Raw genomic sequence first — 288,358 nt, forward strand, 5'->3', positions numbered from 1 at the left:
CAGGGCTGACATGGGCTTGCTCATGGCCACTGATGAGGAACAGGAGGAGAGTGACCCTCTCCCTGACCTGCTCTCACAGAACCCTGATGATGGGTCAGTAGATGGTGTTGCTTTGTCAAGCAGCCTCACTGATCATCAGCAAACTGAGTGCAGACAAGTTTTGCAACAGTTTAGACATATGTTTAGCCTGACTCCTAGTCAGACTTCCTGGTGCACCATGAGGTGGACACTGGAGACAGTCTGCCTGTCAAGAGTAAAATCTACAGGCAACCTGACCATGTCAGGGACTCTATCAGGACTGAAGTCCAGAAAATGTTGGAGCTAGGTGTGATTGAGCCTTCAGATAGCCCTTGGGCTAGTCCAGTAGTCCTAGTACCCAATCCTTATACGCAGGGTGGTAAGAAAGAAATGAGGTTTTGTGTAGACTACAGAGGCCTCAATGCAGTCACCAGGACTGATGCCTATCCAATTCCCAGGGCAGATGAACTGATTGATACTTTGGCCTTAGCCAAGTATCTGAGCACATTTGACCTAACAGCTGGCTACTGGCAGATCAGGCTAGCTGAGGATGCCAAAGCCAAAACAGCATTTTCAACCCCTGGTGGGCACTACCACTTTGTGGTGATGCCCTTTGGTTTGAATAATGCACCTGCCACTTTTCAGAGGTTGGTGAACAAAGTTCTGACAGGAGTGGAAACTTATTGTTCAGCTTATCTAGATGATATTGCTGTCTTTAGTTCCTCCTGGCAGGATCACCTGGTCCACCTCAGAAATGTTTTGGAGGCTCTGCAAAAAGCAGGCCTCACTATCAAGGCCACTAAGTGCCAGATAGGGCAGAGTCAGGTTGTGTACCTGGGCCACCTTGTAGGTGGAGGCCAGGTTCAGCCTTTACAGAGCAAAATCCAAACCATCATGGAAGAGTTGCTCCAACCACCCAGACACAGGTGAGTGCCTTTTTGGGCCTGACTGGGTACTATAGGAGGTTTGTTAAGGGATATGGATCTATAGTTACCCCCTTAAATGATCTTACCTCAAAGAAAATGCCAATAAAGGTTCAGTGGACAGCTAGCTGTCAGAAGGCATTTGAAGACCTAAAGCAGGCCATGTGCACTGCCCCCATCTTACAGAGTCCAGACTACACCAAAAAGTTCATTGTCCAAACAGATGCTTCTGAGCTGGGTGTGGGAGCTGTACTGTCTCAACTGAATGATGAAGGTCAAGACCAGCCAGTAGCTTTTATTAGCAGAAGGCTGACCCCTAGAGAGAAACGTTGGTCAGCTATAGAGAGGGAGGCCTTTGCTGTGATGTTGGCCCTGAAGAAGCTGAGGCCATACTTGTTTGACACTCACTTCATAGTTCAGACTTTCCACAAGCCCCTCCTATGGCTTAAACAGATGAAAGGTGAAAGCCCAAAACGTTTAAGGTGGTCCATTTTCCTACAGGGGATGGACTATACAGTGGAACATAGACCTGGGACCCAACATGCCAATGCAGATGGACTCTCAAGGTATTTCCACTTAGAACACGAAGACTCAACTGGTCAAGGTTAGTTTAGTGTCCCTGCGTTGTGGGGGGGTTGTATAGGCGAGTAGGATCTGCACTTATGTTGCCCCCACTTTTTTTCTGATGTTTACACTACTTTCTGGCTATAGTCTGGCTGGGTCCCTGCTAATCAGGGCTCCAGCTTCTCTGTTCTCTCTAAACAACTTTGAGTGCATATTAGATGCACTAGTGATTGGATACTGTGGTACCTTATGAGCCCCTATTATATGGTACCTTAGGTACCAAGGGCTTAGGTACTTCACAGGCCTACCAGGGGCTGAAGCATGTATTATGCCACCCCTGGGAAGCAGACTAAATCTGACACCACAGGCCTGCTACTACAGCCTGGGTGAGGTAGTGTTAGCACTCCTCACTGAGGTATAGGTTCCCTATATCTCACCTTACACACACATATAAACCTATCAGTCACCCCTAAGGCGGGCCCTAACAATCCTGAGGGCAGGGTGCTTGGTTTCCATGTGAGGGGGTGCCTCTGCCTGAGCAGGGCCCCTCTGCAGCTCTCAGAGTCCATTCTCTGTAGCTGTTTGTGAATGCGGTTAAACCATATACTCTTAAGTGCATTATAACCTAGCGGTAAATGCTACCTTTGGGATGGCTGCATCAAAACATGTCGTGTTTGGTGTCAAACACTTTGGAATCATACCCCCACACCAGTAACTGGTGTGGGAGTATGATCCCACACTTCTAGAGGGATAGACATGTACCCACTGTGGAAACACGGTAGAATCCTGAAGAGCCCTGGCATCACAAAATGGATGCCACCAGCACACACACTGGGCTGCCCTCCTGCTGCTGACCGAAACAAGCAGTGGAGGAGGCCCAACAATAGGCATCCTGTCACAGGGAGGTGTAACCACCTTCCAGACAGGATTTAGTGTATTGGGGCTGGGTGGGTGCACTCCTAGAGTGCTTTGAAGTCCTGCACTGGGGGAGCAGTAGGCTCCTCTGTGCATATGTCAGCTCAAACCGGTTCAGGGGCTACCAGCCCCTGCTCTGGCGCAAAGCTGGACAAAGGGAAGTGGGTGTAACCACCCACTCCCCTGACCCTTCCATAGGAGTGGTCAAAGAGCTAGTCCCTCCCTTTCTTTTAGTATAAGTTAGGGAACCCTTGACATTGAAAACTAGATATCCCTGGATGACGCTCTGAAGAAGAATCCTGAACCTTCGACGTTCCTCTACCTTTGGAAGACTGAAGAATCTCCCTTGGAGTCAAGGAGTGACTCCCCTGCTTGACAGGCACCATAACTTTGCATCAAAGGTCGCAAACTTTCCCGCTCCCACTGGAGTCCAAAGTCCCTGCAGCCCCGGAAGTAGATTTCCTGACTTTTCAATGGCCATCGTGAGTCCGCAGTGAAGCTGAGGTGAGTGGACCCCACAAGTGATGAGGCATAGCAATACCCGGGTACCATGCACTATTGTCAACTGCAACCCCTTCACGACAATCTATGAACTTGTGCTTTGGACCATGTGTGGTCCAATCCTCCAGCAGGGTTTCCTCCGAAGATCAGAGGCCTACCTCATCCCAAGTGACCGTGGGCTCCTTGTGCGTGAATCCTCCCAAGGCGTCTTTGCGATCCCTTGTCGGTTGGCTTGTGGGTCCCCAGAAGACGTTTCTACAGAACCAAAGGTCTCTTCTGGTTGCTCCAGGCCTGCCCTGACTTACCCTCGCTGGGTGAGACCCTCAGACCTTGCTGGTCTGCACCGCTGACTTTCTTCACTTTCCATGAGACTTGCTGTTGCCAAGGCTTGTTGGATCCAATCCAGTTGCCGACACATCAGTGAGCTGCAGACTTTGTGGGACACTCCGAATCCAGCTCCTAGTCATCGTTGACGCCTCCTGGACCTCGTGGCTGAAGAGTCAAGACACCCGTGATCACCTGAAATCACCCGACTACTGTGGGCATCCAGCTTCCTGGCCCCGGGTCACTGGCAAGTGACTTTGAACACTGTCTCCTCTGCTTTCAGGTCTTCTTTCTTCAGAATACAGACTTTGATTCCACTGGACCCTTCTCCTGTCTTCACAAGCAGCAAGTCTTCTTTGGCTCCCATTGAAAACGACGCCGCGACCCGACACCAAAAGACACCTATGCACCCGGCTTCCCTGGGTGAGGTAACTTGAGTACTCTGGTGTTCCTGTGTGTGTTGGCTCTAGAACTACTTACCCTGTAAGTGACTTGCTTGTAGACTCTCCCGAAGTATCCTAAAACTTTAAAATTCCAACCGCGACTTGCTCCATTGAAGTCTATTGGGATCCGTGGCTGTGTTCTCACACTGCATACGTCTCCCGTGGGTCCTTTACTTATCTGCCTTGGGTGGATTAGTGAGGCCCCAGCGCTTCTGAAGACCTTAGGCCTTCTCCCTTCTCAAGTCGTTCTTCTTATACCTCTTTTTTAGTATATGGTCTTTGTACGCCCCTAGGGCCCCAGCCATATAAGTGCTTAATTTGTTGTGCTCTGGAGGGTTGGCTGGTTGGTAGTAGAGTAGAAAACCCAGAACCAAGGGGGTGACACTAAGAAGCAGGATCCTAAAGGCTCTGAGAAAGGTGGGGATAAGTCAAAAGACCAACAGTCTTCACAAGGGCCCAAAAAAACTACATCTGGTGGGGATTCACAGTCTAACAAAGGGAAAGGCCAAAAGAAGCCCTGGTGCAAATTCTGTAAACAGAAAGGGCACTGGACTTCTGACTGTAACAAGTCCAAAGACCAAACCACCACCACTCCTGCCCCTAAGGCAACTGTTCCCCCTAGTACAGCTACTGGTGGAGGTGGTAACCTGAATAAGGGTGTAGTAGGGTTGACCCTGGGTTCTGAAGTGGACTCTGGCCTAGTCAGAGTACCCACTCAGGCATTGCTGATTTGTGATGGAGACATTGATATGTCCTTCCTAGTGAGCCCCAGTAATCTGAGCAAATACAAACAGCAGCCTGTAATAAATGGCAAACAGGCTTTGGTATTCAGGGACACAGGTGCTAGTGTCACCATGGTGGCAGAGGATCTTGTGGACCCTGGGCAGATCATCCTGGGTGAAATGTACCAGGTTACCAATGCAAGCAATGTCAGGACCAACCATAGTCTGGCAGTTGTGAATTTCTCCTGGTGAGGGGTAACTGGCCTCAAGAAGGTAGTAGTCAGTGCAGACCTCCCTGTCGAATGTCTATTGGGCAATGATCTAGAGACTTCAGCCTGGTCTGAAGTAGAGTTATGGACTCATGCTGAGATGTTGGGCATACCTGCAGAAGTGTTTGCTGTGATCAGGTCACAGGCCAAAATGCAGCAAGCTGAACCAGCTCTGGATCCTGAAAGTATGGACCAGGTGCTACCCAAGAGGAGGAGCAGTAGGGTTAAGGCAGTGGCTTCCCCTCTGTCTCTGATCACAGATTCCCCTCCTGAGGGAGGAGAAGCAGATCCTGAAGAAGGAACTGCCCCAGAGGGACTTAAGCCTGATCAGGTTGAGTTCTTGGGGGCAGGGGGGCCTTCTAGGGAAGATCTGAGCAAGGAGCAACAGTGCTGCCCCTCTCTTGAACCCCTCAAACAATAGGCTGCTGCTGAGGCTGCTGGATCCCATAAAGTTTATTGGAATGAGGGACTCCTATATTCTGAGGCTAGAGGTCCAACCCCTGGAGCCACCAGGAGGTTGGTAATACCTCAGAAGTTATGGGGTTTCCTCTAGACCCTAGCACATGATATCCCTTTAGCAGGTCACTTGGGCCAAAACAAGATCTGGGACAGGCTTGTTCCACATTTTCATTGGCCACATATGCCAGAGGACACCAAGGAGTTTTGTCGCTCCTGTGTCACTTGCCAAGCCAGTGGCAAGTCAGGTGGCACAACAAAGGCCCCCCTGATACCACTACCTGTGGTGGGGGTACACTTTGAAAGGGTAGGGTTTGACATTGTTGGTCCCCTTGACCCTCCAACAGCATCTGGGCACAGGTTTATCCTGGTGGTAGTGGATCATGCCATCAGGTACCCAGAGGCAATTCCCCTGCAGACCACCACAGCCCCTGTGGTGGCAAAAGCCCTCATTGGAGTTTTCTCCAGAGTGGGTTTCCCAAAGGAGGTTATATCTGACAGAGATACTAGCTTCATGTCAGGATATCTAAAAGCAATGTGGAAGTAGTGTGGTGTAAATTATAAATGTACTACTCCCTATCACCCACAATGCAATGGGTTAGTTCAACGTTTCAACAAAACCCTAAAGGGGATGATTAAAGGCCTCCCAGAAAAGCTTAGGTGAAAATGGGACCTTTAACTTCCCTACCTTCTTTTTGCATACAGAGAGGTTCCACAGAAGGGGGTTGGTTACAGCCCAATTCAGCCCATTTGAACTTCTGTTTGGACATCATATTAGAGGTCCATTATGTTTGGTGAAGGAGGGCTGGGAGTTACCTTTCAAACCTCCCAAACAGGATGTGATTGACTATGTACTTGGTCTCCGTTCCAGGATGGCCGAATGAATGAAGAAGGCAACTAAAAACCTGCAGGCCAGCCAAGAACTACAAAAACCATGGCATGACCAAAAGGCTGTGCTGACTGTGTACCAGCCAGGACAGAAAGTGTGAGTGTTGGAGCCTGTGGCCCCAGCAGCTCTCCAAGACAATTGGAGTACCCCCATACAATTGTTGAGCAAAAGGGAGAAGTCACCTATCTGGTGAATCTTGGAACTCCCAGGAGCCCCCTTAGGGTGCTCCATGTCAACAGATTGAAACCATATATTGACAGGGCTGACATGGGCTTGCTCATGGCCACTGATGAGGAACAGGAGGAGAGTGACCCTCTCCCTGACCTGCTCTCACAGAACCCTGATGATGGGTCAGTAGATGGTGTTGCTTTGTCAAGCAGCCTCACTGATCATCAGCAAACTGAGTGCAGACAAGTTTTGCAACAGTTTAGACATATGTTTAGCCTGACTCCTAGTCAGACTTCCTGGTGCACCATGAGGTGGACACTGGAGACAGTCTGCCTGTCAAGAGTAAAATCTACAGGCAACCTGACCATGTCAGGGACTCTATCAGGACTGAAGTCCAGAAAATGTTGGAGCTAGGTGTGATTGAGCCTTCAGATAGCCCTTGGGCTAGTCCAGTAGTCCTAGTACCCAATCCTTATACGCAGGGTGGTAAGAAAGAAATGAGGTTTTGTGTAGACTACAGAGGCCTCAATGCAGTCACCAGGACTGATGCCTATCCAATTCCCAGGGCAGATGAACTGATTGATACTTTGGCCTTAGCCAAGTATCTGAGCACATTTGACCTAACAGCTGGCTACTGGCAGATCAGGCTAGCTGAGGATGCCAAAGCCAAAACAGCATTTTCAACCCCTGGTGGGCACTACCACTTTGTGGTGATGCCCTTTGGTTTGAATAATGCACCTGCCACTTTTCAGAGGTTGGTGAACAAAGTTCTGACAGGAGTGGAAACTTATTGTTCAGCTTATCTAGATGATATTGCTGTCTTTAGTACCTCCTGGCAGGATCACCTGGTCCACCTCAGAAATGTTTTGGAGGCTCTGCAAAAAGCAGGCCTCACTATCAAGGCCACTAAGTGCCAGATAGGGCAGAGTCAGGTTGTGTACCTGGGCCACCTTGTAGGTGGAGGCCAGGTTCAGCCTTTACAGAGCAAAATCCAAACCATCATGGAATGGGTTGCTCCAACCACCCAGACACAGGTGAGTGCCTTTTTGGGCCTGACTGGGTACTATAGGAGGTTTGTTAAGGGATATGGATCTATAGTTACCCCCTTAAATGATCTTACCTCAAAGAAAATGCCAATAAAGGTTCAGTGGACAGCTAGCTGTCAGAAGGCATTTGAAGACCTAAAGCAGGCCATGTGCACTGCCCCCCTCTTACAGAGTCCAGACTACACCAAAAAGTTCATTGTCCAAACAGATGCTTCTGAGCTGGGTGTGGGAGCTGTACTGTCTCAACTGAATGATGAAGGTCAAGACCAGCCAGTAGCTTTTATTAGCAGAAGGCTGACCCCTAGAGAGAAACGTTGGTCAGCTATAGAGAGGGAGGCCTTTGCTGTGGTGTTGGCCCTGAAGAAGCTGAGGCCATACTTGTTTGACACTCACTTCATAGTTCAGACTTTCCACAAGCCCCTCCTATGGCTTAAACAGATGAAAGGTGAAAACCCAAAACGTTTAAGGTGGTCCATTTTCCTACAGGGGATGGACTATACAGTGGAACATAGACCTGGGACCCAACATGCCAATGCAGATGGACTCTCAAGGTATTTCCACTTAGAACACGAAGACTCAACTGGTCAAGGTTAGTTTAGTGTCCCTGCGTTGTGGGGGGGTTGTATAGGCGAGTAGGATCTGCACTTATGTTGCCCCCACTTTTTTTCTGATGTTTACACTACTTTCTGGCTATAGTCTGGCTGGGTCCCTGCTAATCAGGGCTCCAGCCTCTCTGTTCTCTCTAAACAACTTTGAGTGCATATTAGATGCACTAGTGATTGGATACTGTGGTACCTTATGAGCCCCTATTATATGGTACCTTAGGTACCAAGGGCTTAGGTACTTCACAGGCCTACCAGGGGCTGAAGCATGTATTATGCCACCCCTGGGAAGCAGACTAAATCTGACACCACAGGCCTGCTACTACAGCCTGGGTGAGGTAGTGTTAGCACTCCTCAATGAGGTATAGGTTCCCTATATCTCACCTTACACACACATATAAACCTATCAGTCACCCCTAAGGCGGGCCCTAACAATCCTGAGGGCAGGGTGCTTGGTTTCCAGGTGAGGGGGTGCCTCTGCCTGAGCAGGGCCCCTCTGCAGCTCTCAGAGTCCATTCTCTGTAGCTGTTTGTGAATGCGGTTAAACCATATACTCTTAAGTGCATTATAACCTAGCGGTAAATGCTACCTTTGGGATGGCTGCATCAAAACATGTCGTGTTTGGTGTCAAACACTTTGGAATCATACCCCCACACCAGTAACTGGTGTGGGAGTATGATCCCACACTTCTAGAGGGATAGACATGTACCCACTGTGGAAACACGGTAGAATCCTGAAGAGCCCTGGCATCACAAATGGATGCCACCAGCACAGACACTGGGCTTCCCTCCTGCTGCTGACCGAAACTCGCAGTGGAGGAGGCCCAACAATAGGCATCCTGTCACAGGTAAGTGTAACCACCTTCCAGACAGGATTTAGTGTATTGGGGCTGGGTGGGTGCACTCCTAGAGTGCTTTGAAGTCCTGCACTGGGGGAGCAGTAGGCTCCTCTGTGCATATGCCACTCAAACCGGGTCAGGGGCTACCAGTCCCTGCTCTGGTGCGAAACTGGACAAATGGAAGTGGGTGTAAGCACCTGGTGCAGTTCGGGTTCCTCAATTTCCCCCTATTACCACGGACAGAGTGATTTCGCAGTCATACACACACATACACATCATACGCTGGTGGGGCCCATAACACCAACATTCATTCCATCAATCTATCCGCACCTACTCAGAAGGGGAAAATATCGATTTCCGAACCACACTGCTTCCTTGATGGGAAACTTTATCACTCTCCCTATTCTATCAAAACTTCGCTTCACTTCCCATCAAGAAATATATATATATAGGTCAATGAATCATTTAGTTGGGATTAGCTTAATGACTCCTTAATTCTCTGAAATTAACCAATAATACATTTCAATGAAAGAACAACCCGACACATGAATTCAATTAATATTTCTTTATCTAAATCAAATGCAGGTTAAATCCTAGTTAATAAATTTCATCTTTTGTCATATTTACCTATTCTGGCTATTTGTCGTTTTCTAAGTCAGAATCTGGTCCTCAGTCAAATCGTCAAAGTTCTGTTCTATCATGCAGAGTCACCGTCCTCTCCGTCAGCATAGCATCAGGATACTGGCAATGACGTTCAAGAAATAGCGCGCTAATACCTCTCTAGTCTACAATTATTTATACTAAAATTTACATTGCAAATGTTGCAATAGTCATTTTCAGAAGTTTCATTGGACAAACGAAATACATTCTAATGCATTAGGAAACATTCGATGTCGTTCCCACATATTAAAAGTTCCAAAACGAATGTATGGGAATATTAGCAATCCATAGTGCAGGTTGCAACAATTTCTGTTGAAGGGTTGGCCTTTCACCCATAGCAGCCTTGATGGGCACAGCGATGACAGTTCACCGGCAGGTCACAGCTGCTGAAATTTGCGCAGGCGCATTTCTCCTTTCCCTTCATTGGTATTACTTCATAAATGTCTGATTCAGTCGGCGGCCATTTTATAGCAGGCCCAAATGGTTAACTTAAGCAAAGAAACACAACGTAATTAATACATTGAAATGGTTAAACAGTGTTATTTCCCTTACTAATTCCCATAAGTGTGTGAATTTATCTAGCCATATGCAACGTTCAAAGCCATTAATTCTCGTTTATTTAAGCATAATTCACGATAACATCACATAAGCAACGTTTATCCTATTAATATGCGTACAAACTTAGTTTACATGTTATTTTAGCCATGCAAAGCAATCCCACGTGTATTCTCGGTTAATAAGGTTGATTAGTTTTCCATACAACAACTATTAATTATTATGATTAATTATTAATCTTTTTAATTCAAACATACCTAAATGGATTGGGTACATAAAAGAAAAACATTTTACCCCCTCCATCAATCCCCCCTTTGGTGATTTTATCACCATAAAAACCACAAATCTGATTTATTTTCCCCTTTTACGGAAATTCAAATGTTTTCTTGCTCAATTATAATTCTGTTTCCCCTTCATCTTCTCTTTTTGTTTTGTCATACATACTCTCCTTCCATTCTTCCAATTCTATTTCTTCAAAATCTCTTTCTTGTTTCTTTTCCTTCTTTTTGATAATTTCTCGTCTAATTTTCTTTTTATTTCTTTTATGTCTGCAACACATACATCCTAATCTAAGTATTAATAATATGAAAATTACACACGAAATAATATTTTCCCTAATATAGTACTACCTAATTTACCTAAGAAAGTCTTAATAGCAGCCATCTTATTACTAATTTTAGTCCAGATACTTTCAACCTCCAGTGGTACTATTTCATCATGCAATTCTGTAATATCTTTTATATAAACCTTTAGATCTTTGCTTTCATCAGGAATGTAAGTACAACAATGTTGAACTTTCTGCATTCCACAGACTCCACCCTCTTTTGCCAATAAGATATCAAGGGCAAGTCGATTTTGCATTATCATAGCACGCATAGCAACCATTTCGGTGTTTACCAAAAGAAATCCTCCAGCGGTGCTTGCTGACAAGCGATCCACTATTGTTGACAATTTCCGAATATTATTTGCATTCAAAGATATTCCCACTGCTGGTATCAAGGCTCCAAAAATGTCACCTACAATTTCTAACCAAGTTTCTCTTCTACTACGCATTAATAGGTTACTTTGTCCATTATTTTCTACTCTATCCATGTGAAAGATCTTTGGAAAGACCAGGCCAACATAACGTGCCATACCAATGGTCGGGCAACCTGTAATAAGCCTTGTTCCCACAAATGTAGTACAATCCAGGAAAAACTGGATCCTCTCCGCCTCTAAATCCCCATCCGGATGCAATAAAATATGTATCATGGCACTCACTAGTCCCTATATAATAATAATCATATTGGGATCTTTCCCTCATAATACATAATTTGCCTTTCTGTGGTGTATCTATAGCTATTGTTGGTTTAGCTTCACCTTTCAACTCCTTTTTCCCATCTATGTCCCAGACATTTTCCCCTACTTCATGTCCTTCTGCCTTCGTATGCATTCTCAATCTCCTTTCTTCAACCATGTCTAGTAATGTTTTCTCTTCTCTCTTCAAACCCAAGTTAAATTGTTTCTAAAAATATATTCTAAGGTTAGTACTTTAGTCTATAAAAATCTCACCTAATACATTAGCAGTTTTAGCAGGATTCAATTCATTATTCATGGGCAATTGTCCAAGAATGTTATCTATATTTGACAGATTATATTCTAATTTCCCTACTTGATAAAATATACTTGTTAACACGCTACATGTTATTCCATAAGTTGCTGGGAGGTGATGATAAGTCACTCCTTCTGAAACAGAGGCAGGCAACTGCATACATACGTAGCAATCCCTTACGTCCATTGTTTTTACATATTCATACAATAATTTTGAAAACACATTGCTAGAAAAATCAGTTATAGACCTATCCTTGTGTATATGTTCAGTGCTTGTTTTAAATGGAGCTACCTTTTGTGAACTCTTTACTACGTTAGTCATATTCTCTGTATGCCCTTCTAGTGTATCTAAAGTTACCTTGAAAGAGATTAATAGAGCGAGTACGCTCCAAAGAAGCATTAATAATCCTGTACAACAACAACACATTTTGCACCATCTTCTCATAAAGGTACATCTACTCTTGTTATCATCTATGTTAGCCATCTTGTTAAATTGACCGTGTCTTTTGACTTAACCTCTTCTACTCTACTCCTTGTACTTTCACCTGAAAGAGCTAAGCACTTATCAGGTTATCCCAGTCCTTCAATTTTCTAAATTAAATCCTTTATATTCTCTACAAAGACCTTCTTGAAATTACTCAGTTTGGCATCTCATAGTTTTTCACTTCCTTCTCATCATCCACATACAGAAATTCCTGAATTTCCGCTTCTTCTCCAATATCGGATAGGATAACTCTCAGGATTTCCGCTGTTTCTTCTTCTTCCACCACTTTCAGTAAAGTCTCCTCTGGATTTCCTTAACTATCTACCTCTTCTCCTTGTTCAGGCAGTGCCACATACGTCCATTCAGGTGACTTATACTTCTGGTTTGGTTTTCTTGATCGTTTGTTTTCTTCAGACACTTCTGTCTCTCCCTCTTTCTCTTTGTGCTGACTTGTCACTTTGTTCACTTGTTCAGCTTTTGAGGGTTTAACTCGTGTCAATCGATATCTCAGTCTCTTTATTTTGTTTGGCCAAAGGCCTCCTTTAGCATTTCTTCTTGGTTTGCCTTCTTTACTGTTTCTTTCCTCGATCCAAGTTCTCTTTCTCAGAACTCGACCCTCTGGTTCACTGTCTTCAGATTCTGTCTCGTTTGGCTTTTCTTTTCCACCAGTTTCTTTTTCCACCTCTTGTGTTTGCCCTACTTCTGTCCCTCCTCGGGTCTCCGACACGCAATCTTTCTGCTTGCTGCTTGTCCCTTCACCTAACTCAGTGTTGGATGTCCCTACACCTCCTCGGGGGTCTTCCGCAGAAATCTGTCCCTCTCTCTCTATTTCTGTCCCTTCTTCCCCTTCAATAATTTTCTCAGGTGGAACTTCTCTCACTCTTTCATCTGGTGTGAATGTCACTTCTGTTGAAATGTTCCTTTCTTTTCTCTTCTTCTTTTTGTGCTCACCACTGGCGTTTTGCTCGTCTCCAGAATCTGAACTTGTATCTGAAATCTGAAATCTTTTCCTCAGGATTTCTTCTCTTGGAGTTGGAGCTAGTCTTGGCTCCTTCTTCCCCCTTTCGGGATTTTCTTTTGTCTTTGAATTCTCATTATCTGAATCAGCACTCGATTCCGAATCATCAAAATATTATTTTCCAATGCTGTCTGCTGGATTTGGAACTCTCAAAGTGTGACTTGCATGTATCCAATTTTTCAATCCACCACACTTCACAGCAGTTGTTGTGGTCAGGATAACTTGCCTTGGCCTTCCCCACCTTGGAATCAAGCAATTCCTTCTTCAGTGGACTTTTATTCTCACCCAGTCCCCTGGGCTCAGGTCATGGGCTGGTTTTCTTTCAAGGGTAGTGGCATCCGCTCCAACCTGGTGAAACACAGAATGGACTGCGTCAGCCAGGCCTTTACAGTAATCCAAAATCATGTCATCAGTTATTGTCATCAATTTGTTGACTGGAACACATACGTGTCTCATGACCCGTCCCATGATAATTTCGTGGGGACTCAAACCTGTAGTTCTGTCTGGAGTAGATCTGATTGTCATCAAGACTAGAGGCAAGACATCAGGCCATTTCATTCCTGTGGCTAAACACATTTTCCCTATTCTGTTTTTGATCGTACCATTCATTTGTTCCACCACACCAGAAGCCTCTGGTCGATAGGCACAATGTAGTTTTTGTTGTACACTCAATGCTTCACAAATCAATCTCATGATTTCATTGTAAAAGTGTCCTTCTCTGTCTGATTCAATGGTCACTGGGAACCCGAACCTTGGGATGAATTCTCTTAACAATAGCTTGGCCACTGTTATTCCATCATTTCTTCTTGTTGGGTATGCCTCCACCCACCTAGAGAACAGACAAACTATCACCAGAACATACCTTAACCTGTTATAAGGGGGCATTTCAATGAAATCTCTTTGCATTCTGGTGAAAGTTCCTCCCTCTCGGCCTATTGTGCCTAGGCTCACCACTGTTTTCCTTCCAGGATTGTACTGCTGACATATCAGGCATCTTTGACAGAGACTCTCGGCTATCAACCTGAATTTTGCATTGTACCAGGTCTGCTTAAAGGCCCTTATCATGGCATCTCTCCCTAGATGTCCTTGGCCATGATACATCCGTGCCATGGTTGACATCATGCTATCAGGCATTACTGGTCTTCCATCCCGATAGACCCACACATGATCTTTCTCCCTTGGTGCACAACCTGCTTTTACCCACTGTTTCATTTCTTCGTCTCCTGCTTCATCCTGCAACTGCCTCACTTCTTCCCATGTTCCCACAACGTTAGTAAACATTATGGAGCAAGAAAACATTTCCTTTTCCTTAGCCCTATTGATTGAATACTGATTTCGGGCACAATACTGAGCCATGTCGTTTGCATATTGGTTCCCGGTAGTGATGTAATCACTACCTTGACTATGAGCCGCACATTTTACAACCGCCAGTTCTTTGGGCAACTGTATTGCTTCAAGCAATTTTCCAACCACTTCTGCATTTTTTATAGGAGTTCCACTTGAGATCAGGACACCTCTCTGCAGCCAAAGTTGGCCAAAGTCATGGACAACTCCAAAGCCATACTGGCTGTCAGTTATCACAGTCACTCTCACATTCTTCCCAATTTTGCATGCCTTTGTCAATGCCACTAGTTCTGTTACTTGAGCGGATTTAAATCCTTTCAAGTGTGATGCTTCTACGACTGCTGCAACGGTGCATATTGCATATGCTGCACTCAGCAATCCTTCATCCGTTCTCAAACAAGATCCATCCACAAACATCACATAATCACTTTTTGGCAATGGTAAATCTTTTATGTCTGGTCTGGGTTTCGTGCAAAAATCAAGCACATCCAAGCAATCATGATCAACATCATCTCTTACCTCCACTCTCTCTGCATCTGGCAATAGTGTGGCTGGATTCACATTCACACATCTTTCCCAACTCACATTGGTTGCACCTAGAATGACCTTCTCATACTTAGTGACTGTGTTCGGCTCCTTGTTAAAAGGATCGCCACATCATGAGGTACAAACACTCTTACTGGATATCCCATCACAATTCCTTCACTTTGCTTTAGGCTTCGGCATGTAGCAGCTACTGCTTTCAGACATCCTGGCAAACCTACCTCCACTGGGTCTAGCATTGACGAGAAATATGCAACTGGTCTCCTCAATCTTCCATGTTTCTGTATTAACACTGAGAGTGCACATCCGTTTCTCTCACTGCAGTACAACTCAAACTCTTTCTCATAGTCTGGCATACCCAGAGCTGGGGCTTCACAAAGGCTGTCTTTTAATTCTCTAAATGCTGCCAATTCTTCTTTGTTCAATTCAAGGGGGTCTTTAACCTCACTTTTTGTCAACCTTACCAATGGTTTGGCAATCAGGGAAAAGTTACTTATCCACTGACGACAGTAGCCAACCATCCCTAAGAACATTCTCACTTCTCTTTGTGTCATTGGGGCTCTCATTCCTCTGATAATTCTGATTCTGTCTATTGTTACTTTTTTCAGCCCTTTTTCAATGTTATGTCCTAGGTATTGTACTTCCTTTTTGCAGAATTGCAATTTTGTCGGAGATACTTTTAGTCTTCTATCTGCCAAATGATTCAGCAAGGCTATCGTGTCTGTCTCACAAGCTTCACGCGTTTTCGATGCCACCAGTAGGTCATCGATATACTGGACCAAAACTGAATTCTCAGGCATTGTTAGATTTTCCAGAGATTTCTTCAGCAACTGATTGAATATTGAGGGGCTCTCTGTGTACCCCTGTGGGATTCGGCACCAAGCCAAAATACGCTCTCCAAACCGAAATGCAAAAATCGGCTGGCTGTCATGATGCAACGGAATGGAAAAGAAAGCATGACACAAATCAATTACTGTGTACCATTCGGCATCATGGCGAATCTGATACAAAATCACTGATGGATTTGGAACAATGGGACAACATGACACAACAATTTTGTTAATCTTTCTCAAATCCTGCACAATTCTGAACTTTCCATTAGGCTTCTTCAGTCCCATTATAGGTGAGTTACATGGACTGCTCATTATTTCCCTCAAAACCCCTTGTTGAATCATTTTCTCAATTAAAGGTGTCACTCCTTCAATTATTTCAGGTGTCAGTCTGTATTGTGGAATGTTTGGATAAACTACTCCTTCTTTTAATGTAATTTTTACTGGATCTATATTTCTCATAAAGCCTACATCTTCTCCAGTAAAATTCCAGACTCCTGCTTTCACAGACTGTTTCAATTCTTTGGGTAATTCGTCAGGGTTGAATACTGCATAAGTTCCTGAAATTCCATTCTCTTGATTAGCTATTGTCATTTTATACAGTACATCCTCGTCTGGTGTCTCAAATGCTATTCCATCTGGGGTACAGAATATAGTGCAATTCATCTTGCACAGAAGATCCCTTCCTAGCAAATTCACAGGACTGGTGTCGCACACCACAAATCGGTGCATGTCTGTGAATTTCCCTATTTTAACCTTTACGGGTTCTGTAAGGTAAACCCTAATCTGGGTATTTGACACACCAACTACTTGGATTGTTTCATCCGAAAGAGGAAGATTCTTTACATCTGCTGACCTGACAGTTGATCGCGTAGCTCCAGTGTCTACTAGAAAACTAATGTTTTCATTATTAACTTTCCCATCCACAAATGGTCCTGTCTGATCTATTTCTAGAGTTGCGCCAAGCACGCACTCTTCTTCCTCTCTTCGGCACCGTCAATAATTCTCCTCTGAATCACTCTCGTCATTTCGCAGCCAATATTGTGAAACAGCGCTTGCGCGTTGCGGTTTGTTTACCTGTTCTTCATTGTAGAATCCCACTTCTTTGCTATATTTCTGGGTATTTCTGCTTTGCGGTAATGGCGGTTTTGGCACCTGATTCTGTGGATTAACAGCCTTCTGCTGTTGCTGCGGTTGGCCACTCACCTCACACTGCACCTGTGGATTCAATGATGGATTTTCATTATTAGTACTTGGTGGATATTTACACTCGGATTTCCAATACCCTAACCTTCCGCAATTGTGGCATGGAAACTTCTTTTTAGCTTCTTCTATATTACCTTTCCCCTTTCCTGGGCCAAATCTCGGTTTGATTCCTGGGTTATTTGCTTGTTCGACTAGCTGAGCTTCCTGTCTTTCTGCAACTTTCACTTGTGCCCACATTGCCTTTTCCTTTAGTTTTCGCTGCTTTGCCTCAATCTCATCACTAAAGTATTTGGCATGTCTCAGGATTTCGTCACTTTTCTTGCTTTGCCAATCAACTGTGTGCTGCTTAATCATTTCACTAATTTCAGGACGTAAACCATACACAAATCTATACACAAAATGACTCAGATCCTTTTCACCAAGATTCTCATCTCCACTAAACTGCTTGAAGGCTTGTATTAGTCTTTCATAGTAAGCATGAACTGATTCGTTCACTTCCTGATGTGTTCGATCTATTTTTATATATGGCCATGTCTGAACTGGGGTGGCAGAGTGGGCTAAAGAACGGTGGTGGATTAAACCCAGATCAGTTGACTGGGGGTGAGTGCTTGCAATGTTCAACACTCCGTCCATCATTTCCTTTGGTTTTGCTTTGTTCGCCATAAGTTGGCAGGGTATGCTCAGACGTGAGTCCCTTGCTCACTTTGCCACTGGATTCAAGCAAGCCTGGCTGAAGACGGCTGAAATGCCAGATACCGGTCCTAGGAAGCTTGTTTCCGGTCCAGGGAAGACATGGCTTGGCAGTTCGGGCTGGACTGTTCCCATGAGGCACAGGGTCAAACTGATTTGCATATGGCCATGTCTGAACTGGGGTGGCAGAGTGGGCTAAAGAACGGTGGTGGATTAAACCCAGATCAGTTGACTGGGGGTGAGTGCTTGCAATGTTCAACACTCTGTCCATCATTTCCTTTGGTTTTGCTTCGATCTATTTTTACACAATCTGTTTCTTTGGGAGGCACTTTGTTTTTCAAAAATACCATAACTTGTTCATATTTCTTCATTACCTCGGGGTCTGGTGCTCCTGTTTTGGGATCTCTCGGGTATTCTTTAGCTGGCCAATCTATGACTATTTTGCATTCTGCCCATAAATCTGCTGGCACTATTATATCAAATAGGCTATTTAGATCAATCCACAGTACCTTTGACAGCTTAACAAATCTGTCCACCTGTCTGTACCACTCGAAGGGCTTGTCTCGCAATCGAGGGAAGCATTTGTAAATGACAAAATGTCCTGTCTTGTCCATGGGACATGCACATATCTCCCTCCTGGAACCTCTCTCATGGGAAACTCTGTCACTACCTTCTCCTTTTCTCTCACAGGAAATGCTGGAAAAGTTCTATCGGAGGTATCATCTCGCTTTCTATACCACCTACTCTTCCATTTGTCCACATCTCCCCATTTTCTTAACAATGTGATTATGTCCTTAATCTGCCCTATACGTCCTGCAGTGTTCAGATTTTCAATATCTTTTTCTGTGAAATCCACTCGGTAAGGCTTTTGTAAAGCTTTCACCTTGTCCATGTCAATTCCCATTTCACTTGCTATTTCTTCTAACCTGTCATGTAAATTCTTTGCTCTCCAAGTGACACTCTTGCATAAGAACAACAGCTCCTCATCCTGATAATTTTTCAGCTTTTCTGTGGGGATTGTCCCTACTATTAATTCTTCTAACACCATGCGTAATTTCGCCACATCAATGGTTTGGGATTCTTTCTCTTTTCCTTGCAAGCCCTTCAGCCATTCGCTCAATTCATCTGTAGTTATACCTACTGATTTTTCTACATTCCCTGGTTCTGTCATTCTCTGTGGTTCTAATATTGGTCCTCCTACTATTCTGTTTCTTTCTACAGAATCAGGACTATAAAACGGGTTATTTGACACATTTAGTTCACCTTCACTCATGGTGTGTCTCCAAGGATTCTCCCTTGCTCTCATTACAGGTTGTTCCATTTGTCTATTGCCTACATACGGAACTGTAAGCCCATGCTCACTTTCTTTCTGCTTTTCAAAAATGGGCATAACCGGACCTATGGTTACAGGGACTGTAACTGCTTCTAGATTTTTGGTCAATTCTCTTATTTTCTCTGTTAGTTCTAACATGGTTTTTGCCAATTCCCTGGAATTTTCACTCTCAGCCTTATTTTCCATCTCTCTTTCTCTAAGAGAATTCCTTCTCTTCAGATCTGGAGTCATAACCTCTGTTTTGATGATTCGCAGGGTTTCCTTCACTGGAGTACCTGAGGTTAATATCTCTGATTCCTGTCTGTACGGCGGTGGGTTTTTGTAAAACATATCATCTAGGACATCATCCTCTGATTTATTTGCTCCATACCTTCTAGGTTCTACATTATGTCTTTTCTCTATACATTTCCTTCCTTCATTTTCTCCTGCAGCTCTTACGGGAAATAGTCCTTCAGTCATACTTGCGTCTCGCCACCTTCTCATTCGATCACAATGAGTTTCCCGATCATTTGGCCGTCCAAACATATATCTATATCTACTGCCATTTCTCTGTTTTTCTCGCTCATGCATTTCATCTTCCCACTCAGTCAAAGCCTCAAACTGTGTCGGTCTAGGCCGTGGATCTAAGCTCATCATTCTCTCCCGCAAGTTCCTTAAAATTGCCAAATTAAACGAACCATTTTCTGGGAACGCTAAAACTCCGTCTTCCTTTGTGTACTTTGCCCAATTGTCTAACCAAATGCAAGTATGGTATCCATATTTCGCAACCATGAAGGATGCAGGTGTTTTCGTCTGAGGAATTAACTGTCCTTCCCTAGTCACAATCTCTTTGTCTTTCACAAACCATCCTTTTATTTTACTAAACAAGGATTTTTTCTTCTTCTCGGCTGAATGGTAATACATTTTCCTTTCTCCCGTGAACCCTTAGTCTTTTCTTCAACTGTTCGATCTTTAGTCCAATAGCAGCGCGACTCTCACTAACGCACCAATCCTGGCGCCTCTACGTCACTGTCACAATCCTCAAATCCCAGCGCGACTCACACTAACGCACCAATCCTGGAGCGTCTATGTCACCCTGTACTTCTCCAATCATAGCGCGGCTTTACACTAACGTACCAATCCAGAGTGTTTTACACTTCTGACTAGCTGTCCAATCCCAGCGCGGTCTTTCTGACGTCAGCAGTCGCTGCGGCACCTCCTGCTCCTGACTCCTGTCTGCAGTCTACCCCTCCTTTACAAAACTACTCGGTAGACTTTGTTTCAATTTTACAACACCGTTAGTTACAACATATAAACATCTCCATTGTCTGCTTCACTAACCACAGAATAGCAATAGACCTTTCTCACGAGAATCCTGTTTTTCTCGAGAGCAGTGCTTACCTCTGCCCTACTACAGAATCGTTACTTCCATTGATAAAGTAGCACATCCCTCTACTTCACCCTTCAATCAAGCATCAATTAACTGTTTCTCCAGAATTAAGACACATAGTTGGAAACGCAATGCTCCTGAGAAATAAGACCAGAGTATCACAATTAACCCGATTGCTATTTCATTCACGCACTTTTACACAAGAAAATGTAGTACATTCACACAGAATCCTGTCTTTTCCGAGAACAGCGAACAGTCTTTCCTACTACAGAATTATGACATACATTAACAAAGCAGCGCTTACCTCTACTTTGTCCTTCTAACAAGCTCAGAGAACACCTGCTACCTTTTCAGTGATAAGCGTTATCGGTATGCCAATTGGTTTCCTGGTACTTAAAGACCAAAATTTCACAGGTACCCTTCGCTATCATTCACAATTCTCTCACACAGAGATTATCACTAATGGTAACACACGGTGATGCTACCGAATCGAACCCAGACAAATGCGCCGTGCAACTTCAGTTGTCACACGTTTTTCCCGTTTATCTACGGGCAACCACAATCCCGTCTTTCCCAAGAGCAGCGGTTACCTCTGCTCTGCTACGGAACTGTTACCAATTCCCGACTTCCTACATCCCAGAAGTCGTGCAAACAACATAAAACTCAATACGACTTCAACATATAGTGTTAGTACATATATCAATACCAATCAATAATCAATAAGCTATATACATGCCAAAAATCATTAAACCAAAACAGTAAAAACCATCTCTAGCTACCAGAAAAACTGGTGCAGTTCGGGTTCCTCAATTTCCCCCTATTACCACGGACAGAGTGATTTCGCAGTCACACACACACATACACATCATACGCTGGTGGGGCCCATAACACCAACATTCATTCCATCAATCTATCCGCACCTACTCAGAAGGGGAAAACATTGATTTCCGAACCACACTGCTTCCTTGATGGGAAACTTTATCACTCTCCCTATTCTATCAAAACTTCGCTTCACTTCCCATCAAGAAATATATATATATAGGTCAATAAATAATTTAGTTGGGATTAGCTTAATGACTCCTTAATTCTCTGAAATTAACCAATAATACATTTCAATGAAAGAACAACCCGACACATGTATTCAATTATTATTTCTTTATCTAAATCAAATGCAGGTTAAATCCTAGTTAATAAATTCATCTTTTGTCATATTTACCTATTCTGGCTATTTGTCGTCTTCTAAGTCAGAATCTGGTCCTCAGTCAAATCGTTAAAGTTCTGTTCTATCATGCAGAGTCACCGTCCTCTCCGTCAGCATAACATCAGGATACTGGCAATGACGTTCAAGAAATAGCGCGCTAATACCTCTCTAGTCTACTATTATTTATACTAAGATTTACATTCCAAATGTTGCAATAGTCATTTTCAGAAGTTCTCATTGGACAATCGAAATACATTCTAATGCATTAGGAAACATTCGATGTCGTTCCCACATATTAAAAGTTCCAAAACGAATGTATGGGAATATTAGCAATCCATAGTGCAGGTTGCAATAATTTCTGTTGAAGGGTAGGCCTTTCGCCCAGAGCAGCCTTGATGGGCACAGCGATGACAGTTCACCGGCAGGTCGCAGCTGCTGAAATTTGCGCAGGCGCATTTCTCCTTTCCCTTCATTGGTATTACTTCATAAATGTCTGATTCAGTCGGCGGCCATTTTATAGCAGGCCCAAATGGTTAACTTAAGCAAAGAAACACAAAACGTAATTAATACATTGAAATGGTTAAACAGTGTTATTTCCCTTACTAATTCCCATATGTGTAGGCATTTATCCAGCCATATGCAACGTTCAAAGCCATTAATTCTCGTTTATTTAAGCATAATTCACGATAACATCACATAAGCAACGTTTATCCTATTAATATGCATACAAACTTAGTTTACATGTTATTTTAGCCATGCAAAGCAATCCCACGTACATTCTCTTGGTTAATAAGCTTGATTAGTTTTCCATACAACAACTGTTAATTATTATGATTAATTATTAATCATTTTATTCAAACATACCTAAATGGATTGGGTACATAAAAGAAAAACATTTTACCCGCTCCATCACACCCACTCCCCTGACCATCCCATAGGAGTCATATATAAGTTAGGGAACCCATGCCATTGAAAACTAGATATCCCTGGACGATGCTCTGAAGAAGAATCCTGGACCTTTGACGTTCCACTACCTTTGGAAGACTGAAGAATCTCCCTTGGAGTCAAGGAGTGACTCCCCTGCTTGGCAGGCACCAAAACTTTGCATCAAAGGTCGCAAACTTTCCCGCTCCCGCTGGAGTCCAAAGTCCCTGCAGCCCCGGAAGTAGATTTCCTGACTTCTCTACAGCCATCGTGAGTCTCCAGCGAAGCTGTGGCAAATGGACCCCACGAGTGACGAGGAACAGCAATACCCGGGTACCGTGCACAATTGTCGAGTGCAACCCCTTCACGACGTTCTACGAACTAGTGCTTTAGACCACATGTGGTCCAAGCTTCCAGCAGGATTTGCGATCCCTTGCTGGTTGGCTTGTGGGTCCCCAGAAGAATTTTCTACAGAACCAAAGGGCTCCCCTGGTTGCTCCAGGCCTGTCCTGACTTACCTTTGCTGGGTGAGTTCCTCAGACCTGGCTGGTCTGCACCGCTCACTTTCTTCACTTTCCACAAGACTTGCTGTTGCCAAGGCTTGTTGGCTCCAATCCTGTCGCCAACACCTCAGTAAGCTGCAGACTTTGTGGGACATGCCGAATCCAGGTCCTGGTTGTCGTCGACACCTCCTGGACCACGTGCCGGAAGAGTCAAGACACCTGTGATCACCTGATATCACCCGACTACTGTGGGCATCCAGCTTCCTGGCCCCGTGTCACTGGCAAGTGACTTTGAACACTGTCTCCTCTGCTTTCAGGTCTTCTTTCTTCTGAATCCAGCCTTGGATTCCACCGGACACTTCTCCTGTCTTCACAAGCAGCAAAACTTCTTTGGCTCCCATTGAAAACAATGCCGCGACCCGACACCAAAAGACACCTATGCACCCGGCTTCCCTGGGTGAGGTAACTCCAGCACTACGGTGCTCCTGTGGGTGTTGGCTCTGGAACTACTTACCCTGTAAGTGACTTGCTTATAGACTCTCCCGAAGTATCCTAAAACTTTCAAATTCCAACCGCGACTTGCTCCATTGAAGTCTATTGGGATCCGCGGCTGTGTTCTCACACTGCATGCGTCTCCCGTGGGTCCTTTACTTACCTGCCTTGGGTGGATTAGTGAGGCCCCAGTGCCTCTGAAGGCCCTAGGCCTTGTCTCTTCTCAAGTCGATATTCTTATACCTCTTTTTTAGTATATGGTCTGGTACGCCCCTAGGGCCCCAGCCATATAAGTGCTTAATTTGTTGTGAAACGTTGATTTGTGCATATGTCCTTGACTTCTAATCTCATAAAGAGATTAGTAGAGTGTGTTAGAAATAAATACATATATATTTTATATATATACCTGTGTGCTGTCCTTTCATTTAGTGATTCAAGAGATTATAAGGTAAAACAAGCTGCTTTACATTCCTCTAAAGACTTAGCCTGAAGGCTGCTATCCACAGCTACCGCTACGATAGCTTTCTTAAAAAGGTTGTCTTAAACCTATCTACCAGAAGAGTCGAATTGTACTGGTGCAAGGTGGCCACTTTAACTAGTGACCAGCATATACCAGGCCAACTTCTCACAGCGGGGGTCACTGATTTTGAGTTACCTGCATAGCGGCGGCAACCAGGAATAAGTCTTGAAGCCCGGTGACCCCTAAAAGCAGCTGACAGCGGCGTGAACAGAGCAGGTGGGAGAGCGCTCTGACCCTATCATTGGCCCGAATGGAACACTGCAGTGGAGGTGCGGAGGCTGAGGGGCATTTTTACTGACCCCTGGGGTGGGTCCTTCCGGCTGAAACCCAACTTGGCCGCCATTTTGAGACCCCGAGGAGTCGGCCCTGTGCGAGCCATTTTAGAGCCTCCAGCCTCCTGGGCTCTGGGGGGCTCAGGAGCCACCGTCAACCCGCATCCTTGGCCCGGGGACCGGCGGCGGCTCAAGGTGTGACCTGCAGTGAAGGTAAGGAGATGGGGGGCCTGCGGCTGATCCCAGGGGAGGGCCCTCTCCGCTGACACTTCGCCTGGCCATCATTTCGCAACCCCGCAGTACTGGACTCCACGGGACTCGATCGGTGATATTGGCGGACTGGTGGGGTCTTCACTCACCTGACTGGACCCCAGGGGCTTTGCGCCTCCACCGCCCCAGCGGGGTCATGGTCTTCCCGGCTGGGCCGAGGGGGCCCTGTGTTGCTGCTGTTGGGGGCGCTGGGATCTGCGGTGTGCTGGGCTGGGGCCATTGGATCGGGCCCCAGCCAGGGACGGAGCGCGGGCCGCTTGGGGCCCTCCCGGACATGCAGGATCTGCCATATAACGCTGTCATCCTGATGGGATTTTGCTAGCCACAGCGGGACCCAGGAGACACTCTGCAGGCACGACTGGTGGCACCGGGCTACGAGGGGAACCATTGCATCGAGCCCCAATCAGGGGCAGGACGCCAGACCTCCTGGGCATACATAGGGTCTGGGGGACACCTGGAACCTCTGGGCTCCCTACGCTTCCATACACCTGCGCTGGGGCGCGACGACCCATTTTAGAGGCCTGGAGTGAAGATCTAGGGGCTTGAGGCCTCTTCTCATAGACTCTCTGGCAGCGACTTTGTGGGAGCAGAACGGGGAGTTCACGCCGTTTGCTGCTGCCTGCTGTCTCCCGGGGAAGATGACACCCCCCCACCCATCACTGTGAGTGCCTCTGTAGACCAGGGCGGGCCCCCCTAGGGTGCTCTTGTAACACTCCCACACACCGCCATATTACAGCAGCCTTAGAAGGGGGTTACATCATCGAGTGCCACCTTCCCACCTGAATCTGCTGCCTGGTCTGCGTGGGTAGCCCTCCCATGTGCGCCCTGGTGGAGGGGTGGTGGTGCCGCGCATCTGCCTGGCCCGGGCCTCAATGATCCCTCTTGCAGGTGTCCTTTGCATTCCAAATAGGCCAGTGATACAACCGGGGACCCTGGGAACCTTCACCTGGATGCCCCCACGCCACACTGCCCTAGTTGGCCTTCTTATCGACAGCCTTTGGATCCTGCTGGCTAGACCGCCCTCCTCAGCCGGACTGGGCAGCAACCTACAATTGTGCTGTACATCCTCCCCTGGGCCCCCGGCTTGCGAAACAACACCCTGAGGGGCTATGACTCGATCACGAACTGGGAAAGATCCTACCGCGTCCCCCCAAGGACAATCCAATAGCAGCAATGTGGAATAAATTGGGGCCAACCCCTGCAGCTGACGCAACATCGTCGGCCGGAGGGCCTTCTGAACCTGTTACGCAGTCCTTCATGAGCAATTTCATGCAAATCTAAAATAGGCTCTCTTCAAACGGAGGTCCAGGCCTGTGTTAAGGAACTTCAGAGGGATGTGTCGGTGCTTGGGGGGGGGGAGGGGACGACCTTGAAAAAACAGTTGACGCCCGCTCGTAATTTCAGGAACACTTATGGCAGCACTTGGCCACCCTGGAGGAGCCACACATTGAGTTACAGATCAAACAGGAGGACTAGGAAAACAGGGGGCGTCGCAACAATCTGTGCCTAAGAGGGATTCCTGTTGGGGCTGAGGGTTCTGACATTATGAATTTTGTAGCAGACCTGTTCCAAGACATCAGGGGAGATAAAAACGCATCCCCACCAGCATTGGACCGCACCCACCAAGTTTCTGGCCCACCTGGATGCCCTGGCCTTGTACCTGACATCTTGGCCCGGGTCCATTTTTTCACAGAGAAAGAGGCCATTCTCAAGGCAGCACGAGACAAGGCAGAACTCAAGTACAAGGGTACCCCCATACAATTGTTTCAGGACCTTGTGCCCACAACGCTCCACCGCTGCAAAGTCATTCGACCCATAACGGATAAACTACAGGAGCTGGGAGTTCGCTATCAGTGGGGGCTCCCGTTTGAACTTATATTCCAGTGGGAGTCAAAACACCGAGTATTGCGATCCTTCCGAAAAGCAGTCCAACTGCTGCAGATCCCAAATACACTGCCCACTCGCCCCTCACTCATATCTCCTCTGCATCGCGAACCAGTAAATCCCCACTGGACCAAGGTGCACCACCCCAGACGCCCATCCCCCGGGGAATCTGCACTTCATCCCAGGAGAAACAGGACATTATACAGCATATCCGATCCTTGGAAGGTGGTCACTCACCCACGGGCTCACAGTCCTCCGAAAAATAGCACTAAAGTACGCCTGCCAACTTCCTGACCTTCCCTCGCTTCATGTTCTGCCCCTTGAGAGGGAGCGGCTGATGCCCCGCTCTTTGGACGCCCTCTTGCTGACATGACTGCACCATGTCTGTACCGCAACCGGTCAGTGGCACAGGATCGTACTCCTAGAAGGTGATGCTGATCTCATATGACCCGCCTCCACCTCTATTCCTTGGAGAGTGACATCTCTGGGATGGCTTGTGTATATGTACCTGGCTTCTGCCTGGACTGGAATAGACCCCGTTGGCCATGTTGTCCGTTGTTACTTGTTAAGTACTATGCCTCTTGTCTCTCACTTCTCTCTTTTTCCCCTTCCTATCCTCATCCTGGGCAGGGGGCGGTTCTGATTGTGATGGGAGGCCTTTAGGTGCAGATCGCCCCTTTCTCTACACACATTGCACTGGACCACATAGCGCCCACTATGGCCTTTGTCTGCTTTGTCTAAGTCAGCGAGGCATTTGGGAGGGGGGAACTCTCCTGTATCCTGCCCTTACTCTCATGCCCGGGATGGCGCTCACACAAGGCGCATTGAAACCATGACTTCTGTACCCTGCCTGATACTCCTCTCCCTTAATGTGAAGGGACTTAACTCCCCCAACAAGCGCCACCTGATCTGGTGATACCTTCTGTTGCAAAATCCGGACATCATATTCTTGCAGGAAACCCATCTTCTGCAAGATGATGTTTATCGCATGGCTCATCTATGATACCATCTTCAACTATGGGCATCGGCGCCCACTAAAACAGCAGGGGTGGCAATCCTCTGTCGGGCAGGCATCCAACAGGGGGACTCCAGGGTAGTCCGTACCAAGAATGGCAGATTCCTCAAGGCGATGGTCAAGATTGGGCATCAAACTCTCACTCTATGCAACACTTACACTCCGAACCACACTCAGGACTCTTTTTTACGGGGTTTGCTGCGGGAATACATAACACACGATGATCCGGGTCTCATTCCGGGGGGAGATTTTAATCTGGTATTGGAGGCGGGTCTTGACCGTAGCGAAGGATCTTATCATGGGACGGGGGCAATGTCCTCGGCCTTAAAGACGCAACTAACCGCCCTCGGCCTCATTGATATATGGCGTTATCACTCCCCAGACGTCCGTGATTACTCTTACTACTCTCATGTCCGCCGCTCCTAACAAACGCATAGACTACCTCTTCGTCTCGCACTCCCTTGTCAAAGACACCCTTTTGGCGTCCATGTCTGACATCTCTGTCTCCGATCATGCCCATGTGGAGCTTCTCATTCAGGACCATTTTTCCCGTCCCAACCGCCCCGCTAGGTGGCGTTTTCCCCTTCATATCCTGAGGGACCTCGTAGATGCCATGGAGATCCGGGAAGCTATTACGTCTTACTTTGCGGCCAACGTTCTCCCAGAAACTCCACTCCCAGTAGTCTGGGATGCGTTTAAGGCCACGATCCGCGGCTGCCTCACATCTATCGCTATAGCTCGGGCCAGAGAAGCTCAACTGTTTGAAGACAAACTCACCCGGGACATAAAGGCGCTCAAACGGATGGACCAGGAGCGCCCCTTGGCACTGCACAAGAGGTGCCTCGCTATGCTCTGGGGACAGCTCAGGGACCAATAAGGCGGAGCACTCTCTTTTGGCCCTGCGCCAGCGATATTACGACCGCGCCGTCTTCAAACGCAGGTTGCCAAAGCGCACATCACCAAATTCAAACTGGGAGATGGTACCTGGGCAACCACAGAAGCCACTAAGATGCACGCGTTCCAGACTTATTACTCATCCCTCTATGCCGGGGAGTCATCCGCTTTCGATCAAGTTCTCGCGGCCTTGGAAGTCTGTGAGTGGTTCCCGATTAGTAGCTATCATTCTCAGCTACTGGAGGACCCTATCACCCCGGAGGAGCTTGCTGGCGCTCTGAAGGATCTTCCTCTCGGTAAAACCCCAGGGCCGGATGGTTTGCCGATCTCGTTCTATCGCGCGTTCCTCCCGTAACTCAAAACACATATGATCCGTCTCTTCAGTTCTTACACAGACGCAGTAGGACACTCCACAGATATGGCCATTGCATTAATCCCCAAACCGGGGACGGATCTTACACTTTCTCCTCCTTCCGTCCCTTCGCACTCCTAAATACTGATCTCAAATTTTACACCAAAATACTAGCTAAACGACTCGCCTTACACCTCCCTGGACTCATAGAAATGGATCAGGTGGGCTTTATCCACCAACGACAGGGGGCGGACAACGTACAGCGAATTGCTCACCTAATCGAGAAGGCACGACATTGGAAGATACCAGCCTGCTTGCTATCGCTTGATGCTGAGAAAGCATTTGATCGCGTAGACTGAGTCTTCCTTCGAGCTGTCCTACATAAAATAGGGTTGGGTCCGCGGATGATTGCGAGAATCATGGCTCCCTATCTCTCCCCTCTGGCCCAGGGTACGGGTAAATGGCCAGCTTACACAACCCATATCTATACACAGAGGCACCCGACAGGGGTGTCCCTTATCCCCCCTTTATTTGCTCTTGTAGTGGAACCGCTGGCCATCATGATCCGCCAGTCTCCTGACATATATGGCATCCCACTTGGGGGGTTGGATCACAAAATAGCCTTGTTTGCTGATGACCTACTTTTCACTCTTTTGAGCCCACGAACCTCCTTACCGGCCGTACATAAGCTACTTCAATGGTTCGAGCAGGTTTCGGGGCTTAAAATCAATCACGAGAAATCATGGGCCCTTAACTTCACGATCCCTGCGGAGGAGATAGCCGCACTCCACTCCCTTGTCTCTTATCAATGGGCACCACACTCTATTCGGTATCTGGGGCTCAATCTGAACCCCAATCTTGCCACATGGTCCCAAGCAAACTGGCAGGAGTGTAAAAATGCCATTGTAGCAGAACTAAAAACGTGGAAATCTCTTCCGATATCCTGGTTGGGGCGCTTGAATACGGTAAAAATGTCGATCCTCCCAAAGATACGCTACCTTTTTCAGACTCTACGTACGCCCATCCCGGAACATCAAATACAGGGCCTTCAACGCAAGCTCACCACGTTTATTTAGGGAGGGAGTAGACTGCATTTCTCTGAGAAAATGCTCATGCTCCCGCGAGATAGGGGAGGACTGGCATGCCCCAACTTGTTGGAGTATTATTGGGCATCACACCTCTGCTTCATCTCGGAATGGATGGCATGGGAGAGCTAATAAGTTTGCTTTCATATGGACAGGGCAGTGACCTGCCGCCCCATGTGGGATCTTGCCTGGCTCTCACGAGAAGCTCGCTCGCCCAGCGCCTACATCGCGGTTTCTTCTAAGAGGGTGCTTGAGATCTTGGACAGACTGGCAGTACGCAGAGGCCTCACCTCCTTCCCATCCCCCATACCTCCATTGCCCGTAATTCTCACTTCCCGCCTGCTCTTCACCTGCCCTATTTTGAGGAGTGGACGGAGGGTGGGTGTAGGACGATTTGGGACCTCTTTATGGGAGAAACCTTCAAAACTTTTGAACAATGTAAGCGAGACTTCCACCTACCAGAGGAGACTAGATTTCAATACATTCAACTCCGACACTGGGTTCACGAGTCCTCTATGACACAGGCGGCCACTCGACCCCTCACAGCCTTTGAGCGGCTGGTGCGCTCCTTTGATAACTCTAGGGGCCCAATCTCTCGCACATACCAAGTTCACACTCACAGTGAGTCACGCCCCACCCTTACCAACTGCGGTGGCAATCAGCCTCAGAAACTGATGTCATGTCCGGACATTGGGAGCACTTATGGCAAGATATCCCGAAGGTTTTCCGTAGCATTGCCCAGCGGGAATCCGCATATAAGGTTATGACACAATGGAACTACACCCCTCACAGGTTACATAAAATGTTTCCCACCTCCTCGCCTTTCTGCTGGCGTTGTGCTAGTGCACCAGGGGATTTTTGGCACATCTGGTGGTCATGCCGACTCTTGACCATTTACTGGAAGGAAGTTCTCAGTCATATCCGACTGGTCATTGGCTACCCTTTGCCGGAAAAGCCGCTTGTGATTGTCCTGGGCCTTCGGCTGGTGAACCTACGTGCCATGACCCGACATGATAGACACCTCAGTCTCCACATGCTTGGAGCTGCCAAGCAAATCATTGCACTTTACTGGAAAAAAGATGAAACACCCCCGATTAACGTGTGGCTCACCCGCCTGTGGCACACGACTGCCATGGGACTTCTTACAGCGCGTTTGCAGCAACAAGACACAAAATTTACCAAACTGTGGCAACCGCTTGTGAACTACCTTTGCAGGCTGGAACACGCTTGAGTTCAACCCCCGAGATTGCAGGCTCTGCGCCTATTTGAGGATGCTATATCTCCACCAGACGTGGATAGCCTATGGAAGTCCACAGATGAGTCTGCTGATTCCCACCCCGGGTGGAGCTTGCATATCAGAGCCTGGGTTCCCCCGCCCCCCCCTTCTGAAGTAGGTGGTCCAGGCCTTTAATTCCATGACCTCAGTGATCATCAATGGTTCTGAACACTGCGGTACCTTCAGTACCCCTGACATCAAGTGATGACAGTGCCCCTCCTCCCTGCCGTACCTCTCCCCCGCACTTCGCCCTCTTCTTTTTCCTCTCTGTTCTCTCTCTACTATCTCTTTTTTCTATTTCTTCGTACTGGATGACAAATGTACTGTTTTTCGCTGAAAATGTAATTCATATGAGCAGATTTGACTTATTTGCCCTGCAAGCCATAGCATATTGGGTTTGAACTTCGTTCGAACTGAGGCAATTAGATTGACGCCCCACGCTTTCCTAAACTCTGGGACTGTACCTATAAGAGGCCTGGCCTTGTTATTATGTTCTCTCATATACCCCACGCTTTGCACTATGTGTACTGTCTTGAAATTAGCTTTGTTGTCTTGGGTGGTGGGCACTACTTGACACTAAGTCATGGCATCTGTTCTCTGGCTGCAATGCTATGGTATACTGCTGTAGAGATGATAGCTGATACTAACATTGTGATCTGCTCCTGTATGATGACTACTATAAATGCCAATAAAAACAAGTTTTAAAAAATAAAAGGAAGGATTAGGCCTGGCTATTTTGTCAGTGCTACTTTAGTGGGTGGCACAATGAATGCTGCAGGCTCACTCGTAGGATTTAATTTACAGACCCTGGGTACCTGTAGTACCATCTACTAGGGACTGAAAGCTACATGTTATGTGCCAATTAGCTGTAGGTCAATTATGTCATGTCCCCGAACCCGACAGGCAAGACATGCTGTAACAGAGGTTGTTCACAGATTGGCCTCGACCACATTCCTTGTCACTAGAGATCGCGGACGCGGCTCACAGGTTACTGGCTTGCCGTCCCTGATATACAGCAGCCCACTGCAATAGGCCACTCTGATTTTGAGACCGCTCCGCGACGCGAACATTTCAAACGTCTCCTTTAAGCTGTTACAGCCTTCATTAAGTCGACTCTGACCCAACATCCAACTGCACAGACCGCAGCCACGGCTGTCTGCATCCTTTACTCTCCTTGTACTTGGCCTGTACTTCCACTCAGCCTTTGCCTGAAACAAACCTCTTCCCAGTCACTTTGACCCGGATCTAGGCAAAATGTATACAGGCATACCATTGTTCATGTCCTGATGAAGATCCTATATCTTTTGTAAGGATCGAAACGCCGTCGACTTGTTGTACGCCATATACACCTCTTTATTTAATACTTATTAGTTGTAATGGTGTCTCCACTTTAATTTGTTTGTCCTACCAAAATGTGTCTCATACAAACAATTTACTCTGCCTGAGCCTTTTTGTTTCATGTTGTACGTCCTTCTCACTAAGTTGGATAGAGGCTTGTGTCCCACTTTATTTGCTTCTTGCTGAATTTTGTGTATATTTAAGCAACTATATAATAAAAACACCTGTCCGGCTGGACAGCTGTAAAATGTAGTACTGATTGGGTCTATACTTATTGCTTGCTCTCGTTAATCCTTGTCTGGGGACCACTGTTTTTTAGAAATGTTTGATGGAGAGAGCACAAGCACCTTAGCACTGGTTAGCTACACTTGTAAAGTGCACAGAGTCCTAAAGCAAACAAAAACTAATTTAGCAAACAGGAAGAGTGAAGGCAAAAGGTATGGGGTGGATACACTTAGCAAATGTAGCCTGAAAGGTTGCTTGGTAGGAGTTCATGATTTTTATATTTTTGATAAGTCAGGGCACGAACACTGGTTACTGATGTCACCAGGATGTTGAATGACAGCTTCGGAAGTGCAACGGCATACATAGCAGGCCAATGCTTAGAGAGTATAGGGCCAGACCACCTTGCTATCAGATGGAGCAATCTGTGGTCATCCCAGACCTGCCAACTAAATAAACAATAACACCATGTAACAAGGGGGCAGGGATTCATGCTGAGAAGCACCTAAGAGGCACTTGTGCCCCCACTCTGTCCACAGACTCTCTCCTAAAAAAAACATAAGCTTGTGGAGGCTGTTGCTGATGTCCCCACATTAATGGATGTCAATAGTTAAAGCCTCCTAAAACAAGCTAAAAATCCACAATTTACAGTGTTTTTCAGCAACTTTTTCCTTCCAGTGTGATATATCAGCTCCTCACCGGTTGACCATGTGAAGGGAGTGGATACTGTGTATCACACAGTAGCATCGTATGAGTTGGAAGGTCTGTCGTCAAAGACAATAGGTCTCACCTCTGAGAAGGATTTTCCATGGCAATGTTTTGCAGCCATGCTGTACAGCAATGAGGCTGTTAAGCAGCATAACTAAAAGTAATTTAAAAGAGTGATATAATGAAGCCAGCGCTAATGCTTTTGAAAATTTCTTTAAATAGCGCATTGGTGCTGGCTGTATCATTGTGCTATTTTCTTTCCCGATTTCTCCAAAGGCAACACTGAGGAAGGGGGGTGAAGACGGCCAAATGGGGGAGAGGACAGACAAGAGGGGATAGGGAAGGCATGGACAGCAGAGGGTGGACAGGAGATGCTGGAGGCAAGTGGACAAACAGCAAAGGGTGGGAGAGAGGGCAGGGGGCAGGCCAGACAGACAACTGAGGGTTGTTAAGAGGGGCAGGAGCAACCACATGAACATTGGAGTGTGATATGGAGAGGCTAGGAACAACCACATGGTCAACGGAGGGTATGGGGCAACAAGACACACAATGGAAAGGGAGTGGGGACAACATTATGGACAATGGAAGGTGGTTGTGAGGGTTTGGGGCAACTAGATAGAGAACAGAGGGTGGGTGAGGGGCCTGGTGGCAAGCACATGGACTACATAGGTTGGCAGGAGGGGCCTGGGACAAGCACCCAGACAGAAGAGGGCTGATGGGAGAGGCTGGAGGAAGCACACATACAACGGAAGGTTGGGGGGCTGTGGCAAGCACATGTACAACGGAGGGAGGTTGGTTGTAATGGTCTGGGACAGGAACATAGAGGGGGAGAATTACATGAGGGAGACAGATGAATAACACACACACTCCTTGATAAAAAAGACATAAATTATATGGCACATGTAGCATCCTCCCCAGCCCAGGAGCATGCAAATGAATAGGCTACACATGGAGCTCTGTAACAGACATCTTTATTCATCAGTCACTGCACTCTGAATTTGTAATACCTGTTGGTAACCACACCTTAACACATCCCAGAAAGTTACGTAATTCCTCTGTTGAGTGCAGCCAGAACCGTAAGGGTCCTAGTGTGCATAGTCTCAAGACACTAAATTTGTCCCTTTATTAAATAAAAGGTACATACAACAGTCACATTACATTTCTTCCATTAGTCGTCAATGTGCTCATATGAGTCGGCCAGAGAGTGGTATGAGGTGGTTGAGATGCACACTGATGGCACAAGTTCTAAAGCTTGATCTGGACTGTTTGGCAGGATCACTGCATTCATAATTGCAGGAGCTAACGAACATCGAGTTAGGTGCTTAAAGTGTGATGAGTCCCATGTGATGGACTTTGTGGGACAATGCACCATCACCATGTGTCCTTCGCACGTCTTAACCCTCAGAGGATCGACAGCTAATGGAGTGTTTATTTTCCGCTTTCTTTTCTGCTTGACCAGGACCCAGTCAACTTCTTCGAAGTCTGTTTACTGAGCTCATTGACGCCAACTGGCATATGTTTTCATTTTGCACTTTCGAGAAGTATCTGTGTTTTACAAACCTTATCAGCATTCACGGATCGGTCTACTGCCCACTGTGGCAGTTTGGCTCTGATGTATCTTCCAAGTAAAAAGATGGCAGGACTCTCACCAGTTGTGGAGTGATGAGTTAAATGATAAGCAGGGAGGGAGTTACATAGGGAAACATTTACCTCAATCGTCTCCATTGATGCTCGTTGAATTACTCTTTTGAGGGTACCCATGAATTGTTCCAAAACACCATTGGCTTGGGGCCACAGAGATGTACTCTTCTGATGCTTGACATTTAGTCTGACTATAAACTTGTTGAATGCTTTGCTAATGAATGGCAGACTATTGTCAGATTTGAGAATGGCACAGATACCCCATACTGCAAAGATGTCCTCCGGCCGTTTGGTGACTTTGTCATGGGTTGTTGATGGTAGCTTCTCTACTAAAGGAAAGTGTAAATACTCATCAATGACTACCATGAGACGATGTTCGTTTCCTAAAGACCCAAAGACATCAACTGCAACTCTTTCACAAACCTGCACAGGAAGGTCAGACATTGTCAATGGATTCTGCGTCACTTTGGGGGAAAGGCAGCTGCAACGATGGTACCCTTATAGTTTATTCTCAACTCGCTCGTCTAAAGGCAGGAACCACATTTGGGGGCATATTTATAAGGGGTTATCGCCACCAGAATGTCACTTTTATGGCGTTCTCGTGGTGATAAGCCCTTCGCCTTATTTACAAAGCAACGTTAAGCCATTTAACATGGCTTAACGCCGCCTTGTAAATAGGTCCCCTTTTCATGCTGTACTTAGCATGAAAGGGGCGGGCAATGTGTGTTGCGGGGGTGTTCCACCGCAATACCCATTGCTTTCAATGCTGCCCCCTATTTACAAGGGTGGCGTAAATACAGGGCAGTGCCAAAAATAAGACCAGGGAAAACCTTGTCTTACCCTGCGAAATGAGGAAAAATGATTGATTTCTCCTCGTTTTTGCTGTTTCTATATGTGCTGCATTATGCTACACACATAGAAACAGCAAATCACCTGTAGTGGCTGTTCATGTGCAGGAAGGAACTCCTTCCTGCACATGAACAATCATTCCCTGCAACACCGACACCCTTGTACTATGGTGCACCGGTGCCTGCTATAGGGATTCATGCCACATCTCACCTCTCTTTACTATCACAATATACCGGCATGACTCATTTCATTCCTTCCAAAACATATGAATGAACAAACATCTTGTACCCTGACTTTGACCTTGACCATATTACATGCTGTGGGTAATAGCTAGCGGCAGCTGGTGTTCCCCAGTTTGTTTGAAAAGGCTTAATCGCTGTTACAAATATTTTATCATGCAAATGCAAGGTCAGGTTTCGGACATCACGGAAACATCCGGTAAATTCACAAGAATAAGCATCAAGAAACCAGCATAGATGACCTTGATGTAAACTTTACGGATGACAGCCCTCATCAAATCAATCCACTGCACCTGTTCCTTGCTATAAGCAATTAGAATGCGACCTTTGTGAACATTCTAAAACACCTTCTAGAAGACAGCCTCATCAAATTAACCATCTGCACCTGTTCCTTGCTATAAGCAGTTAGAACATGACCTTTGTGAACATTCTAAAGCACCTTCTAGAAGGCAGCCTCATCAAATTAATTATTTGCACCTGTTCCTTGTTACAAACAATCAGAATGTGACCTTTATGAATGTTCTAAAGCAGTCTCATTTAAAGATCATCTACACTCCTCTTCACTTAGCCTCTTTGCCTGCCACTAAACTGTTTCCCGGCTTCCAGGACTCTGTCTTGCCATCTCACTTGATCCTCCCGCTTCGACCTCACCCTAAAGAATGCCCTGCATTAGTCTCCCACCTGGATGGAAAACAGAACAAGAAGAAAAGGAGAGACGCATTAACAGACTTGATTTTACTACGCGCTGAGCTCAGTGGCAACATTGTGCTGCAAACAAAGGTGACCAGTGTTTTTGTTCAACTTGTACATACTGATGGCAGAGCTCTGCCAGAGAAGACTTGGGTGAAGCTACCCCCAACCAAATTTGCTTGTGGGTTTGATGCTAAAATCATACTCACTACAGTTTCGAAAAGTTTGATAAAGAAGCCTCTACGGACAATATAAATGAAAACAAACAAAACAGAAAAACTAAAGGTTGGTTGAGATGTGAAAAGCTTTCATGAGGTGATACCTAGTAGACTAAAGCCTTATTATTTGTTTGTTTATAGATACCATATCTGCTGGTAACATTCATCAGACTAGTGTGAATGCCTGCTGTAGTGTTGCTGTTGAATAGAAGAGCCACAGCATCTTTGACTCTACATAATCTCTCCATCTCAACCCCCTTTCCCCTGAGACTTGCCACTGGAGCAGTGTGTCCTCCTGTAAACCAAGGGCAAGTCACAGAAGGATTCGGGACCTAGCGTGCCACCCCATTGGAATCATCTGGGATCCAGGTAGGTGGTTTATGACGCCTGCATTGGTGCTAGGCAGCTAGATTTAGTGCCAGCACTAGGGGAAATGCAGGGGTGCACCGCATTCTTGTGATTACGGCGCATCCCTGCATTTTTAAACTGATGGAGTGCGGCATTAGCAATTTTGGCACTACACCGCCCTCTACCAGTTTATTGTAAATATGCCCCATGGTCTCTCAGGGCTCTCTTGGTGGCTACAATATCATAATGTTCCTTATGCGGTAGGTCAATGACTTCCTGTCGTAGGCTCTCAGGTATGACAATACTCACGCCGTTCAACACAACACCTTACTTGGTCACGGACATCTTCATCCGATACATTTTGAAATTCAACATCGTCAGCAAAAGGTCAAACACTCTTCTTCCACAATTGAGTTGAACTGATGTCTTTGAGGATAAGCATGTTTTTATCGGCATTAGTAGCAGCAATAATCTGTTCGATGGCTAGGGCTGCTGGCTTGCTGGATCTCCTAATGAAGCTAATGTACTCCTCAGCCATTTTGGATGTAAAACTGTGACGATGTTGCAGTACTCATGAAAAGTAATCAGCAGGCATCTGATCTTTATCCCGCTTGTATACAATTGCATAGTTGTATTTTTGCAGTCGCAACCCCCACAGCTAAATACAAGGAGGCATCTTGGCTTTCGGGCTTCCAAAAATAATGAGCAGTGCTTGGTGGTCTGTAACGATAGTGAAAAGTTATCCCTATAGAAACACATGAACATGTTCACAGGCCCACACTACAGCCAGACTCTACTTCTCTGACTCAGAATAGGCACGTTCTGTGTCAGACAGACTGAGGCTGGCATAGGCCACAATGAGTCTCTGAGCATTCGGATGGCCATTGTGTTAAGCAAGGATTTCCCCCAAGCCCACCAGGGTCTCCTTTATTGTGATCTCAGTCTGTAACTTGGGGTCAAAATAGACCATCTCAGTTGCATTCTCAATTGCATATTTTATTCTTTTGAAGCTTTGATCACATTCAGCAGACCACTGGAAAGGGACATTTCGTTTTGCCAAGACTCTCAATAGAGCACTCACAGTAGCAAAGTCACAAATGTACCTTGAGCAATGACTGGCCATGCCTAAGAAGGATCGTGGCATGGTGACATCTTGTGGGCGGGGGCAAGTAGCTGACTTTATCTGGGTCACAAGTCATTCCCGCATTAGAGTATATGTGCCCAAAGAATATCAGTTTGGTCTTGTGAAATTCACACATTACTGCGTTCAGAGTGAGACCTGCATCAGCAAGTAACTGGCACATGGGTGTTAGAGCCTTGTCATGCTCCTTTTGAATTACTACAAATACCAGTATTTCATCACTGTGATTAAAAGCATTTGTGACACATTGACATATGTTGGAAACTGGGTTTTTGTTGCAGTGCCCCCCACCTTTTGCCTGGTATTTAATGCAACTTTGACGGAAGTGCACTGGGTTCCTGCTAACCAGGTCCCCAGTACCAGTGTTCTTTCCCTAAAAACTGTACCATTGTTCCCCTAATTGGCAAAATCTTTAGCCCCCCTCTGTAAGTCCCTAGTAAATGGTACCCTGGTACCTAGGGCCTGAGGTGCTAAAGAGAGTCGCTAATGGCTGCAGCATGAATTGTACCACTCTAAGGGACCCCTCACCAAGCATATGCAAGACTGCCATTGCAGGCTGCATGTCCTGGTGAAGACAGAAGTGAAAACATGACATGTCAGACATCCCTATGTGTCATGTCCCTAACACTGCATGTAATATTTGTAAGTCACAGCCACAGCAGGCCTGACAGCCCTAAAGTAGGTTGCTGAGTATTACATGTGAGGGCATACCTGCATGAGCAGATATGCCCCTGTGCTGGTCAGTCCTATTACTGCCAGTACAAGTGACCAGGGAAGCAATCTTAAGATTGACACTGGTGAAAGCGAGTTCACCAACTACATGATGTCTTTACTGAAAATAGGGATGTTTGGTATTGAACATCTTGTATTGATAAACCCACACTCATGCCAGTGTTGGATTAACCAATACATGTACCCATGGGGCACCTTAGAGGTGGCCCTTGAAAACCTACCAGGATCTGGTGTCCTTGCTGACTGGTTTCTGCCAGCCTGCCACCCAAGACGCTGTTCTCACCTCCTAGGCTCCTGCTGCCTCTGAAATACAAATCTGGCTTCGCTTCACAGGCGAGGAACTCGACCCTATTGTCCCGGGCCCCCTTGACACCTGGACAGGTGGTATAATTAGCTAGTCAGGTAGGCATGACACCACCAGGCTAGTACCACCCCTAAGGGGGGCTTCTGTCAGGTCGACACGATTTTTCAGAAGTAGCCATCTTTGTGATGCATCCTAGGAATTCTGGGGCAGGGTTATGCCCACTTCCCACAGGAAGTGGTCATATAGCGGGTGTAGTGACTGCAAGGGTCAGTAGCCCGATGGCTACTACCCTACACTCCCCTAATGCCCCTTTATTAAGTGTTTAGGGTAGTTCCTGGCACCAGGGAAGGAGATCCTGATGAACTACAAAGAAGAAGGACACAAAGAGCTGCAAAAGCAGAAGACTGACTTGCCTTAGCCCAGCTGTCCTGTCTGCTGTTCTCTGTCAAACCTACGCCAAAGACTATTCATCCTGCAGCTGTGTGCCTCCAAAATCTGGAAGGACTGCCTGCCTTCAATAAAGTCCAAGACTTCCAGAAGAACAACTGAACTGTTCCCTGCATCCTGCAAAAACTCCAAAAGAAAAGACTGAGGCCTCCAGAACCACCAAAACCCGATACCTAAAGCCACCACTACACCTGTTGCCTCCAGCCCGAGTTGAAGTGGGCCATGGTGTCAACAAGGTCCCCCAGCCCTCCAGACAAGTCCATCATGGTTTCACCCCTCGTGGACTCCCCGACATTGCCCGTAATCTCTGCACGCAGTCACCAATCCCCATATAAACCTATTGGGCTCCCGACACTGTTTTGTACCATGCACCTGGGCGTCCTTGTACCGCTGGGTGTCTACTGTTGGTTGCTGCCTTGGACCTTGTCCCCACTCACCTTAACTCCTGGAGATTGGACTTGTAAGCCGCTGTACTATATCTGTTGCAGAACTTGTTCTTCCTTCCATAGGATAACATTGCAGAACTCAGAAATTGCACTGTGTCCACTTTTTAAAGTGAAAAGAATTTAAATTTAAGAACGTACTTACCTGAAGCCTAAACATATATAAAGATACTTGCTATTTTTAGAAATTAGTGTGGATCTACTTCTTGAGTCATGTGTGTCATTTATTGATCATTGTGTGTATTTACAAATGTCTTGAACTCCTCTGTGGTAAGCCTAAGGCTGCTCAACGACATTACCCCCTAACAGAGCACTTAGGGATTGCATAGCAAGCCCCTGTCCACTCATAAGGGAACCCCTGGACTCTTTACAAGGTATTGCAGATTTTTGATATTTCGCATAAAGAGCCAGCTTCCTACAACGTATAACATCCTGAAATATTTCTTCAGCTGACGATACTCCAAAACTCAACCTTTTGTAATTGAGTAGGCATGCACAGGGCGAAGTTCCATGAAGAACGTGTATTGGCACTTGCACTGTTATTGCTTTATGTCACATTTTGCTGTGAATGACCCTTGACTCACCAATGGTTTAAAAGCAGCCCAGATACATATACCTTTGTGTTCAACAGGTTGAGGCGTGGCACAGGAGACAATCTATTGAACCTCTTGACTGGCATGATGTTAATCAACGTATCACAGTCTATGATAAAGGTTATTGGGCAACCCTTGATCTTTATTGTAATCTTGGGACAATGTCCAAATGAATTCAGTTGTTTTGTTTGGTGGTTGTCTTTTGTCATTTGTTCTTCCTTGCAAGCAGCCAGACTTACATGGGCCTGTTGTTCCCTTGGTCGATATCATCAACAAACATCCGTCTTCTTCACTGGCACTTGATAATGACGTTAAAGAGCCTTTGTCGGATCAACTTGACACTGATCGACTTTATCTGGTTTCTACTTGTCATAACTGAGGTTGCTTTTTGGCTTTGTGGGCATGGCGAGACTGCTTCTGGAATCTTCTGGTATCCATTTTCCTTCTCAATGTAATGTATTTGGTTTCTCTTTCGCTTTGCAAACTATTATGAAGTGGGTTTTATAGGAGAGTAGGATCTGATTCTTATGGTTACCCCCACTTTTTGCTGTTTGTGACTTAGACTGACTAGGATCCTGCTATTCAGGACCCCAGTCTATCTGCTTTCTCCTGTAAATTGATTGCATGTACTTTAGGTACACTCCAGATTGGATACTGGGGTACCCTTATCAGTCCCTAGTATATGGTACACCATGTACCCAGGGCATAGGTAATCCAGAGGCCTCCCAGGGGCTGAAGCATGTATTGTGCCACCCCTGAGAGGCCATTCAAAAATGACACCACAGGTCTGCTACTGCAGCCTGTGTAAGGTGGTGCATGCACCACTTACTTAGACATAAGTTCACTATATCTATTCTAAATAACTGCACATATAAACCTATCAGTCACCCCTATGGCAGGCCTTATCAATCCTGAAGGCAGGGTGCCGGGTTTTATGTGAGAGGGTGCCCCTACATGAGCAGAGCCCCTCTGCAGCCTTTGGAACCTATTTTCCTGGGTTGTCTGTGATGCAGCCACCATATATATTTAAGTGCATTATAACCTTGAGGTAAATGCTAACTTTAAAATGACTGCTTAGAAACATCTCGTGTTTGGTGTCAAACATCTTGGAATCATGCCGAGGTATGATTCCACCCTTCTAGAGGGACTTATGTGAAACACCGGTACACCCGGTACCAGCTTTCTCAACCTGGGCATCACAAAATGGATGCTGCCAGCCACAGACACGAGTCTGCCCTCCTGCTGCTGAGCCAAGCTCAAGCAAAGGAAGGCCTGACAATAGGTTTCCTGTCACAGGGAGGTGTGACCATCTCCCAGACAGGCTTTAGTGTATTGGGGCTGGGTGGGTGCACCCTGAGAGTGCCAGAAAGTCTGAACTGGGGGCACATATGGTGTCCCTGTAAATAGTCCAGCTCAAACCGGTTGCAGGAGCTATTTGCTCCAGCTCCGGCGTGAAACTCGACATAGGAAATGGGTGTAGTCACCCCTCTGTCCTGACCCTCCCATAGGTGGGTCCCCAGGGTTTGTCCAACCCCTTCCTTGGGTATAAAGTAGGAACCCTGACTACAGGACTTTAGATTTTACCTGGACTAAACTCTGCAAGAAGAAACCACGTACTTCGACGGTCTACACTTCACTGGACGACAAAAAATCTCCCTTGGAGTAAAGGAGTTACTCCCCAGCAGCAGCAGGCACCTTATCGCATCTGACCGGTTTGCATCTCCCGACACAGGAGGTGGGTTCCCGAGCGTCCCTGTGGTTGATCTGACCTCCCAGCAATTCTGAAACCAGTATTCCTCGTGAGGACCGTGCAACCTGAACCCCTGTGCACCGTGTACTTTTGCAGCAGCATATACTTGTTGGTGATCCCTGAGTGTGAGAAAGTGCCCTCTTTCTTGCATGGTGTGCCCCCACTTTTTGCTGAATTGCTGATGTTCCTTGACTGAGCGTGCCCTGGGCTCCTGCTAATCAGGTACCCAGGGCCTATGTTCCTTCCCTAAAACTGCATTGAAGCCTAAACCCAATTGGCATCTCTGGCCACATGTCAGCCTCTGGTAAATGGTACCACAGGTACCCAGGGCACTGTGACCAGAGAAGGCCTCTAAGGGCTGCTGCACTTATTGACCCATCCTCAGAGGCCCTGTACCCTGACACTCACACGCTGCCTTTGCAAACTGAGTGCCTTGGTGCAGAACAAAGTGAAGAGTCCACATGGCACACATCCCTGTGTGCCATGCCCACAAACCACAAAGGAGAAGCTTCAAAGGCATGCTGCCTTTGTGAGCCTCTCCAGACCAATTGCTGCTTTCAGCAACTGGTCCCCACTGATTTCCCCCCCCCACTTGGGCGGGAGAACCGGCAGGAAAAACAAGTGAGGAAAGGAGGTGTGCCCATCTCCACCCCTCAGGTGGGGGAGGCGAGGTGAAGCACAACCTCGAGCTCCCACCATCTTGAGGATGGGGGGACCCAGCCAACCAGGGACAGGCTCCTGCCTTCCTCCCACAGGAGAGTGGCAGAATTGGGGGTGTACCCACCCCAGGAAAGGGACCCATTGGTCCCTGCCCTTACCTACCTGTAACGCCCCTAAATGTTGTCTTTAGGGGGCACCCTGAACCTTCCTTCCTCAGATCCAGCCTACCTACAAGAAGAAAAGAAGAAGAAGGACGAAGAGCCGTGCAGAGCTAACAAGAGACGACGCCCACTAACTTGGCCCCCGCCCTACAAGCCTGTCTCCCCTCGAACCTGCTCCTGCGAAGTCCCAGCGTGTCCAGCAGCCAGCAACCTCACAAACCACGGAGGACCTGCCTGCCTTCACTTCCCAGACTGTTTCTCCCGTGAACACCGGACGTGTTTAAACTGCAGCTTCTGGTGCCAGCCAGAGACCGTTAATCCAGCCCACTCTCCACCCGCCGAACCCAGCCCGAGCTCGAGTGCAGCTTCTGGTGCCAGCCAGAGACCGTGAATCCAGCACACTCTGCACCCACCGAACCCGGCCCGCTCGAGTGGAGAAACACCACAAGGAGGTCCCCCCGGTGATCCTGACCCGAGATCCGGCGACCCCTGGCCTGCCTCAAGCCTTCAGACGATGCCTGTAGCCTCAATCCAGAGGACCACCCCTACCGCGACCAGAGCAGGTAAGAAACTCCGCCATCACAAGGCCCCCCAGCACCCGACGCCACACGGCCTTGTGTGCCCAAACCAACAGTGCCTAATCAACCCATGACATCCCAACTTACCACTCGAAGTGGTGATCGCACCCAGAAGATCCTCGTCCCCGAGCCTGCAGTATTTCTTTGTCCCGGAGGTCCTCCATTGAAAACAACAGGGCACCCAACCTCAAAACAGCACCCTGCACCCAGCCGCCCTAGTGCCGCCGAGGGTGCACCTTTGGTGCTACTTTGGTCCCCAACTTGCCCTGAGCTTAACCCTAGGAACTTTGCTCCCACAACCCAGTGGCCTGCTTGCCAGCAGCCACCAACCAGAGGCCTCCTATCCCTCATTGGATAACATTGGGCCTCAACACTCTACAACCGGCTGTAGGAGAGTAGGATCTGCTTCACATGTATTCCCCCACTTTTTGCTGATGTTTCACTGTTTTTCGACCTAAGTCTGGCTGAGACCCTGCTATTCAGGGCCCCAGCCTAGCTGCTTCCTCTCTAAAATTATTCCATGTACTTTAGGTACATTACAGATTGGATCTGAGGTGCCCTTATAAGTCCCTAGTATATGGTATACTATGTACCCAGGGCATAGGTACCCCAGAGGCCTACCAGGGGCTGAAGCATGTATTATGCCACCCAAAATGACACCACAGGTTTGCTACTGCAGCCTGGGTAAGGTGGTGCATGCACCCCTTACTGAGCTATAGGTTCACTATATCTCACCATATACTGCACATACAAATCTATCAGTCACCCCTATGGCAGGCCTTATTAATCCTGAAGGCAGGGTGCTTGGTTATATGTGAGGGGGTGCCCAGGCATGAGCTGAGCCCCTCTGCAGCCTTCGGAATCTCTTCTCTGGGGTTGTCAGTAGTGCAGCCTGACCTTATACTCTTAAGTGCATTATAACCAAACGGTAAATGCTAACTTTGGACTGGCTGCACGGAAACATGTCGTGTTTGGTGTCAAACATGTGGGAGTCATACCCCCACACCAGTAACTGGTGTGGGAGTATGATCCCACCCTTCTAGAGGGAGAGACATGGCAGTACTGGGTTACCCGGTAGAACCTTAATAGAGCCCTGGCATCACAAAATGGATGCTGCAGCCACAGACATGGGTCTGGCCTCCTGCTGCTGACCGAAACCTGGACAATAGGTTTCCTGTTACAGGGAGGTGTAACCACCTCCCAGACAGGCTTATGTGTATTGGGGCTGGGTGGGAGCACTCTCTGAGTGCTTTGAAGTCATGCACTGGAGGCACATTTGGTGTCCTTGTGCATAGTCCAGCTCAAACCGGTTCAGGGGCTTCCAACCCCTGCTCTGGCGCAAAACTGGACAAAGGAAACGGGTGTAGCCACCCCTCTTTCCAAACCTTCCCATAAGTGGGTCCCCAGAGCTAGTCCAACCCCTTCCTTAGGTATAAGTAAGGAACCTCTGTAACCAGAACTTTAGATAACCCTGGACGAAACTCTGAGGCCGAATCCTGGACCTTCGACGCTCTGCTAAAGACCAGAGGACTGAAGAAATCTCCCTTGGGGTCAAGGAGTGAGTCCCCTGCTTGGCAGACATCAATAAAGCAATTTTCCGGTCTGCATTTCGAAGCTCCCACCGGACTTCGAAGTATTTGCAGCCCAGAAAGAGGATTTCCAGACATCTCAGAGGTTGACCCGAGTCCCCAGCAAAGCTGAGACCCGCAGCCCTCGTGAGTAGCGTGGAACCGGAACTCCTGGTCACCGTGCACTTTTGCAAGTGCATTAACTTCTCGACGTCTCCTGAAGTCATGCTTGGGCTGACTTGTAGCCCCTACCTCGAGCACTGAATCCACTGAAGATTGGCGGCCTGGTCATTCCGATTGACCTGTGGGCTGCCATTTTGTGTTTCGTCTCGAGGTCCCTTCGCGATCCCTGGTCCGTTGACTGGTGGGTCTCTGAGAGGGTAACTTTGAATTTCCTTGGGCTTTCCTGATTGCTCCAGACGTGCCCCGACTCCCTACCAAGTGGTGAGTCCCTCAGACCTTGCTGATCTGCACCGAAGCATCTTTCTCCTTTCTGCGTGGGTTGCTGTTGCCAAGGCTTGTTGTGCCCAATCTGGGCACTGATGCTGCAGCACTCGACATCCTTTATGGGACACTCGAATCCAGCTCCTGGTCATCCTCGATGCCTCCTGGTCCTCGTGGCTGAAGAGTCAAGCTTCACCTCTTTCACCTGAAATCACCCGACATCGGTGGGAATCTGTTCATCGCCCTCCTGGTCACTGGCTAGTGACCCAGACTCTGTCCCCTCTGCTTTCAGGTTCTTCTCATCTTCGATCCAGGCTTGGATCTCTTCGGACACTTCGCATCTTCATGGCAGCAGCACTTCTTCGCCAGCTCCCATTGAAATCGACGAGTCGACCCGACACCAAAAGACACCTATGCACCCGGCTTCCCTGGGTGAGGTAACACGAGTACTACGGTGCTCCCGTGGGTGTTAGCCCTAGAACTTTCTAAGTCCAAAAGGGTTTGGTCCTGACTCATTTCTAAGTGACCCTAATCTTTAAAAATCTAACCGCGACTTTTCCTATAGAAGCTAAAGGGAGCTCGCGGCTGTGTTCACACACTGCATACGGCCCCCATGGGTCCCCTGTGTCACTACCTTGGGTGGTTCCTTGGGGTCCCAGCGATTCTACAGGCTCTAGGCCTTGTGTCTAGTTAAGTTGTGGTTCTTATACCACTATTTTAGTATATGGTTTGGCTCGCCTCTAGGGCCTGACGTGTATTTGTGCTATTTTACTGTGATTATTGAAGTGCAACTTATGTGTTTTGACCTCTAGCCTCATAAAGAGACTAGGAGGGTGTGTTTAGAAATAAATACATATCTTTTTTATATATACTTGGTGTGGTTGTCTATCATTTAGCCATTCAAGAGATTATAGACAGGTAAAACAAGCTGCTTTACATTCCTTTAAGACTTAGCCTGAAGGCTGCTCTCCATAGCTACCACTAGGATAGCTTTCAATAAAGGTTGTCTTTAACCTATAACCAATAAGGGGTTGTTTGGACTGGTACAGGGTGCTCACTATAATTAGTGGACAGCATATACCAGGACAACTTCTCACACCGTATTGTTGCAAACACTTAGGGAGAGCAGTCTTGTTTCTTTGAGGCACATATCCCCTACTCATTGCCAGTTGTAGCGTCCTCCCCAGCCAGGGAGCATGCAAATGAATATGCCACACACAGAGCTTTATAACAGACTTCTTTTTTGCTTGGCATACAGTCACACACTGCACTCTAATTACGTCATAACCGTTATTATCCACCCCTTAACACCGTCCACAACTTACATAATCTTCCTCTGTTGAGTCCGCTCAGAACACCAAGGGTCCTAGCGCACATAGTCCCACAACACTACAGTACATACTGGGCTTTTTGCCTTATTTGCATTAATTCACTTTTGCCTGCAAAGGCTTTTTTTGTCAAAGACTTTTATTTTTCAAGCACAAAACGCTGGACCTACTGTGAATCTGATAACTATCATTTATTCAAAAATATAACTGAAAGCTGTTGTGTCAGCGCATGTCTGACCCCTGTGCCCTCCTTTTACAATGCATCATGTAGTATGTAACTGTAGCACCTCTGCTCGGCCTGTGCCTGTGCACTGTGGTGTAAAAGGTCTAGTTAAAACGAGAGTTCTGATTGGCTGTTTATCCAAATGTAAGCTTCTTTGATCCAGTATTTGCAGCCGACATGAGTTCTGGCCAAAGTATATAAAGCGCCTTCATTGGTCGCTCTTCCATGAGTGCAGAAGGTTGTTGAAGCTATCCTCATTACTCCTACATTCTATGAGCTCCTTCAATATAGGGTGACCAGGCGTCCTGTTTTCAGGGGCAGCACCTCCATGTGGATGGAGGAGCGTCGCCCCACTACTTTCTCACAGTGCGAGAAGCAGAAACATAAAATGGTATTATAAGAGCAGAAACATAAAATGGTATTATAAAAACCATTTTATGTTTCTGCTTCTCGCACTGTGAGAAAGCAGAAGGGTTTGGTTGGGGGCAGGCGGGTGGGCGGGCTTGCTCGAGGGCAGGGGAGGAGTGGCTAGCCCAATGCTGCGGGCCCTGACTGTTTGGTCGGCCCTCTGAGGCCGACTAAACCAGTTATGCGTACTCTCCCTTTTCTCCAATGCCCTCCTCATAGACGCCTGAGTGGCGTTGTGATTGGCTTAAGGGAGGGGAGGGAGGCTACCTGCTTCCTGTTCCTGCGGAGGCAGGAAAGCAGGAGCAGACCCAGTTGTGACTTAAGTTAGGATTTTGTCTTAAGTTTGTCTTAAGTCTGTCTTAAGTCTGTCTTAAGCCTGTCTTAAGTTTGTCTTAAGTCTGTCTTAAGACTGTCTTAAGTCTGTCTTAAGACTGTCTTAAGTCTGTCTTAAGTTTGTCTTAAGACAAACTTAAGACAAAATCCTAACTTCTGTGAATACCAAAAGTAGTACGTTTAGGATTTTGTCTTAAGTTAGTTCTGTGAATCGGCCCCATCAACTTAAGTTGCCTTTTATTTGCTAGGAGACTTCTATATCTTTTCACATTTTTGATTTCATTGCGCATGCTTTCACATCTAGTTCCTTTGGAGGATACCAAATATAATGTCTCATAAGGGCTATAATATTTGGTATCCCCTATGTTTCTCGGGATAGACCTTACCAGGATTCAATTGTACATGACATTCTGTTGTCTGGGCGAACAAAGTATTTTCCTGCCAAATGGAATCCTTCCCTCCGTTTTCAATAATATTGTACTATGAGGATATCACATATTACAGGTTCTGCATTGCTATAAAATCTGGTACCATATATTATGGACTCTACCACCTATAAAATTTGGTATCCCTTGTGTTTCTCGGGTAAGAACTTACAAAGATTCAATTTGACGTGGTCTAATGTTGGATAGCTTAGCACAGTATTCATTTGCCAATAAGGACCCTTCCTTTTGCTTTACAACATCATATACTATGGGGATACCAAATATTTGGGCTCACGCATTGCTGTAATATCTCGTATCCCCTACGTTCCATGGGTCACCCTTTAGACATTGACAACTTGAAGTTGCCTTTATTTGATAGCAGATTACAGTATCTTTTCACATTTTGTACATCATTTCATGGGAATTTACATCCAGTACGCTTAGGGGATAACAAATATAATAGCCTATATGGCCTATAATATTTGGTATCCCCTGTGATTCGCGAGTTGGAGGGTATAATTTGATACAGTCTTATGTTGGATGAGTGAGTACAGTGTTGCTATGCCAAGTAGCACCCTTTTTTTTTGCTTTAAAACATCGTTTACTCTGGGGATACCAAATATTATGACCCAGGTATTGCTGTAATATATTGTATCCCCTATGTTTCATGGGTTACCCTTTAGCCATTGACCAGTTGAAGTTACCTTTTGTTTGATAACAGACTACAATACCTTCTCACATCATTCCACAAGATTTTACATCCGGTTCACTTATGGGACACCAAATATAATTGCCTTTACCGGCTACAATATTTGGTATCCCCAGTGTTTCTCGGGTTTGAAGTTACCAGAATACAATATGACATCACCTTATGTTGCAAGGGGGAGCACAGTATTTCTATACCAAATATCACCCTTCCTTTTGCTTTCCAACATAATTTAATATGGGGTTACCAAATATTATGGCTCACGCATTGCCATAATATCTTGTATCCCCTATGTTTTATGGGTTACCCTTTAGCCATTGACCAATTGAATTTACCTTTAATTTGATAGCAGACTACAGTATTTTTTCACATTTTGAACATCCTTCCAGGAGATTTTGCCTCCGGTACCCTTAAGGGATACCAATTACAATAGCCTTTACGGCCTATAATATTTGGTATCCCCAGCGTTTCTCGAGTTAGAAGTTACCAGGAGTCAATTTGAGATCGCCTTATGTTGGATGGAGGAGCACAGTATTTCTATACCAAATAGCACCCTTCCTTTTGCTTTCCAACATCATACACTATGGGGATACCAAATATTATGGCTCACGCATTATTGTAATATCTCGCATCCCCTATGTATCATGGGTTACCCTTGAGCCATTGAAAAGCTGAAATTGCCTTTTGTTTGATAGCAGACTACAGTATCTTTTAACATTGTGTACATCAGTCCACAAGATTTTGGATCCGTACCCTTAGGGGATACCAACTATAATAGCCAATACGGCCTATAATATTTGGTATCCCCAATGTTTCTCGGGTTAGAAGTTAACAGTATTCAATTGAATTTGCCTTATGTTGGATGCGGGAGCACAGTATTTCTATAGCAAATAGCACCCTTCTTTTTGCTTTCCAACATCATTTACTAAAGGGATACCAAATATTATGGCTCACGCATTGCCATAATATCTCGAATACACTATGTTTCATGGGTTACCTTTTAGCCATTGACCAATTGATTTAGCCTTTTATTTGATAGCAGACCACAGTATCTTTTCACATTTTGTACTTCATTCCACAAGATTTTGCACCCGGTACCCTTAGGGGACACCAAATATAATAGCCTATACGACCTATAATGTTTGGTATCCCCTTAGTTTCTTGGGTTAAAAGTTATGAAGGATTTAATTTGACATTGCCTTCTGTTGGGTGGAGGAGCACAGAATTTCTATACCAAATAGCACACTGTCTTTTGCTTTCCATAATTTACTAGGGGGATACCAAATGTTATGGCTCACGCATTGCTGTAATATCTCGTATCCCTTATGTTTCATGGGTTACCCTTCAGCCATTGAAAAATTGAATTTGCCTTTCATTTGATAGCAGACTACAATATCTTTTCACATTTTGTACATCATTCCATAAGATTTTGCATCAGTACCTAAGGGGATACCAAATTTAACAGCCTATACGGCCTATAATATTTAGCATCCCCAGTGTTTCTCGGGTGAGAACTTATCAGGATTCAATTTGACATCGCCTTATGTTGGATGTCGGACCAAGGTATTTCTACACCAAATAGCACTCTTCCTTTTGCTTTCCAACATCATTGACTAAGGGGATATCAAATATTATGGCTCACGCATTGCCATAATATCTCGTATCCCCTATGTCTCATGGGTTAACATTTAGCCATTGACCAATTGAATTTGCCTTTTATTTGAGAGCAGACTACAGTATCTTTTCACATTTTGAACATCATTCCACAAGATTTTGCATCCGATACCCTTAGGAGACACAAATCACAATAGCCTTTAAGGCCTATAATATTTGGTATCCTCAGTGTTTCTCGGGTTAGAAGTTACCAGGATTGAATTTGACATCGCCTTATGTTGGATGGAGGAGCACAGTATTTCTATGCCAAATAGCACCCTTCCTTTTGCTTTCCAACATAATACAATATGGGGATACCAAATATTATTACTCACGCATTACTGTAATATCTCGTATCCCCTATGTTTCATGGGTTACCCTTGAGCCATTGAAACGTGGAAATTGCCTTTTGTTTGATAGCAGACTACAGTATATTTTCACATTTTGAACATCAGTTCACAAGATGTTGCATCCGTACCCTTAGGGGATATCAACTATAATAGCCTATAGGCCTATAATATTTGGTATCCCCAGTGTTTCTCGGGTTAGAAGTTACCAGGATTCAATTTGACTTCGCCTTATGTTGGATGGGGGAGAACTGTATTCCTATACCAAAGAGCACCCTTCCTTTTGCTTTCCAACATCATTTACTATGAGGATACCAAATGTTATGGCTCAATCATTGCTGTAATATCTTGTATTCCCTATGTTTCATGGGTTACCCTTGAGAAATTGAATAGTTGAAATTGCCTTTTGTTTGATAGCAGACTACAGTCTCTTTTCACATTTTGTACATCATTCCACAAGATTTTGCATCCGTTCCCTTAGGGGATACCAAATATAATAGCATATACGGCCTATAATATTTGGTATGCCCAGTGTTTCTGAGGTTAGAAATTACCAGGATTCAATGTGACATCGCATTATGTTGGATGGAGGAGCACAGTATTTGTATACCAAATAGCACCCTTTCTTTTGCTTTCCAACATCATTTACCATGGGGATACTAAATATTATGGTTCACGCATTGCTGTAATATCTTGTATCCCCTATGTTTCATGGGTTGCCTTTAGCCATTTACTAGCTGAAATTGCCTTATGTTTAATAGCAGACTTCAGCATCTTTTCACATTTTGTACATAATTCCACAAGATTTTGCATCCGTTCCCTTAGGGGATACCAACTATAATAGTTTATACGGCCTATAATAATTGGTATCCCCAGTGTTTCTCGGGTTAGAAGTTACCAGGATTCAATTTGACTTCGCCTTACGTTGGATGCGGGAGCAAGATATTTCTATACCAAATAGCACCCTTCCTTTTGCTTTCCAACATCATTTTACCATGGGGATACCAAGTATTATGGCTCACGTATTACAGTAATATCTTGTATCTCCTATGTTTCATAAGTTACCCGTTAGCCATTTACTAGTTGAAATTGCCTTTTGTTTGATAGCAGACTTCAGTATCTTTTCACATTTTGGGCAGAATTCCACAAGATTTTGCATCCGTTCCCTTAGGGGATACCAACTATAATAGTTTATACGGCCTATAATAATTGGTATCCCCAGTGTTTCTCGGGTTAGAAGTTACCAGGATTCAATTTGACTTCGCCTTACGTTGGATGCGGGAGCAAGATATTTCTATACCAAATAGCACCCTTCCTTTTGCTTTCCAACATCATTTTACCATGGGGATACCAAGTATTAGGGCTCATGCATTGCCGTAATATCTCGTATCCCCTAGGTCTCATGGGTTACCCTTTAGCCATTGACCAATTGAATTTGCCTTTTATTTGATAGCAGACTACAGTATCTTTTCACATTTTGTACATCATTCCACTAGATTTTGCCTCCGGTACCCTTAGGGGATACCAATTATAATAACCTTTATGGACTTTAATATTTGGTATCCCCGGCGTTTCTCGGGTTAGAAGTTACCAGGATTCAATTTGATATCACCTTATGTTGGATGGAGGAGCACAGTATTTCTATAGCAAATAGCACCCTTCTTTTGGCTGTCCAACATCATTTACTAAGGAGATACCAAATAACATGGCTCACACATTGCCATAATATCTCGTATCCCCTATGTTTCATGGGTTACCCTTTAGCCATTGACCAATTAAATTTGCCTTTTATTTGATAGCAGACTATAGTATCTTTTCACATTTTGTACATAAGTCCACAAGATTTGGCATCCATACCCTTAGGGAACACCAAATATAGTAGCTTATACGGCCTATAATATTTGGTATCCCCAGTGTTTCTCGGGTTAGAAGTTACCAGGATTCAATTTGACATTGCCTTATGTTGGATGGAGGAGCACAGTATTTCAATACCAAATAGCACCCTTCCTTTTGCTTTCCAACATCATTTACTAGGGGGATACCAAATATCATGGCTCACGCATTCCTGTAATATCTTGTATCCCCTATGTTTCATGGGTTACCCTTTAGCCATTGACCAATTGAATTTGCCTTTATTTGATAGCAGACTACAGTATCTTTTCACATTTTGTACATCATTCCACTAGATTTTGCCTCCGGTACCCTTAGGGGATACCAATTATAATAGCCTTTATGGCCTATAATATTTGTATCCCCGGCGTTTCTCGGGTTAGAAGTTACCAGGATTCAATTTGATATCACCTTATGTTGGATGGAGGAGCACAGTATTTCTATAGCAAATAGCACCCTTCTTTTGGCTGTCCAACATCATTTACTAAGGAGATACCAAATAACATGGCTCACACATTGCCATAATATCTCGTATCCCCTATGTTTCATGGGTTACCCTTTAGCCATTGACCAATTAAATTTGCCTTTTATTTGATAGCAGACTGTAGTATCTTTTCACATTTTGGACATCAGTCCACAAGATTTGGCATCCATACCCTTAGGGAACACCAAATATAGTAGCCTATACGGCCTATAATATTTGGTATCCTCAGTGTTTCTCGGGTTAGAAGTTACCAGGATTCAATTTGACATTGCCTTATGTTGGATGGAGGAGCACAGTATTTCAATACCAAGTAGCACCCTTCCTTTTGCTTTCCAACATCATTTACTAGGGGGATACCAAATATCATGGCTCACGCATTGCTGTAATATCTTGTATCCCCTATGTTTCATGGGTTACCCTTTAACCATTGACCAATTGAATTTGCCTTTCATTTGATAGCAGACTATAGTATCTTTTCACGTTTTGTACATCATTCCACAAGATTTTGCCTTAAGTACCCATAGGGAATACCAATTATAATAGCCTATACGGCCTATAATATTTGGTATCCCCAGTGTTTCTCGGGTTAGAAGTTACCAGGATTCAATTTGACTTTGTCTTATGTTGGATGGGGGAGCACAGTATTCCTATACCAAAGAGCACCCTTCCTTTTGCTTTCCAACATCATACACTATGGGGATACCAAATATTATGGCTCACGTATTGCTGTAATTTCTCGTATCCCCTATGTTTCATGGGTTACACTTTAGCCATTGACCACTTGAAGTTGTCTTTTATTTGATAGCAGGCTACAGTATCTTTTCAGATGTTTTACATCATTCCACAAGATTTTACATCCAGTTCCCTTAGGGGATACTAAATATTATGGCTCACGCATTGCTGTAATATCTCGTATCCCTTATGTTTCATGGTGTACCCTTTAGCCATTGGCCACTTGAAGTTGTCTTTTATTTGATAGCAAACTACAGTATCTTTTCACATTTTGTACATCATTCCACAAGATTGTGCGTACGGTTCCCATAGGTAAAATCATATATTATGGCCTATACCGACTATTATATTTGGTATCCCCTATGTTTTTTAGGTTAGAACATACCAGTATTCAATTTGACATAGTCTTATGTTGGATGGGTGAGCACAGTATTTCTATGAGAAATATCACCCTCCCTTTTGCTTTCCATCATCGTTTACTATGGAGATACCAAATATTATGGCTTAAGCATTTACCGTAATATCTCATATCCACCATGTTTGATGGGTTACCCTTTAGTCTTTGGCCACTTGAAGTTGTCTTTTATTTGATAGCAGGCTACAGTATTTTTTCAGATATTTTACATCATTCCACAAGATTTTACATCCGGTTCCCATAGGGCAGAGGTCTTCAAACTTTTGTAGGCTGAGCCCCCCCAGCTAATTTTTTTTAGATGTCGGGCCCCCCCCCCACCACCCGACAAAAATTTCTGGAATCTGGTACACTATATAATCGACTGCCACCCGCATAGCACGGGCGATATCTGGCAAATAATGTTAAACACAATAAGAGTGTTTAGAAAACTGCAGGTTTGGTTAAATGACAGAGGTTTATTACACAGTTTAAAACAAAATTTTCCAAGACGAAATGTGCGCAAATTGTTTTTACTATGAAGCTTTGTTTTACACATATAACACATGATTTGACAGATTGATAAGAACACCACTAACATTAATGTGATGGGTGTGCCTGTTTTTCGCCACAGAGACGGTCAATCTGTGGATGGATTTTTGCTACTGCCATCCTCAGGTTGTGCTCCACATCTAGTCTTGACTGGTACTTAGTCTTTAACACTGCAAGTGCTGAGAACCCAACCTCACATAAATAGGACGAGCTGAAAGGCAAGAGAGTTTTGATAGCAGTTTCTCTCAAAGCTGAATGTTCTGCAGACATTTTCAGCCAAAACTCTCCCAGTGAGACTTCGCTGAATTGCATCTGCAAAGTGCGGTCACTTTGGAGATCAATCAGTTCTTCCTGCATGCGAATCGGGAGATGGCTCCCCACGTCTTCCAGAAATGGTTGAAAAACCCAGTCATTGAAGTGATCGATGTCCTCAGGAAAATACTTTTCTAAACTGTTCCTGAGAGACGTCAGGTGATTTTTTATTATCTCACCAACACTTGGAAGTTCATATTCAGTCTCCTCAAGAGCATCTACTAAACATGGAAACTGCTCAAACAGGCCCTCTTCCACTAGTCTTCTCCATAATTCCAGCTTCTTCTTGAATGCAGTTATTCTTTTATTCATTGTAAAAGAAGTGATTTCAGCTCCTTGCAGAGACAGATTCAGGGAATTTAATTTGTCGAAAATGTCAGCAAGGTATGCTAAAAGCACAAGCCAGCGGGGATTGCATAACTGTTCTGCTTTGCCAGGGTCCAAACACAGAAGAAACTGCCGTACTTCATTCCTTAATTCAAAGATGCGAGTCAGCACTTTCCCCCGGGATAACCACCGCACTTCTATATGAAACAGCAAGCCATCATGCTCAGCTCCCATTTTTGCACATAAAATTGCAAAAAGACGAGCTCTTGTGGGATGAGTCTTTATAAAATTTACTATTTTTATAGCAGAATTAAGCACATCCTCAAGTTCACTGTCTATGTTTCGAACAGCAAGGGCTTCCCGGTGTATCATACAGTGGGTCCACAGAATATGTGGAGCCACTTTCAACACGTTAGCTTTTAGGCCAGCCCTAGCACCACACATTGAAGGAGCACCATCTGTGCAGATTCCAACACAGTTTTCCCATTTTAAGCCATGGATTTTCAAGAAGTCATTGATAATGTCAAACAAATCAGAACCTGTCGCTCGCCCCTTGATTGGCTTGCAAAATAAAAAATCTTCCAATAATAGTGTTTCATAACAGTATCGAACATAAGCAATTAAATGGGCATCTTTTGACACATCAGTTGCTTCATCTAATTGCACAGCAAACAAACTTGATTTCAACCGGGCTATAAGCTGTCCCTGGATATCTTCTGACATGTCAGAGATGCGGCGGCAAACTGTTGTGTCTGAGATGGGTATGCTTTTGAACTTCTCTGCTGCTTTTTCACCAAGCATTGTCCTAGCCACGTCGAGTAATGCTGGGAGAATCACTTTTTCTCCATCTACAAAGGGCCTTTTATTTTTAGCAATGTGGTATGCTACTTGGTATGAAGCTTTTAATGCATTTGCTGGAGTATTTGCCACCTGTTTCACTGCTTCTTTCTGTTGAGTTATGTCCTGCAACTTCCTGGCAAAAAAATCTCTGCTTTTTCCTGCCAGAGACCCATGTTTCGTTTCAAAGTGACGCCTCAGTTTGGTTGGCTTCAAGCTGTCATTAGCTAAGATCACGCCACAAACCACACGCTGTGGTCTACTTTCTCCACTAACAACAATGCAGGTGAACCCAAAGTCCAAATAGGAGGCATCATATTTCCGTGTTTTTGCAGCTTTTCTCTCTCCATCTGTTTCTGTTTCAGCCTTTCGCTTGACCACTCTACCATCTTTTGGCAGCAGGAAACGGTCCATGTCAAACTTGTGCTTAACCTAAGATACAAAATTCCGAACCTCCATGTTAATTAATAGTACATGGCTACAATTTTACAGCTTCATGTGGTAGAGCATGTTTTGTAGTTTCAAAAAAATCTTCACGAAAATTCTTCTTATATTATAAAAAACAAATTTGGATGAAAAATTAAATTTTATGATAAGTGGGTAAAAAGTAATTCCAGCTCATCCAGGCTTAAAGTAAGTGCTTCCATAATTGCTGCAGTATGTAAATGCTGTATACCACCGTTGAGGCTCTGCAAGTTACTTGTTCAAAGGTTCATGAGGGCAAACTTCAGCACTGCCCCTTCACCCATCACTCAAAAACAAATGCGTACCTTCTTATTCACTTCCTCGAATGTTCCTGCTGCTTGAACACGAGTCCTCTGCCTAGCGATCAAAAAGCGTTTTCCCTTGCAATGAAGAGAAAATGTTTAAGAAATATTACGTGCATGTTCTTAATATGTTTTGCATGAGACATCATGAAAGCTCCCCTGAGATCAGAATCATAGTGATTGGCAAGGGAGTGAATGACATGCCTAGAAGTTACCTGCTGCCTTATCTTAAGGGCAAATAAAGTATGCCATGATATGCAAGTTATTAGTTTCAAGTCCTGACGGCTGGTAAGATAACCATGATCTCCAAGTTAAGAATGTGATTACTGGCAGGGCCACGTTAGCTTTCCATTCTTTCAAGTTTGTTAAATTGATCTTGAATGTACTTCCTTGGAGCTCCTTCACTTCAATATCCCCCATAAACAACACACCCACTCTCCTGCAAGCGACAAGTTTCCTTTACTTTTGCCTTGCCCATATTTCAACACATGCAGTTCCTCTGCAGAGAGGCGAATGATTGGATGAGCATGTGTTCTGATTTTTTGGTTATGACCCAGACCGTCGCTATGCGAGACTTGCACTGCCTTTGATTCTCAAATCCAGAAGTCTTAAATCATGGTTATTGAGCTGTTTAAGTACGGGCACATCTCTGACCGGCTCAAGAGGTTGTACGTAACTTTCATGGGATATTGCAGAGGGAAGGCCAGAGCAAAAAAAGCACTTGGGAAGAAGAATTCTATTGCATCAAAAATTGTCCATATAACGTGTGCTGCTGAATGGCATCTATAAAAGACATAAGGGGGGGCTACTGGGATACTCCGTACCGCCACACTGTACCTTCTAAAAATGTTGGATTCAAAAAATAAATCTTTCCTATGCCCAAGAATGTATACCATGCAGATCACACAACGGTATTCCTCACTGTTTGGTCTAACATTTCCTATAGAATGCTTTATACACAAGATTCATTGCCTCTGAGTAACCAGTGCTCAATTTAATCCGGTGGTTGTCTTTAGGTTCCACCGGCACTTATTTTTGGTGACCGTCACTTATTTTTCCTCATCGCACATTTACCTAGAGAAAGAGAGGAATAAACAAACACACAAAGGGGAAGTAAGAGGAAATGAAAGACAGAAAAAAGCCACAGAGGGAGAAAGCAGGAAACTGCAAAACTGAGATAAAGGTGCAAGGTGTGACTGGTAGTGGATTAAAGGCATGACAGATTACGAAACAACCTATTTGGAAAACTAACATTTAATATTGCTGGCTCTCGGCATTTGAGCAGAGCTCTGGACACCAGCACCTATTTTTTTGTTTGTTTTACACAAATTAAGCACTGTGTATAACATGTGTGCGATGCAAAGTGCTCTGACACCCTATGGTTGGTATGAGTAGCAATATAAAACAAAAGAAATGCATGCAAGAAAGGGACTGTGGAGAGTTGAGTGACACTATGGGAGGTGGTAGTGAGGGAGTCTGTGGAGATGGAGGTTATTGGGGGCTGGGGTGCCCAAAAAGATTGTCGCACCAGGCGCCCTTAACTCTAAAGCTGGCCCTGCAAGCACCTAGTGTGTTTCCTACCCATAAAGCCTCATATTCAAAGAGCACATAGAATAGTTGAGATATTGTGCCAGTGGCTTTGAGAAAGGAAGCAGTCTCTCAAGCCTGCAGTTTTTTGTGTGTAAACATAGCAAAGATGTATATACAAATGACATCAAATGAAACAGAGTTCTCAAAATAACATTTAAATGGCTTTTCACATTGGATAAACAATGGGAAAGAGACTGCAAAATATGTGACAGGCTCCTCGAACAGTGCACCGTTACTGACAGTGGTGGCAAGGTCTTGATTGCCAGTCCATTTTGTTGCCCTGGTTCTAGTGGTGGCTGCTGCAAATAAAAAGTGGTAGGGCGTGGGGCATGGGTGAATTAAACACCCACGTGAAAGCTGTAGAAACCAATAGAAATAACCCACATTAGATAGCAGTATAGTGGTGAAACTAGAATCAAAGCAAGAAGGCACCGGTGTGCTGAAGAAAGCAACGCCCTGCGTGCGCAACACCTGCAAAACTACAGTGAAGTTCTTCAAAAGCTTTCTAATTAGCCTCTCACGAAATATTATATCTGTTCACTCCCTTCATGCGTTTGTAGTGCGAGACTCTCTGGTTGCATGTGTGTCTTTCTCTGTGCTGTGTGTAAAGACTCCGTGAGATGAGGCACTCTTGCTTTGCTTCCTGAAAATAAAACTTATTTATTCTTGTGTGCTTCTGTTGTCTGGTAACAAGTGGCTGTGAATTAGTGATTCCCTTGTGAGTGCAGGCATTTTTGTAATAATGTAAAAATGAAAATCTCTTTGAAAAGCAGAAGGCGCCGTGTTCCAGGTTTTAATTGTCTATACTTGGGCACACAGAGTTTGTTGCTCCCTTGCGATGTTCCTACGGGCCTTGCTGAAACCCCCAGAGAGGTTTCTTTACACTACAGAAGTATAGGCACGTCCTGCCCATTGCAATTTTATTTAAAATAACCTTGCTCTGCATTGCGATGTGTGACATTTTCATAATTTCAGTGTAATTATGACTGACATTTCAACGACTATGAGTGACAAATCAAGCAATGAAGACAAGGGAAACATAAATATCTGAAATTGCACCCATTTGAGCAACGTGACTGCACCAGCAAAAGCACATTTTCATAGCATACCAAGTCAGTGTAACAGTAGATCAGGCTTCTCCAAAAAGTAGCTCGAAAGCTACTGGTAGCTCTCTAGCTACCCATGAGTAGCTCTCCTGTGTGCAGCCCAGCCTACAGAATTACAAGCCTTTGCTTGGTTGAATTATTATACATATACCTAAATGGAAAAGTGCGTATTTAAGAGGAAAATGCTTTTAATTTCAAAGCCCATATTTTCCAAATTATTAGGTGACTCAGTGTAACCAGCGCTGCTCGGCTCACTTTCATTAACTACATGATGTATTCTGAAGAAAATGACGTTGCTGATTTGTAAAAGAAAAGTCCATGGGCATACATGTGTGTGTGAGGGAGGAAGGGTGGAGATGGCAGCCAGGCAGAGTGCAGCTCCAGCACAAGTACAGATAGCCACATGCCCTTTCTAAATAGATTTTATTTACACAATCCATGGGCATACATGTGTGTGTGAGGGAGGAAGGGTGGAGATGGCAGCCAGGCAGAGTACAGCTGCAGCATAAGGGAGTACGGATAACCACAGGCCCTTTCTAAATAGATTTCATTTGCACAATCTGCTGCACACGAGCGCTAGAGTTTGCTGGTAACTGTTTACTAGCTTGGGTGAGCGGACGTTCCTTCCAAGCTTCCCTCTCCCACATCTATATAACATGATGCACTCTATTCCAACAAGATAACAATCCCATTTGTACATTAACAGAACCCTTCAGAGAGAACGGTTCAACAGCAGTTTCTGATTACAATACCATGCACAACTGGGGCACAGAGAACACATTTCCAAGTCTCCCAGAAGATAAACACTCCTCTGTTACTGACAGTATTTCTGACCTTGAGGTGTGTTTAAATTACGAAATGATGAGCACGTCGTGCCCCGTTGCAAGCTACTTAAAATTGGGTGTGTCTCTTCCATTTTCCCTCACCCCCCACCCCAGCCTCCTTCCCTGCCCACCTCCGCCTGACTCAGCGAAAACTTGGGCATGTTTTGCCTGTTCGATTTTCCCCCTCTCCCCCCGGCCTCCTCCGCCGCCCACCTCCGTCCGACTGAGGAAACTAGGCAGCATTGAAAGGAAAATGTTTGCACATAAGGCTACAAGGCATAGGGAGAAAGGAAAAGTATTATAAACTTACCTGTTGGTGGTTTCAATCTTCCTACAGCAGCAGGAGAACGCCAGGGCATCAGCACAAAAATTCTTCACGTCGATGAAGTCAACTGCAGGTCACCAGGATAAGACAGGAACCAACGACGAAGACAGTGAAAGGCAGCAAACGGCAGGATTGAAGAAACGCCACAATACCCATAAAGTGGACGAATTCAGGAGCTTTATGCTCCACATTTCCCGGCACTTCCTGCCATCGGTATAGCTGTCCCCTTCATTGGTGTAACGTCAGTGGTGACGTTACTGAGTGCTGATTGACTGCTGCGAAGGAGTTTGCCAATCGAAAAGCCCCATTTGAAAAGGGGAAGAAATGCAGGAAGTAAACGTACTTTCTACGTTTAGATTAGATTGAAGCAGGTGAGATTTTCCGGGGAAGTTCGCGCCCCCCCTGAGATGATGGCGCGCCCCCCCAGGGGGGCGCGCCCCACAGATTGAAGAAGTCTGCCATAGGGGATACTAAATATTATGGCTCACACATTGCTGTAATATCTTGTATCTCCTACGTTTCATGGTGCACCTTTTAGCCATTGGCCACTTGAAGTTGTCTTTTATCTGATGGCAGACTACAGCAGCTTTTCAAATTTTTTACATCACTCCACAAGATTGTATGTCCGGTTCCCTTAGGGGATACCATATATAATTGCTTATACCGCCTATACAATTTGGTATCCCCTGTGTCTCTTGGGTTAGAACTTACCAGGATTCAATTTGACATTCTATTATGTTGGATGGGTGAGCACAGCATGTATATGCTGATTATAACCCTTCCTTTTGTTTTCCAACATCGTTTACTATGGGAATACCAAATATTATGGCTCTCACATTGCTGTAATGTCTCTTATCCCCTATGTTTCATAGGTTACCCTTTAGCCATTCACCAGTTGAAGTTACCTTTTATTAAATAGCAGAATACAGTATCTTTTTCAATTTTGTACGTGAATCCCAGAAGATTTTACATCCGGTACCCTTAAGGGATACCCCATATAATGGCCAATACCGGCTATAATATCTGGTATCTCCTGTGTTTCTGGGGTTAGAATTTACCAGTATTCAATTTCACATAGTCTTATGTTGGATGGAATAGCACAGTGTTCCCAAGGCAAATAGCACCTTTCCTTTTGCTTTCCAACATCGCTTACAATGGGGATACCAAATATAATGGCCTATACCGGCTATAATATGTGGTATCCCCCGTGTTTCTTGGTTTTCAACTTAGCAGGAATAAAATAGACATGGTGGTAAGTTGGATGGGTGAGCGCAGTATTTCTATGCCAAATAGCAACCTTCCTTTTGCTTTCCAACATCGTTTAGCATGGGGATACCAAATATTATGGATCATGCATTGCTGTAATATCTCATATCCCCTGTGTTTCATGGGTTACACTTTAGCCATTGACCACTTGAAGTTGTCTTTTATTTGATAGCAGACTACAGTATCTTTTCACATATTGTACATCATTCCACAAGATTGTGCGTTCGGTTCACTTAGGTGATATCATGTATTATGGCCTATACCAACTATTATATTTAGTATGCCCTATCTTTTTTAGGTTAGACCATACCAGTATTCAATTTTACGTGGTCTTATGTTGGATGGGTGAGCACAGTATTTCTATGCCAAATAACACCCTCCCTTTTGCTTTCCAACATCGTTTACTATGGAGATACCAAATATTATGGCTTAAGCATTGCTGTAATATCTCATATCCCCCACGTTTGATGGGTTACCCTTTAGCCACTGGCCACTTGAAGTTGTCTTTTATTTGATAGCAGACGACAGTATCTTTTCACAATTTGTGCATCATTCCACAAAATTGTACGTCCGGTTCCCTTAGGGGATACCATATATAATGGCCTATACCGGCTATAATATGTGGTATCCCCTGTGTTTCTGGGGTTAGAACTTACCAGTATTCAATTTGACATGGTCTTATGTTGGATGGATGAGCACAGTATTTCCATGCTGATTATAACTCTTCCTTTTGCTTTCCATCATCGTTTATCATGGGGATACCAAATATAATGGCTCACACACTGCTGTAATATCTCGTATCCCCTATGTTTCCTTGGTTACCCATTAGCCGTTCACAAGTTGAAGTTGCGTTTTATTGTATAGCAGATTACAGTATCTTCTCAGATTTCTTACATGAATCCCACAAGATTTTGCATCCGGTTCCCTTAGGGGATACCATATATAATGGTGTTTACCGGCTATAATATGTGGTATCCCCTGTGTTTCTGGTGTTAGAACATACCAGTATTTAATTTGATATGGTCTTATGTTGGATGTGTGAGCACAGTATTCCTATGCCAAATATCACCCTCCCTTTTGCTTTCCAACATCGTTTACTATGGGGATACCAAATATTATAGCTCATGCATTGTTGTAATATCTCGGATCCACAAATGTTTCATGGGTTATGCTTTAGCCATTGACCACCTGAAGTTGTCTTTCATTTGATAGCAAGCTACAGTATCTTTTCAGATGTTTTACATCATTCCACAAGATTTTACATCTGGTTCCCTTAGGGGATACTAAATATTATGGCTCATGCATTGCTGTAATATCTTGTATCCCCAGCGTTTCATGGGTTACCCTTTAGCTATTGACCACTTGAAGTCGCCTTTTACTTGATAGCAGACTAGATTAACTTTTCACATTATGTACATCATTCCACAAGATTGTACGTCCGTTCCCTTAGGGGATACCATATATAATGGCCCAAACCGCCTATAATATTCAATATCTCCTGTGTTTCTTGGGATAGAACTTAGCAGGATTCAGTTTGACATAGTCTTATGTTGGATGGGTGAGCACAGTACTTCCATGCCAAATAGCGGCGTTCCTTTTGCTTTCCAACATCGTTTACTATGGGGATACCAAATATTATGGCTCACGTATTGCTGTAATATCTCGTATCCCCTACATTTCATAGGTTACCCTTCAGCCATTGACCACTTGAAGTCGCATTTTACTTGATAACAGACTACAGTAACCTTTCGCATTTTTTACATCATTCCACAAGATTGTACGTCTGGTTCCCTTAGGGGATACCATATATAATGGCCTATACTGGCTAAAATATTTGGTATTCCCTGTGTTTCTGGGGTTAGAACTTACCAGCATTAAATTTGACATGGTCTTATGTTGGATGGATGAGCACAGTATTTCTATGCTGATTACAACCCTTCCTTTTGCTTTCCATCATGGTTTATCATGGGGATACCAAATATAATGGCTCACGCACTGCTGTAATATCTCGTATCCCCTATGTTTCATTGGTTACCCATTAGCCGTTCACCAGTTGAAGTTGCCTTTTATTGTATAGCAGATTCCAGTATCTTCTCAGATTTCTTACATGAATCCCACAAGATTTTACATCCGGTTCCCTTAGGGGATACCATATATAATGGCCTTTACCGGCTATAATATGTGGTATTCCCTGTGTTTCTGGGGTTAGAACTTACTAGTATTCAATTTGACATGGTCTTATGTTGGATGGATGAGCACAGTATTTCTATGCTGATTATAACCCTTCCTTTTGCTTTCCATCATCGTTTATCATGGAGATACCAAATATAATGGCTTACGCACTGCTGTAATATCTCTTATCCCCTACATTTCATAGGTTACCCTTTAACCATTCACCAGTTGAAGTTACCTTTTATTATATAGCAGATTACAGTATCTTTTCCGATTTTGTACATGAATCCCAGAAGATTTTACATCCGGAACCCTTAAGGGATACCCCATATAATGGCCTATACCGGCTATAATATCTGGTATCCCCTGTGATTTTGGGGTTAGAACTTACCAGTATTTAATTTGACATGGTCTTATGTTGGATGGGTGAGCACAGTATTTCTATGCCAAATATCACCCTCCATTTTGCTTTCCAACATCGTTTACCATGGGGATACCAAATATTATAGCTCATGCATTTCTGTAATATCTCGGATCCACATACGTTTCATGGGTTACGCTTTAGCCATTGACCACCTGAAGTTGTCTTTTATTTGATAGCAAGCTACAGTATCTTTTTAGATGTTTTACATCATTCCACAAGATTTTACATCCGGTTCCCTTAGGGAATACTAAATATTATGGCTCACGCATTGCTGTAATATCTTGTATCCCCTGCGTTTAATGGGTTACCCTTTAGCTATTGACCACTTGAAGTCGCCTTTTACTTGATAGCAGACTACATTAACTTTTCACACTTTTTACATCAGTCCACAAGATTATACATCCGGTTCCCTTAGGGGATACCGTATATGATGGACTATACCGGCTATAAAATCCGGTATCCCCTGTGATTCTGGGGTTAGAACTTACCAGTATTCAAATTGACATGGTCTTATGTTGGATGTGTGAGCACAGTACTTCTATGCCAAATAGCTCCCTTCCCTTTGCTTTCCAGCATCGTTTACTATGGGGATACCAAACATTATGGCTCACGCATTGCTGTAATATCTCGTATCCCCTCCGTTTCATGGGTTACCCTTTAGCCATCGGCCACTTGAAATTTTCTTTTATTTGATCGCAGACGACAGTATCTTTTCAAATTTTTTACATCATTCCACAAGATTGTACGTCCGGTTCCCTTAGGGGATACCATATATAATGGTCCATACCGCCAATAATATTCGGTATCCCCTGTGTTTCTTGGGTTAGAACTTAGCAGGATTCAATTTGACATAGTATTATGTTGGATGGGTGAGTACAATACTTCCATGCCAAATAGCGGCGTTCCTTTTGCTTTCCAACATCGTTTACAATGGGGATACCAAATATTATGGCTCATGCATTGCTGCAATATCTCGGATCCACATACATTTCATGGGTTACGCTTTAGCCATTGACCACCTGAAGTTGTCTTTTATTTGATAGCAGGCTACAGTATCTTTTCAGATGTTTTACATCATTCCACCAGATTTTACATCCGGTTCCCTTAGGGTATACTAAATATTATTGCTCACTCATTGACACTGTAGTGCAGGGCTGTACAGTGGAGTAGCATACAGTGGAGTAATCTTTGGTAGAGTGGAGGGGCATAGAGTGTCAAAGTGGCGTACAGCAGCATAGACTAAACTACTGTGATATACACTGGTTTAGACTGGAGGACAGTGTTGTATAGTGGAGTAGCATAGAGTTGAGTTGAGTTTGTACATTGGTTGGCAGACTCGCATCCTTTTTTTCTACTTTTTATTGAGCATTTCAAATTAATATCAACAATGCATGTACATCACACTTGTCAAATATTATAGGAAAAAATAAAGTTCGACCATCCTATTTGAACATGTAACATTCCATTTGGACATGTAACATTCCATTTACAAATATTTCACAGTATTAACTATGCTTCAGCCGGATGGCACTAGTCATTGGGATACTCTAGGCATCAGATAGCGCAGAGACATGTATAAAGTGACGTGAATGCTGAGCTGTATTTCATTCCGCTCTATAGATGACAGGCAGGCCTGGAAAGGGGCCCAGAAATTTTTGGGATGTGAGATCAGGGGTTGCATCTGTGCATAATCCTCCCCTACTTTCTAGCAATGACACATACTCTCCAGCCATCCCGAAGCTGTGGGGGAACAAGCACTACCCCATCGCAGTGCTACCTCTCTTTTAGCCAGTAGCTGCGCCATGGACACCAACCTCTGGGCGATGCATGGCACCTTGAGGGTATATCCCAATAATGCCATTAGTGGACAAGGTGCAAGCCCTGCACCCGTCATACCTGAGATCCGTTCGAACACTGTCACCCAGTAAGCCTGTACTATAGAGCTGGTCCAGGTGAGGTGTGCAAAGTCAGCTCCCGCATCTTGGCACATAGCACAGGCATCAGATCTGGTATAGTCAAACTTAGCAATATCGGATGGGGATATATAATATTGATGTAAAAATTTAAAGTGTAACAATTTGTGGTGTTGACAGATAGAAATGTGCTGCATCTGTGTGCAGCAGTATGCCCACATTTTGTAATTGATTTTAATCCGGAGTTCTGTCGCCCAAACTTTACGCACTCTATTGGTAGTGTTGGGTTTTAGTTCAAGACCGGATCCATATAGTCTAATAATAATGCGTCCTCTCTCGGTAGTCGAGATTGTCAGTGGGGCAAAATCGTCAGGAGGGAGTGGGTGGGAAGGGTGGAGCAATCGTAACCTGTTGCGCAGTCTCCTGAAAATAAATTGGTCCATGTACGGAATATCCCTATCCCATGGTCCATCCAAAAGGGGAGTAACATGCCCATCAGGGAACAAGTCCCCCATAGTGTGGAGGTCATACCTATGAAGGGTGCCTTGGACTAGTTTCTCCCTAGCGAGAGGGAGCCAAGGGTTGTCATGCAGCGGGATGGCGTTGGAATAGAGGGGGCCACCTCCCAATGTGCCGTGCATACGGTGTTATGCCCAACAGGTAAAGGACACCGTTTGTATGTCCATATCGTCGAGTGGGATTCCCTTGGGTAGAATCTGGGTGTGTCTGATTCTTTGAAGAACCACTCTTTTAGGGCGTCAATAGGGTATTCGAGTGTCAGGATGGTACGAACGGTATGTGTAATGGCATTGAGCTGCTAGATAATATAAATTTAGGTCAGGGATACATAGACCCCTGCGCTCCTAAGGGAGTGTAAGTGTTGTCCCAATGAATACGGGGACAGGTTCCCGCCCATATTAATCGTAAAAGGGTTCCTCCTAGTGTGTTGAAAAAGTACTGTGTTAAGGGAATAGGGATGTTCAATCAACATTTGTAGAGCGCACTACATACCCGTGAGAGTCTCAAGGCGCTAGGGGGGCGCTAATGATCGAACAGCCAGGTTTTGAGTAGCCTCCTGAAGGTCAGCAGGTCTTGGGTCTGTTGTAGGCTCAGTGGGAGGGTGTTCCAGGTCTTGGCGGCGAGGTGGGAGATGGATATCTCACCGGTGGTTGTTCTTCGGATGCACGGGACGGTGGCGAGTGCAAGGTTGGCGGAGCGGAGCTGGCGGTTGGGGATTGTTAGAAATGAGGGGGCTCTGGTTGACGCAGGTGTGAACCCACAACAAGCAGGGACCCTTTACTTCTTGTCAGGGCGAAGGATGACTCCCCAGAATAACCCCTGCTCACCCTCTAGGTGCGTGGCGCGAGCAGTCTAGGCTAAGTCTCAGGCGTACACGGTTAAGCAAATGCAATTACACATACAGTAAACCCCTTGCATGCACCACAAATGGACACCAATCAGGCAGTATATAAAAATAAGCTTTTATGTAGTTTCAGCAGAGTTAAATACAAGGCCCAGTAACGTTGAACTGATGGGGCCACAATTCTTGGAAATACGGTCAAGTTCTCTTTGTACGGAAAGTTCTTTAGGCGGGCACAAGGTGACTGTAGGCCTCAGCACACTCCGGGCTGAGGCGGCGACCGGGAAGCACACGGCAGATGACAGGGAAATCAGAACGTTGCGGACCCTGGATCCGATGCGAGCTCGCGGTCGAGTTCGTAAGTACAGTACCTTGTTTCTTGTCGCGAAGGTGGGTGCGGGATGTCAGCGGCTCCTCCACAGAAGAGCGGGGCGGCGTCCGGGGCTCCCACACTTCACGATGGGTGTCTGATCCTCAGGCTCACGACCAGAGCGGGGTGTTGCAGGTGGCGGGTGAACAAAGCGGGGCAGCCGGGCACGCAGATGCGTCCGGGCCGTCCGAGGCTTGGAGATGCTCACAAACGCCGATTCCGGCGGGAGGGTGAAGGTGCACAGCGAGCCTCCAGCGAGCGAGGTGACAGGGGCAGCCCAGCACAGCGTCGGGGGAGCGGCTCCGATCGAGCGAGGCTCTTCCCAAGGCGGGAGCGGATAAGCAGTCCTGGTCACGGCTCAGGGAGGGACTGCGGCACGAGGGTCACAGCTCCGGCGAGGGAAAGGACACCACGGTCTAGCAGCAGGCGAGTGAAGATCAGGTAGAGCCCAATGGTCCTGGGGCTCAGTTCAGGGGGCAAGCTCAGTTCCAAGCCCTTGGAGATCGTTTTGGAAAAGCACAAGTCTTGAAAGTAAAAATAAAGCAAAGTCTTCAGCAACAGTTTCTCTTCTCCCCTTTGGCAGCGAGGTCACCACTGCAGGCCAATCCCCCAGGATAGGGACAGTCTTCCTCCTACAGCTTTCCCGGTGCCTCCTCCTCAGGCAGAGATTCTTCTTGGTCAAAAGCGGATCTAGTTTCTTAGGAGCAGGGCTCCTCCATTTATACCACAAATCTTTTGTTCTCCCAGGCCAGGGGGGCCCTTGCCTAGTTCAGTCCGGTTTCTGAGCACTTTGTTTACGTGATGCAGGCTTCTTCTTTCAGAGTGCAGGGCAGAGTCATCAGACGCTCCACAGGGGGTGGAGCCGGCATCGAGGTAGCGGAGCACTGTCCTATTCAGAACCTAGGAGCACTCCTCCCACCCATCTACCTGTCGATCGTCCTATTCATACCAGGCTACCTGGCCCTGCCCATCTGGGTTCCCCCAGCCCTGTCACTCACACCAGCCAGACATCAGATACACATCACGCAGAGGCGGCTGAAATGTTTAGGCAAGCAAAGGCCGACTTTCTAAAAGCGGCATTTGCAAACCCGGAATATTAAAATAAACCTTGCGAAAAGATGTACCTTATTATTCCGAGTTCAGGCATACTAAACTCGATCTTCTACCATGTTCCCTGGGTCGGTTAGGATCATAGGGTGTAATAATCTAGGCCGCCCATACTGGCCTATGAGAACAGGGTAGCCTTGCAGTAGTGAACAACAAGATGGCGGTAATTCACTACTAGGACATGCCACGCATCCGGGCTTGTCCTACCTTAGGCTTACAACGCACCCTGCCCGTGGGCCTACCAGAGGGGTGACTAACATGCAGCTAAGGGAAGGTTTTAGGGACTGGCAAGTGTGGGCACTTGCCGGTCAGCATGTCAGTACCAGACTGCACGCAGGTTCTGCGGTGGCAGACCTCAGACATATTTTACCGGCCGCTCCTGTGGGTGGCACAACCAGTGCTGCAAGCCCACCAGCGGTGTTCGCATTTACATGCCCTGGCGCCCCTGGCGCACTTTACTGGGGTCTGACAGTAAATCAAACAGTCCAATCATGGAATCCAACCAACATATACAATTTACATAGGGAGCACTCGCACCGCGACACTGGTTGGCAGTGGCACAGCGCGCTGAGCGGCCAACACCATAAAAACACATGAGGCACAGCGACAAAAAGAGGAAGGGAGACTCACGCCAAGGTGCCAGGTCTAACACGTGTCCCCTCCAGCTGAAAAGTGGGGAGAACTACCCTACCCCAGGGAGTTCCTCATCACTAAGGCGGAAAAATCTGGACAGACCGTCAGCATTGGCGTGATCTGTACCAGGGCGATGTTCCACCGTGAAATCCATACCCTGTAGGGAAATGGACCACCTCAACAGCTTTGGATTCTCACCCCTCATATGCATCAACCATCTGAGGGGCCTGTGGTCCGTCTGAACCCGGAAGTGAGACCCAAACAAGTAGGGTCTTAGCTTCTTCAGCGCCCAGACCACAGCAAATGCCTCACGCTCAATAGCACTCCACCTTTGTTCCCGTGGAAGTAACCTCCTGCTAAGAAAGGCTACGGGTTGATCTAGGCCCTCCTCATTAATCTGTGAAAGAACAGCCCCCACACCATGCTCTGAAGCGTCTGTCTGAACGATAAACTCTTTGGAGAAGTTGGGAGCCAAGAGCACGGGCGCCGTGCACATAGCAGTTTTCAAGGCCTCAAAAGTTTTCTGACAGGTGTCAGTCCAAATCACTTTCCTGGGCTGCTTCTTCGAAGTCAGCGCTGTCAAGGGGGCAACCATGTTGCCATACCCCTTGACAAACCTCCTGTAGTACCCGGTGAGACCTAGGAAGGCTCTCACCTCCGTCTGGGTTTTGGGCGCCTCCCAATTCAGGATGGTTTCTATCTTGGGCTGAAGGGGTGCCACCTGGCCACTCCCAACTTGGTGTCCCAAGTACACCACGGAACCCTGCCCAATCTGGCACTTACTCGCCTTGATCGTGAGGCCTGCCTTGCGCAGCGCCATCAACACTTCCCAGAGGTGACGCAAGTGTTCCTCCCAAGTGGAGCTGAACACTGCGATGTCATCCAGGTAGGCTGCACTGAACGAATCCAGCCCAGCCAACACCTGGTTGACCAATCTCTGGAAGGTGGCAGGGGCATTCTTCATCCCAAATGGCATAACCCGGAACTGGTAGTGCCCATCTGGGGTGGAAAATGCTGACCTCTCTTTGGCCCCCTCGGTCAAGGCGATCTGCCAATACCCAGACGTTAAATCAAACGTGCTGAGGTAGTTGGCAGCCCCTAGCCGATCGATGAGCTCATCAGCTCTGGGGATGGGGTGGGCGTCTGTCCTAGTGACCGAATTGAGTCCTCTGTAGTCCACACAGAACCGGAGTTCGGGTGTGGCTCCCGGCGCTGCAGCCTTTGGGACCAAGACCACGGGGCTGGCCCAAGGACTGCTAGAAGACTCAATTACCCCGAGTGCAAACATCTTGGAGACCTCCTCCTTGATGCATGTCCTCACCCTGTCAGTCACCCTGTAGGCCTTGTGCCGCACAGGTGGACTATCCCCAGTGTCCACATCATGGACGCACCAATCAGTGACACCAGGGACCAGGGAAAACAGGTCAGAAAACTGTCCCAGCAACTGGCGACAATCATTCTGTTGCTCAGGGGTCAGGGTGGAAGAGAGGATGACACCATCCACTGACCCATCTTGCTCCTTGGCTGACAGGAGGTCAGGAAGAGGTTCTGTCTCCTCTTCCATTCCAGCATCTGTTGCCAAGAGCATGCCCACTTGGGACCTCTCCAAGTGGGGCTTGAGGCGGTTGACATGTAGGACCCTTAAGGGGTTCCTAGGAGACTTCAGGTCCACCACGTAGGTAACAGGACTCTTGTGCTCCACCACCTCAAAGGGACCGGTCCACTTATCCTGGAGCGCACACGGCTCCACGGGGGCCAAGACCCATACTTTCTGTCCAGGCTGAAGCTCTACCAGAGTGGCATTCTGGTCGTACCACCGCTTCATCTCCTCCTGGCTGGCTTCCAGATTTGCCTCAGCAAGTTGCCTGAATCGCCTAGTCTGATTCCTGAAGGCCAGCATGTAACTATATACATTCTGGGGAGGCTTCCTGGGAGATTGCTCCCAGCCTTCTTTGACCAGACTTAGAGGTCCTCTGACTGGGTGGCCATACAGAAGCTCAAAGGGACTGAACCCCAGAGACTTCTGTGGCACCTCACGGTAAGCGAAGAGAAGGCATGGTAAGAGGACATCCCACTTACGCCTCATGGCTCCTTCTAGGCCCATTATCATGCCTTTGAGGGTTCGGTTGAATCTCTCAACCAACCCGTTTCCTTGGGGGTGGTAAGGGGTGGTGAACTTGTAGGTTACACCACACTCTTGCCAAAGAGATTTCATGTACTTGGACATGAAATTGGTACCTCGGTCAGACACCACTTCTAGAGGGAATCCCACTCGGGAGAAAATTCCCATCAGTGCCCGTCCCACCACGGGGGCCGTCACTGTCCTTAGAGGAATGGCTTCCGGGTACCGGGTGGCATGGTCCACCAGGACCAGGATGAACCTATTGCCCATCGCTGTCCTGGGGTCCAGTGGCCCTACAATGTCAATCCCCACTCGCTGGAATGGGGTACCGACCACAGGGAATGGCTGGAGTGGAGCCTTCTGCTTCCTTCCACTCTTTCCACTGGCCTGGCAAGTCTGGCATGTCCTGCAGTGAGTATCTGAACTCCTGCGCATTTGAGGCCAATAAAAGTGGGTGACAAGCCTTTCAAAGGTCTTGTCCTGCCCCAAATGCCCTGCCAATGGCACATCGTGAGCCAGCCCCAGTAGGAAGGCTCTGAAGTCCTGGGGTACCACCAGCGCACAGGCTGACCCAGGCTCAGCAACCTTAGGCTCTGTATATAGGAGGTCGTTCTCCCAGTAAACGAAATGTGATCCTGACTGATCACCTGCGGCCTGGTCTGCAGCCTGCTGCCGCATACCCACGAGAGAAGGGCACTCCTTCTGTGCCTTGCAAAAGTCCTCCCTGGTGGGACCCCCTTCCTGCTGCCAATGGGTCAGCTCCGGCAGGTCTCCCAGTTCAGCTATCTGCTCCCCTGTAGGCTCCAGGGCATCCCCCTCAAGGTCTGCTCCCTCCTGGACCGTGGGAACTTCAGGGGCCGGCTTCCCACGCCCCTTGCTCCTTCTCTCTGAGGCCGGTTCCTGGGCCTTCCTCTCAGGCTCCAGGACCTCTTGAGTACCTCTACTGGCTGCCATGGACCGTGTGGTGACACACGCCCAATCCGGCATACCCAACATCTCCAGGTGAGCACTCCGCTCCACCTTAGCCCAAGGTGAGCTCTCCAAATCGTTCCCTAACAAACAGTCTACAGGCATGGTGGGCCTCACAGCTACCTGAAGAGTACCAGAGACCCCCCCCCCACTCAAAGGGAACCTGAGCCACCTTGCAGTGTCTCTCTGTGTTGTCAGCGGCAGCAACGGGATAGAATGCATTGGGGACCACCTGCTCCTGAGACACCAGGTGACACCTGACAGCTGTCACACTGGCTCCTGTATCCCTAAGAGCTTCCACTCGATGGCCATTTATGGTCACCCACTGCCTGTACTTCTTAGTGTTCTCAGGCAGCTGGGTTGGAGGGACCACTTCACGGTCTCCTAGCGAGACCAGGGACATCTCTGCGGGACCCCACCCACCTTGGACATCCCTCTCCTCCCCCAAGGCTACACTAGTCACCTGCCGGGATGGAGCACCAGTGGGTGCTGGTTTACCAAACAATGGACACTTTACATCAGAGGCAAAATGCCCCAAATTGTTACACCTGTAACATCTTACGGGCCCCTTTTGAACAGGAGGACCTGTCGGGGCCCCGGTCGGTTTCTGGGGTGGGGGAGGCTGAGAACCCTTCCCTTGGTTCCCTTGGGGACTATTTTGGGGCCCTTTTTGGAACTGCTTCTGTTTACCCCTGTCCCCCCCACTCTTCTGCTGGGGACCCTGCCCACCTTTGGCGGAATCTCCCACGGTACCCTTGTGGACCCTGGTACTGACCCAGCGGTCCGCCTCCTCAGCAAGCTTCCTAGGGTTAGTCAGCCTACTATCGATCAGGTGCTGGCGTAGCTCAGGAAAACAATTACTGGACAAGTGCTCCCATGCCATTAAATCAAGAAGCCCTTGATAATCATTCACCTTACTACCCTTTACCCAACCATCCAGCGCTCTGCAAAAGAAAGTCACATACTCCACATACGTACTATTGGGAATCTTAGTGCAACCCCTGAACCTCTGTCTATATAACTCAGGGGTCAACCCATACCTAGCCATCAATGCTTCCTTCATATGGGCATAAGAATTATGAACATCAGCAGGTAAATCTAACAGTGTGTCCCGCCCTTCACTCAGGAACCGTCCCCACAACCCCGCTCCCCAATCTTTCTCAGGGACCCGGTGGGAAGACATGGCTACCTCGTAGGCTCTGAACCACTGCCCGATGTCGTCATTCTTGAAGAACTCCTTCACCACATCCTTGGGAATATAAACTCTTGGTTCCGCCAGTACTGGCGGTGTGCTGCCACCAGAGGGATTAAGCTCCAAACTTTTTGCTTTCAGCTCCAGCTCCCTCAGCTTCATGTCATGCTCTAATTGTAGTTTCTTTTCTTCCATGGCTAGTCTTTGTTTTTCCATATCCATCTGCCCATGAAGTTTTGCCATTTCCACCTCGTGTGCCCGGGTTGCTGCCCTGTCCGCCAACTCTTCTGGCGACAGGCATCTGCCAAACTCATGGACACTTTCTGGTGGAACCACTTCCACCTGATTCTCTGGTGCCTTTGACTCATACCAGGCCCTCAGCGCCTTCACAAATTGCTCCTTCTTTTTCAATCCAGTTTGGGCAATCCTGAACTTGGAGCAAAGACCTTTCAAGTCTTCATTGGTACGATCCTGAAGTGCGCCTTCTTCCCAATCTACGTCTTCAAATCCAGAGATTATGGAAGCCGCCCTTCCGGCGGAAAGTGAACCAGGCATGGCTCTAACAACGGAGATTCTTGGCAACACAAAACAAATGCTAGCCTTGTGGCTGTGTTACTGGTCTGCTCTCACTACGTGGTGATCAGTGATTCACTATACGCAAACCACAAATGCAAATCCGTAAATCCTCACCGCTGCCACCAATTTTAGAAATGAGGGGGTCTGGTTGACGCAGGTGTGAACCCACAACAAGCAGGGACCCTTTACTTCTTGTCAGGGCGAAGGATGACTCCCCAGAATAACCCCTGCTCACCCTCTAGGTGCGTGGCGCGAGCAGTCTAGGCTAAGTCTCAGGCGTACACGGTTAAGCAAATGCAATTACACATACAGTAAACCCCTTGCATGCACCACAAATGGACACCAATCAGGCAGTATATAAAAATAAGCTTTTATGTAGTTTCAGCAGAGTTAAATACAAGGCCCAGTAACGTTGAACTGATGGGGCCACAATTCTTGGAAATACGGTCAAGTTCTCTTTGTACGGAAAGTTCTTTAGGCGGGCACAAGGTGACTGTAGGCCTCAGCACACTCCGGGCTGAGGCGGCGACCGGGAAGCACACGGCAGATGACAGGGAAATCAGAACGTTGCGGACCCTGGATCCGATGCGAGCTCGCGGTCGAGTTCGTAAGTACAGTACCTTGTTTCTTGTCGCGAAGGTGGGTGCGGGATGTCAGCGGCTCCTCCACAGAAGAGCGGGGCGGCGTCCGGGGCTCCCACACTTCACGATGGGTGTCTGATCCTCAGGCTCACGACCAGAGCGGGGTGTTGCAGGTGGCGGGTGAACAAAGCGGGGCAGCCGGGCACGCAGATGCGTCCGGGCCGTCCGAGGCTTGGAGATGCTCACAAACGCCGATTCCGGCGGGAGGGTGAAGGTGCACAGCGAGCCTCCAGCGAGCGAGGTGACAGGGGCAGCCCAGCACAGCGTCGGGGGAGCGGCTCCGATCGAGCGAGGCTCTTCCCAAGGCGGGAGCGGCTAAGCAGTCCTGGTCACGGCTCAGGGAGGGACTGCGGCACGAGGGTCACAGCTCCGGCGAGGGAAAGGACACCACGGTCTAGCAGCAGGCGAGTGAAGATCAGGTAGAGCCCAATGGTCCTGGGGCTCAGTTCAGGGGGCAAGCTCAGTTCCAAGCCCTTGGAGATCGTTTTGGAAAAGCACAAGTCTTGAAAGTAAAAATAAAGCAAAGTCTTCAGCAACAGTTTCTCTTCTCCCCTTTGGCAGCGAGGTCACCACTGCAGGCCAATCCCCCAGGATAGGGACAGTCTTCCTCCTACAGCTTTCCCGGTGCCTCCTCCTCAGGCAGAGATTCTTCTTGGTCAAAAGCGGATCTAGTTTCTTAGGAGCAGGGCTCCTCCATTTATACCACAAATCTTTTGTTCTCCCAGGCCAGGGGGGCCCTTGCCTAGTTCAGTCCGGTTTCTGAGCACTTTGTTTACGTGATGCAGGCTTCTTCTTTCAGAGTGCAGGGCAGAGTCATCAGACGCTCCACAGGGGGTGGAGCCGGCATCGAGGTAGCGGAGCACTGTCCTATTCAGAACCTAGGAGCACTCCTCCCACCCATCTACCTGTCGATCGTCCTATTCATACCAGGCTACCTGGCCCTGCCCATCTGGGTTCCCCCAGCCCTGTCACTCACACCAGCCAGACATCAGATACACATCACGCAGAGGCGGCTGAAATGTTTAGGCAAGCAAAGGCCGACTTTCTAAAAGCGGCATTTGCAAACCCGGAATATTAAAATAAACCTTGCGAAAAGATGTACCTTATTATTCCGAGTTCAGGCATACTAAACTCGATCTTCTACCATGTTCCCTGGGTCGGTTAGGATCATAGGGTGTAATAATCCAGGCCGCCCATACTGGCCTATGAGAACAGGGTAGCCTTGCAGTAGTGAACAACAAGATGGCGGTAATTCACTACTAGGACATGCCACGCATCCGGGCTTGTCCTACCTTAGGCTTACAACGCACCCTGCCCGTGGGCCTACCAGAGGGGTGACTAACATGCAGCTAAGGGAAGGTTTTAGGGACTGGCAAGTGTGGGCACTTGCCGGTCAGCATGTCAGTACCAGACTGCATGCAGGTTCTGCGGTGGCAGACCTCAGACATATTTTACCGGCCGCTCCTGTGGGTGGCACAACCAGTGCTGCAAGCCCACCAGCGGTGTTCGCATTTACATGCCCTGGCGCCCCTGGCGCACTTTACTGGGGTCTGACAGTAAATCAAACAGTCCAATCATGGAATCCAACCAACATATACAATTTACATAGGGAGCACTCGCACCGCGACACTGGTTGGCAGTGGCACAGCGCGCTGAGCGGCCAACACCATAAAAACACATGAGGCACAGCGACAAAAAGAGGAAGGGAGACTCACGCCAAGGTGCCAGGTCTAACAGGGATGTAGAAGGAAAGACGTCTGTTGAGGTAAGCTGGGCCGGTCTTGTGAAGTGCCTTGTGTGCGTGGATGAGGAGCTTGAAGGATATCCTCTTGTTGACGGGCAGACAGTGCAGGTTTCTCAGGTGGGGGGTGATGTGGCCGTGGCGTGGTACGTCGAGGATCAGTCATGCCGAGGCGTTTTGGATGCCTTGCAGTCGTTTGATGAGCTTGGTCGGGGCTCCCATGTAGAGGGCGTTTCCGTAGTCGAGTCTGCTGCTGACGAGGGCCTAGGTGACTGTTCTTCTTGTATCTGTCGGGATCCACCTGTAGATCTTGCGGAGCATGCGGAGGGTGTTGAAGCAGGAGGAGGAGACGGCATTGACTTGCTTGGTCGTGGAGAGCGTTGAGTCGAGGATGATTCCCAGGTTGCGTGCGTGGTCGGTGGGTGTCGGGGCTGCCCCCAGTGCCGTCGGCCACCAGGAGTCATCCCAGGCTGAAGGGTTGGAGCAGAGGATGAGGACCTCCATTTTGTTCGTGTTCAGCTTCAGTCGGCTGATCTTCATCCAGTCGGCGACAGCCTTCATTCCTTCATGGAGGTTGGCTTTGGGGTTCTTGGTGAGGGAGAGGATCAGTTGTGTGTCATCGGCATAGGAGATTATGTTGAGGTCGTGCTGTCGGGCGATGTGTGCGAGCGGGGCTATGTAAATGTTGAACAGTGTCGGGCTGAGGGCGGATCCCTGGGGTACGCCGCAGATGATCTCGGAGGCTTCGGATCGGAATGGGGAGAGTCGGACGCTCTGGGTTCTGCCAGAGAGGAAGGAGGTGGTCCATTCCAGGTTTTTGTCTTGGATCCCTACGGAGTGGAGGCGTGCGCGTAGTGTGCGGTGGCAGACGGTGTCAAAGGCAGCGGAGTGGTCCAGGAGGATGAGGGCTGCGTCTCACTGTTGCCCAGCCGGGTCCTGATGTCATCGGTGGCGGCGATGAGGGCGGTCTTGGTGCTGTGGATGCTGTGGAACCCTGACTGGGAAGGGTCGAGGATTCTGTTTTCTTCGAGGTATCGGGCTAGCTGTCTGTTGACGATCTTCTCGATGACCTTGGCGAGGAACGGGATCAGAGAGATGGGCCAGAAGCTCTTGAGGTCTCTAGGGTCTGCCTTGGGTTTTTTGAGTAGGGTGTTAATCTCGGCGTGTTTCCAGCTCTCTGGGAAGATCGCAGTCTTGAGAGAGAGATTGATGACGTTGCGCAGGTGGGGTGCAATGGAGCTGCTGGCTTTGTTGAAGATATGGTGCGGGAATGGGTCTGATGGGGAGCCGGAGTGGATTGTGCTCATGGTCTTGATGGTGTCATCGATGCTCATGCTGGTCCAGGCTAGCAGGGGGTCGTGCTCGATGGTGTGCTGTGTTGTGTTGCTGTCTGTTGGGGCTGTCTGGGTGTTGAAGCTGTCGTGGATGACTGCTATCTTGCGGTGGAAAAAAGTGGCGAGGGAGTCCCACAGGGCTTGCGACGGCGGGATGTCGTTGGGGTTGGAGCTAGTGTTGGAGAGTTCCTTCACGATATTGAAGAGCTCCTTGCTATTGTGTGCGTTGTTGTCGAGGCGGTCTTTGAAGAAGGTCCTCTTGGCAGTCCTGATGAGGTGATGGTGGTTGTGTGGCTGTCCGGAGTCTGTTCGCTGTGCCATCTCTTCTCTAGTTTCCGGCAGGCTCGCTTGGAGGCTAGGAGTTCTGGGGTGAACCAGCTGGCCCTCTTGCTGGTGTCTCTGTGGGGAGGTTTCTTCAGCGGGGTGAGGGTGTTGGCGCAGTCGTCGATCCAGCATCTGAGACTGTGGGCAGCGTTGTCGGTGTTGGAAGGTTCGGTGGTTGGGCTGAGAGCGAGGTTTGTGTGTAGTTGGTTTTCGGTGATATTTCTCCAGCAGCAATGAGGAATCTGTTGGGTGCGGTGGTGTGTGGTGGGTTTCTGGAAGGAGAAGTGGATGCAGCGGTGGTCAGTCCAGAGGAGTTCAGTGGTGTGGCTGAAGGCAATGTGGGGGCTTGCGGAGAAGATGGGGTCAAGCGTGTGGCCGGCGGAGTGGGTAGGCGTTGTGACGAGAAACCTCAGTCTGAGGTTGGTGAGGTTATCGATCAGGGTTGTCGAGTTGCTGTCGTTGTTCTCAAGGTGAAAGTTCAGGTCTCCGAGGAGGATGTAGTTGGTGGAGGTCAGGGCGTGCGTGCCGATGAAGTCGGCGATGGAGTCACTGAACTGGGGTCGGGGTCCGAGGGGTCTGTAGATGAGGGTGCCTCTGAGGGTGGAGTTGGGGTCTGTGTGGTTCTGGAAATGCATGTGTTCGGCGGTGCTGAGAGTGTCGTCGGTGCTGGTCGAGACCCTGATGCTGTTCTTGTGGACAACGGTGATTCCTCCTCCGACTCCGTTGGTGCGGTCTCTGCGGGTGATCTTGTAGCCGTCTGGGATGGCTATGGGGATGTCGGGTGCGGAGGAGTCGTTCATCCAGGTCTCTGTCAGGAAGGCGACGTCCGGGGATGATGTGTCGAGCAGGTCCCAGAGCTCGACGGCGTATCTGCATGCAGAGCGGGTGTTCAGTAGGATGCATCGGAGGTGGTTGAGGTCTTTCTTGGCTGGTTGTTCAGCGGCTCTGAGGCTGGTGTAGCTGCAGTTCAGGCAGGTGAAGGGACCGTGTGTGCATTTCAGGGCGGCCTTGAAGCAGGTGTGGGTCTGTCCGGGGTTGAGAGCGTGGAGTGTGCTGGCATCGTAGCGGTGGTGGTCGTCGTGGCGTGTGCGGGAACCAGGGGTTCTGTCGCTGAGAGCGGTCCGGGCTCGGACAGGCGCAGACAGGCTTGTCTTCGGCACGCCTTTGGTGCACCAGTGGCGCGCCAGCTGCGCGTGGCTGTGCAGCGGCCGCCATATATGGGGATGTGGGAGGGAGGAGCAGCTGGGAGGAGGTAGGCGGGAGGCAGGGGCAGCGAATGGGCAGGGAGGGGGGCGGGGCCGCAGGGGACGCAGCGGCGGGAATCGGAGCAGCAAGGGCACCGAAGGCAACCGGGCACAATCAGGGGCAGCGAGGGGGAACAGAAGGCAAGAGGGCGCAGAAATGAAGGGGCAACGAGGGGGACAGAAGGCAAGCAAAACGGGCACAAATCAGAGGCAGCGAGGGGGAACAGAAGGCAAAGCGGGCACAGGTAAGAATGCAGGAACAGGAGGGAGACAGGCAACAGCGGTCACAGACACCAGAAGACAGTATGGGCAGTACAGGGAAGACAGACAGACAGCGACAGAGATACAAACCTAAGGCCTAACAGTGGCCACCAGAGATGAGGTGCAGGTGGTAGCCTGCGGGTGGAGGAGGGCCTCAACTTCTACAGCAGCAGCAGTTGGGGCAGTGTCAGGACACACAGGCTGAGCGACCTACCGACAAGGTCAAAAGTCGGATGTTAGTGAAGAGCTATAGAAAGCGAGGCAGAACAACCATTTTTATAATTGCAATTCGCCCAGCTATTGACAAAGGTAGTTTTATCCAACGTTCCACCTGTGCATTGAGATCTGACAGAGCTGGCCTTTAATTTCGTTGTAGTACCTGCTCCTGTTCTCTATGGATGTTGATGCCCGAGTATTTAGTTCCATCAGGTGCCCATTTAACGGGAAGCTCAGCCGGGGGAGGAGCTGTCGCGTCCTTTAACGGGAACAGCTCTGACTAGGCCCAATTTATACAGAGGCCTGAGAAGACACTGAATCTGACTATCTCCTGCTTAAGAAGGGGGAGATTGAGGTGGGGGTTGCAGATAAACAGTAAAATGTCGTCTGATGACAGTGATATTAGTAAAGGCCCATGGGTGAGTTGGAACCCGCGATGAAAGTGGCGCTCCTGCATCACCTGGACCAGAGGATCCATTGCCATTGTAAATAAAAGAGGGTGTAAAGGAGCTGTTGCAGGGATTCTGCTTATACACAGAACTATGCTTAGAACCCCAGGACCTCAGTGAGTTGTGGTGTACCAGAAACTCACCTCAGAACCCAGAACCCAGTATCCGGCTAGCATAAGTGTCCCATTCGTTATCCGAGATTTAGCTCGGCGGTCCCAATGAAAAGACAACCCAGAACAAGCGACTCAGTACATACTCAGGAATGGTGGGAATCGGAAATACCTGTTCGTATATTATTCTCACATCAGTCCACAACAAGAATCAACAGAGACACGGTGAAAATAAAAAGAGTTTATTTTTATAGACCACGTGTCCTAATATGCAGTACTTTGGCTAATACAAGCAGACAAATGATTAAAATCAAAACCATCAACATAGTTACAATTCCATAGAATATAAAAGGGGTAATCATGTTATAATGACAGTGGATACTACCACCTTCCCTTTACTAAGACGCTAATATTATTATTAGACTAACAGAAGGTCTCTTAGGCTTGAATAGGGGACCCCATACCTCAAAGATCAGCTTAGTGAAATCACATCACAGGAGCATCAGGAGTCTTCTCGCAGGAAGGCTCGTCTTCGGTCTGAATAATAAACATGATGTCTGTGATATTAAAAGCACCAACTTTCAGGTATGTGCAGCTGCTCATGTGTTATGACTAAATAGTGGGTCGATCAACCTAGAGTGGAAAACATGCATTGTCTAACAACTCAGACTGTTTGTCACATCGTGTGCAGACCAAGGTCGCTGCGCAGAGCTCGGGATGGTAACAACAGATTGCTCTCGTGTGAGGCAAAACTCGAGTCAGCAGTTTGTTTAAGCAATAACATGTGAACGCAGTGTCGTGTGCAAAAGCAGCAAGATGGCTTTCTAACTTCTAACGTGGTTATGCTAACTTAACAATGTATGTACGTATTAAGGGAGTCCTTACTACATGCCCCCTTGATCGAAGCACTACTTAGTATGCAAGAAAAGAGAGAACGCAGAGTTCAAGCGCGACAGAGCAGAACAAGGCGTAACCAATTGAAAAAACACTGGTCAGTTCAGGCAAAGTCCGAATAGGAAAAAACCAAAGGTGGAAAGAAAAAACAAAAAACCTCAAACGTGCCGTGGGGGGTGAAAAAATGAAAAAACGCCTCACCGGGCAGAAGTGCACTCGTACAGGGACAGTTCAAGACACGTGAGGAAAACACAGTGGACGATAGCTCACTCAATCCATGAAAGTATATGCAGCATATGTGGCCACTGCTTCCAGCAGAAAATCATTGGCACGGCCACTGAAGGTTTCAGCCATCCAGTTAATCAAAGAAAAGGAACATACATGTTCTTCTATTAGCGGAGCCTCTAGCACCATCAGAGGGCAACCAGCGTGTACTTCCAAATAACTCATATCCAAGAAGTCATATGCCGCTCTCGCGATGTCCCAATTACCCAGGATACCATGCGCCGCACCGCAGGCCATAATCCGAACACCAGAACAGGCAGACTCGTGAGACACTAAGGGCCTCATCAGTCGATCATAATCCGGGTCCGGAGACACCATGTTGGTTAAGCACAAATCCATAGGCCATTCAAAGGGACAATCTAGGCAGTGGAAGACAGGTTGCACGCAGGTGAAGTAGGAATACCGGAAGGATAATCCATATGCCAGGCTCAAAGTCGCCAACGGCAGGACACCATAGTAATCAAGCATCCTGTCACGAAGAAGCTGCAGACGGGACAGGCTGTCGTGTGGCACAGAAAGAGCAGCCATTCCGCAGGATGAAAAGTAAAAGTAGCACACCTGCCACTAGCGCCAGAATTAAAGGAACACCTCCAAAGACGCTCGAGAATATAGAATGAAAAAATGCCGGAATCACACCAAAAATAGTTTGGAAAGAGGTCACGAGGCCCGAGCCCACAAGTTTAAAAAAATGAGCCAGGCCAGTCGTGGACGAGGCATTGAAAATTGTTTGGATCAAAGCTCCAAAATGCAGGGGGAGGTCAGTATTCAAAAGCGCCTGTACCTCAGTGCGCGTATTCGCTACGTGAAGGACAAATGTTTCCCGGGAGGAAGTCAATGGCACCTCCTTTTGGGACAATAGCGCTCTTATTCTGCTCATCTTGTTGAACTCTGCTTTCAAGGTTGGAATCGAAGGCCAGATGGAAGCATCTAGCCTCCCATGCGGGGGAGGAAACAGAACGTTATTGCAGCAGACAACCCTCTGTGATACAGTTACTATATACGGGATCCCTACTAACATCCCGCAGCAAGCTTCATTGTTTAAAATTAAATAACTACCGTTTGCAAGCAGCGTGAAAGATGGCGTAATCACTGGTACCGGGATACCTTTGAGGACGCAGGCCAAATTCGGGGCGTGTACATTACAAGCTCCGTGCAACTGAATGTGCCTACATACAACAGAATGATCAGGTGACGTTGTACATTCTTCACCCTTCAGATAAACCTCAGTACCGTCCCTTGTACATCTATACGTAAAGGGGAGGGACCAGACTTCATGTATGAAAGCGGTACCCAGCTGTTCATATCTACCCAGAGCATAGTGTTTCATACAAGAGGTAAACTTAAAAAGTGCGAACGGGAGAGTTATCAATCCGTGTAAGAGCCACACTGCGGAATCTACTTCCGCTACAGAGAAAGGTAACGGCTACAATTTTTCAATATGTAGCAAGGAATATGTAGCATCCTTCATGGACATGAACTGCTGTTTGTCAGTAAGGTTAAAGGGAAGAAATAATGATGTTGTATTCAGATAGTCCCAAGGGACCTTCCCTGCCTTCAATGTTTGTAATGTCCATGCAAACTGCATAACAGAACGCAACTGGTTTTGACCATGATACAACACAGACATATCATCCTGCACAATATCCACAATTGACGAAACAATATTATCTAATGTATAAATGCGAGAAGAAAGAGTGTTAATGCTGTTATCAATAACTGCTAATACTTTTTCCATATTAGCCTGATCAATAGCTCTCAATCTTGAAGCTGCCTCAATTTGCGACAGTTTCCATACTTCGTTGTAAATAGCATACGCCCATCTCCTGGATCTGCCACCCACAGGACCTTTAACAAAATCATTCAAATCTATTTTGTCATGTAATTTTGATAAATGAACTTTGACAGATGCCAAGGTAGAATGTCGCAGCCAGGACTGACATAATTTCCCTACAGAGTATGTAGTTACTGTATGTGACGACTCAAACCGGGGGTCTACGCGATCTTGAGTATACCCCGGTTTCAGCCCTAGAAAACGACGTTGACAGGTATTAGAACTGCTTTGCCAAATTAACCATCCCTCATTATTAAATTTCGAAATATTGAAAGATGAATTAGAAACTAATAACTGCAAAGCAGGAAGGGACAGATCTGTGTGATTATTCCAATTTGGGTAAGCACCCAGATCCGGCACAGAAGGCGAATTTAGTTTTTTAGAAGTGGCCAATCCGAAACAGGTGGTTTGGAAGATGGTTGCATTTAAAAACAACATATGATTTGGTACTAGACAGGCACGGTGTAAAGCTTCAGTTCCCTGAACCTGCCACGGTTTGGAACCCCAAACCGACTTAAGATCAATAGTAGCCTTCCATAGATCATAACCTTTGATTGACAACTCATCCATAAAGGACTTAGAATATAGCAATTTGGTGTGTGTCAGTCTAACCTTAGAGGCAGACTCAGGCTTAACTTTAAAATAAAAGGATGCCGGGGCTGAAACACTGAAATCAGTAAAATAAGTAAACTTATCAACTAATGTATGTGAACTGCCAAACGAGGGGGTGGGACAGTGTTCCCACTGGGTAAAATTTACAAAATTTCTAAACGTATTCGCTTTATGCAGGAAGTGATTGCCATAATGTTGAAAACAATACTGTTCTGCATAATTAGCCGCATTGTCATACAAATCCTCAGCATCAAAGGCGGCATAATATTTCAAATCTGAAAACAGTGCTTCAATGGCGTGTACATCCCAATCATCAGAACGTATGTTCTGTTTAACTACATCACCCATAGAAACACGAAATACATTAGGCACATTAATGACCTCTGTAGGCCCATGAATTTGAAATTTAACTGCATCCCATGCGATTCCATCCATGACGGGCCAGGCAGTAATATTCACAAAAGTCTGGTCCCTTTTCATGATGTGGGATGAGGAGTGGGGGGCCAAAGTTCCATTGATAAGTCTAATTGTCGATCTCTCTTTGAGATAATGGCCATCCACCAAACGGAAGAAAACTACAACAAATCCAATGGACATGAACAAAAAAATACTGAAAAGCAGCAACCAGATGTATGTCCAAGGGGCTGTCAAAAAATGTCTCTTAAACCAACTTACAAAAACAGCAATGTTCGATGGGGGAGTTGAGGGCAAAGAGTTAGTGTCAAAGGAAAAACGGGACTGGCCAAGTGCTGTAGATTGTAAAACAGGCGAGGGTCCACGTGTAGGATAAGCATACTCAGTCTCTTCGGGCAAACCACCAGCCGGTGGTATCAGCAAGGGATCAGTAACTGAATGCATCTCGATGGCAACATCAGACAAGGTGTTAGAAGCAGGAACCAACATTGAATTTCTTTGCATTGTCTGGCATGAAACTGCCGGAGTCATACTAAGAAGTATCGGCCACTCGCTGAAGTTTGACATTGTCAATAGAGATGTACCTGTTTTCTTTGCGACCAGGAAGTGGAGGTAAAATGACTGTTCTTGTACCCTGCACTCCAAGCACTGGAACCGGTGCACGATAAGAGGGGCCGAACTCCTTCTTGTTCTCCACCTTCTCACGGACCAGATCTCCAACTCGGGGTAGCCAGCCAACTACCGGAATCTGAACCTCAGCTTCAGATGTGGAGGGCAAATGTTCTTTCGAAAGAGAGTCTCTGGCTTCTTGTAGAGTCTGCAAAACAGCACAGTGATCATCTACATCAAAGGGTGCGGTCGACGCCGCAATGTCTAGACCATCAAGGTCTGGAACAAACATTCTGATTCCGAAGAGCATCATGTACGGGGTCCGCCCACCCAGAGACCTTCTAGGGAGATTATTAAGTGCACGTTGGACGTTATACAAATGGGCTAGCCAGTTCCGGCCTGTGCCTAAAACACGTGCTGTCAATGATTGCTTTAAGTCACGGTTCATTCGCTCCACCACACTATTACCCTCAGGTCGGTAGGGAGACGAAAATTTGACTAGGACCCCCAAATTTCCCATAGCCTCCTTGTAAGCCTTAGAGGCGAACGCAGGGCCCTGATCAGAATGGAAGGTACCACACGCAAAAGTTCCCACAAAGACACGCAAATCCCTGATGACAGTCCGCGAGTCAGCACTCCTTTGTGGCCATACCCATAGAAAACGTGTGCACGAATCCACTGCAACCAAGATGTACTTGTACGCAGTATCAGAAGAAAAAGGACCGCAGTGATCTAAATAAACACAACCAAATGGCTTATTAGAGATGTACAGCTGTGTCTGTGGTGGGCGCGCAACAGTAGAAGGTTTAATCTGTTGGCAAATGTCACAATCAAGAACATATGCGCGCGCTTGTTTATATAAACCAAACCACCAGTAACGTTGTTGTAGCAGAGATATTGTAGCTGACACACCGGCGTGGGCTGACGCCAACCCCTCGTGAGCAGCTAGGATCAGTGCTGGTCTGCAGTCCGCGTTGGGAATAATTCTGTCACCAACGTCGTTAATCCTCACTAATGGGACGTTATCAGGACTTAAATGATAAATATAACGAGAGGGAAAACCCTTCGGGTAATCACCTCCCTTCTCTGTAGCAGCAATAGCTGCCAAGATGTCATCATCAATCTTACTTTTGGATCTTGTAACTGCTGCCACTAAGTATGTAGCCACTGCTGTTTTCGCTGCCTCGTCAGCTAAGCTGTTGCCGACAGCATGGACACCAAGCCGCTGGTGACCAAGAGTGTGAATAACACTTACGAGAGGGAGACGTTCTTTAAAGTCTGCCACTCGAACCCAAAGCGTTTTATGCTTAATTGTGCTACCTTTAGTGTCTCGATAATCATTCTGAGACCAGAAGTGTAAATTGTCATTGTAGGACTGGACACAGTAGAAGGAGTCACTCACTATAAGAGTAGTGACTCGGGGATCAGCAAACTCCAGTGCAAGCACCAGAGCCCGGAGCTCCGCCAATTGCACGGTACAATCACCCAATGACTGCGTATGCACTGCATCAGATTGGAATTCACCATTTACGAATGTACCTACGACAATTGCGCAAGCCGCTGAATAAGCGTGCTTCGATCCAATTGCGGGTTGCGCAGACCCGTCAGTGTATATGACACAATGGTATTCTTCGAGCGGGCGCAAAGACAGAGGTGCCGGATGAACAAATTCATACTGCAAGTACTCTTGAGTCTGTAATGAGGCATCAAAGATGTAAGTGACATCTGGCGACGTCAGTGTTGTGGCCCATTGTATCCACCGTGGATGCAAAGCTTTAGAATTTGGTACACTTGCTTTAGTCACTGCCTCTAAAGCAGGATATGGTGTTACAACCAGAATCTGTTTCCCATGCGACAGTGCGCGTTCCTTGAGGATCGCCATCTGCACAGCAGTCAGAACTTTTTCGACCGTGGAAAAACGTAATTCAGCAGAGGTGTACAAGTGGGATTTGTACGCAATGGGGACTGTGTCGCCCTCATTAAACGTCAAATACGTGAACCCCACGGCGCCTGGTACTATTCTTATTACCAGGTTAGTGCGGTTATCACGTGTCAGCAAATATTGTGAAGCAAGAAGGTCAGCCTGTAAAGACTGTAAAATTGCAGAGTGTTCTAGCTGCCAGCTAGACTTCGAAAACGAAGGTTGTACCAAGGCGTAAAGCGGCTTGATACGCTGGGCATAATCAGGAATGTACGTACGGCCGAAATTCAGAAAACCCAGCAGAGATTGTAATTTCTTCAGTGTCGTAGGAGCACTTAAGCGTGCACACTTCTCCAGAAAGTGGGGGGCTAACCCCTTACCTTCATTGTTGAGCTCGTAGCCCAAAAACAACACCGTATATTCTGCGATGTGTGACTTCGCAAAATTAAATTTGTAGCCATAGTCAGCAAAACTCACGATAATATTGTCGACACGAGACAGATGTGGCATAAGCTCATCATCCGTAAGATAGATATCGTCAACATAGGAGTATGCGTCGGGGTCTATTCTTTCTAAGAGAGAAACCACACGAGCAGAAAAGACGCCAGGGCTATTTTTGTAACCCATGGCCAATCTTGTAAACTGTTTTTGTTTGCCGCCCGAAGTAAACGCCGTCCACTGGCTACTCAGTGTGGACAGGTTGTGGCTAAAAAAGCCATTGGAAATGTCAAGTGTCGTTTTAAACCTTTTACGCACGAGACTGTCGACCAAAGCCGAGCTATGTGTATTTTGTACCGCGCAGGTCCGGCAATGGGAGTTTAGGTGCCGGTAATCCAAAACTAAACGGTACGAGCTGTCAGGCTTCGTTACAGTGAATAAAGGGTTATTCATAGGGGACACACATGTTTCAATAACACCCTGATATTCCAATTGTTCAAGGATTGCCGCGACGTGGGGTCTCGTTTCACGACGCATAGGATATTGAGGTTGAGGCTGGGGCATAGACCGCAATGGAATCTCATGGCAGGGGGACAATCTGTCCCATCCCACCTGAGTACGATACACCGCCGGCGCAAGCGCAAGCGCCCACTCCCCAGCATACACTTCAGCTTGGTCCTTAGGCACTGTGTGCGCAAAGGACGGGAGGATTACTTCCTCCCCTCTAGGAGCCTCTAAAATGAAAGCTGGGGGCCAATCTGCCTCCGCTAGGAGGATATCATAGGTGGTGGTCAGATTATCCCAAAAAATCCCTTTTATTGTACGTTGTATGTCACCCTCAATTAATAAGACTATTTCATAAAGTCTGTCAGGGGGAGCCACTCTGGTGTCAGCTGTTTCAACAGTAACCGATATATCAGTTGCTGTCACCGCCAGAAATGGACGCAGAGCTTGACGGACTATGGTAATTTCCGCTGCGCTGTCCAGGAGCGTCAGCGCCCATGTCCGGTTCCGAAGCTGTGTCCGCACTATCTGAGGCATACCTTGCCGTCAGAGCCGCCACTTTCTTCTTCTGAAACGGGGGTCTTTGTCGTGCAAATTCGTCCTGCTTGCCTTTACCCTCAGTCTGCCGGGGTTGGTCACGCTGTTGTGGAGCACCCCGACCTTTGCCACCGCCTCCGCCACAGGACTGTGTAGCCGATGTTTCCTGTGAAGAACGAGGAGAGCGCTGTTCAGAAACCTGAAATCTATCAGGAGACTTTATAGTAGCACGATCGCGCAGATCATAAGTGCGTTCACTACTTGACTGTACGGGAGAGGCAGGCCGAGAGCCCTGTTTCTGTTGCTGCTGCTTTCCCTGTTGTCAACCGCCAATTTTGTTTTGGAAAACTTGGTCGGTCGTCCTTACCAGGGGTTTCTGCCTTACCCTGCTGCTTGAGATCGGGATTCTTTATTACAGGTTTAACTCCTAAAGAGCTACGACCCAAATCCCGATATGCCTCTGCGATTATTTTCGCAAATTCCTGCGGTTTGTCCTCCTCAGCAACTCGCTTCAGTTCATTACGAACCTGGAAATGCAAAGCATCACCCTTAAGGTTTCCTATTATCATGGTAGCCACCAGGTCAAATTGACCGAGGAGCTGCATCCCTAACTCTATCGCAGACTCCGCACCATGGTTCTCTTGAACTCTTTTGATAACGGAGGGCAGCTGCAACATAGACGGAGTGCCAAAGCACTGCGCGTACGTCGCTGCAAAGACCTTGCCCCAATTTACACAATCATCTATGTGGGGGACCAAGTCTTTAGGCAAACTAATGGTGAGCATCCTGTGTTTCTCCACAGGAGAAGTATTCGGGTAAACCGCTTCTATTTGGTCAAATTTTTCAGCAAGCCAAAAGGGGAAATCATCCCTAGTTTGGGGGCGCTTGCCCATAACAGAATTAACCATAACAGGACTAATGACCACCGCGTGATGATCAGTAGGCTGCCCCGCAACAGCAGGTGCACCCGCCTGCACATTGCGCGACACGTACTGCACCAATGCCCTATATACCGTAATTAGGGCAGTGTGCAGTACACGCAACTCAGCCACCGTCACCGTGAGGTAACGGGGATGAGGCGTAAATCCGGCTAGTACCGGCCAAGTGGCCCCTGCAATTGATAAAGGGCCCATTCTTGGCGGTATAACCACATGGGGAAGGGCGCCATTAAACCAAATAAGATGCTGCCAAGCAGATATTGGTATTTCCTGTGTCCTATACGGCGTATAGTTCGCTGGCACGGCAGCGGCAGTGTAAGAATGAAAGGTGTTATCATCCCCTACCGCCGGAATCGTCACCCAAGAGTAGAACAACTCATAGGGATGAGCCGCATCGGCTCCCACCACAAAGATGACGTCCATACCAGTGTCCGGCACCCCATACTGCGTCAAATGACGTTTCAGAGCTGCACGGCTATGCGCCGCAATATCCACCGACATTAGGACAACACACACTTGAAACTATCAGTAGCACAAGGGTTCAATAACCTTTTTAATGATCAAGCTTGAAAGAACCTATATCAATAGACCTAGGTAGGTTTAAATCCGTCAGACTTGTTATCCGGAAACAAGAATGAGGGTGTTGTGGACAAACGCGAGCACTACTAAGGCGTTTCAACTCATAGACCAAACGTTAGGTGCGCCATGTTGCAGGGATTCTGCTTATACACAGAACTATGCGTAGAACCCCAGGACCTCAGTGAGTTGTGGTGTACCAGAAACTCACCTCAGAACCCAGTATCCGGCTAGCATAAGTGTCCCATTCGTTATCCGAGATTTAGCTCGGCGGTCCCAATGAAAAGACAACCCAGAACAAGCGACTCAGTACATACTCAGGAATGGTGGGAATCGGAAATACCTGTTCGTATATTATTCTCACATCAGTCCACAACAAGAATCAACAGAGACACGGTGAAAATAAAAAGAGTTTATTTTTATAAACCACGTGTCCTAATATGCAGTACTTTGGCTAATACAAGCAGACAAATGATTAAAATCAAAACCATCAACATAGTTACAATTCCATAGAATATAAAAGGGGTAATCATGTTATAATGACAGTGGATACTACCACCTTCCCTTTACTAAGACGCTAATATTATTATTAGACTAACAGAAGGTCTCTTAGGCTTGAATAGGGGACCCCATACCTCAAAGATCAGCTTAGTGAAATCACATCACAGGAGCATCAGGAGTCTTCTCGCAGGAAGGCTCGTCTTCGGTCTGAATAATAAACATGATGTCTGTGATATTAAAAGCACCAACTTTCAGGTATGTGCAGCTGCTCGTGTGTTATGACTAAATAGTGGGTCGATCAACCTAGAGTGGAAAACATGCATTGTCTAACAACTCAGACTGTTTGTCACATCGTGTGCAGACCAAGGTCGCTGCGCAGAGCTCGGGATGGTAACAACAGATTGCTCTCGTGTGAGGCAAAACTCGAGTCAGCAGTTTGTTTAAGCAATAACATGTGAACGCAGTGTCGTGTGCAAAAGCAGCAAGATGGCTTTCTAACTTCTTACGTGGTTATGCTAACTTAACAATGTATGTACGTATTAAGGGAGTCCTTACTACAAAGCACCCTTGCCGAAAACAACGCAGAATCAGGAACGCATCTGATATAGCACCGTTCACTCTAATGTGGGCCGTCGGATTGGAATATAGTAGCATAATTAGCGATATGAACTGGGGGTAAAGCCCAGTTTGCCTAACACAGCCCAGAGAAAAGGCCACTCGAGGGAGTTGAAGGCCTTCTCTGCATCGAGAAATGCCACTACAGCGGGCATGGCAGGAGACATTTTATTAAGCACGGCAAATCCTCCATCCTCAAGCCATACCATGGCAGCATCCGCTAGTTATGCTGATAGTGTCTCAGGGTCATTAGTTAGTTACCTGAGAATAGTACAATTTTTGGTAGTAAGTACAGAGCGTGGCCATGATACGTTCTGTGCTCGTAATGGCCCCTACATTCATCGCTCGGAGTTCTGTGACATAATTAACTGATCTGTTGGGGCGTAGAATGCGAGCAAGGGTGCGGCCAGGTCTCTTGCCCTCACAATAGCGACGAGCTTGGGAGTGTTTACTCTGATATGCAGTTTCCCCTTCTGCCAACTCGCGATATTCAGCCAGTAGTTCTGCCCATAAAGTCAGTCCAGGCGCTCGATCAGTCTCCTCGCTATGCTCCATCTCCTGCAGTTTTGTTTCAATCCAGCTTAATTGTGTGCGTATATCTCTAAGAATACCCACCTGCTTTGATATACACATCCCTCTGCTGAAGGCCTTAAAAGCCTCCCACAAGGTCACCTGTGAGGGCACAGTACCTGCATTGTGCTAAAAATATTAAAGAATGGACCTATGAATCTCACTACAGAACAATTGGTCCCAGGGAGAATCGCTGTTGAAACACAAGCTGAACTCGAGGCCACTTCCATATGTAATCTGAAGTTTCAATAATACTGGATTGTGATCTGAGAGTGTTCTAGGGAGCACTGTTACCTCGGATATCCACTAGTGAGATGTAGCCGACAATAGCCAATAGCCTAATGGAGTTCAGACCGAATGGGGCGCTGAACAGAAGGTGTATTTGGATAGCATAGGGTGATGGGTACGCCATGCATCATGCAGCATATAAGTCTCGGGCTCTAGGTTTGTCAAATGGAAGCGTGCTAGCGGAATCGGTGTCCAAACAAAGTGGTAAATTAAGATCCCCACCAATAATAAAATGGTACACCACAAATCTGTCCTGTTGGGAAATGAGGTTTAAAAAAAATCAGGGTCATCAGTGTTAGGGGCATGTATATTGACTAATAATGTACTTTTGTCTCCCAGCGTTCAATGTACTTCATGCCCAAGTGGTTGGAGTGATAAAGAAAAGCTACAGTTTTATGAAGTAAGATACAGGTACCACGCGAGTAGGAACTGTAACATGAGAAATATCGATGTGTGCCCCAGTTCCTAGCAAACACATGGTCAGCACATGGGGAGAAATAGGTCTCCTGAAGAAAACCAATGTTATCGGAATATCTATTAAGATATGTTGGTACCTGTTTCTCTTTGCGGGGATTGTTAATACCACGTAGATTCCAGGTAACTACACCTAGGTCGATGGACGTGACCATGTTGTGGAGTTAGTATGAAGTGATCATACATCAGACCGAGGGCCTTGTGCCATACAACAGTGTAGGTGGTGAATGCTAAGATACGATGTGCAACATCAAAAAACATTTCAACTCTAGTAAAAGAGTCCCACAGAAGAGTACCACTCCCCACCCACACTAGATCCAACATTATCCTGTGAATCCCATTTAGTCCCTCAAGAAAGAAAGAAAAACATAAACCACAACAATCTAAAATGGTGTGCACCATGGGGGCATGGGAGCAACTCAGTCTCCAGCGGTCCCTACAAAGTAAAGAGCCAAAGCTGGAATGCGGTGCTTGCCAACATGAATTCGGATACCCAAGCGAGGAGATATTCAATATGAGTCATTTGCTGATGCACACAAGCAAGGAGGCAAGGGTATCAAACATCAGACCAAGCAGCCTACCACCCCCCCATTCTCATTTCGAGATGTGGTGGGCGAGCTCCTGTGTCCCCGTGTCCCATTAGCATCCGGGGGCGCATGGTCATTCTATGGAGATCCAGCATGGATAGTTTTATAGTAGGCCTTGGAGTCTAAAGGGGTATTTCCGCCTTGCTTACTGTACTATTGGGGTGAAATCAGGGAACATGGGGATATTCGAACCTTGGTATTGAAGAGGACCCTTTTTCTGGGCCAACCGCAGCGCTGTGTCTCTGTCCCTATAATTGAGCAGACATGCTATAAGAAATCGTGGTGGAGCACCTTCTGGAGGCCAGGGGCCAAATGAGCAGTGTGCAGGTTGGACTGCAGAAGTATTGGAGAAACTAGGGCGGTCAAAGAAGGCCAGTAGCAATTGTTCAACAAAGTTCTCAGGACGCCCCATGTCGTTATTTTCTACAATTACCGAGATACGAATGTTATTCCTACAAGATCTGGCATCCGGGTCCTCGTTCTTGATTGCCATTTGTTTTAAAAGGTGCTCCATTTTATCTATGCGCTTCTGCGTTGTCACAGAGTTATCCTCGAGGCTGGAGATCCTTTCTTCAGCGCCATCAATCCGGGCTCACTGTCTGTTCACCTGCTCGCACAGACTGTCCTTGTGGCCAGTTAGTGTATCGAAGCATGCATCCATGGCTCTGAATCCCGCCTTGAGTTTGCCCATCACAGCCGAGATTTCACATGGGGGGGGCTGCGGCACTACCTTGTCCAGAGGGCTCTTCTGAATCTGACTGGTAGCCGCGGTGACCAGTCAGAATGACTCATGTCATGTCTTCAGTAAGCGAATACCGCGGGTACAGGGTGTGGGTGTGCACTCAGCATCTTCAATCCTCCCCCCCCAGCCAGGCCTGCCCCACAATTGTTGTACAGGCTTTAGTCAACATCGTGGAGTTTCTGGACGCGCGGAGAGCTACCACCCGGGGTGGGTCCCCCTATTACGGGGGAATCTCCAAAATCTAGCAAGGCGGGTTGCATGAAGAGTCACATGTGGGGCCCCAAACGTTGTGTCTATATGCGTAGAGATGTCCGTGGGTCACAACTTCTGTCACGCAGTGTGTCAGTAGGCAGGAATCCTATCCCCAGCTCCCCAATTCTGGGTGTAAGCAGGCAGTGCAGCAGATCAGCTCCCAGAATCTGCTCACAAGAAAACAGAGGATCAATATGTAAACAGTGGGGAGTCCGGGCCAGTGGGGGGCAATGTACTCAACATTCCCTGTCTCTTCGTAGCCCCAGACCGGCCGGAGTCCAGACGAAGGTCTATATCTCAAGCACCCCCTGCTATGGAGCAGATGATTTAGGCTACTGTCTCTGGGGGGACTGCCAAGTAGATGGGTGAGCGCAGCACCTCCCTTTTGCACAGCTCCACATGTGCCAGGAGTTCGGCTTGGTTAAACGAGGTCAAAGCTCAAAGACTGGACTCAACATTCTTCACCCGCAGCAGCCTCCCATGAGCGCTGTATAAGGACATTTGCAGGGCTCCAGCCACGCACTGCAGGCAGCCGCCAGGGGGAGGCGCAGCCTGCGGCACTCAGACAGCCACTCAGGCCACACTTTGCCCACACTCCAGACTCGCAGCAGCCCACTGCCTCACAGTTCTGGGATCAGGAGCAGGGCCGCAGGCCAAGTCTGAAGGAGCCAACTGCTCCGTAGCCCACACATGAAGGAGGAGGGAGGGGGCGTGTCGGCAACCGACAAGATCGAGCGATCTCGGCCTGTTACAGCAGGGCCTCCGAGGCAATGTCGGCAGCACCGCAACACTCCTGATTCCCCTCAGCTTTAGGTAACAGTGGTGCAGGAGGGCATCGCCCCCGCGTCTCCTCGAGCCACAACACTCCCAGTATGCTGTGGCGAGCAGCATATCCGAGACCGCCGGATCCTGAGCCTCACTAAGATGCAGCCATCTTGTTGGTGGTCTTTGCCACGCCCCCGGACTCACACCTCCATAAGGCCACTCAAATGAGCAGCATGATAACCCGGGTTGGTGAATATATGGCTTTAGCAGTTTCAGACTCCATGTACCACTACAGCAGCGATGATGGCTCTCATAGGATGTACCACAAATTCAGCAGCACCTGGACGAGCACCTCAGGCATGCTGCAAGAGTGCTGGATAGCACACTGCTGGCTGTCTTGCAGTTTCTTGATGTGATTTCACACATTAATCGCAGAGGGAAACGGTTGACATCACACAACTTCGGAAAGTACAGGCTTGGCTTCCAGTGTCATTCGGCCTCTTTTGGACACTCCACAGCTGGGAACATAGCAGGTCTTCTGCTCCTGGACAGCCGCTCCTCCCTCCAGTATGGCTAGGCCTAGGCTCTCTCCTTCCCTCCCTGAGCAGTCATACAGTCTTCTTGGTGCTAGGCAGAACCACAGCTTCTCCAGCTAGTTTTAACTTTTTACTTTGGGTGATATACACTCACCTCTGCGAAACTGGCTGACAAGCAGATACCAGCCCTGCATCACAGTACCGCTGTGAGTACCCTGCAAAATATTCTCTTTCTTGGTCAAGAGGAACTGGAAACTGCATAAACGTTATGTGGACACAACCATCTAAGGTCCTGGCACTGGTTTGAGTTGTTTCTTTTTTGGTGTCTTCTTTGGCTGCAGTGCAGGCAAAAATGCAGATACCACATGGTCAAGCCTTTCTAAAAGGTAATAACTCTCACAACACGTAGTTATGATCATCTATCATCCACTTTTATGACATAGTAATAAGGACATACAAAAAGGCAGGCCGTGCCTTGAAACATCCTCACCATTAACAATAGAATCTCCGGGCAGACTTCTTCCCTACTAACTATCAAATAGTAGTGTCCAGGAAGAGCAACCCCTTAGTAAAAGGTTCTCATAAAATTTCCAAAGGTATCCTAGTCTCCATCCTCCCACATGCCATTGTGTGGGTCTGCACCCTACAGCGTCAGGAATGCAGGCAATACCCTGAAGGAAGGTACATTTTGCCCCAAACCGTTTCTGTGAACTCCCCTTCCGTTACTCTGTGCCCTATAACCTGGAAGTACAACTAACTAGTTGCCATGAATAAGTACCCAATTAGATACACGTTCTATACAGGTATTGAATACTGGTCTGCAGCTGAAAGATGAGTGCAGATTGAAGAGAGAAGACGGGATTATTGCCCCAGGTTTCTGGAAAAACATGGCCCACGTAACAGGTCAGGAAAACAATGCCTCACCAGCTTACTTCATATCCAAAACACCTGTTTCATTTCACCTTCCTCCATACATTCGCAAACATAAAAGCTGTGTCATGCAATCATTTTTATGCTGTATTCTGAAAATATAATTTCCATTTATGTTATACATTTTGCATGTCATACACTACATTTTTCCTTTATCATTTATGGGCATTTTCTTGACAAGACTCTGATAAATCAAATGCAATACAATTTAAATTGAAATTCAGTGAAATATGCTTCCACCTTATGCGCCCACAGTTGCCACGTGTACCCATGTCATGGATTTTACTTCGAATAACAAAGTATTCCAGGGGCCATATTATACAAAGTGCCCTGGGGGAGCAACGTGTGTTTGCGCCAGGGCACTTTTGTATTACAGAAGGGGCAGCAGATAAGTGTGCAGCCCCTTTTGTACTACAGATAGCGCTGGTGCACATTTAGCGCCAGCGCTAGCATCGGAGGGTGTTCTCTCATTTGCAATTTTGCGGGCATCCCCAAAGGTGAAGAAGGGTCCAACCCAGTGCTATTTTGTGAAACATGGTTTGCACAAACAGGGTGCCCATGATGAAACTATAAGCTCAATACCTTGTGTCAAATGCAAAAAGAACAATTGATGCACAGAATGCAGAACAATGTCATACATTCACCCTAGTACGCAGATCTGGGCCTAAATCCATCATTTTCTTGCTCCCCATGCCATTCCAGTTTGAACCTAGCTATATGCATACCAGTCTTCACCTTGCGCCCAATGGGAACAGTCCAGCCAAACTTGACAGGCCAGCTCCTCCCTGGACTGGAAACAAGCATCCTATGACCGGTTTCGGGCTTTCAGCCCTTATCAGCCAGGATATTTTGACTCCAGTGGCATGGAGAGCACGAGACACACATCTGGGCATACCCGTCCCACTCGGGGTGACAAATGCAAAAACAACAATTGATGGACAGAGTGCAGAACAATGTCATACATTCACCCCAGTACAGAGATCTGGGCTTTGAGGAGCATCCCCATCGAGTGCCGGCGCCGCGACTGCCACCATGAGCTGCTCCCAGGACAGTGATGGCCACTCTTAAGAACTACAGGGATAAAAAGGCCAGTCCAGGAGCAGTAGGACCACGGAGCCAATACTCTATGACAATGTGCGTATATTACTATTCCCAGATTACACTCTGGCCATCTAGTGACGTAGGGCCTCCTTCCTGGGAGTAAAGAAATGCTTGAGGCAGGCAGGACTGACTTATTCAATACTCTCCCCAGTAAAATTGAAGGTAATGGTGAACAACACCAGCTATTTCTTCACTGAGACAGCCGATGCCTGGGACTGGGTGAGCAGATTCTTATATTCCTGACTATCACTAAACCCCAATGGGTCAGTGACCCACCTTGATGGTGAACTGATTTTGGGACTTACTGTATCTGGTGACGGTTTGCCAACCGCCCCCCAGACCCTCTCCTTAGGCGTAGTTTTGCATTAAAATAGGCCGCTGGGATAATCCCACCTGTGGGTCGGTTTGTTGATTGTTTGGACAGTTGGAGTTTTCTTGACCTCCCTGGGTTGGGAGTTAGTGGTTCTAGTTTACTAGTTGACAAGGTCACATAATATGCATTTGCTCAGGCCTGTGTATTGCCTGTCTCACATGCTACCACCAGCCAGAATTATGAGGGGCCCCTCCCTCCACTGGTGGGTGTCACCCCTCCTTTGCCTACACATTGTGCTATGGCCAGGCTGCATATCTTAACGTGGAATATCCAAAGTATGGGGACAGCAAACAAGCTTCACACAGTACAAAAATATATTGGAAGGCATGAAGCCCAGATAGCCTTTCTCTGATACCCGTAATGCAGGAGGGGAAGACGCGTGTGTCCAGTAACGTTGGTGTGGTCAATGTTACAGCACTACTTATTCAGGCTTGATACGGGTTAGGCCTGCATTTCCCTTGCGATGCATGGCCATGGAAATAGACCCTGAAGGGAAATATGTTCTGGTGGAGTGACAGTTAGATGGCAGGCCCCTTTTATTAGCCCGTATGTATGCGCTGAATGAAGCACAGCAAGCCTTCTTGGCCCATCTCACTTTCATGTTTACCAGATTTGCGCATATGCCTTTGATTATTAAAAGGGATTTTAAATGTGTCTTAAACCCGCAATTAGATCTCTCCAAACAAGACAAAAGGGTAATTCTTTAGTTATAACTGCGCTGGAAAATTGGAAGTTGTTGCACACCCACTGGGGCGGCATTCCGTAGCTCCTCGTAGCTTCTGAGACTCCTTTGCCTAGCGCAGTGATTCCCAAACTTTTGACTCCTGAGGACCCCCATTGAGTCACCACTGGAAGCCGGGGACCCCCAAGCAATTTGTAGGATTTAAATTTCAAACATTAAAACAGTAATTCGATAAAAATAAACACACATGTGAACACAAAACAAATACTCAAATTACTAAGGATTTTAGGGGCATATTTCCAAGTCCCTATCGCCATGGGAACGTCACTTTTTGCGATGTTCCTGTTGCAATAGGGGCTTTGCCTTATTTACAAGGCAGCGTTAAGCCACTTATTGTGGCTTAACGCTGCCTTGGAAATAAGGCCCCCTTTCACGCAATGCTTAGTGTGAATAAGGTGGGCAGTGGGAGTTGCAGTGGACGTTTCACTCCAACACCCATTGATTTTGACGCTGCCCTCTATTTACAAGGTCAGCCTAAATAGGAGACAGCACCAAAATTAAGACCATGAAATACCTGGTCTTAACTTGGTGAAATGAGGAGAAATGCCTTATTTCTCCTTGTTTTTGCTTTTTCCAATGGAAAAAGCAAAACGCCTTTAGTTGTTTATATTCAGGAAGGTGACCCTTCCTGCACACAAACAATCTTTAATAAAAATGACGTTTTTGTAACTTCCATGTGTGCTGCATTAGGCAGCACACATAGAAGTGACAAAAAGACATTATAAAATTGTTCATGTGCAGGAAGTGGGAACATAGCAGCATCAGGATAATGATAGACTGGGAATAAACATATGTTGCTAACTTTTACCATGCAGTTTGCAAGCAGCTCTTTGACAGTTTATAGGACACTGTGCTAGATTACGATTGCCCCTTATGAATTGCACAGTGACAAAAGAATCTCTGTGGCAAAATCAGTAACCCACTGACCTATGCACATAAAATACTGTTTTTTAAAATGCATTGTACACGTTCTTTGCAGTAGGCATAGTAACCCTCTGTGTCACATTAGATAAGTCAAAGCTGCCACTTGACAAAACTCTCATCTCTCTCCAGCAGGTACAATAATCACTGGCATTTTCTTGACACTTTTATAGTTGCTCAAAAACTGCTAATTTTACAAGGAACTTTGCAGTGCTTTTAAAACTGTTGCCTGAAGACCCCTTGGGAATGTGCCACGGACCCCTGGGGGTCCCCGGACCCCAGTTTGGGAAACACTGGCCTAGCGTGTTAAGTTTCATACACTATGTACATGAGAGGTCAGAATGACGTCCAGTTTTAAATAGGCCTGGGCAAAAATTTCGTTCCGTTCGCGGAAATTGCGATAATTTGACATTTTTGCGTTCCGCGGAGAGCGCGAAAATGTCAAAAATTCCGGTTTCCGCAGCTTGGCGATAATTTGTTTCTTGCTCGCGCTGTAAAATGATACATTCTCGCGCGCGCGCGATCGCCTTACCTGAATCCCTGCGTTCGCCGACAAGTTTTCTTGATCCGGTCGCGTTCTCCATGAGATGTTGTATTGTTTTTAGCCATTTGCGCTGTCTCGCGACAGTTCGCGCCCGCAGTGACGTCATGCGTCGCGCGATCACGTCTTTCTTCTCGCGATCATGCACCGCGAGAACAACTCAAAACAAGATGGCCGCGCCCGCAAGCAGCCACATGGGTAAGTTGGCGACCCGCAACCATGCAGAAAATCGCGCGAACATGCCGGAAAAAAACTTCCGCATCTTCGCGATATTTCTGCTTGTTTGCGATAATTTTAAACATTCTCGCGATAATTTGCGAAGGTTAATTCCGCAAATTCCGCCCACCCCTAGTTTTAAACACAATTGACATGAGGGATTAAAAGCTGTTGGGTACAAATAATGCCTCATGAAATTATGAGCAAGTGCAGTAGGCAGACGCAGACGCCACCAGACATGTCAGCATGAATTAGGAGTTGCCATTTCTTCATATCATAAGATTGATTAATGTTTAATTTGCATTTATAGTATTTATTATGAGATGTCACTCAAAATGGTACGGCATTTATTTTCTAATCGAAACGCAATGGGCAGCTTGCATTCTTTTCATTATGTTATGGCTTTGATCACTCTTATGTGGAAATGGTGCCCATGCTTGCAGACCCTCTCTAATGTATTATGAGCAATGTGTCCTCTCTCTCTGTGAATTGCAAATCAGTGAAAGGAATAAGTGACAAGCATAGTGTCTGCTTCCTGACCCATGTGCAAGGAGCCTGATGTCTCCGAAACATGTATGGATATTCGTGTATATCCTGATTAAACTATTGAACAGTAGAGGAGACCTGTGGATTATTGTTGAGTGATGCAGCACTAAGGACTGGTTTAATATATGTATAAACATATATAAATATATATAAATTGTGGTGTAAATGTAGTGATTATACACATTTATTTTATTGAAGTTATATATTGAATTATATTTTCCTGGGTTTAATTATATTTATTTGGTAATGTAATGTGAATATTCTATTGTTAAAATATGTGTATATGTTGTTTATTGTTTGGTTTAATGTTTTCTTTAATGTATAATGTCATTATTTTTATGATGAGTAATTAAAAATGTTCTTATTTTAGCAATATTGCTGTTGTCATTCTGTGATGCGATATTTTCGACAATTTATATGTTTGTTTAAAGGGAATGATATTTTTGTAACTAATATTTTTGTATTCAATATTAGTAAAAAACTATATTGTTTACAGCGATATTTTTGCTCTTTATAATTGTTGTTTTGTTAGATAAGTATGGAAAGGCCATATTTTTGTTCACAAGATTTATTTTTGAATATTTTTGTGTATTGATATTTTGTGCCTCGATATTCCGTCATTGAACCCTCTAACCCTGTAGCAGTCTGTGTCTCATTCATTAAAAATTTCTTCACTGAATTTAGCACACACCTTACGGCTTCATGCAAAGAGGCCTTAACACTGACTTGTGCTGCGCCCACAATGCTGCAGAGGAATAGGACTTCCTACATCTTACTTGATCCTGCCCTCCCATAATGAATGTTGGGGAAATGTTACCACTGCTATTGTTAATATGACTGAGAAAAAAGTAGCAACTGGGTCCAAACCAGTGCTTAATTTGTGTCAGTGGCTTCCAGTGATCAGCATCAGCACTTACTTCACAGGGCCATGTCTACTGAATTTTCCGTCCCTGGGCATTGGGCCCAGTAATTATTAAAAATTAATGTATCTGTTCTCCTTTTGATGTCTGCCTGGTATGGCTGACCCACCCAGACCCAGCAATGATGACTGCATCACAATATTAATGTCAGCAGTGCATACCTGCCTTTCACCAAGGAACATAATCATTTTCTAATTCCATTGGTAAAGTGTTATGGAGGGCAGCTTATGGCTGTGCTGAGAGGGAGCAGGCTGGCAAAGTTCTGTACAAACTTTAGAATGTTGTGGAGCAATTTAAAAGTGCATAGCATACTGTTTGTATCAGTTTACACTGAACTGAAACCAGTTTAAGCGGTCTTTAATACTGCCTTTGCGTGCTTGTGGCCTAGGCCCACCAAAACCTGCAGTCACTGTCAGAACTCAGTGCGCATGTGCTGCTCTGCACTGACACTGTATAAAAATTGCTACCACTCTAATTGCTCAGTGGCGTGAGCATGGCAGTGGCAGCTTTGCAGAGAGCAAGCATGGTAGGCCAAGTAGAACTGTAGGCACTGGCACCTGCCTGGCCTCCACTGATTAGAGCATGACGGTGACCTGCTGTGACCAGCCATCACCACATCATCGCTCCTCGCTGAGCCAGTACGTGGAGGTGGATAGGTCATTGGGGGGATGGTGTGTGTGTGTGTGTATGTGTAAATCACCGATTCTGTGGGGGCGGGGCATGTATGTGTGTATCCTCACCCTAGCCTGACATTAGCAAAGTGCATTAACCCTTGGTAGTGTCTGCCAGGTACTTTTTTCTGTTATGTTTGTATTTATTATCTTTAAAACACCTTTTATTATGCATTTTTACAAAGTTACTACCCATTTATAACTTTATATCAAAGTTGGCCCATTTTTGTAGCTTATAGAGCCACAAAAAATAAAAAGAATATGTGAGTGCTTTGAAGCCTGCCAGGCATGTGCTAGAATACGTACTAAAGCAACTGGCTCTCGTCCAGCACGGGCACCGAAAAGAAAGCAACATCTTGTCATGCAACTGAGAAGCCCAAGGCACTGCCAACCACTCTCAGTACATCTCGCCTGCAAAGGATGTGTCTTCAATCATGAGGAACTATAATAAGGTCATAGAGGTGTCCCCTTTCATGCTGCACAGTAATTCTCCCAACCAACCTCCCCCTCCTGGCCAAATCATGGAAAAATGGATGCTGGCTCATTTCAAAAACCACTTTGAAAAATACCACCTGCACAATACCTTCCAATCAGGGTTTAGGAAAGGCTGCAGCACAGAGACTGCAATACTGAACATTGTAGATGACCTACACAGATCTCTGGACGAAGGCCAGGCCTGCCTCCTAGTCCAAGTCCTCCTGGACCTCTCAGCGGCCTATGACACTGTCAACCATGACATCCTCCTTAACATCCTCACACTACGTGCAGGTATCAATGACGCTGTCTTTCAGTGGTTTGCTTCCTTCCTGAAGGAATGCTCATAGTTAATCAAATTAAACCACTCCATCTCAAAAGTAACACCAGAATTACAAGGAGGTCCGCAAGGGTCTCCTGCCCTATTCAACCACTATATGAAACCCCTTGCAATGATCCTGATACAAGCCAGAATTGCCTATCACATAACACTCAAATCTACATAAAAGTTTCACCAGGTAAAAACATTTAAACAGCACTCCCTCCAAGGTTCAATCCTGGCTGTCTAAAAACCATCGTAAACTTAATCCTTGGAAAACCGAACTCCTATTCATCCAACCAAAAAAAAAGTCCTTCCCTGTTGATATCTGGCTTGACGGCCTCACTGCATTAAATTGCAAATTATCCATCTCTAACTCTGTAAAATCTCTGAGGATTACACTAGACAAAAACCTGACTATGAAAGAGTATGTTAATGCCTCAGCCAAACTTGCCTTCTACATGTTATAAACACCTTAAAAAAATAAAAAACCTTTCATCCCCACCTAAAGACAGTGTTACAAGTCTTCATCCGCTCCAAACTGAACTATGGTAACGCTATGATCACGGGCGCCTCAAATACACACTTAGCCCCTTTGAAATCTACCCTCCTGCTGGGAAAGAGCCGCTTAGACCACATCACTCCCACTCTCAGTATCTCAACAGGCTACCAATCTGATCAAGATGTATATTCAAAAGTGCTTGAATAACACTCAAAGCGCTCTACATGAAAAAAACAGTTTACCTTGCAAACAATCTATCAACCGCCAGCCAAAAGAGACCTCTTTGAAGCTCCAAGAGTCTACTCCTGATTCTGCCATAATTCAAGAAAGAAAAATAGTACACCTACTCCTTCGCTGGGAACGCTCTCAGAATCTGGAACTCATTGCCTCAGGATTTACGTGACAATCACTCATTCCCTCACTTCAAGTAGAAACTTAAACTTCTTCTTATTAATAAATACCTAAACCCTCCCCACTAAATGACCAGATTGGCCTAATGCTCCTACCCCACAACCTCCATTGAAATGTCAGTACCATTGCCCTTGACAAAAAATGTTTCTCTATTCTCACCATCTTCGCAACACCCAACCGTAACTACCACAGAACTATATAATTTGCATATCCTACTGTCTGGTATTTACTTCTTTTTTATACGTTACTATGTACTTCTACTTACTCTTTTTATGTACTTAGTGTAATTCTTGCTATATCATTCACATATCTTGCTGTCTATCGTATGCTACTTTTTATACGGTTACTATGTACTTTAATTTGCCCTTTATGTAACTCGTGTAATTGCTGCTGTGATAACTCTGTAAAGCGTTCTGATGCCTTCGGGTCTAGTTCATGCTATACAAAACTCAATAGATAAAAAATAAATTCTAAAGTTGGACTCGTAGTATTTTGCATCCATTTTAGCGCTATACCATCAAAGTCCCTGCTGTGAATGAAGTTCCATGAAGCCACCTGAGCAAGAATTGTTTAGAGCAGCAGGTTCTGGCCAGGGTAAAGGACGAGCTCTAGGGAGTTGGCAATTGAGTGAGGCTGTGCTGTGTATTTGACAATGAATGAGTGTGTGCACAGTATCAAACTGTTTAGTAAAGTGAAAAGTCAAACACAGATCTTGCTCAGCCAGGGCATATAAATGTTGTTCCATTGGGATATTTTTTTTACAACCGTTTAGCCCCAAAACCCAGGAGACTCAATGAAATACAACCACACAGCCACTACCAACACACAGCTCAGCTGCCACATGGGAATAGGTTTCAGGTTCTATCTAGCCTGGAAGATAACAATTGACAACTGATGTGGAAGTGTGACCTGCCTACAGTTCAGATTAGTGGGGGCTTCGTATGACAATCTTGGACTCCCCCTAGTTTCCCCCCTGTCTCAAGTCCCCCAGCAAGTATTAATAATATAGGGCTACCCCAAGAAGTGCTGAATCTTTCACCTACAGTCGACCTGTTCAGAGGCTCTCAAGCGTCATGATACACTTTTGGGCCCCTGCTCACCCATGTTTAGTTTGGATACTCAGTTTGATGGTTTTTCACGCCCAGATACCATCTTTCCTAACTGGGTCAGCTTGAATACTCATGACTTATCTACCCACTCCCAAATTTACAATGTTGTCATACCTTGGTTATTGTGTGCTGGTAATGATTCTCCAGTTCTTGAAGTCTCAAATAGCACACTAACTGAATCCAAAGGCAGTTTGTCCCCTCCCAAAGTGATCCATTCAAAATCATGATTTACCATTGATCTTTGTGGTTTCTGGTAATGTGTCTGGCCTCAAAGCCAGAATGATGCAGCCACCATGGGGTGAATTTGTCGACAAGCATGACATATGCCACTTCCCAGAAACTTGGTCAATAGAATCCCTACATAAAGTGGGGTACTGGTGAAGGAAGGTAGGATCCTTCTGCATGTGTAGCCCCTCTTATTGCCTGGTGCTAAGCTGTTTTTCGACGAGTCTGACTGGGATCATGCTAATCATGACCCCAGTCTATCTGCTTTCTCCCTAAACTGTTATGTTATGTACTTCGGTACACTCCAGATTGGATACTGGTGTACCCTGGTCAGTCCCTAGTATATGGTACCCATGTGCCAAGGGTATAGGTACCACAGAGGCCTCCCATTAAGCATGTATTATGCCACCCATGAGAGGCCATGCAAAATGGAACTACAGGTCTGCCACTGCAGCCTGTGTAAGTCGGTGCATGCACCACTTACTTCAGACATAGCTTAACTATATCTAATGGTCACTGCACTTAAAACCTATCAGTCACCCCTATAGCAGGCCTTTACAATCCTGAAGGCAGGGTGCTTGGTTCTAAGTGAGAGGCAGCCACTGCATTAGTTGGATACCACTGCAGCCTATGGAGTCCATTCTACCGGGTTGTCAGTGAAGCAGCCATATACGATATATAGAGGGGCATTACGCGACTGCGTGATGACCAACTCTAAAATGGCTGAAACTAACTCTATTGTGTTTGGTATCAAACATGTTGGAATCATACCCCCACACTGGTAACCGGTGTGGGAGGTATGATTCCACCCCTCAGAAGCGATCGTGGGGTCCCTGGTGTTCCCGATACCCGCCTTTTAGTCCTGGACAGCACAAAATGTTTGCTGCCGACCAGAGACACATTTCTGCCCTCCTGCTGCTGAGCCAAGCTCGAACAGAGGAAGGTAGAACAATAGGCATCCTGTCACAGGGAGGTGTGACTACCTCCCAGACACGATTTAGTGTATTAGGGCTGGGTGGGTGCGCTTGCCAGTGACCGAAAGTCTGCATGGGGGCACATTTGGTGTTCCTGTGCATAGTCCAGTTCAAACCAGTCCTGGGTGCTGTGGGCTCCCACTCTTGAATTGAATTGAATTGAAAGAACATTTGTAAAGCGCGATAGCTACCCTGAGGCCTTCTAGCGCTATAGACAGTTGAGTGTGGAGGGACGGAGAGGGGACCTAGTCAGATTTGTTGAACAGCAGGGTTTTTAGCCCCTTTCGGAAGGGTAGATGGTTGGACTCTGAACGTAAATGTAGGGGAAGAGAGTTCCAGAGTTTAGACGAGTTATAGGAGAATGACCGGCCCCCGGATCTGGCTCTCTTGATTTTGGGCACTGGGGCCAGAAACAAGGAGGCTGATCTGAGTTGTCTATTGGGTAGGTGGGAAGAAATCAGGGAGTGGTTGATAATGGCGCCCGTTTTCCAGAAGGCTCGATGACAAATACATAGGCTCTTAAATGATATTCTTTCCCTGATTGGGAGCCAGTGAAGTTTCCTTAATTCAGATTTGACAGAGAGACGGCAAGGGATCTGAAGGAGAGTTCGTACTGCACAATTCTGGATGACCTGGAGCTTATTTAGAGTAGCCTGGGGGGCCCCTAGGTAAAGGGAATTCCCAAAGTCCAGACGAGATAAAATAAGACCCTGAATCATGATTTGTCTGGCTTTAAAGGGTAGTAGAGGAAGAATTTTCGGGGTGAGCCCAAGTATACCGACACAGGTTGCTGAAAGTTTGGCTGCCTGGTGGTTAAAGTTAAAAGATTTGTCCAGCCAGATGCCCAGGCTCTTGATTGAGTCCTTGGGAGTGGGGGTTGATTCGAGACACACTGGCCAGAGGGAATTGATGATGATGTTAGAGGAGTTACCTAGGAGCATCAGCTGTCTTGTCTCCATTTAGTTTGAGACAAGAAGATGTCATCCATGAGGTCACTACTTCTAGGCAATCCCTCAAGTTGTTGTTTGCCCGGCTGTGAGATTGATTTAGGGCTACCACTAACTGGGTATTGTCCGCATAGGTGACAATTTTTATCCCAAAGGGGCGGACGATCACAGCAAGGGGGCTCATATAAATGTTAAAAAGCGTAGGGCTCAGGGAAGAGCCCTGTGGCACACCACATCCAAGCAGTTTGCTGGGAGAGGTGACGTCGCCCTCAAAGACCTGGAAGGAACGATCAGACAGGAAAGATTCAAACCATCTGAGAACTTTAGTTGAGATTCCTAGGTTGGTAAGTCTTTGCAGTAGGATGCTATGATTTACAGTGTCAAAGGCGGCACTTAGGTCCAGTAGGAAGATGGCTACAGTGCCTCCCTGATCCATGATCCTCCTAGCTTCCTCTGTCACGGCAACAAGGGCGGTCTCAATCCCATGCATGGGTCGAAATCCTGTCTGGGAAGGGTCAAGCAAGTGATTGGTCTCAAGAAACTCTGTCAATGTCTTATTGACGTGTTTCTCTATGATCTTGCTGAGCCAAGGTAGTAAGGAAATTGGACGATAGTTCCCAGGGTTGCTTTGATCCAGGTTGGCTTTTTTTAAGAGGGCTTTAACCATAGCCCGTTTCCAGGGGAGCGGGACAGTACTGGTAGCTAGGGAGGCATTGAGTAGATCCAGAATAGTGGGTAGAATATGTGAGGTGACTGACAACAAAGAGCACGGGGTGCTGGGTCGTTAGGAGAACCAGATTTAACCTGAAGCATGATGGACTGTAACATGGAGCAATCAAGAAAAGGGAGGTTATCAAGTGTTACTGAGGAATGAGGCTCTGTCTCAATAGGTTTAGCGGCCGATGTGGGGATCTGAGTATGAGGAAAGGAGGTGTAAATAGTTTGGATTTTATTCTAGAAGAACTCTACCAGATCATTGCAGCGGGATTGAGCGTTAAGGGGATTTGGGGGGTTTTCTGGAAGTTTAAGAAGGGTTTTTGCAATTTGATAAATTTCCCTAGGCTTAGAGGCCGCTGCATTGATCTTGTTTTCGTAAAAGGCTGCTTGTGCGATTTTAATGTCGTTTTTATAAGATTTTATCGCGGCTCTATATGCGATTTTTCTGGGAAGTGAGTAGTCCAGACGCCACTTCCTCTCCAATTTTTTGCAATGACGTTTGCTTTCTCGCAAGTCTTGGGAATACCAAGGGGCAGTCTTAGTGCCGTGCTTAGGTATAATGCATTTTATGGGGAGTACAGAATCTAAAGAATTTGAAATCCATCTATTATAGTTTTGGTTAGCTAGGGTAGGATCAGGGTTGAAAGATGGTCTTGACGCTTCGAGGGTCATTGCCCATTCAGCCTGGGAAAGCTTTGACCAATTACGTTCCTTCCGAATAACTATAGAAGAGGGGAGAAGAGTATGTGCAGTAGCCCAAAGGAAGGGGATCAGAAAATGGTCCGTCCATGGCAGAGGGGAAGGGTTTCCCACCAAGAGATCTGTGCAGTTGCTAAAGATAGGATCCAGGAGGTGACCCTTAGTATGAGTGGGTTTCATTACTAGTTGTTGAAGTTTTAACGCAGCAAGACTCATAGTCAGATCTGAGGCATTGCGGTCCGCGGTGTCATCAAAGTGGATATTAGAATCCCCTAGAAGTGTGTAATTTGCTGAGCTACACACAAAATTGGCTACCGAGGAAGACAAGGTATTAAGAAATTGTCCCATGGACCCAGGTGGACGGTATACAAGTGTCCCCGAAAAAGTACTAGTAGGGGAAAACTCAAGAGAAAAAGCGAGGCTTTCGCAGTTGGTTGATGGATTTGAAAGACTGCGGCAACTGGAGCAGTCTTTGTAAATATTTGCTAAGCCACCCCCTCTCCCGATAGGGCGGTCAGCACGTAAGATTTGGTATTCTTTAGGCAGAGCCTGGATAATATCAGGTTCTGATTCGGAATGGAGCCAGGTTTCTGTCAAAAAGAGGGCATCTGGGTTTAATTCATCTAAAAGCAGAGATATCTCTGTGACATGTTTAGGGAGTGATCTACAGTTCAGAAGGTACATGCTCCGTTGTGTGTTTTTGATTGTGGGGTCGAAGAAAGGTTGAAATCCGCAGTGTGGGCAGACTGACCCATGTTTTGCTGGGTTGCACATGGGGCGGCATAGGGGTGAGGCCTTTCTTCTTAGTTTGTGTAAAAAATTAGAACTGTACCTCCTCATATAGGTACTCACCTGAAGCACCCAACATTGGTGAGCATTCGTCTACCAAGGCCCTGGTCACTCACAAGTGACCCAGACTCTGTCCCCTCTGCTTTCACATACATCTCAACAAGAGTCCACATTTGGATTCCAACTGACACTTTTCTTCCTTGCAGCAGCAGCTCTTCTTCCAAGTCCTCCATTGGGTTCGACTGCGGTTTCCGACACCACTTCAGACCTATGCACCCGGCTTCCCTGGGATAGGTAACTTGGTTATCTCGGTATCCACGGGTGGGGTGGCTCTCCAACCTTCTGTCTTCCACTGGGTTTCTTCGAAGTCCACTGGGAAGGATCCTCAAACTCTAAAACTTCAACCGCGACTTTCCCGTAGAATTGTGCAGAGCACACGGTCGTGTTCCTACACTGCACCCGTCCTCAGTGGTGTCCCTATCTACTCACCTCGGGTGGTTCCTTGGGGTCCCAGTGATTCTACGTCCTCTCAACACTGTCTTGACTCGAGTTGTGGTTCTTATACCACTCACTTATGGTTTGGTCCCCCACTGGGGCCCACTGTGTATTAGTGCTATTTACTGTCATTTCTGTGCTTAAGTAGTGTGTGCTTTGTGATTATCTCCATATAGGAGATACTGTGTCATACTAGATAGTGTTATATTAATAAATACATATTTCTATAACTACTGTGTGGTTCTCCTTTCCTTTAACCAATACTATAAGATTGCATTCTGGTAAAATAAGCTGCTTAACATTCCTTCAAACTAAGACTGAAGGCTGCTCTCCACAGCTACTACTTGGAAAGCTTTCTAAGGTCATATTTGACCTCTTAAATCACCATAAAGGTTGTTTGGACTGGTGCAAGGTGCCCACTTTAATTAGTGGACAGCATATACCAGGCCAACTTCTCACAACTTGTCCTTTCGATTTTTCAGCTAAGCCTAATAAGTTTGTAAGACCTATGGGTGGTCTAACAATATGGGTGAATTCCTTCCCAAATTGTAAGATTTTCTGATTAACAATTGATTGTACTGACATACTAGGCATTGAAGTAAGTAGGGCGAGGGACCATAGTGTGATGATCCTCAACATATATGCACATGTGGTTAAGAGTAGACACTTTGGTGGCAATTCAAGCCCTGGAGGCTCATCTGGCTAAGTCTTGTTCAAGTTTATATATGATCATTGCAGGGGACTTAATTCTTCATTTGAGCGCTTAGTCATGGATGATATTGAAATCACTGCTGAGGAGGAAAAATCTTGGGCTATCCCCCAGCTGGAGCCTCACTCAATCAAAAGATGGACCCAAGCCATCCTTCAGTTGATAGCGCTCTCCATTGAATTGGGGGTCGGGCTACTGATGGTCGTACTAATTCTAATACCAAGGGAGCATACACTTTAACAACCATTTGTCCAAAATCCCAATTGATCATTGACTGAAGATTGTGGTCCAGAGTGGGTGACATGGTAGTACAGGTAGTAGGAAAGAGTGGAGAGAGACTATGACCCTCTATGTCTTAGGCTCCTAGCTTTGTTTGATAAGAATACAATTGACCCAGCTAGGCCATCTAGTACTCACAATGTTGTAAATATATCTGATAGATGTCTCCTCAAATGCCATCAGGTTATGGAAAGCCAGTAATCTTGTCAAACATCAACAAAGATGTTCAGGCAACTCGGAGTACCATTGCAAAAAGTATGGAAAAGGAAGGAGACCACCTAGACTTTAGTGTGTTGCAAAAAGACGTTTAGCAAGGATTGCAGCTTAATTTACGATTTAAGAAGAAGCCCCTCAAATAAAAGACAATGGATGGACTAACAGGGAGTGTGGGCACCTGAGGCGCACTCTGGCTAGATCAAGTTGAAAAAGCTATCTGTGATTGCAGTCATCAGAAAGTAAAACAAACTTAGCATATTGAATGCAAAGAAGAAGTGTGGCAATAATGGATAGCAGGAGTTAGTGGAAGCATGTCCACCCTGAGGATGTTCGCACTTCACTTAGTTGCCAGTGGTACAAATCCCTTTGGGGGGAGGAACCGCAAAACCATGTTCCACCCTCACAATAGGTTAATCATTTTGCTGCACTGTACTATGAGAAGGTAGTCCCTGTCACCAAAGTTACTCTGTTGTATAGTAGCCTCCAGAATGTTACCTCTTCCCCCATTCACTAGAGAGGAAGTTCTAGACTCACTGTCTACATTTGCGAGGAGAAGGGTCCAGGCCTTTTTATTTGTGTGCTCATAATGCTGATGACTGGGCTGGCTATATAGTAGCTCTAACAAATGTGATTGCTCTGGGAAACATCTATTCCAGAATTTTGGCTCGGTGCCCTACGTTATACCAGTACTTTGAAGGGCGAAGTTATACCCGGATATATATACATCTATTCCAGAATATTGGCAGGGCGCCGAAGTTATACCAGTATATATGAATTATAGGTTCATTAGTCTTATTGTTGAGTTCAAAAAGTCTATTCTTGTTTTGTTTTGGTATGAAATCAAACGTGGATATGTTATGTTATGTTATGTTAATTAATTTGTAAAGTGCAACGGTTACCCTGGGGTGTCCTGGCGCTAGTTACCTTCCTACTGGCCGTTACCAAGAAGAGTCAGACTATTTAATGGCAGTGGAGAAATTCTAATGGATAAACAACCAAGTCTTGAGTGCCCTTCTAAAAGAAAACAGATCAGGTGCATTTCTAAGCTGAACCGGAAGATCATTCCACGCCTTAGCCGCTCCGAATACAAATCTTCGGCCTCCCCAGGAGACCTTTTTTATCTTCGGGACAGTCACCAATTTAGCATCTGAGGAGCGTAAATTTCTTGTGGGTGTGTACCATTTAAATTGATTCTGTAGATATTCTGGACCAATCCCATGAAGTGCTTTAAAAACGGTGCTCAAAGCTTTAAAAAGTACCCTCTTTCTGACTGGGAGCCAGTGCAACTTCTGAATTTCCTTGGAGATAGCCGCAAACTTAGGGCCCCTGGTAAGTAATCTGGCGGCTGCATTTTGAAGCCTTTGTAATTTATTCAGGAAATGTTCCTGAATATTTAGGTAGAGGCTATTACAGTAGTCAAGCTTTGACAGCACCAGGGCAGTGACCACTGTTTTCTGACTCCCTGCTGGCAAGAAAGGCAGAATTTTTTCACCGTCCTGAAGACAAAAGCTGTAGAGCAGGGTTACTCATAGTACAGCCCGAGGGCCGCCAGCGGCCCGGCAAGCCTTCCTCGGCGGCCCGCGGACCTTGCAGACATCCTACATGTGTTTTTAAAAAAAATTAAATAGTGTTAGCAAACACTGCCGGTTGCAGCAGCCCGGACTCTGAGACTCTGCTCTGTGGGGGCCGGGGGATTCCAGTGATTGTCAAAGTGAAGATGCAGGGGCCTAAGAGGTGAAATACAACAAAGCTTTATTAACATGTAAATGGTCTTTTAAAGACCTGTGAAGTACTTGGATGCTGCTGTGTGTGAGTGCTGGGAAGCTGTCTCAGGGCGGCTGTTGTGCGTGCTGGGAAGCTGTCTCAGCCCAGGCTGAGGGCTGACACACACACACTGGTGAGATGACAGAGGGTGACGGAGGGAGGGAGAGGGAGACAGAGGGAGAGGGAGGGAGACAGAGGGAGGAAGAGAGACAGGGAGAGAGACAGGGAGAGATAGAGGGAGGGATACCGAGAGAGAGAGACGGAGGGAGGGAGACAGAGGGAGGGAGACAGAGGGAGGTAGATGGAGGGAGGGAGACGGAGGGGGACGGAAGGAGGGGGAGGGAGGGAGAGAGAGGGAGGGAGAGGGAGGGAGAGAGAGGGAGGGAGGGAGATGGAGGGAGACAGGGAGGAAGACAGAGGGAGAGGGAGGGAGACGGAGGGAGACAGGGAGGGAGGAAGGGAGAGAGACAGGGAGGGAGACGGAGGGGGGAGACGGAGGGGGGAGACAGAGGGAGAGAGACGGAGGGAGAGAGAAGGAGACAGAGGGAGACAGGGAGGGAGAGAGACAGGGAGGGAGACGGAGGGAGGGAGACGGAGGCAGGGAGACGGAGGCAGGGAGACGTATGGAGGGAGAGGGAGGGAGAGGGAGACAGAGGGAGAGAGACAGAGGGAGAGGGAGGGAGACAGAGGGAGGGAGACAGAGGGAGGAGGGCGACAGAGGGAGGAGGGCGACAGAGGGAGGAGGGCGACAGAGGGAGGGCAACAGAGGGAGGGTGACAGAGAGAGGGCGACAGAGAGAGGGCGACAGAGGGAGGGCAACAGAGGGAGGGCAACAGAGGGAGGGCAACAGAGGGAGGGCAACAGAGGGAGGGCGACAGAGGGAGGGCGACGGGGGGGCAACGGAGGGAGAGAGACAGGAGGAGAGAGACAGGGGGAGAGAGACAGGGGGAGAGAGACAGGGGGAGGGAGAGAGAGGGAGGGAGAGAGAGGGAGGGAGAGGGAGGGAGAGGGAGGGAGGGGGAGAGGGAGAGAGAGAGAGAGATGTGTGTCTGGTGGCTCAGTGGACGAAGGCGTCTGCTGCAGGGACCTGTGTTAAACCTCATGGTCACAATTTTTTTTTGCTTTAGCCCTGCCCCTCCCCCTCTGACCCCGCCCCCACCGGTGCGGCCCTCGGCCACAAACCACACTGTAAATTTGGCCCCCAAGAGAAAGTTTGTGAGTACCCATGCTGTAGAGGAAGACACCGAATTAATTTGGGCACCCAGATTCAACTTATCATCGACAATTACTCCCAAATGTTTTACTTTTTGAACCGGGGCAGGGAGTTTCCCCATAGTAACAGGCCACCAATTTGCATTCCAAAAATTGGGGACATTTCCGAAAATCATCACCTCTGTTTTATCAGAATTCAGCTTCAATCAGTTTTCTGCCATCCAACGACTCACTGCCATCATGCATTCATGAAAGCAGTTATCCATGCCGCCCTCCAATCCTGGCCGTAGAGATACCACAATTTGGGTATCATAGGCATAAGATGTCAGATCAAAATCCAAGAACTTAATATTAGGGGCCAGAGATGAGACATAGACATTAAACAGGGTCGGGCTCAAAGAAGATCCCTGATGAACCCCACAGGGCAACACAAATGGCTTTGAACAGTGCTCACCCATGGCGACCACTTGGGATCTGTCAGTAAGGAAGGATTTTATAAGATTCAAGGCCTTTCCCTGAAGTCCGCATGACCTTAACCGGTCCAACAAAAGTTCATGGTGGACTGTGTCAAAGGCAGCGGACAGATCTAATAATATCAGGGCGGCCCTTCCACCCAGATCAACCACCTTCCTGATCTCATCCGTGGTCTTCAAAAGGGCTGACTCCGTGCTATGGCCACTTCTGAAGCCATATTGGGTTGCATCCATGCCTGGGTTCTATGAAAAAAAGCCCCCAATTGAGTATTTAATGCCTTTTCAATCATTTTAGCTGGTAGAGGGAGCCTGGATATTGGGTGAAAATTTGAGCGGTCAGCTGGGTCTAAATTGGGCTTTTTTAGAAGGGGTAAAATTGACCCCTTTTTCCAAAGCCCAGGAAAGCACCCCGTCTCAATCATGGAATTAAAAACTGGAGTAAATGCCATACTAAGTGGTTCTACTGCAAGTTTAGCAATGGCCACCGGACAGGGATCATAAGGTGATCCAGATCTAGCTGTTTCCAGAAGACAGCGTACTTGATCTAAAGGCAGGTACTACGATAGAGGCATTACTCTGCCCCAGATCATCCTTATCCCGGTCGCTTCCTAATGCCATAGGTCCATTTAAAGCACTAAAGATCACTTCAACTTTCAGAAAAAATGTGGCGATCTTTTCACAAAGTTCCTGACTGGGCTGTAATGGAACCGGACGCGGGGAGGAGAGATCAAGAACAGTTTTAAATAATACTTTAGCTGAATCTTTTGCCAGCTCGATTTTATTCACAAATAATTTTTGTTTAGTAGCAAACAACAGTTGTTTATAGTTTGCTAATCCCTTTCTATAGCCCAGCTTATCTGCTTCCTTGTATTCTCTCCTCCATAAACGTTTTACACATGAGTTTTCCCTGTTTCAGTTCCTCTGAAAACCAGGGGGCAGACGGAGTCAATCTCTTGGGTACAATGCTCCTAACTGGGGCTAACTTATTACAAGCATTTTCTACCCATTTAGTGTATGAGATCGCCCCCTCCTCTGCTCCTAAACTTGAGTGAGTAGATGTAGCGGTAAGGAGTTCCTGGAGAGCTCCATTGTCCATTTTATTCCAGGATCGGATCTCAATCCGTTTCTTGACCTTTGCCCCACCTGGGTGATGTCCCTTACTGGTTAGATCAAACCGGATGGCCGAATGATCTGTCCAGGCCATGGGAATAACTCCTATAACCTGGAGGCCTGGATGATTTGTAAAAATGCTATCCAGCGTATGTCAAGCCAAATGAGTTGGACAGTGACCTGTTGTGTGAGGTCAACACTGTTCATGATATCTATAAGAGTGGCTGTATCTGGATTCAAAGCACCTCCAGGTGATAATTAAAGTCTCTCAAAATAGTATAAAACTTCTGACAAATGCTGTCTTCCAGCAAATGTCCAATAGCGGTGATAAAAGCCTGTTTGTTATTGGGAGGTCTATATATTAAGATGCCTTTAAAGGTATGATGAGTGGATGTATTAAAATTGAAGGCCAGCGCCTCGCAGCCTACATTAGATATAGGGTGGAATCCTGCTTTAAAAGAGCTTTTTTTCCGCTGCCCCTCTTCAAAGACTGGCACACAAACCCTGGAGGAGTTGCTTTTAGCAAATTGGGCCCCGAGGAATCATCAGTCCAAGACTTGGTGATAAAAGTCAATTGTATGTCATTTTCCTCAATTAGTTGTGCACATTCAGTGCTATGTTTGACCAAAGATCTAGCGTTTATCAGCAAGCATTTACAGGCCGAGGCTTTGTGGCCCCCGGGCCTAGACTCCCTCAAATTGTAGGGTGCTAGGCATAAAATTTCCGGTAATAAAGTTTTACAAAGTGAACATTTCGCCATCTGGGGAGGTTGCCCTGAATTAAAAGACAGACAATCACAGTTAGCATCTCTTTCCCTCCCATTTAGTCCCAGTAATACTGATCTTGAATAAGCAATCCGGAAAGGTATACCTACAATTTGTGGTGCAGGGATCGTGGCACTCGGCACGGGCCAGGCGCGGACGGGCGCAGACGGCCTTGCCTTTGGTGCGCCCGCTGCACACTCGCGCCATTCGCTCTAAATATAGCGTGGGGAAGCCAGTCACTAGACCGCTCCCCTCGCTACTACCAAGATGGTGGTCGCGCTAGGTTCGTGTCCCCAGTTAGGTAAGCCTCCAAATTCCAGGGGTTTTAGTGACTTAAATGATTTAAAAAGACCGATACGTCTATCAGGTGAATAAAACTTTAAATACTTCCCTAAAATGTCACAAGATAATCAGTGCAAAAAACGAAGCCAATAACAGTGCAAATGAGCTATAAAATTGTTAAAAGTATACCGTACCACAAGGACCACTTCTATCTCCCGGCTCAAGCCTCAGGAGAGGTAACAGATTGGGATATTATAAGCCCACTTCAAGTGGGATTCAGAGCCAAAACCTCTACGATAGAGCAGGAATTTAGGTTTATCCTAATTGTTTTGGAAGATTGATCTGATCAGCAAGGGCAACTTATTTGTTGCTTCTGTCAATCTAAAATCTGTCTTTGATCTGGTTTCATGCTTGAGGCTGAGGCAGGTTTTGAAGGCGATGGGTATGCCTCACAATATTCCGTCAATACTGATTAAGCTACATGAGAATAACTTCGCCTGTGTCAGATGGGGGTAACAGGGTCAACTGATCGACAAGATCCCAGTGCTGAAAGGTATTCTGCAAGGGTGTGTACTAGTTCCCACTCTCTTCACTTTCTATCTAAATGGATTGGGCGACTATCTTTTTGACTGCCCAGTGGATGTCCCTGTTGTATCTAACACCACGATCCCTATATTTATATTTGCAAATTACACTCTTTTAATATTGAAAACTGTGAGTGGCCAGAACATTCTTCTTAAAAAATGTGCTGCCTTTTGTCAAGTTTGTGGCTTAGAAATCAACGCAGCCAAAACAAAATTTATGTTGTTTAGCAACCATAAAAAAGTTAAGGAAAAACTGCTGCTAGGCGATAAGGCCCTAGAGAGGGTTGATTTGTTTAATTACCTAGGGATCAAATTGTCAGCCAATATGTCATGGTGTCCACATATCAATACTGCTTACTTGAAGCACAGACAGACCATTGGTGCAGTCCTGAAAGAACCCCAGGCTACTTTCACTAAGCCAATAGTGCCAGCTCCACAGGTGTATGAGCCCAAGGCCCTTGACTCAGCTGTGGGGCTTTGGTGACGTCTCGGTTTTGGAGCAATTGGGGAACATTTTTTAAGATCACTGACCTCCCTTCCACGAAGTACACAATTGCACCTTCTATTTTTGGAAATGGGAGATAAAAAGGTAGCCCTTAATGTCCCCCTATGGTCCATGCTATTCTGACGAAGATGATGGGCTACCCCTGAGCTCGCTCAATATGCTGCTGCCTTACAAGTCATCATTAAGTTCGATAGAATTTAAAACATTCTCTGGTTGACCGCAACTAAAAAATTGACAGTTTTTTTAGGCTTTAGGGATAATTGGCACAACCCTACTGAACCCGAAATACCTTCCAAGGTGACACTATAAAAACAGAATTGGGCATTTATGCTGCAGAGGGGAGAGCAGAATGTTGCAGGCACTTCAATGACGGGAGAATTTAAGTTTAAATCGGTTTATGGCTTAGAGAAGTACTAGAACTTAATTATGAGACCTTTAGACACAATCAATGTAAAGTAGAGACGCTCCATCTGAAATAATTCACTGCAAAATGGTTGGACTTTGTCTCTCGGAATTACCCTTTCTGTCTTGATCAAAAAGAGTCTTTGCCACATGTGCTGTTTGCATGCCCAGCTTATGTACAGTCACACTCTGCACGGCTGTCTCCCATTTGCAGACAATTGGACACATCTAGCCACTGCATTGCTTTGAGGCTATTGAGAGCGGACCCTTCCATACTGTATACCTGTGCATTAGCAACAATTTAAGGGCGGATGTGGGCAAAGAGAAGAACTGTCATACAATGATTATGTCTTTTATATTGATTTTAGGATAGTGATACACTGGTATTGGTGTTATCAGTTTTTGAATGTTCTGTTATTTTTAACAGTTTGTGGCTTCCAATGTTGATTGAAACTTGGAATTGTGACAACTTCCTCATTAACATTGTAATAATGTGTTGCACTTTTCTTTTACCTATATATTTATTGTATTTTATCAAACTTTTATGGCTTTGCTGAAATAGAATTATATTTGACGTGAAAATTCAGGATTAAAACTGAGGTGATCTCTCACAAAGAAGGTACAGGTAACCTTATTACTGACAGAAATTATGTCATACTGTGGATTATTTGAAATTTTGTAGTGAGTGTTGATCACTTTGTATTTCTTGTTTGATGAAAAAATCAGAGCAAAGTGAGAGGATCTGGCATTACATCATAGCGCCGACTTTGCAACTGAGAATAAGCTGTGAGTCTCGGCGTCAGGGCTCACCATCCTGTGATTCTCAGCAAGGGCCATATGTAGGTAGCCTAACATTTACCACTTCATAAATACCGAATTTTACCGATTCGGTATTTATGAAGTGGTAAATGATATGTAGGTAATCCATCGGTAATATTTACCGATTCGGAATGGGTCGGTTTTTAGAATCGTTATTTACCGATTCGGTAATGGTAACTGGCTTCCCATTGATTCCTATGGGCCAGGAGGCCCATAGGAATCAATGGGAAGCCAGTTACCATTACCGAATCGGTAAATACCGATTCGGTAATGGGGGGAGCACAATCAAGTGTGGCAGGGTGTCACAGTGACACCCTGTTGCACCCCTGATTCCTGCATGTGTGCACATGTGGCACACATACATGCCCTAAGGGCATGTATGTCTGCCACATTGCCCACTTCAAAGTGCAAAAAAATGCTTTTTTACAGCCATTCGTCATTTACCACCAACTTTTAGTTGGTGGTAAATAACGAATCCCCACAACAACCACACACTCCCCCTACATATCTTTTCAGGCTTCGGTATTTACCGAATCGGTAAAATTACCGAATCGGTAATTTTACCGATTCGGTAAATTACCGAATCCTGAAATGTGCCCCCTACATACCAAAAGCCTGAATACCGGTCGGTAACGGGATATTTACCGAAAATCTGCCGTTACTGACCGGTATTGGGCTTCCTACATATGGCCCCAAATCTCTTAATCTCCCTGTGCGACCACCCCCCCCCCAATATGTATTGCGTAATACAGCTAGTGCTCATATGAAGGACTTGTATGCCTTTGGGTGGAGTTTACGCTACATAACTATACCAGAATAACAATTTAAAAAATACGACGTTGGAATCTGTTTACAACTGTGCAATATCAGTAATTGATGACTGGCTGTAACATAAGAGTAAATAAAATACATTGGAATACCCTTAGGTACCAGATGTTTTTCATGTCTGAGCATCATCTCAAGTCTCTTGTTTTATGTGTTTTGTCTTTGGCATTCTGAAGTTTTCAGGATAATGAGTTGCATAGAAACGTACATCATTTTTTCTATGGAGGTAGGTTTGTTTTTGCTCAAATATAAAGGTTCTAAACTCCAATATGGGCAGTTTTAACAACAGCACTTCTTGGTTGATGGGAGATGGGCCATGCAACACCTGGATATCTTTAGTGAGTCTATTGCTCGCAGAAGGTGACTAGTTATAATACTAAAGAAAGAACTACTCGAGGACATGGTGAATCTATTTTCTCAAATGCCTGATGACCACAAATGAAAGTTGCAATAATGTATATTGTAGGTGGTACCAATTGCACATTGCAACTCAGAAAAGAAAAGACAATTAAACATAGTGAAAGCTGTTAAATATTTAACAGTTTGAAGACTCTCTGTTGATATCTCAGGATGAGAAAGCGAAGGGCAGGGAAAGCACGGTGCATGCCCCTGTGTGAGAGTCAGGCCCTGACTGAGTTCCAGTCTGTCTTAAGCAATGCCTGCTTTTTCAGCCTTCCACTCTCTAGTTCCTCGCTCCCCAGCAGTGGTTGCTCTCACTCTTTATATTCCCTTCCGGCCTGGACATTCTTTCCTCAGCAGTCATTGCTCTCCCTCTTCCTCCAAAGATTTTCGCCTACAAATCTCCTGCTCTATACGTTTCCTCCTTTGGCTCCCTCTCCGTGCAGCAGCGCATGCTCTCTCACTGTCCCTTCCCCTGCCTGCTCTGTTTTCAGTTTTGCCTTCTCTTATTCCCTCCCTCTCCTTGGCCACTCTCCTCTCAGCAGTGCCTTCTTTCTATCCTGTCCCTTCTCCTGGGCACTACTTTCTCTGAAGTTTTGCTCTGCTTTGAAAAAGAGGGTGCTCCACTTTTCCTGGTGAGACTGACCACATCCACATCCCAGATCTTGGTGTCACGTATGTACAAAATGAAAGTTATAAGGCTGTTGTGGGAAATTGGGTTGTTGGTTGAGGGGAACGGAGGTGAGCCCTTCTGAAGCAACAGTCACAATACCTGTCAGAGAAAACCTTAAAAGTTACTAAATGAATCTGCTTTAACCTTCTGGTAGCTTGGCACAAAAGCAGTCAAACTTAACTTAGAGGCAATGTGTAAAGTATTTATGCAGCATATAAACAGTAATAAAGTGAAACACAAGACAAGAAAAATCCCAACCCAATGTAGAAAAATTAGATACATTTTAATAAATGTAATTACAACAAAACAAATCCAATCAGTACAACTGAAGTTATGATTTTTAAAAGTCTTCAGTAAAATCTAGAGCCTAAAAGATCAAAGTGACAACCACGGTTATTTGGTTGCGCAAGACCGGTATAAAGTCAAAATGTAGTGTTTACTGCAATGGAGCACAAGTCAGATACACAAGGTGGATTGGACCTGGTCTTGGCTTACCTTTGGGCTTGCGAAGAAAGTTTGAAGAAAAGAAGAAGGAAAAGGTAGAGTTCAATGGGGCAAGGCAGCAGGCTGTGCCCAAAGAGGAGTCGTCATCGCTGGGGAGTGCTGGACAAAGTCTTGGTGCAGCCAAATGACAATGGCAGGAAAAAGCTCTGAGCAGAAAAAGCTGAATTTCCAGGCTGAGGACTTTGTCATTGTTCATGGAGAGCTGATCGACATTGATCCCGGTGAAGACTATTTCCTTAGACAACTTTTGGGAGTTGAAAAGCTCCAGCGGGACAAAGCTACAAGATGTAGCCAAAGAGAGCTCCACAAGACCAGATGCCATCACTGAGAAATCCCGGTGAACAGGATTTGCTGGTGTGGTGAAGAAATTAGCTGGAGCTACTGCAAAGTCAAACCGACTGGCAATGCACCTTGGGTCTGGAGACTGGCAGGTAGGTTCCAGTCTTCTGCTGGTTCTTCTGGCACTTTATGGTGAAAGGTTTTTGAAGTCAAAAGATTTAACGGTAGGTGGGAGCAGCACCTCTAACACCACTTCTAAAGGTGCAGGATGGGGGAGGGGGCAGCATTTAGAGGCTGTAAGGACTAACTCTAGCAGAGTGACCAGGGGAGGGTTCACGGTCTCTGGAGCTTGTTATGCCCCTGTAGCTCAAACAGGAGGCCCAATTAAACCATAGAGTCACATCTAGCTGTCCTGCTTTCAAGTAGATGATGCAGTTCTCTTCTAGCAGAAAGGTTGGGCTCTAGAAGCAGGGAAATCTTCTGGGAAGCAGGGTGGGTCTCAACCAGCAGTGCAGTATTTTGGTAGCAGCATGGCAGTCCTCTGGGGACCACAGCAGGCCTCAAGCAGCAGGGCAGTAATCTGGCAGTCCATGAAATCCTTCTGAAGTCTTCCACAGGTTCAGAAACATACTGAAAAGATGATCAAAGGTTCCGATAGCTATACCTGGTGCCGGCCTTTGAAGTGAAGGCATTTCTTATGCTACCCCCACATCTGGTTCTAAGGCTCTAAGAATTCTGGGGTGAAAAAGACTAGTGCCAGGTTTGATTGGGTGTATATGCTAAAGGCAGCCCTTTTGAAGTGTAGGTGTGGCAGGGAACAGCTCCATCCCCATCTATCCCTCCAGCATGGCACAACCTGCCATCACCTAATCCCCTTGTGTCTCACTTGGAGGAACATACAAAGCCAAACAGCTAAATTACTCACAGTCTTGTGACCCCGAACACTGGCAGAAGGCACCAAATAGCCGGGACACGAAAAAGTAATCTTTCTAAAAGTGGCAGTCTCTGAATTTTAACTTAAAATCAAACTGTACCATTAAAGAGGATTTTAAGTTACAATTCTTTTGAGTCCAAATTTGACATCCTTACCTGTTCCCCATCAAAAAGCATATTTTAAATGTACTAGTTTTTTCACTACCAGGACATGCAAACTTAAAAACACATGCCCTACTTTGTATTTACAATGCATCATGCCCTGTGATCTTTTTAGGGCCTACACAAGGAATGCCATATGTATTAAAAAGAAGGTTTAGGCCTGGCAAAAAGTAATTTCGCCAGGTCGGATTGGCAGTTTAAAACTGCGATGGCAGGTTTGATTTGTGTTTTAAAGTGCTACTTTAGTGGGTTGCACAATCCATGCTGCAAGCCCACTAACAGCATCGCAGGTCAGATTTCACACAATGTCACTCAACACAGTGGAGCAAGACACCTTGCAGTGCTGCGTGACAGGTAGACAGAATGAATGCACCATATTTACCATTACATTGCGCCTTCCTTTTCTTTGCTTGCGCTGGTGCACGTGTGGCTGCCTACCGCAAATGCAGATACCCTTGCACAATTGGTGCAAATGGGCCTGTGAGGCAAGCAAGATTGTTTTTGTGCAGGAGGGGACATCTTCCTGCACGAATACAATACTGTGAGGCTTGTCCCTCTTTCTACGTGTGCTGCATTCTGCAGCACACATTGATAGAGGAACAAACAAGTAGAAATATAGATATTTCGCCTTATTATGCCTCCCCTGGATTTTTACGCATTCCCAGGCCTACCACTCATGGTAAATCTGGGAAGGCACCCAAATTCATGGGTGGGTTCGCAGGAACACCCATGCTCCACCCATGGAATTCCTCCCGGGGACAGAGTAATGCAAGACAGCGACTTGCGCTGCTTTGCGTTACTGCAGATTTACCAAGTCACTCAGGGTAATGTAAGCTGACCTTGCTTGGCCTCGTAAATCTCAGTCTAGGTTTTGCATCCCTCTGTGTTCCCTTGCGTGGCTCTAGAATGACGCAAAACCTTTGCTAAATATGTACCTTAATTTACAGGTCATTGGTACATGTAGTACCATATACTCAGGGCCGGACTGGCCGTAGCAGGCACCAGGCTTTCCCCCAATAGACCGCCAGGGTGGGGGCCGGATTTGGACCCCTGGGGGGCCGGTTTTGTTACCGGGCCGGTTTTGCAGCATAGCTACAATATCGGTCCTTTGTAACAAAAGCGGCCAAAACTGACCCTGACAAACAGCTCCTCCCCTTGGTATGCCAGCCGAGCTAGTTGCCAGGGCCGGTTTTGGTTCCCAGTCCGGCCGTGTATATACTGGGGACTTACAAAAATAAATTAAATGTACCAATCAGATGTATCATGTTTTAAGGAGAAATCACAAGCATTTAAACACTGGTTGGAAGTAGTAAAGTTGGGAGTTCTAACGCCAACAAAAACTAATTAAGAAACATAAGAGATAAAGGCAAAAAGGTTTAGGAGTGACCCTACAAAGAGGGCCAGGCCCAACAGGTACCTTGATTAAGAGAGGACTTTAGTGAAGTCATTAGGCGGCTAACCAGAATTGCTTTCTCAATGTGGAAGGGCAAAGGTCTAGCAGAGGACCAGATTTAATTCTCAAAGAACATTTGGTTAGAGTTTCATTGCCAACTGGATGAAATTCTGATCTTAATGTAACATAGGACAGATCAAGCTTTGAATTCACTTTTAAAAACATCTTTTTGGGGGGTGTGGCCAAGATGGCACTCGCTAGGTCGTGTCTCTCTGTCTCTTCCCTCCTGCCCGACTCAGCCTCGACTTTTTACGGCGGAAGGGGAACCTTCGAAAATCACTTCCTCCAGCAAAATGCTTCCTGAGTGCTGGGGATGCAAGAGAGAGCCTTCCGGATAACTAAGCCCTGTAAGATCCAGGCGGGCACGTGGTGAGAGGTGGCCGCACAGGTGCCTGTGGCGGCAGCGGAGGCAGCCCGCCGTGGCGAGAAACAGACGGTGAGGACCCAGCGTTAAAGATACTGTGTGGCCCCGAGAACCAGTCCACGAGGGGCCGGGGGAGCGGCAGCGTGACTGAGAGAGGCCCAGTATAATGCCGCACCAGCTATTAAGCAACACATACCGCAGAAGGAGGAACCGTGCTGAGTCCGGGGGCTGTGGCCTCCAGTGAGCCGGGTGTACAGGCAGCTGTGGAAGAGAAGCTGTGCCAGGAGAGTCAGTGCCGGGGTTTTGGAGGTGCCGGGTCGCTGAAACCTTGCGGCTGTCCTGCAATGAGACCAGGGCCAATGAGCACCCACAACGGGCCATTTGCATCGATGAGGAGCACTACAGGCTGCGGGGCAGTGCCATCATTGCCTGGGGAGAAACTCTGGCCAGCATCCGGGCCGAGCTGACGGCCAGAAAACCTTGAGCAACAGGGCAGGGGTAAAACAAGGCCTGAAGAGGAACGCAGATGGTGCAGTGGACTTTGGCGGCTGAGGGAAGTGGGAGAACGGCTGAGGCCTCGTGCCGTGAATTCCGGGAGAAGCAGGCGACACAAGACCAAGGAGGTGAGCGGCTGTGGGGGACTGAAATAAGGAGCAGAGAGATGGCAGCGGCCTGAAAAACCTTGCAGCGCAAAGGGGCGACCCCCCCCCCCCAACCCAACTCAAAGTGAAGTCCTTCCATGGACAAGTTCCACTCAAGAGCACTTTGCAGGGCTGGGATCCCCCACCATAACTAGGGGGGCTGTAACACCTTCAGGTGTGCGCAACGAGTGGGGAGTGCCATAGGGGAGAGCGGAGGCAGCAGAAGGAGGACAGAGCCAGGTCTGGACCCCACTGCACGGTCTAGAGGACTGCCTTATCCCCCCTTAGGGCCCCCTTGATTACTGGTGATTCCGCACCAAGCCCTGGGAAGGACATTGGTGCTCCCCTAACTCAAGCTCCTCGACCCCCAGGGCAATCTATCTAACATGCAGAGTGCTATAAACTACCAAGGAGCCTGTGGTTTGGCCAATCTTCTAACTACATGCATACCAAGAAGAGGTGGACTACAGCCTGCAAGACGGGGCGTGAACCTGGACATAGTTGGACATGGTTGTAGAGTAAAAAAAGGACAGATCAGTAAAGGACATGCTTCTCAAGACGCCCCAATCGCAATCTGTGAATCCCCCGCCCCTGCAGCGCACAACAGAAGTGGAGGGAGCTGAGGACGCGGAGAACCCGGTCAGCCGCCCCTTTCTGGAATCCCTTTTTGCTTCCCTTCAAGAAGACCTCACCTCTATGAAGCGTGACTTACCAGGAGACCTCAGGGAGGTGCGCCGGGACTTAGATTCACTAGGGAAGAGAGCCAACTCCCTGTAAGATCATGAATCCAGCAAGGTTAAGGAGTTAGATGGCCTGCAACAAGAGGTTCTTCGCCTGTGAGAACCAAACCTTGACCTCCAGGCGCATACAGAGGACCTCGAAAATAGGTCCCGGTGCAACAACATACATAGCAGAGGTATTGAGTCCGGGACAGAGGATGCAAACATCGAGACCATGGTGACAGACATTTCCACATTAAACTCGATCATATACATAGAGTGGGTCCTCTGAGGCACGCCGACCCCCTCCCGGCCTATATCCTACTTATGTACACGATTTGCAGCATAAAGAGCAGATCTTACGTGCTGCCAGAGACGATCCCACATTTAAATACAAGGGCCAGAAACCTGCTCTATACCAAGACCTGGCTGCCTCAACCCTGCTGAAACACAAAGCTTTCAGGCCCGTTACCATGCATCTCAGATCAGCTGGCATCTCTTACTACTGGGGCCATCCATTTAGATTAGACTCCTGCGTATCGAGGTCCAGTCGAAGGAAGAACCGCAACAAAGCAAGACAAACAGAAACCAATGTAGCAGCCATGGATGGACTACAATTAAAGCCCCAGCAATCAAACTGCGCCCTGACCAAGACACCATGGCCAAGGAATGGAAGCAGTACTGGCAACACTCGCAGGGGACCCCTCTAGTGAATGAAAGCTGGTGTAATAGTAATAGTGGACATTCCGCAGATACCTCCTCCTGGTCCTTTTTTTTATGGCTGTTGGGGCTTGGTTTGGGTGGGGGCAAGGTGAAATTGGTCACAAGTTCCCGTTCATTTTTTCTTCTTTGGAGCACACTGCTCCAGTCTGAGGTTCACTTCATGATGATGGACTTTTGCCTGACGGGTTCAATTGTTGACGTTCATTATGCTTCTTATTTTTACTTTGTTTGTCCCCTTTCCTGAGTCCCACGAATCTCTAGCCTTACCTACAGGCACTGCTTCCCACAGAGTGAGACTCCTAGATCTCAAGGGAAGGCTCACGGGGGGGGGGGGGGGCGCCTGGAGGACACTGGCTTCCTGCATGGCTTTTAACTGACATCATAGTTGCATGCTGGCGAACATTAAAATCCTCACGCTAAATGTAAAAGGGCTGAATAACCCGATAAAGCAGAAAACTATTCTAACTTACTTAGAACATTCAAGCCCACAAATATGCTCATTACAGGAAACTCACCTCCTGGCCGGGGTCACGCACAGACATAGATCGAGGGCTTTCCCACAACAATATTTCTCTTCACACTCAGCTAAACTCAGCTAAACCAGCCGCAGTTGCTATCCTCATCTCATACAAGTTTAGGGGCAAAATAGGGACGAAACAGGCTGAAATTAAGGGGAGGCTACTGGCCCTCTTGGTTACCATTAATGCGCATACTTATACCCTAGGCACTATTTACGCCCCTATAAGGGGCAGGAGGCATTCCTAAGACGGGCAGTGATGGAACTATCAGCTTCGCCAGACTGGCAACTTATACTAAGGTGAGATATTAGCTCAATTTTCGACAATCAGTTAGATCGTTCAGCACAACGACATGGGCAGGCCGGGGCTCTCTCACAGACGGGGGAGGAGTGGCTGCAGGATCTAGGACTAGTTGAAATCTGGCGCACTATACATCCCCAGGTGACAGATTACACATTCTACTCGCATGCACATAAAACCTATGCCAGAATTGATTATTTTATCTGGTCCAGTTCGCTACTTCAGCACACGCTGACCTCAGATATTGAACCTCGTTCCCACCCTGACCAAGCTGCATTGACACTTACGCTTCGATTCCCTCCCCAGACAGACCATCATACACATGGCAGCTGCCCGACACACTTTCACACGTCCAGGGGTGATCACCCGCCTCGATAAGGCACTGAAGGAATTCCTGATTTTTAACGATATCCCCGGCACCTCCATCACTACGCCTTTGGAAACACTCAAAGTATTCGCTAGAGGGGAACTCATCGCTATATCCACAGCGGACAATCAAATTAGACGGGACAAAAGAGAGGGCCTCAACAGGCAAGTGCAGGAGCTAGAATGCATTCATAAATGAACCGGGCCCCCCCGGGTATGGCGACAATTAGAGGCAGTGCGCCTGCAACTCACTCACCTAGATTTGGATAAGGCGGTGTTTCCAGTCCTTAGGCTGCGACATTCTTTCTACATGAGGGAGATAAAGGCAGGCGCCTTTTGTCTAATAAGCTCCGCGCCCAACGCCAAGCAGCCTCCATGCATACAGTATGCAACGAGTCTGGCAATGAGTTCTCAGATGACACAGCCATAACGCGAGCATTCCATGATTTTAATCCAAAACTATACACAGGCCAACACCTTTCAGAACAAGATTCTCTCACCTACACACAGGGGGCAATTCTCCCCAGATTAACACCGGATCAGCCAGCCAGCATGGAGAGCCCTATTCGCATAGAGGAGGTGATAACAGCTATAGCCCCTTAAGTCCCCGGGCCCTGAGGGGTACCCCGTCATCTTCTACACGACCTTTTGCACAACATTGCGCCTATTCTCACCAAGCTTTTCAATGAGGTAGGCGATACCTCGGACATTGCCCCCACGATGCTAATGGTACCGGTAATAGTGATTAGAAAACCTGGCAAAGATGTTCAACTCTGTGCCTCTTACAGACCGATTTAAAGCTCTTTACGGTGATATTGGCGGACAGGCTAGGTCCAATGATGCCGGGGTTGCTGGATCCCGACCAGTCTGGCTTTGTGGCCACCAGACAGTGCAGTGACAACACACGGAGGCTACTTCACCTTCTTGATAGGGGTCAACCCCAGAAAGAGGAATGTGTGGTGCTATTGGTTGATGCTGATAAAGCATTCGACCGAGTAGACTGGAAGTATCTGGAGACCACCCTCGCGAGGTTTGGGATGGGCGACCGTTTTCGTAAATGGTTATTCAGCTGCTGTAGTCACCCCAATGCAACGGTGCGGGTGAATGGCCGCTCCCCCGACTCTTTCCCGATCGCACGCGGCACGAGGCAGGGGCGTCCACTCTGTCCCCTGCTCTTCACTCTTTACATGGAGCCCGTGGCCTAGAGGGTGCAGGAGAACCCGCTGTTCTCTGAGGTTAGAATCAGGGGGGGGGGGACCTTCACACTATCAGTCTTTAAGCAGACGACGCAGAAGCTACACTGGAGAAACCCCAGACTTCCATGCCCGTGTTTTTCGCTTAACTCGAGAGCTTTGCAGAGGGCTCTGGGTTCCGGGTCAACGTTACGAAATCACGGGTCCTAGAGATTTCCCTACGGCCTTCCACCCGGGAGACCCTTGCGCATTCTGTTCCACTTCAGTGGGAGACGGAATCGATTCCATATCTAGGGATCATGTTGATGGTGTCCATGTGTGCTACAGTTACCCTGAACTATAAGTATCTTCTCTCCCAGATTTGGAAAGATCTGCGCCTCTGGAAGCCATTCGGCCTTTCCTTGCTTAGCCGAGTGGCAGCACTCATGAGGAACGTGTTACCCAAGATATTAAACATCTTTCAAATGCTCCCAGTGGAGCCTCCCCCTGGTATTATTAAATCGCTTCAGCTGGAATTCTGTTCCTTCGTGTAGGCTGACAAAAAAGCCTAGAATGAGCAAGGAATTGAGCCATAGGAGAGTCCCAAATATAGCTCATTACTACCAAGCTACCCAATTGCGTGTTTTGCTGGAATGGTCCCGTAGTAAGTCGGAGAAACATTGGCTGTTATGGAAAGAGCGATCTCAGGTCAGGCGCTGTGGGGGATCCCTTTCCTTCACAAGACTCAATGCTCAGCTGATTTATATGGATCACCAATCACTCACATGACTTTGAGGGTATAGGACTACACTGCAACAAGATATGGCTTAACCTCCTTCCCATCACCCCTCACACCTATAGTCAAAAAGGAGGAATTCACCACAGGTCTAGATCAGAGGGCTTTCCAATGCTGGGATAGAGAAGGGTGTAGGTCAATAGGACATCTTTTTGACTTGGAATGGTGTTGTGAAGTAGAATTGGGGCGAACACTTTTGCAGAATGAATGGGGCGACATTTACTATTGTATACGCCACAATGCGCTGAACATTTCCAGCATTGAAACAGCGACCAAGTAGTAACCTATTGGTACCTTACGCCCCCAGACTACACAGACACAATCCCAATCGCTCGTCGCAATACTGGAGGGAATGTGGAGCAGAGGGCACACTGACACACTTACTATGGGACTGCCCTGTCATTTCACCCTACTGGGACCACATTTTAGGTGACGTAGACAACCATTTCAACACACAGATACCTTGTTTCCTGGTGGATCTCGTCTTGGGCCTACCCAACGCACTTACGTTTCCCCTCAGGTTGCGCAAGGTTAGACAAATGGGAATAGCCCTTGGGGCAGCATTGCAAAACATAATATCCCACTGGGGCACAGAAACCCTTCTTAAGCAGCAACCACAATTCTTCTCGGGGTAAAGTCACAAACAAACCCTAAATTAACCTGTGCTGAATCCTTGGATAGATTGCACAGAGCAGTCAGGCTTACCTCAGAGACAATGTGTAAAGTATTTGTGCAACACTTCAAACAGTAATAGAGTGAAAACACTCCACAAAAGGATTCCACACCAGTTTAGAAAAATACAATACATTTTTATAAATAAAAGAAGATAAAATCAACAAAAATCCAATCAATAGAACCAGAGATATGTAGGTTTTAAGATTTCAGCAAAAATAGCATAAAAAGTCACTAAGTGTCAACTATGGATACCTGTTTGCACCAGACCGAGACAAAGTAACAAGTTCAGGCCAACCACGATGGAGCTTGGGCCAGCTACAGGGACCCAGTTAGGCCTGCTGAACAAGATTCCTTCAGTCCTGGTTTGCACAGCATTGTGTGGTTCTGAGTCAAAGATGTATCGCCCAACTGAAGGGATGCGTCAGTTCTGAGGTGCAGCAAGGCTGCGGTGCAAGATCCTGCGCAGTTGTTGACATTACCATTGATGAGGGCTTGCATGCAAATTCCATCCTCAAGATAGCGTTGCACAGTCTGGGCAATGCATCGGTTTTGGGAAGCTAAGAGGCTGCGATGCTCCACTCGGCATCGTATTCGAGGCTGCCGTCGATGAGGGATGAGAAGCCCTACACCAAGAATGCATCGCACATTGGCAGTTCCGATGCGTCAATGGGCTGAGACGCAATACAGCTCTTTGTCCTTGTACTGATCCATGCAGCAGTGGCAAACATCGGTTCTGCTCAGCGTTGTGCTTGGAAGCAGTGGAGATGCATCCATTCCACTGGATTCACAAAACCTGGCAGAGCACCTTAGGCCCATTTACAAGGGTTCGGGACTGAGGTGGCACCACTTTAGAGGGTAAACTCACAAATGGCACCGTCCAGGCGCTGAGTTCAAGATGACTGGAGGCTAATGTCCCTGAGGCCCAAGTCAGGATGACCACCAACTAGCCCATTCAGGTCACTTTGTGGTCCTGGGTTCAACAGGTGCAGATCCAGTCCTTCTCACTCAGGCAAGATGACAGCAGGTCAGCACAGCAGGGCAGTGGTCCGTCTTCCTGGCAGAGTATCTACAGGTCCAGAAGTGTACTGAAGAGTTAGTGTCTGAGGTCCAGTATTTATATCAAGCTGTGCATTTGAAGTGGGGAGGAGCTTGTACACGTTTCCCCTTGAAGTCCTCAGTGATCCTGCCTTCCCTGCCTTAGCTCCAGACTAACTACAGGGGGTATGCAGCTCTTTGTGTGGAGTCAGGAAATAACCTATTCAAGTGTAACTAGGGCTGGATCCACCCCCACCCTCCCATCCTGCCAGTGATGGAAACTACTAGGCACACCGCAGCTCTCTATTGTGTTTGCTTGTCTAGGAGGAACACACAAAGACCATCTGTCAGCTACACCAAGTCATGTGACCAAGAGAAATTTTATAGGCACTAAATGGCTAAGGCAGAAAAATGCCATCTTTCCAAAAGTGGTATTTTCAAAATTGTAACCTAAAATCTGACTTCATCGTAAGTTAGGATTTTTCAATTCAATTTCAAAGCCATCATATATAAACTGGTTACCTGCTCCCATATAGAAATTACAGATTATTAAATGTAATAAAGTAACACCAATGCTATCCTGTGGAAGAGGTATGCCTTGCAGTAGAAACAAAATTAATTTAAGAGTTTTTGACTTCCAGGACAAGTAAACACTGCACCCTGCCCTCATGGCTCTCCAAGGTCTACCCTGGGGGTGTCTTATATGTATTAAACAGGATGGTTTGGACCTACATAAAAGGTTTATTTTGCCAGGTTCAGATGGAAGTTTAAATGAGCTTACACATTCTGTAATGACAGGCCTTAGAAATGTTCAGATGGCTACTTCAGTATGTGTCACAATCAGTGCTGTAGTCCTATGAGTAGCATTTAATTTACAGACCCTGAGCAAAGGTAGTGCCACTTTACTAGGGACTTAAAGGATATTAAAAATGCCAATTGGGGATAAGCCAATGTGACCATGTTTAAAGGATTGAGCACATGCACTTTAGCACTGGTTAGCAGAGGTAAAGTGTGCATAATCCATGGAGGAGGAAAGCCAAATGTTGGGGGGAATTCCACCCGATGGCTGGCAGATCTATCAGAGCTTGTCACTTCATAAGTACTCAAGAGGTAAACTAGGGTAGATGTTTCATGGTGGAAGGGTAAGATGTTTGACCCATCCATCATTTGGTGTGATGTTTGATATTTCTAAACTAAGACTTTTGTAAGATGTATTAGAATGTCAGAGGCATCTTTCTGAGTCATTATTAGGATGCACTTACTAATACAAGGATCACCACACAAAAAAGTATTAACCCACTGATATGTCCACTTAAAACACAAAGCTATCACACAATAATACATACTTGAATGTTACACACTGTACTTTGCAACAGGCATATTAACCCTTAATGAGATTTAAAAATAAATCTTTTATTGTGTATTTAAAATGAAAAATACAATGAATATACAATAATGCATTTGGGTCACAATTAAGTATACAACGCAGTATACTTATCAAGGTGTAAACAGCTTGGGGGGGGGGTCATGCCCTCTACTGGTAGTGTTGGAGCAAGATCTGGTGAGAAGTCTATGCTATTTTATGATAAATTAAACCTGTAACTAGACTGTACACAGATCTGTTTAGCGAGCGCATTAACCTTCATAGATATCTCATCAATGTTATGTTATACCTAGGAATTTGCTTACACAGTGATCTCAACAGCAAGTGCCTTATTGAGAGGTAATATAAAATGTAGGTTATTTTTGACCGAAAAAGTACACATTTACTGTAATCTATCAATTCTTTGGGATCTGATTATATATATATACAACAGGCCACTCCTCAAAGTAAACCACGAGGACACAGCAGGGAATACTTTGGAAGCTCTTTATTCACCGGTACAGCAGTGCACAATACATTTCGGCTTGTCCGCCTTCCTCAGGTGCTGCTAATACCCCGCAATCACCTACTCCCTCCTTTTGAATTTACTCAGGCACTCCCATTGGCGAGAGATCAGCTGACCCAGCTGCACTGGGAACGCAGCAGTCTAATGGGAGACCACTACTCCCAGCATGCGTCACGAAGGTAAGTGTGGCAGCTGGATCGATGTAACTTCAATAAGAGCTGTGTTGTGCCAAGCAAAAGGAGGGGGCTGTATGCCAACTGGCGATTGCGTGCTGAATGGTGCTAGGAGCTCCCTCCGGTCCCCGACGCCCCAGCCCCAACTTGGAAACAAACCGGGCTGTGAGGCAAGCAGTAATCTCACCCGCCTCCCCGTGCAGTCACAGACTGCCAAAGCAGCAGCCACTGGCTTGGTTCCTTGTCGAGGCGGTCCTGGAAAATTCGATCCCTCGAAAAATACAGTCCATTGCCAACTATCTCCAGGACACTTTATATATATATTTATGTGTGTGTGTGTGTGTGTGTTGAATACTAACCCCTGCTCCTCTTATCTCTGCCACTTGTGACTCTAGCATTGCTGCCAAGTTTCCCTGATCAATGCATGATGTGCTGTTCTAGCCAGGTTTTTCTTTGAATTCTCAGATTTGTAGTTCAGTTTTGTAATGGAATAAACAGGACTACAAGTCCCAGAATTTTAAAAACAAACCTGGACTGGGGACATGGGAAACTTGGCAGGGCTCGTCCAGTCCATTCAGCTACGTCGTCAGCCCCAATTTATGGGATCCTTTAGCCATTTTTACCACATCCAGCAGCGGTTAAAAGAAAAGTCTTCAAGTGCCACAATGCAGCTTGTAGCAGGTTGAATTAACAAGATAAAGAAATACACTTCTTTGAATTTTGATCAGACTTTATCATATTTTACACAATGTTTGTTGGATGATTTTCATTAGCTCTGAGTTTAATAGGGAGCCAGAGTCATATGAGATATCATCACAAGGCACGTCTACATGCAATAATGGAAGGCCTTTGCGGATCTGTCCCTGTAACATCTTTAAAGATTTGAATACGTTTTATTATTAAAAACCAAAAGGTTTTCTTTCTCTATTTTCCTCTCATGCTTTCTCTCTCAGTCTTTTTAGTGCTGTAAATATCTGTTGTTTCCTTCTTGTTTTTGCAATTTTTCTTTGCTTTTTTCTATTAATGTGATGGTTCCCCTCCCTTATTATCATCTTTTCCTCATGTTAATTTCGTTTCATTTCCTTAAACGAATCTTTTCTTTTAGCATTCGAGATCTACGTTTATTTTCTCCTTTGTTTTACATGTAGTGCATTTTAGCTCAAACAGTCAGAGGTCAAGGCAAGGTAAACAAACAGTTAAGCACTTTAATAGGACCCTTTCTTAGTGTCCCCGTAAACAGAGCGTCTGGGGCAACAGCTTTGCTTGGAGCGCTGCTGCTTCTGCCTGCTAAAGCCAAGGTTCGCCTCACCTGAGGTGGGCGGGGCTGCTGTGGGCCAGCCCGAGATGTCCAATAGGCAGGACCTCGTAGTCTCCCGAAGAGCAGGGGATACACGATCCCAAGAGGATACCAAATATTACACAGCACCTGTTCGTTTCTGCTGGTGCACCGGTATCTCTGAGTCAGAGACGTGTTTGCTGTCAGTACATTGAGGTTCCAGTGTCATGTAGCAGGGTGACTGTGATCCTGCAGCAGTTCAATGCCCAAAAGATGCCTGGGCCATCGAACCCTCCCCAGTTCCCAAAAGAGATTCAATTGAGTTGTTTCCAGATCACAGTAGCCAGTGTGCACGCCTCAAGCACAGATTGCGGCTGAGGTGATCAGAGTCACCAGATACACTTGCAACACATGCAGTGTACTAGGAATCATCAGTGTGCTTACAACTGCCAGACTATCTGCAGGAGAGGTGACCGGCCTAGTCAGCATGCTTTCCTTCCGAGCAGGATATAGTACGCATCAGAGTGCTGGCACGAGGGTCCTAATTGGCATCTTATCCTTCCGAGCTGGATATGGTACGCAAATGAGTGCTGGCATAGCAGGCCTAGTCAGCATCTTATCTTTTTAACCTTGATATAGTATGCATCGGAGTGCTGGCACGAGGGACGTAATCAGCATCTTATCCTTCCAAGCTCGATAGAGTGTGCATCAAAGTGCTGGCACGAGGGGCCTAATTAACATCTTATCCTTCTGAGCTCGATATAGTACGCACCAGAGTGCTGGCACGAGTGGCCTAGTCAGCATCTTATCCTTTGGAGCTGGATATAGTATGCATTAGAGTGCTGGTACGACGGGCCTAGTCAGCCCTCTGTCTTTCCAAGGTCGATACAGTGTGCTTCAGATTGCTGGCACGAGGGGCCAAGTCAGCATCTTATCCTTCCCAGCTGGATATAGTGTGCATCAGAATGCTGGCACGAGGGGCCTAGTGAGCAACTCATCCTTCCAACCTTGATATAGTATGCATGGCAGTGATGGCTCGAGGGACCAAATCAGCATCTTATCCTCCCGAGCGTAATAGAGTGTACATCAGAGTGCTGGAACGAGGGGACTAATCAGCATCTTATCCTTCCGAGCTCGATGTAGTAAGCATCAGAGTGCTGGCGCGAGTGGCCTAGTCAGCATCTTATCCTTTGGAGCTGGATATAGTATACATCAGAGTGCTGGTACGACGGGCCTAGTCAGCCCTTTGTCTTTCCAAGGTCGATATAGTGTGCTTCAGATGGCTGGGATGATGGGGCCTAGTCAGCATATTATCCTTCTTGGCTGAATGTAGTATGCATCAGAGTGCTGACACGAGAGGCATAGTCAGCATCTTATCCTTCCGAGCTTGCTATAGTATGCATCAGAGTGCTGGCACAAGGGGCCTAATCAGAATCTTATCATTCTGAGCTGGATATACTATGAATCAGTGTGCTGGCACAATGGCCTAATCAGCATCTTAACCTTCCAAGCTGGATATAGTACGCGTCAGAGTGCTGGCACGAGGGGCCTAATCAGCAAATTATCCCTCCGAGCTGGATCTAGTACGGATCAGAGTGCTGGCACGAGGGGCCTAATTGGCATCTTATACTTCCGAGCTGTTTATAGTATGTATCAGAGTGCTGGCACAAGGGCCTAATCGGCATCTTATCCTTCTGAGCTGGATATAGAACACATCAGAGTGCTGACACGAATGGCCTAGTCAGCACCCCGTCCTTCCAGTGTGCTTCAGAATGCTGAGACGAGGGTCATAGTCAGCATCTTATCCTTCAGAGCTGAATGTAGTACGCATCAGAGTGCTGGCACAAGGGGCCTAGTCAGCATCTTATCCTTCTGAGTTGAATGTAGTACACATCAGAGTGCTGGCACGAGGGGCCTAGTCAAAATCTTATCCTTCCCAGCTGGATATAGTATGCATCGAAGAGCTGACATGAGGGGAATTTTCAGCATCTTATCTTTCTGAGCTCAATAGAGTGTGCATCAGAGTGCTGGCATGAGGGGCCTAGTCAAAATCTTATCCTTCCGAGCTGTATTAGGTATGCATCAGAGTGCTGGCATGAGGTGCCTAATCAGCATCTTATCCTTCTGAGCTGGATATAGTACGCATCAGAGTTCTGGCTCAAGGTGCCTAATCAGCATCTTATCCTTCCGAGCTGAATATAGTACGCATCAGAGTGCTGGCATTAGGGGCCTAATTAGCATTTTATCCTTCTGAGCTGAATTTAGTATGCATCAGAGTGCTGGCACGAAGGGCCTAGTCAGCCCTCTGTCCTTCCAAAGTTGAAAGAGTGTGTTTCAGAGTACTAGGATGAGGGGCCTAGTCAGCATCTTATTCTTCTGAGCTGAAAGTAGTATGCATCAGAGTGCTAGGATGAGGGGCCAAGTCAGCATCTTATCCTTCTGAGTTCGACAGAGTGTAGATCAGAGTGCTGGCATGAGGGGCCTGGTCGGCATCTTATCCTTCTGAGCTGAATGTAGTACGCATCAGAGTACTAGGATGAGGGGCCAAGTCAGCATCTTATCCTTCTGAGTTCGACAGAGTGTAGATCAGAGTGCTGGCATGAGGAGCCTGGTCAGCATATTATCCTTCTGAGCTGAATGTAGTATGCATCAGAGTGCTAGGATGAGGGGCCTAGTCAGCATCTTATCCTTCTGAGTTCGATAGAGTGTAGATCAGAGTGCTGGCATGAGGGGCATTGTCAGCATCTTATCCTTTAGAGCTCAATATAGTATGCATCAGAGTGCTGGCATGAGGGGCCTAGTCAGCATCTTATCCTTTGGAGCTGAATATAGTATACATCAGAGTGCTGGTACGACGGGCCTAGTCAGCGGTCTGTCCTTCCAAGGTCGATAGTGTGCTTCAGATTGCTGGGATGAGGGGCCTAGTCAGCATATTATCCTTCTGAGCTTAATGCAGTATGCATCAGAGTGCTGGCATGAGGGGTCTAGTCATCATCTTGTCATTCGGAGCTGGATATAGTACACATCAGAGTGCTGGCACGAGGGGCCTAGTCAGCATCTTATCCTTCGCAGCTGGATATAGTATACAGCGGAGTGCTGGTACAATGGGCCTAGTAAGCCGTCCATCCTTCCAAGGTCGATACAATGTGCTTTAGATTGCTGTGATGAGGGGCCTAGTCAGCATGTTATCCTTCCAAGCTCAATAGAGTGTGCATCAGAGTGCTGACATGAGGGGCTTGGTCAGCATCTTATCCTTCTGAGCTGGATACAGTATGCATCAGAGTGCTGGCACGAGGGACCTAATCGGCATCTTATACTTTGGAGCTGGAAATAGCATGCATCAGAGTGCCCGCAAGAGGGGCCTGATCAGCATCTTATCCTTCCAAGCAGGATATAGTATGCATCAGAGTGCTGGCACGAGGTGCCTAGTCAGCATCTTATCCTTCCAAGCTGATAGAATATGGATCAGATTGCTGGCACGAGGGGCCTAATCAGCATCTTATCTTTTGGAGCTGGATATAGTATGCATCACAGTGCCCACAAGAGGGACCTGATCAGCATCTTATCCTTCCAAGCTGGATATAGTATGCATCAGAGTGCTGGCAAGAGGGGCCTTGTTAGCATCTTATCCTTCGGAGCTGGATATAGTACGCATCAGAGTGCTGGCACGATGGGCCTAATCAGGATCTTATCCTTCCAAGCCAAATCTAGCATGCATAAGAGTGCTGGCACGAAGTGCCTAATCAGCATCTTATCCTTCTGAGCTCAATAGACTGTGCACCAGAGTGCTGGCACGATGGGCCTTGTCAGCCCGCCGTCCTTCTAAGGTTGACACAGTTTGCATCAGAGTGCTGGCACGAGGGGCCTAGTCAGCATTTTATACTTCTGAGCTCGATAGAGTGTGCTTCAGAGTGCTGGCACAAGGGGCCTAGTCAGCAACTTATCCTCCTGAGCTCGATAGAGTATGCACCAGGGTGCTGGCACAACAGGCCTAATCAGCCCTCCGTCTTTCCAAGGTTGATAGAGTATGCATCAGAGTGTGCTGACACAACGGGCCTAGTCAGCATCTTAACATTCCGAGCTCAATAGAGTGTGCATCAGTGTGCTGGCACAAGGGCTAGTCATTCCGAGGTACAGTGTGCATGGGTGTTCTGGAAATATTCTGCATGCTTACAACAGCCAGATTGTCTGAAGAAGGGATGACAGGACTAGCTAGCCTCCCACCCTTCCGAGCTTGATACATTGTGCCTCAAAGTACCGGCACAATGGACCTGGTGAGCCTCCCACCCTTCCGAGCTTGATACATTGTGCCTCAAAGTACCGGCACAATGGACCTGGTGAGCCTCCCATCTTTCCGAGCTCAATACAGAGGCAGGCAGGCAGGCAGGCAGGCAGGCAGACAGACAGACAGACAGACAGACAGACAGACAGACAGACAGGCAGACAGACAGACAGACAGACAGACAGACAGACAGACAGACAGACAGACAGACAGACAGACAGACAGACAGACAGACAGACAGACAGACAGACAGACAGACAGACAGACAGACAGACAGACAGACAGACAGACAGACAGACAGACAGACAGACAGACAGACAGACAGATAGATAGATAGATAGATAGATAGATAGATAGATAGATAGATAGATAGATAGATAGATAGATAGATAGATAGATACACACTGCGCACCTTAGACACACCACCTCAGTTTTTTTAAATCTTCATAACTTTGCAAAGGAAAAAGGGTTCTAAAGTACTGGCAGCATTTTGACTTGCTGTCTTCCAATAAACATCAGGGACTTGGTTCTTCATGGCTTTGGAATGTTATCTTCCTTGAGAATCCCTTACCACATAGTCTACCTGCGTCTCATGAAAGTGCTCATCCTTAGGACTGCTTATTTTGTACATGCCAAGCGCGCAGCGCCCATAGGGCTGAAAGGGCTTCAGCCCCTCCCATTGTGTGTCCCAGCCCGTGCTGCTGCAGCTCGAGCTGCTGTGGGCTACGCAGTATCTAGAGTGTCCGGCACGCCAGAGTTTTTCACAAGTCTTTAAAGACCATTTGCATATTTACATACCTTTGTAAACTGGTCACCGAGGCTTAGATTTTTTTCTGGTTCCAGTACCCTCTGGGTCCCCTTACACTTGTATTTTACATTTACTGTCGTAGTGTAAGAATGCACTTCACGAAAAGGAATGCAATGTAGGGTTGCCGAAAGAAAAATGCCAGCTATGTGTTGTTTAAAGAGCCTGCAAAGACCTTGTCTTGACCCTAAATAGGGTTATAAATAGAAAAGTATGTGTTCATTTGTTATGTGACTTCTCTGTCTTTGTTCCCTTTAATTATCAGTCATGTATCATTCAGGCAGCCCTGGAACACAATACAAAGTGCTATTTATATATATTTGCTGTTTGAAGTATGCACAGATAAATGGTGAAAATACAGCTTTATGTGACTGTTCATTTTTGTACCATCTGGGACATCAAAAGAATGAGCTGGCAACGCTAATCATAAGACTGGAAGTTTGTTGCAGGATCAGCACATTATTTATTTCCTCCTCCCTTGATCCCTGATTAATGCCATAATAGCAGGGCTTTCAGTGGGCCGGGTCCTGCCAGTGCTCAGCACGGCAGTTCTTAAAAGCAGGTGCTGAGACAGGTCCCTATCGGGCTTTACATTTTTACCTTCATACTCAGAATGGAAAAAAATCTTAACTCTGCAGCAGTTCACTGTTTTTGCTGTTCTGTATTGCCAAACTCAAAGTGCTTTACATCAACACCAACAAGGACGTCTTTATTTATTTTTTGGTAGGCACGGACGATTAAGTGATTTGCCCTTATAACACAGGATGTTGAGCCGAAGCTGAGACTCAAACCTGCTTACTCAGCACCAAAGTTGGTAGCTCTAGCCATTACGCCACACCCGCTTGCACAAGAACTAAAACATTTTCTATTATAATATACCACAAAGCCATAGATGTATGTATGCATGTAGTATATTTATCTTATGCAACTAACAACCTTTGACAAAGCCAATAGTCCTGGCTTGTTGTAGGTGCAATGTTACTTATTTGGAGGCAATAACAGAAGCAGCGAAATACCAGTCGGGCAGCACATTATGATGAGCACAGATTTTTAGCATAAATGTTTTAATTATATCGGCCACGCCCCTTTGAGAGACCCCCCATCTTTTTTATCCCACTCAAAGCCCTGCATATTAGCAATAGTTTAACTTTTATCTGAAACCCTACACCGCCGTCAATAATATGCTGAGTTACTCCAAGTGTCTGGTAATGCACCCTGCATTCAAACAACTTACTCCTCATTTTCGCCCTTCACTTTCATGCTCACCCTGCACTCACAGCAATCACATTGCACTCACACTGATCACCATGTACTCTCACATTCACCTGCTCACCCTGCACTCACAGTGATCACTCTGCACTCACAATGCACTTGCGCTGTTCACCCTGTACCTCACCCTGCAGTCACACGAGCACACTACTCACCCTGCACTTATGTGACACTTCACTCACCTGTTTCCCTCAATCCTCACTCTGCAATCTCAGTCAAACAAGCCCATCACTAACCATGCATCCATTAGTCCCACTCTGCACTAACATGCACGCCCAAATTCATACGGTCACCTTACTCACCCTACTCTCACACGGTTGCATCGCTCACCGTGCACTCACATGGGCACTCCTGCCACCCACGCAGCGCAGAGGTTTAATGTGCCTGCTACCAAGAAAGTGTACCATGCAGATCACAGAACTGAGTGTAAGCAAACTATGAGTAGTGCTATAAAAAATGAAATGTTTGTCAGAAAGGTGCTTCAGCGAGATGAGGTGCATTGTTGGTGAGTGGTAGTGAGGGAATTCATGAAGATGGAGGAAATGGGGCAGGGAGCCCCAAAAAAGACTGTTACACTGTGTGCATCCAGTGCTAGGGCCAGCCCTGGCTGAGAGTGTTAGCCCCCCCCTCCCCCTCCGAAGTTCGGGTCTTGTGCCCCTGGTACATGTCCACACCCAAAGCGCACTGGGGCAAGGATCTTGGGGCTCATTTATGAGTCCGTGCGTCACTTTTGCGCCGCCGATGCGTCACTTTTTGTGACGCATCGGCGGCGTAAAAATTGGACCTTGTTGCACCATATTTACAAAGTGACACATCTAGGTAGATGCGTCACTTTGTAAACCCCTGCGCTACATTATACCTGCGTCAGGTATAATGTATGCAGGGTGGGCATTCTCACGTAAGTAAGCATCGTAGAAGTAACACAGTGAAATCTACGAGATTTCACTGCACCACTTCTAGGGTGCAAATGCGTCAATATCTTGCGCCTGCCTCACAGCAGGCGTAAGACTGACGCAGGCCATTTCACATGGGGCTTGCCCCATGTAAAAGGACACATTGCTGGAGTTGCGTCACTTTTGTGACACACTCCAGCAATGCGTCACTTTTGCGCCTACAGATACGTCAGAAATACTGACGTATCTAAGACTCCTTGCGAGATGATGCGTCATACTGTAAATATGACGCATCATTGGAGTCGCAAGGAGGGCGCAGTGAAAAGTGACGCATCACTGTTTTCACGCAGTGATGCGTCACTTTTCATAAATGAGGCCCCTTGTGTCTAGTAGTGCTTTACCAAAGCCCTTATTATTAAAATAAACTAAAAAATGATCATTGTACATATGACAATAGCGCTGTTCTTATACAGATGTAAACCCCTCAATTAATTAAAAAACGAATGTCTGCCAGAGAGTTTCAAAATTGGAGCAAGGTACACGTATTTCAAAGTACTAATGTGGCATTTCCTCTGTTGCTTTTTAGATGAGTGAAAGGTGTCCTAAATACAAGTTAGAGGGAAAACAACTTGTACAACAAGGGCTCATAGTAAAATAATACGAACATGGAAGACATGCCACCAAGCCTTTCATGTCATGTGCACTGTTTTAATTATCCTGGTTACGGACTGTCACTTCCATTCATACGATTTCTCATCATTTATAAACTGGGAATTTTCTTTAAAAATTGCCACGAGAGAATCAACATATGGCGTCTTAACCCTGTATGAATGAGATGGCTCCTCGGCTTTAGAGCAGAAAGGTGCAGTTCCAACCGCAGCTTTGCTCGGGTCGCTGCTGCTTCTGCCTGCTAGAGCCGAGGCTCGCCTCTCCAGCGGTGGGCGGGGCTTCCGTGGGCTCGTCCGAGGTGTCCAATAGACAGGACCTCCGGATTCTGCCGAAGGCCAGGGGATACAGGATCCCAAGGGGATACCAGATATTACACAACACCTGGAAAGGTAACTTTCATTTTTTTTTTTTTATTATTAAACCCTCCCCACCCCACGACTCCACTTCCCTCGCGACCACTTGCCCGTCCCCCCCACCCCGTGCTCGTCCCCCCTCCCACTCCCCCACCCGTGAGGCCTGCCGACCGCAACTGCCCGTTTTTACATATTCAGTTCCGACGTCCTGACAGGTTTAATTAAAACAAATTCCTGTCCCGGTTTTGGGAAGAGGGTATGCTAGCCTGCAGGCTAGAGTTAAAATTGAGTGCAGGTTCACATTTCCTAGGGCTCTATCTTGTTAAATTGCCATGGGGATAAAAGTAATTTTTTTCAAATTTGTTTTAAAGACTCTCCTACTGTGCTCTAGTGTCTCAGCGAAGAACCCAGATGGTTGTGTATAGAGGAGGAAATCAGCATTTCAGAAGGCCCTCAGTTGACACCCTAGATTTCCCCTTCCCTTGAGCACAATTGAGGGAAAGAAGGAAAGGGCTTATATGCACAGTCTTGATTTGCCATGAAAAGCTTGCAAACTTTAATGCTATATCACGTTTCAAACAGGACCTGCATGTTTTCTTATAGGATCTAAATTGTACCAAAAAAAAATATTTTGAATGGATCATTGTACATCACCTTTTCTCTTGTCCATACCAAACTATAGTTCTTCTTCAATTTTTGTGGATGTACAGCTTTTGGGTTTTCTGAATCTGATCACCCTATGATCTTTCACCTCAGAGTTTACGCTTTTCTGCTGTTATATTATGCCTTTGCCTTTCAAGCACACTGTCATAATAACACAGCAAACCTTCTCAACCTTATTCTCCCGTGATTCCCTGGTTTTAATGCTGTAAGACCCCGCCCCCTCAGGAGGTTCGACGGCGGGCAATGGATAATGCGTCTGACTACGGATCAGGAGATTTCAGGTTCCACTCCTGGCTGGCTCCAGCACCGTCTTTTAAAAGTGCTAACATGAAATGCCAATTAAATGACTCTCTACCCATAACGAACAACGTGTTTTAATAAAAACATATAGTTAGAATTTGACACAGTAATAGTATTATATAAAAAACTAAAATCATTGTGAGTTTCGCTGTGAGCCCTGTTTTGTTAAAAAATGTAAACAGATGACTATCGTCTTGGCAAAGGAGGTAGTATTTTATATGGAGACGTAAAAGACTGAATTCTACCAGGAAGTGCGGTGAGCAGCTTCGCCTCCAGGTACGTCTTAGATCACAGTGTCACAGCTACAGGTACCGGTGTCATTCTTTTTGAATGGACATAATCTTAGAGGCGCATGGGCGTAAGGGGCTATGATCTGGAAACTTTAAATAACTGAAAGTTGTTGTGTCAGCGCATGTCTTTCGCCAAGTCCTACCGGTTAGAACGTAGCGTGTGACTGTAGCACTTCACCGCGCCCTGGGCATAGTGCCAATATCGGCAACTGTTGTCACATAACACATAGTAAATACATAAATAAACCACACGACACTTATTGTAAGTGGAGAAATATTGCTGCAGGTTTATTAGCATAACCAATATGCAAACATGGTGGGTTATCTTACGGGCGATCCGATCCCAGGGCAGGCCAACCCCTAGCAGCCTGCCCGTCTGATAAGCCTAAATTACACCATGGCAGTCGCCGATTGGTGCATACCAAATCTTGGGAGGGGCCACCCCTCCCATCCGTGGACCACTAGTCCACGTGCTTACTCACGCCCCCCCCCCCCCCCCGAAAGAGGTGGGCGGAGCGTATGCTGGCAGCCCCCGGTTGCTCAGTCCCACAACCGCCTGTAGGACTAACGGGGCGCCGTAGTTCTTCCAGGGGACAACTCTAGACATCCCTGGGTATCCTGGCTTAGCACCACGCTGTGCTGCTGCATGAAGTACCCCTTGGTATCTGCAGACTCTGGATCGCCCTGTAACTCCTCCACAGCCTTGGGAGTGGCCACCGTCACTACCAGGGCCCCCCACCAAGGTAGCCTTATTTCCTTACAACCTGCTTCAGCCAAAGCTTCCCCTAGGTCCAGTAGGAAAGGATCCGTGCCTAAACTAGAGAGGTGCACCCCATCTCCCTCCAGGCACCCTGTGGACTCGGCGTGTATAAGACCATGCCTGATGAAGCCAAAATCTCTTATTGCCGGGCTTCTCCCAGGTCCAGCCAAAACAAGTCTAAACCAATACAGGACCGTAGGCCCGCATGCCCCATCAGGACAGGTGCCCCCCTTCATTCTAAACTCCCCATGGATTTATGACTGAATTAACCTGCCTAAGAATAGGCGATGGTCCAATGATACCTTTGCCTGGCTGAAGAACAAAACCTATTCCAAGCCACTCCTGCCAGGAGGTGCCAATGTGAGTGAGTTAAGAGATGACAAGCCCGCTCTACCTCCTCTTTCCTCAGTTATATGAGTCTAGCACTAGTCGGAGTATGCCATCACCTTCCGACAGTCACCACCCTATGTGAAGCCTTGCCCTCCCAAACTTCTGCTAGCATACCAGGGAGCAGACAAGGCAGCGTGACCCGGGGGAAACCAAAGCATAAATACCTCTCTATGTTGAATACTGGGAAAGCCAATAGTTCTCCTGCTACTTTGTAGCCCAAATATGTTTCCCAGGAGTTTCCCCCAATCATATGAACCAAGTCGCCCCTGTTGGAAGGCCACTTCCACAACCTGCATAGCTGCCAGCCAGTGCTGGAGGGCGGGAGAAGTTGCCCGTTACCGTTACTCACATCAATGGTACCTGTTTCGCCGAACTCAAGGACAGGCTACTAAGTGAGCTTACCAGGCTCCGCCCTTGAACCAGAGGTCAGACCCAAGCCCCTCTAAGTTCTGCTGCTTCACCTGCCCGTTAACACAAATAACTGGAGCAACTGAACCACTTATCGCCGTGCTACATGTCCTCTTGGACAGGTGCACGGGCACCTGTCCAAGCATCCAAACGCAACCAGAAAGTCGAACCGTACCCAGAACGGTAACCCCCAACTGGCCTGGAAGCGAGACAGACAATACTACTGCCTCAACAAGGTATGTCCTTTGCCTATTCCGTGTCTGGCTGTAAGAGTTAGACATTGCCAGTCCCAGTCCCGGGTGAAAATAGGAGCTCTACAGCTGCTGGTGCTAATGATGGAACATGTGGCCTGATGAAGCAGACTGTAATTCCCTTGCTACTGTTGTGCACAAACCCACAACCATTGGCTCTCCATGGTACAATACCTTCATGCTAATCATGGTTTCCTAAGAGGATGTTGACAAGTCTATGTTCAAGAAGTCTAACCGTGTCCTGAACAGTAATCCCCAACTGGCCCTGATGCGAGACAAACCATGCCAAGGCACATAGGTGATTTTAATAACTAAGAGCAGGTCTAACAGCGTCAACAGGCATCCTAAGCTTACAATAGGAGTGTTGGAGTAAGGGTATCCAGTGAGAATAAAGATGACAGCCTCCCATCTGACCAACCGTGGCGGGAACCACTCCTGTATATTCTAGTACAAATGGTCCCTGTTGACCTGTCACTGCCTGATGTACGTGACCTCGGTACATGGTCCCTTTGCATGGCGGCATGCCATTGAGAAAAACATCCAATCCCCGATAAGTACCACTACCTGCCTACGCTACAATCTTGCCTGGCATTCCTCCATGCCCAGATATACCATGCGATGATTGCTCTACTCCGTCACTTGACCCGACCATGCTTCGAAGAACAAACACAGCGTGAAGAAGCGGCCTGTGACCTGCCCCAAAACTCAACGGAATCATCCTATGAGCCGAATGATGTGCGAGTTCGCCGCCAACCTCTGTCAAAGCCTGCCAACCCCACCAGTATTTGGACCCCTATTGCTCCAAAATTGGGGGGGGAGAGGGGGCAGGGAGGGGCAGTCCTGTCTGGAGATGTGTGTGTAATGGAGGACATGTTTCCTAGAGTACCTATTGTTTGGGTGCAAATATCAGTACCACAAATACCTGGTGTGTTCAATACTAAGAACAGTACTAACAACTCAATCATCGTCTTAAAACCGTGTGAGACAAACCGGGAGATTAAAGGCAGGCTAACCCCAGTGTGACACGGAAAGATCCACCACGCGGCTGTGCCCCAAAATCCACCATCCTGCATCAAACAGACCCGATGGAAATACAACAAGAGCCTAACGCTCTACACCCGCGGATAACCCAGGAAATAACCAATAACACTCGAGTAAATAACAACGGACATCCTTTCAACGTGTAACATGTGTCCCGAATGTACACTATACGCGGAGGTGTGCAGGCGTGTAGGAATCAAAACCTAACATTGACTGTGCATAGGAACTAGTATTCAAACTGCGACCTATAGAATATGCGTGGTGCTATGCAGCACAGCTTGGCCCATCTGATCCACTTCACAAACCTTGGAAGCAAGCCTTTGCTGGTTACCCTCAGATCCTAGCCGTGCACACCTAACCCAGGGGGGTTCCCTTACTAACGAAGCATTAGTCCTAATGCTAGCAAGCTTACCGCTCAGTGTCCCAGGACATTAAATGCTAAATCCACCACATATTCTAAAATTGCAAGCAGCACTTGTCAGGAGACATTCAACATCTGTCATGAAGCGCAGTAACGTGGCAAACAAGCTTGGGAAGCTGACACGCCTCTATTTCCCTTGAACTCCAAGAGGCCAAAAGAGGCAAAATCGCCCCCCCCCTCCCAAGGCTAGGAGGATAGCTTGGGCAGGAGGAAAGCTAAATGTAACCGACGAGCCAAATCCTACCACAGGGGAGCACACAGTTACTGCGAAAATGGGTACTCCTACCTTCAACAGGATCCAACAAAAGACCGTCATGATAGCCCTAGTGGTATAGGTTCCACTGCCTCACTCATGAAATTACCGGGCACCCAAAGTGAACGGCTAACATAAAGACACCAACGGAGCAGAGTGAGCCCTGCGCAGGGTTCAAGGATCGTGTAACAGTTAACTAATCTGCAGGGCTACACAGCTTGCTCAGGCGATCACTATGGCTAGCCGACCGGCCACCCGCACACCGCGCCTTTACTAGGTGTTCCGCGCACTGAAAAGTATGACTGATCACTATTCATGGCGTTATCACACGCGCATTGAGAATACATCTCAATATACAAATGTGAATGATGTTATGTGCGATACTGAGCACATGTCATGCATCCCTATATTAACTATAAAATAAGCACTCCCTACAACAAGCCTATCTATTGGCTAACCAGCTGAACCAAAGGAAGCGGAATAAAACAGGGTCACGTGCACGTGCCGTGGGCCCACTGGACAGCAACAGCCATATGACGCCTGACTGGGATGTACACTCCTTGCGCTGGCGGTGAAGCCAACCACCTTCTATCCGACTGCCGCTCAGGGCCCCCCTCATTGCCTACGAGACCCTGAACCACAGACCTTCCTTACACTTTTACGGTCTTGGGGCGCTGGCCGTTACCGCACAGCCGGAAAGTGCGCAACACAGCGGCTTCGTTGACAAGGTTGAACGGTTAACAGCCCCTCCCCCTGCAGTCTTCCATATCTTAAAGCAGGAAACCGGAGAAGGCTGGAAATAAGCAAAGCAACCTGGGCGACGCGACCACAACTTGATTATGCCTGATCATTTCCGTAGCGCGGACACGGTGCTTCAAGCTCATTACGAACGGTAAACCCTTTGAACGGTGAGTCCACATCTTAGCTGACACATTAATGTCAAAATTCCCCCAAGGCGGGTGCTGATCCAAGCAGATAAAACCTCTCACCTCACCTCTGAGGACTGCACAGCCAGTCTTATACCACTGTGCTGCCCAGAGGGCACGGTTGACGATCTCAGCACTGGCACCCTGCCCAATATGGAACACACACCCCATCGCATTCATTTGGGATTGGCAACCAAAAGACAGGCATAACCTCAACACCCTAAATTATAATCGAGTTAACCGCAGACTGAGAAGAGAAACGCATATGGCTTCCCGAGGGACAAGGCACCCTTAAGTCCTTTCATCCGCACAGAAAAACATCCCCGGGGTGCATGGTAGGAGCATATTGCACCCGCTACCCATGCTCGTACTTTGGGGAATCAGGAACACCAGAGTGATGACCAGTGTTCCCCCAGTGGGTAACTGTGCCGAAAGCACCCAGCGTCCCCTAGGACACAGCTAGTCCTCTTACCAGGAAACGTGCCTTGCTTTGCAGGCCAAGACACCTCGTGTGTGCTTGCACACCGTGACTACACATGAGTGACGCACCCGGTGTCCTTCTAGTGTCGCTGCAACCATAAGACCTTGTGTACACCTGCCCCTGGTGACACCCCCTGAGTACTTGCACCCGGGTCCCTCCCTGTGCTTGAGGGAGCTATTCTATGCCTAGGTGATGTGTCTCCAGATTGGTATTTTGCTGTTTCTGTCATTGCATGCGGATATATGATCCAGCAAGACCTTCATACCCGACCCGTCAGGGTTGTTGGCTTTGTCAACGGATGTTAGTTGCATAAGATAATCAGCCGCAACTGAGCTTGAAAATAATATTGAAAACACTCCGTGCCTCTTCAATTAAAAATGGACACACACTGGCCCTGATATCTCTATTGCAAGACCGGCCCGAGTTAACCTATCAGCCACGCGCCAGGGGTCGATGTAGAGCGCATGGACGTAGCACGGAGGTACAGGTGAGCGGCACAAGGATATGAGGATAATTTTTTTTTATGCCGGATATGAGGCTAATTAAATGTCGAGCAATCTTTGCTGGGGCACATCTACTGAAGACATGACAAATGTTGCATGCTGAACAGCAAGAGATATGGTACCCACCCCCTAAACGGCTGCTCAAATGAAATTAAATAGTTGATCTCACATAATAGCAGTTAGGTTTTCATGATACTCACAGGATGTGGGCGCGACCCCGCGGCTCGATCCCTGGTTTCCTGCACCAGAGTCAGCAGATTGAGCCCCGGAGCACTGCGCAACCCAGGCGCTCTACACCCCCCACTGGCGAGAGTTGCACCTCCACCCCGAGATGCCTGGCGACCGTGGGCCTCGCCCTGTCCGCGGGCTCTCCCCCTCAGGGCGGTGGCAGCACACGAGCGCCGCGAAGCAACCTGTCCAGACAAGTAGAAAATTTGCTACCCCAGATGGCAAGGAGACACGAGGCTCGGGCGCCTACGCCTGCACCGATATCAGGTGCTGCACGTGAACCCCTGTACCTACCACTCTATCAACGGTTCCAGGTACGTACAAAGGGTGCCGGCCCAGGGTGTTGGCGGTGGTAATGTTCCTTCTTATTTAGGCAAACAAGTGGGTAGCCGAGAACTTGCACATGATAAATATTTATTATTCTAGTGTTCTGAATCGCGCTAACTGACGGGGTCCAGTCAGGTGTCAGGGCGCTTAACATAGCACCAGTTAAGTTGCATGGGGACGCACCTTCTATATTGGGTTTGGCACGGGGGGATAGTGATTTGCCCCGAATCCCCGGAGGACCAGCGTCAATCCCGAACCCAGGTCCCCAGGTCTGCGCACGATCGCCCTATCCGTTACGCCTACTCCTCTCACCTGGCGCAAAGCGCGTGAGAGGTGCCAGTATCCCCCTAGCCGAGCCCCAAGACCCCTATGGAGGCTCGGACGGGGTCCGAAACTGTGATCTCCGAGAAAAGAACTGTGTCTTTAGCATAAATGCAGCAGAATATGTATATTTCTTGGCCAAAACTTTTTTTTTTTTGGGCATATTTATATAGCGCGGACTCGACCCAAAGGTATCGGAGCGCTTTACATAACACCGTATTTACATAGCATATACAGGCACGTAGGAATTGAGTGATATGCCCAGCCTCACAGGCTGCAGACGCGACCTCGAGGCTCGAACCCGGGATTCCTACACCAGCGGCTGCAGCGCAGCCAACGGACCACATACTCCTCCCTACACCACGTTCCTATGAGACTTCCCTCAGGCCCGGCGGAAGCAGTCTTTTTTTTTTTTTGTATACGGGTGCTCGACCCAAAGGAATGCGGATGAGCTCGTCAAGGATCGCTCCCAACCTCGGTGTTGCTTTGCTCAGGTCTTGGAAGTGGAGCTGCCAGGGATTGAACCCGGGGCCTCATGCATGCCCAGCTGCGCTCTACCACTGAGCTACATACCCTCAACCGTGTAAGTAACGCGCGCTGACCGATTGCGCCGGTATGCCCCAGGGTGTTTACGCGACCTCGAGGCTTGAAACCTGGTAGCCTGCACCGGAGTCGGCAGCGAAGCCGACGGACTCCCTACCCTCCCCGGTGACGAGGTCGACGGCTGCCACTTGTCCACCGGGCCTCGACCCCAAGCTGCCACCCAGGGCTGGGAAGGTGCTGGGGGGTGGGAGGGCGGGGGGTTGGAATGCGCACGAGGGGCCCGAAGCTGGAAGAGCAGACGGGACGACAGGGACGGTAACCGGAGAATTGAACCTGCCTTAGAGCGCATGGTCTCTCAGTCATTGACCAGTGGCCACAGTGACTCTTAAAGGCGCGAACTCGACCAGAAGGTCATGGGCGCTAACCGTAGCACCGAGTTTACCTAACACATTCCGGTACGAGACATGAAAGTACGACCAACCGATGCCCGACCGATCACACACACGCGCGCTCCCCACCACCCGCCGCATGCGCAACCTCCCTGGCCGGCGACTCGGGCCTGGCTTTGTGCCCGCAACCCCCCCCCACCCGTGGTGTTCCGACCACAGGGCCCCGTCACCTGGTGCTTCCAGGGACAGGGCCGGGGCGGGGAGAGGAGGCAGGCAACTCACCGCAAGCGACGGGCTACGAGGCTGCTGGGCGCGCGACGATCGACAAGGCGAGAAGAGAGGGACAAGAGGGCGAGGAGGGGGCGGGGACAGCCTATATACCCCTGCCCCCTCCCCCTTCTGCCGGAAAATCCCTTGCCGGACGTCTTCCCTGGCCCAAGCCAGGAACTAGACCGGCTGATCACAGTGCCTTCATGCGGCACTAAGGCGGCCGCCCTTTTAGGGGGATTGCTGCGCAACCCCCCCCGGGCAGCCTTGCAAATGCACTATATCGGAAAAGTGCTCCGTGGTGTCTCCACCAAGACGGCAGAATGCTGTTAACAGACTTTCATTGCTGGTAGATTCTGTGAGGTCCTTTGGTTCGCCCTTACTCCCCAGGGTTGGGCAATCTGCTACTGTTGTTTGCTGAGTGTTTGCATGATGCCTTTTAGTCCTTCTCAATCTCCCATCATCCCTTGTAGTGTGTTGCTCTAAAACTCTACCTGCTTTTGCACGTTTCTAACAAGGCAGCGACGCAATGGATAACGCGTCTGACTACCAATCAGAAGATTCCAGGTTCGACTACTGGCTGGCTCGACCCGTTTTTATCAGACAGCGGTTCAACATGTCGTTTTGAATACGCTTTTTTTAATAAGCGCTACTCAGGCAATCAGTCTGGCCATATTTTTACCTCTAAGTAACGTTAAGAGTCGGACCAAGATTTACAAAGGTTTTCCATAGGATTTGCGGTACTTTTTTTAAACGCAAAGCCTTGTGGCGATTTACAAACCAACCTAAATTAGCCTTTGCATTGGTTTGTGTTACTTAACATCAATAGGGTGTTACATGGGTGGTGGTACATGGGCTTTCCCATGCAACCAATCATGCTTTTTGAGGCAAAACCCTATATACTAGCATTAGTGGACAGGGTTTTGTGCCGAAAAATAACCCTGCTGGAAACAGGCGATTAAAGGAGAAATGTTTTCATTTCTCCTCTCTTTCCCTACTTTGCATGTGTGCTGCATAGTACAGCACACATAAAAAGTAGGAAAAGTTTTAAAACTTGCCTAGTCATATAATTTTATAATGGAAGGGCACCCTTCCAGTACCAAACCTATGCTAGACCCCCTGCACACACCCTTGCACTATGGCACAAAGCTGTGTGCGTGGCGCTCGGCAGCAAAATTATGTGCCTGCGCAGTGTCATATTTCTGTGGATATGCCGCTCTCCTGCTCTCTCTCTCTCAAGCAACGTAGCGCAGCAATTTTGGGTGCTGCGTTGCGTGACACCTTGTAAATCTGTGCCTTGCTTTTATTAAAGCACCAAGTATCTGATCACAGTGTGTGTGCTGAATTTTTGATTTCAAAATCTTTCATTACATTTTCAGAGGTTAAAAATAAATTAAAAAAACGACAAGCACAGTGGCAAAAGAAATAAATACAAAGGGGTGTAGTGAAACACCAGAATATAGGGTTACAGCGAGAAGGAAGGATGTGGCAGGCTGTGCAATCATCAATTCAGTGATACAAGACAACAATGCTATTCCTTGGAAATGCAACCATAGTTAAGTTCAGAAGCAAGCTTAGATAGATTGGAGTTTGTTTGGTTGTGCGTATGCCGGCAGTTTATTGAGGCAGTGGAGTCTGGTAATCAGTATACTTGGACAAGGTCTGTTCGTAGAAAGTATTGTTGTATTGTTGGTGCTTGCGTAAAGTGTGGTTGCAAGAGGGGTGTTCGTGACATTGTGTGTCTTGCACAGCGGCGGAGCAAAATGTCAGCAGTGTGTAGGGGAGGTAGGATGGGTGTAACATTGTGCTTCTATACGGGTATTGTTAAAACAGTAACATTGCTGTTAGACCTGGCACCATTGGCGTGAGTCTCCCTTCCTTTTTTCGCTGTGTCTCCTCTGTTTTTGCTGGTTATAGATGCTCTGGGCGCTGTGCCGCTGCCATTCAGTGCCACAGCGCGAATGCTCCCTTTGTAAAGATGACATATGAATTGGTACATCCATGATTGGCTTATTCAGTTTACCTGTTAGTCCCTAGTAGCGTGGCCGGTGTGTGCCCAGGGCTGGTAAACCGAATGCTGCTGGTGGGCCTGCAGCACTGGTTTGTGCCACCCACAGAAGCAGCTTGTAAAGTGTGTCTCAGACCTGCCACTGCAGTGTCTGCGTGCAGTCCAGAACTGCCATCTTGGCTGTGAAGTGCACCCACTTCCCAGCCCCTAAACCTTCCCTTGGCATCATGTAAGCCCCCCTTATGATAGGGCGCATTGTATGTGTAAGGTAGGACATGCCCTGTTGTATGTAGCATGTCCTAGTAGTGAATTACACCCAATTTCGTTTTTCACTACTGTAAGGCTACCTGTTCTCCATAGGCCAGAATGGGAGGTCTGGGCTATTACATCCTATAGTCCTAACTGACCCACAGAACATGGTAGAAAAACGAATCTAGTATGCCTGAGCTCAGAATATTAAAATACATCTTTCAGTGAAGGTTATTTTTATATTCTGTGTTTGAAACTACCACTTTTAGAGTATAGGTACTTTCTTGCCTAAGCCTTCCAGTTGCTCTGCTATTATGTGTATTGGCTGTCTGGTTTTGGAGGGACAGGGCAGGCTGAGTCAGACCTGGGTTGAATAGAGCGACCTGCCTAGGTGTGAGGGGAGGGGTAGCTCCTGCACTTGAATAGGGCTGTGCCTGGCAAGGTGAAAGCTGGCTCCACCTCCCACTGTGCGTCTGTGGCAGACCCCCTCTTTCTGAAAGGAAGGATGCAGCCTGATCAACAAAGTGCTCCAGGGCTGGGCAAAACTGGTTCTGGCTGGGTTCAGAGGCTTGGGACCCCTAAGAACAAAGACTTTGGGGGTATAAATATTTGTGCACAAACCCCTACAATTTGTATTGCTCCTGGATAACAAGAAGGACCTCTGTCCGTGTGGCTACAAGAATCTGCAGGAGAAGGACTGTCCTTGTGCTTGTGTGCTGTTCCTGGGACTGGCCTGCAGCTGTTACTACTGGACTTCAAGAAGAGGAAAGGAACTTTGATTGGACTTTTATTTCTTTTGCTACAGCAACTACCCAAGGGCTAGGAGAGAGCTAGCCTGCTGCTGGAGTCTCAGGCACATCAGACTCCACCATCAGCCTCCTGTTTCCTCCCAGCGAGGATTACTATCTGCAGGTGAGGCTCCTGTGTGTTCCAGGACCTCTATTTCTACTGTTGAGAAGAGAGCGCTGAAAATCGTCGCTAACCTCCGTTAGCGAGCCGCTGCAGCTGGTGAGCGTTAGAAAAATCGCCGCTCCGCTGTCGCCGAGCGCTCGCTAACCCCGAAGATCGCCGCAGCACCTGTCTGCGGGCCTGAAAACGCCCGCTATCCGAAGATCGTCGCAGCACCTGTCTGCGGGCCTGAAAACGCCCGCTATCTGAAATCATCGCAACAGGATCATCGCAGCGCGGACGCCGAGCGTTCGCCATTTTCCCCGCATCGAATCCGGATCGTCGCTCCCTCGTGGAGCGCCATCTTTGTCAACGCAGCAAGATCGCACACGCAACAGGCTCGGTGCATCATCCTCCCTTCGCGGCAAGGATTTCATCGCATCACCGGCTTAGCGTGAGGAAGTTTGTCGCTTTGTCCTGCCCGCAACCCAGCGCATCATCCTCCCTCGCGGTAAGGATTCAACGCATCGCTGGTTAGCGTGAGGAAATTTCTCACTACAACTCCTTAGCGACATTTTTGTTGCTTTGCTCCAGGAACCAGATACTTTGTGAGTAAAAGGGTCGCAGAGACCCCTGCCTTGAACTAAACATCATTTTGTGCATCCTGAACTATTTTTCCTTGCAGCATTTCTAAAGTAATTATATTTTTATAGTATTGTGGATTTTTACTGTTATTGGTCTTGTGATTAAGTCTATATAAAAATACCTATTTTTCATAACTACTTGAGTGGTGTCCATTTGTAGTGTTCCTCATTATATTACTGTGCATGCTCATAAATGCTTCACACACTGCCTCTGAGATAAGCCTAGCTGCTCGTGCTACGTTACCACAGGGTTGAGCAGGGGTTGTCAAAGGGTGTAGGCTGCTTACTCTGACTTAGGAAGAAGGGTCCCTACTTGGACAGTGGCCAGCCATTGCCAACTAGAGACCCCCATTTCTAACATTGGTGGTCAGCGGTGAGGATCTGGACTTGCATTTATGATTGCATACAGTAATTATAGTGTACACTACTAGTGAGTGCAGACCATAACATAACCACGTACGTTGTTGAGATTTTTTGATTCTATTTTTGATCGTTATTGCCAGTTATTGCCACAATGGGCAAGCCCAGATCCAATGCCTCTGAGGATCTCTCCTGGGAAGAAGAGAAATTAGACACCTACAATGCCAAGCAGCTCAAATGTTTTTGCAAACGCTTCACGGTCCCTATCACAGGTCTCACTAAGAGGGAAGAGTATTACAAGGCGCTGAAGGCCTGGTTAGAAGCCAGGGATGCCCCTAGGAATGAGGAAGGGCCTGTGGAGGGGGGAGAGAATGCAGGAGAGCAGCAGGAAGAAATTGTAGATTTGGTAGGGGATAAAGCAGTTTCCAGCCCGGGCACTAGCGTGTCCTCAAGGGGTCTGTCTCCAGAAGAGATGGAGGACAGGGAGAGAGATAGGCGGCATAATATGGAGATGGCTAAGCTCAAATTGGATGGTCAGAGAGACCTAGAGAATAAGAAGTTAGAAGTTGAGATAATGAAGATGAAATTTGAACATGAGAGAATTTTGAGGGAGTTGGAGATTAAGGCCAAGGGTATTGAGATCTCCCCCTCTGGTGGCAGCATACCAGTAGTGCATACTGAGAGTAGAGTGTATATACCTAAAGAGGTTATTAAGGATTTTCATAAAAGTGAGGATATTGGGCAATGGTTTGCCGCTTATGAATTAGCCATGGTGTCCCACCGGGTCCCTGAGAAGGATTGGGGAGCGGGGTTGTGGGGACGGTTTGTGAGTGAGGGGAGGGATACCTTGTTGGACCTACCCCCAGAAAGTAGGATGATTTACGCCCACATGAAGGAAGCTTTGATTACCCGCTATGGTTTGACCCCTGAAATGTACAGGCAGAGATTTAGAACCTGCAAGAAGATAGAGGGTACCACATGGGTTGAATATGTGTCTTTTTTTGGCAGAGCAATGGAGCGCTGGGTAAAAGGCAGCAAAGTAGAAACTTTTGAGCAACTGTATGACTTGATTGCATGGGAGCATTTTTCTAGTAACTGTTTTCCTGAGCTACGCCAGCATCTGATAGATTGCAAGCTGACTAACCCTAGGAAGCTTGCTGAGGAGGCGGACCGCTGGGTGAGCACCTGGGTTCGCAAGGGTCCAGTGGGAGACTTCGCCAAAGGTGGGCAGGGTCCCCAGCAGAGAGCTGGGGGGGACAGGGGTAAACCAAGGGAGTTCCACGAGGGCCCCAAGATAATTCCCAAGGGAACCAGGCAGTGGTATCCCAGCTTCCCCCAGATAAGAAACCAGTGCCTCCAACAGGTAATCCTGTTCCAAGGAGGCCCCCTACTTGTTTTAAGTGTGGCCAGGTGGGCCACAGATACTTTGACCCCCAGTGTCCCCAAAGGGATACTCCTGCACCACCCCGTGCACCGCCCCGCCAGCTTGCTAGTGTAGCCCTGGGGGAGGAGGAGATGGGTGCCCAAGGTGGGTGGGACCCCGTAGAATTGACCCTTGTCTCACTAGGAGACTTTGAAATGGTTCCTAAGCCTGCACTGCCTGATAACACTAAAAAATACAGGCAGTGGGTAACCATCAATGGCCATAGAGTGGAGGCTCTGAGGGACACAGGAGCCAGTGTAACTGCTGTCAGCTCCCGGTTGGTGTCCAAAGAGCAGGTTGTGCCCCATGCATTCTACCCAGTAGTGTCTGCAGACAACACAGAGAGCCACTGTGAGGTGGCTCAGGTTCCCTTTGAGTGGGGGGGGGGTCTCAGGAACTCTTCAGGTGGCTGTGAGGCCCGCCATGCCTGTGGACTGTCTGTTGGGCAATGATTTGGAGAACTCCCCGTGGGCTACGGTGGAGAAGAGAGCTCACTTGCAAATGTTGGGACTGCCTGAGTGGGCATGTGCTACCACTCGGTCCATGGCAGCCAAAGAGAGTATTGAGAAAGACCTGGAGCCTGAGAATATGGCCCAGGTCCCTGCCTTAGAGGGAGGGGGCAGGGGGCGCGGGAAACCGGCCCCCTTGGTTCCCACGGCCCAGGAGGGAGCAGACCCTGAGGGGGATGCCCTGGAGCCTACCGGGGAGCAGAGTACCGACCTGGGGGACCTGCCTGAGCTGACCCAGTGGCAGCAGGAAGGGGGGCCCACCAGGGAGGAGTTTTGTGAACAGCAGAGAACTTGCCCCTCTCTTGAGGGTATGCGGCAACAGGCTGCAGCCCAGGCAGCAGGTGATGTGTCCGGTTCACATCTGATTTATTGGGAGAACAGTCTCCTGTATAGCGAGCCTAAGGTTGCTGAACCGGGGTCAGCCCGTGTGCTGGTGGTACCCGAGTGCTTCAGAACCTTCCTACTGGGGTTGGCTCATGACATCCCATTGGCAGGACATCTAGGGCAGACTAAGACCTTTGAAAGGCTGGTCACCCACTTTCATTGGCCCCAGATGCGCAAGAGTTCAGATACGTATTGTAGGACCTGTGAGACTTGCCAGGCAAGTGGGAAGAGTGGGGGGAAGATCAAAGCCCCACTCCAACCCTTCCCAGTTGTTAGCACCCCATTCGAGCGAGTGGGCATCGACATTGTGGGGCCTCTGGAACCCAAGACAGCCATGGGCAACAGGTACATCCTGGTCTTGGTGGACCATGCCACCCAGTACCCTGAAGCCATCCCGCTCAGGACAGTGACGGCCCCCGTGGTGGGACGTGCACTGATGGGGATCTTCTCCCGTGTGGGGTTCCCCAGAGAGGTGGTGATCGACAGGGGGACCAACTTCATCTCCCAGTATATGAAGTCCCTGTGGAAGGAGTGTGGGGTGACTTACAAGTTCACCACTCCTTACCACCCCCAGGGTAACGGTCTGGTTGAGAGATTCAACCGGACCTTGAAGGGCATGATCATGGGCCTAGAAGAGCCCCTGAGGCGTAAGTGGGACGTCCTCTTGCCATGCCTGTTGTTTGCATACCGTGAAGTGCCACAGAAGTCCTTAGGGTTCAGTCCCTTTGAACTGCTCTATGGCCATCCGGTAAGAGGACCTCTGAGTTTGGTCAAGGAAGGCTGGGAGCAATCTCCCAGGAAACCTCCCCAGGATGTATTTAGCTACATCCTGGCCTTCAGGAACCAAACTCGGCGTTTCAGAAAAATTGCTGAGGCAAATCTGGAAGCCAGCCAGGAGGAGATGAAACGTTGGCACGACCAGAATGCCACTCTGGTCGAATTTCAACCTGGTCAGAAGGTTTGGGTACTGGCCCCAGTGGAGCCTTGTGCGCTCCAAGATAAGTGGACCGGTCCCTTTGAGGTGGTGGAGCGCAAAAGTCAAGTTACCTATTTGGTGGACTTTAAATCTCCCAGGAACCCCCTGCGGGTCCTGCATGTGAATCGCCTGAAGCCCCACTTTGAGAGGTCTGAAGTGGGCATGCTCCTTGCCACAGATGCAGGGATGGAGGAGGAAAGTGAGCCTCTTCCTGACCTCCTGTGTGCAGGAGAAAAGGATGGGTCAGTGGAGGGTGTGGTCCTCTCCACCACACTGACCCCTGAGCAACAGTTAGATTGCCGCCAGCTGTTGGGGCAATTCCCTGATTTATTTTCCCTGGTGCCTGGTGTCACTGACTGGTGCGTCCATGAGGTGGACACCGGGGACAGTCCTCCTGTCAAGCACAAGGCTTACCGAGTGACTGACCGGGTAAGGGCCTACATCAAGGAGGAGGTCTCCAAAATGTTTGCTCTAGGGGTGATTGAGTCCTCTAGCAGCCCCTGGTCCAGCCCCGTGGTCTTGGTACCAAAAGCTGCAGCGCCTGGTGACACTCCAGAACTTAGGTTCTGTGTGGACTATCGAGGTCTCAATTCGGTCACGAGGACCGACACGCACCCCATCCCCAGAGCTGATGAGCTCATAGATCGGTTAGGGGCTGCCCGGTACCTCAGCACGTTTGATCTAACGTCTGGGTACTGGCAGATCGCCTTAACTGATGGGGCAAAGGAGAGGTCAGCATTCTCCACCCCAGATGGGCACTACCAGTTCCGTGTGATGCCCTTTGGAATGAAGAATGCCCCTGCCACCTTCCAGAGGTTGGTCAATCAGGTGTTGGCTGGGCTGGAGGATTTCAGTGCCGCCTACCTGGATGACATTGCAGTATTCAGTTCCTCGTGGGAGGACCACTTACACCACCTCTGGGAAGTGTTGATGGCGCTGCGCAGAGCAGGCCTCACAATCAAGGCCAGTAAGTGCCAGATTGGGCAGGGTTCGTGGTGTACTTAGGACACCAGGTAGGGAGTGGCCAGGTGGCACCTCTACAGCCCAAGATTGAAACCATCCTGGCGTGGGAGCCCCCAAGGACCCAGACCCAGGTGAGGGCCTTCTTAGGACTCACAGGTTATTACAGGAGGTTTGTCAAGGGGTATGGCAGCATCGTTGCCCCCTTGACTGAGCTGACTTCCAAGAAGCAGCCCAAGATTGTGAACTGGACTGACACCTGTCAGAAAGCTTTTGATGCCCTCAAAACTGCCATGTTTACAGCGCCCGTGCTCCTCGCGCCCAACTTTGCTAAGGAATTTATTGTCCAGACAGACGCTTCAGAGCATGGGGTGGGGGCTGTTCTGTCACAGATGAATGAGGAGGGACTAGACCAACCCGTAGCCTTCATCAGTAGTAGGTTACTTCCACGGGAACAGAAGTGGAGTGCAATTGAGCGTGAGGCATTTGCTGTGGTCTGGGCACTGAAGAAGCTGAGACCATACCTTTTTGGGACTCACTTCCGGGTTCAGACAGACCACAGGCCCCTCAGATGGTTGATGCAGATGAGGGGTGAGAATCCCAAGTTGTTAAGGTTGTCCATTTCCCTACAGGGTATGGACTTTACGGTGGAACATCGCCCTGGTACAGAACGCGCCAATGCTGATGGTCTGCCCAGATTTTTCCGCCTTAGTGAAGAGAACTTCCAAGGGGATGGGTAGTTCTCCCCACATTTCACCTGGAGGGGACGCGTGTTAGACCTGGCACCATTGGCGTGAGTCTCCCTTCCTTTTTTCTCTGTGTCTCCTCTGTTTTTGCTGGTTATAGATGCTCTGGGCGCTGTGCCGCTGCCATTCAGTGCCACAGCGCGAATGCTCCCTTTGTAAAGATGACATATGAATTGGTACATCCATGATTGGCTTATTCAGTTTACCTGTTAGTCCCTAGTAGCGTGGCCGGTGTGTGCCCAGGGCTGGTAAACCGAATGCTGCTGGTGGGCCTGCAGCACTGGTTTGTGCCACCCACAGAAGCAGCTTGTAAAGTGTGTCTCAGACCTGCCACTGCAGTGTCTGCGTGCAGTCCAGAACTGCCATCTTGGCTGTGAAGTGCACCCGCTTCCCAGCCCCTAAACCTTCCCTTGGCATCATGTAAGCCCCCCTTATGATAGGGCGCATTGTATGTGTAAGGTAGGACATGCCCTGTTGTATGTAGCATGTCCTAGTAGTGAATTACACCCAATTTCGTTTTTCACTACTGTAAGGCTACCTGTTCTCCATAGGCCAGAATGGGAGGTCTGGGCTATTACATCCTATAGTCCTAACTGACCCACAGAACATGGTAGAAAAACGAATCTAGTATGCCTGAGCTCAGAATATTAAAATACATCTTTTAGTGAAGGTTATTTTTATATTCTGTGTTTGAAACTACCACTTTTGAGTATAGGTACTTTCTTGCCTAAGCCTTCCAGTTGCTCTGCTATTATGTGTATTGGCTGTCTGGTTTTGGAGGGACAGGGCTGGCTGAGTCAGACCTGGGTTGAATAGAGCGACCTGCCTAGGTGTGAGGGGAGGGGTAGCTCCTGCACTTGAATAGGGCTGTGCCTGGCAAGGTGAAAGCTGGCTCCACCTCCCACTGTGCGTCTGAGGCAGACCCCCTCTTTCTGAAAGGAAGGATGCAGCCTGATCAACAAAGTGCTCCAGGGCTGGGCAAAACTGGTTCTGGCTGGGTTCAGAGGCTTGGGACCCCTAAGAACAAAGACTTTGGGGGTATAAATATTTGTGCACAAACCCCTACAATTTGTATTGCTCCTGGATAACAAGAAGAACCTCTGTCCGTGTGGCTACAAGAATCTGCAGGAGAAGGACTGTCCTTGTGCTTGTGTGCTGTTCCTGGGACCGGCCTGCAGCTGTTACTACTGGACTTCAAGAAGAGGAAAGGAACTTTGATTGGACTTTTATTTCTTTTGCTACAGCAACTACCCAAGGGCTAGGAGAGAGCTAGCCTCCTGCTGGAGTCTCAGGCACATCAGACTCCACCATCAGCCTCCTGTTTCCTCCCAGCGACGATTACTATCTGCAGGTGAGGCTCCTGTGTGTTCCAGGACCTCTATTTCTACTGTTGAGAAGAGAGCGCTGAAAATCGTCGCTAACCTCCGTTAGCGAGCCGCTGCAGCTGGTGAGTGTGAGAAAAATCGCCGCTCCGCTGTCGCCGAGCGCTCGCTAACCCCGAAGATCGTCGCAGCACCTGTCTGCGGGCCTGAAAACGCCCGCTATCCGAAGATCGTCGCAGCACCTGTCTGCGGGCCTGAAAACGCCCGCTATCTGAAATCATCGCAACAGGATCATCGCAGCGCGGACGCCGAGCGTTCGCCATTTTCCCCGCATCGAATCCGGATCATCGCTCCCTCGCGGAGCGCCATCTTTGTCAACGCAGCAAGATCGCACACGCAACAGGCTCGGTGTATCATCCTCCCTTCGCGGCAAGGATTTCATCGCATCACCGGCTTAGCGTGAGGAAGTTTGTCGCTTTGTCCTGCCCGCAACCCAGCGCATCATCCTCCCTCGCGGTAAGGATTCAACGCATCGCTGGTTAGCGTGAGGAAATTTCTCGCTACAACTCCTTAGCGACATTTTTGTTGCTTTGCTCCAGGAACCAGATACTTTGTGAGTAAAAGGGTCGCAGAGACCCCTGCCTTGAACTAAACATCATTTTGTGCACCCTGAACTATTTTTCCTTGCAGCATTTCTAAAGTAATTATATTTTTATAGTATTGTGGATTTTTACTGTTATTGGTCTTGTGATTAAGTCTATATAAAAATACCTATTTTTCATAACTACTTGAGTGGTGTCCATTTGTAGTGTTCCTCATTATATTACTGTGTATGGTCATAAATGCTTCACACACTGCCTCTGAGATAAGCCTAGCTGCTCGTGCTACGTTACCACAGGGTTGAGCAGGGGTTGTCAAAGGGTGTAGACTGCTTACTCTGACTTAGGAAGAAGGGTCCCTACTTGGACAGTGGCCAGCCATTGCCAACTAGAGACCCCAATTTCTAACAATTGCATATTCGTTTTATCCATCTAGTCTAATATAATCATGGAGGCTCAAAAAAAGTGTGTGCTGATTTGACCCAGATAGGTATTGTGCTTCTTTTATTGCAGTGTGAGTTTTCTCCTGACATGCTCACAGTGTGTAGGCCTTCCTAGACACTGCATTCACCGAGAGACTCAGGGGGTTCTGCACTGCTCTGAATCTCGGGGGGTTTATATCTGCACCAAGAAGCACTGTATCATAAACTGGGGTATTCATTTGGCGATGGCAGGCAGTCACAGACCTCTCAAGGAGGTTAGTGTGGGCTGTGGGCATACTCATGTCTCTGAACTCAACACCACCGCATGCAGTGCAATAAGATCCATGTCCAGCTAAGTGCTTCTCTTTATAAAAGACAAGTACCTTATCAGGCAGAAAGCAAAAATACCACACACAACAGTCACTTGGAAATGACAGATTTTACAGGTGTGAGTTTTTGACCCTTGAAAATAGGGTCACTTTCTCTAGGTACTATGCCACTCCCCTTCAGGGTTTCGGGGTTCGTGGCATCGCTTCTAGAGAGCGGGGAGCACACTCCTCCCTCCCTCCTTCCCACTTCACTTAGTGCACAGTCTCTAGGACACAGGGCCAGTTAGAGTCCTTCACTCATCCCTGCCTGGAGTGGCAATAGGACAGTGTTGATTTCTCCCGCAGTGACTGGTTCACTGATGACAGGCAGGGCCTTCACTGGAATGAGCAGCTGCAGGCCAGGTAGCTAGTCCTCTGGAAGGTCGCACCAGGAGCAGGTGCTTCTGATGTTGACCCTCTTCCAGGCTCTCATGTTGATCGATACAGGTGGGCATGGAGGCTTTGGCAGGCCCGTTCCTGATACTCAGGTGAGGCTCATGGGCTCAGTTGAGCAGGGGCCTCCCTGGGCGGAGGCAGCTCCAGTCTTTTGCTGTCAGTGTGGGGGCTCAGGCCACGACAACACACTTCCAGGAGCTGTCTCGGAATGCAACGCAGCCACCCAATCAGGCACTGAGGTCTTGGGTTCCTCAACTGCCAGGCTGTATCTTTGGCATGTAGTGTCACAAGGTGACAGTGTCAAACCATCTGAGCAGTGTGACCCTGGGCCACTTCTTGGCAATGCAGGGTCCTCTATTTATTATGTAGCCCGCTGGGGTTTCCTCGGGTTTGGTTGCCTTTACTTCTTGGGACCAGTCAGGACCCAACTACAGGCTTGGCAGTGTTGCAGTCACACCACCCCCAATCTTGGGTGCACATACACAGCAGGTGCCACAACCAGGCATGTATCCCAGCCTCATTTGTGTCTACCAATCGGGCACACACCTGATGCCATGGAGGTAACGACTGTGATAATGCAAGGAGACCATCCAACATATTATGTCAGAGTTGCAGCTTCTTCAAAGAGGAGGAAGAGACAGACGCATCACTCCCAATCTCGTTCTCATGTTAAATAGATGGACTCCCCCACTCCAGGGTCTATTATTGCAGTTCTTTCCCCAGTCAACTCTTCCTGTAGCTTCAATTCCTCATTCAGACCGGACTTCAGGTGATGTTCCCTCACCTCGAAGGAGTTCACCCTTACAACCCTTGGTTTCACAGTAGTCTTCTGAATACTTTACAAATTACCCCCTTGGAACTGGAACAATAAGTGGTCTTTACGTTCAACTTCAGAAGGCGCTTACTGAAGTTGAATATAAAGACCACAGTAACTCTGAGATAATTTTAAAGTAAATCAGAAGAAGATGCCCGATATGATACATTATTATCTGGATGTCGATGAAAACCTAAACTATAGGAAGCATACATATGTGTACATAATTTAAGGGATAGTTATCTCTCTATTATTTCAGTGTATAATCATTACTTGACAGTATTAGCTGCGTGTCATTCGCATATGACACCATAGAGATATTGCGGGCTTTGGCCAGCAAAGCCAATGGCCGAACATAAATATTGAACAGGGTCGGGCTCAGTGTCGACCCCTGGGGGGACGCCTCAGCGTGAGGAATGCGTCCGAGAGTGGAAGGGAGGAGCAATGACTTGAAAGGACCTGTTGGTCAAGAATGATGCAAACCAGGTGAGGGCTTTGCCAGTGATGATTATCTCCTGCAACCGGAAAAGCAAAATGTCGTGGGAGACTGTAACGATGATGGCACTGAGATCGAGCAGGATAAGTGCAGATGTTCTGCCCTCGTCCATGGATGCTCTAAGTTGCTCAGTAACTGCCAAAAGGGCGGACACCGTGCTATGTCACGGCATGAAGCCGTTTTGGGAAGGATCTAATGTGGAGCAAGATTCCAGATACTGAGTAAGAGTGGTGTTCACATGGGATTCCGTTATTTTAGCCAGAAAAGAAAGGAGAGAGATCGGACGGTAGTTCTCTGGTCTAGAGGCATCTAACACGGCTTCTTTAGTAATGGAATTACTTTTGCATGCTTCCAGGATTGCAGGGACTCTGCTGATGATAGGCAGAGATTGATGAGTTCCAGGCAGCTAGGTAGAAGACAGTCTTGGAACTTAGCAAAGAGTTCCGGTTTGAGCGGGCCATTTGGAGACCCAGATTTTATCTTAGTGAGCAAGGCCTGGAGGCCTTCAGCAGTGAATAATGGGAGGGGGCAGGGAGGGAGTGGATCTCAGAGCCAGTGGGATCACCCCACAGGGGGTTCAGAGCATCGCTCTTAGGATGGAAGCTGTGGTAGATGCCCTCCACCTTGTTGATGAAATAGGTGGCCAAAACCTCACATTGAGCATTGGATGTTATGGTGTTTTCGGGTGACAGTGGGGATTTCACCATATCCTTTATTAAGGAGAAAATTGTTTTAGAGTGGTTATTGCTGGTTTTGATTTTTTTGGCAAAGCAGGCAGTGCGGAATATCCTTATCAGTTTATGACATGCTTTAATGGCTGTTCTATATTTGAATTTAGCAGAGGGACTATATGAGCGTCTCCAAGTGCGTTCTAACACTTTACAGTTCTTTCTAGCTGTTGTGAGTAAGTCATCAAATCAGACATTGGCCTGGGCTTTCTTGGGATGGGTCCATTTGTCTAAAGCATGATTGACCTACTTCCTGAAACGGTCACTCAACGGCTCGATGTTGGTGGACCGTGCCAGCTGAGTAATGTCAAGTGTGTCTCGGAAGGTGGGGTGATCTAAATTATGCCAGGGGCATTTATATATTGGATTGCAAAGGGCCTGGGGTTTGGCCCCTACTGAGTGTAACGAGAAAAGGACATGGTTGTGGTCGGTCCATGTCATAGGTAGGAGTGTCGGGACCTCAGGGAGCGGAATGTTGGAGAAAACAGGGTCCAAAACATGGCCATACTCGTGTGTAGGCCATGGAACTAGTTGAACTAGTTGGCAGGCTGCCATATCACCTAGGAAGTTGTGAATGTCCGGGTGGTTATGGGACTCCAGATGCAGGTTTAAATCTCCAATAATGGTGAAGTTGGCGAGTTTAAATGCTAGAGCATTGGACACATTAACCACTGCTTCTCTGAAAGGTTTGGACGGCTCCAGGGGACAGTAGATGAGCAATCCAGAGAACGTAAAATTATCCGTTATAGAGATTCTAAAGATAGCGCTCTCGCAGTCCTGGATGGTTCCCTGGGTAAAGCTAAATGTATAGATATCTTTATAGATCACTGCGATACCCCCTCCTCTCCCTGTCCCTCTATTCACATTTCTCATGGCATAACCCGGGGGCATAGCCAGGGCAGGGATGGTGACAGAGTCTTGAGAAAGCCAGGACTCAGTCAGGAATAAAATATCAAGTGTCTGTTCGGACAACAGGTCAAATATTTCTGCATGGTGCTTGACTAACGAACGGCAATAAAGGCTGCCGATTTTATATTCGAATTTCTTCCTGCATGGCGGGGTACTAGAGCAGTGGCTGCAGTATAAGGGGCCGGTGGGGGGAGAACAGCTATGGTTTCCACACAGGAGTGTGTTCCTTTGCACTTCAATCAAGGTCAAGTACGAGTCGACTAACCTGTGGGGAGACAAACGGGCATGTGTTTCAGACACCTTTTCTCTTCTGTGCAGAGTCCCACAGGGCTCTTCTATCAGCCTGACGCTGTTTAATATTTATGTCACCTGACTTGTTGCCCTGAAAAAATCATTTGGCTTTGATCTTACATCCTACAGAGATGCCACAAAAAAATGTGGTATCAGTGACAATAAATGATATTGATATGAGAGAAACATTTCAAAACTGCATGTTAACAATTAGCAACTGGATGAATAGAAATTGTGTAAAAATCAATTCAGGTAAGACCGTGTTCATCTTTGTTGGGGAACCAGTCAACATTTTGGTCCTTGTCATGGTGGCCAGAGGAGTAAGGTCCTCTCCCAGTCCCAGTTAAGAAAGCAAAAAAACTTGGAGTCATTATGGACAGTAAACTCACCTTTAAAGAACAGGTAAATGTTGTGAGCTCATTAGCATTTTACACTTTGAGGACTAACAAGAAGGTCCTCCCTTTCATTCCAGAAGATACCAAGAGGATGGTGTTTACAGCCCTGACCTAATCAAAAGTCAGGGCTGTCAAAGCCTCTACCTAAATATGCAGAACCAATAACTGAATAAATTGCAATTTTTGCAAAACGCCGCAGCCAGACTGCTCACCAGATTTCCTAAATTCAAGTCAGCCACACAAGCTATCAGCAATCTACACTGGCTCCCTATCAGACAACGCACTAAATGTAAGGGCCTTTGCATTGCATACAATGCTCTGCATGAAGGGGGGGCAGCCTATTTGAGACATAGCTTTAAAAAATATGAGCCATCCAGATACCTGCGCTCTTCTGGAGCAAAGAACATGGGCATTCCCAGGATTCACAGGACCAACTGGGGAAGTATGAATTATCAGAGCCGTGCCTTACTAGCATTCAGAAAGGCACTTAAACCATGGCTTTTTGCAGAGGCGGCTCCTCCACAATGGCAGAGGAGCGTTGTCCCACTGGTCAGACCTAGCAGCTAAAAAATAAAATGATATTTCATTATCATTTTATTTTTAATCTGCTGGCTCAGCCAGCGTGTGCAGGGAGGGGTGGGCCTGGGGCATGAGAGGGGAGAGGAGGAGTGTTATGTGCACTCTCTAAGTGAGCATGTGTGTTTGGCTGGCTGTCTCAGGCTGACCAAAACACACATGTTCAACTAGGTTCTCGAACACAGCTGCATCGAACAGCCGGGCTGGAGAAACCCCCACAAAAAGTTTGCTCAGGCCAATCCTTGTGCTGCTCCATTAACAGGATAGCAGTGCGGGGATTGCACAGGGAGTCTGAGCTCTGAGGCATGGTCCCAGTGTTTGCTGAACCAGGAAAAACCTGCATGGAGGCATGACGCGGGAGGCAGCCAGCAGTGGGTAAGTTTAACTTTTAATTAATTTTTAAACTCCCACCCCTCTGCGCTCCCCTCTCGCACCTCCTCCCCCACAACTTTATTTATATGGCGGCCGCCGCTGCTCACAAAGGGCCTCTAGCCCCATGAGTGCTTTTGAGAAATGGATCCTTCTTAAGACTTAAGACAGAAGGTTAATTTCTGAGATATATATATATCGCTTATCTCTGATCCTCCCTTGAATCGTACAGCAGGACAGCTCCGGTGGTAAGCCGAAATCAGAAGCCCACTCACATTCACATACAAGGGGTGGTTAGATATATTAGCGGGACCTCGATTAAATCCTGCTAGTGCATTGATTAGAGAGACCCTTACAAAAATTGCACACTTCTGGTTCTACAATCCCTGAAGAGTTCACATATGGGGCCCCCCAAAAAGCGACATCTGCTGAAAGAATTGTGGCAATGCTGTGACTGTTCTTCACATCCTCTGGCATTGTTCCAAACTTCAGAGATACTGGGAAGAGGTTTTAAATGAGATGGAGCAAATATACGGGATTCAAATGTTGGGGTTCCCAGCATATATCATTTTGGGTGCAGCGGATCGACTCTCCCACCCACTGCAGTCACAAAGAGGCCACCGAGTCAACCTTTTGTAGGGAGCAGCTCTGTCAAGCCATCTTGAGATTCTGGGGCAAGGAAGATACACACACGTACATATCCTAGCTGTGTTGGGTGTGTGAAGTGCTGGGGATGGAAAAGATCTCCTTATACTTAGCGGCTAGAGGTGACAGTTTCGACTCACTTTGGAAGGCATGTCTGTCCACGCTTTCAACTGAAATCCACAAGGTTACTTATCTCAAATACCTAGGAGTCCAGAACATTGTGCTTGTGAAACACAAGAGCACCAACAGATGAGAGCCAGTCTAATTCACATCTTAGCTTTGGAAGATGTTCAGGCTGCCAAAGGGTGAATTTGCGAGTTTGTATTAGATGTAGGGGTCCCCCTAGGTGGTGGGTAGGGTGCAGAGAGTCAGAGAATTCCTTTATAGATCTTATGGTGTTTTGTGTTGCCCACTACAATTTATTAATGATAGGTGAGTGAGAATAACGTTATTATGTCTTTATATATAATCCTTGTTTCCAGTCGTTCCTATCCCCTTGGTATGTAGGTGGGTGTTCATGTATTTAAACTGAAAAAACAAAATTAATCCTAAAAGGAGTGTACTATCTGTAAATATTTGGTAAAGACTTGGAAATACTAAGGCATAACAAAGCTGGAAAACCTATTTAAGGGTTAATAGGCATGAAAAGGAATGGTATTGATGAAAAGAGTGGTACAAGTAACTGTGACTGTTGCTCTGCAATGGACACAGTTTAGAAAATGTGTTTTAATTTGTTTCGAAGTTTTTCAACATTTTAAAGAGACAAAACATTAAATGCTCCCAATTTATTGTGTTGAATAAATTGTTTCCTCCTTACTTTAAGGGAACGCTAAAGGTGTCTTACACACTTTTAGTTACCTGGACCCAGGGTTGTTTTCAGTTTGCATTTATACAAGATTCTTCAATGATCCTAGTTTATCTTCACTGTACTGGTATATGATGTTCCGTGCCCTGTGCCAGAAACCATCTTTCACCTTCCAGCATTACCTTACAGAGTTGTGTGTTTAGGCATGTTGAAGTTCTGACTGCATTACTAGCCTTACAGAATACGAACAGACATGAAGTACATTTAATAAGCGTATAAGCCACAGAATTTAGATATAGTTGTTATCAAGTGTTCTGATACAATAGATACTATCTTGATTGGAGGATATAGGGTTCCCTTGGTAAACAGATCCTCTTACCCTACACCGCCTGTTTGTGCCCCACAGATAAGCAGAAAAATGAACAGTTCGAACAAGCTAGTGGGGGAAAGAGGAAATGGAAGCCATAAAAAAAGAAAAAAAAAAGAGACACAGGATCCTGGTATCTGTTGTGGAACATCAAATGGACTCCGTACTAGCTGGTTCTGACTTCTAAATGAATTCATCTTCCATTCCTTGATTAACAAGAAACACTTAATTACTTAAGTAGTCACTCACATACAGTTTTTGATAATTATTCAATCAGTTGTCACTATATACATATCTATATATTCACTGAAAAAACCATAGGTATCAGGGAAGTTATAGTTCGAAATTAGCATTTAAAAAAACCGTAGAAATTCACTGAAAAAAAACACAGGTTTCAGGGGCGTTATAGTTAGTTGGACGTTTCACTCGTACAAAACCAGAGAAATTCAGCCGTTATAGTTAGTTCAGCTAACTATAACTCACGCCCCCGCAATGCACTGCGGATGACGTCACATATTACATCATTCATGACATGGTCAGTGACATCACTGATGACTTCACTGATGACTTCTCAAATGACATCACTGAGGACATCATCCAGTGACTGTGTTTTTGTAAAGTTTAAATATGTTTTATAAATATATATATATAGGCCAAGGTGTATTGAAGAATGAGTGGGTGTATAAGTGTCTGAATGGATGATTCAGTAGGTGCATGACTGACTGTATAAGTGAGTGATTAAATGTGTCTTACTGAATGCATGGGTTAGTGACTGATACAGATATTCACACAGTTTAGTTTGTCAGTTGTGTGTAAGCGGTTGCATGGGTTGGTGAGTAGCTAAATGAGGGTCTATATGGGTTATTGATTGGTTGTCTGAGTATCTGTATGGGTGTGCCTGAGTGTGTGTGTGTGTGGGTAGGGGTGTGTGACTGTGCATAGATGTGTGAGTGGGTGATTCACTGGGTGTATGGGTTCAAGAGTGCATCCGTGAAGGGATGTGTGGGTGACTGTGTGTACGGGTGGGTTGGTGAGTGAATGGATAACTCAGTGGTACATGTGTGAGTAACTGCATATGTGAAAGGCAGTATATGTGAGTGTCGGAGTATATAAATGACTATATGTGAGAGTGAGCGATTGTGAGAGTGGCTGTATGGATGAGTGTGTGCTTGTATTAGTTATTGTATAAGAGTGTATGTGTTGGTATATGTTTGGCTAAGTGAGGTGGTGTGTGTATAACTGTATATGTGAGTAAATGGGAGTGTGATTGATTCTTTGCATGACTGACTAGGTGTGTGAGTAACTCTATGGATGAGTGGTGGTGTGGGAGTGTCTGTATAGATATGTGAGTGCATATGATAGTGACACATTGATGGTTGACTGCATGTATGAGTGACTGTATGGGTGGATGTGTGTGTAGACCTAGGAATTAGTGAGTGGGTATGTACTAACTGGTATTGATGTGTCTATGGTTTCGAAAATGGTAGTCTGTATTTTAGAGTGGGTGTATAAAAGGTTATATTAGGGTATGAGGAGGTACATCAGATTATCACATGGATGATGTCTTCAGTAATGTCATCAGTGATGTCATTTGAGATGTCATCAGTGATGTCACCGACCATGTCATGAATGATGTAATATGTGACATCATCAAGAGTACATTGCAGGGGTGCGAGTTATAGTTAGCTGAACTAACTATAACGGACGAATTTCTCTGGTTTTTTACGAGTGAAATGTCCAACTACCTATAACGTCCCTGAAACCTGTGTTTTTTTCAGTGAATTTCTAAGGTTTTTTAAATGCTAATTTCTAACTATAACGTCCCTGAAACCTGTTGTTTTTTCAGTGAATTTCAAAGGTTTTTTTAAATGCTAATTTCTAACTATGCCTACAGAGGTAGGACATGTGCAGAAAGAGGAAGAAATGCGCAGAAAGAAGCAAGAGAAATTGTTAGAATCGGGGGTCTCTGGTTGGCACAGGTAATTACTTGTGACAAGCAGCGACCCTCTACTCCAGTCAGGGCAAGGGACTTACTCCTTAAAATAACCCCTGCTCACCCTCTAGGTTGCGTGGCGCGAGCAGACAAGGCTAATCTCAGAGCCTTATGGGTTAAGCATTTGTAAATACACACAACAACTCAGTGACAACATCACACATGGACACCACACCAGGGTTGTATAAAAATAAGTATTCTTTATATAAAAAGGCTTAGTACAGGACCCAAATAACGTTTCTTAACAGGAGGCCACAATACTATCTTAAGAAGGAGCGTTTCTGGTTAATGATAAGCGTATCTTTGTGTATCGTGCGCTTCACGCTGACTGCGCGGTTCGTTTCGGGGAAGATCGTATCCCAAAAAGAGTTAGTTAACGTTGCGGACACACGGGTCAAGGCGACTCTTACAGTACCTTTGCAGTTCGTAGGGGTCGACGCGGATGATGCTGCAGGTGAAGGGCTCCAGGAGCGTGCGTTGGATCTCCTCCGGTGCGGCCCGGCTTGGTTAGATACCCCGGTTCGGGGCATCTCGGCGGGGCTGCAGGGCGGAGCGGAAAGTCCGGGTTGTAGCGGCTTCACGGTGCGGCGCGGGATGCGCGTCTTGCCTTGGAGCGGAGATGCCAATTCCAACCCAGCGGCGCAGTACGGGGCAGTCGGTACGCTTCGGCGTACAGGGCAGACTCTCCCGGCGGGGTGCTCCAGTCCTTAGCTGCCAGTGGCAGGGGCGGCGAGGCGAGCAGTGCAGCTCATGGGGGGAGGGTGCAGCGGGGTGAGGGCGGCCCGGCAGTGGACAGTGCGGGTACAGCTCGTGCAGAGTGGAGCCACACGGTGCGGGGCAGCCACGGACACGGCTGCAGAACGAACAGGGTTTTGGGTAGCACTTCGATCGCGGCTCCAGCGGCAGGGCAAGTTTCAAGGCAATGTCCAGTGGCTCTTGAGGCAGGAGTCCAATATTCCTGGGACTCCGTTCAGGGGGCAAGCTCACCCACAAGCCCTTGGAGATTTAGGTTGAAGCACAAGTTCTACAAAGTCTCTTTCAGTCTTTTCCTCTCCTTTCTCAGCAAGGCACCCACTGCAGGCCAATCCCCCAGGTCAGGGACAGTACTCCTCCTTCAGCTTTCCCAGGTCCTTCTAGTCGGGCAGAGGTTCTTCGTGGTTCCAGCAGGATCTGATTTCTTAGGAGCAGGGCTCCTATATTTATACTACATTTCTTTTGTTCTTTGCGGCCAGGGGGCCTTTGCCTAGTTCAGTCCGGTTTCTGGGCACTTTGTTGTGGTGACTCTGGGTTGTCTTTTCAGTGTGCAGGCAGAGACATCAGACGCTCCACAGGAGGTGGAGCCAGCATTGTAGTGGCAGAGCACAGCCCTATTCAGAGTCCAGGTGCACTCCTCCCGCCCATCCTGGTGTAATCTTTCTATTCACCACCTGGCTGCCCAGACTGTCTCCTGGAATCCCCCAGCCCTGTCACTCACACAAACCAGACAGCAGATACACATCAGAGCAGAGGCGGGCTGAAATGGTTAAGCAAGCAAATACCAACTTTCTAAAAGTGGTATTTGCAAACACAGAACATTAAAATAAACCTTGCTACAAGATGTATTTTATTATTCTGAGTTCAGGCATATCAAACTCGAGTTTCTACCATGTTCCCTGAGTCTGCTAGGATCATAGAGTGTAATAATTCCAGCAGCCCATTCTGGCCTATGAGAACAGGTAGCCTTACAATAGTGAAAACGAAAATGGCTGTAATTCACTCTTAGAACATGCCACACACATCAGGGCTTGTCCTACCTTACACTTACAATGCACCCTGCCCTTGGGCCTACCATAGGGGTGACTAATATGAAGTTAAGGGAAGGTTTAGGAACTGGCAAGGGGGTGCCCTTGCCCAGTCAGCATGACAGTACCAGACTGCATGCAGGTTCTGCAATGGCAGACCTTAGACACATTTTACAAGGCTGCTTCTGTGGGTGGCACAACCAGTGCTGCAGGCCCACTAGCAGCATTTGGATTTACAAGCCCTGGGCACTCCTGGTGCACTTTACTGGGGCCTGAGAGTAAACCAAATAAGCCAATCATGGAATCCAATCAATGTAGCAATTTACAATAGGGAGAGCATATGCACTTTAGCACTGATCAGCAGTGGTAAAGTGCCCAGAGTCATAAAACAGCCAACAACAGGTCAGAAAAAATACAGGAGGAAGGCAAAAAGTTTAGGGATGACCCTGCAAAAAGGGCCAAGTCCAACAGAAATGCAGAAAGAGGCAACAGAGGAGCAGAAAAAGGCCTAGTTGCAAAGTCATCCTGTGCCCCTAACTTTTTGCTGACGGGTACTGGTGATAACTGACTGACTAACCAGGTCCGGAGCCAGTGCTATGCTGAAAGACACTTAGAATACAGTGAAAACACCTACATACACTAGAGTATACTATGGGTTGGGGTACCCCTGTGATTGGCATGACCTCCCCTGTATGGCCCTAGTGCATAATAGCGGTACAAAAGGGGGTGGTGATGGACGGAGCATCAGAACCAATCAAACACTTACACCCAGTCAACAGATCTGGGTTTAATCCATCACCATTCTTTAGCCCACTCTGCCACCCCAGTTCAGACATGGCCATATGCAAATCAGTCTGACCCTGTGCCTCATGGGAACAGTCCAGCCCGAACTGCCAAGCCATGCCTTCCCTGGACCGGAAACAAGCTTCCTAGGACCGGTTTCTGGCATTTCAGCCATCTTCAGCCAGGCTTGCTTGAATCCAGTGGCAAAGTGAGCAACGGACTCACGTCTGAGCATACCCTGCCATCTTATGGCGAACAAAGCGGTACAAAAGGGGGTGGTGATGGACGGAGCATCAGAACCAATCAAACACTCACACCCAGTCAACAGATCTGGGTTTGATCCATCACCGTTCTTTAGCCCACTCTGCCACCCCAGTTCAGACATGGTCATATGCAAATCAGTCTGACCCTGTGCCTCATGGGAACAGTCCAGCCCGAACTGCCAAGCCATGCCTTCCCTGGACCGGAAACAAGCTTCCTAGGACCGGTTTCTGGCATTTCAGCCGTCTTCAGCCAGGCTTGCTTGAATCCAGTGGCAAAGTGAGCAAGGGACTCACGTCTGAGCATACCCTGCCAACTTATGGCGAACAAAGCGGTACAAAAGATCTGTTGACTGGGTGTGAGTATTTGATTGGTTCTGATGCTCCGTCCATCACCACCCCCTTTTGTACCGCTAGTGCATAATAGAGCAAGGGGATTAAAACTACCTCTAACTAAGTGGTGCAGAAAGAGGCAAGAAAAGTGCAGAAAGAAGCAACAGAGGTGCCGAAAGAGGAAAGAGAGGTGCAGAAAAAGGCAAGAGAAGTGCAGAAAGAGGCAAGAGAGGTACATAAAGAGAGAACAGGGATGCAGAAAGAAGGAACAGAAGTGCAGAATGAAGCAACAGAAGTGCAGAATGAAACAACAGAAGTGCAGAAAGAGGCAAGAGAAGTGCAGAAACAGGCAAGAGAAGTGCACAAAGAGGCAAGAGAATTTCTGAAAGAAGCAACAGAGGTGTAGAAAGATGCAAGAAAAGTGCAGAAAGAGGCAAGTGAGATGCAAAAACAGGCAGGAAAGTTACAGAAAGAGGGAAGACGAGTGCAGAAAGATAACAGGGGTGTATAAAGAAGAAATGGGGTGCAGAAAGAGGCAACAGATGTGCAGAAAGAGGGAAGGAATGCTGAAAAAGGCAAGAAAAGTGCAGAAAGAGGCAAAAGAGGTAGATAAAGAGACAACAGGGGTGCAGAAAGAAGCAAGACCGGTGCAGAAAGAAGCATGGAAAGTGCATAATGAAGCAACAGGGGTGCAGAAAGAGGCAAGAGAAGTGTAGAAAGAAGTAAGTGAGGTTCCGAAAAAGCCAACAGAGTTGCCAAACTAGGCAAGAGAAGTGCACAAAGAGGCAAAAGAATTGCTGAAAGAAGCAACAGAGGTGTAGAAAGAAGCAAGAAAAGTGCAGAAAGAGGCAAGTGAGATGCAAAAACAGGCAGAAAAGGTACAGAAAGAAGGAGGACGAGTGCAGAAAGAGACAACAGAGGTGTAGAAAGAAGCAAATGAGGTGCAGAAAGACGAAAGAGAGGTGCAGAAAGTACAAGAGATTTGCAGAATGAGGTCAAGAGAAGTGCAGAAAAAGAAAGAAATGTGCGGAAAGAAGCAACAGAAATGCAGAAAGAGGCAAGAGAGGCGCAGAGGGAAGAAAGAGTGGCTTGCACACCATTAGTATCAATTTAACACCCACATTTAGCAATAAGTAACAGGTGACCATTCTAGGTTTGAAAAGGGCTTTCCACCACGCTGTAACACTTGTCGCTGCATTTTTGGTAACGTTTGACCCGTTTCAGCTAGAAACAAGGCTTTTTTTGTTCAAATCTGCAGATTAGGGTGCAGATGATGAATTATGTGGCTAATGCAGAAAATGTATAATTGTGCGAAAGTCGGTGCAGTCAAACAGTCACATGATTCCAGTGGCCCTGCTCATACCTCTGACTAGGTTCACAAGTGCTCCTCATTGATTCCATCTTCTTTTGTCTCACTGAGTTCATATTTGAGCTTCTATGGAAACGAGGAAGACTAAACCTGAGGTTACCACTCCACAACACAGACTACCATACCACATAATTACTCTCCATAACACATAATCCCACTCTACATAATTCCTATACACTAAATACCACATAATTTCACTACACACAACGTACATCCACGCCACTCCAAAAAACATGAGTAAAAAACTTTTGCATTTACGCCAATAGCTCTAATTTTCGCAAATGCGAAACCTATTACATTGCAAACACTTCTTTAACTATTAGTCGCGTTTGCAGAGGTGTGGAGAAAGGGTGCTGGCCTCTGACCAGCGCTCAGGAATTCTGGTGTGTAGGGCTTACAGGAGGTACCAGTAAGGCTTCTTGGCCCCCAAAGTCCCTCAGGAGTAAATTGGACTTCATTCCCATCCTGTAGTCTGCCAGGAGGCGTGTTTGCAGAATGGTGGAGAAAGGGGGGCATGGCCTCCAAAAACTTCTTAGCAATCCCACTGTGTGGGACTTGCTGGAGGTAACAAGAGGGGTAAGTCGGCCCCAAAGGACATCCTTGGGGACCATCTACCCCTCCTATTACCTCCAGTAAGTCCTGCACAGTGGGATTGCCAAGACTTTTTTGGAGGCCATGCCCCCCTTTCTCCACCATTTTGCAAATGCGCCTCCTGGCAGACTACAGGATGGGGAATGAAGTCCACTTTACTCTTGAGGGACTTTGGGGGCCAAGAAGCAAAAGACTTTGGGAAAGGCAGCACGCAATGGATTTGAGTTGGTACTGGGGCCTGAAATAAGGAATTTCTTTTCAGATACTTAGCGTTTGGACATTGCTTTAACCCCTGATTAACCTGAATAAGGGAAATCATTTTTGGAAACCCCAGCTTATATAGGCAGGCAATTACCTTCCACTAGTCCTATATTACAGGGGCTGTTTTTGGTACCTTTGTGGCCTCCCTGCTCCAGCTTTTGCTCCCAACCAACGCCCTTTCTCTATTGAAAGTCAGGGCTGTAAAATTTGGGCTTCCCACTGGGAATTTTGAGCAGGATATATATTTCTATATTATTCGGCATGATATCAGACTGTGAGGTCTATGAGGAGGAACTGGCTGCTTATGGTCCCGCAGAGGACGAAGATTACTATTATGACGAGAGTGTGGAGTGCCTTGTTGAAAAGACTCTAGATAAAAGCTGTATAAGGCTCTTTCCTTCACCTTATTGCCTATTCCCTCTCCGTCTAGACCAGCTAGCAGGTACCACCCGACCCCTCCTGCAGGTACTCCTAATACCTCTCCTCTTCCCCCTCCAAACCCCCAGGCCTTCCTTGGCATCATGTGTAAATTTACTCCAAATTAAGGACCGCCAAGGAACATGATTATGACAAGCTCCCTGTGGCTGCTTCCCCGGTCACGAACTCCTCCGCCCCCATCCCTGTGACCGACACTGATACCGATTCCTCACATGAATCACGCCCTCCTGAACATGCCATGAAGCGCAAGCACTCCCTTTCTCCCATCCAACCTTCCCATTTAACTTTTGATCCTTCCAGCATCGTCCACCCCTGGTCTTCTGATTGGGTCCCCGCCTCTGCGGTGACGGAATACATGCAAACTAATTTACGCAAGAGCTTCGATAAAGAAGTTCGGACCCACTTGAGATCTGAATGCCCGCAACCGGATCTTGCAAATAAGACTGCCCTTACTCCCGAGATAGATTCTTCCATGCAGACCTTCTTAAAGAAATATAAAAAAGACCTCAAAAAGGGCACAGATCGGGCTCTTCGGGCATGCCAAGATAAGTTTTTAGATGTCTCAGGGCCTTTGGCTAAACTCTTGGAGCTAGCGCATCAAGCGCAGGAGACTGGGGCAGCTATCTATCCGGAGGCCCTTGCAGACTGGACCCAGAGGGCAATCTGTCTTCTTGGAAAAACAAATGATGCCCTATCCTCAGAAAGACGCAAGTCAGTCCTCCTCCGAATTGACCCCCAACTCGTAGAATTAGCCTCTGCTGAACCAGGTCCTCTGGCTGAAGGACAACTTTTTGGAGAACGATTTGTCAAGGACATTGCGAAATGTGTTAATAAGTTTACCTCACTGGACAAGTAGCAATCCTCTCTCAAAAGAGTGTTCCACCCCATCTCTCACAGGGCCCGTCGTGGCAGGGGATACTCGACCGGCTACTACAATAACCAAAGTCCCCAACGTGGATTCGCCACTAGATGTAGAGGGTACACCCAGGAACCAGACCAGGCCGGTCTTTACCCCACGAGATCCAGGGGTTTCCGAGGCCGGTACAACAAGGGCATCAACGGAGGATACAGGAAAAACGATGCCCAGTCCTCAGGTAATCCCACCTCTCCTTCCTATGATTCCTCTGGGGGGCAGACTAATGCATTTTCTGTACAATTGGACACAGATCACATCAGGGGTATCAAATAGAGTTAATCGATGTTCCTTTTCAAGCAATTCCCCCTACTCCTCTCCATTTTTCTCTACAAGAATACGTTTTTATAAACTCAGAACTTCAAGAGCTTTTGGCAAAGCAGGCTATTGCTGTGGGACCCTTCATTCCAGAAGGATTTTGCAGCAACGTCTTCTTGGTACAAAAGAAGGGAGGAGAACAGAGGTTAGTGCTGAACCTCAGGGAGTTCAATCCTTTTGTTGTCTACAGACACTTCAAGATGGAAGGAATCCATCTTTCACAACATTTATTACTGGAAAATATTGGATGGTCTGTTTGGACCTAAAGGACTCTTACCTGACAGTCCCCATTTGCCCCTCCCATCAGAAATATCTCCAATTTCAGTGGAAAGAGCAATGGTTCCGATATCTGTCCCTTCCCTTCGGCCTTTGCTCAGAACCGTGGGTTTTTACCAAGCTGCTGCAGCCAATGGCCACTCGCCTTTGAGAGATGGGCGTCTGCATGATTGTTTATCTCGATGACATGCTTCTCCTGGCACAAGACCCCACACTGTTGTGAACTCACTTACAATGTTACAAGAGTTGGGTTTTGTGATCAACACCAAGAAATCCATGACTATCCCGTCCCAAAAAGTAGATGTTCTAGGTTTTCAAATAGACTCGGGGAATGCCCAGTTGCTTCTCCCGGAGCCCAAGATGAAATCCATAAACAGGGAGATTCGAATGACTCTGTCAAAGCAGATGGTCACTTTAAGGTCCCTGGTGAGGATTGTGGGTCTTCTGGTTTCCTCAATTCAGGCTATCTTCCCAGGGCCTCTCCATTACAAGGCGCTACAACACCTCAAGATCTATTACCTGCAGAAAAGGTTCTCGTACGATCATCTGATCGCTGTCTCTAGACGCGCAAGAGGAGCTGCAATGGTGGCTCACTCACATGGAAGCCTGGAATGGCAAGGCCATTTTCGGAGCCTCTCCCGACGGAATTGTCGAGTCAGATACCAGTCGATGGGGCTGGGGTGCAAGATGCAGGGATTATGCCACTGGAGGTCGGTGGTCCGCCGAAGAGTAAAAATTACACATCAACTGTCTAGAGTTGTAAGCCGTATCGTTTGCCATCAGATGAATCTCCCCACTGAAAAGCAATTGTTGCATCCTCCTGCGAATGGACAATGTCTCGGCGGTACGCTGCATAAATTGCCTCGAAGGGACGAAATCTCGTCTTTTGGCGAATATCGCAAGGGAGTTTTGGCACTTCTGTCTGGCACAGAAGATTAGGATAGTGGCGGAATACATTCCCGGCAAGAGCAATCAGGTGGCAGATTGGAATTCCAGGTTTCTGAGGGACTTCAGCGACTGGAGACTCCACCCTTCTGTGTTTCTAGAGATCATGGGTATTCGAGGCCCCAGTGGCGTAACGAAACTTGAGGGGGCCCCCCTGCAAAGTACATGGAGGGGGCCCCCCATTCTCCTCGCCAGTCAAGAGCCCTCAGGCCAGCGACCCGCCATACTGCAGGGGCTCACCCCAGCCATAAAAAAAGGATTCTGGTTCCTCTATTGGTCACATCCGCCCTCTCATCGAGCGATTTACATACATCAGTAAATGCTGCTGCGCCCTCCAGCAAAGTTACATAACACTGCCTCCAGCCGGCCCACCAAACACATCCTCCTACTTGATGAGCCACCTTCAAGCGAAGCCCTCTCAGTTAACCACCTCCAAACGCAGATCACTTCCGTCTTGCCTGCTACTAACGCATGCATTACACTCTACCCTCACCCCTATGAAACCCGCAATTATGCTTTTCTGCCCGCCTTTAAAACCACCCCTGGGATGTCACTGCAAACCTGTGACCGCCGCCTACTGCTCCCCTGTCCATCACCCACAGAAAGACTGATGACCGGTCACCATCTAACCACTGCCTACCAGTAAAGACAGAGCCTTTCAGCTGCTGGCCTCCCCAATGCCACTATGGAAGTTTTAAAAATGTTGAACAATCTCTGCAACTGACCACCTCAAAACATTTCTTCCTGCTAGCCTATACGGCATCAAAACCGTTCCTGCTACTTTTCATCCTCTGCATGATGCACACAATTATATCAAATGTACAAAGGGGCCGATTTTTGTTTCCTCACGCCAACATTAATTTACACTATGTACCCCACTAAACCATACCTGCTGTCAAAGGCAAACCAGATCCCATATGTAGCACCAGTCAACAAGTACCCCAAGGACAAACACCAGAGAGAATGAGCGATTCATGAATTAAACCTACAATGACAACGTAGCATTTCCCCACCAACTGTCAGCCCAGCGAAGTCTGCAACCGCACAGTAGCCATCAATACCAGCAACGTCTAAAGTGCATTTCCACTTCCTTTCTTTGGCAGTTCGTACGCCTTCTGGGCGCCATCTACCACAGACCACAGCATTCTTTGTCTCCCTAAGACTAACCGAATACTGTCGGTGAACGCTTCTCTTCCCTCTTCCTTACTAATAACTAATGGAGGATAACGAAAAAACTATATAGTATTTTCTTATACAAATAGCGTATCAAGCACTTGCTGCCCGCAGTCCTCGCCAGATCCACACAAATCAATATTCTGCTATCGCACCATCCTGTCACCCCTATTATTATCTGAAGATATTTTTTTATCCCTTCCTTGAACTGGGAAAAGCAATACTTTGCACAAAAACAAGTCCCTTTAAAACCTTTGCTACTTACAGACTCGCAAAGCACTTCCTTGTTTTACTAACTGTTGTAAAGCAAACGGATAACTCATTCTAGGATTGGGATTATTGTTTAGAGGTGTGGAAGTTAATACTGAGACATAGGATGATTTTTTGCATACACTCGTTCTTCCCTGCATGCGCACACAAAGCAACATTACAATTTAGGTAAACAAATTGTTCAGAAATGTACCGGAAGGTAAAGAAACAGCCAAAATTATTTTTACAAAGAAAAATAGACAATCGTCAACTTTATACCCCATGACATAAAAGCCTTAGCGTGCACAGCTTGCTCAAATCCACGCTACCTAATTCTACCAAACTCAGCACATTTGAACATCTCATAATTCCATGCCACACAATTCAACTATAAATAATTTAACCCTAAATTCCATACCACATAATTACAATCCTAAAAATGAAAAAACATATACTTCTACTTCACTCCATACCACATAAGTCCACATCACATAATAACATTCCACACAACTTAATAGCACTCCAAACCACATAATTACACTCCACACAACACAATTTAAGTATACATAATTCCACTTCAACCTATTTAATTATACGTCACACAACATATTTACACTAAACTTTAAAACACAGAATTACCCTCCACAAAATACAACTCTGCAACATGCTACATAATTCCACTCCACACAATTATACACCACACCATGCCACATAATTCCACACGTCTCACAATTCCACAATTCATCCCCACACAATTCATCACACATAATTACTCCACATAATACCACTCAGCACCACATAATTAACCTCCACATAATTATGCTCTCATCCATATTGCATAAATACACTCCACATAAATCCAGTCTGTCACGTAGCAACATTCCACATAACTACACTTCACACCATGCCTCATGATACCACTCAACATAATTTTCACCCAGCAGCGAACACTTCCACGTCACACATTTCAACTCTACACATTTCCATTCCACACCACATAATTCAACAACAAACTACATAATTCAAACCAACAACAGAATACATCCAATCTACACCACAAAATTCCACATCATGCTATAATATTTAACAGCACACCACATAAGTAAACTCCACTACATACCACTCTACAACGCAAAATACCATTCCAGATAATCTCACTCCAAGACACACAATCCCACTCCACATAATTCCAGTACACTCAATACCACACAATTACTATCCACATAATTACATTCTTTCGCTACACAGATCCAATCCACACAACACAATTCCACAACTAACAATTCCAATCCAAACCACATATGTCCACTTGACACCACACACATTCACTCCACTCCAAGCAGAAAACACATAGGTAAAATACACTGTCCTTTACAATGTCAATAGCTCTAACTCTCACAAATGCGAGACCAATTGCATTGCAAATGCTTGTTTACCTTCCAATGCGACCGAGCAGATCCTGTTCATTTTTTTATTTTTATTTATTTTATGGAGTTTTATATAGCTCGAACTTGACCCGTATCGGGTATCATAGCGCTTTACATGAGCACCAGTTGCGTTACATGAGGACACATTCATATTTGTTAGGCACAGGGAGATTAAGTGATTTGCCCAGAATCACAGGATGTTCAGCGTCATTGTTGAAACTCGAACCCAGTTCCCCAGATTCGAGGTCGACCGGCCTAGCCGTTAGGCCAACTCCTCTCCCAAGTATGAGTAAGAATAGGCATAAGAAGGGCTAAGCAGAAGAGCTGAAGTATTTAGATGTAAAAGTAGTGGAAGGTAGGTTCAAGTAGGAGTATGCAGGAGTAAGAGTGCAAGTAGGAGTAGGTAGGACTAAGTTAATGGTAATAAGGGCATTGGTAAATACGGTAGCAAAAGTAAGAATAGCAGTTAGAAGACGTAATAGGAGTAAGAGGAGAAATGAGTAAGAGCAGGAGGAAATAGGCGTAATAAATTGTAAGTGGAAGCAAGAGTATGTTGGAATAATAAAACGTAAGAGTGGGAACAAATATGAGGTGTAAGAGAAAGGTAAAATTAAGAGGTTACGTAGCACAGTAAGAGGAAGTATGCAACATATGAGTAGAAACAAAAATCAGCAGTAGGCATAAGTAGGAAAAGTTAGTAAATTAAGTGCAAGATTAATGAAAGTAAGATTGAAAGAGACCAAGATGAGAAAAGAAAGACGAAGACAGCAAATCCTTCCATATTCTTCTACGATTCCAGATGAAGAGCAAGGACCTTCCATTAAGCGCTATTATAACACGCTTCAGTTGGTAACTTGCGTGCAGCTGAAATAGGTACAATTTATATGTATTATAGCGCTCACAAACAGCATAAGCGTGTTTCTTGGCACTATTTCAACAAAAGTTAACGCTATGCCACTGGGAGAGGTGCAATTTGTTTTATTAATGGGTTGCACACAGACCGGTCTCTGTGACGTGCTGTTCGACGAAAAAGTGCAAGAAAAGACTTCTTAATACCACGTGAGCAGCACTTCAGAACTGTTTGGATAAAGCTTAGCCGATGCCCGGGAGCCGAATTGTGATTTTTGTGTGTCTCTGGCGCCCAGTAGCAGTGCGTTTACCCCGAGGGCCACATTTGGCATGTTCTGATTTGAACTCACCATTATAGAGAGAATGTAATACTAGGTCATTTATTGTCACATGCAACAAGGGTTGTCAATCCCGGCCCCCTTTCTCTGTAGTCCCCGGCACCTGTTTAGAGGTGGACAGGAAGGAGCCCTTTCTCCTTCCAGCACAGCAAGCAATACCACAGAACAGCGCCAAGGCCAACACAAACGGCTCCCGGTAGCTCAGCTCATGTGCCCCGGTAGATGTGAGGCTGTGAGCTGATGAGTAAGAGGTTTAGGAGCAGGGTGAGGAGCTGGCAGCCTACACCAGGGTGGAGCAACAGCACCAAGGCGTCTACAGCAACAGGGGACGGGTCTCCTCAGCTCCGAAGTGTGAGGCCAGCACGTGGGAGCCATGCAGCGGCAGCCAATGCTTGTGAAGCAAGTAATCAAGCATTGGCAAAGGTAAAATAAAACCAAGCTAGTGCCAACTAACACAAAGGGTGGGACGGGGAATGGTAAAATTGGGGGCAGGAGGCAGGCCCGGCTCCAGGAATTTTTATTTGGGTGGGCCAAGGGTAAATTCGGGTGGGCCACTGCTGGCCCAATTTATCACTTATATATCTAGCCAGGCCTGCTTCTGGGCCCTCCTTTATCTCTCCTTACTCTTACAAGGCACAGTAAAACGCACTCTTTTCAAAGTCTCTTTCTAAATGTTATCACTCTCAAAAAGTGCTTTTCTTCCATGCAATGTCCCTTTGATGGGAAGAGGAAGTTTCTAAGGTGGGAGTATCAAGCAAGTGACACTACCCGGGCTTCCTCTGTGCGAGCCTTCAGGGAGAAACCCTCTTCATTACTACCTCCACCTGACCTCTGACTCTGCAGCGCACTCTCTTACAGGCTTGATTATCCACTTTTCTACCACCCTTCTCCATCACACCTTATCTCACACCTGACCTTGGGCCCTAGCCCCATATCAGCAACCATTCAGTTCCACTTTCACTATTCCCCGTAAAAAACAATAGTAAAATCACCTTCAAACTTGAAACATTGAATATAGCAGTAAAAATAATTAGCATGCATGATAAAGTATGCTCCACAGTTGTCCTAATCACCTGACTGTTAATTAAATAAATGAAAACAGAAAGGCCATGACAGGGCCGGCTTTATTGCTGGTGCAAACGTCTTTTTGACCTCTTTTTTGACCTCTTTCTCTGTAGATAGCTTAACTACCACCCTCCAACAGTACCCTTCATCTCGCCATAGCCACTCCCCCTCATTGCCTCCTCCTCAGACTCCCTAACTATCACCCTCCACCAGTCTCCCCCATCTTTCTGTAGCTCCCCCACACCCCATGACCTCCTCCTCAGATTCCCTCACTGCCACCCTCCACCAGCGCCCCTCATAGCTTCGTATTTCCCCCCACCCCATGACCTCTTCCTCGGATTCCCTGCCACCCTCCATCAGTGCCCCTCATCTCTCTGTAGTTCCCCCCCATGACCCCCTCATCAGATTCCTTCACTGCCACCCTCCACTAGTGCCCCTCATCTCTCTATAGTTCCCCCCCACCCCATGACCTCCTCCTCGGCTTCCCTCGCTGCCATCCTTCACTAGTGCCTCTCATTTCTCTGTAGCCCCCCCACCCCATGACCTCCTCCTCAGATTCCCTCACTGCTCCCTCAACCAGCGCCCCTCATCTCTCTGTAATTCCCCCCGAGCCCCATGACCTCCTCCTCGGATTACCTCACTGCCACCCTCCACCAGTGCCCCTCATCTCTCTGTAGTTCCCCCCCACCCCTGACCTCCTCCTCAGATTCCCTCACTGCCACCCTCCACCAGTACCCCTCATTTCTCCATAATTCCCCCCACCCCCATAACCTCCTCCTCAGATTCCTTCACTGCCACCCTCCACCAGCACCCCTCATCTCTCCGTAGATCCCCCCACCCGTGACCTCCTCTTTGGATTCCCTCACTGCCACCCCCCACTAGTGCCCCTCAGCTCTCTGTAGTTCCCCCACCTCATGACCTCCTCCTCCGCTTCCCTCACTGCCAACCTCCACTAGTGCCCCTCATTTCTACATAACCCCCACCCCATGACCTCCTCCTCAGATTCCCTCACTGCTCCCTCCACCAGCGCCCCTCATCTCTCTGTAGTTCCCCCCACCCCATGACCTCCTCCTCAGATTTCTTCACTGCCGCCCTCCACCAGTACCCCTCATCTCTCTGTAGTTCCCCTCCACCCTGTGACCTCCTCCTCGGATTCCCTCACTGCCACCCTCCACTAGTGCCCCTCATCACTCTGCTGTTCCCCCCACCCCGTGACCACCTCCTCTGACTCCCTCACTGCCACCCTCCACCAGTGCTCCTCATCTCACTGTAGCTCCCCACCCCATTACCTCTTCCTCGTTTTCCCTCACTGCCACCCTCCACTAGTGCCCCTCATCTTTCCGCAGCTCCACCCCCACTCCAGGACCTCCTCCTCGGCTTCCCTCACTACCACTCTCCACTAGTGCCCCTCATCTCTCTGTAGTTCCCCCCACCCCGTGACCTCCTCCTCTGACTCCCTCACTGCCACCCTCCACCAGCGCCCCTCATCTCTCCGTAGCTCCCCACCCCATGACCTCTTCCTCGGATTCCCTCACTGCCACCCTCCACTTGTGTCCCTCATCTCTCCGTTGCCCCTCTCTCATATCCATTCCATTTGTTGTACAGCGCTACTCATATGAGTTTAGGGTGTCACAGTACTTTACATAACAGCACGCATTATACAGAGACAATAAATCAGTCTATGGGGAATGTCACATAAGCCAATGAGGATTACAAGGTGTAGAAATCACGTCATCCATACTGGTGGGCAATATATTTTATGGGGGTTTGGACTGGAGAAGCACAAACTCAGGATTTAAAGAGTACTCCAGTGGTTGGGGGTTGGCTTTACTGATAAAAATGTATAACTGCCCAAACAAACTCTTTTTGGCAACATTAGAATAATGAAGGAATGGAGAAGTTCTAACTATATCACAATACAAAAAAGCGAAGTTTGTATGCAGCTCTTTAAAGACAGTTCATAGGTCACTGTCCTATGTTAGGATAGTAACTTCTGAACTGCAAGTAACACAAGGATATCTGTGACAGAGGTAGTAACCCACTGAGCTATTCCCATAAAATTCAGTTTATCAGCATTTAAAAACTACCAACAGACAAATGGTTACTCTGCAGCAGGATCGTAAATCACCAGTTATCTGCACAGTTTTTATTGTAGTTGTACATCGGTGGCAGATTCACTGGGAGGGCCATGGCTCATGTTTGGGTGGGCCAGGCTCATGTTTGGGTGGGCCTGGCCCACCCGGCCCACCCCACCCTCTAGAACCGGGCCTGGCAGGAGGTAACATATCCTGCACTTGTTAGTGGTGTGAGACAAAGAAAAGGGTCAGCGACAGGAGGATATTTACAGCTGGGACTAATTAAAGTCCCAGATAACCTATCTGTAGAAATGTAAATGCAGCATTTTAAAACATATTAGGCATTTGTTATCAACCCACAACATAGCATGTTTTTTGAAGGAGCTCACAATGAAAACTCAAAATTAAAACTGCTAGACTTACCGACAACCTGCAGAATGTTATCTGTCCTGCTCTTTACAAGTCTAACCTCTCTCCCTGAAAGCCCCGGTGTTTCTGAAGAGTGCGGGGCCCCATCCTTTTTCCGGCCGGGCTCTGACTGAAGAGAAACAATGTAACTTGTTACTTTGTTTCTCTTCAGTTCAGCCCTGGGTCAGCGCGAGGAGCTCTGAGCAGGCTGCACCTGCTTTCTAGAGGAAGCCTTTTCACTCACAGAGCTGAGGGGGCCCCCTTCACCTACCGAAGACTGGGGGCCCCCCCGCACCGCGGGGGCTGCGGGGGCGTTTGTTACGCCCCTGCGAGGCCCATGCCTGATAGACCTTTTTGCATCTCGCCTCAATACTCAGCTTCCCCGCATCTACAGCTGGAGACCGGATCCGATGGTGCTGGGAACGGACGCATTTCTCCATCACTGAGGTTCCCAGAGGAATTATGCCTTTCCCCCCTTTGCGTTAATTCCGAGAGTAGCAGATCAGGTCCGGCAACAGGCAACGTCATTAGTATTAGTCACACCGTTATGGAAGACAGAATCGTGGTTTCTGACTCTATTGGAGTTGTCAGTGGACCTGCCAGTCCAACTGCCTGTATTTCCAATGCTGCTCCAGGGCCAGTAGGTTCCCCACCTCCTCTGGACCTCCAGAATCAGTTAAACCTCATGGTTTGGATGCTCTCAGGAGACATGAACGAATTGAGCGCCTTTCATCGATGGCTGCTGAGTTTATACAGCAAGCTTGGGCTCCATCCACCCGCAAGCGATAATCTGCATCCTGTAAGCGATGGATGGGTTGGTGCCTTCAACAACAGTTGGATCCCATGGGATCTGATTTGAAGGAAATACTAATTTTTCTGTTTGAATGTGCTGAATCAGGTCTGTCTTGTAGGTCTGAAAATAATTTCAGGTCGGGTTTATCGGCCGGACATAATCACATTGATGGAAAACCAGTGGGAATGCACCCGTTGGTGTGTAAGTTGTTGAAAGGCATCAGAGTTGCTCGTCCGCCTCATCCCAGATACACTACGTTGTGGGATGTTTCTAAAGTTCTTTCTTTGTTAGAATCATGGCCAGAAAATAAAGACTTATCTTTAAAGCAATTATCTGCTAAACTCACTATGTTGTTGTGTCTTACTTCCTGTAGAAGAGTGTCTGGTGTTCATGCTTTAGACTTGGCAGGAAGGGTTTTCTCTCCCCAAGGTGTTTCTTTCATCATTTCAAGGAGAACCAAGACGATGTCTCGTTCGGTTGAGTATCCCGCTTTCCCTCATAATGAGAAATTATGTGTTTTGAAATGCTTAAAAATGTATGAAGAACGTACTTTAGCTCACAGATCGGACCCTCTACGTCAGTTACTCTTGGCAATCCAGAAACCTTTTCGCCCAGTCTCAGCGGCCACTCTGGCACGTTGGGTTAGGTGGGTGATGGCTGAAGCTGGTATTGATATTTCTGTGTATAGTGCGCACTCCACTAGAGGTGCTATGGCCTCTAAGGCTTTTATTATGGGTTCTTGTTTAGAAGATATTTTAAAAGCTGCAGATTGATCTTCGGACTCAATGTTTAAAATATTTTATTATAAACCTATTTCTCGTGTTTCTTCTGTTGTTGTTGGTCAGCTTTGAACCAGCATAATCTGAGCCTCCGGGTCCTGCCATAGAATACAAAAGTTTCCAGCTATTGCGTCAAGAATTTTAGATACTATTAGGACACGGAGGCGAGGATTATCCCACCTGTTGGGAGAGGTAAGATTTACAACTGTCATGTTGTTGATACATTAAATGTACAATGTTTTTTGCCCTACCCTGATACCATATTGACGGTTCCATGTTTTCAAACTTGTTTCTACTTTCAGGAACGGATTCCAAACAGAGTTGAATCTGCTTTTCCTCGTGACAAGGATGCTGGTGTCCCTGGCGGATAGTTGTCTCATCCGAGACTCGTTAGAGGTTGCTCTCCGTTGAGAGTCAGAACTGTTGCTTATTTGTTTACTGGGCTTTTGAGACTGCTTATTGCAAAGAAAGAGTCAGTCAAGATGGTGCCTCGCTATTTTGTGTATTCAGGACACGTTTGATTTATTGATAATGGAGGCGTGGTTCAAAGCCTCATGGCATATGTAGTGTTTTTACTTTTTACTTTGTTTTTATTGGCTGCTGTTTAGTAGTAAAGAAATTGAGAAGCATAATCCTCGCCTCCGTGTCCTTAATAGAATCTAAAATTCTTGTTGCGATAGCTGGAAAATTTTGTAGTCTTAATTACATTGCTGTGCTCATCTGGGTCTTCAAAAATCCAACTTCACTTTAGCCCCGGGAACGCCAAAACCAAAGGGCAACTGCGGACCTGATGAAAGTGCCACATTGGGAACCACATCACTTGAAGGGAAAGCTGTAAACTTAGCAGAGGCAAAAGCCACTCTGGGAGACAAGGCCTGCGGACAAAACTGCAAGTGTACCCTCTGCGTACATCCCTTTGGACACATGGAACCACCGAGTGCAATGAGCATACGTGCTGAGGGCTGCGTCTTCTAAGTAACTTGTCCGTGACTTCTAGCTTGCACAATTGGATTCCCACGAGAGGCCCAAGGGTGAAGATTCTGTGTCACGAGATAAACGGTGTTATAAAGCTTTGTTAGCCTCTCAGTACATGTCAGTGCTCCTTTGCCGATTGGCGGCTCATGACAGTAGTTGCTGCTTCACACACAGTGAATGGTTTTGACTCTTCATAAATGGGTAGCAATGAACTTTTCTAGGTATGTCCAGGGAGGTAGTGACAAAACAAATGCCCTTCTTGTATAATGACTTACTAGTGGGCCCTTAACTACCTCTTTCTCTCCTTCCTGTGATAGCCTGTTGCCTTCTTGTATACTGTTCAGTAAGTGTCCATAACCAGTAACCAGTACCAGGGACTTAAGTTACATATATATTGCAGTTCAGTGCCACGACAGTAAAAAAGAATGCTGATATTCACAAGTTAAATTATTGTTTTCATTTTATTATTCATTGAGTGCATGGTCACTTAACGGCACATATCATTGCCATAGAAATAGCCAAATGATTAAAAAAACAAGGTGAAAAACAGGGCGCAAAACCACAGCTGTGGATAAGCGGGTATATTGGTGTTCACCTTTTTCTTAACAACCTGAAAGCAAGCAGGGGGAGTTCCAGAGTTTAGGTGCCCTAATCCCAAAGGATCTGCTCTAATATTTCCTCAGTCTGCCTTGGACCCTAAGAGTGTAGTGATTGCGCAGGAGTGTATGGAAAGAGCAGGCTGTACATGCACATCTTAACGGTCTTTAAAAATACCCGGACGTTCATGCTCTGAGCAAAGGAGAAGCAGTTCATTCAATGTGACGCACTGCACCATGCAGCCGTCCGTATTCCTGCCCAGGTAGACATCCCAGATCTCTTACACCTCTTCAGGAAGAAACTGAAAGAGCACCATTCACATACCCCGGGTGACAGATTCCAGCAAGTAATCCCTTGCCTAGCCTTCATCCTCGCCCTCAGCCTTCTCCACTAAACCCACCTTTGTCCAGTGCACCGCTGCTTTGCAGCTAGGTTTGTGCAAGCCTGTCTGCGCCCATCCATGAACCGACCGCGACCAGCGCCAGGGACCCTGGTTCTCCGACCACCCACTACTATGAGACTGTTGACCTCCTCACACTCAACCCTGGAAGGAACAACACCTGCCAGCTGTCAACACCGGCCACCACCCACGGCCAGTTCTCCTGCCGACAAACCTTCACCACCCACCGCCCGGGGCAGACGTCCCCACGCCAGATGCCAGCAGCCCCGAAGCCCTGAGATGCATTCTCCTCAACGTGCGCTGCCTGCTCAGACACGCAGTAGAGATCTGGGACCTCCTCGACACCCTCTCACCAGATGTTGCCTTCTTCACGGAAACATGGGTCAACCCCACCTCCGCCCCCAGCATCGCCGCCGTCATCCCCGCCGTCATCCCTGACAGATACTAGATCCAGAGGAAGGACCGCCCAGGAGAAGGACTCGCCATCGCACAGAAGAGTTCCCTACGACTCACCACCTCCAGAACGAGCGACTCCCCGTTCACCAACAAACACTTCCATTTCCAGATCAGCCCCAGAACGACCTTATGAGGCACCCTCACCTACAGACCTCCCGGACCTCAAACCCCGTTCACCACTACCATCGCCAACCTCATTGCACCCCACGCCATCACCTCCATGGACTACATACTCATTGGAGACCTCAGCTTCACCTCGACAACCTCAGCAACCCCAACTCCGCCACCCTCCTGGACAACCTCGCCAACCTCGGACTGCAACAACTCGCCACCACCCCTACCCACAAGGCAGGACACACCCTCGACCCAGTCTTTGCAGGAGGCAACAACGCCCACTTCAGCCACACCACGCAACCCATCTGGATGGACCACTATCGCCTTCACTTCCACATCGAAAAACCCACCACACTAAAACCGGCATCCCGCCCACCGCAAAGGAACTGGAGCAAGATCACTGACGAGGACCTCAACTCACCCTCAATCGCGAAGCCACCCACCACCATGACCGACGCTAACTATGCAGCCAAAGAACTTCACAGACGGATCACCAACTGCGCAGACGAGCTCGCCCCCCTTCGCAACCGCAACAGACAGCGACCCAGGAAGGCCTCCTGGTTCACCACCCTCCTCCAAGAAGCCAGACGCATCTGCAGACTTCTCGAAAAGAATTGGAGAAACAGCAGAACTTTGGAAGACCACTCCACTTACAAGAACGCTATGACAGAATACCACCAACTTATCAGATCCAAAAAGAGGACCATCATCCGAAACAAAATCCACACCAACACCAGCAACTCCAAGGAACTCTTTAACGTCAGCCAGGAATTCACAAAGCCACCCAGCGAAGTCACAGAAGTCACACTCTCCCAGAACCTCTGCAACAAACTCGGCTCTTACTTCCACCTGAAAATAAGATTCTACTACAACAACTGCGACAAACAGACACAGGACACCGAACCCACTCTGCCCCCCCCCGCAACGAGTCAGCCTACCATCTCCTCTTGGACCCCAGTCACCACTGAAGACACCGCATTAACCATGAAAGGCATTCACACAGGAGCCCCCACGGACCCCTGCCCTCCGCACATCTTCCACAGAGCTGCTGCTGCCATCGCACCGGAGCTACAACGCACCATTAACACCTCCCTCAAAGTCGGCACATTCCCAAGCAACTGGAAACATGCAGAAGTCAAGCCCCTCCTCAAGAAGCCCTCAGCAGATCCAACGGACCTCAAGAATTACTGACCCATCCCTCTCCTCCATGGGCAAAGTCACAGAAAAGATCGCCAACGAACGAAATTCATAGAAGAGAACTCCATCCTCGACCCCACCCAATCCAGATTCCACAGCAACCACAGCACCAAGACTGCCCTACTCGCCGCCACAGACGATATCCACACGCTCCTCAACCAAGAACACATCATGGCCCTGATCCTGCTCAACCTCTCTTCAGGCTTCGAGACCGTCTCCCACCCCACTCTCACCGCCAGACTCAACAACGCCGGCATACACGGGACCGCCCTAGACTGGCTCTGCTTCTTCCTCACCGGCAGAACCCAAAGAATCAGACTTCCTCCCTTTCTCTCCAAACCCACAGAGATCAGCTGCGGAGTACCACAAGGATCATTGCTCAGCCCCACGCACTTCAACATCTATATGGTTCCGTCCCGCCATCGTCAGACAGCATGGATTCAGCATAGTATCCTACGCCGACAACACCCAGCTCATCCTCTCCCTCACCAAGGACCGCCTCACCGCTAGACTCAGTTTCCAGGAAGGAATGAAGGACATGGCAACCTGGATGAGCACTAGCTGCCTGAAGCTCAACTCGGAGAAGACAAAAGTCCTCATCCTCGGACCCTCCCATTCTGCATGGGACACCACCTGGTGGCCCACTGCCCTAGGCAGCCCTCCCACACCCACGGACCATGCCTGGAACCTCAGCATCATACTCAAGTCCTCCCTCTCCATGACCCGACAGATCAGCGCTGTCGCCTCCACCTGCTTCAACACCCTCCTCATCCTTCGCAAGACCTTCAAAAGGATCCCCTCCTGAATCAAAAAAGACTGCCACCCACGCACTCATAACCAGCAGATTATGCTACGGAAACGCCCTCTATGCCGGGATCAACAAATCTCGGCTCCGCAAGCTCCAGACTATACAGAACACCGCAGCCAGACTCGTCCTCAGTGTCCCCCGACACAAACACATCACCCCACACCTGGCTCCCCGTTGAGAAGAGAATAACTTTCAAGATACTCGCCAACGCATACAAATGCCTCCACTACATCGGACCCCAATATCTCGATGAAAGAATCGCCTTCCACGTATGCAAGAGAAACCTCCGCCCTCGCCGAAACCCCACGCATCTGCAGAGCCAGAACAGGTGGAAGAGCCTTCCCCTACGTCACAGCAAAGACCTGGAATGAGCTCCAGGTCAACATGAGACACGCACTCACTCTGCACATCTTTAGGAAGACCCTGAAGACCTGGCTCTTTGACTGACCGGAGCTGCTTCCACCCCCCACAACCACCCCAGCGCCTTGAGACCCTCACGGATGAGTAGCGTGCTTCACAATTCCCTTATTGATTGATTGATTGATCCCATACATCGAATGACACTAAACATAACATTTCCCAAACAGGATTCCACTGCTGTCCAGACAAACAACATTGTCTTATGAATCGTACACACATAATATTTTCTGATCCGAGAAAAATGAGTTATCCAGTAAATTTTCCTTGTACCACTTCAGAAAGAAAAATCCAGTGCATCTCATATTTCAAAGAACTTGTAGGCACACAGATACAGTTTAAAAAACAGATGCCTCCATATCAGCCAGTGTCGTAAAACTAACAACCCTCCAAGATCCCATTTGCTGAGACTAATACAATTGATGACAGCGTTACATAGTCCTGCAGCATTAGGTATTTCCCTGTGCTGCAAAAAGAGCCCTTACCTAACTTCCTGTCTAAATTAAATTTTTGATAGCACAGAGTTTACATCTCAGGTGTATGAGCTCTAAAACGCATTACAAGTTCAGATTTTCAGCATCATATCCCAAAGCCTGGGAAATTCCACCACCAGGAATAATCAGGACCGAATTTATTGCTATATAAGCTATATGTGTGCAAGCTATCTCTATAAAAGCTATCTATCTCTATACCAAGCTATCGCTATAAAAACTATCGCTATAACAACCTATCTCTATGACAAACTATCTATCTCTATAACAACCTATCTCTATAAAAAGCTATAGCTATAACAACCTATCTCTATGCAAGCAATCTCTATTACAAGATATTTCTATAGAAGCTGTCTCTATAACAAGCTATCACTATAACAACCTATCTCTATGCCAGGTATCTCTGTAACAAGCTATCTTTATTACAAGCTATCTATATAACAATATATTTCTATACAAACCATCTATATAACAAGCTATCTCTATATAACATAGCTCTATAGAAAGCTATCTGTATACAAGTTCTCTATAACAATCTATCTCTACACAAGCTATCACTATTGCAGGGGCGGCTCCTCCATTAGGACGGAGGAGCGTCGCCCCACTGCTTTCTCGCAGTACAAGAAGCAGAAACATAAAATGGTAAAACTACCATTTAATGTTTCTGCTTCTCACACTGCGAGAAAGCAGAAGGGTTTGGTTGGGGGCAGTTTGGTGGGCGGGTCTGCTCGAGGGCAGGGGAGGAGTGGCTTGCCCATTGCAGCAGGCCCTGACTGTTTGGTCGGCCCTCTGGCCGACGAAACCAGTCATGCACACTCTCCCTTTTCTCCATGTAGGCTGCATGCAGCCTACATGGAGAAAATGGCCTCCCCATAGACGCCTGGCTGGTCGACGCCCCCACCAATCACTACGCTGCCATTGCAGCATTGTGATTGGTTTAGGGCAGGGGAGGGAGGCTGCCTTCTTCCTGTTCCTGCCGGAGGCAGGAGAGAAGGAAAACACGGGACCCGGCGAGGAGCTGAGAAGGCGCGGGACCCAGGAAGGTTATTATTATTTTTTAATTAACCCCCCAGCAAGGCGACCCCCTCCTCCACCCCCGAGTAAAGCCGTCCGCGACTGCTCTATTGTAGAAAGCTGGCTCTTTATATGATATATCAAAATGAGATATATTGTGCAAGAAGTCCAGTGGTTCACTTGCTCTAGCAATTCCAAGGTGCTCTTCTAGGTGGTAGTGTGGTCGAGCAGCCGCAGGCTGTTTTACATTTGCAAATACACACAATAGTCAATAAATGATGCACACAACTCAATAAGGAGTTCCACACCAAATTATAAAATTTACACATATCTTTATATATATTTAGGCACCAGAATTAAAGTGATCAGGTAAGTACGTTTTGCAAAAGAAATACTTTACGTTTAAAAAGTAGACAGTGCATTTTTCAGAAGCTTGCTATGTTATCGCATGGGAGGAAGAGCACGTACAGCATTCAGGTAGAGTACAGCGACATAGGGGGCCAATCTCCTCGATTTAAAGTGACTGTTGGGCAATGTCCATGGCAGCACCAGTAAGACACCACCAGCAGCACTAGGGCAGCCGGTTGCAGGGGTGCAAAACAGCATTGGGTACCCAATGTTAGTATAGGGGGATCAGTCTTCACTTAAAGAGGTTGAAGGCTTGGACTAGGAAGCCAGTCGGGCTCAACCAACAGTGGGGCTCAGGCCTCATGATGCTAGGGTACGTAGGGACACCTTTTACCCTCTTCTTCACAGGCCATGGGCGACTGATGCAGAGGTGTTTTAGGCTTTGGGTTTGCCTTACCAGGAGCAGTAGAGGGGACTGGAGAACTGAGACTGCAGGCGACATCAGGGAGTTCACGAGGGTTGAAACCACAGTGGACTTGATCTTTGGAGGGCTGGGGGACCATGCTGGCACTAATGGCCCACTTCAACTCGGGCTTGGAGCGACAGGAGCAGTGGTGTCCTTTGGCGTCAGGTTTTCACGGTCTGGAGTCCTCTCAGGTCTCTTTGGGGGCTTACAGGATGCAGGGAAGCAGGCCCGCTGCTTCATGGGAATTCTTGGTTCCTGGATGACGTGCTGGTAGGACTCCCAAGCTTTGGAGACACAGCACTTGCAGGACAACTCATCTTATGGTGCAATTGTTGAAGTCAGCAGACAGGATGGCAGGGTTGGCGCAAAGTCAGTTGCTGGGCCTTCTGTTCTTGCTCTTAGCAACTCCTCATGTCCGTTTTCTTTCAGGTCAGCAGGTTCTGATTTTCTGAAGCCAGGGGCTCCCCTAAAACTGAATTTAGGGGCGCTAGGGGAGTGTAGGGTAGTAGCCAATGGGTTACCTACCCCTGCGGTCACTACACACCATATATGGTCACTTCCTGTAGGAAGTGGGCATAACCCTGTCCCAAAGTTCCTATGTTGTACCATCACAAAGATTACCAACTCTGAAAAGTTGTGTCCGCTTCTGGTTCGGCCACCTAAGGGGTGGTACTAGCCTGGGGGTGGGCACGCCTACCTGGCTAGCTAATTTTTCCGCATCAGTCCAGGTGCCAAGGTCTCTGGACAAAGGGGCTCTGCTTCATCTCCTCTGAGGGGAGCCAGATTCGCATTTCAAAGGCAGTGGCTTCTATTAAGCTCGCCTGCCCTGGAAAGCTAATTCGCAGGTAATCCTAGGGTTGGGGGTGTGAACATCTTCCCGAGCAGGCTTGGTTTCTCATCTCTTAAGAGCAAAGGCTCTCATCCTTGGGAGTTAGAAACTCGACTCTGGTGGCAGGCTGGTAGAAACCAGTCAATTATCACACCAGTGGCTGGTAGGTTTTCAAGGGGCACCTCTAAGGTGCTCTCTGGGTGCATGTATTAACACATTCAACTCTGGAATCAGTGTGGGTTTATTAATACGAGATACATCCCTATTTTCAGCGAAGCCATCATGTAACTGGGGAACTCATTTTTACCAGTGTCCAGCACATGTTTTAAAATGGCTTTCCTGTTCACTTGCACTGGTAGTAATAGCACTGGCCAGCACAGGGGCATATCTGCTCATGCAGCTATGTCCTCACATGTACTATAAGCCACCGTGCCATGGGGCTGTAAGGCCTGCTGTAGGGGTGACTTACAAATACTACATGCAGCGTTAGGGGCCATGGCACACAGGATGCTTGTCCGGTCATGTTTTCAGTTATGTCTGCACCAAAACACACAGCCTGCAGTGGCAATCTTGCATGTGTTTGGTGAAGGGTCCCTTAGGGTGGCACAATTCATGCTGCAGCCCTTAGGGACCATCTGTAGTACCTCAGGTCCTAGGTACCAGGGTACCTTTTAGTAGAGACTTACAGAGAGTGCTAAAGGTAATTGCGAATTGGGGGAACAATTGTACAGTTTTGGGAAAGAGATCTGGCACAGGGGACCTGGTTAGCAGGACCGAGTGCACTTCCAGTCTAAATCACATCACGTATTCGGCAAAAAGTGGGGGTTAAAATGTCAAAAAAGGGACCGTTCCTACATCTATAACAAGCTATCTCTAAATAAGCTATCACCCAGACAGGCGACCAAGTTGTCAAACACTGACTCAAGAATTCCTAATAAGATCACACCATGCTCTTAATATGTGGCTGTGTCACAACTTTAAACAACACAGGGCTACTTTGGTTTGCAATGAGGGCAAAGGCCCACGAGTACAAGGTATAACGAGATTTCAGAACTGAGCTGTTAACAGCATTTCTGGATATAACAGGTGATTTAAGTGTGCATTTCCATGAGAGAGAAGTGTTTGATGTTACATGGATGGGCACTCCAGCTGCCTTCTCCAGGCTTCTGCTAAACTCCAAAACAAGACAGAGCTCTATAAAAATCAGCTAATTTGTCAAGGACTCTTGGGGTCATAATTTGCAAGTTCTAATCAGAGTCAGGGTTGCATTTGTGTACATATTACCAATCTCTAATAGTGGCTTATTATAGAGCAGGTTTTCTAAAGCTTTATTTTACAAGCTGAGATTGTGGTGCAAGAATACAGGCTGAAAATGGAGACACTTTCACCATGCTAATGTAGTACTGTGGCTTAGAATAGGGCTCTCTGTATAAAGTCATATGTTCGTTTACCTTGCCTGCTTGTGTCTGCTACCTTCTTATGTGGTAGTGATTCCAGAACGGACTGTGCACAAAACTGATGAGGACCCAGAGGCCCGCAACATGCTCATAATTCATGCTAAAAGTTTAAATCCTTGGGTTCCAGCTGTTCTGTAACATCCCGGTTTGAGACAGGGTTTTGACACCATTCCTCCATGCCATGGTTTGGCACACTAGGATCCTGACTGACTTCTGCTAAGGTTTGGTCTTAAGTACAGCCTGGGACGTTGTACAGTTCTGCCAGCCATGGAACTGTCTTTCTAATACCCGGCCTCCAATACCTGCTATCAAAGCAATCTTCAGATATGTACAGGGGTGACACTTTCTTTGGCTTTGTGTCCACCTAGGTCTTAGATCTCTAGTGACACTAATAACGTGGTCCTTGATTATAAGCTCCCTGCAATTCACTAGGACTTCAAATATGCACAGCATAAGCAACTCCCCTTAACAGTCAGCCAATCCTATTGCGTAATAAGCATGACAGGTAAACGGCATTCTCTTTAAGTGAACCACAAGATAGAATGTCTAATGTACCGGAGCTTCATTATAATATTATTTTACCTCAGGTTTGCAGATGCATATTGATGCATTTCAATGTGTTATATGTATGTTGTAGAGATCTGTAAATATACAATTTTAATAAAATATTTTGAGTCGTGAAAACTTGATTAATCGTCAAAATTTTTACCATGTTGCTGTGAAAACGACATAGGGTGACCAGACGTCCCAGACAATTTCGGCTAAAACAAAGAAATGTCCCGGTTTTTACGGAAGGGTCAAGTGAATCTGCACATTAATCATAGCGTTGTGCAGGCTCACATTTCAACCGGCCCTCTTAGAAAAGGGGAAAGAAGTTCACTTCTTTGAACTCTCCTGCTGCCCTGCAGTGCTTCGCCTCATTCAAGCAGTACAGCAGAAATTAATGAGGTGTGACTTAGGGCTGCAGAGCCCATAGGTCAAGGCCAGGTCCATCAGCAGCTGGACCCTGGAGTGGAGAGGGGATGTGAAAATAATACATATATATACTACCCCCACACCCGTTACATTCAGTAAGTCCCACACAGCGAGATTGCTGAGACATCGTAGGAGGCCACGCCCCCTTTCTCCACAACTCTGCAAACGTGCCTCATGGCGCACTGCTAGTAGGTGGATGAAGACCCCTTGCTATTGAGAGTCCTTGGGGGCCAATTACCCCTCCTGTTGCCTCCAGCTAGTCACACACAGTGGGTTTGCTCAGAGGTTTTTAGTGGCCACACCCTCTTTCTCCACCACTCTGCAAACGCACCTCCTGGCACATGACTGGTTGGGGGATGAAGTTCCTCATCACCAACCTTCTACCATTTGTAATTTCCCCTTTTTATCACTTCTCTCACTCACCAGGATAGGCTTAACCTTAATAGACATGCTTTCTGTTTTTTATTGAATCCTTAATGCGATCGTTTTTATAACCACACATTTTTACAGTATATTTATAACTTAGGAGACTATGTGTCAATATTCTTTCACTTCTTGTAAAGATGCTAATGTCTTGTTTCCTGCCTCCCTCCCCTTTTTAATCAATTGCCTTCACAGGCAGTGTGTTTTCAGGCTTGTTATAACTCTCGTCCTGATGATGATCTATGTATCTTGTTATAGATCGAAACGTTGTCGACTCTTTAAACAGCATGCACGTTAAACTCATGTGTTAAAGCTAGTGCATTACTGTTTACTTCTTAAAAGCTTGCCCCTATTATTTGGATTGGTGATATGCTCGTTTGTTTTGCCTGAAAAAATGTCTACATATATGTGATTGTCTTTATGTTTAGTTTGTCGAAGGATACAGGACTGTGTCCCACTCCATTACGCTCTGTTTGATTTCGAATAATCACGTTCAAAGTATTAAATCTAAATGTCCGGTTGGACATCTGTACTTAGTATAGCACTGATTCTGGTCTATATTAATTGTTCACCTACTTATATATGTTTGAAGAACCAATTGTTTTTCAAAAATAGTAAATACCCAAGGTCCTTCCTACCTTACGGGTTCCCTTGTTTAGAATAAACATCAATAAAAAGGTGACATGCAGGAAGCTCGATTTCTTTTAATAGGGCACCCACTGCATACTCTAAAAAACAGTCAATTGTGGCACACTTAGTTGTTGTGGTGGAGCTCATAGTTCCGTGGCCCAACCTAGCCCCTTACGGACGTGGACGGGCAAAGACGGACCTGCTCCACAGAAGTGCACTTTAAAGCTCTGTTGTGCAAGGCCCCATGTCCTCCATGAAGCAGTGCAGTATGGCCCCTGTAGTTCTCCTCAGCCCTTAAAACAGTGTCACTGTGTCCCGAGCAAAAGGAAACAGAAGTGCTCTTTAAAGCACCATAGTGCTAGGCCCGACCTAACCATGAAGCAGTGCAGTATGGTCCCTATAGTTGCCTGTGGCATCCACAACACTGTCACAGCATTGTGCACAATGAGAAACAGAAGAATGTTTCAAAACACTGTGCTGCAAGGCCCCTCGTCCTCCTCCAGGAAGCAGTGCAGTATGGCCCCCGTAGTCCTCCTCTGCCTCTGCAACACTGTCACAGCATCTCAGCAATGGAAAACAGGGGTGTGCTTTAAAGTGATGTGGTGCAAGTCCCAGCCTTCTCAAGTAAACAGTGCAATATGGCCCCTTTGGTCCTCCTCAGACTCCAAAGCCCTGTCACAGTGTCCTATGCAGGGGGAAACAAATGCACGCTTTAAAGTGCAGTGATACAAGGCCCCTCGTCCTCCTCCAAGAAACAGAGCGGTATAGCCTCTGAAGTCCTCCTCAGTCCCCACAACAATGACATAGTGTCCCACACATCAGGAAACACAAGTACGCTTTAAAGCACTGTGATGCAAGGCCGCTCCTCTCTCAGGAAACAGTGCAGTATGGCCTCTGTAGTAGTCTGCAGTCCCCACAACACTGTCACATGGTCCTCATTTTTAATTCAGCTCCTGCCCTTATACATGAAACCTAGTATTTGTAGGTAAAAGATGTTTGAGCCATCTGCACTTCTCATCTGGTCCTTGCCAGCATTCGTCTGGGTAGGAGTAGCTATGTAGCTCTCAATTTCTCTTAGGGTCCTGCCGCAAGTCTAGCGATTGTATGTACACCAGTGTTTTCCAAACTGAGGGTCATGATCCACTTGATGGGTCATGTCTAGCGAGCTAATGTTTGGTGGTTTAAGAAAGTCAGAGTAGTAAAAACAGTTGCCTTTAAATTCTGTGTTTACCTTATCACCCTTGCAGGTGACTCAAAGACAAAAATTTAAGGCTGCTTTATTCTTCTAACATGAGGATTGGTGTTTACTTTTCTTTCTCTGACCGCTAATTTTGCCACTGGATTCAAGCTAGCCTGGCTGATGAGGGCTGTTAGCCCAAAACCGGTCCCGGGATGCTTGTTTCCGGTCCAGGGAAAACATGGCTTGGCAGTTCGCTCTGGACTGTTCCCATGATGCACAGGGTCAAGACCAATTTGCATATAGCTATGTCTGAACTGGGGTGGCAAAGTGAGTTAAAGAACGATGATGGATTCAACCCAGATCTGTGACTGGGTGTGAGTGTCTGAAAAGTTTCAACGCTCCGTCCATCATCTCCTTGTGTTTGCTCTGACTGCAAAGTGAAAGGAGTTTTTAAAGTGAATTATGTGACAATGTAGAATGTTGTTTTTTGCAATACACAACAAAATGTAAATACCTGTAAATGAACTGTACACATCCAGCAGTTAGGAAAGCAGTAATTAAGCACTGTATTATGAAGTGTGTGGAATTGGATTAAAACAAATCAAGACACTTACTTGGCCATGCTCAGATGATTCAGAGAAACCCGATTCCCACACAGTATAATTTGTGTGTATATGGTTCTATCAGTAAAACTGTATGTGTGTGCAAATTTAGTGGACATTTCAACGGAAAATGTGTTGACTGTTGTTAGAAAAGGTAGACGGACCGGGAGGGCCGGCCGGGGTCAGGGGGAGAGGTCTCCGGGGAGAGCCGTCTCCAGTGATCGTACAGACAAGTAACTTCCCCCCCCACAGACAGATATCACACACGGATAAGGTTCAGTGTTCTTTATAAGCACTTATTTAAGGTACGGTTGAATGGTACAAGGAGGTCTGGACTCAGGGGTCCCCTCGATTAGAGTCTCGCAAGGTAGGGAAGGGGGTAGCGGGACAGTCTATTTACCAATCAGGTAGTTCGGATGAGAGGATGATGAGCTCACAATCCTCGAGCTTGGTGGTTAGGTGGTACGGTCCGCGGCAGCGCCAGCAGGTCCCGGTGCGGATGGTCGTTACAACGGGCCGCGGCAGCGCCAGCAGGTCCCAGGAAGATGAAGGTTGCAGAAGGCCGCGGCAGCGCCAGCAGGTCCCGGTGAGGATGGTCGTTACAACGGGCCGCGGCAGCGCCAGCAGGTCCCAGGAAGATGAATGTTGCAGAAGGCCGCGGCAGCGCCAGCAGGTCCCGGTGAGGATGGTCGTTACAACGGGCCGCGGCAGCGCCAGCAGGTCCCAGGAAGATGAATGTTGCAGAAGGCCGCGGCAGCGCCAGCAGGCAGGACGAGGGTTCACAAGAGCGGCTACGGCAGCGCCAGTAGACCGTCAAGGTTGAGTTCACTCGGTGTCTCTCGACTCCAGGATACAACTGCCTTCCTGCTCCGGAGCTGCCTCAGTTATAGGGCTGGTGCCCTTTGATGTCCGGACCCTCGCACTTGGAGGTCGGAGGGTCCGGGATGAAGGTGTCCAGACACCCAGCAGGGGGTGGAGCCAGTGCCTGGGGGAGCTGGGGGCGATCGGCACCTGGCGGGGGAGAGCCCTTGGTACTTCTTTCTCCCATTGACCTGCCAAGTGGTCCGCTCACCTCCTGGGTGGATGGTGGTGCCGGGATGTCGGGGCCGGCCAGGCCCGGGGTTAGGGTCGAGGTGAGGCCATGCGGCCGCGTGGTGCAGGGCCCAAGAGGGCGGCTTGACCCGGCCGGGGAAGCCGGTGGGGCTGGACCCCGTGATGAGTAGGGGTCCGAGGGCAGAGGGTCCGTCGGAAGACGGAGTACGGGTGCTTGTCGCGGGGGTATGCCAGGTGGGCCGGAGTTCGGGCCTTGTCGTGCGGGGAGGGAGCAAACCGTCTGTGAGGCCTGTCCAACATGCGTCCCCCCCAGCTGAAGGCGGGGAGAGTCACCCATCTCCTTGGGGACTCTCTTCGTCGAGGCGGAAAAAGCGGGACAGGCCATCCGCGTTGGCGTGGTCTTGGCCTGGTCGGTGCTCCACGGTGAAGTCCATTCCCTGCAGGGAAATGGACCAGCGCAAGAGTTTTGGGTTCTCCCCCCGCATCTGCATCAGCCATTGCAGGGGTCGATGGTCGGTTTGTACCCGGAAGTGGGTACCGAAGAGATAGGGTCGGAGCTTTTTGAGGGCCCACACTACTGCAAATGCCTCCCTCTCGATGGTGCTCCAACGCTGTTCTCGGGCCAGGAGACGTTGACTGATGAAGGCCACTGGCTGGTCATGACCTTCGGGGTTCAACTGAGAGAGGACGGCTCCGATGCCGTGGTCGGAGGCGTCGGTCTGCACCACAAATTCCCGACTGTAATCGGGGGCCTGGAGCACCGGGGCGGTGCACAGGGCGGCCTTCAGCTCCTCGAAGGACGCTTGACAATCAGGAGTCCAGTTGACCCGCTTCGGTTGGTTCTTGGATGTGAGACCCGTGAGGGGCCCCACGATGCTGCCGTAGTCCTTCACGAACCGCCGGTAGTAGCCGGTGAGCCCCAAGAAGGCTCGGACCTCGGTCTGGGTGACGGGGGGCTGCCAGGACTGGATGGCCGCAATCTTAAGTTGTAGTGGGGCCACTAGCCCGCTTCCCACTTGGTGCCCAAGGTAGGTCACAGACCCTTGGCCAATTTGGCACTTGCCGGCCTTAATGGTGAGGCCGGCCCGCTGGAGGGCTTGTAGGACCTCTTGGAGGTGACGGAGGTGGTCGGACCAGTGGCGGCTGTATACAGCGATATCGTCCAGGTAGGCAGCGCTGAATTCTTCGAGCCCCGCCAAGACCTGGTTCACAAGGCGTTGGAACGTGGCGGGGGCATTCTTCATGCCAAAGGGCATGACCTTAAATTGATAGTGGCCATCGGGGGTGGAGAAGGCTGACCGTTCCTGAGCCCTGGGTGTGAGGCCGATCTGCCAGTAGCCCGCCGTTAGGTCGAAGATACTAAGGTAGCGGGCGGCCCCCAGCCGGTCGATCAGCTCGTCTGCTCGGGGGATGGGATGAGCGTCGGTCCGGGTGACAGCGTTCACGCCCCGGTAGTCGACGCAGAATCTTAGTTCAGGTGCGGTGCCGGGGGCAGCGGCCTTGGGAACTAATACAACCGGACTGGCCCAGGGACTGTCCGAGGGCTCGATGACCCCGATCGTGAGCATCTTGGCCACTTCCGCCTGTATGCAGGCCCGTACCCGATCTGGTACGCGGTAGGCCCGGTGCCGGACAGGGGGACTGTCCCCGGTGTCTACGTCGTGCAAACACCAAGGGGTGACCCCGGGGGTGAGGGAGAACAGGGCAGCGAACTGCAGCAGGAGGTCCCGGCAGTCCTGGCGTTGCTCCGAGGTGAGGGCGTCAGAGAGCCGGACCCCGTCCACGGAGCCGTCCTTCTCCTGAGTCTTCAGGAGATCCGGGAGGGGCTCGGAGTCTTCTTCTGTACCACTGTCTGTAGCCATCAAGAGGCTTAGTTCGGAGCGCACAAAGTGTGGTTTGAGCCGGTTGGTGTGGAGGACCCGAAGGGGGTTCCGGGGGGACCTCATGTCGATGAGGTAAGTGACGGGGCTTTTACGCTCGACCACTTTGAAGGGCCCCGTCCACTTATCTTGCAGGGCACATGGTTCGGTGGGGGACATCACCCATACTTGCTGCCCAGGCTCGAATTCAACGGAGGAGGCATTGTGATCATACCACCTCTTCATGTCCTCCTGGCTGGCCTCGAGGTTCGCCTTGGCCATCTCCCTGAAGCGCCGGGTCTGGTTTCGTAAGGCCAGGATGTATTTGAAGACGTCTGGAGGGGTCGTTAAGGGGGCCATCTCCCAACCTTCCTTGACTAGGCTGAGGGGCCCTCGCACAGGGTGTCCGTACAGGAGTTCGAAGGGGCTAAAACCGAGGGACTTCTGGGGAACTTCCCGGTAGGCGAAGAGGAGGCACGGGAGCAGTACATCCCACTGGCGACGGAGAGGCTCTTCCAATCCCCCAATCATCCCCTTGAGGGTGCGGTTAAAACGCTCCACTAGTCCGTTCCCTTGGGGGTGATAGGGGGTCGTGAATCTGTAGGTGACCCCGCATTGTTGCCAGAGGGACTTCATGTATTTAGATATGAAATTCGTACCTCGGTCGCTGACGACTTCTCGGGGGAAGCCTACCCGGGAGAAGATCCCCATCAGGGCCCGGCCAACCACCGGAGCTGTCACTGTCCGTAGGGGTACCGCCTCGGGGTAGCGGGTGGCATGGTCCACTAGTACCAAGATGAACCTGTGTCCTTGTGCCGTGCGGGGGTCCAAAGGCCCCACAATGTCTATCCCCACCCTCTCGAACGGGGTGGTGACCACAGGGAAGGGTTGCAGAGGGGCCTTCAGCTTCCGACCACTCTTCCCGCTGGCTTGGCATGTGGGGCAAGATCGGCAGTGGTTCAGGACGTCATTCCTCATTTTCGGCCAGAAAAAGTGGGTCACCAGGCGACTGTACGTTTTGTCCTGGCCCAGGTGTCCAGCCAGGGGGACATCGTGGGCTAAGTTGAGCAGAAAGTCTCGGAAGCGGAGCGGTACCACCAGAACTCGACCGGCCCCCAGCTCGGCGATTCTTTGCTCGCTGTAGAGCAGGTCGTTATCCCAGTAGACCCAGTGGGTTCCGGTGGTGTCCCCGGCGTTTTGGGTACTGGCTTGTTGGCGGAGTCCCTCGAGGGAGGGACAGGTCTTTTGTTCCTGGCGGAACTGTTCTTGGGTGGGCCCCCCTTCTTGACGCCACTGAGCCAGATCCGGAAGGTCCTGGTGTTGCGCGTCTTCTTCGGTAGTCGGGTCCGGGAGGTCGGACTCGCCGTTGTCCTCTACGGGGGCAACCGGGGGCGGAGGTGCTGGCCATTCGGTTTCTTCGGATCGGGGGGCGGCACGGGCGGCCATGGATCGGGTGGTTATGCAGGCCCAGTCCGGGAGGCCCAGCATCCCCAGGTGCTCTCTTTTCTCGACGGTGGCCCACGGGGAACTCTCGAGGTCATTCCCCAGGAGGCAGTCCACGGGGGCATCGTCCCGGACCGTCACCTTCAGTAGGCCGGAGACCCCTCCCCATTCAAACGGGACGCAGGCCATCTTACACATACTCTCAGAGTTATCTGCCGAGCGGACGGGGCAGAGAATGTTCGGCAGGATCTGCTCGGGCTTCACCAGATGACAGCGGACGGCCGTCACGCTGGCGCCGGTGTCACGCAAGGCCTCGGCTCTCTGTCCATTAATGGTCACCCACTGACCGTATTTTCTGGTGTTGGCGGGTAGGGGAGCCCGCGGAACCATGTCTCTTCCCCCTAAGCATGCCAGGACCATGGCGGCCGGTTCCCACCCTTGCTGGGCCGGCTCGTACTCTTCGTGTCCCTCCGATGATTGCTCTTCCCCTAGGGCAGCGGCTGCTACCTGGCGGGGCTTGGGTGTTTGGTTTAGCGGGCAGTTCGGGTCGTTGGCGTAGTGGCCTAGTCGCTGGCACCGGTGGCACGTGACGTTGGCTCGGTACCCAGGCCGCAACGGGGGGTTGCCCCGGCCGGCCGGAGGCGGGGTGCTGGCCACGGGTGTTGCTGGTAAGGCGTCTCTCCCTCGCCCCGGGCCCCCTCCTCCTCCCCGAGGACGGTGCTGGCCTTGGTTGCTTCTGTTCTGGTCGTGTGGCCCTCTCCGGCCCACTCGGGTGCTTTCCCACCGGTCAGCTTCGGCGGCGAGCTGCCGGGGGTCAGTCAGCTTACTGTCGAGTAGGTGCTGCCTGAGCTCGACGAAACAGTTGTTTGACAGGTGCTCCCATACCATAAGGTTGAAGAGTTGTTCGTAGGTGGTGACCTGACTTCCCTTGATCCAACCCTCGAAGGCCCGGCTGAAATAGTTCACGTATTCCACCCAAGTTGTACCTGGGATCCGGGTGCAATCTCTGAACCTCTGGCGGTACATCTCGGGCGTGAGGCCGTAGCGGGTGAGGAGGGCAGCCTTCATGTGGTCGTAGGACGACATTTGGTGATCGGGGAGCTGCAGCAGGGCATCGCGACCCTCGTTGATAAATCTCCCCCAAAGTCCGGCTCCCCAATCACTCCGGTCGATCCGGTGGGAGGTCATGGCGATCTCATAGGCTTTAAACCACTGTTGTATGTCGTCTTCTCGGACATATTCGCGGACAACATCCTTGGGGATGTGAACTTTTTTCTCACTTGGCCCCGGGGTGTGTGGTCGCTCAGGCACTCCCAGTTCCTTATTCTGTTTGCGCAGTTCTATTTCCGCTAGTCGGCGCTCGTGCTCGAGCGTTATTTTTTTCTCTTCCAGCTCTCTCTGTCTCTGCTTTTCTTCTCGTTCCTCTCGAAGCCGCATATGCTCGAGGTTGAGTTTCTGTTCAGCTAACTTGAGTTCCCCATCCATCTTGAGTCGTGCCATCTCCAACTCGTGTAATCTGACTCTGTCTCTTTCTCGGATCTCCTCCTGTGGGAGGCCCGTTCCCCGCTCCTCGGGAGCCGTGGCGTTCTCCTCTGGTGTGACGCTGTTTTGGTCGGAGGGTCCTGTGACCCCAGTTTCTGTCCATGACTCAAGAGCGCGCTTTAGATCATCCTTGGTACTCAGGCCGGTGGTAGCAATGCCAAGTTCTATGCAAAATTGTCTCAGTTCGCGGTGGTTGTATTCTTCTAATTTCTCCATTTGGAATTTCTCGGTGGAGCTGCTATCTTTGGTCGACATCGTGCTTATGTCGTGGGGTGAGCTACTCTCTGTACGATTACGCGTTGATTCGGATCGCGCCGCTGGCCACCAATGTTAGAAAAGGTAGACGGACCGGGAGGGCCGGCCGGGGTCAGGGGGAGAGGTCTCCGGGGAGAGCCGTCTCCAGTGATCGTACAGACAAGTAACTTCCCCCCCCACAGACAGATATCACACACGGATAAGGTTCAGTGTTCTTTATAAGCACTTATTTAAGGTACGGTTGAATGGTACAAGGAGGTCTGGACTCAGGGGTCCCCTCGATTAGAGTTCTCGCAAGGTAGGGAAGGGGGTAGCGGGACAGTCTATTTACCAATCAGGTAGTTCGGATGAGAGGATGATGAGCTCACAATCCTCGAGCTTGGTGGTTAGGTGGTACGGTCCGTGGCAGCGCCAGCAGGTCCCGGTGCGGATGGTCGTTACAACGGGCCGCGGCAGCGCCAGCAGGTCCCAGGAAGATGAAGGTTGCAGAAGGCCGCGGCAGCGCCAGCAGGTCCCGGTGAGGATGGTCGTTACAACGGGCCGCGGCAGCGCCAGCAGGTCCCAGGAAGATGAATGTTGCAGAAGGCCGCGGCAGCGCCAGCAGGTCCCGGTGAGGATGGTCGTTACAACGGGCCGCGGCAGCGCCAGCAGGTCCCAGGAAGATGAATGTTGCAGAAGGCCGCGGCAGCGCCAGCAGGCAGGACGAGGGTTCACAAGAGCGGCTACGGCAGCGCCAGTAGACCGTCAAGGTTGAGTTCACTCGGTGTCTCTCGACTCCAGGATACAACTGCCTTCCTGCTCCGGAGCTGCCTCAGTTATAGGGCTGGTGCCCTTTGATGTCCGGACCCTCGCACTTGGAGGTCGGAGGGTCCGGGATGAAGGTGTCCAGACACCCAGCAGGGGGTGGAGCCAGTGCCTGGGGGAGCTGGGGGCGATCGGCACCTGGCGGGGGAGAGCCCTTGGTACTTCTTTCTCCCATTGACCTGCCAAGTGGTCCGCTCACCTCCTGGGTGGATGGTGGTGCCGGGATGTCGGGGCCGGCCAGGCCCGGGGTTAGGGTCGAGGTGAGGCCATGCGGCCGCGTGGTGCAGGGCCCAAAAGGGCGGCTTGACCCGGCCGGGGAAGCCGGTGGGGCTGGACCCCGTGATGAGTAGGGGTCCGAGGGCAGAGGGTCCGTCGGAAGACGGAGTACGGGTGCTTGTCGCGGGGGTATGCCAGGTGGGCCGGAGTTCGGGCCTTGTCGTGCGGGGAGGGAGCAAACCGTCTGTGAGGCCTGTCCAACAACTGTAAATGACAACATGCTACTATAAGATGCTTTAGTTGCATTCAAGGATGATGAGTGTCCTAGAAGGTGTGGCGCTATTTATGGCCTTCCCCACTAGTAAATCCAGTACCTCAGATTTGGAATTCTTCAGGTATGATAAATTGGCCTCATTATGATGCTGTCCCCCAAAATTGTGCAGAAAAAATTAATTACGTAAAATGCAAATCTGTCTATCATGCTATATTTTAGTTTGAAATGTGTCCTCACACATAGACATATGATGTGTAAATATGCAAAGTGAAATAATGGTGCCATTTTGGCAAATTTGCACAACAAGCATAATGTGAAAATCCAGAAATTACAGGAATTATGCCACTGTAATTTAACTTTCGCCCAAAGCAATCCTAATTTCCGTGCTGTTTTGAGAGCTGTGGGCCCCACCAGTGATAGTGTTTAATTGAAGTAGCAAGGTTGTGCTGAGCCCTAATGCAAGCAGAGAAAATAGGTCTACCAATCGTTGCTATGGTGGTAAATAAATAGTAACAATTAGAGTGTAGGGAGTCCCTGGTCCATTAGGTCAGTTCACCTGCTGCACTATTGATAGTAAGCCCCGTGTGTTTCTTTAAGAATTCCAAAGAGCCTTCTACTGCCAACTTTAAACTACATTTCTGGCTTTATTACACTCAAGGTTCAATTATTTTGCTATAAACACTGCGTTCCCAATATGTATTCAATGTAAAGTTCAAGTCAGCATATACAGCAAGTGTGAATCTGCCTATAGATACTACATTTTCTGCTAGGGAGGTCAGAAACAGTTGTTCCGGTCTAGAAACCTTTTTCCTGCACTGATAAGCAGCTGAAATGCACCACAAATATGTAGCACCATGTAATATGCTGGTGCCGTTTCTCTCCATGGAATCATACTTTAAAGAAATGATTTGGTTAATTGTACCAAATCGTTTGGTTTGTTTCTCTAATCATATTTGTTTAAAAATATTCAACTTAGATTGGCAAAAGAATTCACAGTTGTGGAATTTGTTACATATTTCATGTATTCACTTACAGGTTGCAATGAAATGAACACTTTGCGATTTGAAATTGTAGGTTTTGGCCGCTCATTGGGTGTGTACAATTGTCACATACATGCACATTCCGTGGACGCTGAAATAAATACAGTGCAGACATAATGTTAAACATATGTAGGACCCCATCTCTTTTTTTTTTGCTGAATGCTCCTTTCCGTTGCACTTTCAAGTGCAAAACCAAAACGGGCTGTGAATGGGATGGGGGATGGGGAGAGGTACTCCTTTCATTCCACAGCACGAGGTTCAGCGCTTTGACTGTGACCTCTGTCTCCAGGCCCAGAAGTCAAAGGATGCAATCTGCATACATTCACACCTGAATGCCGGTCACTTAGGGTGCTTCCATAGAAACCTTTGTTTTGTTAATGCAGCGCTTCTGCTCCAACAGCTACTGATGGCAGTGTGTCTTTGAATGTCTTTATTTTGTAAAAGCCTACTTGCAGGACCTGCTTATGTCCTTGTTTAGTAACAGTAACCTGTTTGTACTTCGTGTCACAGCTTTATTTTTTGTCATATTAAAGGGAACACAGGAAACCAGGGGAAATTCCCAACATTCTGAAAGGTTTTCTTTACGTTTTTCTGATCTGGGCAGCCAAAGCATTTCTCATTTTTAAGCCCGTAAGAGATAGAAGAGGAAATGCTGCATTCCGTTCTGGTGGGACAGTGCTTATTGTGAAATAAGTGACACAAGTTCATCCACAAGAATCTCAGGACACTAAAAACGCCATGGTTTGGGGCAGTAGGGCCTTCAACCCCTTTTGTAACTGAAGAAAAGTACTGTCATCATAGGTAGACCAGGAGCCAGAGATGTAGTTAAGTAGATTTATTGGTTCAAGTAAGATGTTACCCCACCGGGAGCAGCATCCTGCTGCTCAGCCCCACTCAAACTAACTGATCACTCATTCAAAGCATGCACACACCCAACATTCTATGACATCACACTCATGCAGGCTGAGCAGCCAGGACTAGGAAGTATAGGATGTAACAACCACCATGACGTGCATTGAGCATTGGGTGTCAATGTCCAGGGAAACTGCAAAAACCTCAATTATGACACAAGTGCATCGTATTTAAATGATGTGATGAGGTCTGCAGGCCATGATACTAGGGTATCTCTGCAAAAGCACTGTCTGTATCTCATTCCTGGACTTGCATAGTGTAGACCAAAAAGGTACACTGTGAAAAAAATAGCACACACGAATATGATGTTACTAAAACATCATCTCTATATAAGCACATGATGCAAATGAGTTTGAAATTATGCTTTGCTTTATCCTGCACTGGGAGTAGGCCACAAAGATAACTTACTAGGCTGAGAGCCAGACTACACTGGGGGATCACTGATGGGTTAAGTCCTGCATTATCATAGCTAAAACTTGGGTGAAATTTAAGTTGCACTGACCTAATTCACAAGAATTTGGAAATATCAGGCCACACTTCTTTCTTGAAATTCCCAAAATGATGCCATTACGCCACTTTGCATAATTATACACCGTTCATGGTAAGCATTTACTGCAAATGCAGCAATTTGTTGTAAAGTGGGTTTTGTTTGCTGAGCTCATGTTTAAATGCTATCCTGGTCTAAAAATTGATGGAAGGATGCATTACATGCTAAAATATAATGCAAAAGGATAGATATTTTCACGTGGTTTTGTTATAATTCCATGCACTTCCACAACTGCAAATTATGCAAATGTTACACACTCCGAATAAACATATATTTGTCCAATGCATTGATAGTTTGTAGGAATATGTTTGTTCCTATGTCTTTTCCACCTTCAACACTGCACATAGCGTTGCACAAACAAAGATATGCTACACTGACAAAACGAGTTTTCTTGGCTTTTAAAGGAATTACATGGGTTTTCTGAATCTTCTTTAACACATAAGGCCTGGTTACATTTTGCACTGTACTGGTGGAGTGGATACTCTGCACCTGTAAACACAGTGAGGCAACAAGCTGCCAATACCATGCAATTACAATGATTGTAGAAACCCTAGCACACGTAATATTCAAAATATTGTTCTTTTTCAATGTTATTCACACAAAAACAGTAGATCAATCAGTTGAGTTCTTTTTCTTTTTTTTTCTTTAATCAAACTTCAGGTTTCCAGTGAGTAAAACGCTCTAAGCCAAAACGTGTTTCGTTGCCTCAGTATTTTCGTACATGTGACTTGTTCACGGCTAGGTAACAAAACAATATGATAGCTTGTATTACATTTTAATTGCATCCATTTGTCTCTTAAAAAACAAATGTGCTACCAGGGGAGAGTAGCAAGAAAAGGTGCCTGTGCGTGCATATGATAGAGTGACAATACAATTCTGGTTTTAAACCAAAGCGACAAAATTTCCCATAATTTTATTTCATTTTAAGACAGGGATTCAAGTGCAAGCGTGAGAACTGAAAGTGTATGTGATAGAATGAAGTTTTATATGCTTTTGCACCCAGTTCCACGGAAAAGGAATAGAGTAAGAAATGAGTCTTAAAATGTCACCCTGTGACCATTGACAAACAAAAGAGAAACCACCACTTCAATCATAAGGTTGATCAACCTCTTAAACATAAAGTATGCAGTGAAATTCAAAAAACCGAGACAACCAACCTGAACGGTAATACTGTTTTGGAGTCTATTAGACACAAAAAAGCACATGTATATATCAGTATAAGTTTTACTGATCCTTTCTTAAGTCACATGCTGCACTCAATGTATGTGCCCCCAAGATTAGAATCAATATACATACTCTTAATGTGGCGATAATTCCAGGCCACATTAATCCTGTGGCGTAGGGTGTCCTCCAAATTTATTAAAAGGTTTTTAGCTCAGCTGTGCGATAAATAAACACCCTTCTTCTATAGCTAGGCTTCCAAATCTAAGTAGGAAATATAAAGCGGGAGAGAAACGATCTTGCTTACTAACGGGGTAATCTGTTAGACGTACTCCTATGTTAAGGCAGTACCTAAGCTCCGCGCTCTAACGCGGCATAATACAAATTAGCACAGCACTTCTTACCTGAAAGTAATGCCAGTGTTCTGTGTAACAGACCCCACGCCAGACTCCTCGTGTGCGAGAGCCAGCATCATTCTGTAGTTCGTCCTAATGAGTACGCCCGCACGGTCATGTGATTACGTCAAGTGCGTGATCATGTAGGCGGTTGATAGACAGCGCCATGTTTGAATGGGCTGAAAGATTATGTGTAGTCGGAGAAACCGGTGTTTCTCTACGTCAATATCCAGGACGTGTAAATTTATTGGTTTGCTGATCGTCCCTGATAACTTGTCCCAAAGTGTAAAGTGTACAAAACGTTATAATGTATTATATTGTTGGGAGAAAGAAACGAAAATGGCAGAGTGGATAGTAAAATCCCCTGTTTTAAAAGCGAGCCAAGTTATGTTTGGCATGAAACCGTAATAAGAACCCCGACATCTGCCTTTATATAGAGTTTTTTAGCAGGAGGTTGAAATGACAAGCCATATTGACTATGAATATCCTTAAGTCTACGCGTAACCAGCGTATTTGGTATAACTTAAGAAAGTATAAAGTAGCATAGCATTCCCAATATTAGTTATAGCTATATTCGGTTATACTAATTTGTTATGCCATGTCCATGATAATATCGTAATTCTGAAGACGCTGGGGGTAATGAAATTCGGTTTATAGGTATTAACTGCGAGATTACATTTGCTATATTTGTCTCTAATTTCACCAAAGGTCTCCAAAGTTCTATATCTCGCTAATAGACCGATGATGTCTCTATTTCAACCTTCCAAAAGAATAGGGTTTCATTATATTCCGACTTATATTTCAATAATTGGAGTGCAATAGCTCCAATCATCCAAGATGAGTAGCCGAACTTATTAGGGGTCTCCATTATGTGTGTGTATTTACTCCATAACTAGAGATCGCTGTCAGTGACTATTTCGTGTGAGTGACATGATATACATCAAACATAACATTAATATATTATTATATCCTTTGGCAACATACATTTTTACTGTATAATGCATGGTGGTTTCATAACAAAAAACATAACAGTTTCATAGATTGTTAGGCTCGACTCTGTTAGCTTTACTTATGTGTCTATGCAGTATACTAACTGGTATTTTGACATCTGATCACATCCTAGTTATATATTTCTAACAAACAGGCTTGGCTTTAACTAAGAGTATCATTTACCCAAGAAATAATGCATCTCCTGGTCAACATTCATCCCTTTGTCAGTTGTTCGTAACTTCAGAATCCAGGATGCCTCATTTCTGCGCAGTTGCATTTCTCTGTTTCCACCTCTCGTGTGTCTTAAAGTCTGTTCTATCCCGTAAAAGGAAAAATCTTTATGTTGTCCTTGTGTGTGGCAGTCTGTAATGTGTGTCGCTATGGGGTATCTAAGGTCGCCCTGTTTGACCGCCCTCATGTGTTCCCCAATCCTCTCACGTAGTGGTCTTATGGTACTCCCCACATATTTTTTGTGGCATCTGCATTCAATTATATACACCACAAAATTTTAACTGCACTTTATATTGGTGTTAATCTTGTAGCATTTACCGTCTGGGCCCATGAAGTCTAGCTTCCTATTGATGGCCCATTTGCATGCCGTGCAGTGTCCACACCCGTAAAAACCCTTTGAACGTGTTGTTAACCAGTCAGCGTTTGTTTTTATTTTGGGGTAGCTAGGGCTCAAAAGGTTCCTGAGGCACATTCCTCTTCTGTAAGTTATTTCTGGTCTTTTGCTGATCGAACCGGTCAGTATTACATCTTCATTTAAAATGTGCCAATGTCTGTTTAGACTCTTACTTAAGACACCTGATAGGTTATTGTAATTAGTAATGAATCTCACTCTTGTATTCATATTCTTCTTCTTAGTATTTTCTCTAAGTGTTTGTGCTCTCTCTGTCTTTGCAATCCTATTTTTAGCCTTTTCAAGTATGCATCTATCATATCCCCGTTGTTTGAAACGTTGTGTCATTGCCTCAGTGCATGCTTTGAAGTCAGGTTCCGAGCTGCAATTGCGTCTTGCTTGCACAAATTACCCATAGGGGATGGCATTAATCTGATGGGACGGGTGTGCGCTGGATCCATGTAAGATTGTGTTACTAGCTGTGCTCTTGCGATATAGTCTGCTGTGGATTTGATCCTCTTTGACATATAGTTCTATGTCAAAAAATGCTATTCTCTATTTACTGTATTCATAGGTAAATCTGAAGTTCAAAGTATTATTGTCGAGGTGTTCTACAAATTCAACCAGTTTACCTGTGTCTCCCCTCCAGATCATCAAACAGTCGTCGATGTATCTGCCCCAAAACAAGATTTGGTCAGTCCATTTGTTGCCATCTGGGCCCCAGATCCACCTCTCCTCTAGCCAGCCCATGAAAAGGTTGGCATACGAGGGAGAGAATCTGGAACCCATGGCTACTCCCTGTTTCTGTCGGTACCATCTGTCTTTGAATATGAAGACCTTGTTGTCTAAAATCAGTTCTATCATTGTAATGAGCATCTCTGTGTGTACCCATGTGCTCGCTGATCGTGTACTAAGTATTTTTCTGATAGCTTTCAGTCCACACTCTTTTGATACTAGTATAAAGAGCGGTGACATCTAGGGTCACTAGCGTCATTTCATTTTCCCATGTCATATCTGACAAAAGGCCCAAAACATGTTTAGTATCTCGTATAAACGAGGGTAAGTTATTGACCATTGGTTTGAGAAAAATGTCCACATATTCGGATATTCTCTCCATGGGGCCCTCAATTCCCGATATTATGGGCCTCCCAGGAGGAAAGGGTAGGTTTTTATGTACCTTCCGGAGTGTGTATAAACACGGGTATCTAGGCCTGTCCACTCGAAGATAGCTGTATTCCTCTTGATCAAAGATACCCATCCCATGCCATTGTTTAAGGAGTCTGTTTATGTGTTCTGTTAGTTTCCAGATTGGGATGATAGTCAGTGATTCATAGCATTCTACATCTCCGAGTTGGGATAGGATCCGGTTCTCATAGTCTTTGCTAGTCATGATGACAATATTGCCCCCCTTGTCTACTTCTTTAATGGTTATACTTTCATCATTCCTTATTGTTCTGAGTGATGTCCTTTCCCCTTGTGTTAGGTTGTCATTAGCTACATGTGGTCTGTGTCTCTTTGAATCAAATTTGTCCAAATCGTTCAAAACAAGTTTATGGAAGATGTCAATGGTATTGCCTATGTGTAGTGTCGGTGTCCATTTTGATTTCCCTTTCAAACCACTTGTAATCTGTCCATCATTGATTACATTTAAATCCCTCATGATAATATCAGCAGTGATTAATTCATCCTCACAATCAGTGAGCAAAAGCAATAATCTAGTATCAATTATCTCTTGGATAGTAATCTCACTCAGAGGGTTTGGTTGTTGCTCAACATTCATTCTCTTATTAGTATCATCATACATCATGAAGTGCTTTTTAATTTTCAGTTTCCAAACAAATTTGTACAGATCAATCTTCAAATCAACCACATTGCCATTAGTTTTAGGACAAAAGCTTAAACCTTTCTTTAAGAGAGACATGTCATCTTTGGTAAGGGATTTGGTGGACAAGTTGATTATGCTAACATCATCTATTTCTTTTTGTTCCAAGACCTCGTTCTCATGCCTTTTTTCTCTTCTCCTGGAACCCCCTCTCTTCTCTATCCTTGTTTTGGGCTTATCATAGGGCATCGGTTTTGTTTTCTGTTCCCTCTCTTTATTCTTAACCTCTTTTAAAAAACCGTTCTCATTGTCTGTAATGTCTGTTGAGCTGTCTCCTAGTTCTTAGCCACTAGTAACTGGGGTTTCAAGTGATGTGGTGCTTGAGTTTATAGAGCCCGCCAATCTAGGTGTTATGGTATCATCTTTGGTTATTAAGTAATCATATTTTTTTAGCAAAGGTGAAGATTCTACCATTAAGGTAGTCCACTTCATCTCTTTTGAGTTTCTTGGTTTTGTGCATTTTAATTTCTGATGTATGGAGTTTCATAACGTCATTTAGAATATTGCAGTTTTTCTCGGTAGCTTCGTGGAGATTGAGTTATTTAATTTCCAATTCTAAAATCTCTATCTCTACCTTTAAATTTGTTTGGAAACTGCAAATTAAAAAGCACTTCATGATGTATAATAAAAGTATGAATGTTGAGCAACAACCAAACCCTCTGAGTGAGATTACTATCCAAGAGATAATTGATACTAGATTATTGCTTTCGCTCACTGATTGTGAGGATGAATTAATCATTGGTAATATTATCATGAGGGATTTAAATGTAATCAATGATGGACAGATTACAAGTGGTTTGAAAGGGAAATCAAAATGGACACCGACACTACACATAGGCAATACCATTGACATCTTCCATAAACTTGTTTTTAATGATTTGGACATATTTGATTCAAAGAGACACAGACCACATGTAGCTAATGACAACCTAACACAAGGGGAAAGGACATCACTCAGAACAATAAGGAATGATGAAAGTATAACCATTAAAGAAGCAGACAAGGGGGGCAATATTGTCAGCATGACTAGCACAGACTATGAGAACCAGATCCTATCCCAACTCGGAGATGTAGAATGCTATGAATCACTGACTATCAACCCAATCTGGAAACTAACAGAACACATAAACAGACACCTTAAACAATGGCATGGGATGGGTATCTTGGACCAAGAGGAATACAGATATCTTCGAGTGGACAGGCCTAGATACCCGTGTTTATACACACTCCAGAAGGTACATAAAAACCTACCCTTTCCACCTGGGAGGCCCATAATATCGGGAGTTGAGGGCCCCACGGAGATAATATCCGAATATGTGGACATTTTTCTCAAACCAATGGTCAATAACTTACCCTCGTTTATACGAGATACTAAACATGTTTTGGGCCTTTTGTCAGATATAACATGGGACAATGAAATGACGCTAGTGACCCTAGATGTCACCGCTCTTTATACTAGTATCAAAAGAGAGTGTGGACTGAAAGCTATCAGAAAATTACTTAGTACACGATCAGCGAACACATGGGTACACACAGAGATGCTCATTACAATGATAGAACTGATTTTAGACAACAATGTCTTCATATTCAAAGACAGATGGTACCGACAGAAACAGGGAGTAGCCATGGGTTCCAGATTCCCTCCCTCGTATGCCAACCTTTTCATGGGCTGGCTAGAGGAGAGGTGGATCTGGGGCCCAGATGGCAACAAATGGACTGACCACATCCTGTTTTGGGGCAGATACATCGACGACTGTTTGATGATCTGGAGGGGAGACACAGGTAAACTGGTTGAATTTGTTGAACACCTCAACAATAACACTTTGAACATCAGATTTACCTATGAATACAGTAAATAGAGAATAGCATTTCTTGACATAGAACTATATGTCAAAGAGGATCAAATCCACAGCAGACTATACCGCAAGAGCACAGCCAGTAACACAATCTTACATGGATCCAGCGCACACCCGTCCCATCAGATTAATGCCATCCCCTATGGGTAATTTGTGCGAGCAAGACGCAATTGCAGCTCGGAACCTGATTTCAAAGCATGCACTGAGGCAATGACACAACGTTTCAAACAACTGGGATATGATAGATGCATACTTGAAAAGGCTAAAAATAGGATTGCAAAGACAGAGAGAGCACAAACACTTAGAGAAAATACTAAGAAGAAGAATATGAATACTAGAGTGAGATTCATTACTAATTACAATAACCTATCGGGTAATCTAAGTAAGAGTCTAAACAGACATTGGCACATTTTAAATGAAGATGTAACACTGACCGGTTCGATCAACAAAACACCAGAAATAACTTACAGAAGAGGAATGTGCCTCTGGAACCTTTTGAGCCCTAGCTACCCCACAATAAAATCAAACGCTGACTGGTTAACAACATGTTCAAAGGGTTTTATGGGTGAGGACACTGCACGGCATGCAAATGGGCCATCAAGAGGAAGCTAGACTTCATGGGCCCAGACGGTAAATGCTACAAGATTAACACCAATATAAACTGCAGTTAAAATTTTGTGGTGTATATAATTGAATGCAGATGCTACAAAAAATATGTGGGGAGTACCATAAGACCACTACGTGAGAGGATTGGGGAACACATGAGGGCGGTCAAACAGGGCGACCTTAGATACCCCATAGCGACACACATCACAGACTGCCACACACAAGGACAGTGATGGAGCGGGTAGTACAAAATTTTGTATACCTCCCCTATCCTGTATGAAAATACTAATTCAATAATCTATTAACTATAATATTATTAAACAAGTTTGCATGTTTTATTAACCAACATAATTAACATTCGAATTACACGTGGGATTTGCATGGCTAAAATAACTTTTATGACTAAAATCTGTACGCATATTAACAATAGTATAAGTGGTAATTAGAATATTGCATGATATATGTTGCATTTGTAATGTTGCCCAAGAGGAGGACCAAAAAGGTGAATATAATGGCTTTAAATGTTGCTATATGCTAGATAAATACAAACACATAGAGGGATTAGTAAGGGGTTAACATTAAATTCATTATTTCTATGTATTAATTACACTTTTGTGTTTGTTTTGCTTAAATTAGCACTTGGGCCTAAAACCAAGATGGCCGCCGACACCACTCGACGAATTGGCCACTGTTCCACGAGGCGCGGGGTGAAATGCGCACGCGCAAGGATTCTCCTAAACCTCATCACGACCTTTGGTCCGAGATGTACCCGAGCAAGGACAGAGTGGGCTACCAGCCAAGCCTAGAAAACAATCGACCTTACAATAAAACCGGAAAAAACTGACTTTGAACAATTTCATGACATCACCCCTTGAACTGTACTGTAAACTAAAATTTGACATCGGACGATCTCAACCAGCCAATCAGGACTGTTCAAAATTATTATATTGTATCTTCTGTTCTACACTTTATTATAAAAGAACTAGTAGAATAGAAATGGGTTTTATTAAACTCTCTCTCTACCTCCATCTTTTCGAGATTCTGACGCTTTGGCTGATAATGACGCTGAGGCTGACGTTTTGGACTGTAACCTGCCAAGCTAAGAACTATTGAGCTTTGACTTGCTTTCGGACAATTTACGACAAAATTATGCAGAGCCAATGAATTGGAGGACTCCAAATAGCCAGATTAGGTAAATATGATGATCTGCAATGTACTCAAATATTGATATGAACTTTCTAAACTTTGACGAGACAAAATGAAAATTTAAATTCATTATGAAATATTAGATAAGCAATTATTGATTAATGAGAATTTATGAGTCATGAGCTTTATTTAAGAGATATATTCTGAAGTCTTAAAATGTGTTTTAGCTGGTTCTAAATCGCCATCAACCAATGCAACTAATTTGGTCCATTGACCGAAGTGGGAGGAGTGCCTTGATGTTTTAGGATTAAGGATCTATAGGCGAGAGGGCGTTAATGTATATTTTCTAAATGATTTTTCCTTCCCTATAGGTTATAAGGTGTTTCCCTCACATGTCTGGAGCGTGAACCACTCATCCCTCCTGCATGCGGACTCTTGAATAGGTTGTGTGAGTGTTGGTGTTATGGGCCCCACCAATGGATGCATGTATGAATGAGAGTGTGTGATGACAGGTCTGCGACGCAGGGAGGATACCGGTGTAAGTTTGTTCCCCGTTTCTCCCGGTCTTCCGCTCTAGCAGTATTTCTGGTAGCAAGATGATGGTTATTATTGTATTGGTTTGGTGATTATTGCTTGTAAATTGCTTATTGATTGTGGATAAGAATTGGTTTATGTATTAACACTCTATGTTGAGTCGCGTCGAGTTCTATGTTGTTTGACGACTTCTGGGATGTAGGAAGTCAGAAGTTTGTGACGGTTCCGTAGTAGGACAGAGGTAAGCGCTGCTCTCGGGAAAGACGGAATTGTTGTTGTCCTGTAGGTACACGGGGAAAATGTGTGACGATTGAAGTTGCACGACGCATTGTCTGGGTTCGATTCGGTAACATCGTCATGTGTTGCCATTAGAGACATTTTCAGTATGAGAGAAATGTATGGTAGCGAAGGTCACCTATGAAATTTTGTTCTTAGGTACCAGGAGTCAAAAAGGCACTCTGATTACGCTTATCACTGGAAAGGTAATAGGTGTTCCCTAAGCTTGCTAGAAGGATAAAGTAGAGGGAAGTGCTACTTTATTAACAAGTGTTATAATTCTGTAGTAGGGCAAAGGTAAGCGCTGCTCTCGGGAAAGACATAATTCTGTGTGAATAAACTACATTTTCTGTATGGAAGTGCGTGAATGAAATAGCATTCAGGTTAATTGTGAAACTTTGGTTTTATTTCTCAGGAGCAATGGGTCTCCATCTAGGTGTCTTAATTCTGGAGAAACGGTTAGCTGATGCTTGTTAGAAGGGTAAGGTAGAGGGATGTGCTACTTTATCAACGGAAGTAACGATTCCGTAGTAGGGCAGAGGTAAGCGCTGCTCTCGGGAAAGACGGTATTCTTGTAAGAAAGGTCATTAACTATTCTTGGTTAGTGAAACAGATAATGGTGGCGTTTTTATGTCGTTACTAACAGATTTGTGAGTCAGAAAGAACGTAAGAAAGGTTTGCCTATAATTTTGTAAAGGAGGGGTCAGCAAAAGCAGGAGTAGCAAGAAAAACTGACGTCAGAAAGACCGCGCTGGGATTGGCTAGTTAGTAAGAGACATAGACGCTCCTGATTGGTGCGTTAGTGTATGCCGCGCTGAGAGTAGAGAATTAAAGGGTGACGTAGACGCTCCTGATTGGTGCGTTAGTGTGAGTCGTGCTATGATTGGTTAAGAACAACAGAATAGTCTAGCAATACACGGAAGACAAAATGATGTATTACGATCCACCAGAGAAAGAGAAAAAGACCTGGTTTGGAAAGATCAAGAGTTTATTCAAAAAGGACAAACCGATTAAGACTAGAGAGGGACAGTTGCTTCCTCCACCGAAATCGCCTGCATCCTTTATGGTTGCAAAATACGGATATCATACATGTATTTGGTTGGACAATTGGGCAAAGTATACAAAAGATGATGGAGTTTTGGCATTTCCAGAACATGGTTCATTTAATTTAGCGGTTTTAAGAAATTTAAGAGAAAGAATGATGAATCTAGAACCGAGACCCAGACCAACACAGTTTGAAGCATTGACTGAATGGGAAGATGAGATGCATGACAGGGAACGACAGAGGAGTGGCGGAAGGTATAGGTACATGTTTGGTAGATCATATGGAAAGGAGAATCATGATGATAGAAGGAGAAGATGGCGAAGTGCAAACATGGCTGATGGTTTATTCCCTGTGAGACATACTGAAGAAGCTAGCAGTAGAAAATGTATGGAAAAGAGAAATAATGTCGAGTCAAAAGGATATGATGTGCATGAATCAGAGGATGATGTTCTTGACGGCATGTTTTATAAAAATCCACCTCCTTATCAGTCAGATTCTACCGTATTGACACCAAGTGTCCCAATGAGATAAACTTCACAGAATATAAAATATGTATCAGTATTACCGGAGACAGGAAGGAACAATCCTTTTAAAGAATTAGAGCAAACGCAACATGGTAAAATGGGTAATGAAAATTCAACTGAACTAGCAAAGACCACTTAAGAATTAACTGAGAAGATTAGGGAATTAACTAAAAATTTGGAAGCCGTAACTGTTCCAGTGACCATAGGACCTGTAATGCCTATTTTTGATAAGCAGAAGGATAGTGAGCATTGTCTGACGATTCCCTATAACGGTAATAAACAAACAGAGGCCAGAAAAGAATATAGACAAGAATCCATGGAGACAATCAAGAAGTATATTAGAGCAGAGTACACCTAGAAATTTGACAGTAAATCAAAGTTTCGTGGATAGGATAATAATGACGACAGAATCAGTCCAAGGAACACCAGAAAGATTAGCACCACAAAATACTGAGAAAGACAGTGTAGGTCCTACCTCAGGAGAATTGAGTGAATGGCTAAGGAGTTTGCAGCAAAAAGATAAAGAACCCCAATCTATAGATGTGCCAAGCTCAGGATGGTTTTGGAAGAATAAAAGCTTAAAAATTATCAGAATTACTATTTCTATGCAAAAGTATAACATGGAGAGCAAGAAACCTACATGAAAGACTAGAAGAAGTGGCAAACGAAATGGGTATAGACTTCGAAAGAGTAAAAACCTTACAAAAACCCTACAGAGTAGATTTTTCTGAAAAAGATAGTGAAAATCTGAACACCACAGGAGGAATAACTCAAATTAAAGATATAATCATTTTGTTAAGAAAATGGGGAGACATAGATAAATGGAAAAGTAGATGGTTTAGAAAACGAGATGATGTTTCAGACAAAACATTTGAAGCTTTTCCTGTAAGAGAAAACGAAAAGGTGGTGACAGACTGTCCCATGAGAGAAATTCCAGTAGGAGGATATGTACATGTTCCTTGGACTAGGCAAGATATTTTGTCATTTACAAATGATTTCCCTCGACTACGCGGAAAACCAGTCGAGTGGTATAGGCAAGTGGATAGATTTGTAAAATTATCGAAAGTTTTGTGGATTGATCTAAATAGTCAATTTGACATAATAGTACCGTCAGATCTATGGACAGAGTGCAAGTTGATGATCAATTGGCCTACACAAGAATACCCTAGAGACCCAAAAACAGGAGCCCCAGCTCCGGAAGTTATGAAAAAATATGAACAAGTAATTGTTTTCCTGAAAAACAAGGTACCTCCCAAGGAGACTGATTGGGTAAAAATAGATCGAACTGATCAGGAAGCTAAGGAATCAGTACATGCTTATTACGAAAGGTTAATTCTTGCCTTTAAACGGTTTAGTGGTGATGAAAACTTGAGTGAATAGGATTTAAGTCACTTTGTATACCGATTTGTATATGGTTTATGTCCAGAGATAAGTGAAATGATTAAACAGCATACAGAAGATTGGCAAAATAAGAAAATAGATGAAGTACTAAGGCATGCAAAATATTTTAGCCAAGCAGCGAAAGTTAAAAGAAAAGGCCATGTGGGCACAGGTAAAGGTGGCAGAAAGACAGGAAGCTCAGTTGGTCGAACAAGCAAATAGTGCAGGATCAAACCCTAAATTTAATACTGGAAAAGGTAAGAGAAAATTCAATATAGAAGAAGCCAAAAAGAAATAGCCATGTCACAATTGCGGAAGAATTGGGCACTGGAAATCCAAGTGTAAATTTCCCCCGAATACTAACAGTGATAATGCATCATTGAACCCGTAGGTGCAGAAAGAGGTGAGTTGTCAACCGCAGCGACAGCAGCAGGTTGTTACCCAACAGAATCAGGCGCCAAAACCACCTTTTTCACAGAGCGTAAATTCACAGAAATACAGTAATGAGACAGGATTCTACAATGAAGAACAGGTAACTAAGCTGCCGCGGGCTAGCGCTGTTTCGCAGTATTGGCTAAAACGAGGAGAGTGAGTCAGAAGAAGGTTATTGACGGTGTCGAAGGGAGGAAGAAGAGTGCGTACTTGGCGCAACTCTAGAAGTAGACCAGACAGGCACTTTTGTGGACGGAAAGGTAAATAATGAAAATATTACTTTCCTAGTAGAAACTGGTGCTACTCGATCAACTGTTAGGTCAGCTGATGTTAAGAATCTTCCTCTCTCTGACAAAACAATCCAAGTGGTTGGAGTATCCAACAGACAGATTAAAACATCTCACAGAACCAGTAAAAGTCAATATAGGGAAATTTTCCGAAATGCACCGCTTCGTTGTGTGCGATTCAAGTCCTGCAAATTTGTTAGGAAGAGACTTACTGTGCAAGATGAATTGCACCATATTTTGTACCCCTGATGGTATAGCATTTGAGACCCCTGGTGAAGATGTACTGTATAAAATGACAATGGCTAACATGGAACCTGAGATTACTGAAGAATTTGCTGTGTTCAACCCTGATGAACTACCAAGAGAATTGAAACATACAGTAAAAGCAGAAGTCTGGGATTTCACAGGAGAAGATGTAGGATTAATGAAAAATGTGGATCCTGTAAAAATAACAGTGAAGGAAGGAATAAGTTACCCAAATGTTCTTCAATATAAATTGACACCTGAGATAATTGAAGGAGTTACTCCTATAATTGAGAAAATGGTTAAACAGGGTATTTTGAGAGAAATAATGAGTAGTCCATGTAATTCACCAATTATAGGACTGGAAAAGCCTAATGGAAAGTTCAGAATAGTGCAAGATTTGAGAAAGATAAACAAAATTGTTGTATCATGTTGTCCTATTGTACCAAATCTATCTGTGATTTTGTATCAGATTCCACATGATGCAGAATGGTATACAGTGATTGATTTGTGTCATGCTTTCTTTTCCATCCCGTTGCATCATGACAGTCAACAGATTTTTGCGTTCCGTTTTTGTGAACGTATTTTGGCATGGTGCCGAATCCCACAGGGGTATACAGAAAGCCCCTCGATATTTAATCAGATATTGAAAAAGTCCTTAGAAGACCTAGAAATGCCTGAGAATTCAGTGCTGGTTCAATATATTGATGACCTACTTGTGGCGTCAAAGACTCGAGAAGCTTGTGTAATGGACACCATAGCATTGCTAAACCATTTGGCAGATGGAGGACTTAAAGTATCCCCATCGAAATTGCAATTTTGTCAGAAAGAAGTATACTATTTAGGCCACAAAATTGAAAAGGAACTGAGGAAAATAACTACAGACAGAATCAAGATAATAAAAGGAATGAGAGCCCCAATCACGCAAAGAGAAGTAAGAAGGTTTCTTGGAATGGTAGGATATTGTCGTCAGTGGATAAGTAACTTTTCCCTGATCGCAAATCCCTTGGTACGCCTGACGAGAAGTGATGTAAAAGACCCAATTGACTTAAATAGGGAAGAACTAGCAGCTTTTAAACAATTGAGAGGCAGACTGTGTGAATCACCAGCATTAGGAATGCCTGATTACGAAAAAGAATTCGAGTTGTACTGCAGTCAGAGGAATGGATGTGCACTCTCTGTACTAATACAGAAACATGGGAAATTGAGAAGAACGATTGCATATTTTTCAGCTATGTTAGACCCTGTAGCTGTAGCGTTGCCAGGTTTTTTGAAAGCAGTAGCTGCTACTTGTAAGAGTCTGAAACAGAGTGAAGGAATTGTGATGGGATATCCTGTGCGAGTGTTTGTACCTCATGATGTGGCAATCCTTTTAACAAGGAGCCGCACTCAGTTCATGACACATAGTCGGCTGACTAAATATGAGAAGGTCATATTAGGTGCAACAAATGTGAGCCTTACGAGATGCTTGAATGTGAACCCTTCAACATTACTGCCTGATGCGGAGAATGTGGAAGTCAGAGATGAAGTGGATCATGATTGTTTGGATGTACTTGATTTCTGTACCAAACCACGTCCTGATATAAAAGATGTACCATTGTCAGAAAGTGACTTTGTGATGTTTGTGGACGGGTCATGCTTGAGAACATACAAAGGAATGCTAAGTGCAGCATATGCAGTATGCACAGTTGCAGCAGTAATGGAAGCATCTTACCTGAAAGGAGTAAAATCAGCCCAGGTTGCTGAACTTGTAGCCTTAACTAGAGCATGCAAGATGGGAAAGAATGTGAGAGTAACTGTGATAACTGATAGTCAGTATGGCTTTGGTGTTGTGCATGATTTCGGTCAGATATGGCTACAGAGAGGATTTCTGACTTCAAGTGGAACTCCTATAAAGAATGCTGAAGTGGTTGGGAAGTTGCTTGAGGTGATACAGCTGCCTAAGCAATTGGCCGTTGTGAAGTGTGCTGCACACGTTCAGACAGGGGATTATGTCGCAGTTGGTAGTAAGAAAGAGAAATGAATTCTTGCCCTCTACTGTTTACTAACATTGTGAGTACCTGGGAAGAAGTGAGGCAGTTGTAGGAAGAAGCAGGAGATGAGGAAATGAGACAATGGGTAAAAGCAGGATGTGCACCCAGAGAAACAGATCATGTGTGGGTTTATCGAGATGGAAGACCAGTTATGCCTGATAGCATGGTGTCTGCCATGGCACGGATGTATCATGGACAAGCACACATAGGGAGAGACGCGATGATTAGGTCCTTTAAACAAACATGGTACAATGCAAAATTCAGACTTGTAGCTGAGAGCCTTTGTCAAAGATGACTTATATGTCAGCAGTTCAATCCTGGAAGGAAGACAGTGGGAAGTCTAGGAATGATAGGTCAAGAAGGAGGGCCTTTCACCAGAATGCAGATTGATTTCATAGAAATGCCTCCTTGTAACAGGTTGAGGTATGTTCTAGTGATGGTATGCTTGTTTTCTAGATGGGTAGAAGCATAACCCACAAGAAGGAGTGATGGAATCACAGTAGCAAAATTGCTTTTGAATTCATCCCTAGATTCGGGTTACCAGTCTTGAATCAGATAGAGGAAAGCATTTCCATAATGAGATCATGAAATTGATTTGTGAAGCATTGAATGTACAACAGAAACTACATTGTGCCTATCGCCCAGAGGCTTCTGGTGTGGTGGAACAAATGAATGGCACTATTAAAAACCGATTGGGAAAAATGTGTTTAGCCATAGGTTTGAAATGGCCTGATGTCTTGCCTCTTGTACTCATGACTATTAGATCTATTCCAGATAGGAACACAGGTCTTAGTCCCCATGAAATTGTCATGGGAAGAGCAATGCCACATGTTTTCATACCAGTCAACAAGCCGTTGCCAATAACTGATGACTTGGTGTTGGATTACTGTAAGGGGCTGGCTGACGCAGTTCATTCTGTGTTTCATCAGGTTGGATCGGATGCCACCACCCTTGAAAAGAAGCAAGCTCATGATCTGAGCCCAGGAGACTGGGTGAGAATTAAAGTACACAGAAGAAGAAACTGTCTGGTCCCACGTTGGGAAAAGCCACAACAAGTGATTTTGACCACAACAACAGCTGTGAAGTGTGCTGGAATAAAGAACTGGATTCATGCTAGCCACACATTGAGAATTCCAAATCCAGTGGATAATAAGGAAGGGAATATTTTGAAGAGTCAGAGACTAGTTCTGAATCAGATACTGAAGAAACAAGAACTAGAGAAAATCCTGAAAGGGGGAAGTCTGAACCTAATTTGATTGTTGCTCCAGAAAATATCCCCTAGAGAAGGAAATTACAGATTTCTGATACCAGCTCAGACTCAGAGACTGAACAAGCACATGTACATTGGAGAAAAGAGAAAAACAGTGAAGAGACAATCAAATAAATTGTTGATAAAGAAGTTCCTGGTGGAAAGCTGAGAGAAATTCCACCTGCAATAAAAAAATAGATGAACAGGTGCCAGCTACAGAAAGTGAGGGAAAGATTCTTGCGGAAGACCCCCGAGGAGTTGTAGGGAATTCAAACATCCTGTTAGAAGAAGGGTCAGTTAGTCAGCAGGAAGATTGTGTGCAAGAACCACGAGGAGGGACAGAAGTAGGGGAAATAAAAGAAGTGGTGGAAAGAAGAACAGCTGAAAGCAAAAAGCAAGTTGAAACCGATTCAGAGGATAGTGAGGAAGAAATACCAGAAGGTCGAGTAATGAGGAAAAGAGCATGGAGAACTGAAAAGAATGATAAAGGAAATAAATCAAAAAGACCAGCAAGAGATTAAATCTGGCCAAACAAAATAAATAGATTGAGATATAGACTGACACAAGTGAATTCGCCAAGAGCAGAACAAGTGAATGAAGTATCCAGTCAAGAAAAATCGAAAAATGAGAAAATAACTACGGAAGAGGAAAACAAGAGAACGAGAAAACCTAACCAGAAGTATAAGTCGCCAGAATGGACGTATGTGGCCTTGCCTGAAATAAAAGAAGAGACAGATAGCCAAGAAAACCCAGAGGTGACTGTACAAGAAGTGGTTGAGGAAGACGAAGAATCAGAAATCCTGAGAGTTATCTTGTCCAATATTGGAGAAGAAACGGATGTTCTGGAAGTTCTGTATCAAGATTACGAGAGAAAAGTGAAAGACGATCAAATGCCAAACTGAATAAGACAAAGAGTGTTGCAAATGAAAAGACAATGAAATACGGAAGAAGACATAACTGATAGAACCAAGTAGGTGCTTAGAGCCTTGGGTTAGACAAAACTAGTTGTGAAATGGAAGAAGCTAAGTCAAAAGACACTGATCATTTTTATGAAAATGGCAAACACAGAAAGTAGAAAGGCTAAATGTACGTTCCTTAGAAGGTGGTTTAAAATGTGTTGTTGTTGTACAGGATTACTAATGCTTCTGTGGAGTGTATTAGCTTTGATGATATCATTTAAAGTTACATTAGGAACAATAGAAAGACATAGTGAAAATAAAACTAATATAGAAAAGATTCAAAAGGAATATCCGACTAAAATATATAGAAATTATCTGCATAAAGGCAGGTCAATAAATGATTTTTCTAACAAGGTATTTTCGAAACTACTGTATGAATATGTAAAGACAATGGATGTGAGGGATTGCTACGTCTGCATGCAGTTACCTGCATCTGTATCTGAGGGAGTGACCTACCATCACCTTCCAGTAACATATGGAACAACATGTAGTGTGATAGCTAGTTTATTTTACAAAATAGGGAAATTAGAATATTATTTTTCAGCTGTAGATAACATATTTTCACAAGTACCTGTAATTAACAAATTGAATAAAGTGAAACCTGTAAAGGTATTAGGTGAATTTTTCTTAGAAACTAAAGAATTAACATTAGAATCTATTTTTAGGAATAATCTAACTTGTAGTTTAAAGAAGGAGGAGAAAGTGTTCTTGGATATGGTTGAAGAAAGGAGATTAAAAATGCAAAAGAAAGTACCTGAGGGAAGAGAGGAAAAGACAGTCTGGGATGTTGAAATGGAAAAGCATTTAAAAGGAGAAGCTAGTCCAACAATGGCTTTAGATTGGCCTTAGAAAGGAAAGTTGTGTATTAGAAGGAATCAAACTGCATATGATAATTACTTTGTAGGTAACAGTGAATGCAATGATACATACCGAATCATGGGTGGATGGGGATTTAAAGGAGGAAATTATCCAGTTTTTCCTGGGTTATATTTTATCTACGGGAACAAGGCATACTATCGGTTGCCAGACCATTGGTATGGCACATGTTATGTAGGTCTGTTTTTTTCTAAGATATTCCACATGGGAAGAGGAGAAGATGGTGTACATAAGTTAGGTAGTCTACTAACACGTAGAAAAAGAGAATCTTGGTCAGAAATTGTAGGAGACATCTTTGGAGCATTGATAACAGCAGTGGGAATATCTCTGAATGCACACAAAATTAGAAAATTGTCAACAGTAGTGGATCGCTTGTCAACAAGCACCGCTGGAGGATTCTTATTGGTAAATACTGAAATGGTTGCCATGCGTGCCATGGTGATGCAAAATCGACTTGCCCATGATATATTATTGGCAAAAGAGGGTGGAGTCTGTGGAATGCTTAAGGTTCAACATTGTTGTACTTAAATTCCGGACGAAAGTAAAGATCTGAAGATCTACATTAAAAATATAACTGAATTGCATGAGGAAATTACCCCACTAGAGGTTGAAAGTGTTTGGGAAAAGATTGGAAAGAAACTTTCTTCCTTTAAAGATTTCTTATTTAACTTAGGTAGTACATATATAGGTAGGATCTTATTTCCTTTAACATGTGTGATTTTTCTAGTATTAATTTTAAGACTAGGATGTTTATGTTACAAAAGGAAGAAAATTCAGAAAAAGTTACAAAGAGAAATTTTTAAAAGAAGACAGAATAAGAGACAGGAGAGGGAATTTGAAGAAGTAGAATTAGAAGAAATGAAAGATATGTATAAAACAGCAAGAAGAGAAGTAATTGGGAAAACAGAGATGTGAACTAAACTAAAGAATTAATTTCGCTTTCATGACAAAATTGATACAAAATTTTAATGGTGTGGTGATAAAATCACCAAAGGGGGGATTGATGGAGCAAGTAGTACAACATTTTGTATACCTCCCTGTGAGAAAGTGGCTCTGTATATACTGTTCCCTAATAGGTACAGGGTGTACAGAGTCCACAATCCCCCAGAGGCTGATAGAGGTCAAAGTTAGGTATGACCTTACTCTCAAAAGTGGTAGCTTGGTCGAGCAGTAAGGCAGTACCAGAGGACAGTGTAAAGCATTTATTGTACACTCTCAGTCAGCAAATGGTTTCACACACTCAATAACTGAACTCTAGGCCAATGGTTTATATATATAAAATATAGGCTTGTTTTATTTTTAGAACCACAAAGGGGGTAAAAATATACTTTCTCAGAATGAGAGGTTGAATATAAATACTTTTGTCTTAAGCAATAAATTTGTATAAACAGTCACAGTTGGTTGCAATAAACAATCCTATTTCCTAAACATAACAATGCATTGAGCTCAATGGTAAATTCAGGTTAATTGTAATAAATTACTTTTCAGATTACTTTTGGAATTCCAGGTCTGGCTCCTAGAACCAGCCTTGGGTCATTATTCAGAATCAAGTGATGAAAGTCGACTTAATAACTGTAATGATTTTTAAATAATATTTAGCTATTTCAAAAGTTAGCACTTAGAAAATATTTCACAGAAAACATTCAATGGATCTCTATGGCAAGAAATTCACATTGCAGGTAGAGTACTTTATCGTTACTTTAGTAATCCAGGACTGGGTGCCTAGACCCAGGACTGGGGTCCTTATCAAAAGCAGGTAAGTAATTTCGTTTGCAGAAATGGTACGATTTTAAAAGAATATTTCAAATTTGCAAAAATAGACACTTAGAAGAAATTTCACAGAAAAGCAGACAATGGTTTCCTATGGGAGAAAAATGAGTTAGAGGTAAGTATAGTTGTGAACACTTTTCAGGGTCAGGGCTGGGCACCAAGATCCAGCACTGGGAGCTCACCTAGGAGCAGGTGAGTAAATTCGTTTGTCACTTGGCTGATTTTTGGTGAATTTTTGCAGTTTTGAAAAGTTCACACTTAGAAGATTTTTGAAGAAAAAGCCAGTCAATGTTACCCTATGAGGAAAATGAAGTTAGCGGTTTAAGGGTAAGTACTCGACTGGCAGAGTTGAAATTCCGGGCATGGACTCAGGGGTCCCCCAGTGTCAGGTAGGTACAGTTGGTTCACCCTCAGCGGTTTCAGGACGGCCGGGTGCAGAGAGAGTTAGGCCCAATGTTATCCTATGAGGGATAGGGGGGCCTTGGTTGGTGGCTGCTGTCTGGCAAGCCACGCGGCTGTGGGAGCTGGGCTCCTGGTCACTTACTCAGGGCAAGTGGGGAAGTAGGTTAGTGTAGAGAGGGCACTGCCAGGGCCACTCGGGCGGCTGGGTGCAGGGTGCTTTTGAGCCTTCGGGCGCTCAATGGAAATCAATGGGAATGTTCCGGTTTGGAAAAAGGCTGCAGGCTCGGGGACGAGGATGTTTCAGGTGCCACCACCACTTCGAGAGGTAGGTTGGGTAGTTGTAGGTTAGGTGGGTACCCCGGGATTGGGCACAGGGGGCCGCAGGGCGCCGGGTGCAGGGGTGCCTTTTGACGTCGGGAATCTTACCCTCTGGTTGATCGCGGCTGGGGTGGCACTTGGTTCTGAGGCTGCAGGCTTCTTCCGGGATGTCGAGGGGGGTCCTTGGGTGCCGGACTCTGGGTCACAGTCACCGTGGGGTCGTCCTCTGGGTCTTTGTCCACTCCGGCACTGGCCAGGCTTGGCTGGTGCAGAGTGTGTTGGGTCCGCGGTCCCGGGCTGGTGCCAGGGATAGCAAATAGGTTTCTTGAGTAGAGCCTCTACTCGTGGGAGTCCCAGGGGCTTAGAGCTAAAGGGTAGCCAGGTCCTCCGGGGTTGGTGAGGTTGCTGGCCACGAGGGATGCCGCGCTGGTGCGGGTTCGAGAGTCGACAGGCCGGTAGGGCTGGGGCCAAAGCAGTTGGTGTCTTCTTCTCTTTTTAGCAGCTGCAGGGCAGGTCCTTGTTCTTCTTGCTCTTCTTGTAGTTTTCTATCTGGAATCTAAGGAAGGAAGGTTCAGGGTGCCCCTAAATACTAGATTTAGGGGCGTTACAGGTAGGTGAGGGCCAGGGACCAATGGGTCCTTGTCCTGGGGTGGGTACACCCCCTATCCTGCCTCTCTCCTGTGGGAGGGGGGCAGTAGCCTAATCCTGATAGGGTAGGGCCTCCCATCTTCAAGATGGCGAGAGCCCGGAGATGTGCTTCACCTCGCCTCCCCCACCTGAGGGGTGGGGTGGGCAGGCTGGCACATCCCCTGTCCTTGTATGGGGTTTCCGGCCAAGCTTCCCGCCAGAGTGGGGGGTTGCAGTGGCCTGGGGAAACTCCAAATGGCGGCCTGCCTTTGAAGCTTCCCTTTGCTCATCCTGGGGGAGGAGATTTCTCACCTCACCCAGGATGTGCATTGTTGCAGGCCCGGGAGAGCAGGGGCTCTCCCACCCAGGGGTCCAGCAACGTGTCTGCTGTGTGGCAGCCTGGGCAGCCTCAGAGCAGACGTGGATTGTAAGTTACCTGTAAGGGGGCATCTCTAAGATGCCCTCTGGGGTGCTTAGTACATTAAATCCTACACTGGCATCAGTGTGGGTTCAATGCGCTGAGAAGTTTGATACCAAACTTCCCAGGCTTCAGTGGTGCCAATATGGTGCTGTGGAGCTCGTGTTTGACAAGCTCTCAGCACCATGTACTCTTAAATGACAGCACTGCACTTACAGTGCCCAGGAATGGACCCGGGTACTGTAGGGGCACAGGGCTCCTGCTCCTGTGCCCACACCATAGGCGTAATGCACCCAGCTAGAGGGGTGGCTGACATATGCCTTGGCAGTGTAGGTGATGGGCATGGTACACAGTGATGTGTGCCATGTCGACTCTTTGTTTTGTCCTGCACCCAGACACTCAGCCTGCAAGGGCAGGGTGTGTGTAAGGGTACAGGGCCTCTGAGGGTGGCACAATGAGTGCTGCAGCCCTTAGAGGCCTTCCCTGGCCACAAGGCCCTGGGTACCTAGGGTACCATTTACTAGGGGCTGACATGTGGCTAGGGTTTGCCAATTTGGAGTTTGTGTGGTTTAAGGAAGGAACATAGGCCCTGGGCACCTGATTGGCAGGAACCCAGGGTGCAGGAACCCAGGGTACACTCAATCGAAGTTCATTCAGCAATTTAGCAAAAAGTGGGGGCATACCATGCAAGAAAGATGGCACTTTCTCACACAACCCCCCCCAAACGAAAGGTGATGAGACTAACCTTGTCCTATGGAGTCTTCATTGTCTAAGTGGAAGAACCTGGAAAGTCCATCTGCATTGGCATGGGCAGTCCCTGGTCTGTGTTCCACTTCAAAGTCCATTCCCTGTAGGGAGATGGACCACCTCAGTAGTTTTGGATTTTCCCCTTTCATCTGCATTAGCCATCTGAGAGGTCTGTGGTCAGTTTGAACTAGGAAGTGAGTGCCAAACAAGTATGGCCTCAGCTTCTTCAGGGACCAAACCACAGCAAAGGCCTCCCTCTCAATGGCACTCCAACGCTGCTCTCTAGGGAGTAGTCTTCTGCTTATAAAAGCAACAGGTTGGTCTTGGCCTTCATCATTGGTCTGGGATAGGACCGCTCCTATCCCTAGCTCAGAGGCATCAGTCTGCACTATGAACTGCTTGGCATAATCTGGAGCTTTTAGAATTGGTGCTGAGCACATTGCTTCTTTTAGGGTGTCAAAAGCCTTTTGACAACTAACTGTCCAGTTAACTTTCTTGGGCATTTTCTTGGAGGTGAGTTCTGTGAGGGGGGTCACAATGGACCCATACCCCTTCACAAACCTCCTGTAGTACCCAGTCAAGCCAAGGAATGCCCTGACTTGGGTCTGGGTTGTTGGAGCTATCCAGTCCATGATGGCCTGGATTTTGGGTTGTAAGGGTTGTACCTGGCCTCCACCTACAAGGTGGCCCAAGTACACCACAGTGCCCTGCCCTATCTGGCATTTGGACGCCTTGATAGTGAGACCTGCACTCTGCAGAGCCTCTAAAACCTTCCCAAGGTGGATCAGGTGATCCTGCCAGGTGGAGCTAAAGACAGCAATATCATCAAGATAAGCTGCACTAAAGGACTCCAGCCCAGCCAGGACATGGTTCACCAACCTCTGGAAGGTGGCAGGGGCATTCTTTAACCCAAAGGGCATCACAGTAAACTGGTAATGCCCATCAGGGGTGGAGAATGCTGTCTTTTCTTTTGCTCCTGGGGCCATGCCAATCTGCCAGTACCCTGCAGTTAAGTCAAAGGTACTGAGAAATTTGGCAGCCCCCAATTTGTCTATCAGTTCATCTGCTCTTGGGATAGGGTGAGCATCTGTCTTGGTGACAGAGTTGAGCCCTCTATAGTCCACACAGAACCTCATCTCTCTCTTTTCACCCTGTTGATGAGGTTTGGGGACCAGAACCACTGGGCTAGCCCAGGGGCTCTCTGAAGGCTCAATGACCCCTAACTCCAGCATCTTGCTGACCTCAGCTTTGATGCTTTCCTTGACTTGATCTGACTGTCGATAGATTTTGTTCTTGACAGGTGTACTGTCACCAGTGTCCACATCATGGGTACACCAGCTTGTCAGTCCAGGGGTCAGGGAAAAGAGGCTAGCATATTGCTGCAAGACTTGCTTGCAGTCAGTCTGCTGTTGGGCAGAGAGGGTGTCTGAAAAAATCACACCATCTACTGACCCATCTTTTGGGCTGTAGGATAAGAGGTCAGGGAGTGGCTCACTCTCTGCTTCCTGTTCTTCATCAGTCACCATCAGCATGGTGATGTCAGCCCTATCATTGTAGAGTTTAAGGCGGTTCACATGGATGACCCTTTTGGGTGTCCTGCTAGTGCCCAGGTCAACTAGATAGGTGACCTCACTCTCTCTCTCTAGGATAGGGTAAGGGCCACTCCATTTGTCTTGGAGAGCCCTTGGTGCCACTGGCTCCAAAACCCACACCTGTTGCCCTGGTTGAAATTCAACCAGTGCAGCTTTTTGGTCATACCAGTGCTTCTGGAGCTCCTGGCTGGCCTCAAGGTTCTTGGATGCTTTTTCCATGTACTCAGCCATTCTGGACCTTAGGCCAAGCACATAGTCCACTATGTCCTGTTTGGGTTCTTGAAGGGGCCTCTCCTAGCCCTCCTTTACAAGACACAGTGGTCCCCTTACAGGATGACCAAACAGAAGTTCAAAGGGTGAGAAACCTACTCCCTGTTGTGGCACTTCCCTGTAAGCGAAAAGCAAGCATGGTAACAGGACATCCCACCTCCTTTTGAGTTTCTCAGGGAGTCCCAAGATCATACCTTTCAATGTCTTGTTGAACCTCTCAACAAGGCCATTGGTTTGTGGGTGGTAGGGTGTAGTAAACTTGCACTGCACCCCACACTCTTTCCACATGTGTGTTAGGTAAGCAGACATGAAGTTGGAACCTCTGTCTGAAACCACCTCCTTAGGAAAACCCACCCTGGTGAAGACACCCAGGAGGGCCTTGGCTACTGCAGGAGCTGTAGTAGTCCTAAGTGGAATTGCTTCAGGGTACCTAGTAGCATGATCCACTACTACTAGAATATATTTGTTCCCTGAGGCTGTGGGAGGTTCAAGTGGACCCACAATGTCCACTCCTACCCTTTCAAAGGGGATCCCCACCACTGGTAGTGGAATGAGGGGGGCCTTTGGGTGGCCACCTGTCTTGCCACTGGCCTGACAGGTAACACAGGAGCTGACAAACTCCTTCACCTTTTGGTGCATCTGGGGCCAGTAAAAGTGACTCACTAACCTTTCCCAAGTTTTGGATTGCCCCAGATGTCCAGCTAGGGGGATGTCATGAGCCAAAGTTAGGAGGAACTCCCTGTACTTCTGTGGCACTACCACCCTCCTGGTGGCTCCAGGAGTGGGGTCTCTTGCCTCAGCATACAGTAATCCCTCTTCCCAATAAGCTCTGTGGGTACCACTGACATCTCCCCTGGCTTCTGAAGCAGCTTGTTGTCTCAGGCTTTCAAGAGTGGGACAGTCTCGCTGACACTGGCACAGCTCTTCCCTAGAGGGTCCCCCTGGGCCCAAGAGTTCAACCTGGTAAGGGTCAAGCTCCATGGACTCAGTTCCCTCAGGGGTATCTACATCCTCTCCAGGGGGAGAGGGGTTCTGAGTGTTTGGCTGTACAGAAGCTGGTCCCCCAGTCTTCTTGCCCTTCCTCTTGGTTGGTTGGGCCATTATTCCAGGCTCCAAACCTACTTTTTCACCCTTCCTCTTGCTCTGTGCTCTGGTTTGCACACACACCAATTCAGGGATGCCCAGCATGGCTGCATGGGCCTTTAACTCAACCTCAGCCCAGGCTGAGGTTTCCAGATCATTTCCAAGCAGACATGCAGCTGGCAACTTGAGAGACCACTACCCGTTTCAGGGCAGTAACCCCCCCCAGCCTAATGTTATCATGGCCATGGGATGACTAGTGGTGACACTGTCAGCGTTGGTGACTGGGTAAGACTTCCCAATCAAGTATTGCTCAGGGGAAACCAGTGTGTCTTTCATCATAGTGACACTGGCACCTGTATCCCTCAGAGCTTCTACCCTAGTTCCATTTACCCAGGGGTACTGTAAGTATTTCTTTAAGTTGGGGGGCCACACAGCCACAGTGGCAAACTCCACTTCTCCCAAGGAGACTAAACTTGCTTCAGTGTGTTCCCAGATTTGCTCAGGGTACACCTCTGATCCCATTTGTATACTTGCTGCCCCAGGAGTGGCTGTACTGGGTGCCTTAGGGGCTTTGTTTTGGGGGCAAGATACAGTTAGGTGTCCCTGCTTCTTACAGGTATTACACCAGGCCTTTAAGGGATCAAAGTTCTTCCCCCTATATGATTGGGGCACATAGGGAGTAGTTGGGGTCCCACCCACCTGAACAGGTGTTTGGGGCCCTTTGGAAGACTCAGACTTTTTATCTTGGGGATTCTCACCACCTTTCCCCTGGGGAGGTTTTGTGACCACCTTCTTTTGGTCACCCCCAGTGGTTGTCTTGGTTACCCTAGTCTTGACCCAGTGGTCTGCCTTCTTTCCCAATTCTTGGGGAGAAATTAGACCTAGGTCTACCAAATGCTGATGCAACTTTTCATTTGTGCAGTTACTCAAAATATGTTCCTTCATGAATAAATTGTACAATCCAGTAAAATCCTGCACACCATGTCCAGCTAACCAACCATCCAGTGTCTTCACTGAGAAATCTACAAAATCAATCCAGGACTGGGTCTGGGTTTTGTGAGCCCCCCTGAATCTAATTCTATACTCCTCAGTGGTGAATCCAAATCCCTCAATCAGAGCTTTCTTCATGAGGTCATAGGATCCTGCTTCTGGCCCAGAGAGAGTCAGAAGCCTGTCCCTGCAGTTACCAGAGAACAGTTCCCACAGGAGTGCCCCCCAGAGAGGTTTCTTTACTTTTCTGATATCACAAGCCCTCTCAAAGGCTGTGAACCATTTGGTGATATCATCACCTTCCTCAAATTTAGGGACAATCCCTTTGGGGATTTTAGGGTCAGAAGTTTCCTCCCTATCCTTGTTTTTATTATTGCTGCCACCATTGATGGGTGCTAAACCCATCTCTCTCCTTTCCTTTTCTAGGGCCAGGAGTCTGGACTCTAGATCTATTCTTCTGGCCAGCCTCACAAGGCTGTCCTCTTCACTGGGGGGTCCCCCAGTGTCGTCTCTGGGACCAGAGCCACCTGTGTGGTCTCTAGGTGCCCAGATGCTATGTCTTGAGTTGGAGGGTATGGGTGCCATCTCCTCCCTAGGGAATAGTATGGGGAGGTTGCTGTCCACCTCCCCTGTTTCCCTTTCCTCATCTGACTGGCCATCACCACGTTCAGATGGGTGGTCTTTAGCATACTCAGCCAGGAGCTCCTGGAGCCCTTGTTTGGTTGGATGCTGACCCATTTGTAAATTTTTGAGTTTACATAAGGACCTCAATTCCTTGAAAGACAAGTGTAAGTAAGGTGTGAGGTCGAGCTCCTCCACCAGGTCCATGTTATTATTATCACTAATAGCTGGGTTTGTTTGAGACATTCTAACCTGACAGTTCTAACCCTCTACCCTGACTATAGTGACTTTTTTTTCTAAAATTCTAATGGGACTTAAGCAAGGCCCTAGCAAGACTTTTAGTAATTTTGGAAAAACCAATCAGAATTCTAAAGGCAATTTTTAAGAGTTCTGTCGTGTGATCAGATGGTAACCAAGTAGTCCAACAAATGCAAGTTTGTATCCCACCGCTGATCCACCAATGTGAGAAAGTGGCTCTGTATATACTGTTCCCTAATAGGTACAGGGTGTACAGAGTCCACAGTCCCCCAGAGGCTGATAGAGGTCAAAGTTAGGTATGACCTTACTCTCAAAAGTGGTAGCTTGGTCGAGCAGTAAGGCAGTACCAGAGGACAGTGTAAAGCATTTATTGTACACACTCAGTCAGCAAATGGTTTCACACACTCAATAACTGAACTCTAGGCCAATGGTTTATATATATAAAATATATGCTTGTTTTATTTTTAGAACCACAAAGGGGGTAAAAATATACTTTCTCAGAATGAGAGGTTGAATATAAATACTTTTGTCTTAAGCAATAAATTGGTATAAACAGTCACAGTTGGTTGCAATAAACAATCCTATTTCCTAAACATAACAATGCATTGAGCTCAATGGTAAATTCAGGTTATTTGTAATAAATTACTTTTCAGATTACTTTTGGAATTCCAGGTCTGGCTCCTAGAACCAGCCTTGGGTCAGTATTCAGAATCAAGTGATGAAAGTCGACTTAATAACTGTAATGATTTTTAAATAATATTTAGCTATTTCAAAAGTTAGCACTTAGAAAATATTTCACAGAAAACATTCAATGGATCTCTATGGCAAGAAATTCACATTGCAGGTAGAGTACTTTATCGTTACTTTAGTAATCCAGGACTGGGTGCCTAGACCCAGGACTGGGGTCCTTATCAAAAGCAGGTAAGTAATTTCGTTTGCAGAAATGGTACGATTTTAAAAGAATATTTCAAATTTGCAAAAATAGACACTTAGAAGAAATTTCACAGAAAAGCAGACAATGGTTTCCTATGGGAGAAAAATGAGTTAGAGGTAAGTATAGTTGTGAACACTTTTCAGGGTCAGGGCTGGGCACCAAGATCCAGCACTGGGAGCTCACCTAGGAGCAGGTGAGTAAATTCGTTTTTGTCACTTGGCTGATTTTTGGTGAATTTTTGCAGTTTTGAAAAGTTCACACTTAGAAGATTTTTGAAGAAAAAGCCAGTCAATGTTACCCTATGAGGAAAATGAAGTTAGCGGTTTAAGGGTAAGTACTCGACTGGCAGAGTTGAAATTCCGGGCATGGACTCAGGGGTCCCCCAGTGTCAGGTAGGTACAGTTGGTTCACCCTCAGCGGTTTCAGGACGGCCGGGTGCAGAGAGAGTTAGGCCCAATGTTATCCTATGAGGGATAGGGGGGCCTTGGTTGGTGGCTGCTGTCTGGCAAGCCACGCGGCTGTGGGAGCTGGGCTCCTGGTCCCTTACTCAGGGCAAGTGGGGAAGTAGGTTAGTGTAGAGAGGGCACTGCCAGGGCCACTCGGGCGGCTGGGTGCAGGGTGCTTTTGAGCCTTCGGGCGCTCAATGGAAATCAATGGGAATGTTCCGGTTTGGAAAAAGGCTGCAGGCTCGGGGACGAGGATGTTTCAGGTGCCACCACCACTTCGAGAGGTAAGTTGGGTAGTTGTAGGTTAGGTGGGTACCCCGGGATTGGGCACAGGGGGCCGCAGGGCGCCGGGTGCAGGGGTGCCTTTTGACGTCGGGAATCTTACCCTCTGGTTGATCGCGGCTGGGGTGGCACTTGGTTCTGAGGCTGCAGGCTTCTTCCGGGATGTCGAGGGGGGTCCTTGGGTGCCGGACTCTGGGTCACAGTCGCCGTGGGGTCGTCCTCTGGGTCTTTGTCCACTCCGGCACTGGCCAGGCTTGGCTGGTGCAGAGTGTGTTGGGTCCGCGGTCCCGGGCTGGTGCCAGGGATAGCAAATAGGTTTCTTGAGTAGAGCCTCTACTCGTGGGAGTCCCAGGGGCTTAGAGCTAAAGGGTAGCCAGGTCCTCCGGGGTTGGTGAGGTTGCTGGCCACGAGGGATGCCGCGCTGGTGCGGGTTCGAGAGTCGACAGGCCGGTAGGGCTGGGGCCAAAGCAGTTGGTGTCTTCTTCTCTTTTTAGCAGCTGCAGGGCAGGTCCTTGTTCTTCTTGCTCTTCTTGTAGTTTTCTATCTGGAATCTAAGGAAGGAAGGTTCAGGGTGCCCCTAAATACTAGATTTAGGGGCGTTACAGGTAGGTGAGGGCCAGGGACCAATGGGTCCTTGTCCTGGGGTGGGTACACCCCCTATCCTGCCTCTCTCCTGTGGGAGGGGGGCAGTAGCCTAATCCTGATAGGGTAGGGCCTCCCATCTTCAAGATGGCGAGAGCCCGGAGATGTGCTTCACCTCGCCTCCCCCACCTGAGGGGTGGGGTGGGCAGGCTGGCACATCCCCTGTCCTTGTATGGAGTTTCCGGCCAAGCTTCCCGCCAGAGTGGGGGGTTGCAGTGGCCTGGGGAAACTCCAAATGGCGGCCTGCCTTTGAAGCTTCCCTTTGCTCATCCTGGGGGAGGAGATTTCTCACCTCACCCAGGATGTGCATTGTTGCAGGCCCGGGAGAGCAGGGGCTCTCCCACCCAGGGGTCCAGCAACGTGTCTGCTGTGTGGCAGCCTGGGCAGCCTCAGAGCAGACGTGGATTGTAAGTTAGCTGTAAGGGGGCATCTCTAAGATGCCCTCTGGGGTGCTTAGTACATTAAATCCTACACTGGCATCAGTGTGGGTTCAATGCGCTGAGAAGTTTGATACCAAACTTCCCAGGCTTCAGTGGTGCCAATATGGTGCTGTGGAGCTCGTGTTTGACAAGCTCTCAGCACCATGTACTCTTAAATGACAGCACTGCACTTAGTGCCCAGGAATGGACCCGGGTACTGTAGGGGCACAGGGCTCCTGCTCCTGTGCCCACACCATAGGCGTAATGCACCCAGCTAGAGGGGTGGCTGACATATGCCTTGGCAGTGTAGGTGATGGGCATGGTACACAGTGATGTGTGCCATGTCGACTCTTTGTTTTGTCCTGCACCCAGACACTCAGCCTGCAAGGGCAGGGTGTGTGTAAGGGTACAGGGCCTCTGAGGGTGGCACAATGCAGTGCTGCAGCCCTTAGAGGCCTTCCCTGGCCACAAGGCCCTGGTTACCTAGGGTACCATTTACTAGGGGCTGACATGTGGCTAGGGTTTGCCAATTTGGAGTTTGTGTGGTTTAAGGAAGGAACATAGGCCCTGGGCACCTGATTGGCAGGAACCCAGGGTACACTCAATCGAAGTTCATTCAGCAATTTAGCAAAAAGTGGGGGCATACCATGCAAGAAAGATGGCACTTTCTCACACAACCCCCCCCAAACGAAAGGTGATGAGACTAACCTTGTCCTATGGAGTCTTCATTGTCTAAGTGGAAGAACCTGGAAAGTCCATCTGCATTGGCATGGGCAGTCCCTGGTCTGTGTTCCACTTCAAAGTCCATTCCCTGTAGGGAGATGGACCACCTCAGTAGTTTTGGATTTTCCCCTTTCATCTGCATTAGCCATCTGAGAGGTCTGTGGTCAGTTTGAACTAGGAAGTGAGTGCCAAACAAGTATGGCCTCAGCTTCTTCAGGGACCAAACCACAGCAAAGGCCTCCCTCTCAATGGCACTCCAACGCTGCTCTCTAGGGAGTAGTCTTCTGCTTATAAAAGCAACAGGTTGGTCTTGGCCTTCATCATTGGTCTGGGATAGGACCGCTCCTATCCCTAGCTCAGAGGCATCAGTCTGCACTATGAACTGCTTGGCATAATCTGGAGCTTTTAGAATTGGTGCTGAGCACATTGCTTCTTTTAGGGTGTCAAAAGCCTTTTGACAACTAACTGTCCAGTTAACTTTCTTGGGCATTTTCTTGGAGGTGAGTTCTGTGAGGGGGGTCACAATGGACCCATACCCCTTCACAAACCTCCTGTAGTACCCAGTCAAGCCAAGGAATGCCCTGACTTGGGTCTGGGTTGTTGGAGCTATCCAGTCCATGATGGCCTGGATTTTGGGTTGTAAGGGTTGTACCTGGCCTCCACCTACAAGGTGGCCCAAGTACACCACAGTGCCCTGCCCTATCTGGCATTTGGACGCCTTGATAGTGAGACCTGCACTCTGCAGAGCCTCTAAAACCTTCCCAAGGTGGATCAGGTGATCCTGCCAGGTGGAGCTAAAGACAGCAATATCATCAAGATAAGCTGCACTAAAGGACTCCAGCCCAGCCAGGACATGGTTCACCAACCTCTGGAAGGTGGCAGGGGCATTCTTTAACCCAAAGGGCATCACAGTAAACTGGTAATGCCCATCAGGGGTGGAGAATGCTGTCTTTTCTTTTGCTCCTGGGGCCATGCCAATCTGCCAGTACCCTGCAGTTAAGTCAAAGGTACTGAGAAATTTGGCAGCCCCCAATTTGTCTATCAGTTCATCTGCTCTTGGGATAGGGTGAGCATCTGTCTTGGTGACAGAGTTGAGCCCTCTATAGTCCACACAGAACCTCATCTCTCTCTTTTCACCCTGTTGATGAGGTTTGGGGACCAGAACCACTGGGCTAGCCCAGGGGCTCTCTGAAGGCTCAATGACCCCTAACTCCAGCATCTCGCTGACCTCAGCTTTGATGCTTTCCTTGACTTGATCTGACTGTCGATAGATTTTGTTCTTGACAGGTGTACTGTCACCAGTGTCCACATCATGGGTACACCAGCTTGTCAGACCAGGGGTCAGGGAAAAGAGGCTAGCATATTGCTGCAAGACTTGCTTGCAGTCAGTCTGCTGTTGGGCAGAGAGGGTGTCTGAAAAAATCACACCATCTACTGACCCATCTTTTGGGCTGTAGGATAAGAGGTCAGGGAGTGGCTCACTCTCTGCTTCCTGTTCTTCATCAGTCACCATCAGCATGGTGATGTCAGCCCTATCATTGTAGAGTTTAAGGCGGTTCACATGGATGACCCTTTTGGGTGTCCTGCTAGTGCCCAGGTCAACTAGATAGGTGACCTCACTCTTTCTCTCTAGGATAGGGTAAGGGCCACTCCATTTGTCTTGGAGAGCCCTTGGTGCCACTGGCTCCAAAACCCACACCTGTTGCCCTGGTTGAAATTCAACCAGTGCAGCTTTTTGGTCATACCAGTGCTTCTGGAGCTCCTGGCTGGCCTCAAGGTTCTTGGATGCTTTTTCCATGTACTCAGCCATTCTGGACCTTAGGCCAAGCACATAGTCCACTATGTCCTGTTTGGGTTCTTGAAGGGGCCTCTCCTAGCCCTCCTTTACAAGACACAGTGGTCCCCTTACAGGATGACCAAACAGAAGTTCAAAGGGTGAGAAACCTACTCCCTGTTGTGGCACTTCCCTGTAAGCGAAAAGCAAGCATGGTAACAGGACATCCCACCTCCTTTTGAGTTTCTCAGGGAGTCCCATGATCATACCTTTCAATGTCTTGTTGAACCTCTCAACAAGGCCATTGGTTTGTGGGTGGTAGGGTGTAGTAAACTTGCACTGCACCCCACACTCTTTCCACATGTGTGTTAGGTAAGCAGACATGAAGTTGGAACCTCTGTCTGAAACCACCTCCTTAGGAAAACCCACCCTGGTGAAGACACCCAGGAGGGCCTTGGCTACTGCAGGAGCTGTAGTAGTCCTAAGTGGAATTGCTTCAGGGTACCTAGTAGCATGATCCACTACTACTAGAATGAATTTGTTCCCTGAGGCTGTGGGAGGTTCAAGTGGACCCACAATGTCCACTCCTACCCTTTCAAAGGGGACCCCCACCACTGGTAGTGGAATGAGGGGGGCCTTTGGGTGGCCACCTGTCTTGCCACTGGCCTGACAGGTAACACAGGAGCTGACAAACTCCTTCACCTTTTGGTGCATCTGGGGCCAGTAAAAGTGACTCACTAACCTTTCCCAAGTTTTGGATTGCCCCAGATGTCCAGCTAGGGGGATGTCATGAGCCAAAGTTAGGAGGAACTCCCTGTACTTCTGTGGCACTACCACCCTCCTGGTGGCTCCAGGAGTGGGGTCTCTTGCCTCAGCATACAGTAATCCCTCTTCCCAATAAGCTCTGTGGGTACCACTGACATCTCCCCTGGCTTCTGAAGCAGCTTGTTGTCTCAGGCTTTCAAGAGTGGGACAGTCTCGCTGACACTGGCACAGCTCTTCCCTAGAGGGTCCCCCTGGGCCCAAGAGTTCAACCTGGTAAGGGTCAAGCTCCATGGACTCAGTTCCCTCAGGGGTATCTACATCCTCTCCAGGGGGAGAGGGGTTCTGAGTGTTTGGCTGTACAGAAGCTGGTCCCCTAGTCTTCTTGCCCTTCCTCTTGGTTGGTTGGGCCATTATTCCAGGCTCCAAACCTACTTTTTCACCCTTCCTCTTGCTCTGTGCTCTGGTTTGCACACACACCAATTCAGGGATGCCCAGCATGGCTGCATGGGCCTTTAACTCAACCTCAGCCCAGGCTGAGGTTTCCAGATCATTTCCAAGCAGACATGCAGCTGGCAACTTGAGAGACCACTACCTGTTTCAGGGCAGTAACCCCCCCCCAGCCTAATGTTATCATGGCCATGGGATGACTAGTGGTGACACTGTCAGCGTTGGTGACTGGGTAAGACTTCCCAATCAAGTATTGCTCAGGGGAAACCAGTGTGTCTTTCACCATAGTGACACTGGCACCTGTATCCCTCAGAGCTTCTACCCTAGTTCCATTTACCCAGGGGTACTGTAAGTATTTCTTTAAGTTGGGGGGCCACACAGCCACAGTGGCAAACTCCACTTCTCCCAAGGAGACTAAACTTGCTTCAGTGTGTTCCCAGATTTGCTCAGGGTACACCTCTGATCCCATTTGTATACTTGCTGCCCCAGGAGTGGCTGTACTGGGTGCCTTAGGGGCTTTGTTTTGGGGGCAAGATACAGTTAGGTGTCCCTGCTTCTTACAGGTATTACACCAGGCCTTTAAGGGATCAAAGTTCTTCCCCCTATATGATTGGGGCACATAGGGAGTAGTTGGGGTCCCACCCACCTGAACAGGTGTTTGGGGCCCTTTGGAAGACTCAGACTTTTTATCTTGGGGATTCTCACCACCTTTCCCCTGGGGAGGTTTTGTGACCACCTTCTTTTGGTCACCCCCAGTGGTTGTCTTGGTTACCCTAGTCTTGACCCAGTGGTCTGCCTTCTTTCCCAATTCTTGGGGAGAAATTAGACCTAGGTCTACCAAATGCTGATGCAACTTTTCATTTGTGCAGTTACTCAAAATATGTTCCTTCATGAATAAATTGTACAATCCAGTAAAATCCTGCACACCATGTCCAGCTAACCAACCATCCAGTGTCTTCACTGAGAAATCTACAAAATCAATCCAGGACTGGGTCTGGGTTTTGTGAGCCCCCCTGAATCTAATTCTATACTCCTCAGTGGTGAATCCAAATCCCTCAATCAGAGCTTTCTTCATGAGGTCATAGGATCCTGCTTCTGGCCCAGAGAGAGTCAGAAGCCTGTCCCTGCAGTTACCAGAGAACAGTTCCCACAGGAGTGCCCCCCAGAGAGGTTTCTTTACTTTTCTGATATCACAAGCCCTCTCAAAGGCTGTGAACCATTTGGTGATATCATCACCTTCCTCAAATTTAGGGACAATCCCTTTGGGGATTTTAGGGTCAGAAGTTTCCTCCCTATCCTTGTTTTTATTATTGCTGCCACCATTGATGGGTGCTAAACCCATCTCTCTCCTTTCCTTTTCTAGGGCCAGGAGTCTGGACTCTAGATCTATTCTTCTGGCCAGCCTCACAAGGCTGTCCTCTTCACTGGGGGGTCCCCCAGTGTCGTCTCTGGGACCAGAGCCACCTGTGTGGTCTCTAGGTGCCCAGATGCTATGTCTTGAGTTGGAGGGTATGGGTGCCATCTCCTCCCTAGGGAATAGTATGGGGAGGTTGCTGTCCACCTCCCCTGTTTCCCTTTCCTCATCTGACTGGCCATCACCACGTTCAGATGGGTGGTCTTTAGCATACTCAGCCAGGAGCTCCTGGAGCCCATGTTTGGTTGGATGCTGACCCATTTGTAAATTTTTGAGTTTACATAAGGACCTCAATTCCTTGAAAGACAAGTGTAAGTAAGGTGTGAGGTCGAGCTCCTCCACCAGGTCCATGTTATTATTATCACTAATAGCTGGGTTTGTTTGAGACATTCTAACCTGACAGTTCTAACCCTCTACCCTGACTATAGTGACTTTTATTTTTCTAAAATTCTAATGGGACTTAAGCAAGGCCCTAGCAAGACTTTTAGTAATTTTGGAAAAACCAATCAGAATTCTAAAGGCAATTTTTAAGAGTTCTGTCGTGTGATCAGATGGTAACCAAGTAGTCCAACAAATGCAAGTTTGTATCCCACCGCTGATCCACCAATGTGAGAAAGTGGCTCTGTATATACTGTTCCCTAATAGGTACAGGGTGTACAGAGTCCACAGTCCCCCAGAGGCTGATAGAGGTCAAAGTTAGGTATGACCTTACTCTCAAAAGTGGTAGCTTGGTCGAGCAGTAAGGCAGTACCAGAGGACAGTGTAAAGCATTTATTGTACACACTCAGTCAGCAAATGGTTTCACACACTCAATAACTGAACTCTAGGCCAATGGTTTATATATATAAAATATATGCTTGTTTTATTTTTAGAACCACAAAGGGGGTAAAAATATACTTTCTCAGAATGAGAGGTTGAATATAAATACTTTTGTCTTAAGCAATAAATTGGTATAAACAGTCACAGTTGGTTGCAATAAACAATCCTATTTCCTAAACATAACAATGCATTGAGCTCAATGGTAAATTCAGGTTATTTGTAATAAATTACTTTTCAGATTACTTTTGGAATTCCAGGTCTGGCTCCTAGAACCAGCCTTGGGTCAGTATTCAGAATCAAGTGATGAAAGTCGACTTAATAACTGTAATGATTTTTAAATAATATTTAGCTATTTCAAAAGTTAGCACTTAGAAAATATTTCACAGAAAACATTCAATGGATCTCTATGGCAAGAAATTCACATTGCAGGTAGAGTACTTTATCGTTACTTTAGTAATCCAGGACTGGGTGCCTAGACCCAGGACTGGGGTCCTTATCAAAAGCAGGTAAGTAATTTCGTTTGCAGAAATGGTACGATTTTAAAAGAATATTTCAAATTTGCAAAAATAGACACTTAGAAGAAATTTCACAGAAAAGCAGACAATGGTTTCCTATGGGAGAAAAATGAGTTAGAGGTAAGTATAGTTGTGAACACTTTTCAGGGTCAGGGCTGGGCACCAAGATCCAGCACTGGGAGCTCACCTAGGAGCAGGTGAGTAAATTCGTTTGTCACTTGGCTGATTTTTGGTGAATTTTTGCAGTTTTGAAAAGTTCACACTTAGAAGATTTTTGAAGAAAAAGCCAGTCAATGTTACCCTATGAGGAAAATGAAGTTAGCGGTTTAAGGGTAAGTACTCGACTGGCAGAGTTGAAATTCCGGGCATGGACTCAGGGGTCCCCCAGTGTCAGGTAGGTACAGTTGGTTCACCCTCAGCGGTTTCAGGACGGCCGGGTGCAGAGAGAGTTAGGCCCAATGTTATCCTATGAGGGATAGGGGGGCCTTGGTTGGTGGCTGCTGTCTGGCAAGCCACGCGGCTGTGGGAGCTGGGCTCCTGGTCCCTTACTCAGGGCAAGTGGGGAAGTAGGTTAGTGTAGAGAGGGCACTGCCAGGGCCACTCGGGCGGCTGGGTGCAGGGTGCTTTTGAGCCTTCGGGCGCTCAATGGAAATCAATGGGAATGTTCCGGTTTGGAAAAAGGCTGCAGGCTCGGGGACGAGGATGTTTCAGGTGCCACCACCACTTCGAGAGGTAAGTTGGGTAGTTGTAGGTTAGGTGGGTACCCCGGGATTGGGCACAGGGGGCCGCAGGGCGCCGGGTGCAGGGGTGCCTTTTGACGTCGGGAATCTTACCCTCTGGTTGATCGCGGCTGGGGTGGCACTTGGTTCTGAGGCTGCAGGCTTCTTCCGGGATGTCGAGGGGGGTCCTTGGGTGCCGGACTCTGGGTCACAGTCGCCGTGGGGTCGTCCTCTGGGTCTTTGTCCACTCCGGCACTGGCCAGGCTTGGCTGGTGCAGAGTGTGTTGGGTCCGCGGTCCCGGGCTGGTGCCAGGGATAGCAAATAGGTTTCTTGAGTAGAGCCTCTACTCGTGGGAGTCCCAGGGGCTTAGAGCTAAAGGGTAGCCAGGTCCTCCGGGGTTGGTGAGGTTGCTGGCCACGAGGGATGCCGCGCTGGTGCGGGTTCGAGAGTCGACAGGCCGGTAGGGCTGGGGCCAAAGCAGTTGGTGTCTTCTTCTCTTTTTAGCAGCTGCAGGGCAGGTCCTTGTTCTTCTTGCTCTTCTTGTAGTTTTCTATCTGGAATCTAAGGAAGGAAGGTTCAGGGTGCCCCAAAATACTAGATTTAGGGGCGTTACAGGTAGGTGAAGGCCAGGGACCAATGGGTCCTTGTCCTGGGGTGGGTACACCCCCTATCCTGCCTCTCTCCTGTGGGAGGGGGGCAGTAGCCTAATCCTGATAGGGTAGGGCCTCCCATCTTCAAGATGGCGAGAGCCCGGAGATGTGCTTCACCTCGCCTCCCCCACCTGAGGGGTGGGGCGGGCAGGCTGGCACATCCCCTGTCCTTGTATGGGGTTTCCGGCCAAGCTTCCCGCCAGAGTGGGGGGTTGCAGTGGCCTGGGGAAACTCCAAATGGCGGCCTGCCTTTGAAGCTTCCCTTTGCTCATCCTGGGGGAGGAGATTTCTCACCTCACCCAGGATGTGCATTGTTGCAGGCCCGGGAGAGCAGCGGCTCTCCCACCCAGGGGTCCAGCAACGTGTCTGCTGTGTGGCAGCCTGGGCAGCCTCAGAGCAGACGTGGATTGTAAGTTAGCTGTAAGGGGGCATCTCTAAGATGCCCTCTGGGGTGCTTAGTACATTAAATCCTACACTGGCATCAGTGTGGGTTCAATGCGCTGAGAAGTTTGATACCAAACTTCCCAGGCTTCAGTGGTGCCAATATGGTGCTGTGGAGCTCGTGTTTGACAAGCTCTCAGCACCATGTACTCTTAAATGACAGCACTGCACTTACAGTGCCCAGGAATGGACCCGGGTACTGTAGGGGCACAGGGCTCCTGCTCCTGTGCCCACACCATAGGCGTAATGCACCCAGCTAGAGGGGTGGCTGACATATGCCTTGGCAGTGTAGGTGATGGGCATGGTACACAGTGATGTGTGCCATGTCGACTCTTTGTTTTGTCCTGCACCCAGACACTCAGCCTGCAAGGGCAGGGTGTGTGTAAGGGTACAGGGCCTCTGAGGGTGGCACAATGAGTGCTGCAGCCCTTAGAGGCCTTCCCTGGCCACAAGGCCCTGGGTACCTAGGGTACCATTTACTAGGGGCTGACATGTGGCTAGGGTTTGCCAATTTGGAGTTTGTGTGGTTTAAGGAAGGAACATAGGCCCTGGGCACCTGATTGGCAGGAACCCAGGGTACACTCAATCGAAGTTCATTCAGCAATTTAGCAAAAAGTGGGGGCATACCATGCAAGAAAGATGGCACTTTCTCACACTCCCCTATCCTGTATGGAAATACTAAATAAATAATCTATTAACTATAATATTATTAAACAAGTTTGCATGTTTTATTAACCAACATAATTAACATTCGAATTACATGTGGGATTTGCAGTTGCATGGCTAAAATACCTTTTATGACTAAAATCTGAATGCATATTAACAATAGTATAAGTGGTAATTAGAATATTGCGTGATATATGTTGCATTTGTAATGTTGGCCAAGAGGATGACCAAAAAGGTGAATATAATGGCTTTAAATGTTGCTATACGCTAGATAAATACAAACACATAGAGGGATTAGTAAGGGGTTAACATTAGATTCATTATTTCTATGTATTAATTACACTTTTGTGTTTGTTTCGCTTAAATTAGCACTTGAGCCTAAAACCAAGATGGCCGCCGACACCACTCGACGAAGTGGCCACTGTTCCACGAGGCGCGGAGTGAAATGCGCACGCGCAAGGATTCTCCTAAACCTCATCACGACCTTTGGTCCGAGATGTACCCGAGCAAGGACAGAGTGGGCTACCAGCCAAGCCTAGAAAACAATCGACCTTACAATAAAACCGGAAAAAACTGACTTTGAACAATTTCATGACATCACCCCTCGAACTGTACTGTAAACTAAAATTTGACATCAGACGATCTCAACCAGCCAATCAGGACTGTTTAAAATTATTATATTGTATCTTCTGTTCTACACTTTATTATAAAAGAACTAGTAGAATAGAAATGGGTTTTATTAAACTCTCTCTCTACCTCCATCTTTTCGAGATTCTGGCGCCTTGGGTGATACTGACGCTGACGTTTTGGACTGTAACCTGTCGAGCTAAGAACTATTGAGCTTTGGCTTGCTTTCGGACGATTTACGACAAAATTATGCAGAGACAATGAATTAGAGGACTCCAAATAGCCAGATTAGGTAAATATGATGTTCTGCAATGTACTCAAAAATTGATATGAACTTTCTAAACTTTGACGAGACAAAATGAAAATTTAAATTCATTATGAAATATTAGATAAACAATTATTGATTAACGAGAATTTATGAGTCATAAGTTTTATTTAAGAGATATATTCTGAAGTCTTAAAATGTGTTTTAGCTGGTTCTAAATCGCCATCAACCAATCCAATTTATTTGGTCCATTGACCGAAGTGGGAGGAGTGACTTGATGTTTTAGGATTAAGGATCTATAGGCGAGAGGGCGTTAATGTATATTTTGTAAATGATTTTTCCTTCCCTATAGGTTATAAGATGTTTCCCTCACATGTCTGGAGCGTGAACCACTCATCCCTCCTGCGTGCGGACTCTTGAATAGGTTGTGTGAGTGTTGGTGTTATGAGCCCCACCAATGGATGCATGTATGAATAAGAGTGTGTGACGACGGGTCTGCGATGCAGGGAGGATACCGGTATAAGTTTGTTCCCCGTTTCTCCCGGTCTTTCGCTCTAGCAACAGCATAAAGATTTTTACTTTTACGGGATAGAACAGACTTTAAGACACCCGAGAGGTGGAAACAGAGAACTGCAACTGCGCAGAAATGAGGCATCCTGGATTTTGAAGTCATGAACAACTGACAGGAGATGCATTATTTCGTGGGTAAATGATACTCATTTTTAAAGCCAAGCCTATTTGTTAGAAATATATAACCAGGATGTGATCAGATGTCAAAATACCAGTTAGTATACTGCATAGACACATAAGTAAAGCTAACAGAGTCGATCCTAACAATCTATGAAACTGTTATGTTTTTTGTTATGAAACCACCATGCATTATACAGTAAAAATGTATGTTGCCAAAGGATATAATAATATATTAATGTTATGATGTATATCATGTCACTCACACGAAATAGTCACTGACAGCGATCTCTAGTTATGGAGTAAATACACACATAATGGAGACCCCTAATAAATTTGGCTACTCATCTTGGATGATTGGACCTATTGCACTCCAATTATTGAAATATAAGTCGGAATATAATGAAACCCTATTCTTTGGGAAGGTTGAAATAGAGACATCATCGGTCTATTAGCGAGATATAGAACTTTGGAGATCTTTGGTGAAATTAGAGACAAATATAGCAAATTTAATCTCGCAGTTAATACCTATAAACCGAATTTCATTACCACCAGCGTCTTCAGAATTACGATATTATCATGGACATAGCATAAAAAATTAGTATAACCGAATATAGCTATAACTAATATTGGGAATCCTATGCTACTTTATACTTTCTGAAGTTATACCAAATACGATGGTTACGCGAAGACTTAAGGATATTCATAGTCAATATGGCTTGTCATTTCAACCTCCTACTAAAAAACTCTATATGGAGGCAGATGTCGGGGTTCTTATTACGGTTTCATGCCAAAAATAACTTGGCTCGCTTTTAAAGCAGGGGATATTACTATCCACTCTGCCATTTTCGTTTCTTTCTCCCAACAATATAATACATTATAACGTTTTGTACACTTTACACTTTGGGACAAGTTATCAGGGACGATCAACAAACCAATAAATGTACACGTCCTGGATATTGACGTAGAGAAACACCGGTTTCTCTGACTACACATAATCTTTCAGCCCATTCAAAAATGGCGCTGTCTATCGACCGCCCACGTGATCACACATTTGACGTAATCACATGACCGTGCGGGCGTTCTAATTAGGACAAACTACAGAATGATGCCGGCACTTGCACACGAGGAGTCTGGCGTGGGGTCCGTTACACAGAACGGCGGCATTATTTTCAGGTAAGAACTGTTGTGCTAATTTGGATTATGCCGCATTAGAGCGCGGAGTTTAGGTACTGCTTTAACATAGGAGTACGTCTGACAGATTACCCCGTTAGTAAGCCAGATTGTTTCTCTCCCGCTTTATATTTCCTACTTAGATTTGGAAGCCTAGATACAGAAGAAGGGTGTTTATTTATCGCCCAGCTGAGCTAAAAACCTTTTAATAAATTTGGAGGACACCCTACGCCACAGGATTAATGTGACCTGGAATTATCGCCACATTAAGAGTATGTATATTGATTCTAATCTTGGGGGCACATACATTGAGTGCAGCTTGTGACTTAAGAAAGGATCAGTAAAACTTACTGATATATAGATGCGCTTTTTTGTGTCTCCTAATAGACCGTTCAGGTTGGTTGTCTCGGTTTTTTGAATTTCACTGCATACTTTATGTTTAAGAGGTTGATCAACCTTATGATTGAAGTGGTGGTTTCTCTTTTGTTTGTCAATGGTCACAGGGTGACATTTTAAGACTCATTACATACTCTATTCCTTTTCCGTGCAACTGGGTGCAAAAACATATAAAACTTAATTCTATCACATACACTTTCAGTTCTCATGCTTGCACTTGAATCCCTGTCTTAAAATGAAATAAAATTATGGGAAATTTTGTCGCTTTGGTTTAAAACCAGAATTATATTGTCACTCTATCATATGCACGCACAGGCACCTTTTCTTGCTACTCTCCCCTGGTAGCACATTTGTTTTTTAAGAGACAAATGGATGCATTTAAAATGTAATACAAGCTATCATATTGTTTGTTACCTAGCCGTGAACAAGTTGCATGTACGAAAATACTGAGGCGACGAAACACGTGTTGACTTAGAACGTTTTACTCACTGGAAACCTGAAGTTTGATTAAAGAGAAAAAAAGAAAAAGAACTTGACTGATTGATCTACTGTTTTTGTTTGAATAACATTGAAAAAGAACCATATTTTGAATATTACGTGTGCTAGGGTTTCTACAATCATTGTATCTTGTCGCTTTTGCCACAAAAACCTTGGGAGGCAGGTGGTTCTCCCTAACCTCGCAGCACCGTCACTACTCAGAAACTCACCGTGTAAATATTTAGTGAAACCACCTTTTGGCACCTATATCCTATAAACTATACCACCTAATCCCGCGTTAAAAAAACCATGCAATTACAAGTTCATGACTACAGTATGGCGAATAATTTGTAAACCCATTTATTCAGCGGGAAATTCTGCATAGAATTTCAAGTTCTATGTGGAATAATACTCACATTTAGCACTTGCTCTGATGGATAATACAGGGACAGTGAGGAATTGGGCAAGGGAACGGGGCAAGGGAAAGGGAACAAATGGGTTGTCAACATTATCTGCTCCCCCTAAGTGCAATAGGATGGGCTAATTTGGTTGGGGCCTTAGGGGTGAGGTGAGGATAGTCTTGAAGCTCAGCCTCAATTTTCTTTGTACCGGACAGACATTCTGGTGGGTTAATTCACGACGGGTAAATTTGGGTCTTGTGTTCCTATACTTGTGTTTCTGCAGCAAGAAAATCTGAGTCTGAAAACACGAGGCCAGTTACAATTGGGTAGAACAGTATTTTACCCTTCACTGCTGAACATATATTAAGGGCTATACAATAGGTGCGTCATAGATCATCGAGAGTCCTAGATAATCTTAATTATTTTAACAGGTATAGAACAAGCAACATCACTAGCTTCCAAAAATACAGAAAACAATAACGTTTTAGACATTAGTGTTGCAAGTGTCATTTCACTTACAGGACAGGAAACATCCATTACAACACATGCCATTACAACACATACCATTAGAACTCATGCCACTACAACACATTATAAGGTAAGTAATGGAGATTTTTTAGTTTTAGGGTGGGTTTGGGTTTTGGGTTGGATGGAAATTGTAATTTTTACCCCTACACAATCCAACACTTTCCCTACTGTTGCACTCACTGGGGTGGGAATAGCAATTTTTACCCCTACAATATCCAACAATTACCCTACTGTTGCACTGATTGGAGTGGGAATAGTAATTTTTACCCCTACACTATCCAACACTTACCCTACTGTTGCCCTAAAAGTATTATGCGTTGTAATGGTATGTGTTGTAAAGGTATGCGTTGTAATGGAATGCATTGTAATGGTAGTTTTAAAAAATGCGTTGTAATGGCATGCGTTGTAAAATCATGCGATGAAATGGTAGTTGCGATGTAAAAACTGTGTTGTAAAAGCATGCATTGTAATTGTTTGCGTTGTAATGTCATATATTCTTCTTTCACATGTACAGAACAGGGGATTGTAAATAGACTGTACTTTTCCCACACACATACACCATAGGTACTATTCAGTTCACACCAATGCATGCTCCAAACACACTGAACAGTTTTAGCACCATTGCTAGAACTGCAAACCTCTTTCTTGTATAGACAGAATATGTACAGCACAGGTTAAAGAAGTGCTACTTCTTTCATACACAAAACAAGTATAAAGCTTGGTCAGTGGCAGTGCAAGCTTACTTATACTCAGCACAGCAAGCTTTTCTCTCTGTCTCTCCCAGTACATGCAGGAAAAGTCCATGTTTATCTCATACACACCTGGAACACTATCTACAAATGATAGTAGATAGGGATTTGCACCAAATCCCATGGGTGGTTCCATGGGAATGCCACTACACCACCCATTGAATGCTCCCTGTGCGAAGTTGGCCTGATATATGCTGTCCACTAGTTATAGTGGGCACCTTGTATCAGTCCAAATAACCCCTTATGGTGATAGGTTAAAGACAACCTTTATTGAAAGCTATCCTAGTGGTAGCTATGGAGAGCAGCCTTCAGGCTAAGTCTTGAAGGAATGTAAAGCAGCTTCTTTTACCAGTCTATAATCTCTTGAATAATCAAATGAAAGGACAACCACACCAGGTATATATTTACAATATATGTATTTAAGATAAAACACACCCCTCTAGTCTCTTTATGAGACTGGAGTTCGAAGTACTTATGTTACAAGTCAGTATTCAACAGTAAAATCACATATACACGTTTGGGCCCTAGGGGCGTACCAAACCATATACCAATAAAGTGGTATAAGAACTACGACTGAGCTAGACACAAGGCCTAGAGCCTGTAGAAGTGCTTGGACCACAAGGAACCACCCAAGGTAGTGACACAGGGGACCCACGGGGGACGAGTGCAGTGTGAGAACACAGCCGTGAATCGCCTTTAACTTCTATGGGAAAAGTCACGGTTGGAAAGAGTTTAAGGACACTTAGGGGATGACTACGAGCGAATCCTTTTGAACTTAGAGGTGTCTAGGGCCAACACCCATGGGAGCACCGGAGTACTCGAGTTACCTCACCCAGGGAAGCCGGGTGCATAGGTGTCAAATGGTGTCGGGTCACGTTGCTGTTTTCAATAGAAGCTGCTCAGGAAGTGCTGCTGCCGTGAAGAGGAGAAGTTTCCGGAGAGATCCAAGCCTGGATCAAGGATATAAGGAACCTGAAAGCAGAGGGGACAGAGTCTGGGTAACTTACCAGTGACCAAGGGCACGACAGTCCAATGCCCACAGATGTCGGGTGCTTCAGGTGAGTTGAAAGGTGTCTTGACTCTTCAGCCACGAGGTCCAGGAGGTGTCAATGATGACCAGGAGCTGGATTCCAGCTGTCCCACAAAGTCTGTCGAGTGCTACGGTGTCAGCGACCAGATTGGACCCAACAAGCCTTGGCAATGGCAAGTTACTTGGAAACAGAGGAAGGACGTCGGTGCAGACCAGCAAGGTCTGGGGGACTCACCCAGTGAGAGTAAGTCGGGGCACATCTGGAGCAACCAGGAAAGCCCAATCAGAAGAGGAGTTGCCTTTGTGGGGACCAACTAGCCAATGGGCTAGCGATCGCGAAGGAGCCTCAAGCGGTCGCACTGGAAACTGACCCACGGGTCACTCGTGGAGTGGAGGCCAGACATCTTCGGTGCAGGAGATGCCCAAGGCTGGGGCTACTCAGAGCCCAAAGCACAACTTCGAGAAAGACCAGGAAGATGATGGATCAGCAAAAGATCACGGTGTCCAGGGGTCACGGTTCCACGTCACCCATGATAGCCACGGGCCTCAGCTTTGCTGTGGACTCAGGATAGCCTCGGGGAAGTCACAAAATCCACCTCTGGGGATGTAGAGACTTCAGCGTCCGGCTGGAGCTTCAGAATTGCAGACCAGACAGTTGCTTCTTTGATGCCTGCAAAGCAGGGGAGTCACTCCTTGACACCAAGGGAGATTTCTTCAGTCTTCTAGTTAAAGTAGAACGTCGAAGGTCCAGGAAATATGTTGCAGAGTTTCGTCCAGGGTAATCTAAAGTCGCAAGGACTGAGTTCCCATATTTATTCAAAGTTTGGGGGTTGGCCATACTCTAGGGACCCACCTATGGGAGGGTTTGGAAAGAGGGGTGGTTACACCCAATTCCTTTGTCCAGTTTTGCACCAGAGCAGGGGCAGGTAGCCCCTGCAATATGCACAGGGACACCAAGTGTGCCCCCAGTGCAGGACTTCAAAGCCCCAGAGAGTGCTCCCGCCCAGCCCCAATACACATCTGCCTGTCTGGGGAGGTGATTACACCTCCCTGGGACAGGAAACCTATTGTTCAGGCCTCCCCTGCCAGAGTTTCGATCAGCAGCAGGAAGCCAGACCCCTGTCTATGGCTGTGGCATCCATTTTCTGATGCCAGGGCTGTAGAAAGTCTTTACCGGGTAGACCAGTGTGAACATGTCTCTCCCTCTAGAAGGGTGGTATGCTACCCCGCCTTAGAAATAACAGAACCTCCCCCATATATTTCTAGTCGGTAATAACTCCCACAAATAATTGATGCCTCATTCAATCACAGAACCAGTGTAAAATTACTTTTTAAACAATTTTATTTTTATATAAGCAAAAATATAAAAAAAGAGACTAGTACAATGAACATAGTTTCAATATTTTGCACTGACAAAATGCCAAGTTTAGCCCACAGAGAAAAATAATGTAACCAAAGAAGATTATTTTTTTTAAAATAGCATGAAGCGAACTTCATATATCACGATATTACATATAAGACATATACAGAAAATAACATAAATGCAACAACCAGACAAGCAACCTGAAAAGAAAAGAAAAACAAATCTCAACAGTAGCACAAGTTATTCATATCATTAATAAGAACAACCCAGGCGCCGACGCGCGTTTCGGGGTGGACCACATAGTCCTTCGTCAGGGCGCAAAAAAAGATACACAGAACAGTGATCTATGTTTTCATCAATGAAGTCTTTTTAGTATATTAAGATCACGTGAAGGACAGGGCTTAGAACCAGGGCTTCTTGGCAACCCAAAGCATGCTCCGACGGCTTCTGTGAAAGAAAGAAATGAGGCAAAAAATAAGCCGATATACAATGATTAAAAACACAGTAATCTATTTCTGTTGGAGCAAACCATCACCAAAAGAGGGAACTCGGTGTAGGAGCCAGAATAGACAGATGGAGAGAGCACCCTGATTGTCAGTTAAGAGACAAAATTGTATTTACCACATAAAGATTTCCACCAAACCAAGGAGTACACCGAGTGATAAGAAAAGGGGATAAAAGATGCAAGCAGTATAAAGTCACTAAGAAGGAGATCCTGAAGGTTAAGAGTGACCAGGTGGAATAAGCAATAAAAGGCTCATCGCATATTTACCAGCAGGGTAGGAGCACAGCTATCAATGTTCCAACGGACCAATAAGATAGGACAAAAAAGTAACGGAGCCAGTTAAAGAGATGCTCCTAGGAGGCAGCTTCCCTACAAGAATACATCAAATAGAGATATAAGAAAGTGAACCAGTCAGAGATCACTTGGTAACAAGGGTGGTTAAAGAAAGCCACAACTTACACAGTGACTGCAGTTAACGAAAATATAATGCATAAGGGGTAATGCATGGAAAAATAGATAATCCTAGATGGGAAACGAGCAAGCCTGTCCTAAAAGGATAAAAAACGACTTAAGTAAGTGTCCGGACATGTTACTGTGAAAACAGTCAAAAAAGCGGGCCAATTTAGACATCACAAAGGAAAATGAAGCTTACTCATAAACAGAGCTGAATGGTGAGGCAAATACGTAATGATCGTCACTTCAGGGGGATCATCAGAGAAATCAAAATGGGTACAGCTGTCCGACAGCCTGATGGGATACGAGCAAGAAACTCCTGTAGGAATAAACGGGAGACTGAGTAGGGGTCTGAAAATATACTTTAAAGGTAGTCAAATAGTGCGAAACCGGTTACAAGCCGCATACAGTAAAAATGAGGCTTACTTGTTACTCGAGTGAAAATAGCTTAGCTGCGTGGTAAATGCATAGCTGTCATCGCCTCAAAGATGCAAAGAGGTCAGTTTACGTACAGAAGCCCAACAGCCTGATGGAAAACAACGGAGCAGATAAATAAGCAAAGTAGAACACGCTACCTTGACTGTCTTATTAAGGAACTCCCGCTTATTCACTTACTTGTAGAAGGTACGCGGTCTGGAATCAAACGAGAAAATGGCCCGATAACGAATCCTAGACGGGCAAGCGCTGTTGTATGCTTTAAATACCTGGTCCAATTACTTACACCTGGAGGACCACGTGGGGGACGTATGCGGCCCAACGTCTGGGAAGTTAAAGGAAAGACGCCATCTAGGGAGTATACGGGTGCAGGGGAACGAACAGCTCGCGTCTCCAAAGGAAAGACTTTCGAGTGAGAAGAATTAATGAGAAAAAAGGAATTATAAACTAAGGCCCTAAATAATAAAACACATTGACAATTAAATAAACCAAAGAGGCCGAGGTCTCCAGGGTGATAATAAAAATAGAAGACAGACTATAGAAGAAAAACGGTCCATAATACAAAAGAAACAGGTAAAGACTCATGAGGAAAAAAGCAAGTTATTGGGGGATGTGTGAAAGAAAAATGGATTTCTGGTAATGAACATCACTAGAAAAACCGAAAGAAATATTCAAAGACAAGAAGCTATGAACTAGCCTGAAAGAGAGAACACGTCTCTCATACGGTAAGTATAAGGCTAAATGGAGTAAGAATAAATAATGTTGAATATCGAAGTAAACTGACTCACAGAAAAAGCAACTAGGGCAGAAAAGTTCATAGTAGAGCATTCTGCCAAGGGCAGTATTCATTGAGTCCAATGATGGCAGTACGTAAAGTGAAAATCCAAAACACTTCTCTCTTACCTCTGAGGCCATTGATATTTTTATCACTCGGAGTATGTACTTTTTCCAGTATCGTCCATCTGAGTTCTTTATCCGCATGTCGGTGGTCTAACCAGTGTTGGACGAGAGGGGCCCCTCTTCGTTTGTTTTTAATCGCCGACTTATGTTCGCTGAAACGGATTCTGAATTCTCTGCCTGTTTCCCCCACATATCCCTTGTTGCAGGGACAGAGAATGAGGTAGATGACATTGGCAGATCTGCAATTGGTCATCTCTTTGAGTTGGAATGTATGCTTTTCCCATACCAATTCAGAGGATACAATGGCAGTACTGCACGCATGACAGCTCCCACATTTATGGTTACCTAACACGGGGTTGCTGCCAGTAATAGACTTCTGGTTGATGGATTTAGTGTCCTCAAGTTTGGATTTGACCAGGAAATTACGTAGATTTCTGTTTCTCCGAAAGGCAAACATGGGTCTAGGTAAATAGGTAATCTGATGACCTGAATTAAGTATGTGCCATTGAGAGCAGATGATCTGACGTAGTTTGTTATTGATGGTTGAATGTCTAGTGACACAAACCAGTTTCTTTTGATCTTTGGTGGGTTTATCCAAAAAAAGGGCATCTCTGTTGTAATACTTTGCTCTTTTATAGGAATCTCGCACCAGTCTACGGGGATATCCGCGAGTGAGTAATTTATTGCGGAGATCCTCCGCATGACACTCAAAGTTTCTGAGGTTGGTACAATTTCTACGTAGTCTCAAGAATTGACTGAAGGGAATACTATCTCGTTGACTACGAGGATGAAAACTTTGGTATTGCAGGAGTGTGTTCCTGGCTGTGGGCTTGGTGTACAGGGATACCTCAATAGTGCCATTGACCACCTGGATCCATATATCCAAGAATTCAATCATGGTCTTGCTGATGTTAGGACTAAATTTAAGATTGGGATCACATAGGTTCAACCATAAAATAAATTCAGTAAGATCTTCTTCTGGTCCATTCCATATAAAGAAAATGTCATCAATATATCGATGCCAATGGGAGATGTTTTCAGAGAATGGTGCCACTTCATTGAAAACAAAACGGGTTTCAAAGCACCCCATATAGATGTTAGTAACATTAGGGGCACAGGCAGCCCCCATGCTGACTCATTGGATTTGCTTGTAAATGGATTTATTGAATTTAAAGTAGTTGTCTTGGAGCACTATACTGAGACATTCCGGAATAAATAGTTTGTCATCTGTGCTGTTATTAACTTCCAGAGTATGTTTGACTGCTTCTAGGGCACCAATTTGAGAGATGTTAGTGTATAGTGCCTAAATATCCATAGATACAAGTATCTCAGTATGAACGTTAAATGGGAGGCCTTCAATTATGTTGATAAGCTGGCCTGTATCTTTGATATAACCTCGGAGTCCACTGGCTAATGGTTTAAGAAACTTGTCGACATATTTGGACAGCGGCTCAGTGATAGATCCTATGGTGGAAACTATAGGTCTAAAAGGTGGGTTGGTAGTGCTCTTGTGGGTTTTTAGTACCCCATAAAGAATTGGGATACTGAAGAAAGGGCGATTCAGGTAATCGAATTCATGCTGGCAAATTGAGCCTTTCTCCAGGGCTCCTTGGGTGATATTTAAAATATCATTTTTGATTCTTTTGCTAGGATATTAATTGACCCTTACGTAGTGTTCCGGTACATTGAGCATTTCATCAATTTGTAAAATGTAGTCAGAACTATTAAGTGCTACTATGCCTCCACCTTTATCACAAGGTTTGATGGTAATGGTATTATTGTTTGCAAGACTTGTAAGTGCCTTGTATTCATCATACTTAAGATTGTATGAGGGTTTAGGAACAAATTTCAACACGTCATTAACTTTAGACGTCACCACTTTTTCGAATATGCCAACCTCCGGTCCCACTTCCTCCAGGGTAGGAGTGAAAAGAGAGTCAGGACGGAGCCCTGACCTATTGATAGTCTCAGGGGGACTATGATTTTCAAAAAATCTGTTCAGTCGTATTTTTCTAAAAAAGGATTGGAGATCGCATTGAAGTTCAAATTTATTGAGCCCTGTACTCGGTACAAAGGATATTCCTTGTGAAAGAAGCTCAAGGGCCCGATTATCCATCGGGTTATTAGACAGATTGAAGATAGCTATAGAATCTTCAGGAGCAGGGGTATTCATTCCCTCCGGTACTGGTTTCTCCGGGTCTGGAGAAAGTGTTGCTGGTTCTCTGAGTATGGATACTGCTGTTCCTGGTAGGGATACTGACCTCTCGTCTGGTTTCTGAATCTTGTGCGTGGAGTATTCTGTCTGTTCCCTAAAAAACGATTCCCTCTTATGATTTTCATAGGCTGGCTTTCTGAAGTTGGTATTTCTAGAGGGACCATCCCCGAATTCGCCATCAGAGTCCGAAGACTCAGAGAAGGTAAGAATCTTCCTATTGGACCAATGTTGTTGGTCACTCTGATAGGTCTGTTCCCTAGTAAGGCTATAGTATTGACTACCCAAATAGGGATAGATCTTTTCCTCAGAGAAATATCGAATATCTTTCTTAAGTTTATCTGTTTTCTTTTTAATCAGATAATCGCTGAAAGAATTGAGCTCAGCGTTAACTTCATCAAATTTTTTCTTAGCCTCCTCAACTGAGTTATTTATCTTGAGGTTTTCTTCAATCTCGGATATTTCCTTGAGAAGTAGTTCTACAGCTTCCCTGGCTGTTTCTATAATAAGAATCATTAAGTCCCTGGAACACCGGTTGGCAATTAATGACCACTTTTCCAGGAACTTCCTGACCTCAACAAATAGACCAGGGATGTTTTTAATTCTCAATCCATTGGGTATAACCCCTGCCTTCAGATATTCTAACATAAAATCTGCATGAGACTGTGTTCACCTTGTTTTCTTTTTAAGATTAAGGAGTTTTAGCCATTCATCATTTTCAGTTTTGTTAAGCGAGAACGGGCGTTCTGTTGAAGAACTTTGTCCCATTAATCTCGAGAAATCTTCATCGCTAAAACCAAAGGTTTTGATGCTGTCCATAGAAATAAAGGACAGTGCAAGATGACAAACCGTATGAAGAAAAGAAAGATTTTTATTTTTAATAAGATAAACCAAACAAGGTATAAATAATGAAAGAGTAAGTGGTAGAGAGAAATATACAACATATGAAAGTGCTCCACAGATATAGACAAAAGTGCAAACGCACCCCTCACAGCAAAGTGCCGGGAAAAACAAAGATTATACGTTAGAGGGCCCCTGAAAAGCTGGATGATAGGGAAGGAGGGCAGGGGAAAATCAACATTAGAAATAACAGAACCTCCCCCATATATTTCTAGTCGGTAATAACTCCCACAAATAATTGATGCCTCATTCACTCACAGAACCAGTGTAAAATTACTTTTTAAACAATTTTGTTTTTATATAAGCAAAAATATAAAAAAGAGACTAGTACAATGAACATAGTTTCAATATTTTGCACTGACAAAATGCCAAGTTTAGCCCACAGAGAACAATAATGTAACCAAAGAAGATTATTTTTTTTAAAATAGCATGAAGCGAACGTCATATATCACGATATTACATATAAGACATATACAGAAAATAACATAAATGCAACAACCAGACAAGCAACCTGAAAAGAAAAGAAAAACAAATCTCAACAGTAGTACAAGTTATTCATATCATTAATAAGAACAACCCAGGCGCCGACGCGCGTTTCGGGGTGGACCACAAAGTCCACTAAATCCTTCGTCAGGGCGCAAAAGAAGATACACAGAACAGTGATCTATGTTTTCATCAATGAAGTCTTTTTAGTATATTAAGATCACGTGAAGGACAGGGCTTAGAACCAGGGCTTCTTGGCAACCCAAAGCATGCTCAGACGGCTTCTGTGAAAGAAAGAAATGAGGCAAAAAATAAGCCGATATACAATAATTAAAAACACAGTAATCTATTTCTGTTGGAGCAAACCATCACCAAAAGAGGGAACTCGGTGTAGGAGCCAGAATAGACAGATGGAGAGAGCACCCTGATTGTCAGTTAAGAGACAAAATTGTATTTACCACATAAAGATTTCCACCAAACCAAGGAGTACACCCGAGTGATAAGAAAAGGAGAAAAAAGATGCAAGAAGTATAAAGTCACTAAGAAGGAGATCCTGAAGGTAAAGAGTGACCAGGTGGAATAAGCAATAAAAGGCTCATCACATATTTACCAGCTGGGTAGGAGCACAGCTATCAATGTTCCAACGGACCAATAAGATAGGACAAAAAAGTAACGGAGCCAGTTAAAGAGATACTCCCAGGAGGCAGCTTCCCTACAAGAATACATCAAATAGAGATATAAGAAAGTGAACCAGTCAGAGATCACTTGGTAACAAGGGTGGTTAAAGGAAGCCACAACTTACCCAGCCGCCAGAACTGGTGGGGGGGGTAGTATTCCAAAGTGTTTGACACCAAACACGACATGTTTCCGTGCAGCCAGTCCAAAGTTAGCATTTACCGCGAGGTTAGAATGCACTTAAGAGAATATGGTCAGGCTGCACCACAAACAGCATCAGAGGAGGTACTCCGAATGCTGCAGAGGGGCTCTGCTCATGCAGGGGCACCCTCTCACATAAATACCAAGCACTCTGCCTTCAGGATTGTTAAGGCCTGCCATAGGAGTGACTTATAGGTTTTATATGTGTGTGCAATGGTAGTGATATAGTTAGCTTATACCACTGTAAGGGGTGCAAGCACACCCTTACCCAGGTTGCAGTAGCAGACCTGTGGTGTCATTTTGGAGTGCTTCCCAGGGGTGGCAGAATACATGCTTCGGCCACTGATAGGCCTCTGAGGTACCTATGCCCTAGGTACATAGTATACCATATACTAAGGGCTTATAAGGCACTCCAGAATCCAATTAGAGATGTACCTAATGTACATGGAAACCATTTAAGAGAGGAAGCAGCTAGGCAGGGGTCCTGATTAGCAGGGCCACAGCCAGACTAAGGTCGAAAAACAGTGAAACACCAGCAAAAAGTGGGGTTACTCATGTGAAGCAGATCCTACTCTCCTACACTCCCTTACTAGCAGGTAGCGCAATAGACATGGAGCACTACTTTGCATTTCTCTTAGCGACTTTTCAACAGAAATCAGGACTTCAACTGGAAAGTAAATTCCAACACAACACTTTGCACCCCATATGCATCACTTTTGTATGAGGATGAAATGGGGCGGTCATCTCCCTGTGGTAAAGTATAATGAAAATGTAGAAAGTTTATCAAGGTTTAAAAAATGAATAAAGTATTTTTATGTTAGAAATTAATATACATTAATTATATATATATATATATTAAATTTAGAGCAATATAAAAAATTCATATCTCTATCAACTTAATTTTGAATTGATAGCTCCCTCGTCATGCGTTACTTACCTCACATATTACATCACTTATGAAATGTTCTGTGACATCATTGATAACATCAATGATGGATGACATGTGAAAAGACATAATTGGTGCCAAAATTCTGCATGACGAAGTGTGAGTTATAGTTTCTTTCGTTAACTATTTCAGTTTGAATTTCAGTGTATTTAGAGTTTATAACATCACTTTAACCTTTGTTTTTTACTGTGAGTATACACTCATATCTGACCTTTGCTTTGATCTAGAATCTAGATGATGTTTCCCTTGCTTTGGATGCAGTTGCCAGAAACAGGGCACCAGGACCAGATGGCATTCCGGCAGACACATTTCTGCAGGATAGAGCAAACTGGTGCTGGCATAGCCTCTCTCTGTCAAACGCTATTGCAGGCAGAGCCCCAATACCTGACTCCTGAAAGGAAGCTGAGGTCATCCCAAAATATAAAAAAAGTGATAGATTGCTCAAGTGTTACTACAGGCCAATCATTCTGATCGACTGCATACAAACATTTTTGCTCGTCTAATTTTGGGCAAAATACAGGAGTGGACTATAGATAATGACATCATAATTCCAGGCAGGTTTTCGAAAAAAATATCCATGAGGGACCAGGTTTTTCGCTTTCTCCTTCTGTATTGGAGAACTGTGGAGATCGGTGGGGCAGTATTTATGTTCCTTTTGTCGATCTTAAATCATTTTTTGACTTGGTTGCATGCAAAAAAGCTATGGCAAGTGCTGTGCGACATGGGTATTCCAAAGAACCTCCTGATTTTACTGATTCGTATACATGTGGAAAAATATGCGTAGGTTCCCTGGGGTAGCCAGGGCCAAGTATCTGACTGGTTCCTCATTAATAAAGGAGTATGCCAAGGCTGCGTTCTGGCGCCACCTTGTTTTCCCTATTTCTTAATGGTAGTTCATTTTTCTTTCTAGTTCACAAAATGATGTCCCTTTTCTGGCTGGTACAAAGACACCTATACTGCCATTTGCGGACAACACCTTATTGATCTGTAAGACACTCCAGCACACATTATCCAGTTTCAAGGAGTTTTGTTCTGCTCATATCTAGAGATCAATTCTGTTAGGACTACTTTTATGTCCTTTAAAAAACATGTCATTCAGAGGCAGATTACAGCTGTGGGGTACACCACTCGAGAGGGTAGATGTTATCAATTATTTTAGTGTTACTCTATCTTCCAACCTCTCATGGAAACACCAGGCGGAACTACTGACACTTAAACATAGGCAAACCCATTGCACCAGCGCTTCAGATTTATGATGCCAAAGCAGTTAGTTCAGTTCTATATGGATCAGAACTTTGGGGATTTTCAAACGTATCTTCCCTAACTAGATCCGAAAATAGGTATGTGAGAAACTTAGCCTGGCTGCCACCGAGTACCTCATTGAAACCCCTGATGATTGACGTGAGTAGGAACACTCTAGCACCTAGAGCTAGACTCCGCTCATTTCTATTTTGGAGACTGATGTGGCAAAAATCTGAACTTGCCCAGTTCACCATGGCCCTAAAGGATGTGATGGAGGTTGACAGATTTCATAAAATAGAATGGCATAGGCAAATAAAAAAGTTATTAACAGCTATAGGTCTGAGAATTCTTTGGGACAATCCACTTTCCAAACCATCATTGGCGGAAAAGGCGTTAAAAAAACAATATTGACACTGGGGTGACAAAAATATGGTTAAAGCAAGCGTCCGTTCATCATTGATGGGGAGATTCTCAAACTTCAAGTGCAGCAGCCTCTTTGGAACCTTATTGGGATCTCATCACTGTCCCTCTAGACAGGAAGCTGTATTTTCAATTCAGGGTTGGCACATTGCCCCTTAAAACATTTACACATATCTGGGCTCCAAATGAAGATGTGTTATGTCCTACATACAAACACTCTCGAGAATCCATCTGCCACATCCTATTTGTCGGTTTGGGATATGGTGGTTCATGTCAGAAATAGATCAAATACTTCTATAGCCAAATACGGAGCCCAAGCAGTTTTACTGACCTCGGAAATTCTTAGCGCAGACCACACCTATTTTATGCATCTGCTATAGCAAAGTTCCTTGGCCAGATGAGGATAATTAGAATGAGGGCTCTGGTTGCTGTATTGAATTAATCTTAAATTATTTGATCATCAATCATCTTTTCTTTTAATATAATCAAATGACGAACTAAAATTAGTACAACCTTTTGGCCCAAGCTCTGAAGATACAGCGGCAAGCAACCTCTCACTTCTGTAATGGCAAAATGTATTTTGATTGTACTGATACTGCACTTTAGTTTCTAAAGCTGGTGCAATGAAATGTCAAACTGTACTTTTTGAAAATTGTACTTGTTTCTTTCTTACCTCTTCTTCATCAATAAATCCACATTGCGTTTTTACCCTATTCTGAGACGGTAACACCAAAATATTAAATTTACCTGCATCTCAGATAGATGTGCTATCCTTCTTCTTTTTTATTGCTGTGTTAATATTAATTTCATTATCCCATGGTCACACAATTTAAGATCAGGCCACTTGCAATTATGTCATTTAGGGAAGCGTCTTTCTCGCTTTGAATGTGATTCTACTATTCTACTCTGGTATGCTGCGATGGCATTGCTCTCAGAAAGGGACAAAGGGGCTCATTACGATGGCGGGCTGACTCGTTGCGGTGTGTGGGACCAGCCGCCAGTCATGCGGCGGTCCCACTACACAAATTACTATGTGCCCACCAGCATTTCGGGCGCATCCCGGGCCTTAAACATTGCGGACGGTGCTGTTGGCTGCAGCACCGTTCGCAATATCAATATGGCATCCACGGCATTTCCCTGCACTAAGTGGCAGGCACCACGCGGTGCCTGCCACTTAGTGCTGGGAAATGTTGGGCAAGTGCACCACCCCCAAACACAGAGGGAGCCCGCAACGGGCCCCCAAGTCAATCTCCGCCAGCCTTTGAATAGCGGGTGAACCGCAATTCAAGGCTGGCGGAGATGAGGCATTCTAATATGGCGGACAGTGTCTGCTAGGCACCGCCACCATTCTGGGAATGCTTTTCGGTCCGCCAGGCATTTAGGGATTAGGTCTGGCATGTGTTTTTTCGATGGTAATGAATCATTTAAGGTTCAGTGTTTGTAAGGGTATTTGGGTCACAAGTGATTTTTATGGTGGGTGTGGGTTTTTGGGTGGCAAGTGAATTTTTGGGGGTTTGGTAGGTGCAGGTTTTTAAGTAGTAAGGGATTTTTCGGGTTTGGGGGGAATGGGTTTTATGGGTTTCAATGGAATCTTTAGCGTTTAGCAAATGTGCTGTATTTTTGGTGGCAAGGGATTTTGTAGGGTCTAGGGTTGGTGTGGGTTTTTGTGCGGCATAAGAATTTTTAGGGTGTAGGGTGAGTATAGGTTTTTAGGCGATAAGGGCTTTTTAGGGTTTAGGGTGGGTATGGTTGTTTTGGTTGGCAAGTGAATATTTAGGGGTCCATTATGATGTCGGGCGGATCGCCACCACCCGACCGGCGGTGGCGATTCACCCGACATCTTTCCCCGCCCGCCCCCCATTTACCCCCTGCCTTGTTACAATGGCGGGGGTTACAGCGGCAGACAGAAAGATCGTCTGCCGCATTTCCGCTGGCAGGCAATCGATTGCCTGCCGGGCGGAACTCGGGCCTTATATGGTGGCAGTGTCTGGAAGACACTGCCATCCATATCAGGATGCCTGGCGGAGAAGGCCTTTCCATGGCGGTGATGCCGCCATGGAAAGGCATGCGGGAATTTTTAGTGGGCTGGCCCCACATGTTCAGGTGATGAAGTAGACGTAGCCAAGATGATTTTATGTAATTTATTAAGTCCATAAGTAGAAGTTACAGCAAGCTAGAACAAGCCCAGAACAGGCCCCACCAGGAGCAGCCTCCTAGCTGCTCAGCCCATCTTCCCAACTGTCTCACACACACACAGGCACCCAAGCATTCCACTCACACTAACATTCTACCCGGAACACTCACACTGGCTGAGCAGCTAGGTACAGAATGAAAGGTAACATATTAACATGACCTGAGGATACTACACATCCTCTCCCTTTACACTGAAAATTAATAAGACCTAAACTAAACCCAAACTAAAATGAAAACAAATAAATACAGAAATGTACAAAAGATGTAAAGAGTACATAAACTCAGGGATGCATGAAGAAATACATCACGAGAGGGAAAACAGACACACTAAGGAGGAAGGAAAGATGAAAGCATAGATCAACATACAAACACCATCCTCCTCCTTTAATACTGAACAAAGAAAATTTAAGAAGTGAACTAAGAGCTCCCATAAAACAAGTGACTATGATACCCAGACTAGAATCCTATGGGTAGAACGACACCCAAGGAAGTACTTCTCACGTGAGAAGACTGTGGCGAAAACCCAATACGCCACCCCTCATGTGAGGGACACTATGGGACTTAAACCCAAGTGAAATAAACATTGTTTGGGACTGACACCCAAATGTACAGAATACGTCACATGGGACTAAAACCCACGGACTTGTGCAGCATGTAAAACAGAAATGCAGCACAGTGTGGCATCAAAAGATGGCTACCCACACACACGACAGCGAATATTTAAATGAAGGGACTAATACCCAACACAAACGTAACAAAGGTGGGACTCACACCCCCTTTAACTAAAAAAATTAATGTGAACGTGGGGTGATGGGACTAAAAACCCACTCCCATCCCTAAGCAGGGATAAAAATACCATTAAAGGAAATGGGACTAAAACCCATTCCTATCCCTTAGGCAGGGATGACATATGTGAAATAGGGGTCATGGGACTAAAAACCCACTCCCATCCCTTAGGCAGGGATACAAAATTTTGAACATGGAGACATGGGACTAAAAACCCACTCCCATCCCTAGGAAGGGATAATATATCTGAAACAAGGGGACATGGGACTGAGAACCCACTACCATCCCAAGACAGGGATACAATAGCTGAAACAAGAAAATGCGTAAATAAGAGACATGGGACTAGTACCCACTCCCATGCCAACAAAACATGTACGTGTGAAAAGCAAGTTAACAAAGATGGCATGCAGCAATAGCATGATATTGTAAATGCATAGACTACTTTTTCTGATCCGTACAATAATAGTGAACAACCAATGCATCAAATGTTGTGGCGGTAGTCCGTTAGACATACTGTGTGTAGCAATAGAAGCCAGTATGTTGCTGTCGAAGCCCTGAGGGAAAGGAAGCAGTTAACGCACTTCGTTGAAAAACGTGGTTGGCAGAGGCACAGAGCAAGGCAGGATACTTCAGAGCACCTCGAGTTCAATGTGCTCCGGCGGCGCCAAACATAGGATGGAGGCACGTACTTTACAGTGTGCCGGGTGGCTGCAGGCACGCTCCTGCTGCGAGGCGTCTGACTGCCAAGCAGGGAAAACGTCATAAATGGTTCCACAGGTGCTGGATGCGAAGAGGTGAGAAGCGCACGCTTACTTTCAAGTTTTGAAACGCAGAGTGGCAGTTTTTACCAGCTTCCCTGTAGGGAAGACCACTGACACGACAAACAAAGTAAAAACTGAATATTACTCACTCCGATGGCCTCCTCATGCGGAAGGGAAGGAGATGAAACCAAATCCAAATCGCTTCAGCTGGCACACGTGGAAAAGCCATACACCAAAGTAACATGACTAATAAAGTAAACTGTCACTAGTTCAGCAAAACAAGTCCTGTGCTGACACTGCTTTCAAAAGCCCATACAAAGATGAGCAAAAGGTTAGATGACAGTCATTGAACAGCATGCACGTAGATACAGAGTACCTTACTTCCCAAGGCAGTATATGTTGGTTGTTGCTTATTAGACATTATTTGAAATGTAAGTCCTTTTGCGTCACGTAAGCAGCATTGATGAAGAATTACCAGATGTTGTAGACGCAGAGATGACAACACAGCACACCTGGGCAGGGCTGTCCGGTGTAGTGGACACTGGTGGGGCAGTCAGGCATGCTTGACAGGTTTCTCTTATACTTCAGTTGCGTCGCTTGACGGGTTTCTTTTCCTTTCATTGAATTGCTTGATGCTTGTTTCTTTTTTATTAGGTTGTAGTAGGTTCTTTACTACATGTCGTCTTGCTGTACTCCACAACTTAAGTTGACATCAGACTACCTTTAGTGCATGAGATGAGCTCCAGATCGTCGCCATAAATGTAGTGGGCTGGCCCCACATGTTCAGGTGATGAAGTAGACGTAGCCAAGATGATTTTATGTAATTTATTAAGTCCATAAGTAGAAGTTACAGCAAGCTAGAACAAGCCCAGAACAGGCCCCACCAGGAGCAGCCTCCTAGCTGCTCAGCCCATCTTCCCAACTGTCTCACACACACACAGGCACCCAAGCATTCCACTCACACTAACATTCTACGTGGAACACTCACACTGGCTGAGCAGCTTGGTACTGAATGAAAGGGAACATATTAACATGACCTGAGGATACTACAGAATTGCTTTGGGGGCCCGGTGTGGGGGGCTGCACTTGGGGGGTACCTATGCATGCCAATGCACAACATGCATATTTAACATTGTGGCAGGTGCTGCTTACAGTACCGCCCGCCACATTGTTAAATGTGCAGAATGCAACCGCATCCTAAGGGTCCCCTTCACCGTTACGGTGGTGGGCGGACTTTGTCCCGCCCGCCATCGTAATGGGTGCCTTAGTTTCTATGGTGGGTGTGGGTATTTGGGTGGTAAGGGATTTTTTAGGCCTTAGTGTAAGTATGGATTTTTGGGTAGCAAGGGAAATTTTAGGATTTAGGTTGGTATGGGTTTTTAGGTGCAAGGGAATTTTTTGGGTTTAGTGTCGGTATAGGTTTTTGTGTGGCAACGGAGTTTTCAGCATTTAGGATGGGTCTGGGTTTTTAAGTGGCAAAGGAATTTTTTATGTTTAGAGTGGGTGTGGATTTTGGGGGGCAAGGTACATTTATTGTTTTGCATGGGTTTTTGAATGATAAGGGAATTTATAGGGGTTAGAGTGGATGTGTGTTTTTGGGTGGTAGGGTACTTTTCGGGTTTAGGTTGGGTATGGTTTTTTGGGTGGCCAGTGAATTTTTATGGGGCTCGGGTGGGTATGGGTTTTTGGGAGGCGAGGGATTTTTTAAGGGTAGTGTAGGCATGGGTTTTTGGGTGGTAAGAGAATTTTTGGGGTTAGGGTCACAAGAAATGTTTAGGGTTTAGCGTGGGTATCTTTTTTTGGGTGGTAAAGGAATGTTTAGGGCTTAGGGTGGGTATGGGTCTTTGGGTGGCAAGGAATTTGTTAGGGTTTAGGGTGCCAAGGGAAACTGTTTTTTTAGGGTGGGTATGGGTTTTTGATTGGCAGGAGATTTCTTAGGGTTTATGGTGGGTATGTTTTTAGGGTAGCAAGGTACATTTTAAGGTTTAGGGTTAGTGTGGAATTTTGGGGGCAAGGGATATGTTAGGGTTTTGGGTGGGTATGGTTTTTTGGGTGATAAGGCAATTTTTAGGCTTAAGGGAGGTTATGGATTTATGGATGGTAAGGGATTTTTTAGGGTTTAGGCTGGGTATGGGTTTTTGGGTGGTAATGAATCGTTCAGGTGTAGTGTTTGTATGGGTTTTTGGGTGGTAAGGGATATGTTAGGGTTTTGGGTGGGTATGGGTTTTTGGGTGCTAAAGCAATTTTTAGGGTTTAGGGTGGGTATGGATTTTTGGGTGGTAAGGGATTTCTTAGGGTTTAGGCTGGATATGGGTTTTTGGGTGGTAATGAATCGTTTAGGTGTAGTGTTTGTATGTGTTTTTGTGTGGCAAGGGATTTTTCAGGATGGGTATGGGTTTTTAGGAGGCAAGTGAATTTTTAGGGTTTAGGGTGTGTGTAGGCTTTTGAGTGGTAAGAGATTTCTCAGCATTTGGGATGGGTGTGGGTTTTTAAGTGGCAAAGGAATTTTTAAGGTTCAGAGTGGGTGTGGATTTTTGGGGGGCAAGGGAAATTCATGGTTTTGGGTGGGTATGGGTCTTTGGATGATAAGTTAATTTTTAGGGATTAGAGTGGATGTGTGTTTTTGTGTGGTAAGGTAGTTTTTTGGGTTTAGGTTGGGTATAGTTTTTTGGGTGGCCAGAGAATTTTTATGGGATTAGGGTTGGTAGGGGGTTTTGAGAGGCGAGGGAGTTTTTAAGGTTAGGGTAGGTATGGGTTTTTGGGTGGTAAGGGATTTTGGGGGGTTAGGGTGGTTATGGTTTTTTGGGTGGCAAGGGATTTTTTAGGGTTTAGGGATGTTATGTTTTTTTGGGTGGTAAGGAATATTTTAGGGTTTAGGCTGGGTATGGGTTTTTGGGTGGTTTAGGTGTAGTGTTTCTATGGGTTTTTAGGTGGCAAGGTATTTTTCAGGGTGTGCATGGGTTTTTGGGAGGCGAGTGAATTTTTAGGGTTTAGGGTGGGTGCAGGCTTTTGAGCAGTAAGATTGTTTAGGGTTTAGGGTGGGTAGGGGTTTTAAGGGTGGCAAGGGAATTTTTAGGGTTTAGGGTGGGTGTGAGATTTTTGGTGGCAAGGGCTATTGTAGAATTTAAAGTGTGTATGGGTGTTTGGTTTGCAAGGGTTTTTAAGGTTTAGGGTGGGTGTGGGTATTTGGGTGGAAAGGGATTTTTCAGGAGTTAGGGTGGGCATGGGTTTTTGGTGCTAAGGGTACATTTAGGGGTTAGGGCTGTTATGGAGTTTTAGGTGGTAATGAATCATTTAAGGTTTGGTGTTTGTATGGGTATTTGGGTCACAAGGGATTTTTTATGGTGGGTATGGGTTTTTGGGTGGCAAGTGAATTTTTGGGATTTAGGTGGGTGTAGGTATTTGAGGGGACCTAGGGATGTCTATGATCTCACACATTCTCTTTGGCATCCGTGGCATTATTATAGTCACACACCATCTCTGTAGGGACCTCAACATCTCTATAATCGCACACTATCTCTCTGGGGACCTCGACATCTCTAACTTCACACACTATCTCTGGGGGGGCCTGGGCATGTCTATAATCACACACTATCTCTGTGGGGACCTTGACATCTCTATAATCACACAATATCTCTGTGGGGACCTGGGCTTGTCTATAATCACACACCATCTCTGTTTTGGCTTGAGCATCATCAGCTTCGCATTCTATGTATGGGGCTTTGTGAATACTGAAAAGTAGTAAAGTTAGACTTTTGGTCTAAGCTTACATTTGTGAAACTGAAAAGTTTGATTTTTTTTCTCTAAGTTTACCTTTGTGAACCGGGTCCTATTTTAATGAGGACTTAAACACAATCATCTTCATGCATTATCTCTGTGGAGACTTAAACATCGCTATAATAACACACTAATATTTATGGGGGCTTGAATAAAACTATAATAAAACAATATCTTTGTGGGGACTTGAACCTTACAATAAAAACATACCATCTCTGTAGGGACTCGAGCATTCTTGTAACTAAACGCAAGCTCTGTTTCGACTTAAAGCATCAGGGGGTGCCATGAGGCACAGGGTCAAGACTGATTTGCATATAGCTGGGTCTGAACTGGGGTGGCGAAGTGAGCTAAAGAACGATGATGGATTCAATCCAGATCTGTGACTGGGGGTGAGTGATTGAAAAGTTTCAACACTCCATCCATCATCTCCTTGTGTTCGCTTTGTTCACCCTAAGTTGGCAGGGTCTGCCGAGACGTGGGTCCCTTGCTCACTTTGCCACTGGATTCAAGCCAGCCTGGCTGATGAGGGGTTGTTACCCCAAAACCGGTCCCAGGATGCTTGTTTTCAATCAAAGGGAAGACCTGGCTTGGCAGTTCGGGCTGGACTGTTCCCATGAGGCACAGGGTCAAGACTGATTTGCATATAGCTGGGTCTGAACTGGGGTGGCAAAGTGAGCTAAAAAACAATGATGAATTTATCCCAGATCTGTGACTGGGGGTGAGTGACTGAAAAGTTTCAGCACTCCGTCCAGCATCTCCTTGTGTTTGCTTCGACTTGAATATAATCAGCTGCACATTCTTTGTATGGGGCTTTGTGAATATTGAAAAGTAATAACGTTAGACTTTTGGTCTAAATTTACCTTCGTGAATACTGAAAAGTAGTAAAGTTAGACTTTTTGAATCGGGCCCTATTTTAATGAGGACTTAAACACAATCACCTTCATGCACTATCTCTGTGGGGACTTAAACATCGCTTTAATAACACACTATCTTTGTGGGGACTTGAACATCACTGTAATAACACACCATCTCTGTGGGGACTTGAACGTCTCTATGATAACACACTATCTCTGTAGGGCCTTAAACATCACTATATTAACATACCATCTCTGTGGGGACTTGAGCATTCGTATAATGAGAAATAAATGACACTATGGTTCTCATTATGCGGATCATGTGTGGGCAAACAGCATTGGTCATTACCAATATGACAGGGTACAGTAATTTGAAGTAGGGCGTTACTGCAGTGTTTCAGGCTTTTCCCTGTGTAGAAACTGCCAGCAGAATCGGTGTTAACTCATCCGATTTGAACACATTTGGCTCTAGGCTATGGTTTTTCGTGGCCAAACGTGTTTTGCTAAAAATCACTCCTGAGTTTTTATCACAACAGTTGGAATTTGATGGAAATCTGTTTCGGGTTTTACCTGCAGTTTCATGCCGGAATCAAAACTAAAACTGAAGTTCGGAGGTCCTTTATATGAAACACTTTGTGTAAACACACTTTATCAGGGCTGGGTTTATCAGGACGCAATCATTTTAAGGCATAATGGAACCCATTTATAAGGTGTTGTTAAACATTCTGTACTTTTCTTTTATGTACATTTTGTAAATATAGATGCATCTTGGATTTATTTTCACTCTTTGCTGATTGCACAGATACCCTGCTCAGGTAAGTGAAAATATAATGCCCGAGCGAAAATGTTTCCATGTTTGTTCCTGCATGAGGCTGGGCAATCTTGCCTTTGCAGATTTAAAGATCTTTGGCTTCCTCCGAGAGCCCCAGTCACAGCATGAGCAACTACAGATAACAAAAGCGCTAAGTGTCACATTTCTTTACCTGGCCTGGGCTGTGCACGGCACTCCCTACCTTCATCAATAGCATAAAACATTGTTAAACGATCACATTAACATTTGCATGGTTTCTGAGCAACGGCTCCCATTCCCCGGACCTCTTTTGAATCTCCAAACATAGTGCCAATATCAGCAACACTCACCACCCCGCCCCTTCTACAGCAATGTTAGAGAAATAACCAGACACAACACCTTTTGTGTGGAAAGAAATATTGCTGCAGGTTTATTAGCATTACAACAATGCCAAGATTGGTGGGTTAGCTTATGGGCGATCCTCAGGCAGGCAGCCCCTCGCCGCCTGCCACCTGATGAGCCAAATTATACCGGGGCCTTGCCCAACGGTGTTTGCCAAATTAGGGGGAGGGAAGACAACTCCCCCCGTGGGCCAACAGCCCACCCCCTTTGCTCACGCCCCCTAGAGGGGCGGACCCTGCTAGGCAACCCCCGGTTGCTCAGGTCAACAACCGCCCGTGGGACTAACGTGGCACCGTCGCTCCTCCAGGGTCCAACCGGAGGACCTCCCTGTGGATATTTGGCCTTTGCACCCTTGTTGTGCTCCTGCATAGGGTACCCATATGTCCCTTACATCCTCTGGATCGCCCTGTAACTCCGCCTGCAACACAAAAGAATACATTAGATAAAACCCCCCACCCACACCCTGCTGTTATGCCAGGTATGAGGTAGGGTGGGAAACGCCGTCAGGGTCGCGGGAAAGAGAGCGCCAAGTGGGCCGGGTAGGTATAAATACCCCGCTCCCCCCGCCTCCTATTCCCGGAAGTGACGATACCCTACTGGACCCTAGAGGGTCCCAATGACTGGGCGGCTGCTTCCTGTGCCTTCTTGTGGCACTAAGGCGGCCGCCCTCTTATGGGGTCTCCTGCGTGGACCCCGGGCAGTGGGCATAGTGCCAATATCGGCAACACTCACCACCCCGCCCCTTCTACAGCAATGTTAGAGAAATAACCAGACACAACACCTTTTGTGTGGAAAGAAATATTGCTGCAGGTTTATTAGCATTACAACAATGCCAAGATTGGTGTGTTAGCTTACGGGCGATCCTCAGGCAGGCAGCCCCTCGCCGCCTGCCACCTGATGAGCCAAATTATACCGGGGCCTTGCCATATTGGGGGGAGGGAAGACAACTCGCCCCCGTGGGCCAACAGCCCACCCCCTTTGCTCACGCCCCCTAGAGGGGCGGAGCCTTCCAGGCAACCCCTGGTTGCTCAGGTCAACAACCGCCCGTGGGACTAACGGGGCGCCGTCGCTCCTCCAGGGTCCAACCAGGAGACCTCCCTGTGGATATTTGGCCTTTCCACCCGTGTTGTGCTCCTGCATAGGGTACCCATATGTCCCTTACATCCTCTGGATCGCCCTGTAACTCCGCCACAGATCTGGGTGTGGCCACCATCACCCCAGAGCCCCCCACCATATCCCTTACTTACACCCTGCGGACCTTTAAGCCTCCTCCAGGGCAAGTAAGAACAGGTCCATGCCCACCCTGGACAAGTGTACCCCCTCATTCTCCCAACACCCAGTGGCCTTGGTGTGCAGTAACCCATGACGTATAAAGCCAAAACCCCTTAGCCCGTTGAATCTCCTCATGGCGCTGTTGATCTTCCTGCGAGAGACCTCCATGGCCTCTCCTGAACGCGCCCCCTGCCACACCAACCGTGTTATCTCTGACCACCAGATCTCAAAGGTCCCCAGCTGGCTGCTCAACTTGCACATGGTTACCGTCATTTCCTGTAGTAGTGCCCTCCTACCCACAGATGCCAGATCGTTCCCTCCCAGGTGTATTGGTGCAGATCGGAGCTTCCGAATCCCCTCTACTTCCACAGACGGAGTGATTTCACAGTCTCACACACACACATCACACGCTGGTGGGGCCCATAACACCAACATTCATCCTACCACTCTGTCCGTGCAATGTATAAGGGGAGACACTTTTATCCACCTAACCAATCTGCATGTACCCTGGGGTCAATGGCATCAACTAGTTGCTATAGATCTGGTGAAAACATCTTAACACTCTATATATTCAATAAACATGACAATAAAATAACCACCCGACACAATAATTCAAACAGAATATTGTTTATCTAAAATTGTAAGAAAAGCCAATTAAATGCAAGATCATTTCTCTCATATTTACCTATTCTGGCTAAAAGTCGTCTTCTAAGTCAGAACTGGTCCTCAGCAAAATAGTTAAAGTTTCTAGCCGTCATGTAGAGTCACCGTCCTCTCCGTCAGCATCGGGACCTCTGATCATTGGTTCGGGAAGAAGTGGCGCTAGACCTCTCTAGTCTACTAATATTTATACCAAATTTGCATTCCAAATGTTGCAATCATATCTTACAAAAACAGTCGAATGGCGGAAATTATGTCGTCTTGGTACATTGGGATACAACGATAGATTTTCTCACGTATTGATAGTCTCAAATAATGAATAGAAATTAGGAGTCCATAACTAATTCGTTACTTCTACGGATGTCTCTTTAGGATAAAATGTATCTCATCCATGGGACCATTATAAATTCATCAGGTCGGATTATGGATTCACAACAAATCTTCACGTTCAGGGGCATCTGGCATCACTCCCAGATTTGTCATCATGTTCATGGCTTTTCAGTTCAATTGGAGGACAAGGTCACAGTCAGCGCAAAGCCTCCTTTCAATTTTCATCTACTCAAATGCAGGCTGCGGGTAGTAGCCATTTTATAGCAGGCCACAATGGTCAACTTAAGTAAAAAGAAACACAAAACATAATTACTGCATGGAAATGATTATACAGTGTTATTCCCCTGCTAATACCCTTATATGTATGCATTTATCTAGCCATTTGCGACATCAAAAGCCATTAATGCATATTAATTATAAGCGCAAAACACAATAATATCACATAAGCAACATCTATTCTGTCAATTTGCTCACCATCTTAGTTCACTTATTATTTTAGCCATGCAATAGCATTCCCACGTGTAATTCTTCTGTTAATAAGGTTGGTTAGACAAGACTCGACAAATCTTTAGTAATTACTAATTAATCAGTAGTACTTTTAATAATGACATACGAAAATGAAACAGGTATTTGGTTTTAAAGTAAAAACCCTGCTCCATCAGTATCACCAATACATTAGGAGGGGGAATCCATCCCCCCAGTCTCTGTTGCAACTTCTCCAGTAGGCAGGTCCAGCACATGCCTGGGTATCCTAGCCAGACAATGTCTGTGTCTGTGAGACCGTGTCTCCATTTCCTGCTCTCTGCCCACCATGCCAATCGCAATACGCCTGAATGTCCAATCACCCACACCGAGGTCCCTGGCAATTAAAGAAATGAAAGTTTACTAGGTTTTATTGACTTAAACCACATTTAAAATTACAATTTACATATTGAACTTCAACACACGCCACCGGCATCATGGGCCGCAAATTTGTTCCGTATGTCCATCAATTGTTCACCCAACATATATTGCCTTGTAGGCTTGTCTACAAAAGTCCTTACAAATCACACCACCGGCCACAATAGCCACAAATTGTTCATGTTGTTCCACGGTCGTCACTGTCAACCCCTTCCTTAGACCCCAGCCACGTGAAAAGGTCTTCAGGCACGGATGTATTTTTTGTAACATTGGGATTCCCTACGCCCTACTTGCTTGATGCGTTCAGCTGACAGCCCTGCCCTAAATGCTGTTGTGGCTGCCCCTATGCGAAATGAATGGCTGCAGGAGCGTTTACCCTGTACATTATTTCCTGACAATGATAAATACGCCTGCATGATGCTCTGTACTTGGAACTTGGTGAGAGGGTACTGTCTTCATGTATCAATAGATAACCTTCGGATGCTGGGCGGAGCGCTAGGTAGGCAGACACCAGGCAAACAGGGCAATATCTGTCTATCTCAAGCTGATGCAGCACAATAGCCCTCCCTTCCCCAGCTTGGTCTGTCTTTGACCTCCTTAACCAGATTGTGAGGGCATCTCCGGCCAGGCTGGCATCCTGCCTGCTCAACGCAATACCAGATTTGTCCAGTTTAGACCTCACAACCAACTCGCCTACTCTTAAGGCCCCAAAAAATGCCAAGCTGAATGTGGCTGAGAACAAAGCTGCTTCAAACTGAGAATGTGTGGCCCTATGCACACAGTCTAAAATCCCCTGTAGTGTTTCAAAATCAATCAGGGACCTAGTGTCTGGTGGTCAAGGATTGCACCTGGCCCATCCCTTAAGCACAGCCCTGATTAAGAAAGATTTTATTGGATCCTCCTGCCCCAGTAGTCTTGCATGGTGGCTTATTGCTGACAAATGGCTCGCTATCCAAGGGTGGCTCTTCCCTTCGTCTCTGGCCCAAATAACAAACTTCTGCACCCTGCACTGTAGAGATGCTTTCCCTCCGTCCCAGGTGGTCCTTGGCGCCAGAGACAGCTCGCCCAGTCCCATCAGTCGCCTTACAACTTCAGCAGGGACCAGAGGTGAGGCGGGAAAGGTGTCATGTTCTCTCTCGCTCTCAGCCACGCCTCCCGGAACCGGCGCCACTGAAAACGAGAGAGAGCGTCAGCTGCAATGTTCTGAACCCCTTGGATGTGTCGTGCCCTGCATTCTACATTGTTGATTGGGCAAACTCGTACCAGCTCCGTCAGCAAACACAAAACTAGGGGACAAGTCGCCGACTGTGAATTAATGGCCTGGACCACAGCCATGTTGTCCGACCAGAAAACTACCTTTCGTGCTGAAAGAACTGTCGGCCAAAGATGCAGAGCTAACACTGTAGGGAACAGTTCAAGGACTGTAATGCGGGTTGTGATTTTCTTTTTGCGCCAAGCATTGGGCCATTTCTGCGCGCACCACTCCCTGTCTAGGATCATCCCAAAACCTTCTCTACCTGACGCATCTGTATAAAGCGCAAGATCAGTGCTCTCAGCTCAGGGCGCCCCCCATATCACTGAGCTGTTGAAACTTTCCAGAAAAGTGGCCCACATGGAAAGCTCCTACTTCATACCTTTACTTAGCTTTACAACGTGGTGTTTCTTCTTTACCTTTGCCGTTGCCCTGGCTAGCCAACGTGCAAACACTCTACCGGCCGGTATAACCCTGGCTGCCAAGTTATATTTCCCCAGCAAGCTTTGAATGCAACCCAGGGATGCCTTGTCCTGACCTGATAAAAACTGAATCTGGTTTGCTAAGTCCTGGACTTTGTCAAGTGGCAACCTGGATTCTCCTTTGATGGTGTCGAGTTCAATCCCTAGGAAAGTTAATACCTGGGCCGGACCCTCTATTATTCCTGGCGCGAGTGGAACCCCCAGGTGACGAGCCAACTCCTCAAAGTTTTCCAGAGCCTCCCTGCAATCCTGAGTGCCCTCACCTCCTATGAAGAGGAAGTCATCCAGGTTATGCGTAACGCCTACCACCCCGTACCTAACTTGCAGTGCCCACTGAAGGAAAGTGCTGAACGCTTCAAAATAGGCACAGGATACTGCACAACCCATGGGCATGCATCTGTCATAAAAGTATCTGTCATCTAGCCTGAAACCTAGCAGGTGTTGGCTCCTCGGGTGGACTAGCAGCAAGCAAAACGCCGATTCGATATCCGCTTTTGCCAACCACGCCCCCTTGCCCGCCCTCCTGACTAAGTCCACTGCTACATCCAGAGTACAATATGTGACAGAGAAAGAAACCTCCTCAAGCCCATGGTTGACAGATTCTCCCTCAGGGTAGGACAAATGATGGATGAGTCTGAATGACCCTGGCTCCTTCTTGGGCACCACTCCCAGCGGAGAAACGACAACATTCTCCAACGGTGGCCCCTGAAAAGGTCCCGCCACCCTGCCCATAGCCCTCTCCTTTTCCACCTTAGCCCTGACTACTGCTGGATGTTCCCTTGCTGACTTAAGATTGTCTGCCTCCCGACTCCCCAGCATGCCCACATAGGGAATCCGGAAGCCTTCGCTGAAGCCTAGCAGCAGTAGCAGGCCGTCCTGCTTGTTGGGGTACTGTCTAAGGAGAGGAGAGATGTAGGCCAGGCTGACTGGTGAAGGACCCTTGACTACCTGCCCGGTAACTGTGGTGGAGTCCCAAGGGAGGGAGGGTATAGCTGAGGGAGACAAGGGAGTCAGGAGTGTGCTGTTGCTGGGAGAGGGGAGGCTTGTGACATGGTGATTGGTTATGCTTAGGTCCTCAGCTATCTTGCTTGCCCTTTGTGGCAGGCAATTTCTCCTGTTGAGTGTGACACCTGACCGCAGGGTGTGATCCACCACAAGAGTTGCATGCGTGCTTGAATTTGCACGTTTTGCCCCAAGAGCATGACCCCTTGTTGAAAAATCGGCATGTCCCTGGAGTAAACTTCCTACCACCTCTCTGGCCACCCCTTCTGAACCCCCCCCCCCCCCCCCGAAATGTCTGTTTGAACCATGTGATTCCCAACGGAAAGAACCTTTACCGGTCCCCCGGTCTGTATCTGCCTTACCTTGCATCTCCGTGGAATGGTGTGCATGGGAACCCATGTGGTCTAGCCAAAGCTGGACCTCCTTCTGGTCCCAAGACATTTCCGGACACATGGACATCTACTTCCTGAATTCTCTGTCGTAATTCAACCATCCACTTCCACCCCACTTCAATGCCTCCTTGTGTATTAACCTACCATACTGCAAGAGCCCCTGCGCAACCTCAGGTTGTTTCTCTATGATGACTGCCGACAGATTCGAGAAAGCCTCAAGCCAATTTTCTATCTTCTCAGGCCAGGTCTGAAACTTTACCTTTTTGTCCTCTTCCTTTACCCCTGCTTTCCTGGTGTCTATGTCATCCTGGCCAAGTAATAACAGTGAGAAAATGTCTATCAGTTCGCGCCTCCAAATAGCTTCCTTGGCCGCCTGAGGCACCTGCCATGCCAGGGAGCAAAGGCCAGAGAGCAGTGGCGCTGCAGAAACTAACTGTGCGGAGGCGGGAGACTTGCACACTTGCTGTGGAGATACCAATGCTGACACAGGACTAGGAAGGGACCCTGCAGTAAGATCGCTCGTTCCCGAAAGGAGACTACCACTAACAGTACTGGTGGGCGGTAATGCCCCCCCCCCCTTTGCGGCCGGGGGTCCATGCCTGTGCTAGCTGTCTTCGTGCTCGGTGGGCTGACTGTAGTGGGAGTACATACTTCCCCCCCCCCCCCCCCAATGCCCCAGCCTGATTAGGCGTAACTTGGTTAATCTCCCCTGTAGAAACCAGGGGCGCAATAGCAGGGACCGCAAGAGGTGTTTGTTTGCCGCAACCCTGGTTTACCCAGGCCGCCGCAGCCCCTCACGCCCCCCCCTGTATCTAAGCCTGGCTTGCCCACCACCTGGGGTGAGCTGGACCCAGGATGATCTGCTCTGACCTCTGCCATGAAATCCCTCAACGTATCCAAGATCTTACCCAGGTCTTCCTGGGTGGCGAAATTCGCTACGGGCGGCACGCTGTCTGGAGAGATGGACGGAACCACGGGCAGGGAAGCGATTGGCTGCAAACCAGTGTCTATAGTCGCAGGCGGAGCCCTGGTCTTCGGTGGTGGCGGATCCGCCAGGAAGTCTTTAGTCATAGGCTTGCTTGCTCGCTTAGACCTAGAAGAACCAGACTCCAAAATGTGCTCTTGCTCGGGAATAGGAGTGTCGACGCCAATCCCAGAGTCTTCTTGCATTCAAGAGAGCCATGGCCCTTGCCAAGCCTTTGGTCTTGGCCATC

At 46.7% G+C, this 288,358-nt stretch overlaps 2 long non-coding RNA genes across 3 annotated transcripts in view; both read right to left on the reverse strand.

Annotated features, from left to right (window-relative positions):
• Positions 1-21,520: 21,520 nt before the first annotated feature.
• On the reverse strand, positions 21,521-216,609 carry LOC146871252 (uncharacterized). The gene is made up of 3 exons (XR_014959530.1): positions 216,540-216,609; positions 216,271-216,399; positions 21,521-22,038 (listed from the first exon to the last, which is right to left on the reverse strand). It is a non-coding gene; the product is annotated as an uncharacterized LOC146871252 (long non-coding RNA).
• A 66,128-nt stretch (positions 216,610-282,737) lies between these two features.
• Positions 282,738-288,358, reverse strand: part of LOC146871253 (uncharacterized) — an 8,262-nt gene continuing 2,641 nt past the window's right edge. The window contains exons 4-6 of one of the 2 annotated variants that reach the window (XR_014980904.1): positions 288,053-288,358; positions 283,785-283,975; positions 282,738-283,397 (exon numbers count right to left, since the gene is read on the reverse strand). The exon at positions 288,053-288,358 is cut by the window's right edge and continues 129 nt beyond it. This is a non-coding gene — a long non-coding RNA (uncharacterized LOC146871253). The remainder of the gene's footprint in view (positions 283,398-283,784; positions 283,976-288,052) is intronic. The other variant, XR_014980907.1, reaches the window with a different exon arrangement.

This window comes from Triturus cristatus, chromosome 1_1 (genome assembly GCF_964204655.1).
Source record: "Triturus cristatus chromosome 1_1, aTriCri1.1, whole genome shotgun sequence".
NCBI lineage: Eukaryota > Metazoa > Chordata > Amphibia > Caudata > Salamandridae > Triturus > Triturus cristatus.